Here is a 268,932-nt window from a genome sequence, read left to right as displayed (position 1 = left end):
GAACCTATACTGTGCTGAACGATGGTGAGCAACTAGTATGTAATGAGCGACTGATGATCATGATGATGATGATGATAATAATAATGAAGCCTGTCTGCTGAACAGGTCAGGCTTCTATGGAGGATTTGAATTGATGGCGAGCTACCCTGGAACGAACTGGAAAACAGTTGGTTAGATTTACCCCTTCACCACCCCACTCATTGGCAGGCCTCAAGCCTCACAGCTTCATCCCTTCCCCAATGGTGTGGTAGGACTTGCTTACATAGATTGATTTACCCTGTTTGGACTTGTTTTGTCTGGTTTATGGACTTGTCTTATGGATGAATTATTTTTGATTAACACCACTGGCAACGGTGGAACCACACTCACCTGAATTTAGAACTGTCGTTGAACTGAACATAACACTGCCGCTTTTAATTGTTAAAAGTGAAGCTGCAGAATTAAAGGTGAATATTTGATTTATTCTCACTCCAAATTTCTGTTATTGTTTTGTTATGTTATTTTGGTCTTTTTTTTGGCTTGATGTATCCAAGTATTTTTTGTTGATTTTATTTTTTTAAAATACATTACCAGTAACAAATTCCTGTGTGCCTCGTGTTCATTAATCTCACACAGCACCCAGAGCCGAACTTTTACATAGCCTAGCCCTTAGCCCACCTAAAGGTAACATAATTCCATTACAAGTGCTACACAGCCCACAAACAATATTAACAAAATAAAGAAATAACATCTATGATAATACAGCTATGTGAGATAATGTCAAAGATTATTTTTTTGCATTATTATTTTGGTGGGTTGCGAGCTCTTCAGCTGATCCTTTCACATGGTTAATAACATGTTAGAAGCCTAATAAGGTTTAGGTACAAACATACTTGTATGTGTTTATCAAATATCATATTTTGCATTTTAAAGAGGAAAAAATATCAAAACATTTGAAGCTTTTCCTGCATTTTATGGGCTGCCGGTGTGATGAATCCTGACCCATGACATACTTGAAAATAAGGTGAGGCAGTAATAAAGCAATATAATGAAAGATATGTTGGGAAGAAATAAATTTCTGACGCGTCACAAACCAATACGATCCAGGAGAAAGCACAGTTACCTCGAAATGTAATTGAGAATGCAGTTCCCTATGTACAGGAATGCACTTTATGGGAGACAAGGCTCCTTTGTTACCAACCTGTTGTCTTTTTGTGCAGTTTTTCCCTGAGCTGTTTCTCTGTGAATGAAGCAGAGTAAAAGTTAAGGTTAAAAGCTGGTGCTACTTTCTTTTCTTTCTGCCTTAATGGCCAAAACTGCTTTTGTGTTGCACTATCCTCTTCTTCGCATACAAAAAAAAATCCATAAAAAGTCAACTTTACAACTTCTTGTGCAGTAGTTCACTAGGAAGGTCCTGCCAGCCACGAGGGATTAGAGTAACAAAGAGTACATTCATTTACATGAAATAACTGATTATTGTCATTTTGAAAACACAGCATAATGCTCCTGATTCAGAACCACACAGAGGTACACAAACTTACTTCAAGTCACTGAAGACAATACATACACAACACTTTTCATTGGTATGCAGGTGGGAAAAAAATTACATCCTTGTGACAAGAAAATGCAAGCTCTAATGTGTGAGTATATTGAAGCTATACTGCAAAACTGAGCACTTCTGCTACAGTGTTTTAGCTGTAGGCGATAGTCTATAACTACTTACAGATGGGATCTGAACAGAGATATATACCAGGGTTGATATAATCAATTTTTAGAACATTTTGTTTCTTGCTTAACCCTAGGCAGTCAGCATCACACTGGCAAAACCCACACAGCAGCCATATTGCCAGGAGGATTGCCCACGGTGGACAAAAGGTGAACCTTCCTTCTCCTATAGCCTGGTGTCTGAATCTGATAGCATATGTATGCAGATAACAACTTCAAAAGATTAATGCTCATCTTACTAGACATTTTTTTTTAACAGGAAAATCTCTTGTACTCAGAGTAGTCTTTTGTTACATAGCCTTTAGCTTGGTGAGAAACTTTCCCTTCAAATTCATCCTGAGGCTCATTCCTGATACCCCTGTTTGACATGCAGAGGCGTTAAATTATTTAGGCTGGATCTGTATTTTGTTACAGGACGGAGTTGAAAGGAATACTAAAATATATTTAGTTACCAGCTTTGAAGGTTACTTTGAATGAATTTATTGCAATATATTGACCTTGTAAATAGTGGGTTTTTACACCTGATCATTACATAACTGAATGTTTCCCCTGATTGCCCCTGAGCATACCGTATTTTAGCGAAAGAAAGTGTGAAAAGAGAAATTTCTCAAAAAAAATGTAGTGTGTGTGAGCTGGCTTTTAATAACTATACCCTCAATAGTCGATGCATTTGCCAGACTTTCACCAAAATGGCAAAGCAGAGTCTGGATAGTTTGTCTGTGTGTGTAAGATAGCACCACAAGAGTCTTATAAAAGCTAAAAATAAAATAAAAAATAAAATAGCAAACACAAATAAAAATATGAATTCAGATCAATGAAAATTTCCAATGTCACCAGTTTGTTATGTTTAGTATCTACCTTCTCTTCTATTGCATTATACTGTATGCCTTATGCCCTTCAGAGCATAGGAAACCAGGCATCCCAGCATGCCTCAGGCATTCCAACATAGTTGCCAGCAGGATGCAACACTGCAAAAGGTGCTGCCTCTTTAAGTCTCCTGTGCGGCATGTTAAGCAATGGTAATCTGCCGCAGTGCAGACAATAAATTCCACTGCATAACTAAGTGTCGCCATGACATCGTACCTGGATGGAATATTATATGGGCAGATAGATGGAAGGAGGCCATGCCCCGTGCAGAATAAATATCCCCAATGTTGACACAAAAGGGACAAAATCTGACTACTCGTCACAGTGTCACTTGTCCGTGCGCTGTATTTGAGGAAAACAAAGAGGACTGTGCATTAATTATTTCCTCTAGCTTAACGCCAGTTTGGTCAGCGTGCGATTCATCTGTTCGGTGCAACAATGGAGCTCAATGCTATGACAAATCTGAAGGCCCGGGCTGTCTTCCCAGTTCCCAAAAGCTTAATAGTGTGCCATGTGGAATGATGTAATGCTAAAACACTGCACAACCAGAGTGCTCACCAGCTTTAGCGAGGGCAGGAGGAAGAGGGAAAGACAGACTAGAGAGGGAGAAGGAGAGAGACAGTAGGAGACTCAAAGGGCCTGATTACTGCATATCATCTAGAATACAACTTGTACCACACAAATCTCCAGTGAGATCCCCATACTGTTGGAGTACGATAACAGAAATGAAAAGCTAGTTTGTGTTGGGGCTCTCTTAACGCAGCCGCTTCACAGTGTTAAGGAAAGTGATGTTCACTGCATGACTTAGACAGCAACTCTGCAGTTATGTGACAAACTGAAAGCCATTTCAGGCTGTCACAAGCAAAATTATTTGGAATACCCTGTAGCAAGGACCTATAATCCCCAACAAAGAAATGTTATTATTCACAACAGTGTGAAAAGAGACACACCAAAGCTGCCCTGTACTAAGCGTGGGTTTTGCTGTGGGTTTTGATCATTTTACCACAATTTTTTCATGAAAGATATTAGACTGGCTTTTTATTCTTTTCATTTCTTTCAACTACAGAAGATTAAAGGGTGGCGCTCTATAGCAAGCACAGTAACACTCGATAAAACAGCTCTTTGCATAGATATTGCTTGTTACATAAAGAAAACAGTCGGTGTATTAATACAATATTGCTGGAAAGTCTGCTTTTTTGGTGCAAATTCTAACCTTGAGACACTTTATGATAAAAGGTAACTGACAGAAAAAAGCTTAAAAAATCTGAATCCTGCTTTGTTGAAATTGTGCCAAGCATCCACATTAATGAATTTTTGTAAACATTGGTGATATATTAGAAAGACATTTTAGTCCAAGAAGTTTGTTGGATGTACATGTGTGGTATTTAAATGACTCAAAATGAAAAATCCATTGCAATTATTTTTTATCTACCACTGCAGTCTGCGGGCATATTTCAGTCTTATCTCACACTGAGCACATGAGGAACACACATCAGACCTCGATCAGAGAATTGCAGAGAATAATTGTTGTAAGCCACAGTTTTTATTACATTAAGAGACAAATTATATTATATCATTAAGCAACATAATTTCAGTTTGTATTTTAAATCACAGTTTTGAGAGAAACACTAGATCGAAGGTGTAATGAGGTCTGGTTGTTAAAAGGTCTCATAAGAGTAGTTTTCTTCATGGTAAGTCTTTATTATTGCATGGCACAGAAATCAATTACAGTTTTATAGAGAATCCTGATCCCTTATGGGGAATTCAGCAAGGAGCACTTTGCATTTTTACAGGTCTTCATGATTTAGGCAACAAGAAAAAAAAAGCCCACTGAAACAAGGTATGTTATGCTGAGATGAGCCTCTTTATAATAATACTAATATAATAATAATAGCAATACTAATACTACTACAACTGATAATAATACCCACTACCAGTATGATGCAATAAAACTCCTTCCAACATTACACACTGAAATACTTTCTCTGTGGCTTTTTTGAAGCTATAGACGAACCTCTACGTTCCAGGTAGATTTTCTATTTCTATTCAGATCCCAGACCAATTTGTTGCAGTCCGTAGAAACACGCTCTTTACTATGCATGGCGTTCTAATACCCTTGGCCCTTTTTGGACAAAAGGCAGAGCGGAGAGCCAGGGGCATTTCATTTCATGCTCTGCCTCCTCAACCCCAGATGTTCACCTCAAAAACATCTCCACTGATACAGGTAGAAGCTTAATGGCCTGCAAATTGCCCCGAGCTCAGGTAATGAAATGCAACCTCTGTATAATTTTAATTGAGAACTCTGGATGGAAATCAAATGATAATGTGCTCCATGCATGGGAAGTTTTCAAGTAACAGTGAAATTTGTGTCTGGTGTGTAAGTGCAGCGTGGGCTAAGGCAAATGGCTTTTTCCTTGTGAGCCTCTCTTCATTTTAATTGTGGATTGCATGGTGTAATAAATGGGTTGGTCATGACTTAGCATCTGGTAAATGAAGCAGGGGATGTACACACCTCTGAATGCACAATGGTGCTCCATATTTACAATTCAATCCGACAGGGTGCCTATTAGAAGCCATAAAGCTGCTCAACTGTTAGATAAGATACCCTCACTAAACCCCTCCACACCCCGCACTCCTACACACACACACACACAGTCTCTCAATTCCTGCACTTAATATTGCTCAGTGCATCCTCATTCATATTAGATGTTTTCTCCAAGTTGTCAATTCAAAGTATTTGTTGTACCTGATTAAGACCAGCCTTAAGCAATGCTCATACATAATCATCTAGTCTTTTTTTTTCTGCAGGGCTGCTGCTGTATGACTGTGGAGGAACGAAAGAGGCACAGCAGGTAGAGACTTGAATATTTTAAAAATGCCCCCAAAATTTGCTGTCGTTAACCAGGAGAGCTCAACATGTTTTGTCTTGTTGCCTGTTTAATGTACTCCTCGGTAATTATTGATGAGTTTCATTTATATATTTTGCATAATAGACATGTATAAGATCAAGGTTGAAGCTACCAACATCCTGTAATAGGACCAAACATCAGCATGTTAAAGGAAGCTTCAAAAACAAAGATGGCATGCATTTTTTCATCCACCACATATTATCATGATGTGTCTGCCGCCTTATGTGGTGCATCTTCATGTCTCAAAATACTTTTCCTTATTTATACAGACAGCATATGTGAATTAACATTTGCATTCGCTTCAAGTATTTTTTTTAAAAATCACCTAATGAATGTCAGTCAAATACCATTTTTTTGCTCAGTTTTGGTCACTACCAACCTCTAAAGGAAATAAGTAAATGCTCCACTATGTTAACCAGGCACTTGCTAACCAAAACCATTAACAAAAAAGCTGTTAAAAACCAGCTCAAAGCACATTTCAATCCAAAACATCACGACGAGAACATTACATCCACCCAGCCATTAGCTATACTCGATTTATTTTGTGGAAAGTCATGTGGTGCTGAAACCTGTCCCGAAAAAAACCCATCACAAGGCCAACTCAAAGAAACAAACAACCTTGTTTGTTCATGCTCACACCAATGGCCAGTTTACAGCCACAAATGAACCTACCATGCATATCTTGCAGCTTTGAACCCAGAGTCTTCTTCTATGCGGCACTGGCAGAAGGCTGTAACTCTGCAAAGTAAAAGAAGTAGCTGTAAATGCAACTGATTAGTAGCTGTGGTGTGATTTCAGAATTCAGAAACAGTGATGCGTGAACCCCAACACTGTCACTAACTTTGTCTGCTGTTTGTTGCTGGGCTTGTTGCTGACAATGAGTGTGTCAGAGCTCTTTCACCAAAGAAACATCTGCTCGCTGCTGACAACGGGATTGATGAGAGCAGCGCAAGCGAATCAGCCGTAAAGTTGCAGGCTGTAAAACTGAAGCAGTGAGCTGAAAAATGCTAAGGAGATGCTAATGTTAGATGCTACAACTATAGGGAAGGCAGAGTCCAATAATAATTTTCTGCGGGTTACACAAGGTAATATTTAAAAAAATATCAATAGATGCAACTTTAGAAACTGCAGAAACGCCATTATTTACTCAGCAAATGAAATGTATCATCCTCTAAACACAATTTTGTTGACCAAAAACAGGTGACAGTCAACAGGTGTCAGCGATGCAGAGATGCTGTGGGTGCACGGCACTGTGGAATGGGCTTGGAGGACGCAGAGCAAACCAGATGTTGTCAAACTGTCAAATGAACCCCCACCATTACGATAAATATAGCATTTGAACTAAAACTTGAGTGACAATGACATGATTAAAAAAAAAAAAAGGGCACGCAGCTTGAGATATAGCTGAAATGTCTGAAATATTACAGTGAGCCAGGCTTTCTAACAGTTTACCAAAAAGCAATTTATATACAACAAATTATATGTCTTCTTGGCCGTGTCATTTGACATGAGGTGCAGAAGTGCTGGTATCGTCTGCAGACACTACTGCTTATTCGTCACCTGTCTCACCTCTTCCAGATGTTTACCAGAGTCCTAATGATGTGCACTCTAACTGTCTCTCTCTTTCTGGTTTTCTTCGGGAAGAGGATGGAATTCACGCTCGGTCTGACTCTCAGGTATGCTGCACACAGGAACACACGTACGCACACATAGATACATACACTTAGGCCATGGATGAACCATATCCGAAAGCCTTCTGACAGGCAGCAGGTGATGGCGCCAAGGCCAGCTGCTCCTGCCCCACCTCTGCTCAGCTGTCCGAGCCCAGAGCAGCCTTTGAACAGCCTATTACCCCGACACAGCACCAGGGGAAAGCAATCAGCTCCAGAGGTACAGCGCTCTCACACCAGATGGTGTGGGAGATGAATCGAGCCATTATATTAGTGCTGGATAATTCCTCAGATGAAGCTAATTAAAAAGAAAAATAAGTGCTATCCTCCCTCTTCTTACCTCCTTTGCAATCTGAATGGAAACTCCTCTGACACCTTTTCACTTCATGAAAAATAAAGAGAAACAGGTGATTTTTTTGGAGATCGCCCCAATTAACTTTCCTTCAAACATCAAGGAGTGAAAAGTTTCTTTGTAACGTGAGATAGCCGACATTTGAAAAGCACCTGTTCTCGGTGAATGATTGACAGCCCAGCCTGATGCTTCCCTCAGACAATAAAGAGTGCCGTTGAAGAAATAGATACGCTTTATAGAGTGGAACCTGTGTATTTTAATTAAACTCAGTAAGATCATAATCTGACGAGACCATCGGCTTATGATTGTTTTTTATCCCAAATATGTTTGTAATTCTTTGGGATTTAACACTGACAGCAACAATCTTTGCAAGCTTTTCACAGCCACTTCACAGTAAAGATTTCACAATAACTACTTCTTCTTCTTTTTTTTTTTAAAATCATACACACTGAATGTCACACATTCACTCAAGCCCCAGCATCTGCTTACGTACATCTGCCACATTTCAACACCTCTGAATGCCGCTGAAGTTTACATGGCTGGCTGTGAAATTAACTTTGTCCCAGTTATTGTTGTAGTCACACCCTTTGAAAAATACAGCAGAAAAAGTGTGTCAAAGAGCTCTGTAAATATGGTACCTGCCTTGGCTTAAGCCCAAGCAGACAGAGACAGGTGACACCAGAATGTGAATCTCAGTTAGCTTTAAAGGATTTAGGTAAACTCTGAAACAGTGCTTATTGCACTCTTATCCACTTTTGTGTTAATGAAAAGCATGTCCTGAATCTGTCAACGGAGATTAGGTGAATATCATTACTATTGTCCTTTTGCCAATGTAGATTCACTGTATCCACAGGGATTATAGTCCAACCCATCCCAACTTGTATTACCTCTCTCCGCAGAGGAAACTTAAGAAAGGTTGAGCTGATGATAAGGACTAGAATTCATGTGTCAAAGGAAATTCAGTCTGCATCAAATTCTGAGAGGTGGATCCTATTTTTGACACCACTGCAATCCAGCGTCTGCAAATCAAAACCGCCGAGCATCAAATGAAAGATAGTAATCGCTGACCATGATGTCTGTGTCCTGCTGTTTAATATAGCCATCATCAGCGCTGACTTTGGGGCCAAAACAATCCGAGTTCAATTTCATTATGACAGCTGAGATTTTTTGCAGATGAAAATGAGACAGGGCCTAATTTATAGGAGTGCAACTGTTCATTAACAAAAACTCAAACCGTCTAATAGAAACTTTAACACATTTTATTATTAAAGATAATATGACAAGAAACTCAAATGTAAATTTAAAGAGATGTAAATGGCATCTGAAACGGCTCAAGTTTTCTTTTTTGGTTACTATCAGTCTCTTTTTCTCTTCGCTTCTCGGTTTATTCTGAGTTTATGGTAATTGCAAATGTTCTATTGGTCCTAACTGTCATTCATGTCCTGCTTTAAAAACTTCTTAGAAATGAGGCATATTTCTCATGCTCACAGGTTTGGAGTTGAGCTTCAGCAGAGCAAGATTCTGAATAAGAATGATTTTGCCTTGATATGGATTTTGGTGGCATGTAAGAAAACACAGTAAGTCTGTTATGTGATGTTGAGCCTCTGAGCAGTAGAGAAGGCTGAAAGGTTGAATTGGAAAGAATAGATTTGTACATCTTATTTTTGAGAGGTGTCATTGAAAACATTTTTACACAGACTGTTCAAAGCAAGCTTAGCATACACAGGGGGTTGTGTAACTGATGCCTGACAAAAGAGTGTGCATCAGGCCTAAATAATATGGCAGCTGCGCTTTATAAAATGATCTTAGGTTACGTGGACGAAGGAAGTTCACATTGTTCTGATTAGAGAAAACAATGCTCTGAAATTGTAATTAATGGACTAAAGTTTGGAAATCACAGGAGGCATTTTCTCGCATTGGGTTTACATTTACTTAGTTTGTGCTCACTTTTTCGCTGTGCTTCTTAGTGTTTCTCTGGACTTCTTGTTTGTCTTTTCGCTTCTTAGTTTGGAAATTTCCGTAAACCACCGAATGTTCTATTGGAGGGGATTGTGTGGTTCGGCTCTGTTGCTCTTCTACTGCACTGATAAACTGTCTGTCATATCCTGCAAGGAATTTGAACACACCACCAAACTCAGGCAGTCGCACTCCCTCAGACTTTCTTTTTAAATCGGAATTTTCCTTTTCCTTGTAAAGGAAGGCCATGTTTTTAATGAATCTACAAAGTAACAGCATCATTTAGTCAGCTAGTGTACATCTGACAGTACAGGAGTTGCAATTCATCTGGTTTGATACGAGCCGCAAGCAAATGGTGGCTTATGCTCATTTTGTTGTCAGACCACAGGAACACAAAAATAATGAAATAATTAAGAGCAGTTAAACAGTGACTGTGTGCAGTAAAGGTTTAATCAGCTGAGACTGCCTCCTGCACTGCGCATGGTGGCTTTTATTTTTGAACTAAAGAGCATCAAGAAAATGTTTGCTTTTTTTCCCAGTGAAAAGGCATTTCAGTGCGGTTGCAGATGAACGTGTGGGAAATATGTTGTCTTGTTACACTATGTAAGTGGATTTTTCTTTATATTCAATACTCCGCTGTATCATCCGCATAATGCTAGAATCCTTGACTGCTTTTCTTTGGCTACATTATATGTAGTCTTAAAATACAATACAATACACAATAACCGTACTTTGGTTTGCTGCCACTCAGAGGAGAAATCACCGAAGCCTATTTGTCTTGTAAAGGCAATCCAAATCAGTCTCATCATCTTAATTAAGACAGAACACTGGTGGGCCCTCATGCTTTCCTCTATAATTACAATTTATGTATTTTTTTTAAATCAAGAAACAGCTGTATTCCATTTGTCTGCACACTAAGCATGATTTCATAAAGCACACTGAGTAACTTCAAGCTGGAGTAACATCCTGGTATCAGAAATGAATAGAGTGTACATGTATGTATTTGCAGCTTACAGTTCCTCTGAAAGTTTCACACACTGACTGTGTTGATCCTTCCTAGGAATTCCACACACACACACACAAATAAAATCTATATCAAGCCAAATTTATTCTTACTGTGCTGTGCTGAAGCTTAACTCTCAACTTGGGCACAACATCAGAAATATTTAAATCTCTCATCTCTAGCTCTTGGTGCATGACATTCAAAATCAGGAGCAAAAAAACCCCTCTTGGACTTAATTCCAAGAAAATGGACAGGTTTATCTGCCAACGCCCGGAGATACCTTGAAGGCTTTTCCATGAAAAATTGCAATAATTGAATTACTAGGTATATTTTTAAATTAGCTAATTAAACTATCCATGTGTTGCCTTGCATTTGTGTAGAAATTTTTTGAGATGAAACCATATCTACACTACACATTTATTATATTTTTAGTTTCATATATGTATTTCATCGGTCTTCTGATTATACACACACTGAAAGATTTACAACAGGATTAAAGCAAACGAAAGTTAAATCTTATTTCTTGTTTTGTTTCCATTTTATTGCAGACTTTGTTCACAGCAGCTCGTGTCAGGAGTGAATCCTAGTTATCAAAGGTCATCCTGCTTGGCAGAACACTTCCACTGCAGCCAACGCAATGTTTAGAGTTGAGAGCCATGTTCCCTGCACATGTTCAGCATAAAAAAAATAAAAAGAGGAAAATTCTACAAAAAAAAAAAAAAGTCAGTTGAGGATGTCAGCTTGAAATAGGAAAAAAAAATGTCGACACATCCAGAAAATGCAAAGCAGCCAATTATGTAGTCTGTGTAAGTTGGTGTTTGTCGAAGATACATCACAGACGTGCCAGTTGCTGTCTGAACTGTTACACCGCCCAAAATTTATTTTAAGGCACATGTGCAGTGGTCAGCAATCAAAAGGCTTCAGCAGAAGAGTTAACCTCAAGCCCACTAATGAAATCCTGCCCTGTTCTGACGCTGTGCAAAGCTCAAACCTGCAATTTATTACTGTTCACTTTTCGCTTCTGATTTAACTAAAATGGAACAATGTAAAACTGAATCCAACTCACTGCTCTGCCATTTTTCAATTACTGACAGAAGTGCTCGACTTTTTTTTTACAGATCCATCTTTGGCACTTAATGTTTATTAGTCTGAACGCGGCACAGGGTTGAGGGCAATTTAAAGAATGAATACAATGGCGGCGTATGTATGTAGAGCAATTTGTTTTTAACCCACAATGACGTCAAAAGAAAGACGGTCCACTTAAAGTACAAAGAATACAGTGTGTCCTAAATAAACTCCACAATTTCAGTTATCCTTCACATCATCACGTTGATGGCAGCGGGCACATCAAAGATCACCTTCCTGTATCTTGTCAAGTTAAGTTTGATAGTTCAAGCTTCGTTCAGAGCTTTGGAGAAGACTGAAGGCACAAATGAAATTGTCAGTGCCACAGGTTACAAGCTTTCCCCGAGGCTAAGATGAGCTTAAAAATTCATAGAGTATTGATCCTTACACTCGAGCAAAGTAGAAGACCACATATAAAGGCAATATTGATGTATACAGTACCTGAAGAGCAATATTTAAGACACAAGTTCAGAAGACCACATATTGTAGGTCCATGAAGAGGTCGGCTTGGGTCGTAGCTATTACTCATGTGCTGAGCAAGTCCTTTAACCTTTGTGCAGCATGACATTTTTAGTTGACACTAAAAAAAAAAAAAAAAAAAAGAAGCGAGGAAAGTTGAGGTATTACTTTGTTGTGGAAATGCATTGAGTGTGTTTTGCTTGCACAACCTCCAATAGAGCAAAGATTGAACATTGGATGCTGAAGTGAATCTAGATAACAATAACAACAAAACCAGCTTTTCTAAATAGGCACAGATTTGCTGTTTACAGAAACACCAGTTGTGTTATTCTGCTTTTTTAACTTAGGTGCAAAAAAAAAAGAAGAACGAAATAAAGCTCAAGCTGGTCATTTGTTTCACTCTAATTCCAGGCCAGTGCTTGGCCCTGTTTAGCAATAATAACTAATCATGGAAATGATGCTGAGAGTGCCCCTTTTGTCTCCCTCAGAGGTGACGGTCTGACCACACAGTGCAGGCATTTACAGACACATCCGCACATCGACACAAAACCAGTTTAAATTCAAAGATACATACTGTCAGGAAACAGGAAATTTCCACACGGCTAACAGCAGTTCTATCATGCAGAAGCTGTCGGATGTGATTGATATACAATCAGCGGTAAAAATGATCCCTAAAATGGCCACGCACTTGTCCAAGGTGTAATTTCCATTTCGAGATGTGATTACATGCAGTTGCTGAGTGAATTGGAATACTGTTTATATTTCTTTTCTCAATTGATTTTCTCATCACCAGCTGGATGCTGCATGATTTGGAATATTTTGCCTTGCATCTTACTGCACAAGATGCTCATGATGGACGTCTTTCGAGAAGCGTTTAAGGCAGCGTCACTTTCGCAAAGTCAAAACCAATGCTACTGGTAATTTACATGACTGAGTTCCATGTCTAAAATCTCACCACTTTGGCTTTGGCCAGAGACATTAGCAACCGCACACGCATAAATTAAGAACACACAAAAATAGTATATGCAAAATAGATATGAACATGGTGTAAATGCAACCTTGAAATGCTAATACTTTTCAAGTCTCAAGACTTTTCCTGACAGATACTCAGTAGAATAGTTTGATGTTTATGTAAATCTTATCTCGCTGACAGATGTAATGCTGTCTTTGGAGGTGCAAACAAAGAAAAACAGGAAAGGGGAAAGTAAGCACTGAAGAGCATGTCTATTGTTTCGACAGCTTGTGTCCCCAGCATCTGGCATCAAGCAGGAACAGCATGTCAAGATTAATGAAATGTTACTTTTATTGATCTGCAGCATGCAGTATATAAATATATACTTCTTTGGAAACCGCAGGCTCGCGTATAGCACCCGACAGCAAGTGCAAGCCCAGTTTATAAAGTTTCTGAAGTTTTCGGGCTGCAAACTCAGAAGGCAAGGTTTCAGCCATACTGTACCACAATTTAAAAACAAATGTTCAGCGCACGGTTTAGGGAATAGATAATCTTAATGTCTTCCTTGCTATATTCTGGGGCTTTAAATTCCAATCAATGAAGTGAAATTAAAGACCATGTGAATGACTTTCAGCGCGAGCCGACTGAGCGGACTTGTTAGTGGGAGCAGGGGCACGGTGACAAGAGCGTGGCAGAGACTGCTCCCTCACTCTCCTCTCCCCATTTAATTTTCCAATCCACTTCCTCCACATAGTTAGGAGAAGTGAGTTTTGTTCTGGTTTGATACACCATCTAATGAGAGCTACTAAGAGCCTGTTGAAATCATTCCCTAATAACACATTCTGAAGGCAGCGAATGAGGAATATTTTTTCTCTATCTCTCCATTCAGGGTTTAATATATTCTTTCACTCACCTCTGTTCCATTTCCCTTCCTCCACTGTGTTTCGCCAATTTCATTAACTGTATTTCTTGGAAAAGGAAGGATTTTTAACATCATTACACTTTGATTTTATATGATTTTAACAAGCAATGCTTTTTGGTCTTAACAGTCTGTGGTTGCTCGCAGCTGAAAAAGTCAGCACAAGACCACAAAACAAGTGGCGTGGGTTTTGAGATGTTCCATGCCGAGGTACAAGCGTTGATGGAAAAATGACCTCTTATCTCGATAGGAGTGATGTGATTCCAACATTTTTCACACATCTGCCATGAAAGGTAGTTAACATTTGGTCCATCAGGCATACTATATGTTGCATGAAAATGTGAGGCTTTGCAGAAATAAATGCGTTTTTAGCACTCTGTGTAACAAATACATGCCCTATTGAACTGAATGGTACATGACAACATAGCTTGTCCAAACTTAATCCATTCTGCCTGCTTGACACACTGCAGCTGTAACAAGAACAAGTGACCTGACCTGCTGCGATATGCCGTCTGCTTAAAACGCCTCTGTGGTTTAAATGTTATCTGTTCGAAAGATAATGCACGCTTCCCTCTATACTTCCGTGGACTCAGGGTATTGGTTACAGCTGAAACACTGGTTGGTATTCCCTCTTTGAATCCTGGAATTGTGCCGGCACCTTGATGTTTGATTGGATCTGTGCAAATACATGTATATGCAAATCTAGCAGATATCGGTTCTTGCTCAGGGTGAAATGGGAAACAGTAGTTGCATTCTGACGAGGCTTCTGCGCGGACTTTCCCTCTCTTTCTCCTCGGAGAGCAGCATTTGGTGATCTATAAATTCCCAGTAAATCTCAGAGCCTGGGTGCCTTCCCTGACATTTCCACGCTCCCACATAGCATATTTTTAAGCAGGTAAAATCCATAATCTGTGTCAATGGTATCACACGGTGCATTCACAGGGGGCCCTGTACGCACTAAACTGGCCAAGGATGCAGTGCAGAGGCTCAGAGGAGGTAAAAATGTTTGTTCTTACCTCTGTTGTCATACCCATGCCTCGGGGCCTACACCACAGTTACTCATTCCCCGGCAGAGACAATCCAATATTCTGCTTACTATTCTGCAAAGCTGCTCATGCAACCAGACTAAATGTAACCGTATTTTTAGAAATGATGCAATTGCTAGTGCACAGAAATGTTACAGTTATGTTTCAAAATGATAACATGAAGGTCAGAATGTGACATAAATTGGGCCAATGATACATGAAGATTTCATATATTTCACGTTTGAAATATTTGGCACATCCCTTCTTATGTTCAGTTATGTTTGCCCAAACCATTTTCTGGCTTCAAAGAGATTCTCCACTGGATCTCTTCATCTCCATGCACTCTGTTAATGACATATCTCTATAATACGCCCCTGTGCAGTGTAAAACTATTTAACATGTACTTATGGGCTTTCACCTACTTACATTATGATAATTCATTAAATCATCCACTACATATGTACCGTATGCTGGCAGAGTCGTGTAAATCACTTCATGAGTATTTCAAGTGAATAAGAGTTCAGAAACAACTTTGCCACCAACGTCCTATTATTCTGCAACGACAACTCTACACATTCAAATCATTTGTGGTGTTTAGATTTAGACATGTTACTACTTTGATATTCATTCTTGCAGAGAAGAGCAGATAATTGTATATGATACCCACTAAAAAGCAATTATACTGCGGCGTCGGTGCAGCTATGCATTCTGACAGTGGTAATCATTAGTCTTTCAGCGATCTTTGCAATTAATCTATCTTGACGTGATAATTTGTGTCTGTTCTATTTGAGGTGTTCTTGTGAACCTTTGCTCAGCAGGATGGCACGGCAGCGCGCGTCTCTACAAGAAACAAGAAGCAGATGCATTCAGTGTTCCAGCCTGTTAACTCCACACAGGCTGTTAACGGTAGACATCAGAACAGAACAGGCCCCTCCAGGTTTTATTCACTGTGTCACCAACTAACATGACGAGTGAAGGGAAAAATTGTGTGATTGATTAACAAAGTAATTCTTTACATGTAATTAATACACTACTAATGGCTGTCCATTTGTCTTCCATGCTCCACAGTTAAACCCAGAGGAAAGTAGGGCAACATGTTCTGACAAAGACTCCAAGCTAACCTCCCTGCGATGTGAAAGATTGGGTTTCCTTTGTGAGATTTTGTTACCTAATGGCTTTTTGGGAAGCCGTAGGGACAATGTAATGGACCATGTAATGGATAAAGGATGGTATTGATGGGCATGTGTTGACTTAAAAATATTGATCTGGAGAATTTACATTGATAAATGCAAACGCATTTTATAGTGAAAAGCTAATGCGTTTTTTTGTGAATACCTCAAAGCTTTCACATTATCTAATATCTTGTGCTGTTAACAAGTATTAAGACACACATTAGTTTCAATGGAAATGTGTCCGTCTTATTAGATAAAGCGAAATCTTTTGCATGTTCTGCTCCAGACACCACACAGATAAAAGCTGCAGAGGTATGGAGCGTGAGGCTTTGCATTCGCTTCAGCAGCACCAACAATTCCTTACAAGAGACAAGAATAAACTGAGCACAAGAAGAACTAAATTGCTATAATGAGCAGCAGTGCCCACCAAGGTTTAGCAGACAAAGAGAGGAACACTATATACCGACCATCCAACTTCAAAAATGGGAAATCGAAGTAAAAAATGTAACAGAGCCAAAGCCACTGTCTGATTGAGAAGCTCTCCGGGGAGCTTAGTTCAGTAACATCTCAGCAAGGAGCACTAAGTATTAAGATAGAGACAAAGCAAAACAAGAAAAACACTTTGAGACAAAGTCTTTAATTAAAACTTTAGACGGAGTGGGATTACGGCATGAATTAAAAGCACCTGGATGGACAGTTAGACAGATAAACAGATAATATGCATCTCATCAAACCATTTGAGCATAGTATGATGGTAAGGAGGGAAGAAAGACAGGAGAAGAGAAAGAGAGGAGAGAGATTGTGATGGATGACACAACATCCAGCATAGTATAATATCTCTGTGGATTAAATGCTCTGTGAAGCTGGCCCCGGAGTGTGCTTGTGCATATCATTAAGCTCCATGAAGAGGAGGAGGAGGAGGGCACATTGGAACTGCTGCTCGGCCAAGTGCACGGATAGGCCACATCTCACAGCTGGCGCTTGGACTCCAAAGGCAACCGTTTCTAAGAAGGATTGGATTTTATAACTTGTATTTTTTTCCCAGAGTATTTGAGATGATAAACATTTCATCTGGACAGAGGAAGAAAAATCAAAGTAGCCCTGCAGGACTCAGTGGTTGTTTGTGTCTGAGAGTTTGTGTGTGCGCGGGCTGTTGTTAGATTTTGTACATGTATGCACATCAGCTTCTGCCTGTGTATTTACCTGTGTACCTTGTCTGTGTGTGTGTGTGTGTGTGTGTGTGTGTGTGTGTGTGTGTGTGTGTGTGTGTGTGTGTGTGTGTGTGTGTGTGTGTGTGTGTGTGTGTGTGTGTGTGTGTGTGTGTGTGTGTGTGTGTGTGTGCGTACTGTGCGTCATTCTTCCGGAAGGCAGTTTTAAAAACACACTGTGTCAGATATTGGATGGCTACTGTATAATTTGACGGGTCTGTGCACAGAGGCCAACTGTGGTATGAGTCATTGATTACACATCAGCTTAGTATGCTGCAGTGCAGACCCTACATTGGTGGAGAGGCAACCTGAAGCCCCCAATCAATAGCTGCAGCCCTGTGAAGCTTTCCGTGAGGTCCAGAGTGAGCGACTACCTACCTCTCCTCTGGGCCCAAGCCTAACCTTTTGCAAAGAGAGGTGATGAAGAAGCTCATCATTTCTAATGAGGAATTAGTGATCGGGCTGGAAGAAATGACTGTCAGCACCACACTTAGGAATCCAAAAGGTCTTAAAGACTGGGAAGTGCCAAACACTATTCATTAGGGACCCGGAGAATTTCTTGAGCAGCAGGCAGCAGGTTTAATGGCTGATCCGGGAAGTCCACTAATATATCTGTCTTACTGTCGTAAAACTTTTCTGTGCTGTGAATTGGAGAAAATGCATATTGCGTAAAGATAATCCAGGTGTCTTGTCTCACAAAGAGAAGAACAAAGCAAATATGGAGACTTATTAAAGAGACCTATATTTTGATGATGGAATCGGAACCAATATAGCCTTTTTTGAAATCACGTGATATAGTTCATATTTAAGAGATGAATCACTCCATTTGACAGAAACATATTCACAGCTAATTAAAAACGTAATTGCGTGCACTTTAGCCATTTAGAGGAAGATGAATGTGAAATCATTAGGCATCCTCTGAAAACCAGATGTTCATTAAATTATGTCTATACAAATGCCATTGTTCAATAGATTGCCAGAATATATGCTTACAGTAAAATGCTGGGTAATTCATCCCTTAAAGCGCTTTAATTGATTTAAGCCTGCAAAAATAACCCATCGCCTGCACAAAAAACTCAACACTGCAGCACAGCATTAAATGCCAGAGCTGGCATGACGGTTAACTGTTATTTTCTCCCTTTATTTTCTGTTATTCTATAGCTCATCTATTATTAAGATCCATTTTAAAATCCAAAATGAATTGTAAATGAATAAGAAGTCTGATTAATCTTAAGAGAATGAACCAGTTGCCAGGCAGTGTTGCTTTTTAATAAATAATATCTGTTACCTAGTAATATGAGCGTAATCTGCTTTTGATACATAGTAATCACAGCAGAGACAAGGCGACATTCTCCTTCGGCTGGCCTCAGACGAAGCCATCTCCGGAGAATGCGGCAATCATGCCCCAGTCTTTCTCTCTCAATTAGCCCCCACTGTGCAATTCATTGGGTTTGCTGTAACAGTCCCTTAACAATACTTACCCAGCCTAGTCATTACTCAGTTCTGCAAGATAGGGACTGCCATCTGCATATTTGGGAGACATAATGTAAGGCCTGATAAAAATGATCAAAATCTGATGGCTGTTGATGAGGAATAAGAGACAAATTTTTTCCAAATTCTTCAAAACTAATGAAAATGGTTTCAGTTTTTTTTTTTTTTTTTGTTAAAGCCACCTACGTATTATTTCAGTCTTTCAGCTCTTGTCAAGTTAAGCTCAAATATTGGCCACTAAACACAAAATCTCTGTTTGGACTGCCAAGCAGCAGAGACAGGCAGAAAACAAAAATCCTCACAATGTCTCACTTTCTTTTGCTTTTGCTTCTTGATTTCCTGGCTTTTTCTGACACATAAAAAAGCCCAACTAACTATCCTAGTTCATACAAACTGTACATGTATTTTCTATTCTGAGACAAGATCAAAAAGGTTTGCTCCAGATAAGGGGTAGCAGTTGTTTTACCGGTAGATAAAGGGTCTTTGACCTTTCTCATATTGCTCCTCTGTTCAACTCTTGTACATTTCCTTCTTGACAGATCGCTGCTTTTTGTGTTTTGACAATAACTATGACTCCCTGTCAAACACCCCAGGAGGCCAGTTCACTGAGGTTTATGCACTTAATAAATGCCATGTCAGGTAATCGAGTAATTTCACTTTCTCTGAAGGCTTGACAACAGCTGCTGTTATGAGCTAATGGTAGTCCATTTGCCTTTTCTTCGGACGGATGTAGGGAGGAAGAATGACTGAAACAGGAAGCAGGAAAGAGTTAGAAGCTGAGCAACATAGTTATGTAAAATGCACATTGCATTTGATGAATTACCAACAAACTGCAACATTTCTAACTTATATTTTGATAAGTCTCAAAGGATCGACAAATTACACACTTTATAAAGGTTAAATTACTCACTTTCATTTTTCATACTAACTGGAATACATCACAAACCAGTCAAGTGGTTGGATTCCTTAATGATTCTTTACAAACCTGCAGTTCCCTGTGTTACTGCTGGTGTAGCTATCAAAGAGCCTGTAAAAGACAAAGCAGCTGCATCTTTCCATCAGTCACTTCTCTTGTGGAAACTATAGGGACCCATTTATGAGTGTTCACTAGGTGGCAGTCTAGTAACATAAAACCTATTGGCTGACATAAGCCTGCATGCATACATCAAGATAAGAGAGATGAGCCGATAATATGGATTAACAAGATTTGGCTGTTTTACAGCTGTATCAGAATACATAATTTAACGTTGTTTTTAAAATGCACACACAACTTAAAAATCAAAGTTTTGTAGCAGATGCTTCTGACTATGTAATCACTTTTTCCTCTTTTTTGTAGATCACTGTGTTTGTCGATGCGGTTCTAGCGGATGGAGTCTGGGCTGCAGTGGCTGAAGGGGTGGGGGGGTGGGGGTGGGGGTCTTTTTTTTTTTGTACTTTAAGGATCTGTAAATTGTCCAAGCTGTGTTCTTTCCTCTGATACCTACCCACCTGAAACTGCTGTTCCTACACTTCACTGAAGCAATTATAGAGAAGGACTTTAGCAGATCAATGAAATCCCCTTTAGATGAGAGAGCCGTACAGGCATTCTGATCAATTTCAGATCAATTCCACTGTTTTGCCCAAACCTTGGCCAAATAAAAGTGGGACTTCTGGTTGAGAAGTAGGACTTGCCAATAACGATAACAACGTCTCTGTCGATGGTTGCCTCTATCTGTTTCCTGGCTCGTGTCTGGCTACAGTATATTGTCTACACAGCTAGGCTTAGCACACACCTGCCCGTCTCTCCGTCTCCACATCTCTCCTCTTTTTCGAATGTGGAATAGTGACAGGTGCTTGAATGCAATCTGAGTTGGCAACTCACATCAAAGCTCTCACTAAATTCTAAAGAGGAGCTGAAAGTCGTCATTAAAGAGACTCTGCATGGCTAAATCTGACAAGACTAAGTACTGAGTGTAATTGAGATGGCAGAAGATTGAGTGATAGAATCGCAGTAATTTTTTTCCAAAATTCACTGTCATTGTACAGTATGTTCATTGTCAAAAAATACTGTCAGTATAATTTTTATGGATTGTCATGATGCATCCCATTGTTCCTGATTTAAGAGGAAAGAGGAAGAGCCATACCCTGTTGCTGTGTGTGTAGGTGGGATCTAATGGCAGGAAACATTGTTTTAAATGATGAATTGGTTATGACTTCTAAAAGATGACATCACTAAACAACAAATAAGATGATTTCACTGGATTTCCAGAGGAAGAAAAAAACCAGAAAGAGAGAAAAAAGTTCTGCTGCTGGTTAGTTTATCTTTCTCTGGACAGAGGTTTGGTTGCGAAGAAATATTCTTCAATGCAGCTTCAGTTTGGGATGAGCCTGATACAGTGATTCTCTTTCTACATTAAAGCTGGACTTCTGCATCTTAAAAATAACAACTGCAGGTTATATTTTATTATTTAATATTTTTGCTGCTCATCTGAAAACTGCTTTCTTTACTGACAAAATGTGTTAATGAATCCTTGTTTTACTACTCCCATTAGATTTATGTCGTTTTTTTTCTCCCCTTTCCTTTATATTTGATCCCTCTGGTCATGTGCGGCTCTGTGCTCTTAACAGAGTTAACATAACAAGTGCGAATGATGATTTCATACACTTGAAATATAAACTCTGCTCTGATCACCACACAGACACACAAGCTTTGCCTCTTCTCTCGTATACAAGGGGAGCACAGGCAATATTTGTAGAGTCAAGCATACTCATCCTGTACTTTGCACCAGAGCAAGTCGGGAGCTGTTAATACATTTGTGTGCTGCTGCACCTCTCCACAGCTTCATGATAATATATTTCCATCAGCTGAAAACAAGAAAAACACATCTGAGGCCTTTAATAATGTAGACAAGAGAGCCACTTTGCCCCACCCGCACAGTGCATCCAAAAATTAGTGTCAAACGCATGCATCTTGTGAAATAGCTTGACTGCTAAAGCAGACTGAAAAATAAATATGTCAAATGTATTGGCATTCTGTATGAATAATGGATATTCTAATACATTCAGCTTGTTGTATTGTATTGCAAAAGAGCCATATGAAATATACATCATCTAATTAGGCGATGTTCTCGGACGTGGCGCAGCCTGTTTTTGATCAATATGTAATAAGATCTAGTATCAATTAGTAATGGTCAGGGGTAAAGATTTAGCAGCGGAAAAATTGCAACTCTAAAGGTAAGTAAAACTGCAGTAAAATCAGTGCTGCACTAGGAATAAACAAATCACGCGATAAAGATTTAAAAGTGCCATTTAGAAAACAGAATATTGAAATCTTTGGATTTACAGCATCATTATTCTGTGGCCCTGCTGTAACCACTCTATTGATCGAAGGCATCATGTCTTCCTGATTTTCTTACCACATCTACAGCACAAACACTTTTGTCCATATATGTAAGAAGACAGCTAACTGCAAACATGATTCCTGTATTCCTGATGAATTTAGAAATTAAAAATACTAGATTCATTCACAGTCCGTCTTTCAACTTTTATTGTATGAGGGCTGTTTAAATGCAACACTGACAAACTTTTTTTTGAACAACTGAAACAGTAATTAGATTTCAGAAAAATGTCAGCAGATGACAAATTGATCAACTTGTCACAGAATGGGTGTTCTTGTATCATGAAGTGTTACTGTCTGGGTTATATATACAATCCACATGTCAAAGTCAATACTCTCCCTTTTTACTCAAACTGGCAGATTAATCCAGAGTTATATGCACATCTATCAATCCACTCGTAACCACAAGTCAGTCCGGCACAAGGATCTCAGACAGGGAGGGATAGTAAAACAAGATTGTGATCTAGCCTGTTCTACTGCCGGTGGTGGTGGCAGGCAGCCTATCTCTAACACAGGGCCAGCGCATGTGCCTCCATGTGCCTGCGTATGTGTGTGTGTGTGTGTGTGTTGAGGGAAGTCACTGAAGCAAAGACAGAGCATGCACTTGAATGATTGAGGTTACCTGGGTGACCTCATAAACCAAAACCCGTGGCAGTCTCCCAAGGTGAACGCTGAATTATGCCGTCATTAAAGGACAGGCCCAGTTGCCAAGGTTAGTATGTAAAGTATAATCATCTTCCTCCCCCTTCTTCCAGTCACTCATTAGTCCCCCTCATGGGCCAACAGAGATTATACCTTGAACTTGCTTGACTATCGCTATCTGCCCGCTGGGAATGGTTCCGCTATGGGCCATTTATATCCCCTCCCACTATCGCCAAGCTAGCTAGGCCTCCAGTTCTGCAGGTGTAGTGTCTGCGAGAGTCTGAGTGTACTTGTGTGTGTCTTCCAGCCCACACTCGGCACACAGATCATCGAGTTTGTCCCATAAAAAATGAGGGATGCTTTGACTTACTGCCGCATTATGTCCCAATTTATAAAAGAACCACTGGGAAGAAGCCCACTGGCATTACAACAATTTGTTAGAATTAGGATCATTTGTTTTGTTTCCCAAGGCACTCAGTGATGATTCAAATCCTTTGCTTCCAAAAAGGTTTCAGTGCCATTTTAAGTGCAACAATACCAACAACAGTGCATAAATATGTGTCAAATGTAACTTCACCCTTCAAGTGCAAAAGGCTACCTATTGAAAACAACGGCAAACAAAACGCATACTGCAATCAAGCACACTTGGACACTTTTGGGCCCTTCATCACATTAGCATGCAGACAGGACGGCCAAGTTTAATCAAACTCTGGAGAGCAACCAAAGGTTTTGTTTTTGGAGGAAATCATGTTCGCCTGAAAATTAACCTGGTCATTCATTACAAGAATTTCTCTTTGTTTACCTGACATACGTGACACTCAGAAACAAGTGCCATTTCAAGTCCCAGCAATAGTTAGAATTAAATCTTTTATGCCATTTATTAAGTGTTGATTTGTTTAGTGATGCCTCTTTTGAATATTCAAAGGTATTACTAGGAGATGAGTTGTAATCTTGTTAAATATTGTAGCAGTAATGTGAGCAGACTGTTTATGTTTGTATAAAGTGATAGATAATGTTTATCCACTTTCCCATTTACTCCAGCCAATTGCCTGCTAATGTTGATATCGGACGCTAAGAGAGGGTATTCATTTCAAAATTGGCAGTGACACTAAGCACACTTCAAGCTATGAGTGCTTTTGGTCGGATGTACAGCTGCTAAAAAGTAACACATTCCGACTCAATTGATGTGCCTCCTTTTGAGTTAGTCGTACATTGCCATTCCGTTTAGTCAGTATCTTTTTCTCTGCTTTGTGCAAATGGTTCTATAACTACAGAGAGCTTGTGCATCAGGTAACCATTCTGTTGTAGGTTTATGGCATCAGACTCTGACAGCACATCTCAATCCCCTCAAGAGAATAAAGAACCGCTTTGTTCCTGTAAAGTTGGAAGAAAAAAAAAGAGAGGATGATCAAGATAACGGAGTTTTCGCTGGACAGTGATAGAAAACCAGAGGGAACAAAGGAAAGGTGTGTCACATCATAGCTTCATTAAAATACAGAAAACTTTATTGTAATCTTTTTGAAAATACTGTCTTGTGTTGTACTATTGTTCAAATGGATTAAAGGCAACTGCCATGTGGAGTGAGGCATAAACTAGGCTTTCCGTGGTTCCAGCAGGCTTTGATGTGCTGCTGTTTGAATGTACGATGCACAATAACAGACACTATATACAGATCTGCAATATGTGGTGCTGTAGAGTGACCCTTAAAATGCAATCTCTATCAGCTTTCCCACTTTTATGTATTGACCAAAGCACAACACACATGTTGTTTAATGATCACTGACAGGACTCTGTCCCTACAAAAGGGCTGCAGGTACATCACATATATTCTCTGAGTCTCCAGGACGAGAACTTTGCGTGTGAGCTCAGACAAAACTCTGACAAACTTCATTGTAAGGACATTAGACGTAACTAGCTGCTAATCACCACAGTTTCTCTGTGTGTGTCTCTGTGACAGCTCAGTCCCAGACTGATATCACACCTTACCAGAAATTCCATTTCTTCTTGTTATTTTCCTCCAAACAACTTTTCTTATCTTCTTATTTCCATACCATAGAGAACTGCGTCATAAAACCCTGGGATACATTTTGTACTCAAGTTGAAACATTGTCAGCTTTCTCAAATATGTCTTCACCCCAGTTCACCCAGAGCAAATAGGAATTTGTTGGCGTTCACTTTGACATTACATCAAATTGCACTCTAAAACTCACTTTGACTTCTGTCTGAACATACTCTTTCAAAGTACAGCCTTGAGTCTCCAATGGGACCGTGCTTTTTTTTTAATGAGGCCTAGGCCATCAGCTACAAACTCTGCTGTATTGATACTGTAAAAATATCTGATTCTATCTATACCGCTGTTACTACAGGAGCTCTCCAACTCCACACACTGCAACAAATCCCAACTGACACTGTACAACAGGTCAGCCAGCAATGATTTGCCTCACCTGTCCTAAACTGAAGCTGGCCAAGGACAAGGTGGCCCTGTGCTGAAGATAGAAGTCCCACTGCGCTGGTGGTATTTTGAACTCTCAACAGTGCATTAACACTTTAAGACTCTCACACAACAAGTTCAGATTTCTCACTCACATCCTTTATTGCTAAGCACTGCCCTGCAGAAGCCCCGATACATTCAGCAGGTAAAGCTGATGAATGGACAGGGGAATCAACCACAAATCTCTGCCACACAGGCTGCACTGAACAAGTCTTGATGCCTGAACACCTCTTGAGGAATGCACACAAACCTCTGTAGGAGGACCCCATTGTGATATGCCATCTTCCCGGGACAAATTATGCAACCTCTCTGTCACTGTCCCTGCCATCCTTACGGGTGGGAGGATTGATTGCATTGTGCTGATGTGTTAAAGCTAAATGTTCTACGGCATGAGGGATGGATTCTGTTTGAGGCACCTCTCAGGCTCACTCTTTTAAATATGCAGGTCATGTTTACCAAAAGTTAGACAAAAAGTCGAGAAAAACACATTTGTAAATTGAAGGGACTTCCCCTTACAGCTCTTTTTAAAGGTCCTCACTAACCAAAAGCAGTTCTCACAAAGAGGATTTAGAAATTGATCAGCAAGTAATTCTCTAACACCCAGCGTGAAGTGGTTTAAGACAGACAAATGTATCCAGTTTAACTTGAAATAGAATTTAAAAATTTGATTAGAATGCACCAGCTTTTATGCGGCCTGAGATGGATAAGTTGTTTTGGTTTATTGTCATAAGGCAGCAAATATCAGTGCAACAACAGTGGATTAGCACACAGTTCCTACTTGCAGGAATCAACCATTTAGTAAAAGTTACACAATTATATAGGTGCAGAATATGTTAAAGCCAAGACATGAATTAATGTCTGCATCCATTTAAAGACAAAAAGCAGCTGTCATCAATGTCAACACAGAGAAACAAACAGAAAAAAGTGAAGAAGTGTTACTTTTCTCTGGCAGAATAAGGTTAAATCCTTGTCATTTCATAATGGTATCATGCAGTGAATACAGGCACCCCGACACTGATCCCTAAACTGTTTTATGTTGAAACATTTCTGACAACAGAAAATAGGAATAAAAATGATTATAATTTCATTTACATTTTTGCTCTGGTCAAGTTAGGCAGCTATCTGGCAATTAAAAGAAATGAGCTTTTTAGAATAAACAAGATTTAACTGTATATATAAAATGAAATATAATTTGGGCTCAGACACAACAAGAAGTCATAAAAGGTCTTGGAAACTTTTATTTTGATGGTGTATATTTAAAATTCCGGCTATTTCTTCTGCATCATAAAGAACAAAATAACTTCACTCAAAAAGTAGTGAGAGAGAGTCGTTCACACCCTCAGAGTGCAGAGATGCATAGTCCGCCATGCTTCATTACAGCTGGGTGTAGATTTTTCTGAGAAGAATCCTTGCTAGCCGGGCCAAGCCCAGTAGCCTGCTATTTCCTGCTCAGTAGCGTAACCAGAAGAGCAACAAGAATAGGTTTACTGTGAAAGGTCACTGCACTGTGGGCCAAATGGTGAGAGGGCTCAGAAGGCCATGCCAGTTAACTGACTCCTGACGTTTGGGCACAAGAAACAGAGGAAGATGTGCTACTTTCTAAGGGTTATTGTTGCCGCTGCCTTTAAAGTGTCAAAGGGTTTCCAGCTATGTCGTGTTCTTATCATCAACTGGACCCAGCAGTCATCATGGCTTGACTTGAGCTGTGCTTGTTCTGGAGGCATTGAGTTGTGGTTTGGCCACCGAGACCAAATCATACTATGTGCTCCGCCTAAGAAAAGGTTATAAAGAGTAATAATACTACTGCAGGAAACGGTTCTCAAAGAGATGAGGTCTACCAAAGCCATGTTAGGAGGAACACTGTAAATATTACATTTCATTACATTAGGCCCAGATGGTTGAACAAGAATTTAACAATGACATAAAACACATTAACAGTCATTTGAAAAATGTAAATAGATCCCCAGAAACCTGACATATTTGGAATATGTAATCTTTGTCATTAGGCCTGCTTTTAAAGTTGGTATACTAGAATAACACTACAAGCCTTTTAAATCATCTATTGAACATAAATATCAATGGACGCAAGGTGGTTTTTCTGTGGAAAAAGTAATTACTGACTACCCTTTTTGCAGAAATTACTTTTAGGAATTTTGCATATCGGCTTGCTGATGTTTTTGACCACTTTTGCCTTCAAAACACCTTCAGTTGCAAGATGGCTGTTGATTTTCTCCTATGCAGTTCTCATTTCACATCCCCGACAGCATTTTAATGGGACTCAAATGTGAATGTTTGTTTTTTTGTTGGTTTGTTTGTTTTATATTTCTTTTGACTAGGCCATTTCATAACCCTCCTTTTATTCTTTGGTGGATTTACTAGTGTGCTCAGGATCATTAGCCCGCTGAGAGGCCCACTTCCGGTTCTACTTCAACTTTCAGACAGATGGCCTCACATCATCTTCAAGCACTCCTTGATATGATGCAGAAATTCACAGTTGATTCAATGGCTGCAAGCTGCCCAGTCCCCCAGGCGGCAAAGCAACCCCAATCCACAACACGTCCACCGGCTTCACAGCAGGTACGAGGTTCCTCTGAAAAGATGTCTTTGGTCTGAATCAAACATGCCTACTGTTATTGTGACCAAACAACTCTATCTTTGATTCGTCCGCCAAGAGCACACTGTTCGAAAATGCTTGGTAGCTGCTTTAGACTGTATATTCACTGGAAAACTGCAGTCTGGCTCTTGTGTTCTTTATCGACAGCAAAGCCTTTTTCCCAACATGCCACTTCAAATTTGTGCAAACTTTTTCTGTCTAAAGACACACTTAGTTTGTCACCACCAGTCCATCTTGTGGTGAACTTTTAGAGTACTTGGAGTCTTCTTTTTCCATCCAATGATCCACTGTCGGGCAGAATCTCAGATCTGTTTTAATCCCTTGCCAGGCAGCATACACAGCCTTTTTTCTGAAGGCCAACAGGTTCCACTTGTCACTCCTGAGATTCCAATTATTTGCACATAATCTGGAACCACTGGGTCTAATTTTATGGATTTAAAGTCTGAGTGTATTCACCTTCTCTGCATGACTGATGTGTTTATTTATTGAGATGTCAGAAATGACTACAAAAGTTAAAATTTTATTTATTGTTTGCCTGTGTGTGTATCTTTTGTAAGTAATCAAATCTGTAGGCTGTAGGCCCTGCTTCAAAGAGATTCATGTTCTTGTCCAGATATGTTGGAGATGTCAATAATTTCCAAAGGGCATTTTTCACATGACCGTATACAAAAACTACAAAGGAAAAAAAAGGAGAAGGAAAAACAAGATCATAACTTCTGAAGGCAAAATCTTTATTTTTAAATTTTTTTTTTTAAATCTCTGCATTGCATACCACGACTGCTTCCAAAAACAACCTGCTGCTTAAAATTTCCAGTGAAGGTAGATATAGTATATATTCTATGTCATTTCAGATATGTATGTACAAGTGAACATAAAAACACGCACACATACATACATAAAACATCATACATTAGTTTGAAGTATGTGAAATATTCTTGGCATTTATTTTGGACCTGCAGATGTGAATACCCTGACAAGTATGATTTTGTGTGGAGGTTTGAGTTGAAGCAGAAAGAGTGTGTTTGCAAAGATATGCTGTTCAGTGCATTTAATCTGTATGTTTTCTCACACACAGTGCATTAGTTTATGCTGTTGAGATAAACACAAAGAGTCTCATGTCTTTCTCTGTTACACATCTAAATCTCAAATGACAGTATTTGTTGATAGACTGTACATATGTTTGCTTTTATCTTAGATTAATGATGTGACGACTGAACTTCTAATTCATAAGCTGTTTCAATTGTTATATTTTAGTCAAGTATTTTTGTGATTATAGTTTACCAGATGTCAAAATTGTTTATTTCTACGCCAAAACATACTCTACTATACTCCTATTATTTTTGTACTATAATGCTGACACTCCTCTTTCTCTTTCTTTATACTGTTTTGTCCTAAAGATCAAATATTGACCACAAAAGGTATTAGAATGAGACGTTTTTAAGTTGACTGTTGACTGACTGATGGCATTATTTTATTAATGATTAAGCACTGAACTTTGCATTGTGCTGACACCAGAGATGGGGTAGCTAAGCTGTGAATTAAGCCTCAAATCCCTTCGATTCCCCCTGGCTGGCAGGCTGCTCATCACTATTACTTATTCACCAGAAATAAAAAAAAAAAAGGGGGGGGGGGGGGACTTCCAGTGCGGTTGCGGCCCTCTACATACACTATATCCTCCAAGTCCTACCTACCTGTTATAATCCTGCATAATGGAAAAGTGGAATGTCACCTTGTGTGAGAGGCAGCTGATATCTCTCAGCGAGCAGAAAAAAAGTCATTTAGCACAAGTGCAGATCACATTTAATTAGACGAGAGGATTTAAATTGCCATGCATCAAACACTGCGGATGACCAAAACGGAAAGAACTTGGGCCACGGGCCAGATTCCATGAGCTCTTCCATAACCCGTCAAAATCCCCTGAGCCACGAGGGGTCAATAAGTCAGAACACAGCCGCCTTAATTAACAATGACCATAGCTGGGAGGTGCCCAGAATCTCAATGCCTGCCACTTGTATTCCAGTGAAATATGGAGGAAATGTACAAATGAGAAACTTTTGTTACAGAGTTAGATTATTGTTTTTCTCAGTACAAGGTGTCTGTCCAGGAATGTGGCATTAAAAATCCTCCTGCATGGGCAACACCATCAGAGGATCTCATATTAGTGACTCATTATATGTGCAAGATTGATATCTCCATAAGGCGTCTTTGGATTAAATGAGTTGGATGTTTTGTAGTTCACTAATGACTCCAGACTAAGTGTGGTGGGGGAATTTTTTGATACATGTTAGCCTGTCAGAGTGGGTGAATATTTTCACCATTTAGCTGCCATCTATTGTTGAGGAGTGATTTCGCTTTCATTATGTTTCACGGAGACATCAATAATAGCCACACAGCTGTCAGAGTCCATTAAGACACATCTACATAAGGATGGGAGCAAATATTCATAGGCATATCACTTTTCTGGGAACTGCTCGGTGAGATGGATTGGAATGACACAAAGATGAACTCCCTTTTGAATCCATTGTGAGATGGGAGCCGCCACGTTGGCTCAAGGTATCACCCACGCATGTACACACATATTGAATGGCGCACATGCACGCTTACAGCACACACATCAAACCTTATCTCTAAAATGTGCTGCTGCAGAAAAAATTTGGCTGGAAATACAGCTCAATGATCCTTGAATCATATTATTTTATTTTTTAACTCTATAACTTTGCTGATATTTAAACAAAAGATCATCCACAGTAAGTAAAGCTCCAGTGTAAGGTGCACATATTGGGAAATCTAAACAGTCATGTAGGTATATCTATATATCTATACATCTATGTAGATATATATATGAATTGCAAAAGTTTCCTTTTGCAGTGATTTTTATCAAGCTGTTTTTTCATTGCAAAAATCCACAGCCAATTTCACTTGTCGTAACCAGTCCTTGCCTCATCACCCGGCAAACTAAGTAGCTTACCGATTTGCCTAAAACAACAAAAAAAATGAATATACCATTTTATTTTATTTTGTTATTGCTCAGGTACGCTCATAAAGTGGTGTGATTTTCTTCTCATTGGCAAACATCTTTGGCAGCCACAATTTACAGAGCCTCCAGTGATGCTTTTTTATTTGTGATTTTTTTTTTTTGTTGACTTTTTTGGCATTAAGTTTTGTGTTCCCTTACAGCATTTTTTGTACTCCCCCTGACACATTAGGGAAAGTTAGTGTGCTGGTCCGGTCCAGTTGTAATACAGTGCCAGCTTTGGGAAATACACAGTAGAAATGATGTGACACTTTTTGCATTTATTGCTCATTCCTCCTTTCATCTCTGACACTTTACAACCAGTGCAGCTGTAGCGGCTCTGGGTTTGTGGTGGCTGAAGCGGTGGTTGTGTGTATGAAGCAGCAGCTTCCTCACTGACTATGAGCAAGCACTTTTATGTAGAAAAGTATTAATCACATATCAATTTGGTTTTACTTAATCTAATTTTTCAATTTCACTCACAAATGTTTTGATTATTTTAAATGTTCATTATTGATGGTTGATTATATATGTTTAAATTGAGGGAATATTGTCTTGAGAAAATAATGTGCAGTTGTTATTAACTTTCCCTTTTTGAGCTCTGACCTGATTGGCCAGTTTGAACTGGGAAACATAGTCACTGAGAGAGAAGTGGGGAATGGTTTGTTCTGAAGGCAGCACAATACAGCATTTTACTGTTGATTGCTGTTAGAAGTGATTTTTTTCTGTATATATTTCCTCCTCCCGGCTGCTATTTGTTTTTGAGTTTTCTAATAAATGGCCTCCAATTTTTCCAGTACCCTTTTGCCAGTGGAACACTTTGTCCTCCACGTGTCTTGCCATGCTTCCTTCTACTTCTCCTTGCATGGCTATGGTAGCAACACTGTTGCTATTCTTTACTGCTCCTATTCACATTAGCCAAGAATACATTGCTAAATCACATGGGTTTTGAGCCTGCAGTACTTACATCATGACAGATGTGGTACCAGTTCACCTTCGGTGTTCAGGAGAACAAGAGCTTCAATACAGCTCTCAGCTATAATAAACCATGTCAATTTACAGCACATATACAACCTCTGCATGTAGCTACTTTGGCACAGCCATAATCTTGATGACCAAAGCATAGCAATGGGGAATCACAGCAACAGCAACGGCCAAAGCTATATGATCCCATGGCTACAGTCTCTCCATCCCACAGCTACAGCCTTACCGGCAGTGGAGGTTAAAAGCTTTAATACCACATCTGAACAGCACCATTATTACAGCTATAACTTGTGAAAACACCAAGTTATATGGGTGACTAATCTGTTAATTGTTAACATAGCACAAATATTGGCTGCATCTCTGTGTTGCACGTCTCTCACACAAACAAAGAATACAGTGTTGATTGGCTCCTTAGTCATGACATAAGCAGTCTGATAATAGCGTTGGTGGGTTATTGATCCAGAACAGTAACTGTTTACAGAGTGGTGTTACAGACGCAAAGCAGCATGTTTTAATTTAATTTGCCATCAGTGCAGACATACTACCAATTCCGATAACAGGAAAATGTATGAATATTAATTCCAAAAATAAGCCAGTCAGTTATCTACAACAACAACTAGCTGGCTTATTCAGGTGTTATATGGTAGCTGGTCAAGTTTTGTTTCTGGAAAACTGAGATTAACATTGTCATAAAATAATAATAATAATAATAATAAAATTTTTGAAAACAGCAATGAAATATACATTTGAGAATCAACTCTTGTACAGCTGCATAATAAACAATTAACATGAGCTTCCGTCACTGTCCTTGATTCACATGTCTAAGAGAGCACAATGGCCAAAGTGAGTTAGCATGCACTGACATTATCGCCTTGATAGTGCCATAGCCCCCAGCAGTATCTGAATAACGAGAACAATCTGCTTGATGGGCTAATGATTACTGCATATTGCTTTGCATATACAAGGCCTCAATTATGCCATACATGTAGGTTTACATGCATTGCTCTTGCATTAATTTTAAATGGCCTAATGCTTTCCTTGTCAGCTCAGCAAAAAAAGAAGAGGAAGAAAGAAAAAACGAAAAAAGAAAGGAAGGAAAAAATAACGTCCTGCTCTAGTATTATACCGGATCAAATCCCAGATGGAGCGGTATTGTTACAGTGACTGAACATCCCAGCCCACATCCAGGTGTCCCTGGAAGCACTGGTATTGACCATCACAACAGTGCCGGGGCAAGAACAAGCTTCCCTGTGGGGCCCAGATGAGTAAGGAGCTGTCAAGCTTGGCTCCCCTAAGTGTTAATAGACCCCCTGCCTACAACTATCTCCAGGTCTGCATCTACCCTTGAGCTGAGTTCTCCAAAGCTTGAGCTGTAAAATGCTGTTTCTATATTCAACTCCATCTCCTTCTGTCTTGCAGATGAAGACATAGATAACGCCAAGTGATGGAGGACTGTTAAGTAAAGTTGTCAACAGTTTGCTCATCTCCTGTGACTCACTCACCAACATGACAGCTATAATGTTGCTTTGTTCAAAGCCACTTGTCTGTCTAAAAATACAACCCGGAAGGATTGTATAACAAGAATAACTAACAAAAATGAATTCTTGACATTTTCAATTTGTCAGTTCTCAACATTGTCAGTATCAAAGTCAACAAAAAGCACATAATGTGTTCAAAACTGAACAAAAAAAATAAGCCATCACATCATCAAATTAATATTTAGTCCTGCCATTAGCATGCAGTAGAGCTTTAACCCTGGCTGGCATGTTCCCCATGAGCCTTTCTCACTGTTGAGTCCTAATCTTGTCCCATCCTTCTTGAATTACTGCTTTTAATTCATCTAAATTCTTTGGTTTATGCTTTGAAACAGACCTTTTGACAGTCCACCGCAGATTTTCAATAGGGCTCATGACCGCGGATTGAGCTGGCCGCGCTAAGACCTGGATACTGTGCTCCTGCAGCCAAGTTCTACTGACCCTGGATGTGTTCAAGGGGCAATATCTTGTTGAAACCAGCTTTGACCTCAACGGAGCAGTGCACATGCAGAAGGGAGCATGTGGGTTTGGAGGATGACACGATACTTTCCAGAGTTCAATGTGCCATCACAGATACTGAGATGACCAACAACAGCAGCACTCATGCACCTCCAAACAATGATACTGCCTCCACCATGCTTGACAGTAGGTACTGTACATGCTGGAGATAATGCTCGATAATGCTTGATCGGGGGCTTCTTGACAGCCTTGTATCTGTAATGAAGCAAGACGAAGCAGCCACACTGCATAGCAAAGGCTCCAGTTAGTGTTAACGTGAACTATTTTGATGTTGATGGGTTTTTTTTTTTTGTTCTTTGCATTGAAACTGGGCCACCACTACATTGTGTCCACTTGCTAATTAGCATGTGTCTCTTTTGCAGACACCTAATATAAATCAGCATAGTTAAGACCAAGACTCCCTCATGTGCGTTTTGTGAGAAAACTGCGATGATGATGCCTCTTTCCAGCGGCATAGCACAGAAATGTGAGACTGTACATAAGCAGTCTCTGTGGACTCCTTTGCACATTTAGTACATCTATTTTCATGCCTTTAAGAATAGCTAAATCAAACACATGCATCTTTAATAGTCTGTAGGGTTATGACATCTTGTGGAATATGAAATATCAGCATATTTCCAAAGTAACAATGTGGTTTTGCTACTAGAGCAACAACTATTGAACGCTTAAAAATGATTATGCAACAGTTTTGAAAACAAAAAAGAAAAAACAAACAAAGAAGTAGAAGAACTGTTGCCTTTGGTGGCAATACATACTGTACCCGGGTGTAGACGTTTGTGGCTTATTGAAGACTAACACGTTATTGAACTTCATTGCTTTAATTGGTTTCAGGAGAAGTTTAGCCAAGCTTCTAAATGAGTTTTTTTTTTTTTTAAAGTGAAGGCAGAGTTCAACCCCAGGGCAGAGCTTTTTGTCTAAGTTATTATAGGACTACTTTAACTGAGTTACTCTGTTAAACAAAGGAACACGTTGTATGATATGGCTGATATCCAGGTGAAGGCAAATGTTTTCGGTAATTAAGTTGCTCCTGAGACTTGGGGTTTTGTTATCCTCAAACATCCTTCATTATTTAATTCTTAGACTTAACTTTAGCCAAATTCCTTCTCTGCCATACCTTCATTAAAGCGATCTCTTTTCTCACCTAAATCCGGATACTGATTTAAAGAAGGGATTGTAGCCCTAATTGGAAGAGCAGTGATTGTGAGGTGAAGAGGGGCCTTAAAAACTGTGGAAATCTCCATTTTTTCCTGAATATATTTCAGCAAACTCATCTGACTCCCACAGTTGTCAGAGTGCACTGAAATGCCTGTTAAAGTTGATCAAATGGTGATGAGCCTGTCAAAAAGTATAAACAATTACTAAGGTAGATCTGCACAGAAGTGGCGAGACAAACACAAACACAGCAATGACAGTTTAACTTTCAATATTATTTTGGCTGATGAAGGAATCTATAAATTCAACATTACACTATTTCAAACGCATACTAATATGATAAATCTTTGAGATATTTATGTTGCATGTAGTTCCACTTTAGCACACAGTGTTAATCGCTTAAGTGGGTGGTGATTGTTTTGTTAAATGACCAACGATTTATTTCAAAACTACCATGGTTGTTGATTATCATTTAGTAGGACTCGCTGTCTGTAGACTTTGGGTGTCAGCCTACCATTTCCTTTGCACATTTCACACGACTTTCTCTTATCCATCTGCTTTGGTACAGTTTTCAAATTGCCCTTTGCTACAGAAAAACAACAACCACTGAGCAGCAACACACATGCTGAAAATTTCACATTTTGCTGAAGATTTTGATTGTGCCAGAGATTGTGCCATTTTGATAACAGTGCCAGCTTCTCTGCATGCAAATGTTCCACCAAAACAATTCCCTTGTAGCTTTTTTGCAGCAACAAAGTTGTTACGTGTTGGATCCAGCATCCCTCTTGACAACTGTGATTGGTTTAAAGAAATACAAACAAGTCAGATTCCTTTTTTTCTCTCTTACAGCAGTATTATATTGAGGCACAGTCAGACCATTCTCCAGCAATGACACAAAGCTATACAGGTAGTGATTCTGTGTTCAGTCGTAACATTTTCTCAAACTTGTCAATCAGGTACACAGTGAAATAAATAAATAACATACTTTTTAAAAATGTGTATAATAACTTTTTACCACAGGTAAAAAACCCAAACATCTCTATCACTGTTACATTTACAGTTTAGATGACTTGCTTTTGCTTTACTGCTGCAGTCACTTTGACAAATTCATTTTGTTGGAAATTCACACTGTATTTCCAACTACTTTTGGAGTTTTCAGTTTTACTATACATCTAGATGGTGTTAAGAGGTTGAGGAACTGAAAAAAAACATCATCCCCTGACTATTTGTTCTCCTTAAAAAGACAGATACTCTCTAAATGGCCAGTAATTTGAATCTGCTAATGTTCAACAAATGCTCAACAAATTATTGCTTTCTCATTCAGTAATCATTGAGAACTGTCAACTGAATAAGGCCAAATGAAACATTTCCCTCAGGATGTAAAAGTTAGAAAAACAGTCTAAGAAGATAGATAGATAGATAGATAGATAGATAGATAGATAGATAGATAGATAGATAGATAGATAGATAGACAGAACAACTTGTTTGTATCTATGACTTAATCAGCTCTTACAACAAGGCTGTATGTGTCTCATGGTGATGTCAGAACTCTGCCTCATTGAGATGGACAAGTGGAAAAACATAAGTGACAATAGGAAATGTAAAGGGTAAAAGGTTTCCATGACAACGGAGCAAGGCTTTGATACTCTTGGCACTGAATGATGAAGATAGAGAATGACTGCATGGATTTGCATCTCAGTTGAGAATAGGTCTGCCATTAGAATTCTTGTCATTCATGATGAAACCTTCAAACCTGTTGAATCTAAACATTTTTTTTTCCATCTGTTCAGTTTGTACTAGGGTATGGAATGATACTTAGTTGTAATCATTTTTTACAAAAAAGAGAAAAAATCTTGTATGGACTGCAAACACAATACCCTGCTGAGGCCTTCACCACTGGCTTTATCTGTAGCGTCTGAAATCCATTACTGGACCCACAGAGCCTTTGTAGTATTACAAATAATCATGAATAATTCAAATTCTTTTATACTGCCGCTTGGTAACAATTCTTTACTATTCTATACCTTAAACTACATTCTCACTGATATGCCCTCTCTTTGTCAAAAATGAATAATAACTTTCTTGCCAGACCGTTATTAATTTAAAATGTATGTCTTCTCTAACTCACATTATCTAAAGTCATGTCAATTTCTGGTTTCTTTTTTGGAATAGAAGAAAACACGGTGCGCAATTGTGAGCTGTAAGAGTGTCTGCCACATTTTAGAGTCAGCCTGTCAGAGTACATTATTACAAGCCTTATTGGTTCCCTGATTTTCATTTAATCTGCCTCTGAGATGCATTATTGCTCACCCTTTATGATCTCATATTGTTTTATTGAACATGCATTGTGCTTCTCTGGTAGGGCTTGCTTTTATGGCGGTGCAGTAAATTCCACTCTTTTAAGATGAAATCTTGAATTACTTTGAAAAGTTGGGCCTGAATCACACAAAGGGCACAGGCTAAATTTGGAAGATGTCGTGGTTTAATGACAGGTTCACAGAATGTAATATCCAACTATTGAGGAGTGGGATTTATTTCAGTGAAATCTGCTGCAGAGCAAAACCGCTGAGTTTCACACCAAGACCTGAGTATTTAATAATGACACTGACAACATATATTTGTCGCTGTGCCGTGGACGAAATCATCGTATAGGACACACACACAAGGAATACAAAGGTTAATGTGATGTGACAATAGTTACCTAGGATTTAAAACAGCTGTCGAAGGCTGATTACACCTCCTCTAATGTCAACACATTCTGACTGTATTATTAATGACAGCTAATACACAGTTAACGTGTGAGAGGGCATTCTTAACAATGATGAGCTGTTGTGTCGACTGAACCTCCCACTTACAGCATGAATACCCATAATTATGAGTTTCATGCTATACTTTACACAATAAGATGAAAGAAGGGACAGAGAAATATGAAAACACAAAGAAAATCACCTCCCTGGTTTTTGTTGAAAAGTATGTCACAACCTCGTGGCATGAATTGTCAGCAGAGAGCTATTTGGCGAAATTACTGAAAGTTTCAGCTCTGACATGAACAAATATAACTACATTTACAGTGCTTTTAGAGATATTCTTTCATTTGCAAATAGTTTGGGCCATTATTATTCTGAAGATATATTACAAAATTGCAAATTCCAGTAAATAAATTACTGATGAATTGAAAGTCAAACAAGGCAAAGTTATTGACATTTTATTTGCAGCAGACCTCTGATGCTTATTTACTTACATTCTAGTGTTCTCATTCACAGTGTTTGCATCTCAGCGTGTCAGTAAGTGCCACCCATTCGCTTTTTACTGAAAGTTTATGTTATTCCGTACAGACAAACAAGCTTGCATTTGCCTATAATCCCATGTCATAAAGTAACTAGCGTCTTATTAAAATGTGTTATACATGAAGGGTGCTATGTGTAACTCAGATACATGGGTGCTGCTGGGGTTTGAATTCATATGCTTTTATTAACTCTACACCAGTGGTTCTGGATTTTCCGTCTGCTCCTTACTCATGAACACTCTGTCTCTTCAAAGCTCAGACGGAATTTCTTCAATTCTGGCACAAATGTTCAACTGGAGTCAGGGAGGAAATAATTTGATTTTGGTGGTTCAGGTTAGAGCAGGCATGGGTAAACTACGGCCCCCGGGCCACATGCGTCCCATTGGGCTTTTCAATCCGGCCTGTGAAATAATTTTGTCAATATTACAATTGACGAAATTACAGTAAAGGCCACATTCATTTGGCCTTCCCCTGCAGTACCCGACGTTTCTGTTGTCTCCACGAGATGGCGTGCTCCAGACACCAGTGACCTTCGTTGGTTTATTTTCTCTTCTTCTACTTTGCTGCTGCGTTGAGCCCTTCCGTAACAATGAATGAATGGATCAAAGAAAAGAGAAGTCCACAGTGAGTGTCCAGTGTTTCAAAGGAGTGGACTACTAAATTTTTTTTTTTTGCCGAAGTCCGTCCAAAGGCTGTATGTCTTATTTGCAATGATACCGTTGCGGTTTTTAAAGAATACAATATCAGCCGGCACTTTTCCATGAAGCATGCTAACTACGCTAGCAGCCAGTCAGCGCAAGAACGGACAGCTACGGTCAGAGGCTGGCAGCCAGTTTACACACTCAGCAAAATGCGTTTTTTTTCTACAAACTATGATTCAAGAGTCAAGCACGAAGGCAAGTTATTTGCTAGCATTCAAGATAGCAAAGGCTAGCAAGCCTTTCTCCGAAGGGTAGTTTTGAAAGAATGCATGGTAGAGACAGCAGGTAGAGAGTGTTGAACTAATGGAGGAAGACTTAGTCAGCTCACTGAACGAAAAAGTGGAGTCCTTCAAGCTATATTCATGAGCACTGGACGACAGTAATGACATAAAAGACACTGCTCAGCTTTTAATTTTTATTAGAGGGATTAATGAACATTTTGGGACAACAGAGGAATTTTTGACCATGGAGTCCATGAAGGGGAAAACACGTGGAGAGGACTGTAGGACAGAGTGTCTGGGTCATCCAGAGGATGAAGCTGCGTGGTGGTGAAAACTCGCCAATGGCACCGTGGATGGATCCCCAAACTCGACAGGTAAAAACGTCGGGCTGCTAAAAAGAATCCAGGATAAGGTGAAGGAGGAAAACCCTGAGCTTGATGTGATTTTCCAACACTGCATAATCCACCGGGAAGCGCTCTGTAAGTCTGTTTTGCATCTTGATCATGTCGTGAAGCCAGTTGTAAAACTCATTGACTTTATATGAGTGAGAGGGCTTCAGCATCGTCAGTTCATTAAGTTTCTTGAAGAAACAGATGCTGATCACAAGGACTTGCTTTACCACTCTCATGTCCGCTGGTTAAGTTTGGGGAAAGTATGTCAGCGAGTGTGGGAGCTCATTTTAGGATTAGCTCATTTTTGGAGTTAATTGGGAAAACTGGTGATTTTTCTGAGCTGTGCGACAGAGATTGGCTCTGATTTTGTTTTTGCCGTGGACATACTGACACACATGAATGAACGTGAAGCTGCAAGGGAAAGATCAATTTGTGCACGAAATGTACACAAATGTGACAGCCTTCAAAGCCAAACTGACTTTATTCTCAAGACAAATGTCAAAAAATCCTTCGCTCATTTCCCTACACTGGCGACGCTGACAGAGGCCAGTGGACATGTGATGAAATATAAGGAATCACTAGAAGACCTGCACGGAGAATTCTGCCGGCGGTTCAGATTTTGAAAAAATTGACAAGACACTTCAGCTGGTATCATGTCCCTTGTCACAAGACCCAGAAACAGCACCTCAGGAGTTGCAGTTGGAACTGATCGATCTTCAAAGTGACTCGGTCTTCAAGGAGAAGTTCAGACCAACAACACTGTTCCCACTGAAACTGAATGTGAGTATTCTTTACTTTGTCAATACTGTCTTTAACATGTAATTCATATTAGTTTGCACAATCTCCAACCATCTGATGCTGGTCTGGCCCGAATTTCAAAAGTAAATGTGGCCCCTGAGCCAAAAGGTTCGCCCTCCCCTGGGTTAGAGTGACCTCACATCCATCATTTAAGAATTTACAAGCTGATTATGAGACAACCACTAAAATTTGTAATAGGATAAAATGATGAAGCTGATGATTAGCTTCAATGTGACATCAAAACGTTTTGCAAAGACTCTTATTATTCAATGCCTTAACAGTAGATGAGATTGTGGTCATATTTGGTTGGATGCAGATTTAATGACCAAAAACTTGGATTTACACCTATTAAATATATTATATGTTTCTTGACAGACATGTATGTGAACTTCAACGTCCCTGGTTGGCAGAGACAGTATTCAAGTACTGAATTTGAATTAATCAGCTTCCAATTTGGAACGTCTGTGGCTTCCTCGCCAATTTAGAAATGGACCAGCATCAAATCCCAGCTGCGGATGCAGTCACAGGAAACATCAGAAGGGTTTAAAGTTGAGCAAAGAATAATCCTCTATGAAAATGCAAGTAAAATGCTATCAATATACGGCTGATGCAATACTTCCCAACACATATTCCAACTGAAAGAATTTCTATGAAGCAGAACACATACATAAAATAAAAAAAAGGAGCACAAGAAACATCACTAACAAGCTCTCTGGCTTCCACAGGAATTGACATGGTAACCAATAAAGCATGGCTAGTTGTGCTTTATGGGAATTATCAGCTCAGTTGAAGCGCATCTTCGACCAAATTGCCTGGCTGAAACTACACATTATTTAACAGCGTATTAACCACAAATCGTGACTCAGCAGAATTTGGCATGCATGACGATCTCTTTTATTCTGTCAGCAGTAGAAGGTATCTCTTTATTTGACCGACTGTGCAGTGAGATGAGCAAAGATGCTTTCGCTCATTCAGATGAAAAGAAATATTCACTCGATTTTTGGAGAGTAAAACCAGGATTTGTGCAATCCGAAATATCATGAAAGTGCATCCACAATGCATCTACAGGCAGAATGTGTGCCTCAAACTAATTTACTGGTAGCTCTGTGTACTTTGCTGGAATTCTCTGCTGACCTTGAGATACCTTGTCTAAATGCAAATCTAAGTAATATACATATGTTTCCATTTCAGAGCATCTAAAACACCATATTTTTTTCTCAGCGTAAAGCTTTCCATATCTTAATCACTTGCACTAAAATCTGGAAGAACTACTGAGGTGATGCCACTTACATCTGTTTTGCAGGGACCTCCTGCTGATATTCAGTAAGACATATTCATTGCAGCTGCGTGCTCAGGAGCTCTCACCCCCAGTGCTGCGTATAGGGGAATTCTTCACAGCGAAAAGAATCGTATGGACATATAAATCAAAAAGTGCATTCTCAACTGATAAAGAGGAAGATAAATAGGCTCAATCCAATAGGAGCTGTGAGCTTGAGGCATTCAAAAGCAGCCCACCCTCTTCAATAAGCCATGAGCAGATGAATGGACTGTTCTCCCATTCCAGGCTGATTGGTGCTGACAAACTATAGATCACCTGTGAGGGAGCAGCACCCTGTTTCACTAAGAGTTGTCTCACTCTATTCTTCAGCCACAGGAATCTCTCTGCTCAAGACAAAATGGCAACTCGGGCCTTTTGTGTGACTTTGTGATTTTCACCCCCCCCACAGCCAGTTTAGTTCTAATGGGAGCCACTTTTTTGTGGATACAGCATCGGCAGTGCCAGGGTCAGACTTATGGGGCTTAAACCTTGGATGTTTTTTTTTCTTTTCTTTAGCAAAGCCCAACTCTTTTACTGATTTGCGCCTTTAAAAAAATAAATCAAAGCTTACACCGGAATTAATTTGTTTTAAGTGGAATTGTGAGAGTGAATCGCTGACAGAATAGATGACAGTGCACCTCATCATCGAGTCTTTTTGCTCAGCTCCTCATTGGTGGAGCACCAGCAGGGGAGAGCACAGGCAGCTTTAATGTTCGGAGAAGCAGGCGATTGAAATTAAAGTAAGCGAAGCAACATTTAATCAAAAAGATTATTTTATTCCAAAGAGGATTCAGTCAGAAGAAAGACCAAAACATGCTTATACACCAGATACACATGCAAGACATGCATGGGAATATAGAGAAACGGGTAGATCAATCTGACCCTTTAAACACTATGAAACTAATCACAAGCATTCAGAACTCTTGGAACTATTATCCATTATACAAGCAGTCCGAGCCAGAGGAAGCTAAGAAGAGTTCTATCAGAGAGAATATCACATCATAGAAACATGTCACAATGCTATACAGTGCAGTTTAACAGCACCTATAAATATCAGCTCACTAATATATATTCTAATCCTTACCTTACACTGTACACATTGTAATTTTCCTACATGTGTAAATTGTGGCATACCTATTCCACTGAATTACATTAAATTGCTAGGAAGTGTATGTTAAAAGCTTCTTGACAGGTCACAGTGTATATAATAATAATAATGAGTAAAGTGCATATAATTTACAGTGATTAACACATGACTCAAGACTTAGGAAATGTACCATGATTGTGGGTGGAGTAATCTTTTTGTTCATTACTACGCATGCAGTTAATTGCATTCATTTTTTAAAAGAAACAATTGGGCTGTTTTGATGTGTTTTCCACTCTGTCTTTTGGTCACCAGTTATTTGCATTTGGATAGGGTTTTTGTTTATGGCTCTGTGTTGAGTGAGTGTACTGATTGGAGAGGAGACCTGGTACTCAAGTGAGAATTTCATCACTGATCTCAGCCAGATTGAAGCCAGATTATGCTGATGTACAGTATATACGAATCCCAAACGTATCATGCAATTGCAAACATTTGACAAATGATGTCATGAGCGCACGCCCACAGTGACTTTTACTTTGAAAAACATCTCATTAGAGACAGAGAAACACGTATGTTCCCAGCACTGTAAAGAACAGTTGGTTTAGTAGTTATTGGAGCATTATATATGTGAATGATGAAAATAGCCTGTGAACTACGGGCAATGCTGAACTTATCAATTGAATAAATTGCATGATTTATATCCTGTTAATATATCCTTCAAACTCATTTTTAATACATCTTTTATCGCCTGGGGCAAAACTCTGTTTCTTTGATCCTCTGCAAGTCTGTGCATAAAGGATCATAAGGAATTGTGCCATTAGGATTAGGGGAACAGCTTCTTTTATCAATTACATCAAAGTTTCAGCTGGTGCCCATTAAATACATGCGCACACAGACACGCAGTCATACTAACGCACATCCACACCATTTCATTCTCTGGACATCCAAAAGATTGTTGGTAAAAATAAGGAGCACATTTCTGTACTCGACTTGACTCGGTGTCTGCATAGTAATCAGCTTGTAAATTTGGGTTGAATCACAAGTCAATCCTCAAAGCATCATGCTTGTTAGACCCATGGGCTTGAGGCTAGAAGCTTGGAAGAAAGCCAGGGGCATTTAAAAACAGTCTTCTATCCAAAGAAGGGATGAAAGCTTACTTTTAACTCCTGCTATGCTTCCAGTGTTGAAAGTGCACTGCTATTACTGTGCTCTGTGCAAACATGCTGAAATGTACACCAAGGGCGTAGGTTTGGTCTCTACATTGGCAAGGACACAACAGCCCCCCCATGTTTCCTCATCAGCGTGTTCTATTTCTCTTTTCCTGCTGATGTGCTTCTTGCAAAGAAAACTACCTCTTAATGGTGACATAGTCATGGGGTTTGAATATTTAACTCCTAATTTGATATATCCACCCATTTTATGTTTCCTCCTGCCGGCAACCTGACTGCTATGTCACACATGAAAGAAGTCACAGTTAGCTCGCTAGTTACAGCTATCTGAGACAATTAACTAACATCAGTTGACATTATTGTCCACAGTGGAAAGACTGCTGGTGATATTAGGTAGCAGTGCAGGTTTTCATTTCATTCTAGTGGGGCTTGTGGTTAGTTAGTTTACCATTGTGGTCTGGGTATTTAAAATGCTCTTGATCTCCCTCTACTTTTTTTTTTTTGATCATGGCAGGGTATTTACGAAGTACAAAACGTGCTGGCATTTGGAAAATTTAACTTTTGTGTGCTTTGCGCTGCAGACAGCAGAGGAAAGTGAGTAAGTTATTTGAAAGACAAAATACATACTTGAGGATGGACTGACAGCGCTGACAACTTACTGTTGTCAACACACTGATCAGCTCTCATTTCCCTCGTGTCTGCCATTAACCCTTAGAGCCTGGCAGATGCACTTTTCGTCCAAATTCATATCTCTTCTTCTCGGCTGAATTGCTCTCGAGGTATTTATTGCAGTGAAGTGTGAAATGAAACCGCGCGACTTCACCTTTTCAACAATGCCAGTTGCTTGTCTATGCGACAAAGTGTCAGGGAGAGAAAAAATATTTTTAGAATTTACATTCAGTGTGATCGTAGTTACAAGCTGCATACATCTCCATCTCGACACCCATTACACTTGTTTCAATTACTCTTGAACCGATCATTGCATAGATATGTTAGTATGTAGATATGTCAATATTTATGCAGTCGTTGCACAGTTAACATATTTCTGCAGTGGCATGTTTATATATCACATGAAAGAGTTAAACTTTGTAATAAACCTCGTTAAATATTTTCACATAATGAGATAATGATGTTATGAACCACAAATTTTATATGTGACTTATTTCTTCACCCAAAGTCCCCATTATTTCTAAAGGCCTACAGAATGTCAAAATAGACAGCAGGTGCCCGGATAGCTCAGCTGGTTGAGCATGTGATCCATTAACAGGAGCTATAGCCCCTTTAAAAAAATTATATAAGGAAAAAAATTAACAGCATCTTGCTATATAGTGGTTTCTCTGTGTACCAAAACCAATTAAGTTTTAAATGGACAGCAATTGTTTACATTTCCTCTAACAGGACTAACATTACATCTCACTCTATTAAAAAAACATAAAAAATGAATGGCTTTTCTTTCATTGCAATAATTTAATATCAAAAAAACAAACAGCTCTTTGTAGTTAGGTTGCAACATGTGAAACGTTTAGTGAATAAAATAATGATTCCCCCCGTTAGGCACTAAACATGTCTTCCCAGTTTGTGAATCATACGGTATCCCACATGATGGTATTTCCAGACAACTTCCCCCGCATAATTCTGAACAGATAGCTCTACTGCCAACTTTTTTTTCTTGTAAGATACATGCAATACCATAACAATTTCAGAGCAAACAATGTTTCTATTTTCAAAACATCTGCAAGCATTGTCATATTAAATGACGGAGGTTGTGAATAGCCTCCACTGATACAAAAAAACAAAAAACAAGAGGAAATAAAATTACCCTGAAAATAACCTGGAGCTCATAGGGTTAAATAGAGCATTTGTACATAACATGAGTCTTCAGGTAGCCCCCTTCCTTCAAGCCAATGAAATGCTGCCATACCTAACCTGGCTGTTTTTGAGATGTTGCCTCTGACAAAGCACAATGCAGTGATCTAATATGACTTCACTCCACAGAAAACATGAGCACATTTGCTTAAATATTGGTAGAACTAACTCTATCCTCCCAAAACAGCGCTCGATTTAAGGCCGAGAGGTCCGGTCACCCAAATGACATTTTTTGGGCCACCAACATACCTCAGTTTAGACATTTTTAGGAGCCAAAATCAACTTTTAGTGGCCAAAAAAATTAATCCTACTTTTTTTTGGGGGGGGGGGGGATACAGTTCCTCCTCCACGTCAACTTGTTAGCTGGAGCCGCCGAGCTATCACTGGTCGCTGGGCAAAGTGTGCCTTAAAACCCCCCACGGCCATGAAAAGTCACCCACGAATGAGCAGCGCATTGTCCGGAGCTCCTAGCGGGCGACTGGGACGTTGACAGCCGGAACAGGTGCGGTTTGTCCCGGGCAGATGAGTGGCAGATGTTAGCCAAGCAGCTAGCGGGGGATAGCTAGCCAGCCAGGGAGTCTGAGCTGTCTGTGACCGGGGAGAGCAGCCGGCGGACCCACCGAGTTAAAAATGACAGCTCCGGTGGCTTGGTGCTTTCCGTTCGCGGTGCTCAGGCTCAGTTGGTGCTGTCCTCCGAATGCTGCCACCACATTCTGGGCTGGTTCTGGATCCGACAGAGTCTCGTGGACTCCCGCGACGTTAACATCAGCGACAATAAAGTGTTCAAATTTGAAATTAAATCAGCGGAAATCGGCGGATCCGCGGAAAATTGCCATCCCTGAAACTTGGATTTGGAGGTCAGTAGCCCAAATCAAAATATTTGGGCCCCTAACCAGCGTGTTTTTTGTCATTTTTGGTCGCCAAAATCGGTTTTTAGTCACAAATGGCGACCTGGCGACCGTCTAAATGGAGCGCTGCAAAATATAAGGACAGTGTCTCTACCATCCATATACAGACCTACAGCACAGATGTACACCAACTGTAGATTACACTAATGATAAGGAGCAGGAGTGGATATGTTGTCATCACCAAACAGCATCATTAGCGACTGAAAATTCAGCTATTAATGCATAAACTCTTTAGCAATAAGAAGCTCGTATCTTGGCTCCACTTGAGACAGAAAACATATTTAGTTAGTTCCAGTAATTACATAAAGAAAGTCAAATTAATGCTCAGCTGTAGGAGGTAAAAAGCATAACCTCTACAATGCCCTTGTGAGACAGTAAATTTTATGATGGAGCCCTCTGTGTTGGGCATTCACTGAATAAAATCCCTCATGACTTGTTATATGGCAGCTAAGAGGAGATGGATCACCCGCTCAAAGCAGATGCTGTCGCCACACACAGGGCCTTCTGAAAACAATGTGATCCTCCAGGACTAACTAAAGCACACACACAGGCAGACAAATAAAAGTCAGACTAACACATGCTGATCTTAATATATTACACAGACTTGCCTCTTGCTTGTAGGCTACACACACACACACACATGCACACACGCATGCCTTTCATATACTTTTACAGTCCACAGATACACAAATGCATGTACAGACACTCAATGGGATTTTGCAGGCACACAAAACACACATCACCTAAGCTTTATTTGTTTGCGTTTTATTCTCAGAGCCGCCATAGCAGAGAGGACATCACACTGCGAAAAACTGTCAATAAAATCAGCGTGCCCTGCAGTGTTTATTTTAGTATGAAAGGTAAGCTCACATCCTGTCACACACAGCAAGTTCCTATTGAGCAAATACATCCTGAACACTGACATCATATGTCATCTGATAGAAGTCCTGTTGTCATGATTTCCTTATGGAGCTCATGATGGAGGATCCAAATTCCGACATTCAAGCAGGAAGGTTGATGCAGGTTTGGATACAGATGGAAGTAACATCAACAGCAGCAGGTTTATCACTAAAACACATTAGTCAAAAGTGACAGAGCAAGTGCATGTCTTTAAGATGTTCTGCATCAAACTGAATATTGAATGAATTCCTCAACTAAGTTATATCTAACACTGCATTTCTATGGATGAATGGATTATACTTTTGCATGTGAACGTTTTTGTATGTATGTGTTTGAGCACTGTTCCAGTCAAGGTCATATTCTTCTCATCCACAAGCTCTTCTTATCAGTGCTGTGTGACACGTCTTTGCTGTATTGTAGTGTTGGATTGGAATTGGAAATACTGCCTATTCTTTTCATCATTTTTGTAAATGTTGACATTGGTTTCAGTACTTATATGTACAAATGACTATACAATTTTTGCATAGTCACAATTGCTGCACAAATTAAAATTACATTAAGTTTTCTAGAAAAATATATACAGTATATTCCTAATTTTCATTCCAGTTGGTCATTTTTGATCTATATCCTAAATTTTCAATGTAAAACAATTTTTGTATTTAGCAAAAAACATAATAAAATGATTGACAATAATGTTGAACCAAATAATTATTTCTTAAAATCCTGGATTATTAATTTATTGATTAATTTTACATTTACAGTTTACTGAAAAGCTCTCATACTTCTCATGGCACAATCCAAGACAAATGAATAATGAATATTCTGAACTTTTAAATACTTTGCGCAAAATCTATTTTTTTCTACGTATACGTGAATATATGCTACATAGATATTTTTGTACTGCTGACATAAAATCAGTACAATAAACATAATAATATATAATATAGTAATTATCTAATGTATACTAATATATCTGTGCAATATTAATATCCTTGTCAATTTTTACCTTCATGAAAGAATCTGTTCAATACCACTGGCATATATATATATATATATATATATATATATATATATATATATATATATATATATATATATATATAATTAGTACTTACACATATTTATTTTGGTTTATTTTGGTTTTTGTACTGCATATCCGCATTTCCTAAATGTTTGCACTATCTTTGCTGCTTCAACAGTCCAAATGTCCCCACTGTCGGATTCATAAAGCCTGATTTTATCTTACATCCATTCCTGTCCAGACTTCACCTTTGGCCTTTTGGATATAAAATGTCATCACTGTCTTTATCCCTTTGACCTTTTAGACCTTTGTGTGAATGTCTGTCATAATTAGTGTATAAATTCTTAGGTCATGGCCAAAAATGTGTTTTACAAGGTCACAGTGACCTTGAACCTTTGAGCACCCAATTCTAAAAAGTTCACCCTCAGAACCAAATTTAAAGAAGCTCCCTCAAGGTGTTCCTGATCACATTCACAAGAAACTGACAGGCGTGAGGTTGCAGTGACCTTAACCTTGAACTGCTGACATGAAAATCAAAACAGCTCAAGCATGTGAACATTACAGTCAAATTTGAAGGTATTTCCTTCCGGCATTCAAGGGATATGGCTTTCATTAGAATGGGACTGACATAGATATAAGATGTACGCGTGTCCAGACAGACAGCCTGAAAACATTATATCTCTGGCCTTAGCCGTCATTGGAAAGTCATGATTGATGTCACTTTTGTCCTAAATTGTGCATTATAAAGCTTGAATATGTTGTGCATGTGAGGCTTAAGAACTGATTTGGGAATGAGAAGCTGAAAAATTTGGATGGATTTATACCTGTTTTAGCCCTCTGAACAATCAGTGGAAAAATCTGGTCTGGGATCTCAGTCTGGCTCGATATTCTGCCCAGATTGTTTGGGAGAGCTCAAAGATACTTTGGAGCCGTACTGATAGTCTTGAACATGTTTAATTTTTACAAAACAGGGATGGTCACGATGATTGTGCCAGCACCCTGCATGATGGACGCAATTGCTAAACATTCTTGCCTTTGAGTCGAATGTTACAGATGTTAAAACTGCTAAGTCTTGCTTCAAGTTCTTGCTGAAGAATAGACAACCTCCATTAACCCATCTTCTAAGACGATTTCTCTGCCTTCTGCTTTTGTTGTTTTTTTCTCACTGCATACTTTTGCTCACATTATTGCAAGTTGTTGGGCTACAGTCTTTATTTTGTTTACATCTGCGTCCCCATGAGATCTCATGAAGTGTCGCATTGCTAGCAGATTGCTCTGTCTGGCACAATAATCCTAATAATATCCTATTATGTGTGATGCGCCATTAGTCAAAATCTTATAATGTGTGCATGTCTGAGATTAGAAAGAAGAACATCTGTGATTTTTCTCCTTATGCATGTGATGCAACCTCATTTTAAAGCTCCTGTAGTGTGAGTCTGGCCTGAGAGGTGAATTGCAGAGCAGAGTGGGCTCAACTGAGGATGTATTTCTTAAATCTAACGTTTAGACAATGTGATGCTCTCTGCTTTTGTTAGTGGTGTTTAAATTTTGAACACCAAACAAAACTAAGAATGGCTTCTAAAACCTGGTAAATCCATAAGCCTCTTTCTAATGAAGTGGAGCACACGAGGGACCATTTTATATTCCTTTTTGATATCCAATTTCCTTTAGAGATTCAGGTGCTTGCATGTTTTCTAAAGTCACCATTGTCATGGGAATAGAAATGGAGCACATTCACACACGGAACTAAATGTCAACCTGCTTCCCCTGGGTAAATGACTCATATGGTATGAGAAGACTGGAGTAGAAAGGTGTATAATACACTCAAGTTGGGCCAAAGTTAAAAGCTGGTGGGGGCTGACCTATTATTAAAAATCCTAGCATTTGGTCCAAGTCTTCCATTCATATTTTATGCAAACGAACCATTGCTGTCTCAGTGTTTATTCAGTATTTGTTCTTACAAATGATGTAAGCAATTTTAATCTTGCAATCTTGCATGAAAGTCCATCTCTGCTCACCAGGAAGGACAGTGTTGCAAATTCTGAGTGCAAACTTCCCCCACTGTCGCTTTTGTCTGATCTGTAAATGGGAGACAATTTGCATTACGTGCCATTGGTAAAGGGATTAGGAGACATGATTTATGCTCGAAAGACATTTATCGTTCAAAGCAAATGAGTTTCTTTTCTCAGAGGAACAATGGGGGACTGCCTGACTCCTCCCTTAATCTTTGTGAACAAAAAGGACTCAACAAACTGGAACTCAGGGTCCATGTAATTCAGACCCTGATTAAACCCCTTCTCCTAATTTTACATTAGCCCTGCTTTTTATTCCCCCAGTTATGAGCATTAATCACAGTTACACAAGCCAATCGGTGGCCAACACAATTTGGTAGGTTGCTTTTTTATTGCTTGCAGTGCAGACAGACAACCGAAGATGTTAATCAAAGGTTCACTTTGTCTTTGAAACTGAATATTTGGAGAAGCAAAAACGAAGAAAAAAAAAAGATTTAGCTCCTTTTTTTCTCTCCCTTTGTCCAGAGAGATATTTGTACACCATGAGCTGAAGGTGCCTTTCCTTTCTCTGAAACAGGCAGCTGCAAAAAAAAAGAAGAAAAAACTGTCTACTGTTTACTACTGTCCCTTTTGAAAATGATTTGTTGGAATTGGTTACTGACACGGCTCCAGGATATTTTGCTGTTAACATCCCACATCCAAAATGTTTTTTTTTTCTTTTTCTTAACCTCCTCCTTCTCCCTTCTCCGACTCAGCACACCTTCATCAGTCTGAAAACACACACAGTAACTCCTGTTTGAACCTTGGTCTAATAATATCGGGCTGACAGTGTTGAATGGAATGTTTCCTGTGTACTGTACATCATGTGTTTTTCACAGGCATCAGAGGTTTGTCCATAATCTTGATGTGCCCAAGGGAGCATCGGAGTCAGAGAAGTCAATATGATTGGCATGGCTTTCAACCTTGGTGGTGGGGCTAGGGGGTGAAGTGGGGGTTGGGGGTTCTTGGCGGTTAACACATGGCATAGTACTCAGCCAGGAAGATTAATGGTTCTGACTGCATCAGCCCAGTGACTGGGGATCAGAGGATGTAATTGGGTTGAGCCCAAATATGGGCATTCTAGACAGCTGCTCATAGCAGGAGCCAATCACACGCTCTCATCTCTGCCATGCTTCCAGTTGTTCACCACCTCAGGTAAAGATACTCAAATCTCTCATGTGAAAGAGAAGCTGCTCTGAGACTGCGTTCTTGATTACTCATCTTATGTCTGAAGAGGTTCTTTCCAAAATCAAACATCCATTATTTCAGAAACTTAACAACTACAATGAAAAAGAATCACTGATGGGATTATTATCACCCTGAAGAAGCACTTGCAAAATATAACATTTCACACAACAGCCACTTCAATTTTTTAAATGTTTGTAATGTTGAAACTTTTTTTTAAAAAAGTGTGCTTTTTATTTCATGCACAACTACACGCATTTATCAGTGATAAATTAAACGGACTGTGTAGCATATTTGTTTCAAGTGTATGTATCCAAAAACCTGGTGATCAAGTGACTCAGGATGCATAACTGGAAGGTTTTGGATTAAAGTTATCAACTCCTCTGTCTCTTTCTCTGTGTTCGTATAGGTGCCAATAAATAGTATTCGTTTCACTTAAAAGCTTTTCTCTTTTATTTCTTTTCAAAATCGAATTATGATCAATTTAATTTGACTTTTAACAACAAAATTTCTTTCTCCAAAGTAATGTCAAATAATCAGTAATTTAAAATGCAAAACATGCATGAGCAGGCAGAAGTATTTGCCCCCTTTAGAGTGACTCCCCTAATTCAACACTGATGCAGAGAGTTGGTTGTAGATGAAGACATATTTGAGTGCAGTGAATGCGTCTTTGTAATTGTAGTGCAAAGACAACTGTGTCTGGAAGGTTCAGTCATTGGTTAATTTGTGCTTATGGTTAAAACTGTACATATTGCGGGTGGGAGAGTGGCAATAAGAAAGCCACTGTTAAAAAAAGCTCCTGTCAAATGCCAACTACAGTTCACCACATGACGAGTGAGAAACCTCAGTAGTCAACAGAAGGAAGAATTGGCCTTTTTGGCCATCAGACTATCTAATTACGAATGTGTGGTTGAACCTAACAAAGTGCTGGACACCAATGATCCCCATGTCACCTGACAGATCACAAGCAGTTAGTTAAAGAAGAATGAAATAAAATTACTGACTTGAAGGGGAGGCTGCACAGCGGATGAGTGGTTAGCACTTTCGCCTTGCAGCAAGAAGATCCCCAGTTCAAATCCCGGGGTGGGTCTGGGATCTTTCTGCATGGAGTTTGCATGCTCTCCCTGTGCATGCGTGGGTTTTCTCCGGGCACTCTGGCTTCCTCCCACAGTCCAAAAATATGCTGAGGTTAATTGGTAACTCTAAATTGCCCGTAGGTGTGAATGTGAGTGTGATTGTTTGTCTGTATATGTAGCCCTGCAACAGACTGGCGACCTGTCCAGGGTGTCCCCTGCCTCCGCCCGAGTCAGCTGGGATAGGCTCCAGCACCCCCCGCGACCCTAGTGAGGATAAAGCGGTGTATAGAGAATGGATGGATGGATGATGTAATGTTGAAAAGCAATACAAGAGACAAACTTTCAAGGGGGTCAGTACTTTTACAGGCACTGTATAATATTTTTAAATTTGCATGACTCTAGTACTTTCAAGTAACTGGTAGTGTTGTGTCTGCTGTACACATTGGTGATTTTTTTTTTTACAAGTACAAATGTTACTTAACCGTATATAAATGAAGTAATAATCTTTACCTCAAAACTAGCCAACTTGAAACGAGCTGGTCCTGCTCTTTTGACATTGTCATGCTCTCCTAATTCCAGCAAAGTCCCCACTCTGATCCCAGCTGTAGCAGGGAAGAAATCATGTAAATTTATTGGTGACATTGAGATGGTTCTTTGCTATTCAAATGAGGCCTGCCTCATCAGACGCTAAACTGTACGGCGTATTGGCTTGTAGCGGTAACCTCCCCACAAACAGCTGTGACCCCATGCAGGAAGTCAGACATCCCACTTCCTGTGGCAAGCTGTGCCACTGGCTCTCTTGGCCGAGGATGGCTTTCTAATTGGTGTCCTCTCACCCCTTTACTTTGAGATGCTCCTGCCTGACAGGTCCTGGCAGCAGGAGGAGATGTCCTTGGGGGGGAAAAAAGTCAGATCTGAGAAAATGCCAGAGCACAACATTTCAGAAAATGTCCCTCAAAGTCTTTTCAGAAAGTAAACTGAGAGGGAGTTTTATTAGATATAAAGAACAATGAAGAAAAGAATTTAAATGGGCTTGGCTTGGGCTACCTGATATTGATGCGAGTGAGATGCTTTGAACAAACAGGACATATTCATTGTATCAGCACAGGGCTTGCTGGTTTAAGAGATGGCATTCAGTCAGTCGGATTTCATCTTTGTATGAGAGGTTGAATAGTTTGATGTGTAATGCCAATAGCTAATTGATAAAGCTCATTCAAGGATTTAGCAAAGCATGTAAAAGAATGAAGTCCAGAGAATGAAGTCAGTGAATGTTTCTTTTCTATCATCCTTAAATTTGAAAGCAGTGCAACATGCTTTTCAAAGAAAATTCAAAGATAAGTGCTGAAAGAATGCAAAAATTGTTTAGAAAAAAATCTGTTTTATATTCTACTGAAAAGCCAACAGTGGCAAAAGACAGGAAATAAACACCTTGGACGAGACCTACGAACAAACACAAAAAGAGTTATTTATAAAAGGAATATGTGTTGTGAGAATGTATAAATCTGACTAGACGTAAACACAACTTCTTTGAGCCAGCTGCAGATGAAATGATAAAGAGGAGATTAAATACAAAACAAGAGATGTAATCTTTTAGTAAAACCTTGCTTGTTTAGCTGTTCTTGCCCATTTCCCTGATTGTTTTTTCAAAAACTAATTTCTGATATCTACATAGCAATTTACAAATTTCAATCGTAACACAGTTATAAGATTAATTAAAAATTACTGTTTATGTGTGAACTTTATCATGTCATCTGTTTATTTACATTCCAGACATTATTTCTCCATCAGTGATCTTCTAATTTTATCCTCGAAGAGCTAGCCTAATTTGTTTTTCATTTGTTGTCTGTTTTAGTATGAGAACAATAAATGGACAATAATCAATGATCATCTTTCTGATTATGATGGTTGAGCTATCGCTGTGGTAATGCCTTACATTGATGTGTGATGAAGTGGTGGTGCAGACGCTGTAAAAAGCCACAGCCTCGGGTAATGGTCGTGCATAGAGACAGCTGTTCTGTTGTTGTAGAACCTTGGAAATGTGACATAATTGGTAAAACAGCACTTCTTCAGGTCTAATGAGGGGCACACGTCTCACACAAGATGTATAAGGGCATATCTGTATCCATTTGTACCTCCACGGGGCCAACTCTGGGAGCAGAAATACATTCATGCAATATACTGAGATTCATAAAACAGACCAGGCGTACATGCAGCTTTATTTCTTTATTTGCATATTTCTGCCGTTGTGCATACACAGTCAGTCATAATCTACATATAAGTAGCTGCTATCTGGCCCCAGATATTCTTTGATTAGCAATGATCAAATGCCATTTGCCATTATTACAAAAGGAAACTACACTGAAGAAAACTGTAGTGTAAAAGAAAAAGTATTAACAGCCTGTTCTGGCACATGTTCAGTTATGTGTACAGTGCAATATAATGATGTGTAGTGGTCCTCAGAATATCTGTTACTCTTTAACTGGGTGCTTTAGTTGCATTTAGCTGTATGGATCATCAAAGAAACAAATGTTACTCACATACATAAACAGAGGTTGATCTCCTTCATGATTCATTCTTTGCACTTTTGACTTCAGGTTCAGTTCTGGATCAGGCTCCCTCCAGCAATTCTTTGATGATTTCGTTATAGTGGGTGTCTGGTGTAGGAAGAAGAGAACCATCCGCAGCTAAATGTCAGTAAGATCAAGGGGCTAGTGGATTTCCGACAGTCTGAGAAGCTACTGACACGTGTCATCATTCAGGGTGAAGAGGTGGAGATGGGGCAGACCTACAAGTACCTGTGCGTGTTCATCAGCAAACCAGGCTGATCGGACAAAAGACAGACCCTGTATGAGAGAGGGCAGTTTAATGCAGGCTGTTTGCTTAAAAGAAAGAGATATATGAATGTTGAATGTTGCAACTAAGTCCAGGGCACTTTGATTTTTTTTGTCTATAAATTTAGGATTTAGCATCAGAAGTTTAAATGTAGATTTCCTTTTCAAAAAAAAAAGTTATTTTTGTCTCTGATGTACCCGTTCGCATCTACCCACAATTATGTCACAAATGGATGGTCAGTCCACTAGAGAAATGTCACATTTTAACTTGTTTGGGTGTGAAAAAAGCAAGATTTCTCGAACATATTGCGAAAAATCCAAAGTGTTAGAGTGGTTCGTCTCACAGTGCTTTTTTTTTTGTCAGTGGCTGTGAAGGTCAGCAAGCAACAGCAAACTGCTTCCCCACCTTTTAGACTAAAACTGATAAATTACTGTTCTACAAACTTTAGACTTTCTTTGCCAGGCAATACCAGAAAACATAGTGGTCTGGCTTTACCTCAGTATCAGTATACTAAAAGGGGAAAAATGCTCTGGTTTGTTTTTTTTATTTCTTTAAACCAATCACTGTCATCATAGGTGGAGTAAAGCAAAATGGGCATCTTCGTTGTTCCGTTAAAATAGAGAGTGGCAGAACATTGGCATACAGGGAGATGAACACTAATGCTGACCATAGACTGTATATATAGTGGACGTAGCATCTGGCTCCAGAATTGAAGCCAACCCGGAAGTGTCAAAAACTTGCAATATCATGCCGTCCGCTAGGGTTGGCTCCAAAAAGCTTTTGCTCCATAGACCCCAATTCATTTTTGGAAAAAATAAAATTTGATAGACTGATTTTCTACAACTCAGGATTTTTTCCATTAGTTTTCATGGTCAAAATGAGAGATCAGGTGGCCGATCTTAAAATAAATCAATACTGAATTTTAAATAAATCGTTAAAGTTGGCGGAGCCAGGCTGCGTGGCTATACTTGATAGACAGCAACAGAAGCCTCTGCGGTAAAATGTGGGCGGGATAAGAGAGTCCTCAGCCAATCCTGACCCTACTTGCTCCCCAGTCCAGTCTGTTTGATGACGCTTTTTACGTCACTGGCTCCAAAAAAATCCAAAACGGCAACCAGGAAGTAGCAAAATCCGGGCTTCATTTTCTCGGCGTTGAAACCAACAGGTGACGTCACGGTTAGTTCACGCCTGATGCTGACATGGATTGTATTGGAATCATTTCCCCTTTAGCGCCATCTGGTGGTAGCAGCAATTTAGCAGCACAAATAAGGAAGTGAGCTAACAGGAACAGGAAGTACTGTTCAGGAAGTTCCTGTCCTTGTAATGTGACCAGAGTGAGACTCACAGAACATCATTCCCCTTAATCCTGTGCCTTCAAGTCCACAAACTGGCTTCATATGTAAGTCAGCTATTTACAATTCTGTTGACAGGTTTCTGTTGCTATTTGTTGGTTGAGTACAGTATTTTTGATGATAGTCTATACAATTGCATTAGTACTTGGTGGCTAAAGCGCACATACGCATGTAAATAGTAGCCACTGTTGTATTTTCATGTTTGTTTGCAGTTTTACAGAAGAGAAATATTTTTTTGATGAATTGCTGCCAATCACAACAAACTATTCCTTGGAGGATACAGTGCAAGAGAATGTAATGCTAAGCTAGCTGTATAGCTGAGAAAAAAACATTGCCTGCAAATTACTTTTAGTTTTTGTGAGGATGCCATATGGACAAAAAGAAAAAAGACACAGAAAAAGCATGACAGCCTCATTGCACGATCCAAATCCTTGGCAAAACACGTTGTTGTTGTTGTTTCAAATAGCAAAGAAAACAGTAACATGCAGAGAACTGAAGTGAAGGACAAACCACTTGAAATGAGCAACCAAATGTAGGCTTCTACCTGCATCCTACATCCCGTCAGTCAGACCATGCAAACCATAAGCCATAACCACGTATGTTTCTTAGTGTGCCATTCTGAGTCAACATTACAAACAGAAGGAAAAGAAAGCTAAATTGCTTGCCAGAGGACACGGATTGAACTGTCAACCTTGCAATTAGCCGACAACCCAACCTACCGCCTGAGCCACGGGCTCCCAGATACTAATCTTGTCAGTGTTGCTAATTTCTGTTTATCTCTGCAGCATCCATACACTTGTACTTTTCACGCCTAAGTGAGGCACTGGCATAGTATCCTCTAGTGGACCAGTGGGTCTGTTACATGCTTTGGCGCGATATCAGGTTGCTCACACACATTCACTCATGCCAAGGCATGCTCGCCTGCCATCAGGGCCAACTTGGGTTTCAGTGTTTTGCCCAAGGACACTTCGGCACCATCTGAGCTACAGCTGCCCACCTTTCTATGTTAGACAATGCCTCCTTCCCTCAGTTAGTTCTGCTGCACTGCTGCTATTTTGCCCCTTTGCTGTGTTCTGCATTTTGGGTCAGAAACAAACTCATACCAAGCTTGACTTTAATGTGCTGTAGAGCTGGAATTGTCTATTTTGTGTCCCTTGCATATTTGTAGATTACTTTCTTTTACTCTATTTTATCATCTCTCTTCGTATTTTCTTTGATGTGATCTGTTCCTATTTTCTCTTGTAAGGTTTCCCCAGTGGCGATTATAAAATTTTCATCTAATCTTATCTTCCTATTGACAAGGTACAATATTTTCACCTCAAATGTCTGCAACCTATATGGAATCCAATTGTGTAGGTAGAGATACTGCAGCAAGAGTTAATAGAATAGAGGAATCCAGAGTGTGGAACATACAGCATACCTGATATCCATGGTTTTGATATCGAGTGCACTAGCTGTGCTTTCAGACTTTATCTGATGGTGCACAGAGGAAAGGAGCACTATCTATATTGTTAAAGCCAAAGCCTGTGGGCATCAAACATCGAAATGTCAGGGTTGGGCTAAATTCAAAGGATAAATTATTCATATGGTCCCAGTAAATGCTGTGCATGAGGTCACCAGCAGACCCCACAAGCAAAGGAGAACTTGACAGGGAGCAGCACACGAGTAGTCCTCCAACCCCTGTTAGGAAGAGGGGGTCATCACTGAAGCAGCTGTTCAAGCAAGCAGGGGAAGTGACCTGCTCAGTAAACCATAAACAAGTGTGAAGAATATGCAAAAAAGTCTTCTGCACTGCACTGTACACCGAGTTGGATTTGGCAAGATAGCGTGTTCACCTTGGGGAGGTGATGAATTGAGATGAGAGAGGCATGCCAAGTCAAACGCACTGATGTCACTGCGGATTTAAGAGAGCGTTTGATCCCGCTGATGTACCTAACTTCATGACAGGACTCTTTGCCACCATCTATCAGATGACAAGAAAAGAATGTTCGGTCAAATGAAAACACAATGCTGCTGATTTGGGTTGCACTCTGGGTATAAACGAGTAAAAGAAAACATCAGAATTTGTTCTTCTCTCTCAACTTAATTTAGATGGCAACAAAGCCTGGATGATCACAGGCACAACGGTACACTGACAGCCAACAAATAATTGATCTTACAACGCATCTATTGGGGGGTAACTCCAGATGGATGTGATGGCTTTAAAATGTAAAGGGAAAAGACAGCAAGTTTTAGCTATTCTACTTATTTGCTGGTGCACTTTACTATTTTATAAGAACATTTGACAGAGAGGGCAGAAATGGTTGTTTCTTTCTGTGATTTAGGAGAGCATAATTTGATTGATCATACTTCTATTTAACACGCCTAACCCCAACCGTGCCACTTTTTTTCCCCAGATTTAGCCATTGATTAAATCACAAAAAATGCATCTCCATGAGTTAAAATTAAAAAAAAAATTCCATGAAAATGATCCCATCCTGTCTTAAAATGGCTTAGTTGTACCTCTACACAGTTTCTGACTTTAGAATGTGCAGATCTGTGAAGCCTCCACACCTCAGCTCAAACACTGTGAAACTACAATTGTTTGAACCAGAAACCAATGCTGAATAAGAATAATGATACAGAAAGCCCAACCCTGCAAGCTGACAGGATTGATTCCTTATTCTCAATGCATATGAAAAAGATTGAATCTGTGTTTTTGAGACAGTCATCAGGACGCTGCAGTTTAAAGGGAAAATTGCTCAGTCATGGCACTGACTGCTGCTGTCTCTAACATAAAACACCATACTGACATGTGACAGATGTTTGAAAAAACTTGATTATGAGCAGAGGAAATCTTTAAAGGACTTTTACCCATATTAACACTCTGTCATTAATCCAACCCAAATTCTTTATTGAGTCTTTTTTACTTCTAAATGCAGCAAATTCTCCTCTTTTCTCTGTATTCTCTGTACTTTGTTCATACGCTGTCTCCATACGTCTTGCACATATTGAAGCTGTTACGCTGTGAAGTTTTATTGAGCCAATTAATCCCCAAAGACAAAAAAACAACCCCTTCCCATCTTGCAAGACTTTTTCTTTCAAAAAACAGAGATTGCTATATTTCTTCTGCATCTCAGTGGCAGTGACAAGGAAACCAATGCTGACCTTCATTTAGACAATAGAATGACAATACCGGAGGGGGATAAGAAAGTGTTGGGGGGGGGGGGGAGGGAAAAAAGGAAAATCAATAGCTCATTTTCTGCTTTTTTGTATAGGGATTCTGATGTTTGCCGAGATAAAGGTCGACAAGCCTGAGAGATCTCTTGCACCGTCTCAACTTGAACAACCATGAAATTGCTATTGTGTCCACGGCAATTTAAAACTGAGAAATCAGATTTTGCCCTATAGCCTTTAATGTGCCTTATGGAAATGAGGCTTTTTGTGCATTTATGTAAATCGTCTTAATTCCCCTGCAAAAAGAAGATATTAATACCTGAAATCTATTTTTGCCTACATGTTAAGAAACAGCCGAGTATGATTTCAAAACTCCATGAGAACTGAACATCTGCTGTACATATTATATATATGCCGGAAGAGATCAAAAAAATTGCTTTTAATTACAGAAGATATTGGTAAAATTATATGTGCTAACATGATCTAGTTCTAATATAATGTGTGGATCAAAAAAAAACCATGGATTCAGAGAAAAGCATCAGCTGGTAAGGTGTGTCTACGCTATACACATGATCCATGATACTTGAAGCGAAACATCAAAAAACAGTGAAAGCAGCTTGGGTGGGCGTACCACCAGATGTTTAATACTGATATCATCAATTATGACTGATGAGGGAATGTCCGTGAAGCAAAGCAATGGACTTAAGTGGAACAATTTGCTTCCTGACTGACTGGCACTGAGCGATTATAAACACACAGATCTGTCTTGTGATCATGAAAGAACAGATTTAAATTGTACGACAGTGAGCACATCAGATCTCCGATTCAACAATGTGAAACAAAGAATGTCATGCAGCAAAACAATGTTCATCTCAGGTAAATAACTGAACAGAATACGTTACATTTACAAGTAAGGCAAAGGAAACATATACACTACCAGTCAGAAGTTGGAACACACCTTCTCATTCAGTGGTTTTTATTGAATTATTTTGTACATTGTAGGTTATTACTGAAGACATCAGAACTGTAAAAGAGCACATATGGAATTATGCTGTTAACAAAAAAAAAAAATCTTCAGTCTTAATCTACAATGTAGAAAATAATACAAGTAAATAAAAAGCACTCAATGAGAAGGTGTGTCCAAACTTTTGACTCATAGTGTATATGCACTTTTTTTTTTAATTGTACCAGTTTTACAAATTACCAACAGTTCATTATTTTTCCTGCTCATCAGTGAAATTGCCTACAGAATGCTGAGTAATATTGTTCATTCACCTCATGTCGAAATGGATTCCTGCTTGCCTTTTCAGTCGAGCCGCTCTTTCTTCCCCAGATGTTCCCCGTTGTGTGTTCTCACAATAATTTGTAGGTTCTGATGATGGTGTGATTATGTCCACAGGAGACTTCCACATCCACCTTCGCTTCCATCAGTTCCTCAATTCAAAGGCAACAAGTGTCAAGTTCACAGCCTCAGGTAATTATGATGTCTCTTCTCGGCATGGACGTGTCAAAATGGGTGAGAAACATCCGACTAAATCCATTTCGGCCCAACATTCACAGAGACAGGGGGACCAGCAAACATGCAACAAACGGCTGGAAATACGCATTATCATATCTCCTAGATTGTGTTAAAGCTGTGAGCTCCTACAGATAGAATAGACCGTAGTTCTCTGTTTATAATAGAGAAGGAGCAACAGTCTGTGGATGGGAAATAATCAATCAGTCATCGCTGTATATCATCATAAACTATTTATTTCAATTTAGATGTGCTGTAGGAGCCAATGAGCTCGATTATTATAAATAGGAACCAATCTTTGTCCGGGTAGGTGTTCCGGCCGGAAGGAAAAAACAGTTTTGACCGCTGTTGAAGCTGCTGCTGAAAAGCCGGTAACAATGAATTGTTTGTTTTAGATTAAAGCTGTTGGATTATACTTATTTGGAGTAATAAACGCAGATTGGAACAGCAAGCATTGGTCTCGGCTCTCTTCATCAGACGCGGTAAAGTTGTCGGCGTGTCAACTATATAAATCCTGGTGAAGCACCTCAGGGGCTTCAAGCATTGGCTTAGCCTCTACATGTGCTTTTTTCAAGGTGGTTTTGAGATCATATGTTGTGATCTTGAAGTACATAGAAAAAACAAAACAAACAAAGACATGATATATCTGAGAGAGGTTGTAGCACACTTCATTGTACCATTTTCTGTCTTGCAATTGCTTAAGATTTAAATTCAGTGCAGCTCTTGTATGTGTGATGTAATGTCAACAGAATCCTCGTTAACCTTGGACATGTGATTTAAATGCAAAAGAAAGGATAATGAGGAAACATATAATGCTTTTTGTTTTTGTCAACAAATCCCTCGAAGACAAAAACCAACGGTTGCTTAGCTGTCTTTCAGTATCTCCTGATTTTGTATCTTATGACCCAATGAGGCAAGGTCAATGGGTGCCCACCCTGTCTGGCTCTGTCAGCGGTTTCTTCCTATTTAAAGGGAGTTTTTCTTCCCCACTGTGACAAAATAATTGCTTAAAAGGGAAATTGTTGGATTTCTACTGACAGTATCTTAAGGTGTTCAGCTTGCAAGTGCTCTGAGAGGACATGCTGTGGTTTGGCACAATGTAAATATAGCTTAATTGAAACTGAATTGAACTTTTCGTGCCACTCACCTTCAAACCTGCTAATTTCAGAAAATTTTAGAAATGTTGAGTGTGCCAGGGCAGCTTCTGCTTATAATTGTATATGATGTATAAGTTACACGAGTATTTTATTCTGAAAAGCTGGCATATTTCACAAATCCTAACAGAAGAAAAATTTTGGATTTTCAAAAAGTTCAGAAAATTTAAACTGCAACTGCCTAGCAACTGTAAAAGATATCCAAACATGGATTTAAATGAAATGTGTTTGTGACCTGTTTGAACTTCCAAAAAAAGTTTCTACTTTAAAGTATGCCGGAGCTATAGGGTTCCAAAGCTGGCTGGGTTTTCGCAATTTTCCAGCCGGAATCCCATTAATCTCAAAGGGGATTTTTAACACAGTTTTAAATAAATTTCACAAGAAGTTATATCACACCATTACTGATCAAGCCGCACATTCTGATATATAATTTGTATGGGTTTTCTCAAAGCAGAATGAGATTTGTGCAAAAAAATCGCATCAGAAGAATCTTTAAGAATAAGCTTCAGTGCTTATGCATTGGCACATTTAACTCGGGTGTACAGCTTAGCAAAAATGAACAAAATGTAAATTTTTTTTAGAAACAAATATTGATTTACATATTTTTGGGGAACAGTTTTTACTGAAGGATAAATACACCTTTGAAGAAAGGTGCTATAAGACAGAATAATGTACAGCTCATGTTTATTGAAATAAGCAAAAAAAATTTCATCTAGCACAGCAATCAAGCTCATCGATTTTGGACAACAATAGAGTAGACACGATATGTATGTATGAAAAAAAGACATGTAGCGCTCACACACATATACAGTACTTGTTTGTTGCGTCATTTTCATTGCTTAGTTGACAAAGAAACTACAGATTGTCACAAGCCTGATCCTTTAAGACAGAATCCTTAAAATGTTGTATTTTGTGAGCATCTATTATTACCTACTGTAATTTTGCAGCCTTAAAAATGAATGGTCATGTTCCCTTTTCATCAGTTTCTTGTTTGCAGACCTGATGGAGACCCAGTGATCGAAACCTTGTCAATAACAGTTCTAGTTGCAAGTCAATGAGTGAGCCAAATGTTCTGATTCTACAGTCTGTTAAATACGCAAACGTGATAACATGATACCCACATAAAAATGTAACTCATGTTCAATTATTTCAAAAATGACGGCAGATTTTGTGTACAAATGGTGCAGAATAATAGAATGTAATGCAGCAGGCTGGATGTTAAACGGTAAACCACCTGTTGTATGTGATTATTTGTGACATTGATGGCATAAGGACTGGAACCAGATAACAGATGCTTCCATCTAACCAGTCTGCTGGGCCACTAATGAATCACAGAGTCCTTGAATGCTAAGTGGCATTTGAGAAGTCCCAGGGTATGCTTGTTTTTTTTTTATTTAGTCGGCATAGTTTTCCCAGTACACCTGCACTATGACAGATAAATGCCCCTCCAGTGCCTGTCTAGTGTCTGCTTAGGGATTTAATGCACTAATGGGGAAAATTTACCCAATCAGAAATAACTTATAGAAATGTGCCATAGGTATAGTCATGTTTAACCAAAATTTAGGCACATTTTCTAAGATTAAACATCCTGCCAGGTTGATTTCCTGTCAGTCATGATGGCAGCCTATCAATGAAAGTGACTTGTGAAATGCTGGAGATCTTTTATCTGAATAAGCAGCATCCTTTTGCCCCCTACAATTGACTTGCGCACATCAGCTGTTGTCTGCTGTGATCAATTACCTCAGATAAAACTGACAAGGCTACCGCACCTTTACAGTGAAGCATTTCCTGGGCGAGCCTCAATCCAAGGAGTGATGGGATGTCTCTGTCAGCAAATCTATCTCTTGAAATTCAGGCCTCTCAGCTGTGACACGTGCTCAAACAGCAACAGAGATGTGACTACGGTATGGAAGAGAGGTGTCAGTTATTGAATGACCCCCCACATATATTGGTGGAAAAGAATGAGGTGTCAGAACAAAAGTGGTAATAGACTGGAATACATTAAATGATGTGGAGTGTCCACCCAACTGGAACCAATTCTGCTCGTTTCTTTAAAGCTCAGTTGCCCGAGAATCAGCAGGAGAGAGCAAATACCTGTGTGCGGTTTACGGGATTACGGAAGGCAGGAAAAGAAAAGAGATGAGAAATGAAAAGTAAACAAAGCAGTGTGGGCTCAAAAATCATGTCTAATTTCAAATATGCGTTATGGCAAGTAAAAGTCAACATTTTTTGCAAACATGATTAGTCATATAGTGCGTCAATAGTCCACTCATTTCTCAGAAAACAGAACAAAACATAATAACATGAGCAACATAATAAATAGGAAATGACCAATCAAACTGAATTCTTTCACAATATTTACATGGTTGTTTACCTTCTGAACTTTATTTTAAAAAAAATCAACATTTTTTTGCAAACATGATTAGTCATATAGTGCGTCAATAGTCCACTCATTTCTCAGAAAACAGAACAAAATATAATATGAACAACATAATAAATAGGGAATGACCAATCAAATCAAATTCTTTCACAATTTTTACATGGTTGTTTACCGTCTGAACTTTTTTTCAAAATAGCACATATTTCCTTTGAGCACAAATGTGTAATTTGCTGCAGTTCGTAAGCTTGACACTTCAAAGTGCACATGGTAAAGGGGAAAAACTCTTTCATCCATTTCCTAAGCCTTTTAAAAGAAAAAAAAATGTCACCACTTTATTATCTTATGCATTTGCATGTTGACACTACACCTAAGCTTCACTGCATCATCGTTATGGAAACATAATGCCTCTTGTGAATCTTATTTGTCTGACATTTCAAATGATTTCAAAGTACATCCCTTCCCCTCCCCATTTCTCACCCTCTCTCACACAAACACAAACACACACACACACACACACATGCGCGTACTTCCATAGCCTCCTCTCTAGTCTAGTAAATCTCATAGCATCGGCTGTGAAAGCTGCTGGGATCTGCTATTTTGTTCTCTTTGGGATTGCTGCCTCTTCCCACTTGATCCAAACAGTCAGCTTAGGGAGCTTGTGGCACACAGGCGCTGAAGTTGCCAAGGAGCTGTCACAGAGATGTCCGCACAAAGGATTTCTGCTGCAGACTAGTGGAGTTTGATACACAGAACCGCACTTTCCCTCGGTATTTGAATGTACATAACAGTAGGGGGTGATCCAATTGCAGCCCCGGGAAGCGTTGAATTTTATACCACAAACCCAGTTTAGTAACAAAATGACAGCTTGACAAATGAATGGGTGTCACTGAGGTGCAAGATGCAGGTTGACAACAGGATTCATTTATCAAAAAATCAAAAGGTTATTGGAATCCATGCAAATGAAAATCCCGTAGAAACTGCTAGAAAGCGGTTATGGAAGGTTCACATGTATTCTTCATCCTAGTGCTGTAAACAGGGTCATATGAACACTCGCTTTTTTTTTGATCACGATTTGCTCGTTAGTCTTCTTTTCATCTGATTATTAATGATAAGACAGCCCTGATGATTGTTGTTTATGTTGTTGCTGTCAGCATGCCCCAGTGATTACCGGTGCACCCAGTGTCATTCGGTTTGGAGAGTTTTGCTTCAAGTGTTGAAAATCTCCAGAGTGAATCTTCAGCTGCTGTCCATCTAATGGCATCAGAGACTAGAGCGAGCCCCCAACCACAGACAGCACTCAATCAGTCTGAGCCTTCAAACTGACCTTGCTCTGCAATCATCTAGCTACAGGGGATTAGGCAATCACTCAAACTACCTGGAAAGGACTGTTTGTTCACATCCAACAGCCTCCATCATATCACAGATATACGTCAAAGCCCTTTTTCTATAAAGCCCTCGGATTCGTCAATAAGTCATACAAATGCATTTACAGTGTCAATTGTTCATTTATCCCTTTATTTAAAAAAAAAACGGAACAAATCCAATGGGCACTTAATTGGACATCGTTGCTTGATTTTTATCTTTTATTCAGTCAGGATAACGAGGAGCTTCACAGGAGACATTCACATTCACATTCACTTGATTTTTAACACAAAGAGAACATCCAGTTTGCTAATTACTGTACTGTACTTTTTTTCTTAGTGTTTCAGTGTTGTCAGTTTCCGGTGGGGAAAAGAGTATAAACAATATATATACATATTTCTCCTCGGACAGCATTACTAGGATGACAGTTACTTCCCATTTCTCCTCCCAGTGGCTTTTGTAGTTTACAGTTTGTTCTGTAATTGCAAATAAGGCGATCGAAGAGAGATCATGATTGAAGATTGCAGCGATGTTGTTCCATCTTTCCATTCCTTCATGGCATTGCTTGGTGTCATTAATTGCCTTATTTAACTAGAAAAGCACTCAGAGAGTGCAGACCTCCGCCAAGGATACAGAGGAAAACAGGAAACCCATGCAGTAAAGGATCATGAGCTGGAATCAAACCTGCATCTTTGACACAGTTCTGTTTACAAATCACCTTCTTAACCAGTTGAGCTATCTGGACACCTTGTTCCAATTTGTTGGACGACATACTAACCTATGATGTTTTTGTCATATTTTGGACCACATACTAAAACACACTAAAAAATTCAAAGTGATCCAGAATCCAGGATCCTTTCCGGATTGCCACCAAAATTAAATCAGCTCTTCCTCTTACCATAGTCTACATCCTCTCAAAAGTTCATCTGGATCTGCAAAGGCGTTTTTGAGTTATCTTGCTAACAGACAGACAGACAGACAGACAGACACACAAACGCCGGGTGTCACATAACCTCCTTGGCGGAGGTAAAAATATTCCCCTCAGAATGCAGTTTTTGTAAGCTGCACAGTGGAAATAATATTACCATTGGCAGGTCAACAAATAGAATCCTTTTGAAATCGCTGGAAACCTTATTGCTAACTTTCATTTTTCTCAGTGTAAATGACTTTTGGTGAGCGAAACAATTTTCACGTGTCAGAAGTGACGTGCGTCTGTCACGGAGCACTTGATCAGCACTGAATGAAAAGTGTGGCTGCGCTTTTGATTCAGTCTTTTCATTTAAAGTGCTTACTCACTTGATGTAGCATAAAGCAAAGGTTTACTGAATGGAACAGTATCAGGGCCGAGCGCATGGCCATACTGCAGCCCGACACCATGGAGAGGCATCTACAGAAACCGACACTGCATTCAGCACATGCATAGTCAAATGTGTTGTTTTAGTCGGTGTTGAAATTGTAAATTCTCTAAACTTTCCTTTATCTACCGTGGCCAGTGCGACTGAACTCGGTGCCCCTCAGAGGGTAAAGTGAACTTGCAGCTCCTGTCAAAACACTCAATGACAAGTTTCGTGATAACCATTATATGCATATTCATTAAGTCCTGATGCCAGCTGTTGGAGAGGAGCACCTACTCAATGTCAAGTCTTTACAAAAATGCTAATACTTTTCGTAATCATGTCTTTATGTGGTACAAGTGGAGTTCATTTTCCAAATGCGCTGCCATTACTGTCCCTTAATTCAACTTCAGAACACCATCAATAAAACCGTGTTATCTTTAAATGCACTTGATTATTCTGTTTTGTGAAATGGCTGAGGTGTAATATATCAGTGTCACTGTTTTACTATATTGATTGCTTAGAGGAAGTAAAACAGCGCTGCGTTTTGGGAACACAGGTAAGTGCAGTGAGCCTGTATGTGTTTGACAGGAGAGACTGACCCTAGAAAATGTAAAGGTCATTGTTTTTCGGCTTTAGCCCAGGCAGAATGCATCAGGATCTCATATTGTGCAATGATCTGACGAAACGAAACAAGCTGTTTTGCTTTAGATCTTTAAAGGTGGGATCTAAAGTCACTGCGTGGTTGCTTCTGGCTTCTTCATCAGTCTTTTGCTTTATCAGAGAAGAGATTGTCTCACCGAACATTTTGTCTCCCAGAAAGTCACACTGCAGCGCCCAGCACATAAAATCCTCCTGGAAGCTGAAAAGATGAGTCGTGATGGAGTGGTTACTGTACCGTTTTTCAGTTGTATTTTTGAACTCATTTTTGGAGAAAAGTCAGCATGTGAGCTAGATTCTGATCCTCAAAAATTACAGGTCGAGTTGAATTTTATTTTAAATCAACCTCTGCCAGGGGTACATCTCAAATGGCATTGCTAATTTTATTAAGATAAATGAACTTTTTTTTTTCCTCTGTACCACCTCTGAACGCAGTTGTTTTGAAGGCATTAGGGTAAATCCTGAGAGACATCAAGGTGGGACGAGGCAAAGTCATGTGAAGACATGGACAAGGAGAGTCACCTATAAAAAGATAACACTCGCATCTTGTCATATCTACTAGAGAACCTCAGACCTTATGTGAGACTTGTCAGTGAAGTCACACACCTACACACACACACAGTTATTCTCTCACAAATGCTTTTTTTTTAGATTCATACTATGTCGTTCTTGGTCAGTCATTCACTCGCTCACTCTCTCTCGTTCATTTTTCTTGCCAGTGTTAATCACAGACTCACTCAGTTATTTACTGAGTCACTTTTTTCAGTCATTCATTCATCCACTTTAGCTATTCACTCACTTCCTCACCTGCAGCTCAGTCTTTGTTGTGTTGCATTGTACATTCTTTTTGCATACTTTATGGCTTATTTATTTTCAAGTTATTTTTCTGGCCTTTTTCTGACTTTATTGACAGGCAGCAGTGGGAGAGAGATAGGAAAGTGGGGAGAGGAATGGAGGGAAGGACCTCCAGCAAAGGGCCATGGGTCGGATTCTGACTCATGGCCACAGCGTTGGGTACTATAGCCTCTGTTGATAGGTCACCCACTCAACCTGTTGAGCTACTGTGGCGCCCTTGCTTTATGATTTTTACATATTATGTATTTTATATTGGTATTTGTGCTCAGACAGACTTTGCTACGTGTTAAAGTGTTTGCTTTTTCAAGAGTGCAATTCAGTTTATTCAAATGTTTTTATCTGTTGCTTTATAAAAGCAGAAATGGTCTGAAAAGACTCTTTGAAGTTGTATTATCTGCCTGGAAATTTTAACTCAAATGTTAATTTACTGTATTTCAAGGGGAAAAGAAGATTTTATATAAAATTTCCAAGGAGTGATTTAATAAATCACAGGCTTATTTTTATATCTGAAATTAAATACTAAAAATAGCAATAACCTCTTCACGAATGTGACAACATTTTAAAGTACAAAGTAGCAGTTTTGTATCATATTCAGCAGTAGCACACTGTAGATTTCAGCAACAGCACGACGCTATTAATTTTACAGTACCTTCCTAGCAACCCTGCTGCATGCTCTTGACCATTTTTTGACAGCAAAATATGTAACAGTGTGCAGTGTTTGGTATAAACCTGCTGCTGTAACTGAGGGAAAAAAATCGGACAAAACGCGCAAAGAACAACAGGTGTTGCATGAAGGGAAGGAGCCAGATCAGGAGTGACTTTTTAACTCAACATGCAAAACACCGCCGCCTCTCTCCGTTCATCCCTGGACTAACTGCTAAATGTCAATGTGTTGCTACAAATGAGGAGGATTTGCTGGCGGTCATTTTCAATCACGCTGCAGCATCTATCTCATCATCTCTGCAGAGTTCCTTATAAAGCCTTGTTTCCGGGAGCAAGAAGCCACATGCTGCTCTTGCTTTACATGATACTTCCTGCATCCAATTACGAGCCATATAAGGGTAATTTCCTCAGTGCTGCATTTGCATTCTGCATGAGACGGGCAACAGGGATGTCAGTCATTAATCATGGCACAATGAGGGCTGTCAGAGCATTGTCATGCTTGTCAAATGTCTGCACTCTAAACTCCCTCCAGTTATCAAATCCAGATCTCTGACCCACCTGCAAAGCTTGACAGAGCTGGAGGTGACCTCTCTTGAGCAGGTAAAAGCACAGGGATGGCGTTTTGTGTGTGTGTGTGTGTGTGTGTGTGTGTGTGTGTGTGTGTGTGTGTGTTTATCTGCCTCCGTGTCCTTCTTCCTTCTGCTCTTGCCCCATGTCATTCTCTCTTCGTGTGTGTGTGTGTGTCTTTGTGCATGTGTGCATTTTGTCGGCTAAAATCTAAATTAGCTAATCGCCGTGCTTGCTGCTTGTGTTTTCAGGCTTTTCGCAACCAATGAAAGCATAATGGCGAACAGAGTTTTAGCAGAAGCCGGTGATTGTGTGCAAACATAAAGAAGAACCCGATAATTAGGTGGTGCTAAACAATGCTAATTCAGCTGTGGCGAAGCTGAAAAACAACAACAACAAAAATACACTGTTGGTTTTCTGGAGCCTGGTGACACTAAATCCATGCCAGAAGCACCAGGTTTGAGACAATGAAATGTTTGCACTATTTCAATTGGCTTTGTGTCACCTCTTCTTTTCGGTTACTCCAAATAACGCCTTGATGTCCATTATCTGCACACATAATTGCTATATTGATTTTCCTTGGTGCTTTTTTCCCTTTCATCCCACCATGCTTCCACTTGCCATTGTGCAAAAGTTGTTCTTGAAAGCAAAGGTTGATTGCTTAGAATAACGCTGCTTTTGAAGGATGAACCATATCAGTGTGTTTGCATATTGTGTCTAATTTGTGCATATCGCATGTATTTCACATTATAGCCATCCGTTTTTCAAAGTGCACATAATTTATCCTCTCCTGTTGGCCAGTGCGTTCTCTCAGTTTCAATAATATAAGATGCAGTCTGGTCCAAAAAAGTGTAGATAGCATACATAAGCAAAGTAAACACTGTAGTAGGCTATATTAACTCATTCATTATCAATTTAGTAATCTAGCAACACTCCAACAACAAATAAAACCTCTAACCATGGAAATTGATTATATATTCAAACCACAAACACAACACACCCTGCGTCAACACTGTTGTTTTGTTTGATCTTCCGGATTTCAAAGAGGAGGGAGAGGCATCCTACCATCGGATAGACTCTGACAATAAACTCCATGGAGGAAGAGCTTCAGGGACTTGCTGCCTTAACTGCAGGAAAGCTGCGTGTGTGCTGAACATGAACAGGCTTGTCAGGCACAGTGGCTGCCCTGTGATACTGTCTTTAGATTCGCACAAAGAACTCGCAGTAAAAGCAGTTTCACTGATGCACTTCCTTACTGCGAAAGGGGCATGATTTGAACTTAGTTTCTTTTTATCATCCATCAGGAAAGCCAGCGTTGTACATGTATCTTCTTCTTTTTTTTTTTTAATTTTGCAGCAAACCCCTGACAAAGAGAGAGAGGGAGACATGCAGATCTTGTTAATGGATTTTTGGAGTAACAAATACCAACATTTTTTAGTCATCGTACCAGTGTGGCTATATAAATGGTCACTTTGTTCCAGACTAAAATATCTCAAACCAAGGGGTTGTATGAACTAGCTGTTTTTGCTGTTTTAATTGTCACTGAGTGAATATTTACAATTTACAACATTAACACTGATGGTGAAAATCTGATGGCTGTCTGGTGCTGATCAACAGTAACTTTAAGCGGCTCAGACACAACACTCTAAGCAACTGTGGGCATCAGTGGTCTGTCTCTTTCTCAACACAACATCAAACATCCCACTGTAGAATCAACAGGTCACAGAGGGGTGCAGCTGCGCCCCTGATGCAGTCGTAATACATGTTGTGTGATTCCTCCCGGTGAAGCGAATGCCTGCAGGATTGAAAAATTCTATGTTCCATTCAGTCTTCTGATCACTTCCCTGGCAGAAATGCTTTCCGACTTCAAAACTTTTGCTGGAGAGCTGCTGCTAATCATCTCCTGTCTGCAAATTTGTTCATATTTCAATTGTCCTAAACGGTATTGTTCTTATTTGCTTGCACTAGGCACAGTACTTTTTTTAGTTCTCTCTGTTGTCACTGCGGAAATTTTAAATAAAATGAAAGGTAATCTACTTCTTGTTGTGCTGAAAAGAAAAGTGACAGCACAGTCTGTCTCTCTGTTCATCTTTTATGTCCGTGCCCTTATAAATGCAATCATCTGTAAATTTTTTCTCTATTTTAATATTTTTTTTGATAGAGTTGTTTTGGAAATTTAAGCACTATTTAATATGTCTCATTATAATAAAAAATGAAAATTAAAATGACTGGTAATGACAGACTATGACAGAATTTTTACGACCCTGTCCATCAAATGATGCGCAGTGAGAAAGTCTAATGCAACCTTTGCTCAAAGCGTTCCAGACGGATTGCCATGAAATTTCACACAGACATTTATGGACCCCAATGGGCGAATCTTACACAGTTTTGATACCCAGACTTGTCATCTAGGAATTTTTCATCTTGACATTTTTATTTGCTGTGAATTTTGTTGCAGATATTCTTGGTTAATATGAGCTGGTGCAGTGCCCTTTAAAAAAAAAACACCAACAACAACAGTTTGGGACCTTGGATGGAGACAAAGAGTAAACAGGACGGTGCTGTCTGCGGCTGCGGTCTTGACAAAGTGCTCCAGGATGCTTTGGCACCGCAATTGTGATGGAGCGATCGGCCATGTCTAGTTTGCAATGCTTCCACAGGACCGTATTGTTTGGTTTCTGTCTAAAATACTCCCACAGTTGAGTAGATGAGCATTTTAACATGTAGCTTGCGCTCTGGAAATCCATGCTTTAATGAGGCGCAGCCATCTTAGTGACTCGCTGTTGAAATCGATGATGTTTTTATGTTGCCACAGCCGTAGACTTCCTTTTCCAGTCAATTCTTTAGAACATAATTGTCTGGCTGCATCTCACTATCCTTCTGCTATAACAGAAAAAAAAAAACACTCCAGCTTGTTTGTGTTTCGTCAAACCAATCAGAGTCGTCAGGGGCAGGGCGACGCCAAGGATGCGGCTTTGATATTCATTCAAAATACTGGCAGGTGGAATTTTTGTGGTGGAGCATTTGCATTTAGGAAGATGATGACTAAAATGGAAAATGCGCAGAAAAAAATCTAGCAGCACTGCTTTACAAATCCTCGGCAAGATTTTACAGTGTGGTAGGTTGTTTTTGGTAGCGGAGAAAGATGGTAACATGCAGATAGCAGATGGGAAGGACAAAGCTGCCTTAAATGAGCAGCCAAATAGCGTCCTACATCTGGTGAGTCAGCCCTAATGTAGTCATCGACTGCAGTTAAATGTTTGCCTTTTTGTGTTTCTGGCAAACTGCCAATCCAAACAAGTCGAGAGAAACGAACAGCACAGATTCCTGCTCCTGCGAGTCGATGATTTTCATGATTCTGACATTTCCTCAAGCATCACCAGGGTGGGTATTATAAAATACCCACAAAACAAATAATATTGCTGTCAGAATCAGCTGGAGTTTGTGCGTATTGCTTGTTAGCTAACTGGCTAAGCTTAAGTGGTGAAGAGTAAAAATCTCACGTCCAACAAGCTCGTAGCGTCTTACACTGCAGCTTCTAATTTCCAGCAAAGAAACACAGACTCACATTAAAAATATTGTGTTTTTCTGTAGAGCAAAAAGATTTAAACAGAAACCCAAATTAGAATAGCAACTGCAAGACCAAAATTTAATAACAAAAAAAGAATTTCTAAAGAATTGAACTGCAGTATTGCAATACTGTGATCACTGTGAATGACAACGAAACCATGGACTTTGGTACAGTCTCAAATCTTAAATGTTTTTTTCACATTAATTGACTTAATGACAGTAATCTGTAAATCACTTTTAATTGCACTAACCTGTACAACATTTACAAGTAAAGTGTGATTGAATGCAAATCTCCTCCGGATCAAGTGTGCAACAAGCATTCTGAAATAAAGACACACAGCTGGATGCATTTAATCGTGCTGTATAGTCGACTGTTCTGATGGTAATTGCTCTGTAATGGGGGTGGGAGGATCCTGGCATGGCTGCAGTTCTCCACTGTCCAGGAGAACAAGGTCATTGTTAATTACTACCAATTACCCCAAATTTTGACTAATCATTTAGGTCCTCTCTGACGACAGTGAAAGCCCTGTGCCTAACCCACTTTCAAAACATCTCACTACTCAACTGAGATCATGCTGAATGTTTTCATCTTCAGCCACATAGTTAATATCACCGTCATCGTGGCGCTCTGTCCATTGGATGACTTCCTGTGCTTCACTAATGGAGACACCGTGCGCATGGAAGAAGCTACTCCTGTAAAAAAACAAAAAAAATACAGTCCGTTTCTTTTTTTTGTCTTTTTCTAATTATAGCAACATTGGCCTCTCGGATTTCTCAGTCACTCGGGTTTATCTATTGTCACTAGAGTGCCACATGGTGGTGTAGCTTTTTAGGACAAATTCTTACCTCTGTTTATGTATTTATGTCACACAAAAACATGGGGAAGAGTTTTGTGCTGAGCTTCCCTGGAGTAATTTTCTGCCAAGTGTCCCTAAAGGTTGAACAGAGATGGGAAAGAAACTGTTGGGGACCTCTGCCCTGAGTGTGCAGAATACCCCACAGAAACATTCGAAGCATGAGGGAGTAGATGCTGTTAGTGGTTTTGAAAGTCACCGCAGGCGGGTGAATGTGTTGAAATATGCTATCACTGCTTTGCCTCTCTTTCTCTTTATATGTTTCCCTTTGTCTTAAATCTGATTTCCTTTCTTTTGCAAAGCACTTCAGATTCCTTGCATTTGAATTAAGCACCAATATTCTTCTGGAGATCTGTTTTCTTATAGGGTTCACATAATGATCAAACAATGATAAGATTGAAGAGAAAACAATATTCTGTATGTCTTTCAGGGCAGCTGTTTTCTGTGTTCTGATTTGGATTAAAATCTAGTCTTCTTTCTTGTTCAGTAGTGGTAGCACAAGGTTTTATTTCACATCCAACAGAGTTGAGTCCACAATAGAGGAGTGTCAGTGTGCACAGTCAAATAATATTGGTTCTTAAGCCACCATGAGACACACTATCTTCTCTCTCCAAAATCCTTTATATGAGTCAGTCTATTTTCTGGTCTCCAACATTCCTTTTTGTGTACGAGAAAGTTTCATTTTGTATTTCTGGCCTTATCGCAACTATCTCATTTTCCCATACAAAAAGCTACAGATTTATCCATCTGCTGACCTCATTTTCATGGCCATGCTGAAATCTTTTAATGTGTGTATACTCAGCCGTCCCTTGGATGTCGTTGGCATGTCTCCGAAGCAATTTTCTCAACTATGAATAATTCACCAGATATTATTCCAAAGGTCATCTTATAGTAATTAGAACCCTGCTGTTGACTAAACAGCCTCTAGGTACCTGATGGCCAGTTTAATTACAATTTGAAATGAGTGTACTGTTTGACAATTTCTATATGTTCTCCTGACACTTCAACAGATGACACCTTGAGAACTAAGTATGCTTACACTAAGTTGGGCTTGTTAGCAGATGGGGACGGAGGGTGCGGTGGTGTCTGTGTGTGCTGGTACGATCACAAAGTTCTTTCTGTTCAAATATGCAGTAATTACTGGAAATGCAGATTGGTGTAGTTGGGTATGTGTTTTGACAGTGCGGACGTCCTCGGGACTGTCACTGTCTCATTATTAGCCAATTACCATGGAAAACTAATGGGGCAGGTCACAGCCGGCTCCCTTAAAGAGACTGGCGACGGAGCATATGTTGAAGATGCGGCAAGATGACACAGTCCAGCAAGGCTTTGCAGTGTTACGAGCTACATGACACGGCTCTTTGTGTCATGCAAGTTAGGAGTCAGTGCCGAGAGATCCTGTCATGTCCTGTTGTTGTGAACATCAACCCCTGCACTATACTGTATGCCTGAGGTTTCCTCTCTGAGGGCTTGTATGTATTAATAAAAGAACAGTGGATAAAGCATTAAGCCAAAAGGGCCTCAGGTAGGATACATAGCCCAGGGGGATTGTTGAGGCTTTTGCAGAGTTTGCCTTTGAGGCATCAAAGCTTTCATGGATGGATGGATGGAGAGAGAGATGGATACATGAGTTGATGATGATGGATGGATGGATGGATGGATGGATGGACGGACGGACATGGAAGGTTGGATGAATGGATAAACAAATAGACAGTACAGGTGTTTTACAAACAATGACCAAAAAGCAAACAAGCCAAAATCACAAAAACTGCAATGTCATGTCCAATTTAGATTTTTTTTGGTTTCTGTACTGTATATGAGGCCAAATGTAGAGAAGACAGCCTTTGAGTGTCAGTGAGTCATGACGGTGATGCACGGTGAGTCAAAACTACATCAAAGCTGTCATTCTGAACAGCCGCAGCACATAAGCGGAGGCATGTTTTTTTTCTCCCAATGACTTAAACTTACATGTGCTTCTTGACAGTGTAGAACCAAAAGGCTGAAAGTGTTCCACTGATTTTGCTCTGAAAAGGTATAAGCAACCTCTGTCTATGGGTCATGTTAGTATGACAATCCCGAACACTCTATAAGCAGTGACATTGTGAAAGGAAGCACATTATTTTGCATTGTTGGACACGTCAAAAAATATAAGCACTGAGAGTTCTGCCGTTCCTAAAGAAAGACAAGACAACCAAGGCCCTGAAAAGGTGTCATGGTGCTTTTTAAACTCTGTCTTTTTTTGACCACATAAATGTGAGATGCAAAAAGTAGGAATTTGTGTTTCTTTCTTAATTCTTTCTAACTCCACAATGGTAAAATTATTACTGAGCAGCCTGGATAACTTTTTTCTTTTTTTTCCCAGTAAAACATGGAGCTCCATAACAATCCGAGCATTGATTTATGGTTTTATTTACATTGTGAATTGGATTAGCAGGTAATGGAAATGAACTGCAGGCTAAATTTGCAAAAGTCTAATTAAATTAGACTTCATGCGACTATAATCAATACCTTTATTTTAATAATGGATTATATGACTAATTTCATTGCAGGAGTTGTAAGGAATGGAAATTACCACCTCACTTTGTATTTTCCACCTGGCTTTATAGCATCTTTCAGCTCATTGTTTTGGTTTTCCAGCCCATAATTTAGCATTTCAGTTAGGTTTAATTGCAGTCATTATTACTGCAGCAGACAGCTGTTTTCACTGAAAAAAACCCCTCCAAAAATCAAACAAGAGACAAAGAGAGCAACTAGCTAGTGAATATGGAGTAATGATTAGCAGCTGAGCTTTAGATGTGTCCCTCCGGAGTTGGTGGAAAGCGGAAACAAAAGTTTGACTTTTCGAAGTTATGAGGTGAGAGTTTTGTCAGTCACGTCTTCGCAGGTTGGTTCTGCTGGCTCAAATGATTGGGCTTCCTTAAATGAATGACTTGATGCAGGTTTGCTTGCAGTTCGGACACCTGCTGAACTCTCTGATGTTTTTGTAGCTACCACCCAACATAGATCTATTCCACTTAAGGCACAACACAATCACCACATGAATTGTATTTAACTCTCAGCTACTTCAGAAGAGATGTGTGACAATACTGTGCCATTATGCTGCTGGAGAAAATGTGTACTTATAGGACAAAAATCTGCAACAAAGGATACTAAGAGTCTGTCCACACTGAAATTTCAAAGCTTGTGAGTATTTATGAGTGGAACTTTTTGACCTACAATCTTTTTCTTTTTCTCGCTTTTTTTTCTTCCTTTGTCTGCCAACGACCTTATCAAGCCAGGTCAAACTATTGCATTAATATAAAATTGGAAGCTTGGAAATTTCAGCGTGCCGAAAGCATTTGTGTTCTCTACTGTGTGTGACTAAGGTTCTGATTTTTTTTCCCCCTTCTCATAACTATACAGGTGCGTGTCATAGGTTGAGCTGTTTCCTCACTAGTGTTAATTCCAGAAATGATGAAGGTGAAATGCCACATCCCATTTGGTGGCTCTTACATCATTATCTTAATTGTCATAATTGGAACGTGGCGACAGTTTGCTCTCATGTCACATCTGTCAGTGATGCGACAATGCTCTCAGAAAAACCTAACCAAGCAATAATGTACAGCGAAGGACACGCGTGATCCGTGCATTCTTTTGAGGGCTCAATATTTAATGGCTCAAGTAAAATTCCATGACAAGAAAAATCATTTCACCATATGGAAGGTCATTTTTTTCATAGATTCAAGTGGGATATCTTACAAAGGCATGACAACACAGACTGTATAGCTTTAACTGACCAATACAGATTTGCTGGCAAGCATTGAAGCCTTCTCTCAAAGCAAACTTGACCTGACTCACCGATGACTAATTTACAAGCATATACTTAAGTCTTATATTTTGATATAATTTTTGTACAAGATACATTTGTGTACATAAAATACTCTGGCAAGATGCATGCCAGTGTATACACACACACACACACACACACGCGCGCACACACACACACACGCATACATGCAAGGAGACGCTCTCGCTCACTCACACACGAAATCACCTATAAAGACATTCAAACACACTCTCATCAATATTATGCATATGTGTCCACTAACATTACAACAGAGATTGTCATCTCATCACTTCTTATGTTTTCCCTTTTTCCTTTGTATTAACATAGTAAATTCCGGTATTTAGCCCGTAGCCTTTAGCCTTTTACAAAATGTCTTCCTAGTTTGTCACCATTATTTCCAGTTCTTAGGGGTACTGCTATGTACAGTTTAAAATCCAGCTTACCTGACAGTATAGATAATTGATATTTGTGTGTATGTAGAGGCTCAAGTGGTTACGCTCACCTCACAAGGTTTGATTGTGTACACTGTGTAACATTTGTTCCCATAAGACAGACAAACAGGTAGAGCAGTAAACATCAATACCGACACTGAATCTAATGATGGATGCATGAAGCACGTAGTTTAGTCTCAAAATGCCTCGTGGAAGTCCAAACAGCTCATGCAAATTATGACACGGGTCGACGTGGCAAATTGCGACACGTATTTCAAATAGAAAATCTTGAAAAAATTAAAGAGGAATGTTCTGTTACATGTATAGCATCTTCTCTATTTCTATTGTTGGGGTAGAGAGGGCGTTAGAAAAATATGAGAAGAACATGGAGAGCAGAAACATGCAAAGTGAAAACGGGACCACTCAACATTTAGTCTTTTTCACTGTTGTTTTTTTTTTTTTTGGACGAATGCAGAAGTTTGACAAGAAGAACACCTTATTTAAAACAAAAAAATAAAAGAATGGACAAGTATATGATATGCTCTTTCTATAAAAAACACACACTCCTTTTACCCCTTAAAGGACATCTGGTAAAAGAAAATACTCCCGATTATACAATACAAAAAGAAAAGAAAAATTCACATTAGTATCAAAAGCAACATCCTAGTGGTGTACATTCATGCAGTTGTTATGCTATCTCCCAAGAACAGGTCTTTCAATTAATGTAGCTGCTGAAACTTTACAGTACACAGGAGTTATGTAGGCAGAGTAAGTAAAAATACAGTGCGGGTTACAGATAAATAAGTCTGTGCTTACTGTACATGTGTGATTGGATAGAGTAATTTAAATAATCACATTTTTATTTCAATGTGACAGTGTATTGTTCCATACGTATTCCATAGAAACTCTTCCTTCGTGGTATGAGGAAGGGCACATTTTTCTGTGTCTTATTTATAAACACTCCACCGGCAGATAACGTCTGTTTATTGTATTTAACGGATGGGAAAGTTTCTTAAAAATCTAATTAATATTTTTTCAGTTTTATTTTTGTTGGAGACAATGAGCTGAGAATATACTTAGCCTACTTCTTCACGTGTTTGTTGATTGAGACAGAAAAGACTTCTGAGGATTTTTGAGGCAAATTTTGAATCGCATATTATGAGTCAAGTGTTGGATCTGCATTTGGCAGCTTGGTAAAATTCCAATTTGCAGTGACATTGTGATGTATGTTCCCTTTGATATGTGCTTCTTTTGATTAAAAATGTATTGTTTATACCACTCTGTGAGGCATGTCTGTCCTAAAACAATGAAATGAGATGAAAAGTGATCGAGAAAAAAATAAAAAGTGTTAGTAAATGAACTGAAATTGGATTCCCAAACAGGGACACATTGCTCAATGGATGTTTATAGGAGGGTTTATTTAAGTTGCCTGTTTTGAATTCAATTCATTTTCATAATTGACTGAGGTGAAATTGAATTGCCCCTTTTCTTGTCCTTGACACACTGTTCCTCTAAGTGATCATTTCACTGAGACTCAGATAAATCCTCTTTATAATGATAAGAGTCCTGATCCGAGAGAATAGGTGTGGTAGCTAAGAGCATACAAACACAATTTGCCTTGCACCTTCCCTTGGGAATACCACGTGGAATTATGGATTCAGGCCTGTTCCCAATTTGCAAGATGCTACGAGAAAATGAATCGCATGAATCATATACCTGATGATGTAGACACCTGGCTTGGATGTTTCTGGAGAGAAAAATGGATATCAGCAAAGTCACTTATTGCTGTAGCAATAGATTATACTGCACCCAATCTGTTACAACAGCAAGTTAGTCTGAAGTAGTTATTATCATCAGTACAATTTACACATCCAGGCAGTGATGCAGTGTATTTATTGAAGCATGTGAGGGAGGGCCTTTCAAATAGTGCCAATGTCTGTTCTTATGATAACTTGAGAAATAACATCAATAATTCAGTGAAACTCGTGGCCCTGAAGAAATCTGTGCACTCTGGTCTATTATTCTATTGTCATAAAAAGTCATAATAGAAACTTTGCAGTCTAACTTTGATGAATGAAAACAGAATAATAGTAAAAAGCAAGAACATAGATGTGGATAATATGATGAGAGTAGAGAAAGTGAATAAAGCTGCTATTTCTGAGCTCCTGTCACCTTTTCACTGCCCCCGTACATGCAGACTGTTTCTCGATGGCCAATAGAATCATTCTAGACCTCCTAACCACAATAAGGGTCACTCCTGAGATCACACATCAAAGTAATTAGACTGAGAACTTCATAATTGGCTCCATGGCTGTTATTATGTGAATGTTTCTGAGCAGCAAAATGTGAGAAATCGAAACAAAAGGAAGAAAACAAAGGGTGCATTTCCAAAGCACATCCGTCTGCGCCTTTCAAGGCTAAGCTACTGAGATAATGGCTGGAGTGAATATTTTCTTAATGGAGTTGGCAGAGATGGAACAATCACCATATGGAAAACATCATGTGTATGTGTACAAGTTTGTATTTTATTGTTTAGGAGGGGTTTGTTCTGTGTACTGGTCCATGGTGAAAATGTAGAATGCAAAAGATGAAGATGTGGTGCTGTCTAACATTGGCCTAGTTATGCTTTGTAGACTTTTTTTTTATATCCTTCTGCAGTCCCCTGACCAAAATAGACTTCTAAAACACGCTCAGGCAAGACAAAAGAAACATCTTCCACCACCAAAGGAGTTTGTGCCACGCGTTATACAGAGCAATACTTCACTAGAAACTTGAACAGAAATACCATCCACCCAGAGCTCATAATTAACATTTAGCCCAATTTAGCTCACTCAACACAAAGTACTGCATATGCATTTTGTTTCTGCACAACAAAAGGGCCTTTTAGGACACAGTTCTCCTAAGCTGGGCCCAAGGAGCTTAAACTGTATAGTGGCATCTCTTATCACTAAGCAAACATCACCAAACTGAAAGCAAAAATATCTTGTTTTTTTTTTCTCCTGTGATGGATCTACTTTGGTATAGGACTACCTTTTATTTATTATACATTGGGAGTGCTATGTTAAGAGTTTTCCTTTCAGATGCTTCAGCTGTCAGACTCATTCCATATGATTCTGTTTGAATAACATCACCATGGTCTAATCCATTCTCAGATGTCTTCATTAGTGAAACTGAGCTTGAGCTGGTCATAGTTATTCCAACTATGCAGACCTCCACACGTACGCATACGTACTAATCATAAAGTCATAAGCCATCTATGGATGGAGTCACATGTATGTCAGGCCAGTGAAGATCTGTCTTTTACTATTACAACTGGTGCTCATGTAAGAAAGAGCTGCTGCCCACACCGGTGGGTGTCTGCTGCCCAGGAGAGGAGAAGCTTGCCAGAGGGATGACCTTGACAGGGTCCTCCTTCTTACTACTGCAGTGTCTATCCAGGGTGTTGTAGAACTGTGGCCGGTTGATCCCTTTGTCCAGTTCATCTTTTTTAGGCACAGACCTGCTCAGAGTATGGCGGCCATCCATGACCCCCATGCTGCCCATGTTAGCTTTGACTCCCCGGGCACAGCTCTGCTGGAAACCAAAGGAGGGGAGGGTGGCGGTGATGGCGGCGGTGGTCGGGGTAGAGGTGGGGCTGTTGCTGCCAGGACCCTGGAACTGGGCCAGGGCTGGGGGCATCCAGCAGCTGTCGGAGTGGCCCAGTATTAGACACTCCTGGGTGCAGGTCTCAGAGGCTTCAGCCAAGGCTTTCTGCAGGTTCACCTCGATGGCTGTAAAAAAGGAGAGAAAGAGAAAAAGAGGAAAACAGCATAGTTAATACAGCAGGTCAGAGCATGCAGAGAGTGTTACTAGAATTCAGTGATTTCACATAGGTGATGTAAAGGCACTGAATGAAGTCATGAATCATAATGTAAATAGAAGAAAGTTGTCGTCTTATCAGATGTTGACCCACAAAATGTCAGCCTTTTAGCTCGATGAAAGTCAGTGATAAATGTTTCATTTCATCTTGTAATGAGAAAAACATCAGCAGAGCATTTAATTTCCATTGGTATTCCCACGACTCTGTCTGTTTACCTACAATATGCAGTGAATTCCCTGTAGCTTAATTAGAGTTAGAAAAAATATGTCTTGCTGTATGTGTCTGGGATTGGCTTTACTGTATTAAATATTTAATGAACATCTTAACAAAGCATTGTTTATTTTAATCACTGTCAGTGTGACACACCTTAAACCCTTTTGATCTTTCAGAATCAAAAATAAATCTGGTCAAATAGGAGAACTCAAACAGTGAGCACAGGGAAAAAGACACTGTGTTGTTTCAGGATCTTGCCAGCATCTTTGGCATATTCAGGTACAGTTAATGGTGCCAACACTTTGGCTGCATGCATGGAAGAGAAGAGAAGACTGAAAACCAAATGAAGAGGAGAGCGGGCAAGGCTAAGCACTCAAACTATCTTATCTCATTATCCCGGCACTGACATCACATGTGGAATGAGTCTGGGATGAGGCCTCAGCATTGAGCCTCGGCAATAAAGGCTGTCATGCCAGATAATTAGAATGTAAAACAGTATGCACCAAGGCAACCCGGAGCCTGCAGTGTTATGTTTCCTAGGCCATGCGAAGGAAAGAGAGGGTCCTCATTCAAACATCACATCGCTCCTCGAGGCCTCAGCTTCAAGCTGTCATGTAGAAATTATTTAGTGTATTTGCATAAGTAAGAATGCGATAAATAATTAAGCAATCTTAGACCCTAGTACACTGGAACGGCTATTTCCATCGCATACAGTTCTGCATACTCTGGGTAATTCTCTTCCACGGACATCTGCAAATCTTCCCACCACCTTGTTATTGTTTTATAGCATTCTACAAAATGAAAATGAATACTCTGATTACGCTGTGTTAGTGATACCAATTCGGCTTGCAAAAAAAACTATCTAGATTGGATCCTAATGGCCCAGCGATCACCCTTTTTTTTGTAGTTTTGTGCTACCATAGATTGAATGCCACGGCATCAACTTTAATTATGAGAGCAGTGTCTGAAAATGAATCGCCTAGTATAAATTGTGAGGATATATTTGGAGTGCCCACGTGGAGTCAAATCTGTCCTCTCCATATTGAACTGAAGCTGTGGAGCAGGAGTGTATAAATCCCCTGGGCGGTAAATGTGTCACCTTTCAGAGGGTCACTAACTTCATTAAGGCAAAAATGGATGCTGCTTTCTCATTCTCTGAGCTTGCACAATAGGACTGAGCCAAGTCTTGGCCATGCCCTCACTCAATCTTTCTCCAAGTGTTTTCTGCCTTTGGTGGTGCCTATTTGGGGTACTGTTGTTTTTGATGTGGCAATGCAATTAGCATGAGTGTCATAATCCAATCTTGCACTCAGATACATTAATAAATATTTGTTGTGTGTTTTTTTTTCATTTGGTTTCTTTGTTACTGTAACTTTTTGATCCATACAGTGAAAGATGAAGCTGTCTTTAACATATCGTGCTTTACAAATAAAAGCTAATCTTCAGCTCTGTGACTTTGCAAAGCAGTTTTATGTCAACACCTTTTCAATGCCTACAAATTCTGCATGAAATATCTCCCAACAAGCCTTTCCAAAAGACATGTGCCTGTACCAGTTTCTATTCCAGTGGGATAGTTTGACTAGGCGGTGGCGGGTTTGGGAGGGTGGGAGCACGGCGTGAGTGATGTCGCTGACAGCTCTTGCTGCTTTCGTCAGCTAGAGGTATGCCGCAGCCTGCTTGTGATGCCGCTGTCTTTTGTATTCAGGGGAAACAACTGTACCCCACGGAGCTTTCGGGAGAAATCACACATCACTGACGCCACAGATCCCCTGATGCTGTGAACATTCTTTTCTACATTCCCTTCAAGGAAATTTGAATGGCAGACAAGTGGGGATAATGGCAAACAATGGGGTGTAATAGACAGCGTGACTGAGATCAGACCTACGGTTCTCATTTGAGATGATTCATCTTTACTGAGCAGTGGTGATGCGTTTGAAAAAGAACTCTGATACCTGTATGGTTACTCTGTAGAGTCAACTGAGCATCAAATACAAGTTCAGCTGCAATCATCCCAAATACCTGACTGCTGGTGCAAATTAAATGGTATTCAATTGAAGTTTTTTTTTTCTTTCTTTCAAAACAACCTAGTAAGCTAATTTGACAGCTCTGGCACAAGGTGTTCTATTATACATGGTCCTGTTGTGTAGTTCTACTGGTTTCAAGTTGATCTTATGGTCATACGCAAGGTCAGCAGCAGAGGCAGCCTACAGCAGTCTTGTTTTGCAACATCAACACATCCGTTGGCCAGTCACAGATCGAATGCTGCCGCATCCACCTTCAGCTGACCTTCCATTTGTGTGGTCAAACATTACAGCTTGTACAAACATTGAACATGTGTAAGAGAATGACTTGAATAGGCTGGACGGCATACAAAGCATTTCTAAAAATGTTAGATTTTTTTTTCCATTACGTGAAAATATTGTACAAATTGCAGCGCGCAGTTTGACTGAACACAAGGAGGGGTTGACACAGTGCATAGGGTTCTCTATAGCAGAAGTAATAGAAATCCTTGAACTTGGAAATACAATGGGATTGGACACAATAACTTCAATGCCTGAAATGTTTTGCTATTCATTCTGGTGGCCTTACAGCAACTTTGGAAGATTCAAGTATTGTGTCTTTTAAGCATTGTAAGCAGAGGAGAAAAAAAATATAATCAGCACTATTATCACATCAACATTTTTCAAATTTTCTGTAGTCCAGAGCGCCAACATAGACTTCAACCCATTAAAAACTGAATAAAAGCCAAAATATCCTTTTAAAAGTGCACGTCTGCTGTACTGGATTGCATTATACCACATCATTGTTCAGCCTATTTTCAGCCTTCAGCTATTTTTTGGAATATTCCAATTAATTGCCATGCAGGTGATACACTGATAAAACTATCATTTAAATTATAGCTTTACTACAAGACCATCACAGAAAGCAAATCTATTTCCTGATCTAAAGCATACAACTTTCATGCATGGCCGACCAATGTTTTCATTCCACTGGTAGATATGGCTTGTATGCTGGCGCAGTCCTGTCTACCAGGAATTATGTTCTTATACAACTAAACTGCATTCTTAATTATGTTTTGACATATGTGTTCTTCACAAAGGTAACCGTATGACATGGTGGGAAACATTCCCACATTAAAAGAGCCACAGAGTCCATGTAAGGATGTTAGAGTGGTTGGGGGTGGCACAAGTCCAACACAGGACTTTCTTTTGGGAGACTGGGGTTGGTAATGGCATGAAACCATGATTTTAGGTCTCATTTTCGCTTACTGTGTACTTCCATTTTCCCTCGCTGCTCAGGCACCAAAACAATTGGGTAATTATTCCGGAAATATCATGGTTTGGGTTCAAATGCATCCTGTTCCAACATGTTGCATGAAGCTTCTCTGACACATCCTGCTCCCTGTAACATATGATTGGCTAGCTAAAAAGCTCGACAGTTGGAAACAATTCACAGCAAAGATATGTTAACTACAAACTAAAACAAAGCACCTCAAAGCGTAACTGAGAATGGAGTTTAGTTGTATGGGAATGCCATTTTTTTTTTGGGAGGCAGGGCTCACACATGTATAGCCAGTCCTGTTTTGGTATTGAAACAGCAAATAATAACAATATAAGCAGCGATTCTAATTTTTAGACCCACAATGCTGTGTGCTAGTAGAAAAGGTTAATGTACATAGTCTGTGATTGAAAGGTAATTGATTGTATTTTAGCATCAATATAATGGTGTAATGATTTAATATACTGCATCTATTGTGAACATCCTCTCCCTCATGAGGTTGTTTAAGTGCTACCTGACCAACAAAACATCTGGAATGGTGCGTCCAAGCCTTATAGTTTGCCTTTTATACTCCTTGCCTCGGTGCATTTATTTATTCTTTCTGATGGCCATGAAATCCTAATGCAAATGCATGTTCTGACAGGAAGAGACACTCATACACAAACACACACGCACACACACACTTGCACAGCTAGGATGCATATTAGCTCGCTGATTAGGGCTTTTCACTACAATAGTATGAGATATTTAACATGACAGTTGATGATATTTACTGACAGGGCTTGTTACATCTTGATGAGCTTCACATTAAGGTCTGCACACATATCACGATTCAACTCATTATTTCAGCATGCACAAACTCATTATTGCTAATTAAAAGGATAATTGCATGCATCTAGGACATTAAATTCTTCGAGCAGCCATCAGGAAGGTGGACTAGGCCCCTGACTCATCCTACACAGTTAATTGGTGCAGTCTTTCAATGTTTTTACCTAAAACTTGCATGAAGTTTGCATTAAATTCATGTATGGTCAAATGAAAACTTTAAAACCTCCTGCACATTGCCTCCTTGTGTTTCAACTACACATGTTTGTTTTAACGTAGACCTCACATACAGTAGCATCATTTTTTAAAAGACTCCATTTCTCAAATCCAGTGGGTTTTTTTTTCCAGTCGTCGGACTGCAAACATTCATACATACTACAGAATATAACTGCTGAGTAAATAAACCATTCACCACCCCGAGCAGTATCACCTACTGCTCTGTTCCTCTCGGTGTCAGTTAATTTGGGATCAACAGGTTTAGGAGTAATCCAAGAGCGGTATAAAAATGGAGCCCTTGTATTTCACCAACGGTAGAAGAACCATCCTGAAGTACTAGCAGTGATACAGCTATCAAGACTGCAAAATATTATGATTGTTATTCTCACAATGTGTGCTCTCGTGTGATAGGGAGGAGATGAGAAAGAGAATGAGTAAAAAAAAAACCCAGCGTACACAAGCACGTGTCTTGCGTCTGGTGAGAAACCAAAAGACGGGAATACAAGAATATGAAAGATTCTTTCAAACCAGTAGAATCTCAGTAGAAATAATTGGATTTGTAATTACAAAGACTTTATCACTTCACTCGGCCTTATGCCCACTCCAAACGTGCAATCTGGATAAGCAAATGGATGGTCATTAATAATAATAGCGCTATTAAAACCCCTTGGTGTTGCACTGAAAAGAGAGATGCCATTACTTTCATCACAGCTCTGGCAATCATCATTTGAAGGAGAGACGAATGTTTCACATTCACACAATTAGAAATACCAGGCAGCCCACTTGTATGCTTGATGCATTTCACCTGCAATCTCTGCGCTCATTTTTACGATGCACAGTTGGAAGTGATTCATTGCTTTGCTGTACTCATATGCATTCGTGTTGTGATTGAGGTTCTGCAAACTCAGAAGGAGGGTTACACGACATTGTTATAAGACCTGCATATAATTACTTCATTAATGAAATAAGAATATGCAAGCTCTGCGACGAGGTCTGTGACTTCTCCGAGTCTAAAAGCCTGTATCTATGGTGATCAGTCTGAAAATGAACTTTTCACCGGATGTCAAACTCAGATGCCGTTTGGTTTTCTTTACTTTTATCAGGAGAAGGTACAGTATATAATTCCCGGTGAAGGCAATAAGAGCTGTCATTGTCATTGCAGCCAAGGGCATGGAGGAGGAAGTAAATATTCCATTGTAGCAATAAAAACTTGGCATGCGCTTTGGAAGGCAGATCAGCCATGACACAGAGGTCAGCGGTGTCATGTAGGAGGATGACGTGTATTAAGATCTATAAGAAGATGTGCTGAGATAAACAATTTGTCAAGGCCTCTTTGGAGTCTATTTTCAATTAGATTTTATTATAAAATGCACAACAAAAATTCTCGAAATATTTATGTACAACTTTTCTTTATGTACCAACCATCCTCCTCTGTGGTAATAAAGCCCTGAGAGCTGCACGGCAGTGAATGCTAATGAGTTACCTTTGATAATGGCATAGTGGGTTTTTCAACTGAAACATAAATTTCAGGACAATTCTGTGTGGCCCCGATACAAAGTGAGATAGAGGAAGTGGCAGAGCCATCGTTCCCCTTTTTTACTTCTTAAAACAAATAGTGCCAGATGTAATGAATGGCCTTTTTTTAAAGGAGACAATGTGACGCAGATAAGAAGGGAGCAAGGTTGTCCATATATACTCTAGACTAATTACTTTTGATGCATTTACTGAGACGCTGCTGACAACGGTGAGTCTCTGAGCCACATACGTATTTATCAGCACTTGTGGGACCTATACAGTTCCTCGCCTGTAATCCATCTAGCCTTGTCTTCTCTCGACCCCTTTTGCTTTCCTAGTGTTTGACCCATTGTAACAGAAAGTAATTGCAGGCAGAAAACAACATCTAATGATTACTTTATCTGGGAGTCTGAGAGAGAGTGAAAAGTCACAGACAGGTACTTTCAACAAAAGGAGGAGGCCTTTTTGTTCCCGACACACAATTTCAGACAACAAAGAATATTATTGACTTGGCAGAGATTAGAACACCAAAACAAATAACAAAGCACAGAGAGAGGACAAAGTGCACAAAGAGAGAAAGGATCTCTCAACAACCAAGTGCCAAACACTTGCTTCATTCTTTTTGTTGCCATTGATTAAAAGTATGTTGTAGATTGAAGCTCCCATTTCTCCAAAGAATATACAACACAGGCAACATGTACGGGCTTAATTTAATGTAAATTCCTTTATCTCGGAGTCACCTTTGTTGTCAGGAACAGAAACAAACACCTCAAATGTTCATTTTGCCGCAGCATAAAATGTTTACGGGGGGGAAAAAAAAAAAAAAAGGTGAGCCCCGACATCAGCAGCTACAATTGTGTGATTTTTCATCAACAGAGAGAGCACAGTCGGGAAGGTAGAACACAGAAACAGTTTTCTTACACTTGACTTTTTGTGTGCGACATTGGTTGATTAAATCTCTTTCATTATGCCTGGCCGACTATAGGGCCTCCCCACCCGAGGACAAGATGCCGGTGTCACCATCAACACAATCAGGCCTGGCCAAATACCCAGCGTGGGCCAGATAGATGAGAGGTGCAAACACCATAACAATCTGCAATCAGCGCTCATCACCACAATGACACACAGAGGAGGAGGCGCCGAGTTTCTATGGGGGGTAGAAACACAAGACACGCTCATGTAGGTAGGCACACACACACACACACACATGCACTAATGCTTTCAGAGTAAAATCTCATACAATAGTAACAACTCATTCTCTTGTTGTGTAAATCTCTATGTGTGCAGGCACCGGATGATACTGCAGATATACTGTACAGGTGCGCTGCTACTGACAAGGACGCAATACATAAATGTATATTTATAAGACAAAAAAAAATGGAATCCACCTTAAAATTCATTGCACATGGATGAATGTATCAGCATTTCCATATTGTATAGTTAATGGAAAGTCTGGTGGGTGGGTGGGCGGGGGGGAGTACGATGAAATGAATGAAAAGGAAGTGAAAATAGTTTAGAGAGATTAAGGAAGAAAGAAAAATAGAGTGATTAAGTGGGACCTGACAAAGCAGTCTGATATTTGCAAGAAGATTGGATTGTTCCAGCAGGAACACTGTCTAAACAATCATGATTTTCTCTGGATGACTTTGATCTAAAAATGTAAATGTCACACGTAAAAATCGTAGCTTTCTTTTTATAATCAAATTAGGAGCTGATTTTAGGCATAAGCAGCTCCTCAAAGAATTGGACCTGTTGCCTGAGGAGCTGGTAACAACTGGATAATTTCGGAAAGCAGCTAATAAAAACGAGACCCGTGTTTCACATGATAGAAAAGAGACTAGAGAGACAAGCTGTACAGCAGCCACCAACGTGCTACATCCTGTGTCATGTAACAAGCAAATTCATCACACTGACCCATTGCCCCCAATTATTATGGAAAACAAGAATGAATCAAATTAACATTGAAGAAGCTCTCGCTTCCTGCGGCCTGGCTGTATCGCTGATGGATACAGCAGGAGGAAAAGAGAGGGTAATAAACAAGGTGCCACTGTATATGCTATATATCTTGCAGTCATTGATGATTAGCTCTGTTTTCCCTTAGCCATACGTTACTGTTATTGCCTCTATGGCCAGACAGATAGGAAGGGGATACAAAGGCATTGTGAGGCCCATCTTTCAGCTGATAACTGGCAGGCTGAAAACCACTCAGCACCAGCAGCAGGCATGATTTCAGTGCATGAGTAATCTGGGCATGGTGGAAGCTGTAATCTCTTATTTGACCGAGTTGAGAGCAGGACCTGATGTACAGTTTTTGTTGCGTTTTTGTAGGAAGGTTTTTCTGAGCAAAATCGTTCAGTGTGCGCACAAAAAGGGAGTCTCTCTTCATATGCCAAGAGCTCAAGTTCTGGTGTTTTGTCCTATGAGGCAATCCTGAGAATGTGTAATCTGTATAAGGTGTCAGTGTCAGCAGCAGACACCCGCACTATCCTTTTTCTCTGTCCTTTTCTTTCGCCGTCTTCAAAATATTTTGCAGACAGCTTAGGCATGAATGCAGTCTGTATACGGTATTAGTCACAGTCATTAGTGATGAGCAAACTTACATTTGCAGTATCAATGTGTAGTGTAGCATGGTAAAGGTTTTAATATTAGGGGCAGACTCTCTCCAGATCCCCCTGAGCATGTACACTTTAAAGGTTTTCCTTTTCCAAAGCACCACAGACCCTCCTCCGGGGACAACTATTAATTTTTCACTGAAACCTCCCCTGAATAATGAATTCTGTCCTATTTATACGCTGTGATAAGTCCACTGAATGTCTAAAAAGGGGTTATCGTGAAAAGGGTAAGGCTTTCAGAGAAAGACCTGTTCCTGCTTAACATGTTTAATTCATCCGCATCGCCATGTTCTTGAAAGCAGAAGAAAAGTCATATAATGCATCACGGGCAAACATGAAAGCAGACACAAGCGGCACATTCAATAAATCACAGCTTTACTTTTACTGTTTTGATGTTGACTGTCACAATCCTCCACCCAAACACCAGCCGCTGAAAGTTCAGATATATGCTTTTTACTCCTCTGGGCCCCAGCTGACAGATATGCTCTCGCTAAAATCACAGAGGTACTCAGTGGCTTGTGTTAATGTTTCTGTCACTACGCACTTTATTTGGGGGTGTGCTGAGTGCAGACATTGTCAACTAACTTTCACAGCAGAGAGAGCGACAGATACAGATAGACACATGGAGGAAGGGAGAGTATCAGAGTGTGTGTGTGTGTGAAATGACAGAAACACAAACAAAAAATAAGGCGTAGAGTTAAGCCTATAAATAATGCAATAAAAACTAGAACATACTTCAAAATCAGTGCAAAAAATCTGCAAGAGGTGACAAGCATTTTTGATACTTAAAATGCTTTGATACTTAAAATAACTGTTGCTGTAGTGTCTTCATTACTCCGGGGTAGAAAAAAGCCTAATTTTGCTGCTGTTTGTATCAGCACTCTAAGCGAACCAAACCATTCATTACAATTTCACTGTCAGACCAAATAATCATAAGGCTGTCTCATCATAAAAAGACTCTTTTTCTCACATAAACACAATTACTTGACACTGCAGACAGTATTAACAGTGTCAGACGCTGCTGCTAACACAGAATAACTCCGGCACTTATTAAAGATTGGCGGTGATCTTGTTCAACAATTTTTCAAACGATCAAATGCAATTATACCTGAATACAATAAGGAGAAAGTGCACACAGATTTAAATTACTCATTATGATTACTGACAGATCAACTTCTTTAGAAAAAAAAAGTCTAAATTTGATATATTGTTTTTATCACGAGGCAATCAAGCCAGTTGAAAAAGTAGTTTCTGCGTTTGCGACTTTCATTTATCTTTTGGATATTATAGCGGCTTCTCTTCACCTTCTAAACAGTCTTAAGAGAACAAAAAGAACTGAAATGAAAAATAAAAAGAGGGGGGGAAGCAGAAAGTAGCTTCTCTGATTATATTCTGCCTGTGATGATAAAGACAATGCTCCAGTGGTTACAACTGTCCACAGAGGAGGAGACAGTGAAAATAGCCACATTACCACTTTGTGCCACAGAGACTGCCGGCAACCCATTGACCTCAATGTCTTTTATACTGTTAAGCCCTGAGCGCTAACTATCAGATATTAACATCCCACGTCTTTGATTTTGTCTGCCTGTCATGCCCTAAGGATGCTTGCACATATAGTTTGTCCTGCGGTGCAATCCTCTTTGTGTCCGTTTTCTTTTCTCTGTCTCTCTCTCTCTCTCTCATCTAACATGACAAACATCCACAATGAGGCAAAAGGAGAGGGGAAGAGTATATGCATGTCATATTTCTGCAGCCTGGCATCCAGTATAGGCCCTGTTCTTAGCATGTCTGAGCAGAGCTGAGAGATTACATGGAGAGACAGGAAAGAAAAAGTCCTGTGACACGTCCGGATGTTTGTAGAATTACGGGAGAAAATTGCCAGGGCTTCCTGCCTCATCACTACCAGCAGCACTGCAACGATGACATCACTATAGCCAATTTCATCCTGCACTTTATTTTAAGCCGCCGTGTCTGTGTGCATGCATGCATGTCGCTGTGCATGTGTGAGAATGAAACAGAAACAGGCTCACGCTCTCCCTCTGTGTAATCCAGTGTGTGAAGGCACCAATACCCATCTCTATGATAATTTCCTATTCACCATGAGCAAAGACAGCAACACTGATACAATTCATTTCCCCTTTATTAACTTGCGCGGAAATGTTGGGCTCTGCAGAAGTGACTTCTGAAGTCTTTCAGGGCTGAAGGGTGGTAGAGTTTATTTTATGGGTGGGAAGAGAGAGCTACAAGTATGAGGCAGATGATTTGGGAAGCCATGCATTCATAATAGTGTATTTGCCAGACACAAGAGGTTGAGTTTCCAGGAACATTTAGTGACCTCGAGTCAAAGCCTATCAGCTCCAAAAATACACATGCCTTTTCTGGAAAAAAATAAAATTGTCCTGTCCTCTCTGTAAGCCGTTGGCAAAGTTTCAGTATCGTTAATATTGTTTGCATTCCTTGTTTGAGTTCCATGTGTGACATCCGGAGTCAAGGCCAGTCAATCACGGTGACATTCAATTCACTGGAATTGATGACTTGCCATTTTTATCTAGGCTTGATGTCCTTTTTATTTTTCATCCCTGACTCTTCCTCGCACCACACTGACATTGCTAATTATTTCAAACTATCAGGTAGACATTTTCAATTTCAATTAAATCTCATCTTCCCTGCTGACCTTGGGTTGGAAAATAGGGTTGCTCTCTCAGCCCTGAATAGTTCCCCTGGCAGTTATGGGTGCCATTTAAGATTTAAACTCAATTTGAGCCTGACTTCAGTGAATACACGGCAAGACAAAAGTGTGGTCAGTATATGTATTCCAGTATCACACTTAATGGGATAATTGAGAGGGGCCCAATTAAACCTTCAAGGCAGAACTAGCTACTCCAACACCCTAGAGTAGCTAGGAAGGACAGATTTACAAGCATATGCCGCTAATCTAGCTGTCTAGTATAGATTATGAATGTTAATGTACTGATGGTAAGATGACTTAAAGGGGGATGATGCAGAAACATTTTGGTTTTTCTCACATTATCAACAAAAGAGTAAATGTAGCCACAGAATGGTCAATGTAGGTGCAACACAATCATAAAAGTGATAATCATGATAACATTTTTTTTTTTAAACTGTAAAATGCAATAATAGGCTGCCCTGCTGCAAAAATAAGAAAGAGAAATGGGGGAAAAAAAGAAACACAGAGGGCACCATGTATGTAAGAAAAACAATTATGTGATATTGACAGCTAGTGCAATCAAAGGCTCCCCTGCCAGACTCAATGAGGTGCCAATCAACTGAGTGTCTCTGCCTCACGTTGCTGCCGCCGCCGCCTTTCATTTTGGAGTCAGAGGAGATTCTGCCGTAGTGAATCATCAGTCAATAACTCAGAGCTGATGGTTAATGCTGATTGATGACATTCAGTCCCCCTCCCCACCCCCTCCAGCCTGCCCGCCACCCCCCTCCACAATGCCTCTCATCTGCAATAGAGTGGGCACACGCTTAAATCATGAAAGGAAATCAAGAAGAACTGAGCAAGTTAGCTGGTAAAATTGTTAATATTATTATTAAAAGGAAAATTAGTCGTAGTAGAAGCTTTGTTTTCATTAGCGTTGTTCAAAACTAGCTTTAAAGCCACTGTCAACATGCTTTGATGACTTCATTGTTTTTGCTTTGCCAGAAACCGGTTGCTCGTCAAATGTTACGAAAGGTCGTCCTTGATTGATTTAAGCCATAATTAAAATGATTATTAACATAAATGATGAAGCACCACATGTTTTCTCTTCATTGTCCCATGAAATAACGCGAATTAGAATGTCATTCAAAGAATGGCATTAGCCAGCACAATGTGCCAACGTTGAAGAACAACTCACTACACGCATGTAATTAAAGCGATTCCATTAAATGTGACATTTCTATCATCACCATACTCTGCCTCGCTCTTCTCTTCCCTTCACCTGTGATGACATGTTCATGACCAGAATAACAGAACAAGATCACTCCTTGATTGAAAAAAAAAAATGGGAATATATGTAAATCATAAAAATAGTAACAGGGACTTTCTAACTCTGAAATGTCAAGCAGGAGGAGAAGATTGCAGCAAAGCAAAGGTGTGACATTGAATTGACTAAGAGTGTCACCCATAATGAGAAAATAAAATGACTCTCTTCCTCTCTCCTCTGTTCTTGGCTTTCCTCTTGCTTGTTTATCTCTTTATTTTTTCCTAGATTTCCCTCTCATACTCTGGCAGTGTCAGGTATTTTGCTGTATAAGGCATGCTTTGGATCGGATAACTTCCCCCGCTGGTTGTATATACAACAATGAGAAAAAGCATTAGTGGAATCAGTCTGAGAAATACACCTTAGGTTAGATATTATCCAATCATGGCTTGAAGCATTTTCTACATTACCTCTCTTGCCCTCCTCTTCCACACACCGGCTCTTGCTGTGGCTCTCAGTCAACATATTGAAGTCAGAATTAAGAAAGGCTGGGTGTTAACTATCCATCTCTTTGACAAGTAAACTAATTTACTAATTTGCAAGCATGTGACCCAAGTCATTTCTATTCATAATTCATTATGGAAATTTAATCAGACTTCGTACCTCACCTTAAGTTGAAAAAAAAAAAACAAAAAAAAACCCGAGTGTGTCAGCGAGACCTTAAAACAAACTGTCTTCTCTGCTGAAACACTGTGTTCAGTGCTCAGAGACTGTGAGGAATGCTCCTCGCTCCTATCCCCTTCACTTCAATTGCTCTTTGATTCATAAAGGTCTTTAAAGAGCAAGGTGGGACAATTACCATTTAAAGTGGTTAACATGCCCCAGTTGGTATTTCTTTCCGTTTTCATCTGAAATATTATTCATTGTCATTATTACACATGTTGAGAGCACTTCTTGAAGTTTGCTGGCTATACTGTGCATCTTAGCCTCAAGTAGTGATAAACAGACTGAAAGCTGCCAAACTCAAGTGGCAAGAGGGGAATAATCATGAGGAAACACTTCCTTGAAACACTTATCAGCCCAAAACAATTATCAAGAACTGAAATGCTAAAAGGAACAATTCCAGGTGATATTCCATTTACGACACCAACCCTCTTCTACTTCTCATTCAGTCCACACTTCACAGAAAACACAACAAAGAATTGTAAACTCTACTGGCAGAGGAAGAAAGGGTATTAATTTTTCAACCTGTAAACTGCAAACTGAAAATACCTGTGAAGTGGATAATTCTGTCTGGGGGAAGACATGTATTTTCCCCCTTCCTTGTGTCAACACAACTTCTTTTGAGGTATGCAGCGATGTCTGTATGGACCTGATAAGTCTCTTATTCTTGCAAAGAGTAATTTGCAAAATGCAGACGGCTGTACACAGACTCTCCACATTGTTAATTAAATCATTCTGCCTTTGATGTTTTCTCAGGTTTTAATGGGAAAATAACCAAATTAAATAGGATGCTGTCTTCTCTTCTTGTGAAAAGAATGATCCATGGATGCTGCATCAATTATTGAAGCAGAAATACGGTAAATAAATTAAATTAACCGTAAATAAAACCGCATGACTTCCGACTGAAAGTAAAGTATTGTTTTTCTCTAAAGCTGTCAAGACACGAGCATGTGAAGGCAAGCATATATTATTCACAGTTATTTGCACGCTATACCTGTTGCCAGATGAACATGAACCCTACGATCAGGCAACGCTGTGTGTGTCTGATACAAATGAAATGTTGTCTTTTCTTGTAATCTCATTATTCACGATCTATGGAAGGCATTCGGCATTGAGCAAGGCCTGCAACTGGATTTCTTGACAGTCTTTTTGTACATATATTCTCTCCTGAATTCAATATTAAGTTGTCCTCAGGCATCTCCAGCAAACCTAATTCAGAATGAAAAAAACGGAAGAGGCTGCTGAGTTGACACTGTGGTTTGGAGCCCAATGATTGTAATCAGACTCGTCACGATACACCTTTCAGCCTTTTCTCCTCTTCAACAACCTGTCTCTTAATTTGATCAATAAAGATGCGTTTCTCTCCCTAATGAAATACTCACTCAGTCACAAGTTTCTCAGTCGAAAGGTCAAACAATAAAAGGAGATTTTGTTGCAAGAAAAAAGTGGGTGTCTAATTAGTTTACTTGGCTCAGCATGGGGCAGCTAAACAGCAGTGTTGTTGAAAATTATGATGCAATCCATTTTGTTTAGTCGATAACTTCCTGGGCCACAAATATGCTGGGAGTATAACATGGTGACCTTTGCACTAATCAATCCACTGACACTTTGTGTTTAAAGACTAAAATCGGGCGGGGAGAGTGTGTTTTCCAAGCAGGGTCAAGCTGATAACAGAATACAGCCCCTAAGGTGTTAATGGCAGGCTGATTATCTGAATGGTTAGTGTTTTTACTCCGACCTCTAATTACTTCCAAGGCTAGTCTTTGAAAAAGCAATTATGAGCTGGGCCAAACACTACATCTCACTTTAACGGTTCAATGCTGTTATAATTTATTTGCTCTAATTTGCAAAATGTCAGCAATGAGTAGACTAAAAAATAAAGAAAAAAAAAATCACACTTTCATTATGTTCTGTACAATGTGCCTCAATTTCCACGTTCTGTTCAAAGCCGAATGTTTGGTGGAGTTCAGCTTAGTAGCAAAATGCAGGGAACTCGAAACACATTTACTTCTGTAATCGCCCCTGAAAGTGCAGTTACTAAACACAACACGGGGCAAAATTGATCTTCACATGCACACACAAGATACATGAATATTTACCTTTGTATCTCACATGCTTCCGTCAAATGAAAACTTCATCCTCAACATATCATGTTATAGAGAGTCTCCAACAAACTGTCCTAAATTTGTGGCTTTAATTCACCAGTAGGGGGCAGATAGTCTCCCTCAGTGTCTCATTTCAATGTCTTGCTGCATTAAAAACTTCCTTAAGACCTCTCTAATGCTGCTGCTAAGCCCACTGATGTGCTCCATGGTCTGAACCCTCTACAGAGTTCTGTGTTGCAGAGTGATACCAGCGATTCATCCACACATGCAGCAACAGGGGAGGCAAAAGAAATGCAGCCATTTAGAAATTTGCAACGGCTGTCTTTTGTATGCACTTGCAGCTCGGGGTTTTTTTTTCCCCCTCTTTCTTTTCCTTTTCTTTTTTCCTTGCCATTACAGTTCTCCTTCTGTGGGTTATTGCTCGCACAAGGCAAAACAAAAGAAAACACATTATGCTGTATATAATGTGACAATTACGTCATTATTTAGGGAGCATGGCACATGCAGTGAGTAGCAGCCTTATCACCCTTACACTAACAGAGGGGTTTAATGGCACAGGTGCTGCGGGTGAGGTTGGATTATTTCAAGCTATCTTGTAACATTACGAAAGTGCGAGGCTCCTGCTTAAATGATACATCCTGCTTCTGTCTAGCCACAGATGTCCAAAGGCAACTTGACAGCGTGGCCCCACAGACAGGTCCAAGATTAATGATTTGTGACAGCTTCAACGAGCCAGGATATGAACAGTCATCCCGCAGCCATTACATAAGTAGAAACAGCTGTTGTTTCGGCAGAGGCTTTGATTTTTTTTTTTTTTTTTTAACTGTAGCTGCTCCCCGTAGAAGCGTGGTCGTCACGTACAAACAGGCTGAAGAATATTGTGGCGGCAGCAGGTTTTGCTGAGAGCAAGCAGGTGGCTGCAGCACTTGTTGCAATTTCAATAGAGCAGGACGAGGAATGTCCACTCTTTCTCGTAGTCCGTTAATATTGAGACAACAGTGAAAACAGCTAACTGGACCCTTCTAGTTTATATTGATGGCTCTGGAGGTTGCTACCGATGCCTGTTGTGTAATTATAACAGGCTGAATTATGTCTGGCAGTAATTCTGCGGCTCAGACTATGTTGTGATTACCATGGACATGAATGGGGCCAGATTAAACCCAGTTGGAGAATGTAGTAAAGGAACTGCAATTAGATACAACATTATTCCCTTTCTATTTGATTCTCAGCACATTGCCTTGTTCTGCCACAATAGGATTTAGATAGTCCCATTGTGATGAAAGCCTATTTTGAAACCTGGGTAAAATGTATAGAACATGACGAACCACTTTGTCTCAGCAGGACAAAAGACAGGCTTGGACTTGGCATGTGCTTTCTGACACTGTCTGCTTGCTATTTCAAAGTCTTTTCTTTCTAGTTCACCCCAAAGCTACACAGCGGCTCTTTGAATGCATAAGAACAGTTTGGAGATTCCTTTGTATTGAAAGTACAAATGCCAGGTTGAATCCTTTGAATGATCAGCTAAATTAGTTTGTTACATCACCATCTCTCTTCTGTGACAAGCTTTCATTCATTTATTGGGATTCAGAAAAAGTAACTCTATTCCATTTATGCTTTTTTTCCCCATCACATTCTAAATGCTCCGTTGTTCCTTTATGATGTGCTGCTCGGCGGCCGAAGCTAAATGCACATTTTCCAGGACAAGCGGCACATCCTGAAAGTAATTAATACCTCTTTCCCCAGTCACCTTTTGTACAATCCTACATCACATTTGCAAGATGTCATTGTCTGGGTTTACATGTCTGCATGCACTGTCCTTGCTTAGGATTCAGCAGATGGAACCATGGGATGGAGGTTATCAGCCATCCCATTCCCCTCTGGACTGTAATTCGTTGTCGACAATGTGCTATGGACCCTAAAGGCCTGCCATCTGCTTACTTTCGCTCCTTCCAAAGGTGAGAAATTTCAAACCCCCACCTGGTTGATGTTTTAGCCTGCTACCGAGTCACTATGGTGCCAATTACATATTGAGCAAAAAACATAATACCAAAATGAAATGTTAAAAACAATTACAAGTATATGTAGCCATTAAAGTTGTATTTTGTAAGTGATAATTCAATTGCTTTCAGAATTACAACAAATGATGCATTTTTTGGGAGGAAAGTGAGCCTTCCTGAAATTCAAAATGTGCGAGTATTATTTCAGCTCAACTCAAGTGATTAGAAGACATAAAACTGGAGAAAGTGTTTGAAATGGAGTTAAAAGTTACTACCCTTATTAATACTGTTTTTTCTTAACTTTATTGCTAGTGTAAAGAAAATTATGAACCAGTGTTTATACCTTTTTAAATTTAGAAGTCCTCAGTAATTAGATTTTTATTCAAACTTAGCATTTAAGTGTTTCTGTGATATCAGGGCCTTTAAAACATCATCAAGTTTAAAATCGCCCAATATTTTAACTACATAAACGAAAAACCCCTAATTAAAAATGCCTTGTGTAGTTTCAGTTTTTGTCATAGGTGTGTACCAGTCTTAATACCAGTCTAGTATATAATATTTGAAGGTGCTGAACAACATGATTATATCTGCTTGAGCAGTGCATGGCTTAAATTAAGCAGGTGGCAGTGTAGAACGTGTTCCCTCATACTCGTTTAGTCATTTATGTTGTGCTCCTCGTCTGTGCCCTGACTTGCTCACTGACGGAAAAGGGACTTTTTAGGCCTGGAATGGATGTCTTGTTGCTTATGAATCATCACTGTGTTCAGAGATTGCGTTTTGACAAGCAAGCCATCCTTAATCCTTGGTCAAATCCAGTTGCCCAGTCAGTGTGACCAAATGTCTTCTCTTTGTGTGCACTTGCATGAGCACATTTGGAGGTGAGCAGTGGGGTTTACACACAATGTTATAATCTGATCTGTCTGGGGGAGAACAAAAATCACTACACAGAATTATTCTTCTCTATGTTTTTCTATTTTTTGTGTGTTTTTTTTAAAAAGTGCTTGGTGCAGTCAATTTAGTAATATAGATTATTATCACAAAGCTTTTCTAAATCAGCCCTCTAACACTCACTCATTTTGATAAAAGGAAAAAAGACTAAAAGCTTAGAGGGATTCTCTTTGTAGGAGTTTGATGCTATAAACATCGTTCAACACAAGTATTTGAACAAGTACGTTCCCCCACAGATGACAGAAAATGTAAAAGCTATAGTTTTGCCTTGTATGGACTCTTATTACAAAGTCATTATTTTTTTAGACTAATTGACACTATAAGCTGAAAAAAAAATCCAGCATTGCTGGGATGCCAAAGGCCCACTTCTACAGACTCACAAGTATGGATTATGAAAAAAAACAACAACATTAACACTCAATTTGCTGTCATGAATTTTAAGCTAAGTCATGAGTACCTTTACAGCTCGTGTAATCTCATATTTTTTTTAGTTAACTTTTGAATTTAAGCAGCTTAAGCTGATCTAAAAATGTAGAAAACAGAGAGGTGACTTCACAGATACATTGTGTCCCGTGGGTCTCTTTATACTTAGATATTGAGCTTTGATCCCAAGCTTCCTGCATAACACTCCATACATCATCAAATTGATCTAGTGAGGAAGATTTAAGCCTCCGCTCAGAGACAGAAATCTCGTTCCAAGGTCAGGTCGTGTGAGACAAAGGTCATGGGTCACCTGTCTCCTCACACCTGTCCTTGATGTATCCCCAGCCAACTCCCAATGGACCCAACAGATTCGTATTCTGCTGATGACTTAAACCTGCTTGAGCCATAGGAATCCACAGGATTTCTATCGGCCTTGTCTGCTGCTGTGTAGGACAGCAATCGTAGTGCTTAGCTGCATCAATCAATATCCACATAACATGGGCACAGCGTGTAGCTGCTGAGCTAGCCAATGCATGACGTCTAAAGTTTGTCCAGCGAACCAAAGTTCATCCTGCAAAAAACTTAAAGTGATTCATCATGAGATGGATTATTCCAAGAAACTTTGACTCTGCATGGACACACGGGTTCCTCAGGAGGCCTAATCTCATTACACTAAATCACTCATTCCCTTGATGCGCAGATAGGGGGAGTGGTGAACTGTGTTGCCATACAGTATGATTCAGGGTTGCTAAGTATAGTGCATGCAGCCCATAGAAACTGTGGACAGAAGGTATCCCCTGGGCGCTCAGAGAAAAGCTACGTATGAAATGGAGCGGCAAACGCTCTCTTTTTTGAAATAGGGCATTATGTATGCATGTGAGGATGTTTGTTAAAAACCCTTGTCTGCTGTCAGGCTTCGCCTCCTTTCCTCTAAGCTTGAAGAAGGAAACGTAAGCTGTTTACAAATACAGTATGACAGGTTGGATACTGCTAACTTAAGTTTTCATGTCAAAACCTGTCAGTGACATTTAACAAGAAGAAAAAGCACGTCAAACCTAAAATGCCTCCAGAAAAAAGGCCAAAGCAACTGACATGTGGATGAAAATAGCACTTAACCTGGGATGAACAAAAGTACGTTTGTTTAGAGTAAACGGAGCCGAATTCTACACAAACAATGATATGACGGGGCCTTATATTTGTACTTGTTTTGTGTGGTGCTGTAATCTCCTAATTACTCAGTGAAGAATCAGATTACAGTGCAGAGTTAAGATTTATATGACGAACAATAACATTTTCCTCTATGTGTGAGTGCATTATACTGTAGGTGTCCTACTGTAATTCAGTGCCACAAATACTACTGTTTCTTTTGTTTCGTTTATGTTTCGTGTGCACCTATAGCAGAATGTATACAGGAAAAATATTGAGTTTGGTGAGAAAGGCTCCGGGCTGTTTTGAGTTCAACTGGGAATAGAATTTTTTCAAGGGCAGTGTGCAATCATGGAGCTGTGTTATTCCCCATGATTGCCAGACCACTGGCAAAATGGACACACACACACATGCACGTGGCACAGTTGTGTGAAAATGTGACTTCACAACATCAACAAAATATTCAGGGGAGAAAAGATCAGAGTGAAGAGACATCAGACACCCGAGTCCAGGTGATATTACCTTTATTTTGTGCATCAATGTGCCCTTCTCTATAGCCCAGCAGTTGTGCACCTTGCACTATGGATTTGTCACGTTTGTTGTCAAGGCAACATGATGGCTATATAAAAACAAAAATCAAGAGGCTTTTACAGCTACAAGAACTTCTCAATATAATGCTGTATCAGAACAGGTCACTGTAACAGCAAACAAAGTGCAGCTGGAGAAAAGGGACACAATAAGGATTGAGCGTGCATTTTCAAAATAGGAAAGCTGGATCGTAGCTGCACATATTTTGAGAATTTGAATAGATGGCAAAATATGTCATACTGTGAATATAGTTGCCAGGATTAGCCTCATTCACACAATGGAATTTGTGAATGGAATTTGGAAGGAGCAGCACACCGATGGCCTGTAGTCCACTGTATTTTGTCCCATGCAGGAAAAGTGAAAGCATTATTTATCACTTAGTGCTTCGTTATTTGTGTTCATGGATATGCACAGTCAGTACACTCATTAATATGAAATACTCATTTACGTCTTCTGCTAGAGAGGCATCTAACTGCATCTGTGTTATCTTAAGTTATTACGCATTTGCTTAATTGTAGTCATCACATTAATTTTATTGTGTCACCCATCTGACTTTTTTAATTGTCAAAACTTTATGATTTGTCTTTGCATGTATATTTCTCTTGCATGTAGTGCTTTGGGGGCTTTAATAAAGAAAGAGAAACAGCTTCAAAGAGATTAACTCATCAGCTTCAGATAATAATGAAACAATGACATAGTCCATCATTTTCTCCTCTTGTTGCAGCCGCTGTATTAGAAATCAGAAATGGATGTGAAGAGCAGTTCGATTCGATTTTCTCTCTGTGTCTCACTTTAACACTTTTTTTTAAAACTTTATTTTATTATTAGTTGTTTTTTTATTAGAAAGAAGGATTCAGGGCAAAGACAGTGCACTGACTAACAGACACAGAACTCAAGTGTGGTTTTAGGAGAACTCCCCGTAACTGAGCCTGAGATCTGAGGCTATTGTTCTTCCATCGCTAGGAGCAGCTGTGAAAAGTCAGGGAGCAAGTCAAGGCAGATCATGAACTCAATTGCAAGGAGAAATATTTGTTTTCCATTATAACTTACAGCAGCAGCCAAGTTTGTTATTCGGCAACTCAGCGAGCAGCTTATGAGGGCAAAGTATATAAGAGAATGATACAAATGTGCCTGGACTGTGGGTGTAGTATGGCTTCAAGCTTGTTAAAAGGGCCTGGTCAAGTTATGTCAGATTTTAACAGCCATTCGCGCAGATTGGCCTCGCCGGCATTCTGAAGGCCCATAAAGCCTGATTCATCACCCCTATCGCTTGCAGAGGGCATGCACAAGGCAGGGAAAGAGCAGCTCTCAGGTATGCTAAAGTCATCCATGATGGAATCTGTCAACTCTGCAAATGGCTCCCTTTCGCCCTGCTGCCTTGTGCATTTTATCACCTGAAGGAGTCGATGACAGAAAGTCTATTGAACTCTGACTGTCTCTCCATACAAATTATTTCTTTCCGTTGAGCAACATTTGTGTTAAGATGGACCTTGATTATCAGTGAGATTTCAGCCTGGTGTGGCATTAAGAATAAGAACGAAGCAGGTTGCACTTGTCAGAATCCTCAGTCCCATTTTTTCCTACGAGTATCCCTGTTTACCAGCTCAGCTCTTCTATTTCACCTTCCCTCTAGTAATCATAATTATATTGGGAAATTCTATTTGTTGCAAGGCTGCCGACAACCCTTGAGAATGAAAAATACAATTTCATAATTTGCTGCCGCCGACACATCTTCAAGCACAGCAGGATTTGGGGGCAGAAGACAACGGGTGGGCTTTGGAAGCATTATGGATGCCATTGGATCATTTTTTGAGTGACAGTAAACTAGCTCAGAGGCCCAGTGAAGTTTCCCCAAGATGCATAGAGAACGCTCGATGCAAGTTAATAGACCTGTTTATTCTTGTCATTAGAAAGCGTTATTGTGGCTGTAAACCGGAAAAAAGAACTGATTGACATGGTGAGATTCATTATCAATAGATTTCCCAGACACTTTTTTCTTCGTTGGTTTTCGTGAATCAATATCTGATCTTTGAATATATATTTAAATATGGATGAAATATTAATCATTCATTTGCTCCCTTAAAAGCTATTCCATTTTTGTCCCAGATTTAAACTGCAGATACTCTGGTATGTATTGCAAGAATGTGTGGCGTTGATATCAAGGAAAACCCTCAAAAGGTGCTGTAGCCTAAGGATTGCTTTTTTTTTTTTTTTCTCTTCTCCCCTGGAAAGTCTACCCGTTTTTTTTGTGGTGGAAAATTGAGTATTGGAGTGCGGATCTGGGCAAACTGGCTGCTAGCTGCCTCCTTACATTTTGTTTCCCTCCGCTAGTCCAATTTCATATTGATGAGCTCTGCAGCAATTCAAATTGCATGTCTTCTTTAAACATTTAACTAGCAAAGAGAGCAATCACAGTCTTTGCTCAAATCCTGCCTCTGTTGAAAAATGCAAATGCTACCGCTGTGAAGGGAAAATCAGACCACAGGTACCTGAAAAAGTTCAGCTTTTCCACCTAATAACAGCTGGCTTTGTCTTACATGCATAACCTGGACACAGTGGGTTGAAAATGCAGTGGCTCCATGTGATGGATCCTTTGTAGTTCAGCTCCCACTGAAGATCAATAGTAATACTGAATTGTAATTTCACCATCTGTTTCAATATAAAATTGCAACTTGCTCTCAAGGATTTGCCATGCTGCATATGTATTGCTCAATGGATGTCAACTGCATGAAACAATAAAGGGGGATGCTTCTCTGATATTTGCAGTGAAATCCACAGAGATATTGACACTCTTTTCCAAAAAACCCCCGAGTTTTCCCTCTACTGCTCGACACCTCTTCCTCAAATCTACGCTTTATATGAATTCTTAAAGAAAACAAAAACACCTCTATGTTGTCACGTAGTATGATATTGCTGTGTTATCCCCTTATCATTAACAGAAACAAATCTGAGAATTATTCAGATTTTCCTCAATCCTCACGAAACACAAAGACATGACAGAAATGCATTGAGGCTCAGTGCGCCAGATTGGTAAAACTAAAGAAGTTTAAATTATAGTGGTGGTGGGCCCAGCAAAGGGAAGCTCACAATGCTTTTGCTTTTGGGGTAAATGAGCCAAAACTTGCGTGGATGAGTGTGAGCATAAATTTTGCAAATCATATCAAAGGAAGTAAATTGGTGAAATAACTAAATTGGTAAGGTCTATTTTTTTTTTTTTTTCACAACCCTGGCTTTTATAATGCTCATTCTGGATGCTCCCAAGGAAGCTGCTTAAAAATGATAATCCGGGGGAGGAAGGGAGAATCTCCACAGACCTGCCTCAAGCCTGCTTTCAACCCTATTAAGAAATATTATGCAGCCTTCCAAAGAAACCTAAACTCCAGCCTTAAACTCTGCCTCCTGCATACCTTCCTACAGCCTCATCCTTTCTGGCTGAGCAAGTATCAGAATAAAAATCTCAAAGCACATAAAAAATAGATCAGAAATGTCTTACTGTTTTGGTTTTTCATCTAATACAATATAACGCGGATTCAGAATTTTCTAGTCGTTCTTTTGTTTAATTTATTCCGCAATGCAAGCAACGGTGGTCTTAAAAAACAATAGTAAGACTCTGATTGCATCTCATTGTAGGTAAAAATCTATTTCTTTCAGTGATTTATAAGACTATACAAGATCAACAAATTGCCTAAAACATGTTCTGGTCCTGGATGTACCTCCAGAAAAGGCGAAACTACACATCTAAGTTTTCTCACGCTACCAAACCAAATCCCAAAACAGTGCTGCATAGAAGAGTGCTCTGCCTGGCTTCCAGCTATATACGTGAGGCTGCCTTTGGGCAAACTGTGGGACTCCGCTACATGTAGCAAATGTTTCATACTGGGTCAGAATTTATTGCAGGTATCTACTTTATTCTTTGGTGTTTTTTGTGTCTTAACAGCATGCTCTTAGGCCTTATAAACAAGATTGATGAAAGTGCATTGGTCAAGCTAGCTCTCTTCTTTTCCCCCCTCTGTTTGGTTATAATTTAGGGAGTCTGCTGTTCGGGTTACAATGTGATGCTGGAAAAATTACATTGGATATGGCAATGCTGAATTGTGGCTGAAGGCTGGCTTTACTGCTGCTATCACCCACTGTTCACTGTTTATATTCACACACTTTCATTCTAACTACAGTGTTTTAGAATTAGTGTCAGTGATACGGTATAGATGGTAAATTATGTAGCGATTCAATCAGGTCTGAATGGATATTACAATATAACATTAACAGCCCATCAGGTGGCCTTGTTTACCCAGCATGCATCTGTTTGACAGGGAGAAGGAGGGCAGATTAACCATCAGATATGCAACTTCCTCTCACATCCAAAGGCATGTGGGTTTTAAAATGTAAATTGATTCATTAATATTGGGAAATATCTGATTTATGTCGGAAAACAAGTGCTACTAAAACAGTATGAAGGGAAAGGCACTTTGCGCCGCCGCATGGTCAGTGATATTTTTTGGAATTGCTGTGTCAGTGTGGACCCTCGGTTGAGTTTAAACACAGTGCTTTGTCAATATCCATCATGGCTGAAATCCTTACAGTACATGCAGTGTGCAACGGCTCCTTTAAAGATGGTCTCTCTTGTGGCATATATGTCAATTTGTCTGGTGATTTATTTGTTGGCTGACTGAGCTGGTATCACCTAACTCATTCAGGTAGACAGAGTGTGTATAAGTGTTTGTGTGAGTCATAGAGGGAGAGAGAATGAGAGAGGGAGCGAGGCAGACTATGCAATGCAATCATACTTGGCCTGCATCCACTCACGCTGTAATGGGAAAAGCAGCGTGGAAGCATAACTCTCATGAGAAAACAGGGAAAGATGAGAAAATAAGTGGGTCAAGCACTAGGCGTGAGGGGCAGGACTGGCGAAGAGGACCCCACTGAAATCAATGCACTTCTCAAGGCTTGCTTTGGTGGGATATCGAACAACAGAAAAGTGTGCTGTGGTGGTAAATGACGAGCTAAAAGCTGGAGGTGCCCTATCCGAGTTTGATTATCTCATTCCCAAGGCGTTCTTCGTCATTGTATCTTGCGAGATAAGTATCATAATAGTTGTGTATTTTTGCTGTTACAGTAAATGCTACCCAAATTGTCGGCCATTATAATGCCTTTCTCCCAAGGTAGAGGCAATGATACATCACCGGTGCTCTGGTGTTAAAGAAGCTAATCGTTTCTGTCAGTCCCTGAGCAAATGCAGGCTGGCCCTGGCAGCAATTACAGCAGATATTTATATTATAATAGCAAACAAACAGTACTAAACAACAAAAAAAAGCAATATGATTTTGGCTTCGACTTAGACCTCCATCTATTGTCAATTCCACTTTTTGAATTTGCATTATTCTGATTATCAGGAGTACACACCGTTTAGTTAGACGTCTTGTTCTTTCAACATAAATTTAGCACTTAATAGATTAAACATTCAAGTTGCATCCTCGCAGAATCATCAGTTATAGTTAAAAACAGTATTATTAAGTATAAATTGTCCAGTATAAATACAGCCAATTTAAGAAATATATATAAAAAAATTTCAGCTGGGTGAAGTGAGCAAAGAATTTATTGACTAAAACCCAAATGACATTAAAAGACTATTAGAGGTGGAACCACACATGGATTGCAACAAGGCCTTTTAAACTGATCAGGTATATAATTTAGATAATGTAAAGTAGCAATCTAAATCCATTACAGCTCTCAAGCTCATATGTCATTCAATGCAGTGATCATTGATCTTCACTCCACTGGAGATTTTCTTGGCCTTTTGACACTAATAACATACATATGTTTTTCACAGTCTCACAGTCTCAAAATGTAATTTCTGTGACATTTTCGTGATGTCTAAAGCAACATAATCATCCTATGTAGAGCACAAAACTGACATTTCCCAGTGTTTTCTCCTCAAACAACTTACAAAGAGAGCCAAAGAGCAATTCAAACTTTTGTGGTCTTTTCTAAAGGTAAGAGAAATAAATATCAAACCTTGGATAGGAGCCTTTATCAACAGTATGTTGCCTCATTATGTTTAAAGATAGATGTGAGCAACTAGCCGAGTCATGTCTGTAATTACATCGGGACAGAAAATGTCCAACACATCCTGTAGAATTTTTTGCACAGCAGACGTCACAATTACAAAAGATAGCTGATGAGATTTATGGACAGTGAGTACACCAAGTCAACATGCTGTTCCTACAGTGTTACATGCTGTTTTCTGTGCTTGCAGGATAATCTTGTTTAACTTTGTTAAAATCACTGAGCTTTCAGTTTCTTATAGAAAGAAACTGCAGCACATGCTGATTTCTCTTCAGATATGGACAAGTAAACTACAGGAATAACGTCTATATGCTTTTATTGGTGTTGGAAGCTGCATTTATCAAATTGAGTAAGTGAGTTAAAGTCTTTCCTTAATGTTAAATTGTGCACAGATGAGCAAAACTACATTAACGGACATTTAAACTGTTCAAATTTAAGCTTGCAATTTTATGGTGCATATACTGCAATGCTCTTTATTATCCAAATTACTGAGAGGGTCTGATAATTGCTTTAAATTTGCCAACCTTATACTCATCTATAAATGTTTACATTACCTAGCTGCTGTGGTTTTAGTGACATGTTGAAACCTTTTTGGGGTACTGGCTCAATTACAAACGGGTGCTGCTGTGGGAAAATTACAAAGTGCTCTGTCACAAAACCTCCTTTAGACAAACAGCTTTGCTTCTATAAAGGGGATGAACATATGGAATCCCTTATGCACAAAACACAAAATTGACCATAATTGGAGCCACTTAAAATACAGAGTGGAACACTTTCTGAAGAGGAGCCAGTCATGATGAAATCGTGGGGTACTTGAGTCTGTCTCTGTCTGCAACATCTCTCTGTCATTCTCTTTCCCATTTTCTCAGTCTTTAACAATGCATTGAAAAGGTTCTATTCTTCGAGTTTTAGTTTTAGTTTTACTGTCAACCATTCATATAGACTTATATAATTCTTAATCATGCCTTATCCAAAAAAATTCCTTTACTATCCACAAAATGCCATCAACACTGTGGCATTTTTACCCTTGAGCTGCTGCATAATAGACAGGAATGATATAAAAAAAAACAGAAACATAATAGAACTTTTCTGGAGTCCTCGGGGGAGAATTCTACATTTCAATGTCACATCATCTTTATATAGTGAATCAATATGATTTTAGTAAGCGCTTTCATGTGATATAAATCACCGTCGGTCGAGATCAGGGGAGGAAAAAAAAATCCCATTTACAAATAGTGTCCTCGTTTGTTAGTGGCACAGCACCTCAATTACCCAGTGAGCAGGTTTTTATTTATTCATGCAGACAAAGTCACGTATTCATGAGGATTAACCCAAAAGTCGCTCATAGACTGGCAGGCACAGATTGCATATTTTACCATACAAGGAATAGCTGACGCGTTTACCCTCAGAAGATTGAGAGAAAGCATGAGAGAGGCAGGACTAGCTGAGTGAGCTTTTGGGTCACTGCATGGTCACTTTCACTAACTTTATTCTGATTTGTGTTTTTAAGAATATATAAGAGGGTTTTATGAATAATATGTGTGCAGTGGAGAGTGTTGGTGCTGGGGAGCAGTAAAACAGCATATGGCACTGTAACAGAAAATAGAAAATGTGTCTGTATCCCTACTTTATGCTTTTGTCTTTGGCATATGGGTTTGGTATCCGAAGCTACAAAAACTATTTGGAAGCCAAAAATTGCCTGAACAAATCCAAATGCAGCATTCACATCCACATTCACAAACAAGCTTAGAAAGAAAACAGACAATATATGCATCGATTCCCGTAACCAAAAAAAAGCCATACAGTGTTACACTGAATGCCAACAAAATACATTCCCTTCAGATCAAATTTACTCTCTCCGGAAAATATCAAATTATCCTAACAGCCAAACTTCTCTTCAGAAATTGTTAGGGAAATCCTCTGTCCCCTGTCATATTACCCACATTTATCAGGATGCAGCATAGCCATTACGTCTGGAGGTTTATCAAATTATCTGCTCGCAGAATGGCCGAAAAGGGACACATTACAACAAGCCGACTTTGTCTGAGCTGCTGCAAAGCAATATTCCGGGATGCTGCAGCAACCAAAAGCAAATTATGGTGAACATAACACAGAGTTCAGTGGAGCGTTAACAGAATGGATGGCCCTATCCTGATTTTCTATCTGTTGGGACAGATGTCGCTAAGTCCCTGTGACTCGTGAGGTGGACAGCCCTGTAAGCAATGGCAGATGCTCCAAAGGTAAGACAGATGGATTTTGCTGGGGTTCTGTGAGAGCGTGCACATTTTTCACTTTGGGAAAATTAATATTAATCATTTACAACACAACAATAATAATTGCAACGCCTAGCTGGAAATGATGAATAAAGAACGAAAAGCCAAGGTCCTCTGTTGGAAATTTTATGTTATAAATTGATGAGCTACGCGCAAACAAATAGGCCTGTTAATACCGCAGATCGAGAATGTAGAGTGTATTATAAAGCCATTTTATATGAGCACAAATCTGCGGAATTACTAGAAGCGAGGACTTTTTCTTTAACTTGTCAACTTTGCAAATCAGCAATGAAGACTGTTCAAAAAACTGCAATGTAGAGAGATGCAGTTTGAACCGTGTTATTTATCTTGAACCATGGCGATAAAGCACAGTAAAAATAAATGTACCGCTCTGAGCAATCAGAGAACATTATGACACAAGAAAAGGCATCCATGCACTGCTCTTGTGTGTGACTGTGCCTTTATCTGCATCTGTGTCAGTGGTAGACACGTGGGTGTCCATTAAAGTGTACGAATGCCTGCTTGAGAGCATGGAGGTGTCTCCTGCACATGTGACTGTCGTATGTCTGTTGTATTCAAATCCCGGCAGCTGCAGACAAGTAGCCCAAATCGAGCATTTCACAAACGCCATGCCTTCTAATACACTGTGATATCAAGCACCCATTGTCGGGTAATTGCCACTGATGGAGACTAAAGAACAATATTTCATTCAATACAATCTGTGGTAAACTGAAATCAATGAGCCTGAATACTGGTGATTAAAATGTGATCGGATCACTGACGACCAACAATAACAACAAACATGGAACAGAGCTCCGTTTTTGAACAGACAAAGCTGCTCAGTGGCTTAAATTTTGTTCACTGTGGCCAGGATAATAGCAGCCTATTGATCTTTCTGAAATTTAAAGTGAAAACCCTGACTTTCTAAGTGCTTTGCGTTAATTTTGAAAAGAGGCAGTGACATTATGTGAGACCTAGTTTTCGAAAAACCCTGGGAGACTTTTTTGTTTGAGTTGTGGAACGTTCTCGTGTTGGGCTGCCGTGTTTGTGTTTGATCTGCTGCAGCAGGAGAACCGCACTGAAGAAAGATCTGCAAGGGAGGCTTTCAAAGACCCTTAGGTTGTCAATGGTGGTGCTTTGTGTTCGACCTCTCTGTTCGTCAACTGTTGTGGGACAATGTAGGAGGTTTGTTGAGCTAGACACAGATCAAGGTGTATTTGTATGTATGTGCTTTGCACGTGTGTTTTCTTTGAACGCTGGTGTGTGTGGAGCCTGCATGCTCGGTGCCTCTGAGAAAATAATAGTGATTAATCAAGTTGGCAAATACCAAATAAGTTTTTTTTAATAGAACAAGAGCAAAAATAAAGAGGGGAGAAAAGTAGGTCAGGTTTTAAGCTTAAAGTGTGATGAAGTTAGACTTTTAAAAGGAGAGGGTTTTACTCTAGCCTTCATTCCAACCCTTTCTTTTTTATTCTCTGCAGATTCATTGAAGTGAACAATTAAAAAACACTTACCGGTAGTGTTTCTTTTAACCGAACATAAATACTGCACGTGTGGTCTTGAGGATCTGTTTTACAATAGACAGTATATGCAAAACTGCATTTTCGTTTACAGTAAAGCTAAAATGATGGCAAATTGATGTTTTCTGGTGCTTATAATACCCGCGTTTTTCCTTTCACTCTTTATCTCTACTTTCCTTCATCACAAACATTTAATGTTTGTGCCTTTCCTCTCCATTAGATGAGCATAATAAGAATAACGCTCTTCAAGGAAACAACAATTTAAAAAGAGTGCTTTTAGTGGTCAAATTTATTGAGTTGTTTCATGGATAAATTTAGCCACATATTCAACATGTATGAAAAGTTTAAGTGTCTGTTATATGGACCTGCATTCCCTGATTCATCTTTTAAAAAACACATGAAATAGAAGTCAGCATGAGATCTCATGGCACTTCTGTCCACACCACCATGTGTTGCATTAAGGGCGTATTAAGGCATGGACCAGTGACTCCCAGATGCGACAGCAGGGCTGATCATCAATTATTATACCTCAGTAGATATAAAATGAGCATATCTGCTCATTCCAACTTCAGCAGTGTTGGCCTGTGGCAGCTGAGCTATGGCTTAGTGCTCCTACAACCTCCCCTCCACCATCCCCTCTGCACCTGTAAGCTCAGCAACACCAGCCAGAGCCCTTGTGGGGGTAGTGGGACATGCCTCAAGACAACATCTGCCTCCCCTTGGTGACCTGCCGAGTTAGGCCAACTGCAGAATCAAGGGCGCGCTCACAGAGGTCCCTGATTTTATCATAACAAAGACGCTGCTGCCACTAGTGCCTGTAACTGGCTTCAGGAGCTGTTTCAGTCTATTTTATGCTAACGCTATGAACTCACTCTGTCTCACATTGTCTTTCTTTCACTCGGTACAGCATTTCTTTTTCCCCTCTCTTAGCATTCTGTCTAAAATGAAGACCGAGGGATACATCCAAAGAACCCAAATTTATGTCTGTAAAGATGTCAATTTCTACTGTTAGAAAAAAAGGCGATAAAAACCTATAATTTATATGCTGTGAAGACAGTTGAGGAGTCTAACTTGGGGAATTTTATAACCACACCATGGTTTTTATTTTATGTTAGGTTGGCATGGTTATATTAGAAAAGAAAATCATGTTCCCAGAAACTGCTGGAAATCTGCTATTTAATCTTGTTCTTCTTTGTCATGTTGCAGATTCACAAACATTTTTTTTTACGTTAAATTTTGCTTGTATGAGTGTTCTGAATTAATCAGCACGAGGGAGCCTGGATGTGACAGATGTTTGACACTTGAAATCCAGCGGGACCCCTGGCTGAATGGAATCAGGACAAATCAATGCAATCACGCAGGTGTCTGGGGGAAATGGGGACAAAGGGACACAGTCTGTCTGCCTGCTTGCAGGAGCTTCTGGCAAGGATTTTGAGCACCGTGTCTACTTTTGCATGCATGGAATGGCAGACAGCTGACTGACCTCACGAGTGCTACATTGCCTTGAGGTCTCCACAGATGCCTCTCAAAGAGCTTGGGCAGAAGTGCCGCACAAACTTGACCACAGTGAACGTGATGAATGCCTCTGCTTTCTTGCTGAGGAGGGTGCAAAACGACCAGGTTTATGTGTTCAGTGTCAAGCCCCTCGAAAGCCCCCTGTCATTTTCTGTTAGACCAAACATGTCCTGGAGGGCCTACCCGAAAATCTACTCCCTCAGCATGTCCCATCTGAAAAGCTCATCCTCTTCCCTCTTTCCTTCTTGCACTCAACCAGCTCGACTCCTTCTTCCTTTTCTCACCACACCCCCACTCCATTTGTCAGCATTACCAACCCGTGAGTGGTTTCTCAAGCGATCCATTTGTCCACGAATACCAATTTATCAACCAGTCAGTGTATACATTGATCGGATGGAGATAGGGTCCCATACAGTACAGTGGGGAGTAATCCTGTTCATGTTTGCACATTCAACACCTAGATTAAACGATAGTGGTAAACTCTGGGTGCAGATTAAAACCGTACCGGAACCTTCATGCTTTATTATATTTCCACCAATTGAATTAACTGGCAGTAACTTCATCGAAATTCAAGTGTGTGTGTGTGTGTGTGTGTGTGTGTGTGTGTGTGTGTGTGTGTGTGTGTGTGTGTGTGTGTGTGTGTGTGTGTGTGTGTGTGTGTGTGCGCGCGTGCGGGTTTACGTGTATGTGTGTGCTTGCTGTTATGCGCGAGATTTATTGCGATTCTATGCCTGTGCTTGTGAAATTAATGATTTCAAGGGAAAATATTGCATTTCTTGTGAATGGCACATTTTAGCTGAAATATGCAAATATGTGAAATATAGACAGATGGCATCATAGTTGTAGCCGTCTGTCATCATATCATTGATGTCATTGCAGCAATACCGCAGCTATCACTGTAAACTGAATCTCATCAAAACTGAAGTTCATCTCATGGTGTTTTCTGACTGGAAAAGAAGGCAGAGAAAAGCCGCGATATAATTTGACATTAGTAAAAAGCAAACCGTGCTCCAAGTAAATTCAGCCCGTTTATGTCGCTTTTTCTCATCTGTCAGCGCGCTTGTAGCATTCAGTTTGCCCGGATGCATCAATAATTGTGCTCTATTTAGGACAATGAAGCCTAAAGATGCCATTCCCATATGCTTCCAGCCTGCCATGCTGTGCTGCAGCATGTCAGGACAACCTAGGACAATACCATTAAAGGCTCAGAGAGTCAGTGAAAATACAACCCCTGTAATGCTGTGGTCTGCTCAGCCTTCAGGAGACATATTGATGCACAGTTATTTTGGTCAATAAGTCCTTCTGAGCAGAGGCCATCCTTATCCTTGAGACCGACTATATGTGAAAAATGAGAAAGGGATGAGACCATGCATTCTAATGTGTCTATGGCACGGCATCTTAAAGGAAGGAAGAAGGAGAGAGGAAGAGTGTGTGCAGAGGGAGAGAAAAAAAAAGGAGAGAGAGAGATGCACTTCCTCTAACCCCATTTCAGCCTCACTAATGCAGTTGTTAACAATAAACCATACCATTGGTTATATTGAAATACAACACCTCCAAGCCAGAGCGTAATGGCTTCACTGAAATACGACACAGGCTGACCTCTATGATCATGACATAAAATTTCAAATGAGGAAATTTTGTATTCACGCAATTTCATAGGCACAGATGTTAGCATTTCTCCATGTCTGAATGCCAAAGAACAGCCCATCCCCATCTCAAAGACATAGATATGCTGTTGATGTGTGTTGCCAAGACACTGGGAATGAAATGGGACATATCCATAATGCGGTGTGTACATTGTTCGCATGTTGTGCGGCAGGGGTGAAAGGGCGGAGGGTGACGGGAGGCTAAGAAACAGCGAAATTGCAGGCAAATATGTAAGTGCGAATGTGAGCTCTGAAGCTTAAAATGAAAAGGATTGGGATTTTTGTGAAAGCTATCTATAACAAATGACCTTGAATAAAACATTACACATCTATATTTTATAGCTTCCTGTGTTTTCCTCCTGCTTCTGAAGTGAAAGTTTCTCCTCTTCCAGCCAGGTGCAACCTCAGGTTATCACACTGTAAGGACAGGTCTTGAGAAATGCTGGGAGTCTTGTGGTGTCCGGATCTGTAGTGGGGTTTCTTTAGAGTTTAAAAGTTCAAGTAAGTTATTACCTGAGGACAAGAGGCTCCAAGCAGTGTTTACTGCCTGTTTGGTTCAACACATTAAAATAAAATAGAATAAGAAATATTTGCTGCTTATATTCTACCGCATCGTGTTATGCAAAAGGTGCCATTAGCAGCAGAATTTTAATTTCAGGTGTGTTGTTGTTTTAAATAAGTCATGTTTGATGTTACTGAGATCAAATCAGCTGGATGCAATCAAGGATTCAAACTGCTCACCTCTCTCAAACTCAACATTTCCCAGGTTTAATATGCAGTCCAAGCCATATTCCAAGCTTAGGAATCACAGAGTCAGTGAAATGGAACAAAGTGAATTGCTGGCTGGGGCCTTTGAGCCTCTATCCTTGTTTGAAGTCTCTCTCTAGCCCTGCCGAGTTCGGAATACATTGTCCAGAGATACGATCAAACTTGGCAGCTATTGATCCTTTCCCAAACCAGACACAAGACTTACTGAACATGTTAACAACTTCAGAATGAGTATTTTAATTGTACAGGTCTTTGAAAAGCCCACTCAAGTCACTGTGCTGCTGAGTGAATTTGAAGCAGCAACGTTTGGACAGTCAAACATGGTGCATCCAGCCAACTTTTCTGTTTTTGTCCCAAAAAAATAAATAGGAAAAAGAAAAAAGTAAACTAACTGAACTTTCTGACCATTCAGATCTTTCTGGGCATGCTCACGCATTTAAAGTTCTCAAAAGAAAAGTAACTATGTATTAACAACAACGACAAAAAAATGTTTCTCATTAAAAAAGTCATTTAATCCCTTAGAATAGTTGCATAAAATAAACAAGCAAATTAATTACGAAGGTTTTCTGGTCAAGGCAAAAACAGCTGCAATACTCTCTCACACAAAGACTAAGTTAAAAAAACCTAAAGTGTTGGAGGCTGCAGGTTTTCAATACAATCACTGTTTGTTTCTGTTTCTGTTTGTAATTCAGCTGTCTGCATCGTGACAGTGTTCTCAACGTTCAGTATATTTGTTATTTACTTTAACTTTGAAGGAACTGCAGTGGTATAAAAACAGGCGGTAACCCCAGTTGCAGTTTCTCAAGTGGTCATTTGAGGCTCTATCCAAAAGCAAGTCAATCCAACCCAATTATCCAGCAGAAATAAACATATTTACAGTCTGGTAGAAAGAAATGCCTTTGGTCTCCATCGCTAATTTCCCCTGGTCATTACAACAGTATGAGGAGTGAATTTTTTATATAACTCACCCATTTAAATGATGTTAAGGCTCAGATTTATGCACAGTTAAGGGCATAGCTGCTTTGACTGATGCGTGTCTGCAATCACTGGACAGTTCATGGCCTTGAGACATTTTCATGTCCTCCTGCACTCACGCTCTCCGCCTCATTGCTCATTTTTGGATTAGCCCGGGATTAGGTGGAGTCAGGCACTTTTTTTGTCAAGATGGCGATGGCTCTGCACTGAGTTTATTCACCTTTAAATACAGTCATTGTTAAAAAAAAAACCTATAAATGCCATGCATTGATTGTTCCTAAATCTTTTATCTTTAATATCGTCTTGTCTTGTCCTAGTGAGATCTGGATGATTGCACCACAAAGCTCCCATCTCAGCTTCACAGAAGACTTTGGCAGGGTAACAAAGAAGGGGCCCTAATACTCTGGAAAAGTAGGTTTCTAACATGACACAACTCAGTTGTTTGAAGGAGGGTCGAGAGAGATTTCTGCGAGCTGAGTTGACTCCTCCAGATCAATAGCTCGTCTCTCTCCAAGACAACTGGTGTGGCATTTGAACCAGATAAAACAAGGATTCCCCTCCACCTCACCTCTGAGAACTGAGTACTTCCATCAAATCCCAGTCGGTTGAGAAAGATACGGGTGAGTCCATTTAAATCCCGTTCTAACTCAACTCCAGACCCCCAGCGGTCAAAAAATAGAGAATCAAAATCTAAAATCATCTTAAAAGGAAAGGTCCAATCTATGTAGGTTAATATTCGCTGTTGCTTCATTTAGCTCTGTTGCAGGCCCACTGGGGCAGCTGTAAAAAGTTCTGGGAGCCAGAAGGCACAAAGGCTTTTATTTATTTATATGAGGGAGAATATATAGCGGGAAGCAAACTGGTGCAAATCATGTGAAAAAATAAAAGGAGTTTGAAGAAGTTATCTTGTAGATTGTGGGATAACTGCAAGAAAAGGAATAGGCTGCATTACCATTTCATGTGCAGCATGAATTAAATATACACACCGCTGCCAGAATAACTCTGATAACATGACAATATGTAAGGTCATGGTGTGAAATGAATGAGAAACACTTCCCGGCCATCTCTCAACCACCAGCACTGTACCCTTAAGCAAGGCACTTCATTCTTAATTACTCCAGTGAAGCTGCTCATTTGTCAGCAGCAGATGATGAGATGGGCTGGCAGAGAAAAAAGGTTGCACTGGCAGCTACTAAGTGTGTAAATGTGGAGAAGGGCATCGCTATCAAAGAGAATGCCTGTTCAGCCAACCTTGCTTGAATAAAAGTTAAGGAGGGGGGGAAAAAAGCCTAACAGTCTTACAACAGTTCATCATCTTCCTAACCTGTGGTCAGCCAATTATCTGGATCTTGCTACAATATTGGACTTTTAACTCTCTGAACAAGGGTCCTCTTCTGCCTTGCGTGTCAGCTTAGTCTTTCCCCCTGGTCGCTGATGACATTGTAACACTAATTACAGCTAATTGTTCTATGCTGAATGGATTTAGTCACATTGCAAATGATATGCCATTGGTCAGTGTCACAATGTTTCTACAGAAAAATTCAATAGGGAATGGAAATTTGCACAAATGAATGTAATTAAGAAGCACATTCATTACTTCTAATTGCATATGAGAACCCTCAAAGTGAAACTGAGATTGGACTCATATGAATAATTAATGCAGCTAACTGTACTGAACACTGTAACGTTGTTGCTGTCACATAATGATGTGCCAAACTATTGGTTTGAATGATAAAATGCAGTGTTAGAGCCTTTTGTTATGTTGAGTTCCAATCACAACCAACAACCTTTTTTTCTTTTTTTTTTTTTCATGAAATCCGTTTATTCGTTGGCAGATTGTGTCTAGACAGTTGAATTCCAATCTCAGTGCAAGCTTTGAATTGGTGGCCAGACACACCGGGTAGAGTCGAAGGTTAGGGGAGTATTAAAAATTCAAGTGGTACCAACGTGTTTGGCAAAGTAGATCACGTCAAGTGGCCTTTTCCAAAGACAAGAAAAGGGCAGTTGTAAATCAGCCAAGTGGAAAACTCAGTCTGTGAGCCATTATGAAAATTTTGGACCTACAGAAATCAAAGACTCGGGAATGCAGCCCCCAGAACGCATGAACCAAGCAAGCCTTTAATCAGATTATTTGTCTGCTGACATGAGGAATGATAGATTGTGCCGCGAAGGACACAAGAGTGCTTAAAGTGGAAAAATAATGTAAACATGAAAAACAAACATTGGTGGAAATCTGTTGTTTGTCGAAGCAATTCCCTTTTGTAAAAAGTCTGAAGGTTTACAATACATTGTGCATTTAAAACTATAATCTTATTATACTTGCAGTATTTAAAAAGGATTGGCTTATTTTAATAGCAGATTTAGATCTTAGACAGACAAGGTGGAAGCCGGTCATTTGAAGCCATATGCCACAGATTAAGATACGGCACTATGCTGCTCGGCTTTTTCATGTTTCTCCCAGAGACTAATGCACTACGCCGGAGCTGCTCGTAAGTGGGCAAAAGCACAAGCTCCTAAATCCTTCAACTCCAACAACAGGAGAAAGAAATAAGTATATTATAAATCATTCCACGAACAAAATTGTGTATTGTTTGAAAAATGTGAAGGATTTAGACTCGGGGATTTGCTCCCACTTTACTATACTTTGTCTGAGGGCTTAGCACTGATCGTTACATGCGACATGATGATTCCCATCATTCCGCAAAAAACCTTTCAGGACATCATTACGACAACATAAAACAGCAGGGACTGTTCAAAATTAAGAAACAGAGAAAAGAATATTTTTTAAAAATGCAGGATTTAATTATTTACTCGCAATGAAGCTTAACTGATCAGAAGTGCAGTCACATCACCCAGAACCATGCCAGTAGTCATTACCATGAAAAAAGAAAAAAATCAAAAAACAAATCCCAATGCCAGGACTCGATGCCTGAGCCAAGATGGGTCAAGAATGACATTTTCATCAACTGGATACTTTCAATATTCAACTAAAAACAACTGTGATTCCAGGAAAAGTCTGTCACAGCCTCTGTAAAACTGTGCTGGAAACCAAATATTCCACAACTCTGAGTCACTACAAGAGAGACTTGTCCGCTGTAGCAGTGTTGTAGACCACAGGCGTGCAGGAGGAGCTGCATTACATAGCATTATATATTCCTGGATTTGATGTTTTGATGTAGTGTTGCAATTTGGCCAAAAGGGACAGCCACTATTCATCATGCTTAATTGTTCTGGATGTGTAGTACCGGAATAGCCACCTGTCAGATGCACCGGGGTTGGACGTAAAACTACAAATGCAAATGATATTAATTTGCAGCTTTTATCTATTTGTCGAGACAAAGGAGGAACTATCAAAACCTTTGGAGCAATGTGTGACAAGGGAGGCGACAGCACAAGACTGATGGCGGGGTGGTGAAGTAAGCCTGGAGGGGGAGGCAAGAGCTCATAAAATGAACAGCCGCCTAACTCATAAATAATAGAAACATAAAATGTCATATGAACTTTATTTCAAGAGAGGGTGGTCTAATAAAGATGCAGGTTTAAAGAGGAGTTGAGAAATTCATTGTCATAAGAAGGCCACATGGCTTGCCTTTGGCACAGACAATTATTCAGTGCAAGTTGACATTCAGGTCTAAGCTGGAGCACCTTTACGAAACAATACAGCTTTTGACTCCTGAAATTCTCCCCTTTCCACCGTTGCACGGCTCTTTCAATATCCCAGCGCTGTTTCTCCCTGTTCACTTGGAGTCATTCCATCTCCGCTCCCCTCTTTCCACTTTTCCTTGTTCTTTCTGCTTTACAAATTGAGACGACATGATAAGAGATTGCCACCACCATGCCAGCCTGGTGCTCATTGATAAAACCATATCTAATCCATCTTAGGCCCCCCTCTGTCACCAGCGCACTCATCTCTGAGGCCGTCAACGTGCACAGGAACCATCTTTCTTTTTGAACCGAGTCGCACAGAGTCAGAGTTTATCTGTCTCAACTTCTGGAAGAAGAAAATGGAGCTCGATGAGTCAGAGGACTTTTGCTCTGTCTTAAAATGATGTGCCAGTGTAAACATGCGTTAAATCAGTAGCATCCGAAAGCAAATGAAAGAACTTTCCTGGCTTCAGGCGTGAATATATGGTCTGTGAAAGATGTATTTAGAGTGATTGTACAAAATAGAAATTTCCTGCATTTTGCTGAAGCCTGTAAAGGCAAGAAATTCATATATAAATGCTGCAACAGTCTAATAAATTACACGCTATGTGAGTGTTCATATTAATCATATCACTTCTCGTGATGTGGACAGTACCCTTGAATATGATCAGGTCTCTCCTGCTCATCTGTTGGAACTACATTAACTTTAATACAATTTGGTGTGATAAGGTGACAACAGAGAATTACATGGGACTTTGTAGTCAAATAACTGAAAATGGCTTTTTCTTATATCCAAATACTAATTTTAGACTCCGCTATTGAGCTCGCTCTTTAATGAACCAATTTGTAAAGTACACATGCATTTATTACATTAGCATGGTCTCCTATCTAAAACTAATGCACTTCAACAAATATTACCCCAGAGGGAAAGTGGGTACTAAGTACAGTATTTGAGTAAGTTTATGAAGTATGAGATGTTTATGTCGTTGAATATTAATGAAATGACGAGCAATTGCCTCTGTATGTGAACGAATCGCATAAATGAATCACTGCTGTCATTGTGGTGAATACATTAAACAGAACAGCTGGGGAGGGAGTGGTTTCATCAGCAGATATATGTGTTTGTGCGTTTAACCGCATGCCTGAACGTGTACAGATGTGCACATGCTTTCTTGCTGTTACTTGCGAGACCCTAACAAAACAAATTATAAATATGGCAGACCTCCACATGTAAATGAACAGAAAGCCATCAACGGGATGTCACCCATTTTGTCTCATTTCTAACAAAAGCGCTCACAGTCACACTCACACCGACACCCCGGCCCCGGACCTGTCAGCCCAGCTGCTGGGGAGGCACCAAAGACTGTTGTCTCACTTACAACAGTGACACAATGACTATACCGCACGTAGGTGTATGCAATGCAATCTATTTTTCCCTGTCTTGTGGATTTTCTCTGCTGCACAGTGGGGGGAAAAAAGGCACAAAAAAAACAAAAAAACAGTCTTGCTTTTTGACAGGTAACTCAGAGCAATGGGTAAGGCAATCCTGGCAATGATACACATGGGCCACTGAAGGAGTGAAGGTCTGCACCGATCTGAGCCTCGATCCTATCTGCGATGTATGATGCAGCGCTAGCCCCAGAAAATACAATCTGATTCAGAGCGTCCGGCTTGAGAGTGTGTGTGTGTGTGTGTGTGTGTGTGTGTGTGTGTGTGTGTGTGTGTGTGTGTGTGTGTGTGTGTGTGTGTGTGTGTGTGTGTGTGTGTGTGTGTGTGTGTGTGGGGGCGGGGTTACGTGACAAGGACACGTTGATGGGAAACTCAGGATAGCCTTGGCTTTAGACACCACTGGAGGAGAAATGCAGAGTTCTCTGTGTTGTGTCTTAAGCGCTTTTCTTCCTCCTTTCTGTAAGTTATTTGAGCAATGATTTGAAATAAAAAAGAAATGTTGCATATGCATGAGGCAGGACTTGTGTATCGCTGCGTTCAATGAAGCTTTTTATGGAGAACATCACTGGGCAGTAAGCCATGCAGTGACAGCTGTCTTGTGAATCATTTAAAAATAATTCGGCAGCAGAGGTCCAACTTCAGAGTTATAATTCCCCTTACGTTGTACAGCTTAGCACTAGATAACGTTTACAAAATTCCGCCTTGCAAAATTAATTTTCACTAATAAATGCACCATTGTGAAAATTAAACCCTTAATATTATCCTGCAGTCCCATGACAGATCCATTGCTTGTTCTGATCAGACTGCTTCATTTGCATATATCTAAAATGACTGAGATGGGGTTTTTTTCGAGGAGTTTCCTTCAACAAGAAAAACTGTTATATATGGCACATTCTCCACTTAGAACAACAAAATAGTTGCCCTGCTTGTCTGAAGAAATGCTCTCACAAAAAAAAGACAGCATGTATGGCAAAGAGAATTTCATGTGAATCTTGCTTTTTAGTGGTTATTTGACACAAAATGGCCGCTTGTTAAACCTTTGCAAGACTGTGTTGTCACAATTACAATCACAGCTGTAATGTCAGTAAATAATTTTACTGTCTGAAAACACAGATGGGCGCTTGTAAATACGGTCGTCAGCCTCAGAAATCCCAAACTAAATAATAGTAATTTAAAAAAAAAAGGAAAATAAAAGACTGGCCTGTTGTTTGAGCATAACAAACTTCACTACTCACTGGATTCAGGGTCTGAGTTTCCATCTCCCTCAGTGCGGCTGTTGGGTGATGTTTGCTCGTAGTACTCCTCCTGGGGGAAGCTGAGGGGGAGAGGCTGGGTGGTGCTGGCGGTGCTGCTGGGCTCCGGGTCTCCCAGCCCGCTGTCACTGCAGCTCTCCTGGGAACCGTCTGGAAGATGGAACGTCACACGGCGCTGGGTCTGGCGGACAAAAAATATTCCATGAGAAACTCTCTGGTACTGTTTAGTATGACCAAAAAGAAAGAAAGATAGGAAGCAAAACAACAAAATCATAAATGAGCAACTAATGTGTGAGTGAGAGATTAACTCTATGGATGAGGAGCTTAAAAAAGCCCAACTACCAGTGGGAATCTGTTAATTGAGAAGTGATCAGAGCAACATTTCTCTAAGGGCATACGATTTGTAGCTGCTAAAAAAAACAAAAAAACATTGGCAGCAGATTCTTTATGTCCTGTAAGTTGTACAGCATTCTGGACGTCCTGTTGCTGTTTCGTGATTTGTCCTTCCTCAGGCAGATGCCACTGCTGACCCAGAGAGTTGTTTTAAAGACGCGCTGACCCAGTTATCTGGCTCTAATAATCTGCCCTTTGTCAGAGTCTCTCAGGTCTCCACACCTGCCACGCGCTGCTGTTGCGAGATGATCTGTTTTATTTGTTTCATCTGTGAGCGGTCATAATGTTTGGGCTGTCGCCTTACGTATAAAATGTATTTGTTTGGGTTTTGAGATGCCCACCGCTGAGATGTCCGCCGCCCCATATGGAGGTGAATGGAATCTCAGGCGTGGTGCTCACAGAATAGTAAATTTACATTAAAATATCGACAGCAGTTTTTGTTCCAGAAAATCCACCCGATGCAATGAGCAGTTTTCTCCTTTTTTCAGTGAAAACTTCACAGTGAGATGTGTCCAGAACAACAAGGACATTTCTTCTGGAGAGAAACATTGTTGTTGAATCTCTCAAAATATAATAGATCAAAGCTTGGAGCGCCACATTCAACGTTCATTTCACCTCCAGTGTACTGAGGTGAGGACAGAAATCTCAGAAAAAGATATTTCAAAGCATTGTCACATAAAATCCTAACTATCTGCAAGGTTGTATCACAACAGCTACATGAGGAAAGTTTATATGTTTTTGTGGTGGTTTTTCTTTTCTTCTTCAGGTGAACAGACCACTTTTATGAAAAGACTGAGACAGTCCCTAAACTGATGTAATCAACACTTCAGAGTGTGACCCTTGACCCCAGTTGCTGCTATGTTGTTTTTGTTTATTAACCAGAACACTCTCTCATTTGGTGGCCGCCTGAGAGAAACATTTAAAATCACAGCCTGAAAAAGTCTTTTGTTCAGGAATGTCTGCAGGAATGATCTTTCACAGGTATTCTCTCTCTGTTCCTGGAGAAAGTCTTGGCGCACTACCACTGACAAAGATTATTATCGTCGTGAGTAGTGACAGATATGCTCGTTCACGGGTGAATGAGTACAGCGAGGCGGCTTTTACGTGGGAAATCTTTTCCTAAATGCATCAATTGTTGTTTGCATCGCACTGCATCCGTCATCTTTACCGAGCTTCTGATAGGAAAATATGCCCAAACGGCATCTTGCCATTAGACGGACTAATTGAGACACTGACCTCATAACCCAAAAATGTGTTCTCGTCTTTTGAGTCGACTGAATGACTTTTCAGATGCAAGATTTATAATTGAGACTTCCATGATGCACATCCTGATAATAGATGGGATGGGTATTAACAGGTTGAACTATGTCCTAGTTTTCCCTCTCACCCAATTTAGACACAAAAGAGGTGGGAATGCATGTGGAGGCTGAGACTTTGATTTGTAAAGTCTTGGGGATCACAGGAGTGTGGGCATTTTCTTCAGAACAGTACAGGCCTCTTTGATTTCTCTGGAGGTTTACAGAAGTTCATGTTGTGACCTTTCTTTTGGAGCTAAAGAAGACGATGCATCCCACATGTAGCGATGTCGGCTAATATGTTACCAATTTCCGCCGAAGCCAAACCACAGAGCAACAATTATTCATATTGCGAGGCACAGTGGGTGATCTGTAGACACCGCTGATTTCATGTTTTACTTTTTTTAATGTCTTTTCCTCGGAGTTTGAGAAAAAACGAGGAGAGAGAAGATGGGACTAGTCTTTTGCACTGTTTCGGTAATATAGACTGTACCTTGAATTTATGTCTTCACATGATTCCCTGAGTAACATCATACTGCATCACACTGTATAGAGGCATAAAACGCATAAAATATAATTACGCCCTCAGCTTTGGTTATTGCGGTGAATTTTATTCATCCCATTATTCAAACTGATAAGATTTTTTTTTTCCAAGAGCAAATACAACTGGTGTACAAATGACTATCTTGATTTTCTTCATTGCCATAGCAACAAAAGCAATATACAAGTCCTGAATTAAAAACATCATTAACACATGCTCCTTTAAGCTCAGGAGGTGGTGATGTCTCTGTGCTCACATATTTTTCCATAGCCACTACAGTGCATAGATAAAGCACTTATTGTTCTTTGATAAAGCTAAGTAAGGCTTGGAAAATAGAGGAGAGAGGGAGAGTAAAATAAAGTCTGGCTCTAATGAAGGACAAACTGCCAAAAACCAAGTGCACAAAAAGCTTCATTTAAAAACTATCAGAGAGGGTTGACTAACCTAAATCCACACAATTAGCACCCTGAAAGCACAACTGAGTGGTTTTCAATGCTGTGATGTTGAAACAGCAAGCTAAATATTCTATTTACTTGATTCATCTAGCTCCTGAGGCCACAAATCTGAGTGTGTACGTGTGTCTGCGCGAGTGTATGTTAGTCGGATAAAGACAGATGAGAAATAAGGAGAAAGAGAGGGGAAAAAAGGGCACGCAGTCAAAGAAACAAACAGGAAAAAAAGCACACAAACAGCCTTCAACTCTTGTGTGAGATAACAACTCAGGAACAAAAGCTTTTTTTATTGCCGTTGTTTTCTATTAGGAAAATAAAGCAGAAAGAGGCATTTGTTATCATGCATGCACAGAAGTAAGTTTTTATATATGATGTAGGAGTTAGAACAATTAATCTTGTTTTTACTACATGTGGTATCACATGCGTTGTATAATTCTACATAGCATAGAATTCTTTCCGCTCTTCGCACAATTTTATTCAATTTCAGAGACGGAGAGGAGACGAATACCTTGTTGGCAAAATTATATAGCTCTGTGTGCCATGTTTGCCCACGCTTTCAAGTAGTCTAAATATCTACTTGTTCTCAAACAGTGTTGGCAGCTGTTTCTCAAATTACTGGAGGATGCACGCAAAAGCAATGTCCAGGTTCCAGCAAAGGAAAGAGCCCACTTACGGGAGGCTGGCAGTGCTACAAAAAGCATGCTTCCTCTCCACATGATTCTAATTATTGGAAACTTGCTCCAACAATGGCATCCAGAATCTATTAGAACAAACAGCTGCCCGTGACAATTAGGACATAATCATTTTGCATAAGGGAGTTTCTTCCTTTTTAGACTGCTGTTTATTCAAGCCCATTCAGGTTGATGCCAGATGTTAAGAAAAGCCTAATTTGATTCCACGATGTACTCATTAGCAAGCCATAGATTTACAATATTAATTACGATTAAATACTATTAATGGGGCTTAAATAAATACAACTTTTGCTCTCGGTGGCAAATGACTAATGCGAATGAAACGTTAATGTCGAAAGACAAACATGACAAACAAAAACAAACATTCACTAAGGAGTCAAGGTGAGTGCGAAGCATTATCACTTATTTAAAGAAGCTGCCAGAAATCCATAAAGCAAAGACAAGCTGCGGTAAGAGATATCAAGACCAAACAAAGCCCGCTCAGCCAGATAAAACACTGCCTTGAGAAGTATGTACACAGAGATAAAATGAACAGGAGAGATGCATGCCAAGTTCTACCCTATAACAAGGCAGAAAATCCAAAACCCTCCCTCTGGTAACCACCCAGATGGGGATGGATTCACGGGTTACTGGATTAGAAGTCCGTTATATTTTGATACAGAGGAGGGAGGAGGGGCTGCCACTTTCTCCTTTGGTAGACTACAGCCCTTTGAATTTTATTATTATATATACTTCCCCTCCAACTATGAGTCTCTCAAAACAGCAAAGAAGTCAGTGCTGCGCGGAGAAGGACTTGGCTGACAACCACCTCACTTTGAGTGATAAACAGGGACCACTTAGGAGTGAATCAGGGGAGATTGGCTCTGCCATTTCAGATAAGGATCAGCTTGCGGGCACACCTAGACCTGCATAAATCTGTTCAGAGGAGATGGTGATTTGTCATGTCGCACATGTCTTATGTAGAGACGGAGAAAAAAAAAACAGCAATACAGCAAGGGCAAGATCCAAAAGGCATCGTCCCACATGTCCCTGCTCTGCTTTAAGTCAAGATCGTGCATCATCCACAAAAATCTTAGTGATTTTAGCTTTGTGTTCCTTTTCTTTTTCTTTTCCTTCTTTTTAAAATGTTATTGCATACATTGCCAGTGTAGTTTATCATGTGAGAGATGACATGCCTTCACTGGTGAGATGATGAGTTCGCAGGAACATGCAAGAAGGAGGTGATTGTAGCAAGTGGGCTGTCAGATTAGTGGGTGTTTTTTTTTTTTGACAAATCAAATGAGTTTTCATCAGTTTGATTTCTCATTGATTCATCCGCTATGATGGCATTTTCTGTGACGTGGCAAAGCTATAGTAATGTTCCCAGACCTAGCAAACATGTGCCTTACACTGAGCTGTGATCAAACTCTTTTGAATTCTTTAGAACTTTAATAGTATGTAGTCAGATGTTATCAATATAATGACTTTAGTTCAGACAAGCAGCAGCACAATGATGATATTCACTTGTGTTATAAATGTGCATTAAATAATATGAAAATCGTGTCTGTGCACTAATCAAACTAGTCAGAACAAAACACAAATTATTCTGCAGAGTATTTCTTCATAAATTACTTCACAGTTTTGCTACATTTGCTCAAGAAACATTTAAAAGGAGGAGAAGAAGCTCTTAGTGTTGATAATGACTACCTACAATTTGACATTTTCAAACATATTTTTGCTAATATAATAACCAAGTTCTCAAAAATCACCCACAAACTATCAATCATATTCATAAAAGGATGTTAAGAGTCTCAAAAACTATCCAGTCATGATAAAGGGATCACTAGTAGCAGATTAATACCAGCTGTGGTTTTGAGGTTTTAAATGGCAGTGAGAATTACCATATTTGTGATGGTATGGAGTTGTAGTGCTTGGAACTAAATGTCAGAACAGGATGATTGTCAGTATAAAGATTTCCAACTGAGAAAGTGAGATCCCATATGGGATCATTAACTTTACACATAGTTGAGGTATTGTTCAGGTTATTTTCATTATTGTTTCATTTTTAGTCGCTGTTTTGTTTGGTTTATGCAGCTGCACTACTTAAATTAGATTTAAAAAAAAAGATTATGGCTTTTGTGAAAATAGACCCTTTCCCATCTGCAACAAGCTCCTCCTTCATTGTCTTGGTTACAAGTACCATCCCATGAAAAAGGAGCAACAGATCAACACCACTGCCTTTTGAGAGTTCACATGCACTTTTTCACAGGACTGCATAAACGTCAGTCATTTTCACTCTCTTGATCAATCCACCAGTGTTGTTGTTTTTCTGGTTAGATCGAGCTTCTTCCACCTCTCAGTCGAGGAACGTTACATTTCTAGTATTTCCTGAGAACCTCAGTCTCTGCAGAGTTCATTCTGCTGCCAAGGCGAGAGGCTTGTCAGGCTGAGGTACTGTATGTCATGAGTGCTGTGTGTTTGTTTGTCTGTCCACCTGTTTGTCAGAAAGATCACAGAAAAACTTCCAAGCCAAATTTCATAAAAACTGACTGAAGAGGTGGAGCACGGGCAAAGGAAGAATCTATGAAATTTTTGGTGTGGATCTGGATCACTTTCGTTAAAACTGCAAGATCGATCTCGCTGGAGAATGCGTTTTTTGAGCGTCTTTACAATGCACTACTCTGAACAGCTGTTTAGAATATGTTTAACTTCACACCCTATCAACAGATTCATGGTATTAACAGACAGAATCGGAACAGTATTTTTTTTTGCTGTTGATTGCTAATTTGATTCTTAGAGTTGCAACTCATTTGTCAATCTATTGTTGAATGAGTTAGCACCTGTCTTGTTAGTATATAACAAAGCATAGAGTATTTTTTCTAAGTTTCTTTTTATCTGCCATAAATGATACATTTTTCCCAAAATTTAGCTGTTTTTGCAATGAATTTCTAGTTAAAAGTGCGCCAGTCACAGTCACAGCCACAACAATGAAACCATCTGCCTGGTATTGCTTCCTGCATGCTGCCAAAACAGCTCTGACCCTTCAGGGTGTGGAGAGCAGACCTCTCGGGGTGTCTTGTGGCATCTGCCACTGGGATGTTGGCACTGTATCCGCCAGGTCCCGGGGGTTACAGAATGAATCAGGCTTGTTCTGGCATATCCTGTGGATGCTAGATCAGATTGGGATCTGGAGAGTTTGGAGGCTGGGTCAGTGCCTTGGGCTCTTTGTCGTGCTCATCGAGCCGTTCTTGAGCAGCTTTTGTGGTGGTGTGGGAGGCCATTGTCCTGCAGGGGGAGGACGCTGTTGTTGGAGAGTGCCGTTGCCGTGGGTAGGTGTGCTGGATCTACAATAATACTGAGGTGGGTGGTACGTGTCGAGGAAACATTGATTTGATAACCCAATGTTTTCCAGCAGAATATTGAATTTTAATAAGATGATCATTGTATTCACTTCAATTGTCAGTGGTTTCAATGCTGTGGCTGGTTGGTATATATTAGACAAAGCTATTACTTTTTCCTAAGATAAAACTATCCCTCTTACTCTAATTCTCACAGGATGCTGGTTGAGTTTGGACGATAGCAGGAAGTTCCACAGAGTGATGAATTCAATGTTTCTTTCAGTGTGGAACAGTCATATCACCAATATTATGAACACGTTCTGTTCTCTTCATGTTCTTTTGACAGAAAAAGTATTTGAGCGTCTGTAACCCATGACAAATTCTGCTACAATTTATGTGAACATATTCACCTCCCAGTGCTAATATGAGGGAAACATTAACGGCTAACACTGGCCGGTGTTTAGAAGTGTTAAATTCTTACCATACAAGTTGTCAACAATTACAATGTTAAAAGAGCAACACTTTGAAACCCTCTGTGATTCGATGTGTTAACATTAGCATGTTAACTTGTTAATTTGTATTTGCTGTATATAAATGACATGCAAAACTACTCGCAATGATACGTGTAAAATAATAAGAGAGCAAACAAATGCAAAATCATGCTCTGATTAAGCTTAGGGTTGTGCACATGCAAGAAAAGAAAAGGGCATAGAGTAAAATGTGTAAGACTTACATTCACAGAGGTTATCTTGCCAAGCTGACAGGCCTCCTGCAAGGACAGAAGAACAGTCATTTCACATCACTGTCTCTCACTGTAACTCTACAAAGGATTTACTATGGAAATGGATATTTGAAACCAACAAAGGAGACTGTGCTGAGAACTTTTCATTCTTCTTCGAGCCAGTCAGAGTTCACAATTGACAACCTCATAGATTTGGGAGTTTAAAGTCTTTCTTAAGTTGGAATTGAGAATTAGGATACACATTGATTTCTTCCTCAGATGCGGCGTTTGTACAGCACACTTCCATGCTCAGTTGGCTCACCAACAAACCGCGCTGCAGCGTACACACCCTCTCCCCAGAAATGTAAAGAATAGGGCAAACCTGACATCCTGACAACACACGCCATACAACTGACACTTTGATAAAGATGTTTTCTCTGCATGTCAGAGTGGAAAGTGAACAGAATATCAAATGAAGCATCAAAAATTAACAATAAACAGCGACAAGCTTCTAAATTGGGAACAAAAGACACCCGCAAGCCTGCAAAATAGCATCCTCTCTCTGGGGACTGAGATAACTCACAGAGAGATAAGAGTATTTAATTTTTAATCACCAATTTTGTTTTCTTTGTACTGTGTATAATAATCTGAGTACGTGACTTTATTTGCAAAGAAAATAGAAGAAAACTGGCAGTGAGGAGCCACTTAGACAGGGGAGAAGCAGAGAGGACTGCTGGGGTGGAACGGTAAAACAATGAACAGGAAACAAGTTCATGTCAACAGATTATCCCACCATAATTGTTCAACAAGGGAGCTGCTACTGACAGAGTTACAGCGCAGAACAAAAAAAACACAAAATGGTTCAAAATGGTGGACAACTAACTAAATTTAAAAATCAGGTCAGACAATAGCTGATCAACTACTGCCTGACCCAACAGTTGCATTGTGCAGTAATATTAATTATAGACAATACAGAATAACAGGTTTGTGTGGCGGCGGACATTACATTTATGTAGGTAACAATTGAATAACTGTATTGCCACGAAACATCAAGGTGCTACAACAACAAGTTCTCACAATACATCAGTCAGCCACAACATTAAAACCACATGCCTGATATTGTAAAGCCCGTGTCGTGCTGCCAAAACAGCTCGGACCCACTGGGGCTTGGACAGGGGCTCTTTACAGACGAGATGTTGGCAGCAGAGTCGTTTCTGAGCAGTTTTTTGCAGGACGTATTGTCCTGTGGGGGAAGTCTGCTGCTGTTGGGGAGCACTGCTGCCATGGGGGAATGTGCAACAATGGTTATGTGCGCGGTACATGTCAAAGGAACATCCATATGAATGCCAGGATCCAAGGTTTCCCAGCAGAACGGTGCATTGGAACAAGATGATCAATGTTATTCACCTGTCAGCATTTTTAATGTTGTGGCTGATTGGTGTACTTCACCAAAAGATGATCTCTTCTTTAAAAGTTATTAATGTTAAAAATGCCAGGAATATTAAAACGAGAGGAGAAAAATGTAGACACAAAAAAATTCCACTCTTCTCCACTCCCAACACAACTGGTCAAGGCAGATGGCTGCCTTCCCTGGACCTGGTTCTGTCATAGTGTTTTTTTCCCTTTAAACCTTTTTGGGGTTCTTTCCCATCGCTGCTGACTGCTTGCTCATATTGAATCTAAAACAAACTTTGGATTGTTGGGTTTCTGTTCTCTATTTAAAATTCACAATGTTTTCACCTTACTTTGTGAAGTGCTATGAGGTAACATTTGTTGTGAATTGTGGCTATATATCAAAAAAGTAATGTACTGCTAAGCTCTATGCCTGCATCTACATGTTTCAATGATGTGTTGTTACTGCAAACATGTTACATGAAAAAGACTTTACATTACAAAAAGTCATTACTTTATCACAAAACTTGCTATTTTTGCCACTCACATACTGGGGTTCTGTGCTATATTGTAAAATCTGGTAGTGAGCAGCCCACTAATAATTCTCGCCAGACTCTGCAGCTCACCTCAGCTCCGGAAAGGGTTTTAGTCAGCTCATTTCTATAAGCTCACAAATATTCTGTTTTGGCCCGCTCTCACCTCCCATCATCCCATTTGTCAGGAACACTGGGCAGCTGTATTCAGCAAAAAAACAAGCTCTGATAAACCCACCACCTTACCTATGCCAAAGAGCAGACAGACAAATTTAGCAGTCAGCTGATGACATTTAGCAGCCAAAGGGGCCATATATTTCCCTCAGGAGTTGGTGGAGACTAAAACAGAGCTAATATTCCCTTTGTAAAGAATGTTAATGCAGTTTTGTGTTCGTATGATATGCATATATTTTTGCTGGCACGTGGTAACAACTTTAGTGTTAGTGTTTTGTTTACAGCTTGTCCTAATGTGGGTTTTCATAGGTATAAAATAAATGGCATAGGACAATATTATTTGGTTTTTCAAAGTCATCTCACCGAACTTTGAATTCTTTTTCTAATTTCTTAGTCACTCCTTGACGTATTTTGTGATAAGGTACAAATTGAATTAAGCTCCTAAAAGTACATTAAGGATACTCATTGAGCCCAGGAATCAAAGCAACTATGAAAACAGGTATGCATAATATTTTTCACAAATTGACTGCTCAAGAAATGTGTTTGAATATGGTCTTAAGAAACACTCAAGGGAATATAGTGTAGGTTATGTTTAAAAAAAATCTTCATAGCTAGTAATTTGGATTCATACTGTACCTATACATGATCACAGCATCAGGATTGAGCATCCATAGCACTAACCCTACAAAATGAAATGACTGGAGAAAGGATTACAAAATATTTCTGTTAACACAACTTTATTTTCTGAACTGTCATAGAAAAATCGATTTTATTTTCTCTTTTTTTTTTTTACGTATTTGAACGCACCAACATTTGTCAGGTTTCTCTGATGAGTTACTCATTTGCATCTCATGACTGGTCATTTAAAGCAGATTTTTACTTGAGGCTGCCATCGGCCAGTTGTTTCTTCTCCATGTCATGTTTTATTCAACATCTCGTGACACAGACTTCAAGTTAGAGACCTGGCAACCAATTAAATATATGATAATGCACATGAAGGATTTGAGAAGGTGACCTCTGGTTGTTTCATATTTGGATGACATTCTAAGTAGTAGTTGTACATTTGATTGTTCGAGACAATCAATGTAAGAGTTCTCTCCGTCTCGTTCTCTCTTTTTTTCTCATCAGTATGGATTGGTCAGTGACCTACACTCTGCATGCACGCCTCTCAAACTAGCAGTTTCAAAGCACTCACATGCAAGCCTGAGAGAGAGTTATGCTTAAGATAAGTGCATTTGTTGGTGAACCACATCAAAGTACAGAGGGATGTCTTAGCGAGGCAGAGGCAGTGGAGCTCGAACCTAGCCTTTGATCACCCCAGGCACTCTGATCATTAAAATATTGGATAAATAATTGATTAAAAACACCAGACCTTATTGTGCTCTGTTTCTGTATCCAAATGTATCCCAATTTGGAGACACAGTGGCTGCACAATGGATTAAGAGGAAGAATAGGTCGCAGTGAAAGGAGCACACTGTGCATATTGTAGTATTCTATGGTATATTTTAAAACAATTTATTCATATAATTACATCTGATGTTGATGTAATATGGTAACTGACAGTGGCACAGCTCTAGCTCCAGGCTGAAGTGTTGCAACAACCTTTTCCTTTACCTGCTTAAGTCTGAGCTACGGCATGCCAGGTTACCACAGAGGTAGAGGGACTGAGCAATAATCAAAAGGCACATACAGAAGGTAGGAAAGAGTGCATTCCAGCTGTGCGTAGGAGACTGAAGGGTAGCTAATATTACATCTATAGTGGAAACTAGGCCTGCAGTGTGCAAGAGAAAGACAATGAGCCCACTGTGGGCATATCAGTGATATTAAAACACTATTTTCCTTCAGCTTAGGCTTGTATATGGGCTACTATAAGTCTCCCTCAGTACGTGTACATTTACATTTAGAGTATATAAATGTAAGTCTATAAATCTAAATTAATCAAAATTTATCCCTGTTCTAACCTAGAACACCAGGCCGGTGGTGGAGCACAGAATCTCAGCCCTGTGTGTTGTATATGGAGTCCAGCTGCGCATCTTATCCATGTAATAAATCCATCGCAAGGTCTGTTAGAGTCACTAAATCAACATGTGTAAATCTGTGCATTGTCAGGATTATCCATATTTCTGAGTGACTCACTGTGAGGTTTGACATCATTATTTCTGTCAGGTTTTTAAAAACTTTTTCATTACACCCTGAGCATGAGACAAAGGTTTAAAACTATCTTATCTGTTCCATAATAAATGAAGTCAAGAAAGAGCTCACTGGAACAGCATTTTATTTGCAGGGTTAGTGTAGCATAATAAAACTTTAGAAACCTGCAGGCACAATGAAGATATATGTATATATATGTATATATCTAGAACAGATAATTCAAGGATTACGACTGATAGCTGAGGATTAGAGCTCAACAGTAACTCTGAGACTGACTTAATGTAGGAGTCATGTTAAATAATAATGTTCTTTAAAAAAGGGAAATGTTCTGATGCTGCAAAAAGCTTGTTTTCATTATTAAAACAGATCAAAACACTATAGTAAAACAAGAAAAACAGAACATTATGTATTACAAGTATTTTAAGACTGTATAATAGTGCACAATACAATTAAACCTGCTCCCTGCTTTATGCTTGCACACCTAATTTCAATGTAATCCTGCAGCAGTTTCACTCTCTGAGTCTTATTTAAGCTGCTTTTCATTTCTTTTTTCTTTTGATAGAAACCATTTGTTAATAATCAAGCTTGCTAATTCTACTTCTCCACTTTTTTTTCTGATAGTGTTTCAGATAAAAGAAACATCTCATCAGACCATTTTTAAACAGTTTTTTTTAAAGAGTAATAGCTTACTAATCGGGCTACTAATTTAAATTTTTAAAACACATTCAAAATAATTTATAAAGTACAAAGAGAATAAAACACACTCCGGTTTACAAATATGTGCCATGCGAGAAAGGTAACAAATATTCTCATGAAATGAGGCCGCACTCCAAATGATATTTAATAGCCACAACTTAGGCTTAGAGCACTAGTTTCTAATTTCCCTGGCCTCTGGACAAATTCAAACACATTTAAAAGCCACACAAACGCTGCTGGTTTGCCGTTTTGCTTAGAATTAATGCATATCAAAAGAACTCATTACCAAAGCGTGAAAAGTTGCTGTTTCCATAGAAAGGCATCGTTTAATACATAACCAATCAAATCACCGCCTCTGCATTTTCAAGTTCTTGCCATTCCAGTTTTCTTTGATGAGACTTGCTCCTGACCTCTGTGGGTTTGATGACACCAGGGTCCTACAGTGTAGCTCAATTATGACCTCTGCAGTCTGTCAGCAAGAGACAGTATCACAATGCATAGCTGTGGTGAGTACATTAGTGGCAACTTCAAAGTGAGGAAGAAAATGGTGCATCAAGCTGCCTTGCTGGAGATTGTTATATAAATATTTTTTTAAAGAGCGTATGATGTGATAACTTCAAGCTACACTGAAAGCCTTAAAACCCCTCATCCCTGGGGTCGTCATGCTCCTAATAGTTTAACACTAATGAGATCTGCTGCTCGTATTTCTACTGCCTCCCACATAACAGTTTATTTCACAGAGTAAATACCTTTGAAAGTAGGGGAAAGCACAGAGTAAGGCAAAGAGACAGGAAACATGCTAGCTGGTCACTGTCTCTCAACTTGCTAAAGCTTGGCCTTGCGTATTTCGCATTATTTGTTTTGACTCAGGCTCGGACTGCAGTCTGATGCGATTCGGCTCATCTCCCTGCATGAAGTTTGAGAAAATAATGGTCAAGCAGGACTCGCCAGTGCTGCACTATTCCAGAACTGTCGGGGCCATGCCACAGTCTACGACTTAAACTCTTCATAGACGGTGGGAGACAAAACATGTGGCCCGCTTTCAAGTGGGTTTCCCTGTGGATGGGAACGCGAATGTGTCTGAATTTATCAACAGGAGCAAAATGACAATTGTCAGGTGGCCCCAGCACAATCACACACATGCAGACATATGCGTGCATAACACAAATAGGCACAGTGGAAAATTTGGACGTGCACGCCATCTGCTCATGTGTGCAGACACAAGAGACACGAACGTCTGAGCCAAGAAGCAGTGAGCAGAGTTCAACTTTACATCCCTTATATTTCTGGCAAACGCAGCATGTCTTAGACAGCGTGATAAAACTGTTGCAAAACAAAACACCTCCTCATCAAAAGGGGCTAATAAAGTCTTCAATATACTTAAGTGTAGCCTTAGATAAATAGAATACCCATTTACCTCTGCATTGGTGTTCAGTTGTCCAAAGTGTATTGATGTACTTATTGACATTCAATAAAGGGAAACCCTCTCAGCAAACCGTAGAGAGCGGTGTAAATCCTGTAAACTTCTTGAGTGTGCACAAGGAGCAACTTTCCTTGAACACAATTACAAGACAGCAATAATGTAACCGTGTGTTCGAACCAGTTTTGATTTACAAGTGGACAACGTGTTGCCTTTTCAGCAGCTTGTTATTATTAAGTGGTCTGTATGTGTGTGTTTCCCCTGGACAATCCCCCTCTCGCTTCACTCTTAGTGAGGTATTGATCTTCCCAGTGTACCAGCCCCTCCTGATTTCATTAGGCGAGCTGCTGTTAATTACTCCACACTCTAACCTTTTGCTGTTTCATTTGGACCAACAAATTAGGTGAATTAAAAAACGGGATGTAGGACGAGGAAAAGAGAGAAACGGGAAGAAAAAGAAAGCTCCCTCGCAGCTGTAGTGGTGGACCTCCCCTTCCCTTCTGTGGCGTTTGTGTCAGAATCCCAAGTGGCATAATAATTAAAAAAGTTCATCAATGTTCTCTTTGCTCATCAAATTATGCAGAAGGAGGCTATTCCTGTAATTGTTGCAGAGGATTCATTTATGAAAACCATACCAGCCAGATCTAGTATGGTTGTCTAGGGAGTTGGAGAATTATGCCTTTTTTTTCCATTTCACTTCTTTATGTATTTGTGAAAGGTTCCTCATGTTCAGGCAGACTGATCATTAAAACACATTTTATTCATTTATGCATATTTATTTACAAGGATCATATGACAGTTTTAACGAACTTCTAAAATTTGTGTTACAGTGAATCAAGGAGCAGAACTCTGCTTTCCTGACACACCAATTTGTCTTCTTAGGGAAGGTATTAAAAGAGTATGATATGACACATAGCTGCAAAGTTATAATTAGACTCCATTTAATACCTTATGTCATGAGATTACATGCGCGGTGCATGGCATCTAAAGCACACTTAAATCGCAGGGGATGTAATTGATTAACCATATGAGACTAGGAAGCAGATGATGAGGATGATGCTCTAAATCCATGTTAAATCAATATAGTCACTTCCTACACATCGACGGATTATTGACAGAAATTACCACCAGCTGTAATTGCTGATTTAGAACACATCAGATAGTTTCTGCCTTGGTGCATTAATGGGTTTATGTGTACGAGTGAGTCAAAAAACATTTCGCTGCTATGGCTGCTTTAAGTAATCACCTGCTTTAAAATGGGACAATGTTTCAACATGGATACATTACCAACCGAGCAAGTGACATTTATGGGATCTTTTGGATCCATGATATGAGAAATGCCCTTTCCTCAAGGTTGAGCACATTCTAGTTGAAAAGATTCTACATGATGCAGAAGGAGCCATTCAGAGAACTCCCTTTGGCTGAGATAATAACTTTATCATAATTAGCTTGTGGTGCTCAGGAGTGTTGAATTGTCGGTTGCAGTGGGATCTGGGCTGATTTATTGCTTGATTTAATTACGTATCAAAATTCAATTAGACATGCTTTCAACCAAATTCAAAGTGAGCTTTGTCAAGCTGTCCCTTGAAATCAGGTTCAGCTTGAAGGACATCCTTTACAATGCAGTGACATCTAACTTAATAATTATCACTCACCAAAAAATCACTCATGTAGAAAGAAAGAAGGAAAAAAAAATGCTATGCAAGTTTTACAGAAGATGTTTTTTTTTTTTTTTTTTTTTTTTACTCAGCTATTACTTTTTTCACATCTCAACTGACATCAAACAGCATCAAATAGTGTGAAACAGACCTTGATTCAGTTGTGATGTGAAGAGGGTTGCAGGTACTTTACCAAGTGAAGATACATGACAAAATGCTCTTTGAGGTTGACTACGACTGAGGAAGTGTCTGGCTTTCTTTATCCACATCACTCACTGCCTGCTCACCCCCTTTTGCTCCAGACTACACTAGGAAAAAAAGGGAAGCTGTTTTGAATAAGTGTCACACCAGCCTCCAAGAGCTACATTGATCTTTACTACTATGCAAATTTAGGATGTCATGGTGCCTATGCTAAGAAGCCAAGGAAGGGAATGAATATTTCAGCCGGAGGTCTCTGACTGAAGTGAAGTCCTTTACCAGTATTGTAAATACATTCATTGACAATTTTATTAGGTACACCTAAGTAATACCATGTAGGACACTCTCCCGGCCCTCAGAACTGCGAGATTTTTTTTATTTATTTATTTTTTTTGAAGCATTGATTCAACAAGGTGCCAGAGATGTTACATTCAAATTTTGATCTCCACTGACTTGACAGGAGAGTTTTTGCAGTTTTTCAGTGGCGCAAATGCTGTGAACATCCCACTTCACCTCATCGCCAAAGTGTTTTATTAGGCTGTGATCTTGGGACTGTACAGACCACTGGAGTAAAGTAAAGTAATTTCCTGAAACCATCTCGAGACAATGACACATTATCTGGCTCGAAAACTCCCCTCGACAAAACAGACTGAAAGGTTGCACCTGGTCAGCAATAATGCTAGCTGTATTTATAGAAGCAAGACTATCATAAATATACCAAGCACTGGCAGTCGTAAGGCATTTTTCTGCTCTCAGTCAAGCCTCCATTTGTTTCCCACAATATCAATTTTTCATTGCTTTGCAGAGATAATACCTTGCCCTCTTCTACCACTCAGAGTTACACCCTAGATATGTTCACCTTGGCTAACATTTTAGCATGAAGGTTTTTGCTTTGAGTTTACCTTACACACACACACACAGCGATATTGCTTTTATTCTTACAATACACAACAGAGCCATGACTACAAAGGTTACCAGAAACAATAAAGATTCCCATATCTTTGTCTCTCATGGCTGCATTGGCCACATTGGCAGAAATTGGCATTATCCTGTTATGCTGATGTAGTTTTACAGATACTTAAGCGGCCGTCAGCTTGCTCCTGTTGCCGTTGACATTTAAAGCTGCTTTGTTAGTGAGGGTGAAATAAAACATGCCTCAACAGTCATACTTAGTGTTTTCTTTGTAAAAGAAAGCAGACAGCCATTGACCGGGCGCATGTATGCGACTGTCCTTTCCACAGTCACTCTGATTAACTCATTCCACCTACTGTAGCGTGACTTGACTTAATTCTCCTCTTCCTTGGTAATAGATGTCAGCTGTAGCTGTCACAATGGATGATGATAATCTGACTAATGCATAACAACATCTAGACATTTGCAACTGACAGTCTCTGAATTGTAAATGCAACATTATTTACCAGAAGACATGAGGACGTGTTGTCCAGATGAAATGTAGCTGCTGGTTCCAACACAAACCAAAACCACAGAGAGAAAGACAGTTTCAGAAAAAAAAAAAAACACTGCGTTCTAGTGTGCCAAAATATCATCCACAATGTTGTTGCTGCAAAATATCATGCTAGCTATACCAGTAGTCTCTGGTGGCACGAGGCTGCAGCACAGTTGTGGCTTTAAATGTGTATGTTTACTGTGCTCTTGCTTGAAGAATGCTTGATATTTATGGACCTAATTGTGCCAAGGAAGCATTCTACTCCACATTACCCCATCAACTTCAACAGCACCCCCTGATGCTGATGCCAGGTGGGATAGATCCAAGGAGTTAAATTAACATTTGGATCATCTTCATCTTAAACGGGGATTTATAAGACAGGTACTGATATGTGCACTCGGCAGACATTCAGTTTTAATGATCACATGTGTCTAAAGCTTCTACATTATGCTTATGTCTATTTTAAAGTTTTTGTTTGTTTGTTTTTACTAATACTGCTTTCACTGGTGATAATGCATGCAGCAGAATAATAATAATGCACAAAAATAGCTTGTACAGCATTTGATTTAGATAAAATTAGACATGCTGTAGATGCTGATAACACATCTGTAGCGCCTAGATACTCAGCTGGCCAGTAACTGAACCGCTCAGCCCTGTCTGCCTGCATAGTGATTCACAACGGCTTGACTCACTGTCTGGAGGAGGAAGCTGCAGTAATAGGGACGTGCATGTAATAAAATGGTCATTAAGCGTGCTGTTGAGAAGGGAAAGAGAATGGAAAGCCACAGCGATGTGTCAAAACTTCAGTTTATCAAGATTCCCTGGTATGGTGAATTGTTCATTTGATCTCTCTTCCATTGAAACGTCTGACAGTTTGCTTCATTGAGACTGGCTGAGGCATTGTCCGTGGATTGTGATGTGCAATGACATGCTGAATCACAAGCTCGCGATTGAAGCAGAGAGCCTGAATCATTGCCATTCACTGTCAAACAAGAAGTACGGCGATGATACCGATTAATGATTCCAAAAACATCCATGGAAGTGATCTCCTGAAAAGGGGGAGTATCTTCTGTCTTCAGTTGAAACAGCTGATAGCTGTAGTGTCCTTCAGCGACAGTCATCTGGGTTTATCAAATGTATTCACTGTCATTCTTCACATATTATCACAGGCATAGGGATTTTGCAGTTGTTAAAAATTACCAATCCAAATGACTGTGGCCACAACAAGAAGTGATGATGCTGTGTAAATGTCTCTCAGAGCCTTTTTTCCCCCCTGTGGATATGTTGATTGGTCTCAATTCCTAGAGGTTTAATTTGCTCTTCCAGTAATATGTGCCCTCTAATCTTAAGAGATCAAATTTGTCATATTGATAACATGCTTTATTTTTGTGCATCTGGGATGTGTGTACAATCATTCAATGTGGATTTACCTCAAAAAATAGTAGCATTACAACCTTAATTTCAGAACTTATCACTGTATTTTTCTGCTTTGTGTAAGTCCAAATAACAAGACAAAACCACACATCATAATAGCTATTTTTGCTGCGACAAAAGGAAAGGAATTTTTCCTGCAACAAGGCAATACAAGTTTAGTACAATGGAAATATTGCAGTTACAGTAGCCTAGCTCTCATTGTTACCATTTTAGTATCAGCACCACAGTCCTGATTGTATTTCTAACACCTAATAAGTATGTTTTCGGTGCACTGAACAATGCTGTCAAGGGAAACAAAAAGGTGTGAATGTTTTTCTCAGTGCTGTGTATTTCTTTTTCATCATTTGCTCTTTACTATGGACAAAACTCCCAGAAATGGTGTAGGATGTAAAAGCCAATGACACCGAGGCAGCTTGTTTACTATTTTTTTTGCAGTGAAATGGAAATAGAGCTAAATAACATGCAGGTCAATTAAAGAAGGCAACTGCATAAACAGGGAGAAAAAATTAAGTCCCAGCTTGACTACAGAAATACCCATTGCACCCAGAAAACAAGGATTACTTTGACTGATTCTGTATTGACAGTCAACATACTCAATATTCAAGAGGAGAACGCCGTTTTCCACCGTCTCTGATCACACCAGTACCAAGTTCATGAATATTCTTTTTCTCAGGTAATCCACATGAATGTGAAAACCAACACTTGCCATTTGGGGTTGCACCAAATCATTGGTAGGAGGGTCCCAAATGCACATCCAACCAAACATTTTTAAGGCTCCAGATCAAAAACAGAAATAGAAGCAAATCTTTGTCCACATAAAATCTCTACATCTGTATGTTTTTCCCGCTGCAGTCATCAACAAATTGTAAAAAGGCGGTAAAATTACATGCGAGGTAATTTTTGCAATTTTTTCATTTATATTTCCTAATAGTGACTTCTATGTACAGTACTCACTGTCAGTTCTTGAGAAGGAACACAGACAATGCTTCTCGCAAAGCCAAAAGCACAGCCTTGATAAAGCAGAGACAAGGATCACCGTCATATCCCCCTTTTGCTCCGTGCACATCTTCCTTTTCTCCTGGCAGAGCAGCCAGTTAGAAGCGCACCGTCGATGTAATTCAGAAGCTGCCTTGTGCAAAGCTTCCTCTTTTTTGCCAGCCTGACTCACTCAATTGGGGTCCATCACCATCACCAAAACAAACGTCCCCTCACTGCAAGGGTAATTTTTCCTCCTCTACCACTGAGCACCAGTCATATTAATATCTTTGTAGAAGGCAAATGTGTGCTCCAGGAGGCCCGTCCCATGTGTTTTTTTTTTTTTTTTCCAAACCTCTTGCTGTTTCTCTGGCCGCAGCCAAGTGCATTAACATATGTTCTCACAGCGCACAGTGCTACTCTGCATTGGTAAATGCCTTATTACAGCAAGGCCCGCTCTGTGCTCTTCCATTGAATATCCATAAGTAGTAAAACACAGCCATATCTGCCCACTCAGAACAGTAGGGATGTGTCTCACATGACAGGGGGGCTCCTTAACATTTAGTCAGAGGCCTTCTTTGTCAAATTGATATTCCTCCCACTCACAGTAATAGCGGGTGGTAATAATGACAAATAAAGGCAATATTGCTACTGCATGGTACACACTGAGTGTAATAAGGTCATCTGCTGGTTGTGTTTTTTTCCCCTCCTGTATTTATGCCTTTTTAGCATGCAGAGTCAAATTCTCTCAGTATGACTTACATCTCGGAAGACTCTGCCAGTGTGAAATATGTAAAGGCAAAGGGTGAGAAAAATATCCTGAAAGATGCAGCTTGTTCTTGCCTAGAGAGCCTGCATGTTTGTAATCATTTCCAATCTGCAATTTCCTCTTATTATTCCATTTGCTCTTTATTATTTTCCGTCTGAAGCAATATAAGTCATGTCAAAGCTCATGAGACCTGCATCATGATATATATATATATATATATATATATATATATATATATGTAAAAAGACAAAGAGTCGCGTCTTTGGCAAAAAAAAAAAGAGAGGTGGCGCTCACTATCGTCAGATCAGTCATGGCTATGATGTGCGAACGACAGTGTACTGAATAAAGCAAAAAATAAAGACGCTCTTTGATCCACCTCTCACAGTGCAGTGGGGTATTCTTGACAAGCCACATGTTACCTCAACAGATGTGTGGGTTTTTGATTTAACTATGTGCAAAACTGAAATAATCTTTTTACTCCATAGAACAAATAGGCGATGACATCCAAGAAAACACATGACATATTAACATGAATTATAAATGCAGCTTGATTAGCACCTACAATGAAAGCGTTGCTTGGATGATGACTACAAATTGTGAAATTGGAGAACAGACAATGCACCCACTAGGCTATCTGTTAATGCAGCTTGCTGATGATTATGTTGATTGCTGCTAAAACACGGCTTCGGGTAGAATGTGTGTTTGCAGATCTAAAAACGACCAATGGGGTCATTTATGCTTACGGTCATGGGCTCCAAAGGTTTGTTCTTTTTTTTGTAACATTTATTTTTCATTTCTAATTTCGGCGATCTTTGTTCTGCCTGCCAGAGACACAGTTGTGCTGCGTTGATCTGAAGACGTATTCCAAAAGAATGTGTATCAAACACTACAGAGAACTTGTCTTATTCTTTCACAAAGAACTGAGGGCTGGCATCCGTGTCATCCCACGGCACTGCACTGATTTATAATGGTAGGGAGGAAAAAATAAGAGGCCAAGATACATCACTGAAACATGAAGGCATTGAATAATACTTTGCTCATGAATAAAATCATTAAAAGAAGCCTTTTTATAACTTAGACCGTAGCCATGAATCTTGAGCGTTTCATGATTAATGCTTCATCTATAAATTAAACATTTCAGATTTCGAGGGTTTTTATTTATACATTTATTTATGTTGCGTTATTTATTATTTTACTCCAGTTCTGACAAGCCAGATCACCTGAGGACACAAGTTCTGTTTGCTTTAACTTTTGAGATCAATCACCGAGACAATTTAGTTTGCAGCAGAGTGTAAACTAATGAAGCCTGAATGGTTTAGTCATTAAGTCGTTACGCAAGAAAATCCACAAAGTTTCCGTCTAATGGCAAACAATTATGTGACAGCATTCAGGCCAGGTTGTTGTTGCAGTGTTGTTGTTACAATATACCACAACACCTATTACACCTCTATGCAATATCACTAAATTGTTAAATCAACCAATATTGCATCATCTTGCAATAAAAGCTCTGATTTTAAATATAATGTATTTAATCTTATGTATATTTGAAAACAGTTTGGATCGGTTTGGATCAGATCAAGCTCCAAACTGCAAAAAAAAAACTCAGTGTACTTGTGATCACCTCAACCAAAGTGACTACATGTGTATTTCTGTGTAGACTCTCAGTCATCCAGGTCATGGTAATCTTAAGGGCTTCAGGGAGAAGCAACTGAACTTCTCTTTTAGCTTCTTCAAGACATTTCACCTCTCATGCAAGAGGCTTCTGCACTTCAAGTCGTTAGAACTGAAGAAGCCTCTTGGATAAAAAGAGAAGTCCAGTTGCTTTTTACTGAAGCTCCCAGGATTACATATGCAATTTACAATTAAGGCCAACTGCATGGTCTAGGTTATAAAAGAGCCTGTGAATTCAACAGCTTTCTCAATTTTGACTAGCCGCAATAGCATAGCTGGGATTGTTTTCACTTGGCAAGTTTGTGTGTGTGTGTGTGTGTGTGTGTGTGTGTGTGTGTGTGTGTGTGTGTGTGTGTGTGTGTGTGTGTGTGTGTGTGTCATTGCGGCAAAATGTGATCCTACAGTGGCACAAACTACCACTGAGGAATTTTTAAGCACCTTGACATGTGTAATATGTTTGTCTCTTTGTCTGTCCAAATGTCTGTGAACAGATTTTGTCAATACAATTGTGGCACTAGGTGCAGTCACAAGAGTTTAATGGTGTGTAGTTGAAGTAAAGATGGATGGAATCTGTCTCCAGAAATAAAGATGGACGTACAAGATACTGAAAATGAAAAGAATAGAAGCTCACTAATGGAGGGTTTACTGACTTTTGCTGCACTGGTTTGTGGCCTCTGTGAAGTTCTTCACTCATTTAGAAGAAAATACACAAATCTCTGCATTGTGTTGTCCTTGGTTAAGTAAAAAAAATTCACACTATTATAACAAAATATGTTTTGTAGACAGCTACAGTAATATTTCTATATTTGAGATATACTAATGCCATTCATTTCCGAGTGTGTTCTTTTTCTGTGCGTTGCAAAATGGCTTCCATTAGATAATTTGAATATATCTGTATAATTTTTATATAAATACAGATTTATTTGATAAAATACATATTTTTATTTATATAATTATAACAAATAGCAGTGTTCAGAGCAAAATGAATAAATAAATAAATCCAGGACAGTAACTCGTAATGAATTATCATAGTAAATGGTGCAAGCTGGCACTGTTGTTTTCATTCTCTTCATTTTGTCGTACATTTGCCACTCTGCTGTCTGCACCCGTTGTTTATTTATTTCAAATCTGCCTTTGCTTGATATGGTGATTTTATTATAATATGTGTCTGTTTATTCAGATTTCTCTAATGCCATTTCACTAATCATAATGTGCATAATTTCCAATACCGCTTCCTCAGGTTTTACTGTCGGAGGTTCAGTTGAGCCGATCCTAAGTTACTGCTGCTACAGACTCCAGTATTGTTTGTGAGTGGATCATCATCTGTATGTCTTTAGTCCAGACTTATATTTACGATATGGAGCTTTCAGTTCAAAAACATGTCCAAGAGTACAACTGTAGTATGTGTGATGAAAATCTGAATTTCTGTTGGATATTACTGGCTTTTTCGCTTCAGTGGACTGACTCATGTACTAAGGTATATTTTGTCAGAGCAGTCAAATGTGATAATTCTGCATTTTAAATCTGCCCCTTGGATACGCTTCCTGCAGTCTTTATACAATCCATATGAACAGCTCAAGTAGGATGTGTGAAAATCACATTTCACCTGCCTTAAAAATAGCCCGAATCATAGACTCTGGGGTTTGGTATTATCCACTGGTCAGGCTAAGATGCTTTAGCATTAGCAATCTAAGGGACCGAGAAGCTGGACTGCAGCAGTCCTGGAGCACACAATGACTTCCCATTAATAGGTTGGGGAGCATCAGGAGAGCCCACCCTGAGCAGAGATTTCCACATGGATATGGCCTATGGCACAAGGGTACCTGCCCCCAGCCATCTGCACTGATTTGACAAATGATTCTATATCAAAGGCCTCTGCACTGATTTGGGTGGTAATTGATTGGAAGCGAGGCCCTCAAATCCCTGATTGGTTTAGCTGGATGTGGGGGGGAGATATGCCGTGGCAAGTGAGAGGAAAGGACAGCCAGCAAGAGAGAGGGAGCACAGTGGAGGGAATCTGGGAAATATACTGCTGAAGTCTGTCTCATTTGCACTTTGAGAGAATTCCAAATGAAATTTGTGAGTTACGCAATTTCTTTGCACAATATGCATGGTATATTTTTTACAGAGCAACCCATGTCAGCCCTGTGTTTCTGTTTCTTTTTCTAATGCAGCTGTCAGGATATCCAATTTGTTAGCGTGTCCGTGAAGATTGGATTTCACCATTCAAAAAGAAGAATTTGGTTAGAAATGGAATATTATTGATTTGTTCCACATGGAGGTGTGGTCTGATGCAGATATATGAGCACCGCAAGTTGACTGAGAAAGAAGCATGGATTATATATTCCCTGATCAATTTCCCCTGAATTTTTGATGCCATTAATCCTTGTTGCGGAAATTGTGTGACAACAGAGATAACATCAAACATGGAGCCCAGTCATTGTTAGCCATCCCCCTGAAGATTACCTAAACCTCACAGACTGTAGGAGCAGTGCTGCACAAGAGTGTACATCGAAATTGTTTATTGTGATGCAGTTAAAAACACTTATAATTACAAGCACAAAATAAAAGCATCACTTCAGTGTCTATATGTGCCATTCAAAAGTGAAAAAAAATACTTTAAAAAGAGAAAAGTGTCTGAGAAGCAAATCATACCCTACGATTATATCAAATAGCATTTGAGGGTTTTTTTGCAGTGGATTTACCACAAAATCTGAATATAGATTCGGATTTAGTCATATTTATTCATACAGCAGTCCATGTGTGACCTTAAAAAGTGTGTATATTTAAGTGTTTGCATAATGCTGCTGCGACCAGCTTCAAGTTATCCATCCAGTCATGTATACAGTATGGCATGTTGGATGTTCTGCGGATAAGCTCGGATACTGCAGAGCCCTGCCAATGCAGCTGTGACAGTGATGCTATGTATATATAGGCCTACTGCCTTTATTACATGGCAGGCTGGCTGCACCGCATACCTTTTGCCATTTGACACAGACATGTGGTGCTTGCTAGTGACAGATGCTGCACACTACTGGTCCCAGAGGTCACAAATGACCTTTTGGATTGTCTTTTTTTTCAGTCACAAAGCATTATTTGTTTGACGATGGCCACCAATGCAACCCCAGGCACCCTGATGGAACCGTGGGTTGTTGCTGCTTGTCTTCTGAGATCACATTTACCTCAAATGAATTGAGTGTGTGTGCGTGTGTTTGTGTGTGTATGTGTGAGAGAGCAACAACGAGGTTGAGTGAGTGAAAGTGTACGTGCGTGTATGTGGACCTACATATTCGGGAAGATGCCTCACTGACCACCCGGTCTGCGTGATGCCTATAACTAAGCTTAATTGCTGCAAGACTAGCCTCTTGTTTGGATGCTGGAGGGATTTTCTTTTATTATACAGAATGAATCATCATTAAGATATGCTTATTCAGTGGCCTTTCCTTGACTTAAAAATGCTGCCGCACACAGGATCTCTTTTGGATTTTTTTTTGTAACCGTGTGTGCGCTCACATTCGTGTGCCATCCTTCACGGGATAAAGTGTGCCTCGAGAAGCACGGCGTCGGTCTCGCGTGTTCATCACTCAACTTTCACATTGTTATGTGACATTTCACTAGAGAGATTCTCTTTTGTGGCAAATAAAACTGTGAAATGTGTGGAAAATAAAACTGTGAAATGCCATTCTGGAGTTGCACGGCTTTAGTTTACCTTAGCAGTTTCAAAGCTGGCAGAAACAAGGTGCAGTGCAGGCCCCATATTGTCAGAGGTGCTTGATCCCCACCCCCATCCCCTGCCCTCTCCATCTGCCACTTATTTAGATTGTACTGGTCACATAGACATACATGTAGTTATGCTTGCATGCACACCCATTCTTACACACACAGACGCAAGCACATTATATCAGTCACACACATCTCAAACACCAACTACCTACTAAATAACAGTTTGTCAAATACACAGAAAAATCATGTTTACCATTTGTGTTACAAATGTGATTCTAAGATTTAAACAGCAATGTGCACATATGTGTCCATCTCTGTTGTTATTTCATTCCTATCCTGTTGTGCTATGAGATTCTGTTATTCGTAGATTCAAAAGAAAGCCTTGCGAAAAACTGACAATTTTCTACCGCCTGAAGCCTAGTGTCAGAAATATGATCTTACCCTCACCTCTTACCCTGACTGCCGTACTGTAATGATGCTCTGAGGTGAGCCCACTCATCAATTATTCACATAATGCAAGATTTTCACTCTTAATCTTCTCGCCAGCTAGAGGAGACCGTTTAAGAAAAATAGGGAGAAAAAATAGCAAGGAAAAAGGCAGCAAGACGCTTGGCGGATGAAAAAGAGAGTTTGCAGTGGACAGACAATGCTCTTGATGTGAGTTATAATTGTAGTTTAACAATGTGTGGACCTCTGAGACATTCACTATGCAATATATGGCCTTTAGACTAGGATCACTATGGAAACCAAAGGCCCTGAAAGACCTGCAGTGCCCACCCACTTGGACAGCCGTTAATCATCTTTGCTCAGATCCTGGCACTGCAGAATTTGGCCAATGTGTCAAGAAGCAATTATATATACTTAGTGCTCGGGCACCCGATCTCCTCCCTCCCTTCTCTTTCCTCGCTCTCTCACTCTCACGCTCTTAATATAATCACAGAGTAGTCAGTTTAAAAGCCCTCTGTTCATTTCACTATCTATCTGGGGGATGCACACAATGCAGATGAAGAGAAGTTTAAAAAGACAGAGGATATTCTATTCTGAGAGCCATTATAATCAGAATATTCTTTACATATAAATCATATCCAGCCATTTACTCATTTTACCAGCCTCCTGAGCTGACTGACATACTAAATTACCCCAGCTGGCCCATTGCATTCGCTGCACATATTGGGCTGGTGCGGATCATGGAGACTAATGTGAGCTGACTAGAGGGAGATTATGTTCCGCTGCTAACAGCTAAAACGTGAATAACACTATCCGCAAACCCACGGTGTTCCCCCATTACATCAGCCCTGATCAGCTGTGTAAAAACAGAACGAGAGCAAGTCAGAGATGGAGATAATGAGACAGAAATATGGCGGCCGCAAGAAACAGGAGATAGACAGATGTACTCTGTGGAGTTATAGATACAGAGGTGTGGTCTTGTTTTATATCTTCCTATCTGAGACTGTAATTCTCATAAAGAGCAGCAGAAATAGAAATGTGAAGGGCTCAGGTCCTATGTGAAGAACATGCAGTATTATTTCCACTGACAGACATTTGAACAACAGTTGAATGTCTGACTTGTGATTTCCCATTGACAGATCAAGGGAAGGGCTATCATATTTTGTTATTATTTACTGTCCTACCACTGTCTGCAGATTTTAATGCCACCAAAGTCATTTTGGACAACCCGCTGTGCATTAGGGATGTAGGGCAGTGCTAGGCTTTGAACACTTGATGACAGGCTGTCAGACAGCTTCCATCCATTGGGCTCCTTTTACCAAGGTCCACTCTTGCACTAAGCCACTCTCCACCATTCATCCAGAAAAGGACACAGGCATTTCTGACACGTTTGGTGCTAAGTGAACTGAAATTGTGTGAATTTCACTGCATAGCACATTATCACATTTGCAAGAGGCATGCACTGGGAGTAAGGGTGGAAAAAGAGAGTTACTTCAGTCGGTGAGATGACTTGAGACCGTCAGAGTGAAGTGATGGTTTTGACTGTGCATGTGCACAAGTAATTAGCATCGAATAAATCTGCCCTTCTTGCCTCGTGTTAAATAAATCTCGAATGATTAACGGGATGCAGAGAGCAAGAGGAGAAAACAGATGAAACTGTTGTTTTTGAAATGAAAAGATCATTCTTTTTGAGTCGCTGATGAACAGATTCATTTGCACATCATTTGGCAGAGTCTCGTGATGAAATGGTGAAGGGAACATCAGATATGTTAAAAGATGACAAGGGTCTTGACATGATGTGGAGCTAATTTACAAATGCAAATAGACACAGAAAAACAAGCCTAATCGGAACATTAAATTCTTAAAATATCTACAATTTTCTCACATAATATTATTCATCCATTGCCTGCATGCAAGCCTGAGCTTACCTTATGAGGACAAATGGGGGGCGGTGAGTTAAAAGACTTCTCCGGTGTCTGGTTCAGGTTCTACAAGCAAAACACATTATCAGGGACATGTTTTCATTGGACCCAACAAATCTTCAGTGATAGAAGTTGCAGCTTATTTCCTGGTCCTTGCTATTAGCATTTTCAGAAAATATATCTTTATGGGGGGTTAAGTGACTCCCACTCTTTGCTGTCCACTAATCCAAGAACACAGCTTTTGTTGACGGTCACTTTTTAAATCTTTATCTTGACAGCGTAATCTAATCGCACATCATGTCAGTGGGAATAATGCGGAATTTTGTTTTGTTTTCCAGTTTTCCCTTTCCCCCCCCCCCCTCTCCCTCCACAAAGATTATAAATCCTTCTTTGTCAGAAGATTTCACTGAACATATGTTCAGACTTTGGCATACACGCCTGATTGCATTTTTTGAGGTTAAATGATTATCACATTGTTAATACACCAATACATCACTCAGATACAAGAAAACACCATTAAAACGCAGACACAAGGTAAGTCAACAAGCCAACAACAGATGGCCCCGCTGCTTGTGATTATGCAAAGATCCAAAGTATTTGCATACTCACAATGGCATCATAAAAAAAAAGAAAACAAGAAGCCATCTTGAGTTGACCTCGGTGAGAAATGAAAAGAGCAATGGGTGAAGCAAACCAGCAGGGAAGTGGACAGGCTCTGCAAACTTCTTTGGGAATCTACCGAGGGCCTGCCTCCTGGGAAAGCCCTGTTGATTTCCAAGCAGGTGCTTTCAGTTATGTGCTCATATCCAATTATGTGCCTGTGGTATGTCTGATGCTCCGTGACACTATTAATGACTGCCTTATGGTATCACCAGGACAGATGAGACACTCAACTCTCCAGACTCTTAACATCTATATTTCATTGCAACATAGAAGGAGAACACCTCACTGGCCGAGCCAACTGAGGAGAGAGAGAAGGAAAGAAAAAAAAAAACAGCCAGGCTTTCACTGTAGCGTAAACACCAAGTCATGAAATATAAATGAATAAATGGGTCTTACTGGGACGATGGAATTAGTTGACAAAATTTTCCCTACAGATTGAGTAGGCAATATAACCATGATATCTTAATTGATGTGACAAATAAACATGAATTATTTTCTTCAGGGATAGCAGCATGAAATATATTTTGCTGCTGCATATTTGTTGTGAGGGAAACTGAATAATCTTGAGTGCAAACATTACTTCCAAAACTGTGGCTTATAGACCGCACGGTATATTGTGATTTAAGTGGAGATGGATGAAAAGGTGAGAATAGTGCAACCAATTATTGTGAGAATTGTGTTTTTTTTATACTATATAGATGATCATGCCACTGAAGGTGAATCAAGAACGTTGAAAATGGAAGAATTAAAAAAAATGTTTAAAAAGCTTCGCTCAACAGAATTCAAGTGCGGGCTTTATTATTTCCAGTCACCCTAGAATCGTCGGAGGAGCTCACAGACAAACAGAAAAAAATATCTGTACAAAATCAGATGCCAAATGTGCAAAAATTATTCAGCAGAAAATGGGATGTCTTCTGGAACTCTTAGTTGAAGGTGGTTTAAAATTGCAAGGAAACAACAGAGCATGTATTTCATATTGAACACCTACTTTAATTTGAAAGCACAAACAATGAAAAAGAAGAAATATTAACTAATAAAAACATAATGTGTTTTTAGGACTCTGCTTAGACTTGGTGCTTGGTACAGTTAAATAAAGAGGACTGTTCAAGCTCGGCAACAACCACACATGATCTAAATGTCTTTCTTTTTCCGGCTCAAACATGCGTGCACGACAGCGTACTGGAAGATCTTCTGTGGCAGCAATCACTGCTGCTTTTTTTTTTTGTTGCTGTTTTTGTTCATTTATTGCAATCTTATTTTATTGTTTAAGTGGCGCAAAACACCGCTTTTCACCTTTTGACACAAAGCCCAACTCTTCTGAAAGGTAATTATTAATGATGAGTGTTTCATAGCAGCTACTTACAGGAGACACACAAGACAACGTAATCAGGAGGGAAATCATGAGTCGAAAAAACTGGAAGGGAATACAGCTGTCATTTTTCAACTCACCATTGGTCTGGGATTTTTTTGCAACTGATAAAGAAATACTATTGACAAATCCTGCAACCGAGGGCTTTGGATTACACCACATATTGACGTTTTTGTCTTTTCAGGGTGCTTGGGGGTGGTTATTGTAATTTGATGAGGCCCATAGTGAACGATGCTATGCTGCACGACGAAAACTATTTTCAGAGGAAACGGAAAGATAACTGTAACATGATGTTTCTTCATCTAATTTCTTGGAGACATGCTGATTTTGTAAGAATCATTTCCGCGGTGCCTTAGGTTTTTCGCCTGCATAATTGTCACTCTCACTCAAGAGCCATTACAACCCGCAAATTGTCCAAGTCTTAATTATGCGCTGTGTAATACATATTTGGACGAATCTTCACCATGATGTAGAACTAACCAGGAAGCCAACTTGCTTGGAAGAAGTGTTAGCACAAGCCCTGTGTCGCTTGCGCTCTCTTTCTATGTGCCAGATGTAGTATATAGCAGTCTAGTCACATTCAACAAGCCAAGCTACCCAACAAGCCCCACCAAACAAACAAGAGCACTATTCAGTAGACAGGGACTTGTGGCACATTTGTCTTTCTAGTCCCATCAGCTCAGCCTCCACAGAAGGAGGCTTTATACTGTCGTCTTCGTCAGCTCTACCAAAACTACTGTGCTACATTTAGTAAACTGCATTTCTACCAGCTAGTTACAGCTCTTCTGCCTGTTTGCCACCCTGACATTGTTTCACCTCCCCACCCCCACCCTCCCAATAAGATATAGTTCTCTCACTAGGATTAAAGAAGCAATGTAGTTCAAGGATTATCAAATGCCTTTGATCATGTGACTGCCATGTTTTTGATCTGCAGCACATAGCACCAAATATATTCTCTTTTTCTTGCTTTCTGTCTCTACCCCTCTCAATGGATTTCCCCCTGCTTGCTCCTTCTCTGCAGTGTGAGAATAGTTCTTGACAGGCAGTGGAAGAAGAGAATGTAACGAGCATAAAACACATATTTGTAATATTGTGATGGAGAAGATCACGCTCAGACTCCTTACCAGTCTGCAAGTGTTATGCAAGATTTAAGAAAAATGCCTGGTGCTGAAGTTTGATTAATGCTTTTATGTCACGTAGAGGAGTATTTATTTTATCCCCCCAAAATGTTTTCATGGACTCCTGTATCGTTTTTCACAGGGCAAATTGAACATTTAATGTCCCCTCCGTTTTGAGGCAATGACACAGATGTTTGGCACAGAGAGAAAGCGGCCATAGATTGTTTGCCTCTGAAACACGAAGGAAGGTTTCAGATGCTTTTATTCCCCACTGCAACCCCAACTGCACCCTGCTGCTGTTCATTAGCAATTTCTGAGCCTTGGGCAAGTTTTCAATGTTTCAATCCCTACATTATTATTATTTAGTGGCTGACTTGGACATGCAATCAAAGAGACACGCAATATGTGCAACACTTGTATCGCAAAGCTTTCCCTGTACCGTGATGCCCAGACTAAAAATGTATAATTGTGAGCCAGGGGAGCCGTGGCTCAAATTAAGTCAACATACCTCAAAAACTGTTCTTTATCCTCATTGTACAATCACCTCCTATTAATGTCATTGCCAAGGCAAAAACGGAACATATCAAAACAATTATTCTGATGTGGCTTCAAGCAATACAACATCTCACCGTGAATGGCAATCGAACCTTGAATCATTATGAGGCGTGGTTTCGGGCAAAAAAAAGCCCATCAAAAAATGACTGAATATCATTTTAATGGGTAGAAAGCTACGAGGCTTTCATACTGTCTACCTGCCATGTTATTAGATAGACCATGTCACTCAAGCTGAGCAACACAGAATCAACATACAGACAGGCTGACAACACATAGGCATACTGCCTTCCATCTTCCTCCCAGCTTGGCATGTTTATCTAGTCTTCCATGTGAGCTTAGTGCAGTACTGTGCATATGCATACAGAATGATGAAGGTTCAGAAACTAGCGCCTGAAGGAAGCTGCACATATAGCACAAGCTCTTTGAAATTGTGCCAGGGTGGGCCTCATTTGCAAAGCAATTTGACAACAAAAGTAAAATACTCTGCAACCTCAAACCAAATTCTGGAGATGCCAACTGGTATGGCTCTGCAGTTTGCTGAGAGAGGGAATTCAAGAGGGTTACATCCGGTGCCTTGTGTGTGTGCCTCTGACATGGCTTATTTGCAGAGCTAGCATTGCACCAGTGCAATGTCATGATTGCTTTGGCAAGGAAAGGGGGCCTAATTTACATGAGGGGGAGTCCTACAGGCACACAGGAGCTTGCCTTTGACCAAGGTGCCAACAAGCCTGCAGGAAAACATTGTAATTACAACCTACAAATCTGGTGTGTTTATAACAAACTCTTGGTTAATACAGCAGGACCACATGCTAGCAAATTAAAGGGAGGCAAAGTTTTCAAATGAACAGGACAGAAAACTGTGGTAATGCTGAAATAAGTTGGACTATCCTTTATACACTCAAATCAAATTTAAACTGCAGAGGCTATTGAATTTAATTAAATTCACTATTTCATGTTTGAATATGTTTTATGCAAAAATCTCCCGTACATTGTATTCTCCTCGGGTAGACTGAGGAGCCAGTGCACCTCCAGCATTAACCAGCCAATCACTAGCCACCCTATTACTGTTCCTCATTCACTGAAGAATGTTTTTTTTCATGTCTCTGTGATTTTGAACAGTCTCTGGTACCGTGGATTGTTTTTATAAATGCAATATAGCTGTGGATTAAGTAGAGCAGGATTTCGTTCCTCATGGGTGTGCTGATAATCTGAAATACACCGTGGCAGCTTAATATTGTTTTTATTGCCTATGGAATGCTGCTGTGACTTCGCATCAGGAGATTTTGTTTTCAGAAGCCTTATACCTACAGAAAAGGGACGCAGTTAAATTTCACAAGCTCAGACAGTTTTAAATTGAGCAACAGAGCTGCTACTAAATGCCAAACATGCCACGCATTCACCATATTTAGGGCCTCAAACAAATCCACATTTATGGATCATTCGTACGCCAACGATGTCTTTGAAAAGTGGGTCACGCGTTGTTCCTATTTGCAACTCATTTTTACCTGAGTAAAGAGTGCAATTTGATCAATTTTATTATATCTGACTTACATACTTTGTGTACACTCCTACTGAGATCCAAGTTCTACCTAGATACTAAACAGAAAGAACATGTATTAAACAGTATTTGTTCACTGGTATGTTTCACTTGGTTTCTACCAAATGATAAAGAGAGAGAGAGCACTATTTACTGGTTGTAAATACAGTAGTTGTAGTCGTGATAGGGAAAAATCATTTGGAAATGATTCGTTTGTTGAAATAGCGGATTAAGTAATACATTCTGAATCAATAATTCATCAGTGAGAATCATATTAGCATGGTATTATAAAAACAACATGAATTTTTGCTGATTATTTCTATAATTATCTTGATTGAGTTATGCAAATTTGCTGATTTATACGGCAAGGAGCAAGGTCCCCCTGGATTAAGCTGAATATAATTATATGTGTATTTTTAGAATTTCGTGAATGTTACAACACTAGCCGTATCTACAGCATGAGCCCATACTACAAAATTGTTATTACTCAGATACTTTGGAGAGGAGGGGCAGTCTGATACAAATTGAGGCCACGAGACCAGAGACTGCATGCTGAAAAGCTCTCTAATCCAGTCATATTTTGGGTGACTTTCTAAGATAAATACTTTGGCATTGTCTTGATGAGAGCGCTTCGCCTCATTTAAGTGTCTTTGGGATCTGGATCAATCCACATGGCGGGTTTCAGACTTGTACACTTGACCATATAATGTGGCGTGCTTGTCGAAACCCGGAATGCATTTCCGTCTTCAAAGTATATTTCTTGGCCTGCTCCCGTCACTCACTCCCTCTAACCAATTTGTCATTCTAAGCCTAGCATTGCTGCTGCCAGCGCCCGGATGATAGCAGTGGGCCTTTCTGATCCAGGCAGTGGCTAGGGAGCAGGCCAAGTGTTACGCGAGCCACCCTGGGACACCGAGCAGGCGCTTCTGCCGGCTGATGCACGCCTCCACGGCCGAGAGGAACTGGCTTTGCAGATGCTTTCGATTCGACACAGACTGGAGCTCATCTACTTTGTGAGTGCATTTGCTTTGTGTTTGTGCACTGCATATGTGCTTGTTGTTGTGTATTTTTGCGAACAAGTGTGCATGAGCATGCACATGTGTGCTTCAGAAAGATTAAGAGGGCTCTCTTTGTGCGTATGCTTTCATATATGGGTGTTTGTGCATGGCTGGCTATATCTGCGTGTGCATGCGTGAAAAGCTGTATTTTTTTTTAAAAATACAGACACAATTATGCTGAAATGAGGCTGAGGCCTTCTCTTTTTTTTGGTTTGCAATTACGGTGTTCTGATGACAGTAGTACTTCTTTGCTGATGTCCTGGAGGCTAGTCAGTCTAGTCACTATTTTCCTCCACTAGCACGTTAAAGTACGGCGGCCCGCGGGCGGGCCGTTTTTTATCGGTATACGCTTTTTTTTAAATAGAAGGACACTGCAAACACGATTATACAAACACTATACACACATAGAAAGCTGAGATTCTCATGAATCCGCCGGTATAAACCACTTTCAGATGTGATTACCACAGCGGGTAATATAAACACATTTATCCAACAAACAACAAGTCAAGTAAACGTGCACAGCTCACCTGTCGACGCAGTTTGGACGCTCGTTTCTGGTCATAAAAGAAGATAATCCACAAAAACCGGCCAGAACCCAAGCTTAGCCATCCAGAGGAAACAATCCAGTATAATACTTTGGCCAAAACATGTCTCGAAATAGGTAAAAAATCCAGAAAACGATCGGCTCCGTGCGCGTGCACGCGGCGCGTGGTGGCGCTGTGCGTTTCATATTCACTGCATCTTTCTATTATAACTTTATCATACACGGTCCTATTTTCTTTGTTCGCGATTCAAAATGGATACTGGAGGCTTCTCGACCGCTTCAAACCGAACTTCAACCAATCAGGTGACTCGTTTCCGCCTACTTCGGCGATTTAGCCAACCATGGCCGAGTCTGACAGATATCGATTACATCACTTGATTGACTTGTTTCTCAGCAAATCACGCCGGAGGAAACGTTAGATTGACAGGCCTGGTAGCCAATGAGCTTGCTGAATGGCTTGCCTATAAATCCCGCCTCTGCCAGCGGCTTTATATGATATTTCATTCGTGAGCTCCGGGCTCCACCTGCTGTTTCTCTGTATTCCTCTCAATCTGTGTGTGTGATCGACACTGAAGCCTATCTGAAGTGATTTTTTGAGTTCTTTATGAGTTTTTGGAATGAAAATGAAGTGGAAAATGGAGTGAAAAGGAATTTATACCATTCTGTAGAGAGTGTGCACAGTGTATAAAGAGTGTATCCAACATTGACAGGGGCGGAGCATATCAGTACAAATACATGTGTGAAACACTCATTTCTTGTAGTATTGCTCTGAAATTTTGACCTGAACTATGTAAGACCCCAGGCTTTTGCAATATTGTGTTTTCAAGCTGTTGCAGTGCTGCCACACTGATTTTCAGGTGTTTTATTAGGGAAAAAATGTAGGCGAGAAAAAAAATTCATCCTAATTCAGTGTGTTCCAACATACATAACTCTGTGCCAGTAGCACCTAGAGTAATTCTGACTGCACTGGGTGAAAATTCAGGTTGTCAGCTTTCAAATGAGACCCCAACCATGCATGTACTCCAAACAGTTCAAGAACAGCATTCAATTTACTTTCTGTAAATCTCAGTAGAAATTTCGGGCGGAAATTGACCAACCCTTAAAGGGCTAGCAGATGTTCCCCTCAGGAGAAAGAGGAAACACAATACTGTTGTCATCACTTCATTATTCTGCTTTTAAACAACCATTAATGCCATCATTCAGATGTTTGGATGCGACTTTTGCTGTTAAGCTTATCAGCAATGGTCAACCAATTTATTACTGCAGTTCTCTCTCTCGTCGGTTGAGCAGAACATTAAGTGTGTTCAACATGACATCAGCTGCTCGTTGTCACTTACTGCTTCTCATGTTCAGGCAGAACTTTTTTGTTGTCATCTTAGTAAGCTGAATTACTCATTCCTCTACTGTGAACTCAGCTCCCAGTTTAGGCTTGAGAGGCAGACATCCTCTCTACTTCCAGGATTAGGCTCAAAACGATCCCTTTGATAAATTAGTTTTGGCTCAGGTGACCCTAAACCATTCCTCCATTATGCTGCTATAGGCATGGGCTCTTGGGGGACTTCCCAAGATGCACTAAGCACCACTGTACCACTGTCCTCTCTTTATCTCTCTCCATACATGTATATGCCACCAGTGCATGTCACTAACTTTGTGACTTCTTTTTCTTGTAGTATGAGTTTTATCTTAAGCTACAGGTTAAGAATCTGCAGGGAGTGACCTCACCAACTTTCCCAGAGTTCATTATTCTCCTATGTGTTTGTCTGATTGCTATCTGTGGTCCCGTGCTCTCTCCTTCAGCCTCACCCCAACCGGTGGAAGCAGATAGTCGCCCTCTCTGAGCCTAGATTTGATGGGCGTTTCGTCCTCGTAAAGGTGAGTTTTTTCTTTTCTTCCTCCTGTCACTAGAGGGCTTACTCAAAGGAATATCTTGATTTGTTGGATTTCTCTTTATAATGGTATACAATAAAATAGTGTAAGGTCCTCACCTTTCTATATTAAGTGTCTTATGAATGGGTCCTATTTAAATAAAACTGAGCTGGACTGAACTGAATGTAATCAGTGCATATGGTATACCTTAAAGTATTTCCATTTGACTGTCTTTTTGACAAAAGGGATCAGAATGACAAACATAACTACTACTATAAAGCTATTTGACAGCAAATCTGGCAAACATATGCTAATCATCTTCTGTTTGTCCATTTACAAAGAGGACTCTGTTTTGATGAGCAGTCTACTCTGCTCTCAGCAGAGATGCTCAGCATCGACCTTTCAGACCCCTGCGATGTCATGTTGCAGCCCTTCTCAAGAGTGTTTAGGATTAAACTATGCATGGCTAATGGTATTTCTACAGGAGGACATGTATTTATCTTGGCACATGGACTGTCACCCACCATTTTGCACCCAACAATAAGGTCTCTGAAAATAGACCCCTTCATTTGTCTGAGAATTGAGACCCTAAGTAGCTCATTGAATGCCGAGCCCAAGCTTTCTCGTTAGACATTGATATCCATCACACAAAGCAACAGCAGCCTTTTATCTGTCTGAGCGTGATTCAGTATTTGATTGGGAATGAATCTAGAAGGCTCCAATCAGTTTCCCTTGTATGAGCACAGTTAACATGAGTGTGACTGCTCCTTGAGCGCTGATGGCAGAGACATGAGCGATTAAGGCCAGAGTCCAATCAAACCAGCTGTGTGCCATTCCCCCCATGGCACTGGTCGTGCCAGGCATGTGTTCCACACTACTAGTAGGCAAAGATGCCGCGACCAAAACCCTAGTCTGGGGAGTTACGGCCACACATGAACCAGGACTTGTAGGCAGATTGGGGTTTTAGCAATACAAACATTTTTCAGAGACAAAGCTGCTATGCAAGCTGAAATAATCTTATTGGTTGCATTAAACCTCGTTGGAGAGCTTTTCTGGCCAGCAGATGTACGCAGCCGAAGCCTGGTGTAAAAGGCAGGGCTAAGACTGGAAGTGACAAATATTACAGTGTGAATCCCAGTTTTTTCCGACTAAACAAATGTAATTCACCCGTGATGTTCATCACACATAATGAATAAACATTAAACCATGAATCCATCCAAGTAGGAGACAGTTCGCTTTTGTGAGTATAATAAGATCTCAGTACTTGAAATTAGAATACCACAAAAAGTCTAATCATACAGTAATATCTAAAAGAATAGTTGACAGATGTTCTAGTCATCAAATCTCAGGCATTGCATTCCATGTGCAGTCCAACCAAGACTAAACCTGATCAAATTCCCAGCACAAATGTCCCCCAACAGTGGTGATCGCTAATTCACACATATGGGAACCTGCTTTCATCTGTCTTTTTAAAGAAGTTACTGAAGAAGTTTTTAGTTTTTGTCAGGAAGGGATGTTATTTGTTTTTAACATCAGCATAGTCTGACGTGTACCTGCAAATATATTGAAATGGATCGTGGCCTTTTTTGTCAGTGAAGTAAAGCCAGAGTGCAGGATTGAAAAAGTATTGTCTCAAAGATGGGGTCAATAACTTTGCTGAACAGTGATCAAAATGTATCAGTAGCTTTTTGGACTGCCCGTCGATCTTTGCAACATAATAGGTGGGGTGTTTTTATGAGGATTTGGACTTGTTTACTTACCCTCTGTTTCAGGCATAGATGGATCATGTAAATCTACATGCATTCTGAATCTCCTCGGGGGATTTCATTAAAAACTCTGCTCCGCCTGTCCGGCCACAAACCATTTTCTCCGAATGACATGTTGAACTGTCAACAAGCTGTCAAATGGAGGCACATACAAGGCCTTCTAAACACCTATTAGAGCTATCGATGGCAGAGGCTGAGGTTGTGACCATGGAATGGAGAGGATATTTGTGTCTCCCACTCCGCATTACCAGCATCTTTGGGAAAAGCTTTATAGATTTGGACAGAGGCGAAGGAAGGCTTTATCAGCACCAACACAGAGAAACACATTAAGAGATCAGAACCCCAAAGGTCAATTGTAGCTGTGAGCAGCGCTTTGTTATGGTGTCCTCACTGTTTATACTGCACTGGAGCCAAGTGACACATGTGAAAGCAAGTAATGATACCAATTTTGTGTACATTTTGGGAGTATAAAGCTCTCAGTCTTTATAGAAACTGTACTCTGTTCCTGATTTTTTATCTACAGGGTGTTTTGTATTCATTTTATATGTGCATATATTTCTCTGCTCCCTATTTCCCTTTAAATCACAAGTTGGAATATCAGACAGACAGGCACTGGACTGAACAGCTACTTTAGCATGTAGGAATATGCAGTGACAACAAAATGTCAGAATGCCAACAATCTATACATCTAAATCTATATACACATCTATATTTACATACAGATGTGTTAGTATGTTTGTTTGTTTTATACTGTGCTGTGATTCACTTGTATTTTGCAGAGCACACTGGGACTAAATGAGACAAATCCTTAATCCCTCACAAGATAATAATAATAATGTAATCCTTATTCCCAGATGGAACCATTTTCTGAAAAGGCAGTTTTGGCCCCACAGAGGTTCTATTCAAGAAGAAAAGCAATGGGAAGTTATTTAAAATACACGGCAATTAAAATAAGACACACTGTCCAATCCTACCCGCCATGCTAATCCTCTCTGATACAGATGTAGCTATTGTAGAGCAAAAAAGTTTCTCATTTTATTGTATCTATTGTGTATCTGTATGTAATGTTGCACACTTACTCTATCCCCAAGTGTATTTCTTCAGAAAAATGATAATGTATTCTCTTCGGATGCCGGTAGGTACAACTAGTGATCTGACTACCTGCCATTGAAGGTGCTCAGGATTTTAGTTTCGAAATACCAAGTTTACAACACATGGGGGGGAGAGAAGAAAAAAATGGCTGCAACAGATGCTGCAGAGCTACTGTAGAATAAATGCAGCACAGATGAAAGATGATGAGTGCCTTTTTACTCCTGGACTTCACAAGCATCTAAGAACACACACACATGCGCAGGCGTTCACACAGAGCAACGCATCCACAAATGCAAAATGCTGGCAAACACAAGGCTTTCTAATGCAAAAGACAAGCAATTCCAGAAAGAGACTAAATCATTCCAAGCCATGAAAATTGTTTATGACCACAATTAATGATGGTGAATAATCCTAATGAATGCTGCACCATGTTCATGATTGCCATCTCTCTGTGTACATATGGGCCCGGTGGAAAATGGTAATTGTTATGGTAATCTTTCAAAAAGTGATAACTATAGATGGACAAAAGTGCACGTCAGTCTCGTGTGTGCTGCATATTTCTTTCATTCTCTTTGATTCTTGTCTGTATTTCTGTTTTCTGTTTCTTTTTGTCTTTCATTCCCCGCTTTTTCTTTTTGAAAGGCAGTCTCTCTAAATCCAATACAGTTTCTCGCAGCATGAGGCAGCTTCAAAGCCCTGTTCTGTGGTCAGGCCCGTCGATCCTCTCACCCACCTCCTGGTTGTTTAAGAGAGCAAAAGCACAGCAGTGCAGTTTCTTAAACACACAGATCCACCCCAGCACCAACAGAGGGATCGCTGTTTGGCAAAAGAGCCTCTCTTTCTCCTCTCTCTCTCTTCCACTATCTCTCCTCTCCTTGGACTCTGACACCCCCCCTCCCCCACCTTTACCTACCCTCCTCCATAGACCTCATTATACTCAGATACTCCTCTCTCTTTCTCTCCACCCCTCTCTCTCACCCATCTAACTGTGCAGCTCCCTCATTGTACAATTTATCTTTCGTTCCTTCTCAGATTCACTCCATCTGTCAGTTACCTCACTCTCTCCATCCCTCTACCATCATTTACCTTTTTCCATCCCCAGCTACTTCAGCTGTCCTCACTCCTCACCCGGCACTCCATCCCGGTGTCCTGCGCCTCCTCTCTATTTTTGCTGCAACTCAATCCCTATCGCCGCCTCTGCCTTACACCTCGCTCTTGATGTAGAGTGATTGATGCCAAGCTTAGGCTCTGGGCCATCCCTCCTACCACACACGCAGGGACACCACTGAACCCAGAGGGGATGCCATTACTTCAGATAGGGAGCTCAAGTGCAGGGGAGGCTATGGAAGGGTTTGGCGAACAAACCGTGCCCACCCATGTCTGAGGGTAGGCAGGCTTGGGGGGCCCCTTGGTGGGGAGCACGAATTGGTACACTGGAGTACTCATTATAGCTCTGTAGGGACTGTCCTGCGGGGCATCTACTGTGTGGCTGTGGAGCTCATTACGCCGAGCAGCCACGGAGCTCAAGGCACCCAGAAGCAGCAGGGCTTGTTGCGAAGATAAAAAAGGGGAGGGCTACCTAGATTACCCTTAATCAGAGACACCTGTAGACAGTCAGCGCCTCCCTCCTCATTGGCTTCCGTGAAGCCCCTATACCCTTCCCAACACGCACACACACACACACACACACACACACACACACACACACACTTCTTCTTGCTGCTGTAATTATTGCAATTGCTTCACTTGACTTTCATTCCTGAGCACGGAGTTGCACAGTTTGCCTTCTAATGAGAAACCCGGGCTATGATCCGGAGGTGTTATTTATTTATTTAATTATTTATTCAACGCAGCATGTACAATGTCAGTTATTTAAATTAGTGTGATTTTAGTACACGGCGCTTCGCACAGCTCTCCCCACTGCGCGTTATCAGCATTCGACTCACATCACACTACTCATAATGGTGGATGGAGAGTTAATTAAGTTTTAATGTGGCACGTGCGTCACAGTATCGGGACATGATTCAAATGGACTATTATTGAAAGAGGAGGTGCTGCATAGAAACATTTCACTTCTGCAAAATCTGAAGTAATCGTTTGGACAAGAAATAAAATATGACATCTAAATATACATGTGAATGGAGTAGGTTGGCCTGTTTCAGTGTCATCCAGATGCAGTCACAGTTTAGTATTTTAAATCAGCTGTGAAATGTCACAATGGAGACATTTCAGCAGTTAAAACAACAAAACCGTCACATTCACCCAGTGCATCGCTTTTCCTCCACCTGTAACCTGATGTGAAGCCACTACTACCGTGTGCTGAGAACAATGAAAACTCTTTCCTGCCTATTTGCATAAGAAGTGCTACTGTCACTTGTTTGGGCAAATGTCTATTTCTAAAGATGACAGAACAAACAAGTGTTGACTTTGATGTGAGTTAGAGGGTGCTAGCTAAAGTCTGTTTTAAGTTCTGCAGAGATGTACAGTGGGGATTAATAAAAAAAAAAAAAAAACAAGAACAATGTGATGTGCATGACTGAACCACTTTTGTGATTCTCTCCTTCCTTGCACACCTCCCTTCAGGTGCCGAGACGTTCTTTGAAACCAACTGTCAAGCTGTTGTCTGTGCAGGCAGCATACAAAGAGTTCATCCAAAACCTGCACTTTATTTTTTTGATGCGCTTAAATGAATATGTGGTGTGTGTTTTTTTTTTCTCATCACACTGTCAGTGATATTTTTAAGACAGCACTAATCAACCTCAATCAGTGCTATGCTAATTCCAAACAGTATAACATGAACTGTAAATATGCTGTTACTTATGTACTGTAAATTAAGCAATATATGCACTGCAGCAATGTTGCAAAAAAGTAAGGTTTGATATTTAAAGGCTTAAATTGTTATTCACATTACATTATTTCATGTCATTTAATGGGTATTAGGAATTATAAAACTAAAGAAGCATACATATTTAAACTCCTTAGCTGCTAAAACTCTCCACCCACATTTCTCTATCATGTCACACAGCAGATTCTGCCTCAATTAAATTAATACGCCCACTTACAAAGTGGTTTTCTATGGTATGCACAAACATTTCTAGTGATTATTTTGGCTTTTTAGTTGTTGCTGGTTTAAATTCACTGGTTTGAGCTGCCTGTTTTAGTACCAAAAGGTGGAATTTTGTAAAAATGCAGTCGTGTGGTGAAAAATCCTGCTGCTGGTTGTTTATTCTATATGTAAACAATGCAGGGAAATAATAGGAACTCTGGTGAAATAATCACAAGAACCATCTATCTGACAAAGGAAACAGTTTATTGTCACATAAATATCTAAAGAGTTTTGTCACTAATCATGGAATGTGGCCTCATTATTTCAGCTTGATGAGCTGCCACACCTGACAGAAATATGGCATGAATAACAAAAACAAAAGATCTGTGTTGAGAGGCTGATCAGCTCATTCCCTCGGTGCCCAGTAAGAAGACTTACTTCATGGGCTGCACAGTAGCTGCACCGTGGGGGGAAAAATCAAGTTCAAAGAAGTTGTCGTCTCGCAAACTGGAATAAAGTGGTGAAACATTCACAAAACATCCCGTTTTATACGTGTTTTATCTCCGAGTTTAGTTGATGAAATGGAACCGCCACACATTTTGTTTTGCCTGCGGTGGAAAGGCAAAAGGTGAAACAAAGAAACAAAAAGCAGGAAATAGAAAAAAGGCGCTTTCAACGTAGAATGCTGTATTTACAATCTCTGTCATGGTCACAAATCAAAATCCCCCAAGTTTCATGAAACATGCCGCCCCACGAGCCTTCATTTGTACTTCTTTATTCTGTTTGTAGTTATGCAACTCTAAAAACTAAAAGCTCAGAGCTTATGACAGAGTTACTGGAACTAAATTGTCATAAATTCCTGCTGCTTACAAGATGATGGATTACATTCATCAGTGTGAGGCCTCTAATCTAATCTGGAGCTGCACTCATCAAACTCCTCAGAGGAGGTGTGCTGAACCGGGATCACTGAATATGTCCTTGTTTTTCTTCCATTTTCGACATGATCTAAAGCTGAAACTGATGTTGGATCAACACGGGCACTTTGGAAATAATAGTCCTGATCTTATTTGTGCTCTGATGAAAGAGCTATAAAAGGCTGTATCATTTTTAAACCTCTGTACATGACAGTGGTGTTAATGCTGTAACAAAAAGAGAATTCAGATAGATAGATAGATAGATAGATAGACAGATAGACAGATGGATAGATAGATAGATAGATAGATAGATAGATAGATAGACAGATAGACAGATGGATAGATAGATAGATAGATAGATAGATGGATAGATGGATAGATGGATAGATAGATAGATAGATAGATAGATAGATAGATAGATAGATTTGCTTTTCTTTGAAATTCATGTTATACTGCAGTTACATGTCTATTAAATCTGGCTTTCACTTTCAGCAGAAGTGTGCTATTAGGACACTTTTTGGCTTTCCCTCTCCCTGCCCACACATAATGACACACTTGAGTTGTTAAGCCTGCCGGTCTGGATAGACCAGGGCCACAGTCCTCATACAAAATGACAGTGGAACGTTAACTGCAGTGTAGTGTATTTCTTTTCTTGAGCCTGCCAGTACATTTGTTTTCATTAGATGGGATTGGTCAGCAGTCTAGGCCCTTGTGTCCAGTAATGGAGCATACAATTGCGGGCCCATTATAGACTCCCAGTGAAATAAATGATATATTGATCTTAAATATTCCATGCTCTTGCTTCTCCCTGAACAGCTGTTACTGCCATCACACGAAAATCTTGTTACGCATCTTCTTTAGGCAATCTGCTTCATGCATATAATCCATTGGGTGTAACCCCCAAGCAAAACTGTGGTGGACTTTTTATGCGCAGTATTTCTTAAAATATTCAGACCTTGAACAATAAGGCAGAAAACTTCGCAAAGCAATCACAGCTAATGTAAAGCTGTAATGAAAACAAACTATACGCAGAGGTGCAACACTGAGCATTAATGAAATTACAGAGCTGGAGCTCAGTAGACTCCTGTCTGTATTGTGCAATGAAACAGAACAGGACAGCAGAGCAACTGATGCATGCAAGTCACAGTCACAATTACTATTTCATTAAAGAGCTGCTACCATTGGCAGGCGTTCTCTGGCATTGTCGTGGGGAGGCTGGCACGGCACCGGAAGGGGGGTGAGGTTGGGGGGTTCGGGGGCGTTGGGGGTGGATCTGAGGAGGAAGGCGGGGGCTATGGGCGGGAGGAAACATGCTTTAATTTGGGTCATCTCCCAGTCTGCACGGGGTCGTGTGACAGAGTGTCCTCTGCACCTAATCTCAAAACACATATGCTGTAATGGGTATCCACCTGAATTAATTGCCCTAATTATTCCTGATACATGAGGGAAGGGGAGTTAGAACAAGGAAAACAAAAATAGTGGGGAAAAAAAAAACAAAGCATGGCATGTGAGTCGTACAAAGACTTATTGCAGAGGCATGCGAGCATTTAAGGAGATGGAGGCTACCTGTCAAGATGACAGGGCGGCCCTTAATTGCGTTAAAAGGGGAAACATGTACATGCTTTGAAGAGTGGAGTGCGGTTGTTGGGGGAAGGGCAGGAATCTTTGTTACCACATCTGAAGCAGCCAGGCGCCGTGAGTCAATCGGAGGCCACAACTGCACCGAGCTTAAGAGCTCTGATGCGGATCTCATGACAACTTCTCATACTTGGCCAAAAAGATAACCAGAAGTTATGAATTTCTTGTTACACAGAGAATAAGAGGTGAAAAAAAAAGCAAAAGTGTTACTTTGTTGAAGTGAACTTTTGCTACTGTGATTCTTTTTGACTGACATGGAAAGAAAAACTTACCTTATGCCCAGTATTAAATCGAAAAAATGAGCCTACTAGGATCTGTCTGAGGCTAAGGCTCACAATGGGCTGGAGGGTGTTTGATATATAAAGTACATATTTACCGTATATGAAAATATTTCAAACCCACATTTAAATTTGTTATGATAAAATGTGAGTAGAAAGGCAACAAAAGGGTAAACTGGGAGCAGCTCGTTGCACAAATAGCTGTTTATTTTTTTTTAAATTGCCTTCAGTTAGCTTTACTACCTTAACCATTACTAAAAAATGTGGCTGATGGTAGCTAATTTTTTCAGGTGTTATACTGCACTTTATTCATCTCACTTTATGTGTAACTGGTTATGTTAATAGGATTTCAACTCAATTTATTCAAGTGCTGATCAATGGCATGCAATCTCGGCGCTTCATGCATTATGTATTTTAATGGAACTCACTTGCTTTATGGCTGAATGGCTAAAGGTTAACAGTCCCAAGAGGTGGGACTCCCTGAAGACTAATCTGAACTTCAAACAGACCTCCTTTTTTCACTTCACAAGGCAAAAGCGCACAACAACAGAAAAGTTGTTTTTATCACCACTTCTTATGGCTCATTGAGAGAAAGAGGCGATTTATTACCCCACTTCCTTTGTCCATATTAATGTGATTATAAATGCCCATAGACATTTCACTCTCCGTAGGAAGTGAGGCAGAAAAAGGAGGAGTTAGAGGCTTGGGAATTAGTAAGAACCGGCGCAAGGGAGGGGCCTGGGGAAAGAGTGAGGGAGGGAAGTGATTAGAGAAATGTGTAGGTGGGGTAGAAGTAAAAATGAGAAGAGGAGAGGCAGTGAGATAGTCAAGTGGGATAAAATCTCAGACCAACAACAGACATATACGTATGTCACAGCTTCCATAATTATTCTACTTTAACTGGCATTTTGATATCGAAAATGACTCATTTCACCAGCGAGATCTTAAGTCTTGCTCTCTTCAGTTTAATATGGAAAACATCCAGGCATCTCTGAGGGCCCTTGTCTCTCTCCACTGCCACTCCCTGCTCAATAAAACTGCTGTGCTATTCCCAAGATGAGAGTCCCACTGGACTACGTGAGGACTGTGAGGTAAAAACCCCTCCAGTCCCTACTAAATCTAGAAGTGGAGGACAGACTGTGCTAGAGACATATCCTATGAGGGTCACTTGGCAGTTTTCACCTTATTGTCTTCTCAGTCATCAAGATTCGCCCGTGGCTTTTTGGGAAATGATGCTGAGCTGTCCATGAGATGACTGTTTTTATTCTTATAGAAACTGTACATTTTAAAGAGCCATTTCTGTCACCTTGCCAAAGAGGAGCTGCCGTGTGCAGTATGCATACAAAATGTTACTCATGTAATGGATTGTTGTAAAGATGTAAAGATTTGATCAGTAGTTATTTCGCTGCAATTTAATGATGAAGGACGAAAAATGCTATGTGGCTTTTTCAGGACCTAAATGGAAAAGTGCTGGTGCAAGGCTCACAGCTGGTCTGCTTGAATATGGATTGCACTGCTGGGACATTTTACACTATTGCTAGGTAAACAAGCATGAATGCATGAATCAATTCGGAACAAGTTAATGAGAACAAATCTGACTTGTGCAATCAAAATTTGGCTGCATTAGCTGCCATTATCATTCTGTCATTGTTTTAGTTTCACATGGATAAAAGCGGATTAATGGTAAGATGTATGATTGCTTAGGGAATAGGGGTATTTGGTGAGGCGAGTGGAGGCTTAAAGCTGTCAGAAAATCACTTAGTCGACAAAAGATTCCAGTCAGAAACATGACGTGTAACCTGTAAAGAAGCACTTGCCCTCAACACAGCCTGATCAGGGTCCAACCATTTTAACTGGCGCCATCAGTCTCCTCCAGGTAATGCAATTAGATGCCACTAATATCTTGGGATGCTCTTCAAACTGCAAATGCACTTTTGCAAAACAGCACGCACTATAATAACTAGTGACAGCACTCAAGGAGCCAGATTGAAAAAAAGCTTTTGCATGCGATTGGTTCAAGTAATTTCACATAAAGAATGCTCCAACTGATAGAAATCATGAACTGAAAACAGATGTTATCCAAATCTGCGCTGGCTTTTTGTGTTGTTGCCAGGCAACATAGCTCACCTTGGGTTAAAACATGCATAGTGGATTTGTAAGATGGGGTTGAGTCCTAAAGTAGAAGCATACTTTTGTGGCCTATTTTGGTTTTTAAAGGTCTCTGATTAGACCAGGAAAAAAAAATGAATCCACTCATGACTTTATGGTCACTTTTTGACTGAACCTACAGTTAGGGTTCTACTCTACCTAAATTGGAATCAGATATCTTGGGGCTCATTTTTCATCCACTGATCTCATATGGTTATGTTTCATTTTCATTTTTTATCTTAATTAAAAAAAAATGAATGCAAATGAAAGTCACTGAGATGCTTTGGCATCCCGGTTCAGAACCACCTACAGTAGCCTCCGAGTAGGTTGAGGGAAGCTGTGGGGCTGTCAGACCATCAATGGCAATACTCTTGCTACTATATCTTGGAACAGTCAAAGTCGCCCACACAAGAGAGGAAGGCAGCCACTTCAGTTAACTCACACAACAACACAAATACCTATGAATGCACAGCAAGAAAAACGCCATAGGGCTGCAGACATACGTGATCAAAAGTTCATTGGATCACGGTAATCTTCGGCAAAATCTCTTCACTCGACGGATTAACTGGAATATCAAAGAACACAATGCCATATAACTAAATAGGGCTGATCAGGAGCTGAGATAGTGAGTATGTATCCAGAGAAACAGAGATAGAGAGACAGAGAGGAGGGAACGGGATCTGCTTCTTGCTCCCACTATTCCCCTCAAGGCAACGTCAGGATAAATCTTCTAAGGGATTATCCCGGCGACACAATGTTCTCTGTTCTGCCCATTGTATGCCTCTTTAAGCACAATTGATAAATTAGTTATTTATATTGTGGATGGATCAAAGTCAAACGCTGGATTTTCTTTTGATTTGTCTAGTTTGGGAAGCATTACAAATAATCGGCTGTGTGTGTGTTCCTCCCATGCCAGATCCCACGACGTAGACATTTGTGAATCCATCTGAGATTACAAACTAGAGTGTGGAACTGTAACCAAGCCAGAAGTTGTTTTTTTTTTACTAAAAGGTACTTTGCAGATATGGTTTTCAAACAAACAGATGTCAACTGGTTCTAGGCTAAAGAAAGGGCACTGAGCCAGCGGGAGTTAGACAGTACTGTGCAGTTGAGCTACCCAGTTGTGCTCTGCTACCCTAATTTCAATTCGCCTGTCAGCTCAATAGGGGCCCAAATCAGTCTTAAATGAGTTACACATGGGATCAGATATCTCTGTGGGAACCCTTCTGCTTTTAATTCAAGGTAAACTAATAGCTTCATTTATTTGTAATTAGAAAAAATAATATCCTCCTTTAAAGGTGTATCATCCTCTCCACTTTCTACTGGCAGCTCACTCCTCAATAGTTCATGAATTTTAATTCATTTTGGTGGTTAGGCCAATCCCCCAGTTGTACGAAGTGACAGAGAGTTTTAGTCAAATTGAATTACCCTCTCTGTGTTTCACTCTCACCCCCTACCGTCCTCATTTCTCTCATTCTCCTCCTCTTCCCTTCCTTTTCTTTTTCCTTTCATTTTACTCTTCCTCTGTTGCCTTATTTCACCCATTCCTAACAGCTTCCCTATTTTCCTCTCTGACTGCCTCTAGACAGCAGTAAGTTGTATGTCTGAGTTTTAACTCTGCTTGCCCCTAGCACATGTAAATGACTTTGGCACTTGATGTTTGAAGAGAAAAGATGAAGAAAAAATCCCTAAGTGCAAAATCAAACAGATAAGAGGAAGGAATCTTCACTTTGCTGGGGAATGTGTGTCTTGACATGCACTGCCTTTTATGTTTTCCTTTTAAAGTAGTCAAGGACAGTTAGTTTTGGAGGCATTCTAATCCTGAATGTTAAAGATACATTTATGGGTTTCCATTTCTGTAACATAAAATATTTTTTTATGAGGAACGTAATAGAAGGATAGCAGATGTTGCTATAACTCTGACACTAAACCCACCTGATGTGTACGGGTGGACCCTTGTGTTATCACAGAGCACCAGTTGTGTGGCCCTGCACTCTGGAAATAGTCTACAGAGTGATCATCCATATATAAGCAAACCGTCAAAGTCATATGAAAATAATAACAATAAAAACTGCTGAAGAGGAAAAATCTCACATGTCAGGAAGTTGGTTGCTCAGTGCGTTTGAGGTGACCCACATCATAAAAAAGTCATTCAAATGACCTCTGATGTGTTATCTCCAAAAGGCAAACATTGCAGCATTGCCGCCCCTTCCTACTTGCCAAGGATGCCAGAATATATCTGACTTTGCAAAGATCCTGCCGCGCTGCATCTGCAAAATCACATTTACAAGGTCAAATGTTGTATTGAGAATATGGAAGATAATGTGGTTACAGGAAATTATCTGTCTATTACACCGCTACAGTCAAATAAATTCAGGGCCTAACAGTCCTCAATGATAGAAGTGGAGACAGCCTAGCATATACTATGTTCAGACCGCAGTGACCTTGGTGAGATTTAGAGAGAATCTTGCAAAATATAGGAATACAATTAGGTAGCTCACTAAATTTAAAGGTAAAGTGAGAATAGGATCAAAATAATGGCAAATAGAACATTGAGCATTTAGAGTCTTGTAATCCTGCTCAGGAATCTGCTCTGAACTTCTGGTGTGGAGCACTTCGTCCTTCTCTGACCTGAATCATCAACAGTAAAGCCATTAGAAAGAGAACACCAGATGACAAATACCCCAGGATCATGCTGAGCATTCATCTGCCACATTTGTCTGAGTGACAAAGCATTTCCTGCTGGCAGAGAGGGTCATCTTACAGGGTTACTATGCATGTGGCCGGTGGATGCGTATTGCACATAACTCAGAATCAGCTCCCTTGATCTTATTGATGGTGTCCATCATCTATTAGCGTGAAAAAAAAAGACCATCCATGGATGCATCCATCCACTGAATCCCACAGAGGCTTAATTGACATTGTCTGGAGGGAGACACTGGCCTCCATTTCTTCCCAGCGTGTGTTTAAGCCCTGAGACAAGCAGTCGTACATTGACAAGTGGATAAAACTCCACAACTTAACCAGAGAGACTGGACACCCCTGGCAATCTCTTTGTTGTGTCTAAAAATAGTGGGTCCCAATGGTCTCTCTTGGAAAAAAAAAAAAAAAAAAGCAGAGGCACACTTCATTATTTCATTATATATTCCACTCTGATTTACATACACACCAGAGGAAGAGTAATTTTTATCTGGGCGTCATGGCTGTGGTGAGGAGCTGTGTACTGATCCCCAGCAGAATAGAAAGCAACAAAAACAAGCCAGATATCCACGCGGTGCATTGCGCCTCAAGAGGCAGACATGATCTCATGTTATCCATGTTTTCCCCGAAGCATCAAGACATGTGTGCATCATGTCAGGGAGACTTGGACTTGGAATCTCAGCCCTTTCAGTCACTCTGTTAAATAATGTATCAAGGAGCTGAATGGAGTTTAATTTGAGATGAATCCGGGATTCAGCGTTGCATCATCTTTTCTGATGCACTCATCTTCATTCACTTGATCTTTTACTTTCTCTATATGTGATGAATACTTAACTACTTGGATGTATTTTCATATTCCCTTAGAAAGTTTGTATATTTCTTTATTCATCACATTGCAGTGACTTGCTGACACCGCACTGCATTACTGTGCACTTCCGCTGATAGTTGCCTTTGAACTGTTTGTGACCTCAGTGACTCTCCCAGTGTGCAGTCAGCACCCACAGCTAGCACACACCAATGCTGGACATATGAGTAGTAGCCTGCAGTGCACCATTCAGTGATTACACCCTATATCAAATTGTTGTCCATTTTTAAACAAATAAGGCCAACTAAAATGTGAGAATATCCACAAGAGCTGGTTTCATTCAGAAAAGTATACAATGGAAAAAACACTCTCCTACTTATGAAGTTGAACTTTGAGTACCTACAATCAATCTAAAGACCTTATCTCATTTAAAAAGGAAATACCATGTTTTCTTGTACCTTAGATGAATGAGGTACTAAAAATCTGGGATTGGTTTCATGTGTACATGAGAGTATTTAATCATCCTGACACTTTCCATAAGCATGTTATCAATGACAGGTGTTTGCATTGAGAACGATTTTTACAAAAGACTCCCTGAGGATTTGCAGTCGTTGACTGATGTGAGCGACGGGATGGGAGGGTGAGGGGTGGGGTCAAACAAATGTGGTGTGTCTGCGTGACCTTAATCACTTCCAGGTCCATCCAGACTCGGATTTCACTTGTGTGCCTTATTTCAGGTCACTGCCTCAAAGTCAAAGTAGGGCACAGTCATTATCTGAGGGAGTATAACACAATCATCCACACAATGCAATAAGGTCGGCACAATTCACCGAAGTCACTGAAGTGTTGGCCATTACCTCTGGGTTTGAGCACATGTGCGCTCCATCACAAGCAGTCTCTGTCTATATGTGGAGATCACAGGTAATATAAGAAAGGAATTTGTTTGCAATATGCTGTGTTTGGAATTCTCCTCAATCCGTCTTTTTCTTTTGCGGAAATCCATTATTGTAACCTCAATCACAGCAAAGGAGAGAAAATTTGATATGGAAAGAACATGTCTGGTAAGTTTTGTGTCATCTGTATGCATGGGCTGTTATAAATAGAAAGAAGGGAAGCAAAAAAAATAGAAAACAAGGTGATTACAGGCAGATAGGATTGAGGCGTTCTAATCTATTTTAATCACAGATTAGCTACACATTTATTTAGTGGAGAGAAGACCTTCAACCTAAAATGATTGTGGATTCTTGACTTATTGGTTTCATTAGCAGAGGGTGGATAAGGAAAAGCATTGTCCTATCAGAAGAAATTGTAAATTGAGAACATTCTTTCGGTTGCTCGTCATTCTTTTGCTACCAAGTCCTAACTGCAAAAGGGCTTTCAGAAAGTGTGTGTGAGCAGCACCAATGTCTGACGTGAAGCCTTATCACTTCATGATGACTGTCTGGCTGTTGAAGCAATACAGACCTCTGCCACAAAAAGCTGTCAGAACGGCATGTAATAGTAGATATGACTGATCTTGGGAATGAGCTGCTGCTCTTTTTGAAGACTGCGTGCACATAAATTCTTTATGACCATTGGTGAATATCACACGCATTATTTAAGAAGACTCTTCCAAATATCCATGATTCTACTCTTCTTTCAAGACTCAAGCTCAAGCTATCTTTCCACTTTATTAAGGGATATGCTCCCCAGCATTGGAGCTAAATATTACATTTAACCCATTCTTCACAAGGTTACAATCCTACACAACTAAACAGCATTCTCTTTTACATTTTGGAAGGAACTAAAAAAAATGTTTTCTAGCAGATGCATCTCTTATCAATGACAGAGTGGTAAAGGCTTGCAGTTTGTCAAAGCCACGAAGGCTAGATGGAGGAAGAAGTCAGCAATAGGGCTTTCATGTGTTGTATACTTATCTTTTTCACTCACAGTTTGGTTTGGTTTAGGGCTGTACTTCAAAGCAAGTTTGACATAGCCAAGCTTTCCTTGTGTGAGCAAGCTCAACAAACCCCCAAACACAAAGCAGAAAAATGGATATCACGACTGTGGTAATACATTTTCTTTGTTAACCCAGTTTTTGTTCATTGAGCTCTGTACACACTCATGCTAAAGAGTTTTGACACCTCATTCAACTGTTTTTCTGTACAAAATGGGCCGGTAGCATGCAGCCTACTTCAGTAAAGAGGGACAAGTTGTTTTAATGACAAGCTATGAAGAATACGAGCGTTTATTATGGTGAAAAGTGCTGCTTCTGCAAATGATGCAAGAGATGAACGCTGGTAGAACATTTTTAATCATGAAAATGAGTATATTTATTTTACCACTCAGTGCACTTAATGCCTGCTGCTTAATTCTGACCTGACAGCTGCACATTAAAGCTCTTATACTTTAAACTTCATACATTTAAACATGTTTCTCAAGAAGTGCATTCGTTCTGACAATGCCTCATAATGAAGGATACTAATTGCTGTTTTGGGCCAAATCAAGGCCAAGCCAAGTAAAATTGATGTTATTGATTGGCTAGTGTCTGTAATAAATACTAATAGAGTAATACATTTATTAATATGTGTTCTATTGGTTGCAATACCAGCTGTGCAAAATGGACTGGTCAACAAGTAAGGACCAAGCTTGGAAACATATTAATGCATTTTCTACATCACCAACTGAATGTTTGTAGGTGTCCGGAGCAGCATGACAAATATAGTTTGCATTTCTGTAGCTGTACAATTTCATTCAGAGCCATTACTAATGTATGGCTTAGCAGGATAGTGGGAGAATCTGTACCGTAAAAGAGAGGTGCTTATTAGAGCCAATTTAAATCCCAAATTCCTAACATAAGCTTCTCCGGAGCAGGTTAGCATAAGTTACCGTGGTAATCCATACAGGGTAGAGGAGAGATGCTTTCGTGACCCTGAAAACTCTGACCTTTGGCTCAACATACCTCGCGAGCCCATTTATCTTTGGGAAGTATCAGTAGTTTGGTTTGTGCTTTATAGACTCAAATTAGAAGCTTTGTTGTCATTATTCTGCGCTGCAAGGCTGCAGTATAAATAAATTTCAAAGGTGCACCCTGAATAAAAGTCAGCAGTGTCCTACAATTGTTATACAGTTATAGATACAACCTATTAGAATGAGCTGCACAACCTGGCATTAGCTGCATGTGGTTCACCATCCAATATTCTGTTAATGGGTCTATACATACCTCCTTGCTGACATCAGTTTTCAAGCACAAGACATGTGGTGCATTTTTATAATGAGGAAGCACTTAAATAGCACAGCACTGATGATAACGCAGTAACTGCATTAATCATCACAAGTATGACACAAAGACATCAAGCTGTATCGGTCAGTGCAATCACAACCTATAGTGTTTGTGTGTGTCATGCAAACTATTTTAAACATAATCAACCTCCTCCCCTTTCCCTTGTGATCTGATAAAGTGAGGTCACACAAAGAAAACCAGCGTGACATTGTGCATGTGTTGTTTAACTTGGCACTATTTACATGTCTCAGAAGGATGCATTTGGAGCTTCTGCTTGTCTCTTGCGTTTCTATCCCTTACTGAGCCTGACAGCTATGTAAATGATCCAGTTATAAAATGCAGCTACATCGACAAAGACAGAACGGATGCATCAAATGCATTTTGTGAAACAATTCTTCCATACGTGCAAAGCTCTCCAGTCAGCCCACTTATGCCATGCACAGCTCTAATTAGTCAATGGGCTGATCTCATTTGTTCAAATGCTTTTGATGCAGGTGTCCAGTCCAAGCTGAGAAGATTGCTGGAGGCATTAGGTTAGAGAGGTGGGCTTAGGGAACCATTATAAACGACTTAATGGCTTATATGCAGTCATGCTTGCAGCTTACATGCATGTTATCAGTGGCATTGCACTGCAGAGGTTTCTACAAATTCATAACACTGCATCTTGTAGCTGTTGCAGCAGAATAATGTGCATTCAACAGCAGATGAGAATGTCTTGACATCTGTTGTGATGTCCAGTATGGATGATGCCATGAGCATGCTGAAATAAGAACAACACTTTTATCTCTTTTGTTTTATATCACAAAATAGATAAAAGCGGTTTGTCTTTGTTTTTCAGAAGAGGTCAGCGGACTCCTTGTTCAGTCCTGAAGTGTTACAATTACCCGGGAGTGAATTTCCGGGTTCATGGTGTGTGTGTGTCATCCCACTGAGGAACAGGCAGCTTCAAACGCAAGCATTAATGAAGATATCACTCAAGGGATGTCTTCTTACAGCCGGATATGTTATGTCCACTGCACCAGAACAGCGAGTGTTTGAAATGCAGTGATTAGCGCAGTGTCCAGTTAATTTTAACAGGGTTTGCAATGGGACTAATCAGGAATTAAGAGTTGGCATCTACTTTAAATCGCCTTCTTTACGCATTCGTGGGGGGATACCGTCAGGATGGAAAAAAGGCAATTGTCTGCGGTCTCCCGATTATCCCCTACAAAAGCCTATAATCTGGCTGAAAGTACTTAAAGAGTCAAGCAGCAAAATAAACAACATTGATTATCATCCCACTGTTCTTTTTTTCCCCAAAGTGGACCATGCAGGGAGGGAGGGGGTTGGAGACTAAGGTTGTGCCTTCCCCCGTCAGCGCCATCTGCTTGGGCAAATGTTAAGGCAGGCTAAATACCCCCTGAGTCCTCTGTTCAAACCAGATTATCAGCTATTCTAAGGAGGCGGAAGAGCATCTTATCATCTCCCAATCTCTTTTACAAAAGCAAATCAAGAATTCTGTTCAAGGATTACCAGGATTAAGGAGGACACATGGCCCTCCTTGGACAATGTCTTTAAGTTGCTTCTGTTTAGTCTGGCTACCTTCAGCTAGCAAACACACAACTGCTTTTTGTCATGACATTGTCTTTAATGCCGGATAAGTCTCTTGGCATAAAACATCACTTCTAGGAATGCTTGTGGGTTTTTAGTTTGTCTGTTTTTTTTCTGGGGGGAAAATGCAATATATCTAGCACAAGTGTTCATTCTCTTTTGACTGTTGGGAACAGATTTAGTGGTACATTTCAGTTACACTTCAGAAAAATCCCTGCTTTATACAACGCTGACAGCATCACATAGTGTTGAACAATGACCCACCTTGGGACATGACTACAAAAAGCACATTTGTTAGCTCCAAAAGTATGATAGATTGCTGGACAGGTTTTTCAGCGTGTGCTTATAAGAAAGTAAAATGAGGAAAGATTTTCAGAGCAAACAACCTCTACATGACTGTGGCATATCTAAAAGGACAAGAATTCAAATGACTAAAAAACAATGACAAACCTTGGTAATTTCAGTTTTTGAATACCTTTACAGTAGTTTTCTGTGTCCTCAGGGGGGATTACAGTTGACTGTACATGGGCAAAACTAAGGTTGAACCCTGTGATTACTCCATAGAGGGGTGGGATGAGGGAAATGTTGAGGGCAGTATCTCACAAAGAGTGCTTGTAAAGCTCAGTTATCCCTAAAATAACAACTTCAGTAACATGCATTCAAAAAAACAAAAAAACAAAAAAAACAATCAAGCACTGACAAAGCCATCCCAACCCACCAGCAACTACATGTTTAAATATTTTGTGCGCTTGTTAATCTAGAGGGCGGCTTGCACAGGAGGTCATGATGGATTTCTCCACCTGGGATATTTTAAGGAACACAGAAGCACAGTAACTGTCTTACGGGCACAACCAGCCGACCATATGCTCCTCGCACACTATCAGCAACTACTGTTTTAGATCACACTTTTAACAAGGAACAAACAATTGTACAAGCAATCGATGTTCTTCAGATCCCTGCTCCACAGTCACACCTCGTTTAATCAACAGAATTGTTTTCAATGAAAACAATCTCCGGGCTGTAGAGCTACTCAGTGTCTCAGAAAGAACCACTCGGCGGGCTTCCACACTGATTTGATTGTTGCACACACAAAGGTAGATAGACCACCGCAGCTATGGGGGATGATTGAATTATTCAGTTTGGCAGAGATTTGGCAGCAATTGTGTGGAGTCTTGCCTTGAGTGGAGTGCAACAGAAAAACAGCATCTTCTTGTTTCCTGCACCACTGCACAGCACATGCATAAATAGCCACTGCTTAGACAGTCGGTATTGCTTCAGGACAACTTCACATCATACCCTGAACATGTCTGTTGCTTGGTAAATTGACCTGCACCTCAAACACCCTTGACATTAAGTGCCTTACATTTCGAGCACTTCTGATGCTTACATTTATACATTTGAAAAGGGAGGCACGGTTTTCAGTGGGAGTACACAACCACAGAATGTTTAAAACACCTTTCAGTGTCGAATGTCACCACTAAAAACATACAGAAGCATTAAATATGTATGAAGGCATGAGTGGCTGCAAAATCCACTCGGTCACATTCACAAGGGATACGCAGAGGGAGTAACAGGCTTTCACTGCCAGTGCTTCCATACAGGTTTAGATATATCATTAAATATCCACGGTGGTGCTCAGATTATTAAATGCACATTGCTTTTAAAAAGTCAGCTGAGGCAGCAACTGCAACGATCATTTCGTTCAATCTGCGATCTCGAACTGCCATTCTATACTGTCTGCAGAAGATGACGACAATCTCGGCCGAGAATGTGAGTGACTTCTAAAATCAATGTAATGTGAGGAAAAGAAGGCTTTTTTGCCATCTCAATAGCGCTTTTGCGACGCCGACCATACGAACAACGGATGTGTTCCCGTTTTATGTTACATTTATTAGAGGCAAAGAACTGATAACAGGGTAGGTACTGATTGCACTGATTGCATTCTCAAGGTTGAGGAAAGTCAGTGGTTTGGTCAAGCACACTTTTCTGGAATAACAAAAATCCACACATGCTTTCTGATTCATGTTGGAATTCATTATTTTAGTTAATGCTATACATGCTTGTTTGATAAATGCAGCGCACTTTAGTACATTACATAACAGAAAACCCAGAAACCTATAGCCACAGTGAGAGTGATGAAACAAAGAAAAACTACAAAAAAAAAAACAGTTCCTGAAGACCATATGGATAGCCTCAATACCAAAACACAATGGATGCATGTGTGTCTAACTCTCGTGTGTGGGTCTGTATGTGCTGCTCCATCTGCAGCTATCATGACATCATATGCAATCAAACTTAATACATATAACGAGCTTCCTGGTTAGATGAAATTGAATCCTGCATCCTCGTACATCCTGAATCGATTTGTCAACAAAGAAAGTCCTGAAACACTTTCCCTTAGTGATTATAGTCTAATAAAACATTGGACAACTGTTAAAATTCAAGTAATGAATGAATGAATACTAAAAAAAATGCAAATTTCTGTGGAAACAGAGGAGCAACAGTGAAATGGTCCAAAGACATAACAGAGACATTTTCAGTTGTAAACCACACCAGCAACTCCTAATTCCACTAAATCGTATTCCTTTCCACGCTTCTTTCTCATCTTTGACTTTGCACTCCGAAGCAGAAGAAAAATCCATTTATCGCCTACTCTATCTTCATGCACAAATGTTAAGACTCATTAATGCTTTGGCTTTGTTGGGAGTATTTTTTATTTATTTCTGGCTCATTTGAAAACATTTCATTGCCTGATTATGCATAACATAAAAAAACCAAACCATAATATATCTAGCTCAAAGAGATGCAGTTACCTTATGATCTATCCGAGCTCTGGCTTTAAGTGAAGACGATGCATTTAGGAAGTTAACATTCATCTATTAATAGAAAGCTGACATTTGTGCACCCTACACCGGAATGCTCTTCTTCAGCGTACACCATTTTCTCAAATCACCAAGGACGCATTTCCCGAGGGAACTGATTAGCTCTCTCTCAGATTCAAAATGTGAAGTAACTTTGATAAGCAATTAAACATTTTCTGTTGTCTCCACTCTGGCTTTGTTTTATGCCTTTCAAGTCTGTATTTTTGGATCAAATACGCATAAACACTCCATAACACAATGTTTGAGCAGCGGTTATTGTACCTTCTACCATCAGTCTCTCTCAGATGTGTAAAACCCTGTGTTTGTGCACCACTGTACATCATAATAGCAGAGTTATCATTATCAAATGATCATTATCAGCTCTCATGGAGGGGAGACAAAAAAAAAAAACAATAACAAAAAAAAAAGGTGTTGGTCCAAAAAAAGCTTCTGTTCCGCTGTTTTCTGTCTGTGCACTTCAAAGGATGTGCTCTCACCACATTTCCATAGCTTTTTATCTGTAATCTGTTCCTAATTAGCCATGTATATCAGAACAATTTCTTCATTTCTTTCTCCGATTTAAGGGCTACATTGGTGCAAAATGTAGAGGAAAGGTGTGGCTGTTTTTCTGTGGCTGCAGTGAGCCTTTTACTGGTGTCCAAAACAACACGGCCACATACACTTAGCCCAATACTGTATTTGAGAAAAGCAACAGATTTATTCTACAGTGTGTGTTTGCTTGATTTTAGTCCTACTGTTCTCATCAAGCAGACACAGTATAGTGTGCAGAAAACTGAACCGAGTGATGGAAACTTAATACTGAATGCTCAAAACAAAGGAATAAGAAGAGTCGTCAAAATATGCAATACAATGCAAAAGACTTTAATAAATTTCAGAAGCGCACACATACATAAACAAAACATTTACAGTTTTCTCCACACTGGCAAATCAAAGTCAGTTACAAAGATCATGTAAGGTGCATATTGTACTTCACATTGAATAAAAGTGAGGTTTTCTGTCTCCCTTACAAGGACAAAAGCTCTCCCCATGTATGATATTTTTTTTCTTTTCCCCAAAGATCAGGCAAATCTAATTATTACACAGTGCTAGGATGCTATGTATATTTCATACTGTGGCTCCTACGCAGTAGTGAATACATTTGATACCATAATTACATGAACATACGTCCTTAAATAATAACAACCTGCCTCAAAAAGAGGCGACACACATAAAATTAAAAGCTTTAAAATAGACATAGTCTGCGTATCTATAACATGTTAAGACTGGAACAAATCTGAAAAGGCTTCTGGTCTGTGCAGTAATTTAATTTTACTATAGCCTCTGACAAGAGGAGGAACAGCCTCTGGTCCAGTCCATCTGTACATGTCCAAATGACTACACGGGCTATGTCCATTTTAATGAATCTAATTCTATGGTTATATGTATGTACTGAAGGTGCCTTTTAGGCCTTACCTATCAAAGAAGTCTTTAGCTTACCAATTAACAGGACTACTGAACAACAATGCTGCTAAGCCATCAAGCCAGTTACTGGTGTATACTGTAGAAATGTTTCTAGGCAGGACATACGGTACCATGATGATTCTATAGGTGAAGAAAAAAGTAGATTAAAGGATGCTTAGAACAGAAGGCCCAAGAAGTATTAATTGCACCATAGTGGATTTTCTGTCAAACTGTAAGTTATTGCTGTTTTTGAACTGAATCCTGGATTACCTTTTCATTTTGGTGTTCTTCTCATCAGAAAATGTCTTTTGTCAGACTAAATAAGTGCACAAAGTCAAGTCATTTTTGCTTAAACCCACCAACTTATAATAACGACTGCCTGAGGATTATTATTGTTCTTCTTTTTTTTTACCATCTGGAGTCATTTTAATATGGATCTCAAAAGTTAAATCACTTCCGACTTAGGAATTGAAAGCGACACACAAAAGGTTAGGCTTAGTGCTCTTCAAATCTGCCCTACATAAACAGCTTTTGATTATAACCTCAGCAGTTAGTCCCTTGTGATTGTGGCTTAGCTCAAAGTATTAAACTTGTCCTACCATTCCTCCCAGTGTAATAACAGCATGGCGATCTTTAGCGCGGTTGTAAAGCACAACAAATGTGGTGGTGCTGTGAGGCCATGCATATTTCTGGAACACTAGCCACACTCGTCACTAACAATGCTATCGGTGGCATCAAAAAAGTGGGACAGAAAAAGGCGAAGAGTGACAGTCATGATACACCGTGAGTGGGCTCAATACTAATGTAAGCCTACGGGATGTAGGCCTTGCAGCATAAACACATTAGAAGTCATTAGTTCCATGAGCAAAGCCCAGATAGAGCAAATGATACAAAAAAACAGAAAGTAAGAAAATAAAATGGCCACCAGGCAGTTTTGAAAACAAGGCAAAGAAATGCAATCAATAAATATAAACACCATCAACTCTGTGATAGATATACATACATACATATAAACATACTTTACAGATCTAATGACTGTATTTGACACCTATTTTACAGAGTGGGTGCTGGAGTGGGACATTTTTGGAGGAGGGTTCAGGGCATACAATATCATCCTCACTGACACAGGTAAATAATAGCATAGGACTCAATAAAGCATTTCAAACTTCCAACAGATTCACAGGAGGAGCTTTGTCAAGTTTCAGGCAGCAACATGAAGCATGTCTCCTTTTCTGAGACACTTCTCCCCCCCCCCCCCCCCCCCCCCCCCCCCCTTCCTCCCTCAAAAATTCAGCTTTACACTCGATTGTATGAAGAGGTGGGGTTTGAGGCTGTAGAGACAGTAAAGTACTTGTTTCACCTCTTCAGTTCTTGCCTTCCTTCTTTCCTCCCTCTGCCCCCTCTCTCTCTTTTCTCTCTTTTTCTCTCTAGGTAGTGGAAGCTAGAGATTGATTTTAATCCTGTGGGAGCGAGCTGTACCTGTGCCACAGAGTGTGCCATAGTGTGGTGGTTTCAGTGCCATCTCCTGAAATATAGAGAGACAGACAGATATAGGGAGATTGTAGTTACAATGTCATTGAGCTCTGAGCAGCCTAAGCTGTAGCCTTATCAGTGCGAGGCTACACTGAAAACTGAATACAAAAAAAAAACAAAAAACAAAAATCTCTGAAAAGAGTGTAGAAGATCAAAAAAGAAAGGAAAAAAAAGCATTCTTCAAGGTACGGCTGGCAATCAAGTCATTATCTTGTCAGGTTTCCTTGAAGAATGCTACACGTGTCACGAGTTTGTGCATTTTCCTGTACTTATCAGAGCATGCAATCTTATCCAATTATCACTCCCAATTTGTCTTTTTCTCTCCCACCACACTAGTGCAGCACTCCTCATTTCCCCTCAAAAAACATTTGGATTAATTTAGGCCCACTCTTTCTTTCGGACCCTTGCCAGTGGGTCCTCTGATATGTACAGAATATGACATTTTTTTGCTGTTCCTCAGGAAAAAGTCAGCGACACATCTGTGAATGTCTGAATCAGAGGAGGATCGGACCTAGTAGCGCTCACATTAGAAAGCCACAGTGATTACAGATGCAATGACTCAAGTGAAATTAAAATAAATAAAGAAATAAATAATGACAAGAGACAAACAAAAAAAAAAAAAAACATAATCAGTCGCGAGGATTTCATACTGGCATCAAATTTGATTAGCGAGCCTCGTTAGCTTTTTTAAAAGCGTGGCTTCTCTCCCTGACTTCTGCACCCACCACCAGCAAGCACAAACAATTTGTCATCAAACCATAGGTGGCCCATACTTTCACCCACAGAAAGAAAGCAAGATGTGCAAAAATCTAATTTACTGCTTAGCCAAAAACACTGACCTTATTTTTCAATTGCAATTTTTGCAAAACTGTTAACACCACGGGTTTCGTTCTATATACGGCAGACCAACCACACACGCGGTTTTATCAAGCTGTCGTGTCGGTGATGCGTCACAACACTATCAAAACTTCCTCTTATATCATGTCATCGGAGGTTAGATCTCCTGTTAAACAGCGACCCTTCCTGCTCGGCGGCCCCAGAATAATGGGCCAAACAAAAGGACGTACGAGCTATTTTACTCTCTGCATATTCATGGTGATGTCTGAGATCACTCAAGCAGGGTGGTAGTCATTTGATCTGCCTCCTCTAAAGCGCGTACTCTCACAAGAGCGCCTCATCACTGGAGGCAGACTGACCTCCAATATCAAGGGGGTAGAGGTTAAAAGAAAATGATGAGATACATAAAAACTGGGAAGAGAAGGGAGGGAAAAGAGGAGGGCTGCATTTGCAAATACAGCTCTCACTGTATAATGAAGCCATATGGTGGCACAAATCTGTAGTCTCTGAAGTATTTTTTTACAAGCTTTACTCTTTATCAGCTACATCTGTAAATTCCCTGAAAACATTTTGGTGACCTTCAACCGTAATTATCTCCTCCTGTGTTCCTGCCCCATTGCTATTCCATGGGTGGGCTTTTTGTCTTTGCTTTATTTTCACCTACTTTCTGGTGCGTGGCAATGGGAGATGACTGTAAAGGCACTAAAGCGCTGCCTGTCACTTTGATGAAGGAAAAGGAAAACTCAACATCCTGCCTATGATCTTTGCTTTTGGAGTTCTGGTATTATGCTACGCTGAAGAGAGACTTAATAGCTGGCACTTAGACACCAAATGTAGCTTTTGTTTTAAGAATCACACTTGAAATGATCTCTACAAATTCTAGAGTGCTCAAATATTCACGTTTTTGCCTCATCGGATAAAAGCGAGAACCACACCTTTTGAGGAAGTGCTGTTTTAAAGTGTTCCTTTGCAGACTTTGAGAAATGATGTTTCTTTAAAGTGGCACAAAGATTAAATCAAACAACGATGAAACTGTAATAGGGCCTCAACAAACAGGGCTGCTGGTCATCTATTGTCACATCACTTTGGATCCCGAGAACGTGACCCACCCAAGGATAGCTTGTGGTATCCCTGATAATCTTAAAGGACGGCTGCCTTTTTTTACTCGCTCTTATCAGCCTCATTCGCAAACCAATTACAGTGATTTTAATCATACTGTATTACGAGTGATTAACCCTTTAGTGCATTTAATTAACCTTTGCAGCCACCGATTCTCATCAGGCAAAGCTTCATGCTATTTTTTTCCATGACACAGGCTTTAAATAAGAACACTTTAAACTGGTGGGAAATCTAATGTCTAAAGTGGGAGGAATCACTTGTCAGTTGCTCAAGGGGACATAAAAAAATGATATATTGTCGGCTTAACATCCCTGAAGATGGTGTTTGGAAGTAGAACCGATGAGAACAGATTTAATTTATTTTTGGTTTGATAATATTTAAATGTTGGGAGAACATGACATTGAAATATGAGAATATTAAACCTGTCTTCTATTAGAGAATGAATATACCATCGAATAATCGGATATAAACACAGCCTGCAGATTTGGGAGAATGTTTACTAATCATAAATTCATTGATTTTAAATTATTCACACGAAAATACTCCACTCTGATCAGCAACATAAGTGAAAATCAATTTAAATCCGTGATGCGAAAAATTCATAATGGATAATAATTCAGCATTTTTGAGCACAGACGGAATAATTCTGCATATTTCAGGGCAGTTGCTACCCACAAAAGGGGAAAATCTTTCTGACATCGTGTCAGTGTGTCGTATAAACGCGTTATGGATTAAATCTTTGGTACTAGGGGCATGTAGTAGGCTTATGTATAATGTACCATGGCAGAGCATAGCTTTTAACTCGGGTTCCAAATAAAAGGTGGATGAGGGGAATGACTATCAGCTCTGTGTGGGTGTCTTCATAAATTAACCTAAGTACAATACTTCACAGGATCAACAGTCATTTACCACAACTATGCTGTGAGGCATTTTAAAGCTTGCTACACGTCACACAGAAGCATACTGGGAGCAAACAGGCAGACTTGCGCCGACGATCTAGAAACTGTGTGCAATATGAGGCTCGACACAAACAAAAGCAAGCACCTCATCAAACAAAATCAATTATTGATGCAATATCATGAAATTGACCCAGAATTGGATGAATGGCAGTTGTGATAATCATGATCAAAACAGTAACACAAATGAAAGCCAGTGCAACCAAGCAACAACCAAATCTTCAAAAATCTCAAAAAGAAACAAAACAGAAAAAAAGAAGAGAAATGGTTGAAGAAGCCAGCGAAATCAACTGGATGTTTGACACAGAGGGAAAACTATGGCAACGCACATATCAGTATGAATAAATTGCTATCCTGCGCACAGACCAGTCAGCCTTGATTAATTCCATTGTGTCGGTGATAGCAGGTCATATATCAACATGTACACACTTTGTCATGTATTCAGTATGCAAAGATAGCATTCCTTCGTGTCCTGTCAAACATAAACTACAGCACATCAGAGAGGCAAGCCTTTGTCGTTGCATCCTTTTCTATGTAAGATGATGTAAAGAATGTGTATCAACATATGCCGTTTATAACGATAATTGGGGTCATTAAAGTGGAGCATTTATGGGCGAAATGCAACTTGGGCCTGGCAGACTTTTTTATGGACTACTGCTCCCTTGGTGTTTAAGTATATTGGTCTCAAGGCTCAGCGTCACCTTGATCCCTGTGACCCCCTCTCCCCCCGCCCCAAGCAGTACTCAGTCTTCCCCCACAGCGCTCTGCTCTGGCTGTCAGCACCGAGCGAGGCCACCTCTCCTTACCTCTGATTTACATTTATTTCCCTTGCCAGCTTTTATTTATTGGGGCACTTCGCATTTGGCACATATCTCTTAGGGAATCATAAGCCCTTTGCTGTACCTTGGCATTCAAATGAGTTTCACTCCCACAAAAGCCTCACTGGCACATTTAAGATGCCATTTAATATTTTGAGGACAGAAGCCACAAAAAGTAGGATTATTTATCAAGTTGTCTTAGCACATCAAGAGCACTTTTTTTGTTTGCTTTGTGCTTTTAGCTTCACACCTTTTGCCTAAATGAATACCTGATGAAATGAGTCGTCTCTGACACGTTTTGCATGTCTTGTTTAAACATGTCAGTCAAATACACGCAGTTTCATCCGCCCTTGACCTCAAATACATCAGCGGAGAGTTTCATCATTTCTGCCTATCAGAAGCCCTTCTAAATCAGAAAGATTGCCACTACTCACAGTCATGTTTAAAATACGTGGTTATGCAATTATGGCTCCGTGGCTTATAAAGGAGGGTGACTACTCGAATAATAACAGTGCAGTGAAAGGTTGCCTGTATTAATTGTGACAAATTCAATTTTAATCTTTTGTTTCTTGAGTCTTCCTACTTTTAAGTGCAAATGACATTCATGTAGACATGGTCATGGTCTGTGTGAGAAAATCCCCTGGCTTCATGCTCCCACCCTCCCCCTTTCCCATTACCTACCCGGGGACAGCAAAGGGAGTGTGAGTGGGGACTAGTGTGGGTGGGTTTAAAAAGGAAGTCATGAATTACCTGTCGGGTGGTGATTTGCCCCGCAGTCTTGAATCCCCCCTGACAGCTGCACTCTGAGACACTGTATGGGTCGGAGCTAGTCGATGAGCACTTGGAGAGTGAGTCACAGCCCACCACGAACGTGTTGTCCAAGGGGAGCTCCTGGATCACATGGTGTTTCTTTGGGGCCACTGGAGTTTCTGGTTTGATTTGAAATGTGGGCTGAGGGGACGCAGACTTGTAATGCTTGGCTAAATCTGGGCTGTCGGGTTTGAAGGTGGTGGGCGTGGTCGCCCAATTGTACTTCCCCATGGTTTGCTCCTCTAGCTCCACAGGGAGATCCAGTGTGCCATTAACATGCTCATGGGTGGGGTCGTCAGGCTTGGATTCATCAATGGTCACAAAGTTCAGGAGGAGGCTCTTGGGGGACCGCTTCTTTCTCTTCTTCTTCTTCTTGATCTGACGGTTCTCTTGGTTAGGTGACACCCACTCTCCGCTCTGTTTGCCCTTCTGTACTACTTTGTGTCTGGGTGTCTGCCGGCAGCGCACCAAGGCAGTCACAAATATCACCAGGATGACAGTCATGGTCCCTGCTATGATAGCTATGACAACAATCACATATCCATTAGCTTGAGGTGTTACCTCATTGTCCCCTATGTTACGATCCAGTGGCGTCTCCATACTTTTTCGCAGCTGCTCTTGAATAAAGGTAGCATTTGACACTGTGTCATTGACAAACAAGTGAATGAGTGCGATAGCATGTAATGACTCAGGCTGGCCTAAATCTTTGACCTTGACTACCAGTCTATGCAGCCCCTGATCAGCTGCCACTATTTTCTCCTGCAGTGTTATGTTACCCGTTGTTTTGTCGATGGCAAATAGACCTCGAGGGGAGACCCTAGATGTGATGATGATGCTGCTGATTATACTGTACTGCAGCTCAGCATTCATACCTGTGTCATTGTCAATGGCAAACACTCTTGTGACCACAGCACCAGGCGTGGTGGTGGTTCGCACTAGGTCATATGAGTAATTGGAGGATGGGATGACGAACACAGGGCGATTGTCATTCACATCGACTACATTGATAGTGACCTTGGCGTAGGAGGAGCTCGGAGGTTGCCCTCCATCAACTGCCTTGACCATAAATGTATAGGAGCTTTGTTGCTCCCTGTCAAAGGTGATGTTGGGCTTGATCACACCAGTTTGGGGGTCAATGATGAAATTGTCTTTCCCATTCAAAATGGAGAGGGTTATAATAGCATTATCTCCCGCGTCCGCGTCCGTCACTGTGATTAGGCCCACAGTTCCGTAGAGAGGTAGGTTCTCAGGCACATAGAAGTTGTACTCAGGGTGTGTGAAAGCTGGGCTGTTGTCATTAAGGTCCTGGACGATTAGCCTGACAGTGACATTGCTCTGCAGGGAGGTAGAGCCATTGTCCCTCGCTATGACAGTGAATGAGTACCTCTCCTGCTTCTCTCTGTCCAGTCGTTTGCCAACGGAAAGAATTCCTGATCGTCTGTCTATGTTAAACCCATCAGGTGCATCAGGGCTGAGAGTATAAATAATCTCAGCATTACGTCCACTATCTGCATCAGTGGCACTGATTTTTATTAACTGTGTAGAGGGGTCATTGTTCTCCGGTATGGAAAGTTGGATTTCCGGCTGGGGAAAGATAGGTGCGTTGTCATTCTCATCCTTGATTTTAATTAGGACCATAGCTGAAGTGTTCAATGGAGGTGTCCCCCTATCCGAGGCCACTATCTTAATTGCATATTCTCGAGTTGTCTCATAATCTAGAGGGGCAGCTGTCTCCAGTAAAAACTGATCATTAAAGACAGGCTTCAACCGGAAAGGAACATCATGATCAGTGTAGCAAGCTACTTTGCCATAAAGATCTGCATCCTTGTCAGTAACAGTAATTAGGGCTATTTTGGTGTTGAGAGGTGCATTCTCAGACAGAAGAACAGTCCCATTAACCAGGTTGATAATGTAGCGAGTGTCTATAGAGGGAACATTGTCATTAATGTCTGTTACATTAACAATAACTGTGGCTCTGGAGGGGGTGGAGCTGCCATCACTGGCCAGGACAATGAGTTTATGAACAGGAGTTACCTCCCTGTCTAGTGGCTGCTTCACAGTGATCAGTCCTGTAGAGCTGTTTATGGCAAAGTGACGTTTGGTTGAAGCAGAGATCTGGTTGCTGAAGGCGAAGTGGATCTGTGCGTTGGAGCCCAAATCTGCATCTGTGGCATGAAGCTGAGCAACCGATGTCCCCATTGGGGCATTCTCTGGCACTGTGGCCTCAAGCTCGCTGTCCTTGAAGATGGGACGATTGTCGTTGACATCAGAAATGGTGACCTGGAGAATGGCAGTGCTGGATTTGGGAGGGTTGCCACCATCCTCCACCTTAATCTTCATGACAAAGGTGTCCTTCTGTTCGCGATCAAGATTCTGCTGAACGATTAGCTGTGGCCACTTGTCACCTTCAGGAGTCTCAATGATGTCTAATCCAAACTCACTGACACTCTGCAACGAGAAGACAACAATTTCTGTTAGATTTGTTCTGTTTAGTACTTAAAATCTTTTAGCCACTAACCTTTCAATGTCACTTAAAATTTGAAATATTATTTTTGCATTTCATAGATCATAGATTCATATCATTTGTTTTTTTAGATTTTTTACTTATATGACGAAACCGTATGGATAGAGCATGTTATATACTGTACAAACTGCAAAGCTTCTATTAAATACTAACTTAACAGATGTATTACTGCCACAAGAATTTCACATTTTAACTTGGGTAAAAACCAAGAAGGGTATACTGAAATATTTTTAAGCATTCTTGGATATGTTTTTACTTTTAAAGTGCAGCTTTTTCAGTTGTCTTGGAGTAGAAAACAGCCCACTGAGCTACATCCTTAGGTTATTCAGGCATCATTTGTAGCCATTCTTATGCATTCTGATGAAAATCAAGAACAAGTTAAACAGCCTGGGACAGCACGGCAGCTGGTTCTTGGCTCTGCTCAACTCAGTTGGGTCCCTGCAAATGTGCAAACATGCTAATCATCAGCTTGCTTCCAACTTTTACTCATTTCTTACATGCCGTATAAAATAGATGCCAAAGAAAAGGAGAAAAATGTCAAATTTTTTTTTTGGAAAAATGTGACTAATCATTGTAGTGAAGCTACAGTCCCTCCGCACGTACAAGAAACTACAGCGTGAGGGGATTCATTTATCTCTTTATCCTTCTCATTAGGATTGTTCTGCTTTCACTAAACTGAGATTTCAATCTGACTTCCTATTTTATGTCAAGGTAGAATAGTGCAGACAACCTTGCAACATTTGAGCAGGAGAGAGAGAGAGAGACAGCTGAAAATGGCGACACGCCAATACGCTCGCATTTAAATACACTGCAAGACCAGATCACCATAGATTAAGAGAAGGATAGTGGAAAAATCCTGCATATTAGAAAGGCTTTTCACTCAAGAAGAGCTAAATCTAGGCAAAAGTAAAGCCGGAGGAAAATGAAAACAAATGCATGAGTAATCCACATGAGAAACCCGAGGAACTGGCACTAGCTGTTAAGAGTAATTGCCTTCCATCCAGAAAACTAGCACTAATGTTTACAGTTTCAAATGGAGTATGGTATGGATCCTTGCACTTCTTTAAATCTGAAGTGAGGGGAAGGAATACATATGAGGGAGACAGTGAGAGGGACGGAGAGAGGCGGGTGACAGAGAAAGGGAGAAAGGGAGTAGAGGGAGGAAATAAGAAGAAGATCAAGCCCATGAATGAGCTGCATGCACATTATGAAACAAAGAAGCCCTTTGAAGCTCTTTCAGTCAGAAGCAGTTTCATGGTAAAACAAGAAAAAGCATCCTCTTTAAAGAGATAAGCTTCATGCTGCACATAATGTTGGAAGAGATTACTCTGTCTAGGCACAGCTATCAAATGAGATTAAGATATATACATTCTCCTTATTCAAGAGAGGAACATTTTAACCAAATTGTGAGCACAAGAGTCCTCAGTAGGTTTCAAAATCTAGAAGGGTCCTCGTGCCAGCACAGTGTTGTAGCCGTCACAAGGAAACGTGCAGCAGCAGCATGTAAATTATTGTGTACTCTGAAAAATTGCTTGCAGAGGGAATGTTGTCAACATGTTAGTGATTGACAGAACTACTTAAAACAGCCAACGCTGCAGCAACGATCTTTCAGACCCTGTTTTGTGATCCTTTTGGCAAGCAAGAGTCATATACGGATAAGCAGACATGGCAAATAAAACTCTGTGTTGAAATGTGGAGAAACTGCCCTGGATGGATAAACTCTGCTGAATCTTTATGCACATTGCAGAACTATTTCTGTCATAACTGAAAGGTCCAAGACAACATTCTGGGGGCTGTATTGTTAAGCACTACTTCATCCATACAGAGCTGCTCAATCCTCAGTGGTTTCAGTAGTTTATAGATTCGGCACAGTAGCTCAGTATCTGCACACTGATATTTGGCAAAGTCTGATGTTAATAGTAGGATGTTGAGTTAGCATGTGTCAAAGGGAATGCTGCACAATGATTTATGAGCCAGCATTTCCTCTATGCTTTTGTCTTGGTTTCACACAATTTTACAACTGACAAGACAGCACTCACCGCATTTCAATAAGTTGAAGAGAGCTATCTCTCAGGCTGTGCATCCTCCTGAATGCAGAATTAGTCTGGTGGATTGTGATAAGATCTGGGGCAGGCTAAGAAAAGGCCAAATACTAGCATGAATCACTCACTGGAAACCTTAAGGCTGAGCGAGAAGGACAAAGCTCTCTAAATGGCCAAGTGTGCACATTACACCGTGCCTCACTCTTCCACCAGACATATACTGTGCAGGTACACCTCAACTTTGATGAGTTGCCTGTCACTCCACATTACAGGGCCACGGGTCGCTGTGGCCAGGGAGGGATGAGGACTCTGTACATGTGGGGCGTGTGCGGTACACAATCTAATCAGAGTGGGCTAATTTAAATGAAAATGATTGAGGGACACTGACAGAAGCAGAGGTGGCAGATGATGAGGGACGGATGACTCTGAACCCCAATCTGCAGAGAGTGCCTGGGATTATCAGTAGAGGCATCTTTCAGTCAAGTTGATGACCTTATTAAAACTCAGAGGAGACTCAGATTGGGCTGTGAATATATCAGGAGGACTCTAGTCATGATGATGCCCGTGGATGGGACTAAATAGAGAGAGGTATTCATCACAAGCTATAGCACCTCTTTATAATGCTGATAGAAACTCACTTTATCTCTCTCTCTCTTTCTTCCTCTCATTTTTCTCTCTCTCTATCCTTCATCCACTTTTGCCCCTGGCCATGGTCTCATGCATATAATTAAGACAAAAGAACCTGAGAATTGTTTGTCTCTTTTTGTCAACCCCAAGAAGAAGATAATGTGTCAAAATAGGATGCTAATGAAAAGTGGAAATGCTTGACAATGAGCTCTCTGCCCAAAAAATGCAATGCCTATACACAGTATGCGATGAATTAATCAAAATGTTCTCGCTACTTGGAAATGAAGTTTGAATAAATTTTGCATCTTCAGATCGTTTTGGGAATAAAATTGGTCATGCTCAGGCTTGGAGTATCAGCAAAAAGACCACTTCACCCACTCAAAAATCTTAGGTATGTTTCAGATAGACATTAAACAATCAAGTGGTTTGCCCCAGGAAATAACCTCAGGAAAAAAACTAGGCAGCTGACAGAAACTTAAGTCTAAGGGCCCTCCAGGTTGCCCAGCCAAAATACAGACATCCACTTCATCATCTTGTTTATCAGTGAAGCATAGCCCAGCCAGTAACAGAACGTTGATCTAAATAAAAATGATTTGGAGAAGTTTCCCACTTTAAATGTGTTGAAATATGCTGACATAAAAGCAGCTTGGATTAATGTAGCATGTGATGCCCCAAAATAATGCAACAATGGAACAAAGAAAAGGGACCAATATTTGTGAAAAGCCAACCCCCCCCCCCCAGCAAAACCAACAGTAGGATCTCCTTTAGTCCTCAGTGTGTGTCTGTGTTGACCTGAGTTATCGTATGAATATGTAAAGTGATCGAATCTCTCTTCGTGGGAGATCTTACTCCAGCCATGCATGTGATTGCTTTCTCTGACCTTGACCATTTCTTAGGACAACCCCTCTGCAATTCAGGTGACGTAACACACTGCTGCACTGATGGCTGCGTTTCACTCAAAGTATGATTACCGACCATTATGAGTGCGGCCTGAGCACTGTGTAGGACGAAATTACTCGTTGTCACTCTTAGATTTGGAACAAGACAAAGTTGAACATAAAAGTGGCTGCCATGTTTCTTTCCTTTGTTCTGTGTGTTGACAACTACGGGAAGTTACATGCGGAGTGACAGACCACTGAGTTTGGCTCACTGTGCCACACAATGGCAGCAATTTTAGCACCGTGCCCTGCACAACACAAGAAAACTGGGCAAACTATCATTCTGAGGGAGTTTCTAAGACAAATCTCACAGGACCATACAAAGATAGTCCAAGGGTGGCTTAGCGGCCAAGAGCTATTCTAGGAAATGCTTGCACATTCCTTCCCCACTAAACCCCTGGCTTTCTACTGCACTCCTGAAATAAAAGATACCAAAGGCTGAAAGTGTCTCCGCCTCCTTTAATGCTTCTTACTGTGTTTCACTCATATGGAACCTGGGACACAAGGAAATTAATCTCGAGTACAATGAGAATATAATGGGAGGAACTGAATCAGGGACGCAGAGACAAGGCTTCTGTAAGAAAAATTGCCTGCAAAAGATAATACAACCACAGCCTAGGCACATGTCTTAGAAACCTATATATTGTGAAAAGGGCAAAGCAAATGATTGCAGATGATCATCGTAATGAGCAGAACATTTGGTTGGTGCTTTTCCAGGCATGAACAATTCAGGACATTGCGTTGGAGAGGTCCTGGCAATGAGGAGGCTCTTTAAAAATGCAAATTGGTATTCAAGGCAGACACAGACAGCAACGATTCTGTTCATTCCGGCACAGTGTTAACTTCATCTGAGACGCCAAGATGGACTTGTCATTTTTGTCTCACACCGTGCTCTCAAATACAGCAACCTTTCTGTATTTATTATGTTTAGGGTTTCCTCCAGAGTGCTTGCATCTCCCTCTTTAATTACACTTCATTTGTATGAGCTCATGTCATCTTCAATATTCATCTATCCACAACGCATGAAGTGTGGTCTGGACTGTAAATGACGAATGCACGATATTATCTATATTATCTTACATTTCAGAATTTAGAGCCGACTCTATTAGGAATCGGAGAATATTGCACTGCAGTTTAATAGAGCATCAATTAGATGGTGAAAAAATACTTTCTCTAGTTCTGCATAAGACATCTATTAGCATAATGCAGTTCACTTATTCTCACTTGTTTTAATCTATGTACATGTAACCTGTTGCTGGAAATTGGACATGCAGTATATGCTGTGTCTGCACTTCCCACTGCATGTTCCCTGATATTACTGTACATAGTGAACATGCAGCCTTTTTTACAGCCTTCTCTCATAATGAAATAATGCATATGGAAATATTAATGGCTGGTATTAGGTTGTGCAACATATTCAACTTTGTGAAAAAAGTAGGTCATATTGTCAATGCAGTCTAAATTAATTTCCTATATGGATATACACTACAGCAGTGCACAACTACAGAGCTGTAGCAGGTTTGTAGAGAAGCTCATGCAGAATTTGAATCATACTACATGAAATCCAAAGAACCGGTGGTGAAAAATAACACTCACTAATTAAAAGTAGTCAACTAATCAGACCTGATGCAGATAGGTGGCATGCTGAAGGCAAAACAGTGTGTCAGAGCGTAATCATTAATGTGTGTGCTGAATATTCTGCTTGCACTGCAGACAGTCAACCACTGGGTTATTTGAAAAGGACAATTAATTTTATACTTTCAGTCCTGTTTTTCTTCGTTGTCGGTGTTTTCTCTAAGACAATTTACTGCAACGTTTTTTGGTCCATCAAATGTATGGCGGATGTTTTCTGCTACTTATGTTGGAAAAAGCCAATTAAAAGCCATTTATTCCTTCAAGACCAGATCAGTAACTTGAACCCTGTTCCAGAAACCCAACGCTTCAGGCCAACGTCTTTCACCATCAATTTCTTTCGTTCGTCCACTGTTCAATTTAATTAATTTGTACAGAATGGTTCTTGCATGAGGTTGCAGACGTGCAGCAACATCCTCTATCGGCTTCAATTTTAGCGGAATATATGTTTAAGAATCTTTACTTGGAAATTTATCATTTGATCCTGAAATGTTTTAAATCACTTAACTACAGCTGGCAGCTGGGCAAACATCAAATTAAACAGGGATACATAAGAGTTGTGACTGGCATGTACTCAGAGAAAGTAACAGCCCTGGTGTTTGGCAAATCAAATCATAATTCAAAAATGAAGCAAATGGACCCTCAGAAACAGCTTTTGTAACAACAACAAAGAAAACTCTTTTGTCACCTGTAATGGCACAGAAAATGAATGTTTTGATAGATGCAGTCACATAAGCCCCATTTTAAAACTTCGGTGTGTCACAAATCAAAAAGCTAATGATAAAGCTCCAGCACTGTGGTTCAAACCATACATCTGTATGACGGCGATTGTAAACATTCGTCTTAACAGTCAGCTTTTTAAATGTAGTTTTTTCAAACTGACAATCAAAGCAAATGCATGATTTGTTTAGTCCTCCTGATTATTACTTCATACATGAAAATGAAGATAACTCAGGCCTGCCAGAATCCAAATAAAATGCCGATTTATTGAATTTTAATTATACTTATGAGAGATGAAAAAAAGATTAATCCTCACCTTGACTAGTTCATAATGTTGGATCCCATTGATCCCAACGTCAGGGTCAAACGCCGAGGGCACCGGGTATCGTGTGTTGATAGCCGTGTTCTCTGGGATGGAGATGTTTATTACAGTGGACTGGAATAGGGGAGCGTTGTCGTTGACATCCTCAATCAGGAAGCGGATCTTGACCAATCTGAAGATCTCATCGGGCAGCACAGCCACCTCGATCTCATAATAGCAGCGTTTCTCAGTGAAGACCCCTGAGCACAGCTTCTCCCGGTCGATTCTGTGATTGGTGGTAAAGATCTCTCCCGTGTTCGCCTCCACCCTCACCAAAGGCACGTCACCTGTCTTGTACACAGGCTTGAACTGCAGCGGTGAGGATAACCTGATGTTGGGGTCTAGGTTGAGGTCCAGGTCTTTGCGCAGATTCCCGATGCGGACGTTCTCCGGCTGCTCCTCCTTCACTGTGTAGTCCCTCTCCTGGGCCCGGCATAGTAAGACCACACAGGTGAGCAATATCACCAGCACATGAGCCCGACTTGCTAGGTCCATACTCAAGAGTAGATGGGAGCTTCACTTCTACTGCAGCAATTCTGTCACAAGAGAAAGAGACGAGACAGAGAGGGGAAAAAAAGAAGAGGGAAAGACAGAACACATAATGTCAATGCAGAAAATTACGTGGTATTCAAGTTCTGCGGTAATTAGTACTATTTTCCCTCACCGAGAGTTTTCAACTTGACCTCTTCATCCTAACTAGTTATGAGCCAACATCCTTCCCATGTCTTTGAGAGCAAATTAATGGCAGTTTTACACAATTAACCTTTGATGACATCCATTGAGCAAGCGGACACGTAAAGGTTAGTAGTTCATGCATTCCATCAATCCATTTCATCTCTGTAATGAACCATTTCATATTTTTATTGAGAAGTATGAAAGCAGTCGAGTTCTTTGTAGCGATAAGATAGTTTGGCTTTGAAAGCTTGGTCACAAACTACCTTCCTTGAAAAAAAAAAATTGGACACGGAGAGAAAAAAAATTTAATTCATTTCTGAATCAGTCTGAGTCAATATGTTGCAGCAGTGTCTTCATCAAGTGCACCTCATATCCAGACTTCAGCTCATTTGGAGGAAGCAGAACTGAGCCTTAAGCATTGGTGCTTCCATGCATGAACACACACACGCACACAGACACACACTTGCAGTTGTACTGCTTGACAGCAGCTATTAATGGAGAGCCTCATTTGCTCTGAATGTAAACAATTGAGCTCTCAAATATTTCATGAACGCCCATGTGTGTAAACTAGCACAGTATGATAAGAGCAGTGTTTAGAGTAACAGCAGTGGAAGGAGACAACAATGCGAAATTATTTATTGTGGGAGCCGACATCAGTCACATTAGTGACGTTTAATCGTAACTTCATTACATCCCAACAAATGTTTTTTCTACAACATCAAATTTAAACAGTACCCAGTTTTGTGTTTGTCCGGAATGATGACTGTGATAACGCAAAAATGTACTGCAGATGGCTTTATCATAACTGAGCATCATTCATTAATAAGTTTTCTAATGGCTTATTTATTTGATGCTGTTGTTCTACAAATTCTTTAACTGTTTTATATGTGCAAAAGCTTGCCAAGGGGCGAGAACCCCAATTGCCAAAACCCAAGTAGGTCATTGGAAGATGATGAAGGAGTCATGCTCTGTAACGCCTTGCCTGCCAGTATATGCAAGCATAAAATATTGACTTCTTTCCACCAGTTAATTAGTAGGTTATTTAGTCAGTTATCAGGGGAGTTACTTGGTGTGGTTTGCTAGCTGACTTTTTGACATATTTATTCATTCAACTGATTATGAGAGATCTTTAACAAATCTAATTCCACGGTTTCTACCACAATCACACTGGTCCCCACTGCAGCTTGCCCACACAGGCTTTTGGCATAACAGCAGTTGAAATACAGCGTAATTATAAGAGTACAGCCGTGCTCGGTTGAATATTCAGTGGAGAACAATTATACTACTGGTCTGTTGTTAATCCACCATCTCATATCAGGCTAAAGTCACCAAAGCACAGGTTTGTTTGCTTCTCATAACAGTACTGACTCCCCATCTGTATTCCACCTCAATATATTTAACAACTAATAATTTCATTACTTGCATCCCGCCATGTGTTTAGGTTCATCAACCCCCTGAGTGTTTGTTAACCTCATGTGATTTCCCTGAAGATATTGGTTTGTATTCATAAGGCACCTGCCTTGAAATCAAACACACATTTCCTTCAAAGAACGGCAAACGCCTGTGACAGTCATCACATAAACAATTTACAGCCGGTGCTGTAAAACGCATACATACCTGCAGAAATGAGGGACCGCAAATAGCTCTTTTGGAATTATAATGTTTCCTACTTTATGAAATTTCCAACCATTTACATGAGTCAAACAGTATGCTGTCGAAAAGGTATGACTGCCTAAAATGCACTACAGGGGTCCTCTAAATTGGCAAGGCAACAGCGTTCACAGCCATTGAAGCTCTCGGCCCGCTGACAAAGGGGAATTGATTAAAAATAAGAATTTAATTAAGCTGGTTTTGAATCTGCAACAATTGCAAGGCATTCATGAAACATGTAAAGACAGACTTCACACATTTCATAAAGCAGTCACATGAGACTCATTAAAGAACAGTTGGACAGAAAGAAAAAATGGCTGACATTGATCACTATGAGGGTTGTTCATTCTACACATGCTGCATAGGCGGCGTTATACTCTCATGTCAAAATATTGATGAGATATATCCTATTAGTAACTGTGACACACATTACTTTGAAGTGTGCATCTTTCTGAGAGTGAGCAGCAATTGCTTTACTGTGATGATCGTCAGGCAGTCCAAGGCTGAGCTCGCACAACGCATAATGAAGTTTAAATTACATCCTTAAATGGGATGTGATTCGCTGAAGTGAAAAAACAGAAAAGATCAAAGCATGATCTAGATTCCCTATCTCTTGTAAGTGACAATAATGTTCTGCAGGATGAAGGGGTGTAGTATGTTTTCCACTCAAGAGTTACATGCAGGAGTACAAATGTAGCAACACAAACACACACCATGGCGACGCTAATGTGATGCTAAGAAGTGAGATTTTACTAGTATTTGAGGTATACGTGAAGATTTAAAGAAATATGAGGCTGTTTGTCTTTGAAAGGGAAACTAAAATTGCAGCCATTTATAAATGAGAGGTATATGTTGCCTTTGAACATTCATCCATCCATCCATTATCCATAAACCGCCTAATCCTGATTAGGGTCACAGGGGGGCTGGAGTCTATCCCAGCTGACTTAAGGTGAAGGCATGGGACACCCTGGACAGGTCCCCAGGCTACACAGAGACAAACAATCACACGCGCATTCACATCTAATTTAGAGTTACCAATTAACCTGAGCATGTTTTTGGACTGTGGGAGGAAGCCGGAGTACCCCGAGAAAACCCACGCATGCACAGGGAGAACATGCAAACTCCACGCAGAAAGATCCCAGGAACGAGGGGACGCGAACCAAGCCCGCCCTTAAGCATAATGTGGTCAAACAAATTCACCTCTCGTGCACTATTACTTTGATGCGGGTTCTTCTCTCTTAAGCATGAATTTCCAACATTTGCACTGCTTTTCACTTGTCACAATTCTTGAAAAAAAACCAACCTGTCCATGAGGGGATATGGTAGGTGAGAGAAGGAATTGTGCTGGAGGGAAAAAAAAGGAAGGCGAGGGTGGGAGGGGGAAAGAGATTCTAGGTGTCAGTCAGAGTGTCTCCTTTGCTTACATTTCACTAGTCTCCTGAAATGCTATTTTGAGCCCCAGACAGCAGGTTGAATCCAGTAGGCAAACTCAAGCCTCCCTCTTGGGAGACACAGAGAAGAGGAGCAGGCCAGCCCTGGATCACTTTACACGACAGTGTGATGGACAGGTCTTCCTGGTGTTTGCAACCGCTGAAGGTAGCAGCAAGAGGGGAGACATACCGCTACTGTCACCCCCTCCCTTCACCCCTGGAAGATACCCTCATTGGAAACTTTCAGTGTAGTTACTCTGAGGCTGAGGGCCCCAGACATTTGGAGTCCTTTAACTGTCAAAGCCAGGTTTTTACCACAGTTGTATCCATCAATATTGCCTGTGGATCCAAAGAGATTTTAAAAAAGAGGGCCGTGGTAGATGTAATACTTTTGATTGTCTTGGGCTTTTTCTCTTTTAACAGCTTTAAGGATCACTGACAGCCTGACAGACCAGGTTTCTGTCATGATCAGTCAGTTCTTTTTCAGTCCACACAGCCAGAAAAATTCTCTTCACATGGTGAAGGAATAAAAGTTGTTTTCTCTCGGGAAACTTCAGCAATGACTATATCACCAAAGTCATGCTGCAAAGCGAGACAGTGCAAGAGAAAAAAAAATCGTGCTCAACATAAACGGCTGCAGTGACACTGTTAATAATAGATTTAATACCAACAAAGTATGTATATTTAAGTTCAAATAGGCAAAGGGATCTGCACATTCTTCTATCGTTTAGCAGTGAAAAACAGTGATACATTAGCGGTCTGATATGTAATTTGTAGCACAGTGTTTACAATGCTATTTGGCTGAATAAGCCAGTCCCGCTTCACTTTCCAATCAGTTTCTTAATTCTTAGATAGACTTTGGCCATGAAGAGTTATACTACTTGGGTAATTAAATGGTTGCTGAGCAATATTTCTTACCATCCTCCATTAGCAAAATGACAAGCTAATTTTCAACGTTGTAATCATGGACCTCAAGAGGGCAGTCCATACATGCAAATGTAAACCTAAAGCTAAATATAAAAGAAATGCTTTTGGTGTCGCTTTGCATCCTCTTGCCAATGAAATTTGACTTTCAGATCCATTATTTTAAATTAAAACGTGACAGAAATCCACATTAAAGCCAAGTAAATACATTGTCTAAGATGGATAACTAAACCAAGGTCAGAACATTTTTTAACAGTAATTTGAAACCATGCATGCCATGAATAAGTGCTAAAATAGAAACTCCTGCTTTAATAATACTGGAAACACCACTGTCAAAAAATATTAGAGAACAGTTTTATATACTGCAAAGTGCTCATATTTCAAGTGCAAATCGTGCTGACACCTTTGTGGATTCCGAAATCAAATCAAACTGACAAATTCAATGTGAGTAGTTATATTCAATATATTACACTTTATGGGGAATAAAAGGGGCAATTCAGTTGCAAAAAAAAATGTGTTGAATAGCAGAAAGCCATTCAAGCAAAAATTATGGACAAACTATGAACTGAGTTTTGATATAAACTATGAGGCCGTGGAAGGAGGTTAGATGTGTCCCAGTGAAACAACAACTGACACTATGGGATGAAAACTAAAAGCAAAGCAAATGCAGGCAACATTTTTGGCACATAGGAAGAATCCCAGAGACCGCCGTTTAGTTGCTCTATGGACTTTTCATTACACATAGTGTTTTACTACAAGTCAACAAGTCTAACTTTGTCACTCTCCAGTCAATACTCGGCCGGATTTATCATGAAGATGGAAAACAGGCTAATAACAGATCTGCTTTAGGACTGTATGCCTAGATGTTGCAGACTGTTTCCAGTTATTCTCTACCTAGTGGTGAATTCTGCAAGTGGACGTGATTGAGCAAACGTTTTATTGCATTTTGCAAATCAAACAAACAAACAGACTGCTTCCATTATCCACTGACTCTGTCTTTTACATAAATCTCTCCCAGGCTACAACCCAAATGCTCGGCTCACCTTGGGAAGGTGGAAATTACCATTTAATTGAATTCACCAGCAAATACTGAGTTCAATGGGCCTTTTTAGAATACAAGCCCCATAATCATATACAGCATATTGAGCAGGTGTAGCATTAGGAGCTCAAACAACCAACTGTGGCGGTTAATCTCCAGGCCAGCCGGGATTTCAGCGACTATTTGAACTGCTCTTCCTTACAGCAAATCGGTGCTGGGTTTGTTTTTGTGTTCTTTTCTCAAGAGCCGGAGCGTGAACACGGATGACAGCCACTGAGGGTTTGTGGTGACAGCTGAACCGCTTGACCAGAAGCGCGCTGTTGCCGCGCACCCACGCACCGAGCTTGGCGGCCAAGCTGCTGAGAAACCTGCGCTGGGAAAAAAGTCCCTGCAGTTGGATGCTCTTGGAAAGTAGGGCCTGTATCTGTGCAGCGATCACGGGCGAAGCAAGACTAAATAACGCCCGGAGTCGTGACCAACCACGCGGCACACGTTCATATTGCGACAAACTCCGCTTAGATTCTCCACGATTCAGCGCGTAAAATGGATAATTTTTGTTTACATGAGGAGCACGGTGGCGCCTCTTATATCTTTGGAGCAGCTCTAGGAAGAGGGAAAAAAATCACCCAAATGACCCACTGTCGCAACACACTGATTTATCCAACTACATTATAGACTATCGCTAAATTTTCGCTCAGCTTCTGTGGCTGCCAATGATCGCAAATATAGCGCAAGTCTTCGCCGGTATTGGGACATCAGTTTGATTTTATACGGACCACATAAATTAGACTGTTGGGCGCTCTCCAGCCTTTTCTAAATGCGCTCAGGAGACAGAACAGTCATGTGCATACAGTCAGAGACGGCTAAAGTGAAACACACATTTTGATCTCAACAGTAAAAGTCAAAATCAAGAGGCAGGCTTACCTTTTCCGCACGAATAGGATGAAAAATCAACCGTGAGCACCGCCGCGCAGAGACATCACTGATTTACAAAAAAGAAGTGCCATGAATTAATCTGAAGTAGGAGAAATGGGGAGAAAGGATCCTCGTCAGAATTGGCAGCGAAAGTCGAAGAAGAAAAAATGTTATCCACTAAAAAAAACTTATCCATGTGCTAAAAAAAAACCTGTGGTCCTCATGTGCAAGAGAGAAAAATATCATGCATCAACTTTGTTTGGAAAGGACGCTGTAATTCCTCTTCGGATGTCTTGGGCTCGCAATCCCACAGGCGGAGATACGCAGTGATCCACGCTTGTTTTACATAAACTTTGTATCCCTACCCTAATTGCCTTGAATTTCGTGCTTTATTATTATTTTTACCACGTAAGGAAAAAAATCGCCGGCTCAAAAAAAATGTACAAGTGTGCGTAAAAACGCGTCTTGACCCGCGCGTTAAACTTCAATCCAAGCGGGTAAAAAAAAAATACTTCTGATGACAAAAAACTGAAAGCTTACACCTAATTTATATTATAACTACTGGTTTTGACTGATTCAAGATTGTGCATGCTCCCCAAAAACTCTTAAATGAAGGATTCAGAAAGCGCATCGCCCCCCCAGCGGAGTTGGATCAAAGTGTGCCTCAGTGCAGCATCACTTACAGGAGCTGGGATAGGCGGTTCACCGTATCTGTCTGCTAAGCTGTAGATGTCTCAGTAGTATTGTATGAACTCAGTTCCTCAGTACTGCTCACCTCTCTCCCTCTCGCTCTCCCTCCGACTGACATCATGGCGGAAGGAGGAGCCAGCCACAGATTTAAGAGCCCCGGTCCTCTTAAAGCCGCACTGCGTTGGAGAGATGCTCGCGCTGAGATGTACAGTAGGTGGATGTCGGGGTATATGTGGACTACAGATGTCTCTGCTGTTTGCTGTAGCCACAGTGCTCCAGAAATCTGCCTGAAAGCAAGAGGGGGGCACTGTTCTCTTTTATACCGAGCCTGTCTCTGCTTTTTTTTTTTTTCTATTTCATTTTTTATTTACAGAGGGGTCTACTGTACCGTTGGCATCGCTGAATAACGATGAGATTCAAATTCTTTTCAGACATTCCTGAGTGCCAGAATGCAATGGCTGAGCCCCTTCTCAGGGATGAGAGGAGAAAATAGCCTAATTATGGGGTTGTTATATATTTTCTAATAGAAATTCCAGTCATAAAATCGTGCCAAATTTTGCATGTGGTCTATATTTCCATTTTAGTCCTAGGAGCAGGTTGGAATGGCAGAAGTGATGAATAGGCAACAAGGGATGATGCCAATATAGTGTGTTTGATCTCAGCAGAGAAGTAAATTTTGTTTGACCTCCTAAGGGGAAACATCAACAAATCTTGTTGCTGCTGAAGGCCTCATTGTCAGATAAGTGTCATGTATTGATTGCCTCAAAGTCACCAATCACATATTGTCAAGCTGTCACTTTCCTTCCATGGGGAATGGAATGGAAATGGAAATACACTAAAGCATGTTCTAACAGGTGCATTTATGAGGGTCACAGGAAGTTATGGTCACACAAGGTCAGATCGCCATCACTGCCATCATGTTACAGTTGATTACCCTTGTCCGTTTGACATCACCTTCTGCATGAAATGGTTGTAACTTTGCATTTTAACAAGTTCAGCCCCTGGCAAGGTTTCATGAAAAGGTAAAAAAAAAAAAAAGCTTTCTTCACCTGTTCAGTATTTCCCTCCACATTATTTTATGTTACACTACTCTCCCCGGAAGACAACTGGAGCAGTTACTTCAGCAAATGATTGTTTCTGTTTAGGTTAAATAATACTTTCATCTAAAAGCCACCGCTGGTAAATTGTCGGGTCGTTTTTAAGCCCACTAACAAATGATTAATCCATCTAACCAGTTCAACTGCACAGAATACAAAACAGCATGGTTTCTTATATTTACTGTTAGCCTAAAAAGATTTTCTTTCAAACTTTTTGGAGGAAACCAGAGAGCAATTTTATCTGTCAAAAGGAACAGAATTCATCCCAAATGAATGTCCTAATGTTTTGATCTGTTCTGAATGAACTCTCAGAAGAAACCTGTAGCATTCTAATTAATTAGAGGAAATCTATTACCTCCCACTGTGTCCAGCGTTATCGGACGGATCAACACACTGTTTTAATTCATCATGAAATATAGCTATGAGTGCAAAAGTTGTTTGGCGCCGGTGGATATTACTGTTTTACCCTTGATTGATTATTCATGGCAAAGAAAGAAATCTTCAGTTACAATGTTGCAGCAGATTAACTAAAGCAGATTAGTTTAAAGGCCCACTCACAGTTTTCTGTGAGGTTTGTTTCTTAAGATATTTGTTTGAATGCAATGCCAAATTTACTCAAGCCTTTTCTTATTTTTTTAAGTATGCTCACCTTGTTGCGTGTCCGTATGGCATTAGTATCTTTTTCCAATTAATCCCATTGAGGAGAAACGGTCTATTTTCAGAGGGCTCCATCTGTCTTGTGCTTTGAACCCTTCTATTTGAAAACCTCTGAACTTTACAGCGAAGTGCTCCTTTCCACCCAGCCACTGATATAGGCAAGACTTGTTATAATGGAAACCAAGATTTTCATGATACATCACATCAGAGGCTGTCATACAAGGGTGATTTACACTGATGGAATGTTGTCAAGATGCTGTTGTCATGGAGACTGAACACGTGCACAGTGTGGATGTGTGGATGATTCGTTGATGAAGTGCTGGGACGTAGCAGCACCTTTCACCACTAATGGACACATGCTCTTAGGAATACATTTCCAAACATTACCTTTTAGTTGGTCAGTTTTAATGATGTGACGGCGCTCTCACGTTTGTCATGCTATGTCAGATCAGGCATCAAACAATTATCCTTTTCACCTATAGGAGATCTGTGATGAAATGCAAACTTACGACATGAAAACAACTTTTGACAAAGTCTTTAAAACTACACATTTTTATGAATGTACAAAGGAAAGTCTTGCTTTTGATTTTTTTTTGACCATATCATCAAAATTGCATTTTCCTAAACATCGCCTTTCACGTTCACGTATAAGCCTCCTAATGAATCCATGACTTGTTGTGCATACATGTAAAGGAAATAGAACACATTCACTAATATAGGCTATCACAGCTGGGAAAGGGGATGTGTGAAGGAAGGGGCTGCAGAGTTAAATTGCAAGGTCGCCTTGTATTAACATTCAGAAGTGTTGAGAAAGGATTGCTACTTTGCCGATCATACTCGATTCAATGGCGTTCTGTGGTTTGGTATTATTCTTTCAGCTTAAACAGCCCGACTTGCCCAAACAGACCACAGTGCAGTAACTACTGTACCATCATCTTTGTTCGTCGCTCTGCGAGTTGCCATGGATATTTTTTTTCTTACATTTGAGCATTTGAGCCGCAATTGTTAATATTGGATCTTGCCAGCAGAAAAAAGAACAAAGTTCCCCAAAGCATGTCACTCAGAAAGAGAGCAGTGCAAATATGTCCAAAGCATATTCTGCAGAAATACAGCAGACATTTTTGAATAGTTGAAGACATCCTGACAAAACATTTTTTTTTCATATCCATACAGGCTAGGTTTGTATCCATGGCAACTTTCAAGAACTACTGAGATTTACCACAATGACTTGAAACTATTGCCATTGCCTCATTTCTTTGTGTCTTTTTCTTTCTCTTCCACTTTCTCAAGGATCTCTGGAGAAAGAAAAAGATTTGAGAAAGATGGAGTGGACAGAGCGAGGACAATTCAATATTTGCTTTGACCTTATTGGCAACAGAGATAGAATTTCAGAGCAATGGTGTTGAAACGCAGGATAGACAAAAAGAAACTCTGAATGAAATAATATTTGAACATACTGCATGCATATGCAGCATGCATGAACAGCAGATAGTGAAGTAGTCTGCCATGTCTGCGTCAATATGACTAAAAAGGAAGAGGGTCATCGATAAAAGACTTGTCATGAGTATTCTGCACACTGTTTGTTATGCACAATATGCAGGTTTCTGTCCACACTTTGGAGAGAATGTGTTTGCTAGTGTTATTTTAGTTTTGTATACCTTGTACTTTTGCTCTCGGTACCTGAGCAGAGTGCCAAAAAAACATCACTATGAGGAATATAATTTACTTTGTGTCTGCTTTGCGTTTATGTGTGCAAAAGTAGTTTCGTTCTGCAAATTACACCCTTGTGTTAATGAGGTTTAGGAAGAAATGGAAAGTTACTTAAACTGGCCATTAAGGGAAATTTCTTTTGTCTCTGTCTTCTTACTGTGCTATTACGGCCATTTTTCCCAGAAACTGCATTGTAGGAGTGCTGGCAGTTCAATACTTACAAAGACACCTACAGTAAGTGATAGTGTCACTCCAGTGGGTGATGATACATTATAGGGACATCTGGCCAACGCTGAGGGAAAATCTGCACTTTGGCATGTCATATAATATCTAACAAGGCTCACTAAAAATATGAATATAGAAGCAGAAAAGAACATCATTAATGGTCCTATATCTGAGGGTGCGGTGCTTACTGACGTTATTAGCAGAGGACAGCTCATGATCCTTAAAGGCCTGTAGCACATTTTTATTTGTGTATGAAACATTAAACATGTCCTTGCACTTGGTCTCAATCAACCAGTCAGCCTAAAGTCGACATGAAATTCTATTGCTGAGACGGCCCCCGTCAATAATATCCTGTCAGAAAAGGTTGAAGCCTGGTTAAAGCAGAACGAGACGGGATTCATTACAAAACACACAACTCTTCAGGCTAATGAAGGGTCTAACATTGAGTGGCATGTATTTGCAGCGCACCAATTAGACTACAGCCAATTCTGCGAACCACCATCATTGTCAGCTTACATCTCCTCCACTTAATGCTCTGCTGCCAAATTAACATGCGTGAGAGAGGCACAGGTTATTGTTACATGAAAACTGATTCAAATGTGGGGCATTGTCTTGTAGAACACTGACTGTGTACGAGCATTTTAGATTTCCAGGGTTGTGTCTCATCCGGTTTGTCCTCGACAGATGATGAACTGCTAACTACTTTTGATGAGCTAAAACTGCTCCTAATAGAAGCTAGTGGTGCTCCATCTCTAAGAGTAGACACATTATTTCCATTTTTATGGAATAAGATTACTGTCAAAAGTATTCATCCACGATTCTAACCATTCGTATTCGTAATGTTAAACATTTGTATGTTAATAAAAAATTTGTACACAAAATTCTGCTGTCATATGCATGAGTTTGATAAATTAAGGGTTAGGATTGTTTTTACGAGTATGAACCTAAAAGTTGTGAGTGCAACTCTAATTTCTACGACTACGAAGTCTTCCCTGTGAGGACGAATTCAAGTTTATGGGTACGAGTAGAAAATACTGGAATGACGTCACATAGGTCACAGGGGAAGGTAATCGAACACCGATTGCTCCAAACGCGCATGCGCCATTTATAAAGAGTAGACGCCGGGTGGACCTACCGGGGGAGGTGACGCCTCACAGGTCAAGTAAATAACACATCCAACTTCTTGTAATTTATTTATTTCATGAAACTGTACTGTTTTAATTGATATACAGTTTATGGACGAAAGACGGTACTGCTTAGCTTGCACGCTAACGAGCCGGGCCGGTGACACATTAGCCTTCTAATGCAAGGAGGCTAATGAGGAGGCTAAGGAGGCTTAATAACAAAAGCCCGGCTCGTTAGCTTGCACGCTAACGAGCCGGGCCGGTGACACATTAGCCTTCTAATGCAAGGAGGCTAATGAGGAGGCTAAGGAGGCTTAATAACAAAACAAACATAATTTGAGATTATGAATCGTGGCAATTGGCGTATGAATCAGCCCATTGTACAGCCTAAATTGCTGTAAATTAAGTCCAGTTTTAGTTCTTTGCAAACTCAGACACGTGCATTAGTTTAGTTTGCAATGAATCTGGCGGAGTTCGGTAAAGTTGGAAAGATATTCACAGATTCGGACTTCCGGCATCAATAACTCATGAGATATATGTTGTCAAAACATGAACGATGCCTCTTTCAAATCGTTGTAAGGTAGACAATGTGCTACAAGGCCAATTTGATCAAAAGTCGCTGTATTTCAAGCTACAGAAATAACATTGGCGTCTATGAGCAGCCGGCGGTGCAACGAGTGAACAGGGACCGTCTGCAAATAGCAAAACCGCTGCAACAGCGAAAAGAGACACTACACATATATTCAATAACTTCACTGTAGAGCCACCAAAATCACGGGAGCCATGAATGGGCTCTTGCTGGTCAAACTACAACTCTTGCTTTGGGGCTAAATCAAAAATCTGAATTTTAAGGAATTTTTATGTTTTGTATGATTATTTTATGACTATTAAAATGGCACTTTTCTTCATGTATGTGGTATATTTTATATAACACACAGGGAAAATGGCATAAGGGCATAGTGTACTTGCTGTGACCTGTGCTGGTCAGACCGTCAGGTTTATTACCTCCAAGGATTGTCTGTACAGTCCTTAACTAGAAAAATATGACTCTCAGTTTAACATTATGGTATAAATGAATCAACTGACACTGAAACTTTGCAATAAAGTGTCTTATCGTCTTTCTTCTCAATCATCAGTACTTGAGGTGACAGTCTAAACAGTTTGTTTGGTATATTGGTGTTATCTGATACTCTCTATGGTAAGGATTGTAAATTCCATTACTATACAGAATTATGTGTTTGGACAAACAAGTACACTATGCCCTTATGCCATTTTTCCTGTGTGTTATATAAAATATACCACATACATCAAGAAAAGTGCCATTTTAATACTCATAAAATAATCATACAAAACATAAAAATTCCTTAAAATTCAGATTTTTAATTTAGCACCAAACAAAGAGTTGTAGTATGACCAGCAGGAGACAATTGATGGCTCCAGTGATTTTGGTGATTGTACAGTGTGTAAGAGTGAAGTTATTGAATTTTATTACTAATAAAATGATAATTATAAAAAATACAAATTCCTTAAAATTCTGATTTTTCATTTAGCGCCAAAGCAAGAGTTGTAGTATGACCAGCAGGAGACAATTGATGGCTCCAGTGATTTTGGTGACTGTACAGTGTGTAAGAGTGAAGTTACTAAATTTTAATACTCATAAAATAATCATAAAAAATCCTTAAAATTCAATTTTTCATTTAGCACCAAACAAAGAGTTGTAGTATGACCAGCCGCAGCCGATTCATGGCTCCAGTGATTTTAGTGGCTCTACAGGGTACAAGAGTAAAGTTATTGAATAAATGTGTAGTGTCTCTTTTCGCTGTTGCAGCGGTTTTGCTATTTGCAGACGGTCCCTGTTCACTCGTTGCACCGCCGGCTGCTCATAGACGTCAATGTTATTTCTGTAGCTTGAAATACAGCGACTTTTGATCAAATTGGCCTTGTAGCACATTGTCTACCTTACAACGATTTGAAAGAGGCATCGTTCATGTTTTGACAACATATATCTCATGAGTTATTGATGCCGGAAGTCCGAATCTGTGAATATCTTTCCAACTTTACCGAACTCCGCCAGATTCATTGCAAACTAAACTAATGCACGTGTCTGAGTTTGCAAAGAACTAAAACTGGACTTAATTTACAGCAATTTAGGCTGTACAATGGGCTGATTCATACGCCAATTGCCACGATTCATAATCTCAAATTATGTTTGTTTTGTTATTAAGCCTCCTTAGCCTCCTCATTAGCCTCCTTGCATTAGAAGGCTAATGTGTCACCGGCCCGGCTCGTTAGCGTGCAAGCTAAGCAGTACCGTCTTTCGTCCATAAACTGTATATCAATTAAAACAGTACAGTTTCATGAAATAAATAAATTACAAGAAGTTGGATGTGTTATTTACTTGACCTGTGAGGCGTCACCTGCCCCGGTAGGTCCACCGGGTCCACCCGGCGTCTACTCTTTATAAATGGCGCATGCGCGTTTGGAGCAATCGGTGTTCGATTACCTTCCCCTGTGACCTATGTGACGTCATTCCAGTATTTTTCTACTCGTACCCATAAACTTGAATTCGTCCTCACAGGGAGGACTTCTTAGTCGTAGAAATTAGAGTTGCACTCACAACTTTTAGGTTCATACTCGTAAAAACAATCCTAACCCTTAATTTATCAAACTCATGCATATGACAGCAGAATTTGTGTACAAGTTTTTATTAACGTACAAATGTTTAACATTACGAATACGAATGGTTAGAATTGTGGATGAATACTTTTGACAGTAATCTTATTCCATACATTTTGCGGTAAAGATGTGAATTGACCAGCAAACAGAAATGTTAAACAATGACTTTTCCTTCAGTTTCTTTTTTTTTGTAAGCCTTAGAATGTGAAATGAGCAGCGTGAATTCATGATTTATGAATCACTTATTGACGACACAGACGTAAAAAGGTCTACGTGCTAAGACCTGTTCCCTTTTTGAAAGCAGGGGCAACTGGAAATGCTTACTGTACGATAAAGAACAGTTGGAAGAAGTGTCAGTTCATAACAAGGTACACTGGTGTAACTGTGGTTTGGGTGTAAATTAGTAATGAAGAGTAGCAGCGTTTATGCGCTCTGCTCGGTTTCGTGTACATCACACATCTGCTTCGCAAGATCAGTTTGCGCAAAACAAGAACACATGTGTCACCTGTTCACTTTTAACTGTCAATTTTTGCTCAAAATACACACACAATATTACAAATGCTCAGAAATACATGCAGCACATCATCACATCTCAATGTGACAGTATTTTTTCATTTTTTGTGTTTTTAAAGGTGGGTACCCAAATATGGAGTCACAGGAGTGCCAAATCAAAATATAAATAAATAAATAAATAAATGTGGAAATATAAAGAGAAATAAATAATTAAATAAATAAATGTGGAAATATAAAGAGAAATAAATAAATAAATAAATAAAGGAAAAAACAGAAAAGGTAAAAGCAAAGACAAAATTTTCCTTTTTATTTATTTATTTCTCTTTATAGTTCCACATTTATTTATTCTCTTTATATTTCCACATTTATTTATTTATTTATTTCTCTTTATATTTCCACATTTATTTATTTATTTATTTATATTTTGATTTGGCACTCCTGTGACTCCACACCCAAACTATATTATTCCTGCTTTCTGGAAAGCTTTTCCTTCCTCAAGAAGTAACTGACTGTTAAAACACCTTTGTCTGTTGTTTGATGAAGGCGATTGTACATGCTGTGGTGATGTTTTCTTCCATCTGTCTACCGTGAAACAGAGCCTGCGGCAACACTGTCAGACGAGAATAGTTTGCTCGGCTGTATACTGTACACTGGGTTGAATACAGTCCCGCCCTGCATTCATGTGCATTTGTGCGTTCATTCATTGGCACAATGAAACAAAAATATCTAACCGTCCGTGATAACAACAGCAGTAATTGCTTTGTTCTGACTGAATATTTTAGGCAGCTTTTACAGAAGTTCCCAAAAAAATTTATACGATGAAATTTGAACCTATGAGGACCAGCTAATAAAGATATGCAACTTTTCTGTAACACAGAGCCTCAAATCGGCATGGGTTTGACAATGTGTTTGCCTTCGCACAGGGAAGGTCACTGAATTGATTTCAAATAAAATTTATGTGGAAAAGATTTCAATCTTAATGATGAGCCTTTGTGAGGTCACGGAAAAGACTGGACCTGGTAGCAACAAAAGGAAGCGGAAAATAAATTGCATGGTAGTAAACTGATGATGGGAGGAGGAGGAGTGGGGGTTTAATCAATCAACATCTTTGAATTGGCAGCCTTTAAACTCCATGTTAAACATTTCATGTCATATTTGGCACAAGCGGAATCTGACCAGTGTCACAGAAACACATGGTGAGATCAGTGCTCACACATATTTCTCCTTCATCTACTATTTTTCAGGATGTGATAGGCGAGAATAAGAATAACACTTCCATGATCACTAAGGAGTGATTATTTGGCAGTCTTCCTTCCCAGATGGCCAAATGCTTGATGTTCTTGTCACGTTCTGTTGCATTTTCCCTGCCTTGAATGGGCTGTGTACACAACCATTGTTTGATGAGTAAAATTGAAGGCAAGCCTTGTAAACTGTGGATGCCCCCTTGCCAAAGACATGGCACTGCAAAGACAATGTGTGCAGACATCTCTTTTGCACTCTTGAGACTTCATGCATCTTAGCTCGAGGCTTGAGAGAAGTAAAAGACTGTATGATGTTTTTAAAATATAACTTTAATATGCTATAAAGCCTGAAAACCGTTAGAGTTGAAGAAACAAGAACCTTTTACTACAAACAACAATTTATGTTAAGCTGCGAGAATAATGTCACAATCATTTCATACCAGGCACATGCTACTGTAATTATCACTTGCCTAATTGTGAACAGAGTCATGTCAAAATCCAAGACTTAATTTGAGCAGAGAAAGTGAAGTTTTTCAGAAAAATCACATGTATGTGACTTGGAACAATAGAGTATGAAAGCACAAGTAAACATGGATGACTCACATCAGCACAAATCCAAAGCTCTTGTATTTTTATGCATCTTTACAATGTGACTTTCTTTGAAGAAATGTAGCAAATATTCACATCTTTTGTATTTTTTTCTAGTGTTTATTGTCCAGGACATCTGGAATGTCCAATAAAGTGACAAACAGCACTACAACAGGACTGACAGCTGCTATTGTGAGTTGTCTGAAAACTCGCAAGTCGTAAACACGGGGATCTTACTCATCATTATCCTCCCTCCCACATGATGAGAACGTAGCATCAGCTTCAGATGAGGTTGCATTGTGCTTTACTCTTTGCAGTACACAAATTATGTCCTCAGTTGACAGAAAACATATTTGCTAATCTGTCACAGCTTCCTCTGCCAGTGACACAAAAGGGACTTTTCTTCTTTTAAATGATTATTTCTTTCATTTTCCTTTCTATTTGATTTGCTTGATCAGACATCCTTACTGAGACAAGTGATTTTCGGCACAATGGACAAATGAAAAGCATAACCGGCATGAATCAGCTTCTAACTATTGAACTTTTAAATCCATCCATGCATCATGATATATTTTTAAATGCTTTTTCTCCATCTCTTTAGAGACTTTGATCAAACCATGCCATAATAATTTTGAGTCTAACAGATTGTATCACACAAAAAGAAGTCAAGCTTGTGCTTGATTTGTTGGCTGACTTCAACTGCACCAACTGCAAATAAGGCCTTTATGTGTAACACCGGTTTCTTGACCTTACTAATGCTCTTGTGGCTGAATGGAGGCAAATCTGTGCAGCAAGTTTCCAAAATATTGAGGAAAGTGCGTCAATGCATACAGATTTTTCATTCAAATGATTTGTTTAGGGGTCTACAAACTTTTACCAATGTAGTTTACTCTGGTTTGGACTCCCAGAACATCATACTCAGCCCCAAACTGCCTAAATGCAAATTCCAGTGAAGTATGAAAGACGGCATCATCTGCAAAAAGCGGGCATATTGATCCAAACATCACCAAGTTACAGAATCTCTAGAGCTCAGCTGTGCTAAAATTCTGTCTATGAATGTCGGCCAGCAGAGTCTACCAGCTTCTGACAAAAATCTGGACAAAATGTAACTTTGAATACAGCTCACAAACCAAGAAATAAACATAAAGTCAATAGTGCCAAAAGTAATGTTTTTTTTTTCCTGCATATTGAGTCATGACAATCTAAAACAGTAAAACTCAAACCAAATCACTGTGTGTCCAAAGTAAAGTTACTTTATGTGCCATAGTATCATGCTGTAAACTAAATGCTTGTTAAAGGTAGTTTTGACCACATCCCACTAGGATTGCTTGAATTTCATGCATAATACAGTGCAGCAATTTGTAAGAGGATATTTGGAAACAAGAACTTGATATTCTGAGTTGTAAAGTCTGATATCACTGTCCACAAAAACTTAAATGTCTGAAACAATCAACTAAAAAAGGACAGGAAAGGTAGGAGCTGGTGGCAGAAGCAGCCAAATGTGGCTTTTAAACATTCCCCCTTGAATTTTCCGTTTCCCAACCAGAAATCCCACTTAAAAGGGAACTTCGTTTTTTTTCAACCTGGGGTCTGTTTCCATATGTAATTTCATACATGTGAGTGATGGAGAAATGAATTTTCGACATAGCTCCAGTATTTAGCCAGGCAGGCAGCTTAGCAGCTCAGCTAGCAGCTCGGCTAGTGAAAAGTATGGGGCAGCTGGCCACCCGTGTCAAAGTCCGCCCTAACGTGCTTTTGCCCCACACTGAAAATACTAGAGATGAGAAGTGAACGAAAACCTCCACATTACCTGGCGATCGCTCTTTGTTGTGGTCTGTATCCGAATCTCAGGACGCTGGAAAGCAAATCTCGTTCCGAAATCGCGCGAGAGCTCGTGCCAAAACACCGGTTTTGGGGCAAAAGCACGTTAGGGCGGACTTTGACACGGGGGGCCAGCTGCCCCATACTTTTCGCTAGCCGAGCTGCTAGCTGAGCTGCTAAGCTGCCTGCCTGGCTAAATACTGGAGCTATGTCGAAAATTCATTTCTCCATCACTCACATGTATGAAATGACATATGGAAACAGACCCCAGGTTGAAAAAAAATGAAGTTCCCCTTTAAGTGGTCAACAGTTTCAGACTGACGGTGAGTCATGCATGCATATCTGGAGGCTGAAGATGTAGAAGATAAAAGTTGAAAAATAATGGAAGAACAGACTTTTTCCTGTGATGTTTTCTGGTGAAGCCGATAGCTTTTTGAATTACCCTCATAGACACAACGCCGACTGTACAGAGTCACTGGAAGCATGTTTTTGTTTCTCTGCACTTTTTAGATCATTTTAACTAATGTTTCCTTTGGAGCAAGTCACTAGCTCTTCCACTCCACAAGATGTTCCTTTGAGAAATCTAAAAGACTGCACGGGTAATATTATGTTTATGTTGCAGAGGTCTATTTAATCTAGCATATAAATGTCACTAATGGAAAGTATAATTTATAATGCTCCCCAAGACGATTCACTGGTTTCCTTTCCCGCTATCACACAAAAAAATGTTAAATTATTGCTAAGTACAGTTAAAGTGATATTATCACACTAGAAGAATTGTCCTCCTCCGTCTGAGCCAGTTAACATAGATATGTAGAGAGCAGACCTCTCTTGAAGGGGACTGGTGGAGCAGAATTTTAAACGACAGCAAAGCAGAGTTCATGAAGTGATTAGTTAAGAGGGAATCAGCCTGTTTAATCATCAGTTTTACTACCTTTTCAGCGTGTCTTTAGAGGGGTGAGGAGGGGTTGGGGGGGGGGGGGGGGGGGGGGGGGGGCGCTGGGAGGGTGAGCGCTGCCGTTTTACTGAGGGCACACAGTTTGCTTTAACTGACCTTGAGTACAGAAGAGGAGCAGGTATAATGTACAGAATGATTATGTAATTAATCTTACATTCAAGGCAGGTTGCATTAATGTGAGTGCATGTAGCGTGCATTTTGATACGAGTAATCTGTGTTTAACAGGAATATATAGGGACTGTAAAAGGTTCTAATTCTTCATAAAATGCCCATATAAGGCCTCATAAAAGACAACATAAAATTTATTTACTCTTTGAGATTGTTAAACCACATTTCTGCTCACACTGTGGTAAATAAACAGGGAAAATATGAACTCAAGCAACATTTCAAATAATTGTGTGACATCCTAAATACTTTATGAATTGTTTAAAGGGGCTACACACTGATGGATGATCACCTTTCTCTACCACTGGCTGTCCACCAAACAGCTCCCTATTGAAACAGATAGCCTTGATGGTGGGTCTGTTTAAGAAAACACCTTTTCCTTGATGGTCAGCCACTTCCAACTTTGACCGGTCCAACTAATTAACAAGCAGATGGTCCTGCACAGCAGCTCTGACAACCTGTGCTACCTTCCTCCTAGTGTAAACAATGACCCCTGTTTTGTTAGCATTTATTCAGTAGCTACTGCTCTCTTGAGTCTTGGAACAAGATGCATCCTCACCAGGAAGCAGCGGTTGCTGTAGCTGTTGGCATCTTTTGCACTGTTCATCATTGAAAACAGTCAGTCTGACTTGTTTCCTGCAATCTTCATGGGAAGATTCGACATTGGGGACAAGGACTAAGAGGTGCTACACACAATTGCTATTCAAGACCGAAATGAGAGCGAGGTTGTAGAAGAAAAGATGAATTTATCAGAAAATCAAAGACAAGTAGTAAACAGTGGAGGTGCTTGGCTGACTAACACTTTTGGAGCTGCAAAGGAGGATTGCAGAACAGAGGGTTTAGAAAGGGTTTTAAAGAGTGAATAATGAAAGTAGTCATTGCTGGGATGAGAAAGACAGTCTGGAGACTCTCCTTGGAAGAAAAGCGTGTTTGTTTCACAGCACCTGTGCATGAACACTGTGTCTTGGCCCTGGAAATGTTTCAGAAGAAGGGGGTTTCAACAAAATGGCTGGATTAACCTGCCCCAGCTCACACCAGACTAAATTCTCACTGTTGCCCAGCAGGTGTGCACAATAGCAAGCCACAGGCAGAGAATATAAACTTAAGGAATGTGAATGGAAGGTCCTGTAGATTCACAGCTGTAAGAGCAAAACATTGTCTGTCACGGTGGAGGCTTTCCTGTCCCATCCAGTCAGGTGTGAGCTAGAAGTCCAGTAAGGACAATGGAGTCTTAAGTATGAGGACGCTTCTGAAAGTTTCAATATGGACTGAAAGTAGGATAAGAAACTTGGAATTAAAACAGCCCAAATGGTCTTGGTCCAGCAGCAACAACAGATATCTTGCAGGCTAGATAAGGATCCCCTGCAACTCTGAGACCCCCAATAGGAGTGGGAGCTTCAGATAGTAGAGGTGGAGCTGCTGTTTCTGAATGAAAGAGGACGCCATTGGTTCACGGTGGTCTCCATGCAGAGATGAGACAAGACCTTAAAAGGAGGAAGAATTGTAGCCAATCTTGATTAGCAATGCTCGTAGTCAAATTTTCCATCATACTGCTCCACAGAGGAGGGGTGTTCAAGCCTACAGAGTTTCATAGTGCTAAAGCCTTGGTAAAAGAAAACATAAAAACATTGTCTGTTCATCCTCACAGCGATTTCTCTCAATCATGGTGCTGTCTCTGTTATTTCCTTTGTGCGTGTTTCACATCACCTGCATTGAAACGTGTCTGTGATGTGTCACATAACTGCCATGTCAAAAACAGATGCTTCCTTTGACATGTCTGTCTTGTGATGTAACTGACACTGAAATATTAATGTGTTGGATTGTTAACCAAACAGTAATTCTTGAGTTTCTATGTGCCATCCTTGGACGTTGTTTAACGCCGTGTTAGCAGCGAGCCAAGGCCGAAGCATAGAAAACGTTTTCAACACTGCCCACATTAGTGTGACATTGTATAATGACAGGAAGGCGACAGAAGAGAAGTGGGAGAGAAAAGAATGGTAGCAGGTTAGAAGGAGGTCATTGTTGACCAAATGAATAAAATGTGTCGGCATTAAAGTCATTTGTAGATTGTTGGTGTGCTGGTTAGGATCTTGTTTCTGTTATCTATATTTCTGTACATCATTAAAGATCATGGTATGCACTGCTACTAACGTCTGTTATCGATGTTCTGCGACATGACACAGAGGAAAAACACGCATGCACCGCACCCATGCCAAGCACCAACCAAGAATACAAGCTTTAGAAAAGAACAAATAGATGCAAGGTACAAATTAAAACAAATATTCAACACAAGCCTGCTGGCCTGTGCCATAAGGCTGTTAACACTAATAATTGAAAGAAAGCACTTTTGCTTTATCTTTAATGAAACAGTCTTAAGACCATTTGCTTCCAAGGCAACACAAACAAAACAGATTTTGAGTTTTGAGTTCATTGAGTGCATTCACAGCATCCTGTCAAGTGAGAGACTCCATATGAAATAAACAACATGGTAAAGTACCTTTTATATTAATTAGGAATCAGGCAAATTAATGAGGTCACTGTAAGGATGCCATTATTTTCTTAACTTACATTGTGGGAAACAACAATTTAATCGCACAATCACAGAAGTATGATCTGTTTTTTGTGTGTATATGTAGGTGTGCATCTGTGTTCAAGCAACCTTTGGTGAGGTTCCCATATGATGCATTATATTCACTACTAAAACTATGTACTTTTTAAAATTAAACAAATTATTGACATTTGCAGCGATTCAACGTAAAGCATGTGTAGCTTTGAACAACATCAACACACGAGAAAATATGTTTCAAAGTGTGCAAATAGACACTTTATGACTTGCAGCCTTCTATGTGATGTTTTGTGAGAGATTAAACCCCCAGTGAGTGAAACTGATGATGCCAGTCTGATAACAATTAAATGTAATCAAAATTACACAGAATATCCAGCTACTTTTTTTTTACCTTCTCCTAAGTATCCCATGACCTGGAAAAGGGCAAATTATTAGAATCTTTTAAAAGACTATCAGACATCGTTTGTTGCAGAGTGGCTTTAACCCTGGCTTCTTTTGTTTCCAATAACCTATTCTAGGGATGGAAAATTACAGTATAATTTTTAGGTAACCTTTAAGAAAATCTTGATAAGTTACCAAAAAAAAAAAAAGAAAACGAAAAAACATTGTTTGCTCTGACAGATGGGTATGACTGCTTTTATTGCTTTCTTTTTTTTCAGATGAAAAATGTAGTGGCAACTGCACTACAATCACTCCAAACAGATTTTCTTAGATTTTCTTCTGTACTTGTTTTTACCCAACACACCTCTCATCTGTAGCTTCTATTTGTGTTTTGTTGCGCATTAACTAGTTACAAAACACAATCTGTTTCAAGTCGTCTTCTTCTGCAGTCGGTTAATACGTGTTTGTGTTACCCCGCAAATACTTGATTAATGGCGCTGATAAAGCCCATAGCAAAGTGCTCAATTTCTCATTTTTGAAAACATTTGAGGGTGCCCGCTTGCCGGTGCAAAGACACGATCATTGCTTCTTCCCACACTGCCAGATGCTGTAGTTAATGAGAGTCTCAAACAATAGGTTTTTACTCCACACTTCATATTCGTCATTTGAGATGAATACCTGTATTCATCTCAAATGACTTTTGTGTGCAGTCACTTCATTGTTGGGCTCATTACCAATGAGACAAAGTTAAAAATGTCCCCTTGTTTGCCAATGTTGTCTTTCATGTCTTTTGTTTTAACGTTACAGTCTGTTAAACGCAAGCCAGGGTGTAAAAAAAAAAGAAAAAGAAAAAACTAAACAAAATACAGCGTTGTGTATGCCTTCTGATTTTAAACCAAATCATTCACGGTGACACAGTGTGGAAAACAAACAGTGGGAAACACAAAAGCAAAAGATTTAACATTGTTCAAATACAATTCCTCGCTGTCAGTGAGAGACTGCCGTCATAGAATGAATAGTAACTTCCTGTAGAGCTGTCTGTGTCACTCCATCAGTCACATTAGCAAGCTAAGTAGGGCTCAATCAAGTGCAGTCTTGGTGAGGGGGAATCTGTCTGTCCCCAGTATGTGTCCATCAGAGGGAAAATGTTGTATTGATTTCATGTCTGGAGAGCCTACAAACTGCAGCTGGAAGTGACAGTCGGTGACTCAGCTCTGTTGTGGTGACACACAAAAGCGAAAAGAGAAGCAGCTTTGAAGGTGCACGCAGCAACTACGAAGCAGATGTTTGTCGTAAAGACGGAAAATAATTTCTTCCTGACTATGTCATGCAAACACTGGGTTGCCGAGTAGTTAGCGTGGCATTACTGAACTCATAACTATCTTATTTTTGATAAGAAGAATGACAGTATTATAGCAGGTTCGTGGCAGTCTGCCAGTCATGAATGCCAAGACAACAGCTCTGTGTAAATTCAAATTAATCTTCTTGCCAAGAAATTGGGAGGGGGGGGGAAATAAAAGCTAAGAATAATGAAAATGATGCTATCAGTTTTGTCCTGTTTTCATGTTTGGTAATCTGCCATCCATGTTGCTTACTGGCTGTTGATATTTACTTTCTATTGTTTTCTGTGTGTTGGCAGGTCAAACCTTTATAATGAGGGCAAATAGAGAGGCCAGGGTGTATAAACACAGAGCCAAGTTTGTGTTCCGGAGTTAAACGCTAAAATATTGGCTGCCAAAAAGAAGTGGTAACTAAGCTTGCTGTGAAGTGTAGAATCAATTTCTTCCATCATGCCGTTTGTTTTTGTTACGCGATAAATAGGTAACAAAAAACAAACGGTGTGTCCCATATTTAAAAGGTGCATGTCGTCATTTTTACTCATGAAATCCATTCTGTTCTAGAGAGTCCTGTAAAAACAGCAAAATCAGTATTATGTACTGCAGCTGTTCCAAAATTATAAAAAAAAATTCAAAAGAAAAACAACAAAACTTCTTCTTTTTTGATGTCTTTACAGGCTCGTACAGTGCAGGGAAAACAAACCCATGATATCATGCCATCAGCAGAAGTTGTTAACTAACTTTATCAGCTCTGAGAAGTTCTTTCCCCGAAGAGCTGTGACAGACGCGTTCCCTTGTAGTCTCATTTTTTTTTGGATTGTTTTCTTTATCATTAAGAAGAAAAGTTCTTACGGACAGCGATTCATTTCCCACTCCCCCGCTGAGAAAGAGGATATTAAAGCGCTAAAAAACAAAAATTAAGGTTCGTATAAAATCACATGGCAAAAAAATGGCCTCCTGCTGAAACTCCTCAAACGTACGAATGAAAAAAAAGAATATATATAACGTTTTCTGTTCTGTTTTGAATCAGACTGAAGGCATTTTTACTCAGGCAAAAAGGCTTGTATTCAATGTTTATTAACAAGCTCTTGAAGTCCCTCCCTCTATTTTGTCAAAAGCGTACAATCCCCCTTCAATTTTCTTATTTGGAGACTTAAACAATTCTGTTTGAAGTGTCTCTCTTTTTTTTTGTTGTTGTTGTTTTTTAAGGATGCGGATTTGGCTTGTAACCATGGCTTCACATTTTTGTGCCACAAGATTTACATAAAAAGCCCGCAGTCTGGAAAGTTTTTGAACAGATTCTGGCGAAAAGTAGACTAAGGATGAGCGACAAAATGAAAGCCTCAAGGACCAGCGGGTGGGAGCGATGGTGGGGTTTGCTGTGTGTGTGTGGAGGTGTTGGGGGGAGGGGGAGAGGGGGGCGAGGGCAGGGGGAGGGGACACTGGAGGGGGTTGCTGGGTAGCTGAGCTTTAGCCTGGCTGCGTTAGAGTGCAGCAAATCCGACTTGGTTGGTAAACAGAGGCTCCAGGGACACTTCTTTTGCATGCAGACTGCTGCTGACTAGATGGAAGCCCTCTGTGATTCTAATAGAGTAAGCTCATAGAAATCACCGTAGAAAATGCCAATAAGGCTGTCAGCCAGCACTACAGCAGCACAACACAGACTCCAACACATCAGCACTGAAAATTATACAACGCACAGACACGCACAGGCGGACAAATATGCGTTTACTTCTGAACTCTGTGGCTTTCCCCACATGGGCCTATGCGTCTCTTTCAGGGTCTCAGCTTAAAGTATCATAAGGGCATCATCTCTCATTAATTTAACCCCCATCGACTTTCACTGGACTAGTTTAAAGACAGCGTAGTGCTTTTCAGCGGTACACAGCAGCTAACAAACTAATTTTATGGTTGTGATTTTCAAAGGGGAATGAAACACATTTTAGAAATTCCCAAACCACAAGTTGTTCTTTTGCCCTTGGACAGTTGTGTCAAAAGCTGACTTTGAATAGGATGCCGACTTTGTGCAGCTATAAGATTTTTTTTTTTTTTTTAGACTTTTACTCTCAAATGAGGTTTACATTCTGCTTCACAGAGCTAGAATTTTAATTTCATTTTCTTGTGAACTTAGCATGGCTGCAGATAGCCAGTCAGCACCCACAAATCAGCGGCCGCCCCATTTTACACCCCAGTGACATCACCAATTCAAGGCTTCTGCGTCTGATGTCTAGCTTTAGGAAAGACTGATGCAAGTTCACAGACATCGGCCAAACCGTCCTGGGACACTGAAATAATCTATGAATACTTAAAATGCCTGCTATTACCCTTTAATAAGCCTTTTCTTCCCGCTCTATTCTGTTCTGAGCTAACTCACTCTGTGTACAGTACAGACAGTCTTCTGTGAATGTATAAGGAGATGAGAAAGACCTCCCTTGAGATCTGTTTTCTCTTCCTCTTCTTTCCTTTCTTTTCCTTTAGAGGCAAGCACCTGTAATTTGTCTTCATCAACTATTATGGACATCCTCAGGAACAAAACCCAGACCCGAAAAGTATCAAATCAACAGCACATTTTTCAGAAAATGGCAGATCCAATTTTATACATGTCCCTGAGGCTTCCCTCTAACTGTTGGTGTGCTGACCCTTCACTCATTTGACGCTGCCTCTCGCAGCCTCGGAGAAGCTTTTAAGATTGTTTCTGTCTCTTGCAACCTGTGAGATGGGCCTCAATTGGAAAAATGCTAACAAGACGCCTTGCCAAATTGCAAATAATCTACATGAGACAGAAGAGATGGAGTATCGTCTCATTTTGACATCAGGCGAGATAGCGTTGTCTTGTTTGTCACGTAATGTGATGTGTGGTTGGAGAAAAATGCTGTATATGTTTGATTTGAATCTCCAAAGAGCTCAGTGCGTTCTCTTTCCTCTTTAGTTCCCTTTCAACTTGCTCATGTCTGAAAGGAGGAGCACGGAGTTTAAATCAAAGGTTTTCTCCTGCAGCTGCAGATAATTTAGACGAACCGCATAATACACCATGATATAATTGACTTTCTGACCTTAAATCTTTACCTTTAATATGAAAACTTTTTTTTTTTTTCCCCCATTTTGACATTTTCGCTCTGCTCAACCGCTGCAGCTTTTCTCTTGCCGCAGATCAGCCTGCTGTGTCCCATCTGTTCCGTGAAATATGTAAGACCCATTTCAGTCCAAGCATCAAACTGACAGACACCCTTGTCATTCTGCAATCATTCTCATCACACTTTTATGCCGTTCTGCGGTGGAGACACTCTTATTTCTTCGACCCATAATGTGACAGCTGTGAGCTATTTTATTGTTTAAAATGCTTCACCAACGTGTGTCTCTAATCACCTTTAGTATGCTTTGGCTGATTATCAGCATCATTTAGTTGGACCTTTTAGAACCAGTTGCATTTGTTTTGTGGATAATGAAGACTAAATTAGTTGCAGGGGGTTATTAAAATAATTTAACTTGTGGAAGTACAAGAAGTAACGCTCATAGTATCAGCAGAAACATAAGAGTCTTATAGGTTTCAAAATAGAGTGCAAGCTAAACTGCTGAAAGGAAATGCCTAATGATGAACTTATATTTAAAGGAGAGTCAAAGTTTGGAAAGTAGCAAAACTGTAGGTGGTGAATTTGATGTGGAATGCTACATTTTAAGTAAAGTTACATAGTTTGGATGATAAGAAAAACATACCGTAGCCATTTGTGTTGGTCCCTTAATCACTGATAGATTCCTACCAATTATTCTCCGTTCCATGTCACCGCTTTATGTCTTCTAAGTAATTAAATTATGGCATTAAGACTGTAATCATATTTCCTGTCGTTAAGTACGCTGCTGCTACATTTTTCATGCTAGTAGAAATTGATTAGTACTTGCTCAATCGCCTCCCATATCGATATTCTATGTGGAAATCTTACAAGTGCATAAACAAGCGAGCTTTTCCACTGACAATAAAAACACATTGCTGCAACTTTGATTGGAATACTTTATGGGTGTGAGCCAAGAGTGGTATCAAACAATATGGATCGGGTCCACTCAACATACTGCAAACTGTCAGGCTCAAATGATAAAACCAGACTGAAATTGGCCTGTGTGCAAAGGATTGCTGAGGGGCAAGGATTATAAAGGTTTTTCACCCACCACCTTGCCCCCATATTGATTGAAGAATAACTAGGAGATTTATCAACACAAAATGTTTGACAGGGAGTTCAGTAACACTTAGAATTAAGTTGCAGCTACCAGGGTGGAATAAAAATGCCACTACAACACTGATTTAGAAAGGGACAGTTGGGTCAGTCGGCCTCTCATCCGCTTTGCACACACTGGACATATTTATAGTCTGTTTTCGCCTGTTTTAGCTGAGATTAAATTTATAAAGTAAGAAACTTCAGCACAAGATCTTTCTGAATACGGACATGGATCAATTAAAATAATAAAAAAAAGATGCAACACAAACAAACAAACAAACAAACAAGCAAGCAAACACCAAAAAAACTCATCTGAAAAGGGCCACTATGACCATCTAATTTGCACATGATAGTAAGAGAAAACTTAGTTTTGGATGAACCCAAATAATCCCGATGCTTTGCTTTTTTTGGTCTATTTTGAGGTTGACTATGTCTCAGGAAAAAAGCAATGTGCAATTCGGATCCAGCACTGCGCTAAGACATGTAAAATCTTGTATTTTTTTTCAATTTCTCAGGCACCTTTTTTCTTTTTAAGTGATTGAAATTCTGTTAGGATTCTGCATGCTTCTGCCTGCTTAGTTGGATGGGTTTTTTTTTTTACTTCTGTATTTTATGCGACAGGAAAATACACATGATTTACTGCAAGAAATGTGACTCTTCTTAATGTCAAACTGATGCACAGCTTCACAGATGCGCATCACAAAATGCAGCTTTGTTGTCATGGCTATTAGCTTTACAAAAGACACAGTCATGATGACAAACACCTTTTTACAGTCCCTATTAGGAATGCAGGCCTGCATTCATCACAGGAGACATGTATTACATGCATTGTGCACATGTCCAAACACTCAACTGTACTCAAGATATCACATTTTTGTTGAAAATTGAGGATAGTATGAATAATCTTTTCTATCTGGTGGTGTATCTAAGCCAATACTTATCACTGAGAGAACATTTATACTCAATCTGTTTAACTCAGCAATGTTATCTTTATGGAAAGCAGGCTGTGAGCCTTGCGTTGCCTGGAAGCACATGTGGGATGAGATAGAAGACGAATACAAGAAGATGGGAGACAACACAGTGCACGGAGCATTGAAGCAAAAAGCAGCAAGGGAATATGTCAAGAAATCAAAGCCCAGACAAGTTGAAGGGGAGAGGATTCAGATGCACAAACATACACTGTGTTTTTCTCAGACCTGGAGGTGGAAGAGTGCAGCTCAAATCAAATTCCACTTAGCTATTTTCAAACTTGGGTCTGCTCGCACTGTTTTTCCAAACACCTTGCTCTGCCTCAAAATGGGACGGGCTATAGCTGACCCACTTGTGTAAACTCGCGGTGTTAACACTGAAGGCATATACAAATGCATGTCCCTTCAAAGACAAAAGAAAACAATGTATCGCAGCTTCAATCATTTCAAACACACGCCACAATCTTTTTTTTTTTAAGATAACCTTGGCTTTTTCAGACATCATAAATGGCCTGACTGAAAAGATTATTTCTTTCTTTTGAGAAAAATCTCTTGATATTTTTTTTCTATTCAGATTATATCTGTGTGTTCTGTGAGGCTTTGAGTCTGTGATTAACTTATAATGCTGTACTGGGGTTTGTGGTCGGGGCACGATGTGACAGTTTGATGATTGTAATTATACATTTCTTTCTTATTGTTTATGGGACAACAATGAGGGATCTTTACTTGTTTTCCAAGACACTGATTTTGCTGCTATTTCCTCCATTATCGCATTAACAAAACATTTTTGTGTTGCTTAGCAAGATCGAAAATCTCACAGCGATTCTCATATTTCAGCAGTTGTCCAATGAACTTCCAATCGTGTGTTCAAAGGTTCTTCTGGTGTCTACAGCTAATCCAAAAAAAAGTGCATCTCTTTGCTGTTCTTGCATTAAACACTGCTTCATTCCACCTCCAGCCCACTGCCGCCAGTGTCAAAGCCTCCCAAAACAGCTCGCCATGGGGGGATTTTTGCATGATTTCATAACCAGCACTGATGCCAAAAATGTTTCAATTATTTAAATCGAACATCTGCATTGTTGTTGACTTGTTTTCCGTTTCATGATTGAAAACTCATCTGCCAGAAATGCATTTTTCCTAATGTTGTGTTTTCGCTTTCCCCATCTGTTTTTTTTTTCCTCACTTTTGAATGTGCTGATTGTTGCTTGTGTGAATAAAGCATTTGAAGGTCTGATACTAAAATGACTATTTGATGACAGACATATGTATAAAGGGACCAGAAAAAACTATGCTGGACTTGAAGCTGGTTCCTAATTTTGCACTTAATGTCTTTTTTGAGCAGTGTATTTGTTGGAAATCATTATGTATCGCATAAAACACAGCTGGCTGGAAGCTTTGCCTGTATATTTTGCTAATGTTCTTCGTGTGACACTTACATAAAATGCCTCTGTGCCATTTGATGAATTTATGTTTCGTATTTAAGCCATTTTTAAACAGTGTGATACATTGCACAGATGTCTTTATACTTTAATATCAACTTGTTAACCCTTTGAGCTTCAGAGTGGCAGCAGTATTATACTGTACTGTTTTGAAAATGTGAAACATCAATATCAGCTATTGTAGAAGCACAATAATAAAATGCACGAATGAAACTTGTAAAACTGACAGTGAATAAAAGTAGTACTCAAGTGTCTGGGTAAAATCATTCGAAAACAAAGAAAGAAAAACTAACACAAGCAAGTTTTTTTTTTTCCAAGACTGCTAATTAACACATTTGAGTAGAGGTGGATCGCTAACTCTCACAAAGGATCAAGCTTATAGTCCTAAAACATGCTCTTGTTTTTCTACATTTATAGAAAGTAATTAGACCCTGTGACACCCCAATCAATCATTTATCAATGCTCCTCACAGATATTGTCAAGATCATTTTGATGGTTTCGCGGATAAAGACTAGGGGATGCGAAGGTCAGTTACTTTCTGAAGAGAACATCAACAATTAAGAACCATAGACAAGTATTAGAGCTTGCTGAAATGAAAGTTATCTTTGTAATTACGCTGCACTTGCTTATCTCTGATGATACTGGCACATGGCAGCACGGAATCATGATGAGACAGGATGACATTTGGCTATCCTTGTTTTGTCCTTTCCCCACTTAAATAATAATATAAACAATGTTTATAGCTTGTCCTTAAAGACAGAAAACTCCAGGCACAACAGTATTGTAATTTACATTGATAGGTGGTAGGGGACACCATGCCACTTTTGATTGTTTCAAGAAAAAAATAAGGACAAAAGATAACACCGAGCGTGATAAAATGCAGTTATTACAGGACATAAATGTGTCCTGTAGACGTAGCGGCACTCAGTGACAACATCACAATCACATCTCTGTTATCATGGTGAAAAATGCTTTCCTTTCCTCCCTTAATCATATATCATCTCCTGCTCTTTTTACTGGCTTCTACGGTACTTCCGCTCACGTACGGTGCCTTCACTTGTCTTCTGTTTTCAAAGCTTGAAGAATATACAAACTGCAAGCTCCACAGTGATGCACAAGGACACAAGCCCAAAGGTTTTAGCAGCAAACGACAATCTATCATGGGACTACACAGCACCTGCTGGGACCCAGATGTGCTGTGGCACTTTTTTACAGGGTGGCTGGTGGAGCACTCCCTAAGGGGCTCAGCCTACAGCTGTGACAGTGGCTACAGTGCATCTGCTGGGCCTACACATCCCAGCCCTCCCCTGCTGGTTTACATACAGATGTGCAGAAGCCAGTCTGGAGCACTCATGCATGTGCCCCAGCTATACGGATATAATTTACACGTAGGAGGACAGAAATCTGAGAAGCAAGGAAAATGAAGAGGGTGCATCATCCACACCGCAAGACTGGAGTGCAGTGTCAGACGCTGAGTAGCAGCTGGCTGCTGATAGGTGATTCTCTGTCTAGCTACAGGCTATATACGGCAAATATTGAAATGAAAGAGCTCAACTATCACATCACTGTACTGACGCACACACACCACTATGCTGCAAATGATGAATCAGTGGTAAATATTAATCATCAGTTGTTTATATTTTGTGCGTAACATGTAATGGTGTTATTTTGACCAATTTTCCATATTTGAGTTGTCTGAAATTCTGATTAGCCTATACTTCCCTCTTTGAAATTCTTTCTTGAATACTGTGAAATGTCTCTCAAATGTATTCAATAATGACTATTTTGTGTATGGCTGCACAGACACACGTTTGTCTCTTATTGTTTTTGGGATAACTTTGAGGCATCTTTACTTGTTTTCTAAAACATTGATTTTGCAGCGATTTCCTCTATTACAGCATGAGAAAAAATATGTTTACGTTGTTTAGCAAGATCGAAAATCTCCTTGTGATTTTTCAGCAATTATCCAGTGAACTTCCAAGCATGTGTTCAAAGGTTCTTCTGGTAAAATGTCTTTTTGCTGACTCAAAGAATGACTCTTTTTTTCCCTCATCATGTTAGGTTCAGACATTCATGGCACCCAGAAGATGAATACTATTGACTTTGGTAATCTTCTGGCTTTGGATTAAGTGCCACCAGTTGATAATTATTAGGATGACTGTTCTTGAGATGTGGTAAGTATATCCACAGTGAATAAATCTTGACTTTTGGATTCACTTGGCATTCCTTTTTTTCTAGTATCAGCGGAAGTTCAGAGTACTGTTATTTATACGCACTTAATACAGAAAGAGCACTGACGCTACGAGGAACCTGAGGGATTTTAATATCATTAAGTTCCTTAAAATTGACCTTACTTTGATCGAATTTGCAATCATAATAAAATATGTCAAAATGTACACAATTTAATGGTGGTATTTGTGGTTCGCAGACAATTAACCCTGATGACTTTACCTTCACTGCCATTGAAGTTCATATTTTCACATTTATGGTTTTCAGAGAAATATTCCATCAGCTATTTCAAGTATCATCACTGAGTTTGGTTCAGACGTTTATACTGCAATCGAAATCCACAAGCATAAATGAGATGAATTCACAAGTTAAAAAAGAGGAGCCTCATGCTAAACTCAAACACGTACATTATTTTCGTGAGCACATTCACAGCACTTGCACTCAAAACATCTCGTCTCAAACACAATGTTTTGAGCGTGTGGGGATTCCAAAAGAGCTTGTGACTAGTCACACAACTAATATTATTGCACTCTTGCTTGCAAGAATTTCACCTGCTTGTTTGTAAGAGGTTTTTTTTTCTTATTTGGCAGTAAATAGGCAAGCGAAATCAGAAATGCAATACTGAAAAATAGAATTGTTATAGCAGGTCTGCCATCTTGGACAGCAAGGTGTGGTTACACCTGTCAGACAAACCACAAAGGTCACCTCTGTATGAAAAGTCATTTTTAAATCACATACCTGTCGCTGCTGACTTTATAATGAAACTAAAAACAGGCAAAAGGTGAGTGCATCAGTGGATAAAAAGAAGTATAACGGGTGCTCTTCAAGATTCTAGTGGAAGAAATCCATTTAAACAGCAAAAGTCCTTTAATAACTCATGGCCGTCCATGAGTTATTAAAGGACTTTTAGGTACTCGGAGTGCCTCGGACCTCTCTTCTTTTTGCTGTATAATGAAACTGTTGGTCAACAGTAGTGGAATTTCTTTTACTGTAGTCAAAAGAGAAGCTTAAATACAAGAAAAAGTGCCACATCTCCAATTTCAGTTAAGAATTCTCAGCAAATGTATTAACTGCAAAATGGGGTCAGTCAGTGTTTTGTGTTGCTTTTGGATTTTTATTACTGATGCACAACAATCCTGCATCATTTTAATTGTAAATTCCCCCGCTGTGGGATCAATAAAGGCTTAATCTATCTATCTATCTATCTATCTATCTATCTGCATGTTGATGACTGAGGGAGTTGATTCTACTCATTTTATGTCATTACCATTTACATAATATCATTCATTATGTCCTTATAGGATATTAAAGCTCAAATCTGCTATAAAGTAACTGGTAACTGTGACTGACAAATTAAGTGGAGTAAAAATTGTCTGAATATGAAATATAGTGTAGTCAAATTAGAAAGCATCCTAAAACTAAACCACTCAACTAAAGTGCAAGTGCCTTAGAATTGTATTCAAGACCAGTGCTTCAGTCCATTTACTTTGTCATTTTACATAATTGTTGGTCACCAATACAGTATATTACACATTACTGTTTCTTTTGCCTTCTTTTTGTGAAATTTTTTCTGAAGTTTTGTGTTATTTGGCATTATTCTCCATTCTCTAAGCTGAAAAAAAGCTGAAGAAAGGTAAAGTACTTAGTTTTTTCTTTGCCAGTCCAACAAATCTGCAGATGTACTCCTTTAGAATGCAAGGACAGCTTCTTGAAAGTTCTTTAAGATTGTTTGAGTGTTGCTTCCTTTGATACGTCCTTAAGAAAGAAAGAGCACCATACGTAGTTTGGGTAGGTTAGCCAATGTGTTAATAGAAAAGAAATTGCTTATGTAGCTCTGCTACTTTGCAACTTTTCCAAAAAGAAAAATTATTTGCGAGCCGACCAAGCGAACTTTAGCTAGCAGGAGGGCAATGATAGTAGCTACCCAAATGGCTGATGACAGTCATGTACTTCAAATCTGGCACACTAAAAGCATACTTATCTTCTGACAGAATACAATATTACTCACGTCAACAGAGACATTTAATAGACAAGGCTATGAAAATGTTTGTGGAAATAATAAGCATACATCTGAATGGATGCTATCAGCGCTCACCAGTTTTGGTTGCAGAATGCCATCATATTATACATTCTAAACCTTATACCTGCTTAGCATCCACATGTTAGCATTGTCAATACAAGCATCTTAGCATGCTGATGGTGGCCTTGTTTTTTTTTTCTATTTTTGTTGTTGTTGTCTCTTGACTGTTGCTGGGTCGAGAAGTCAGGTTGCTTGGCAGTTTCCTCCTCCTCATGCATTGTTGAAATGTGGGAGGTGATTGCATTAGCTGCCATACGTACATGTGAAGGAAACATTTAATTGTACTTGTGTTTAGAAAACAAAAAAAAAACATAATAAAATGAACATGTCAAATTTTTAAGGATAGAAGATTTCTCAAATGCCATAATTTGTAACAAGAAATGTAAAAAAAATGCTACTGCATCTGACATCAAACAAAATGCCTTATTTAGAAATTCTCTGAAAGGCCATAGACATTTTTCTTTATTTGAACTTATTTAAATGTGCTGCCCTTTTGTTTTTCAAAACATATAGGACACAGAACACACCAAACTAAGACAATGGGAGAGTTAAATGATACAAATCAGGACCTGATGTTTGGAAAATATAGCATTTTAAAATCTTACAAGTACTGTGATAAATCCTGTCAAAAATCATCATCCTCAGTTTTGCAAAGTTTAAATACTCTTCACTAACATTGCAGCCAATAATGGTTGAAAAGTTAACAAAGAAAATCATTGTTACTGTATACAGATGCACAAATCTGTATTATTTTTTAATGATTGCACTGGGTCACGACTGAGCACATACTATATTATTGCGAATAATACCGTGCAACACTATAATGTTTTTACCCTGTTTGCTGCAGATAGCATTGGTAAAAGTGAGTCACTGGAGGGAAAGCATTTGCAGAATCTTTGCCAGGTCATAAAATCTAGTGTTTGTCCCAAGAAAGACAGAAGCATAGAAGCAGAACGAGTTTCTCTGAGGAACAATGCCTTGCTGATTCCATTTTTTGCTGGTGGATAGTCACTGTTGCTGCCTAGATTGTCCCATTTAAGAGCGCTGTTGGCTTTCTATGATGTTTTCAAGCATTTGTCCATTTGTGCATGCAGCCTGGTCTATTATGTGAATCTTCATGGCACCATATGTGCTGTTTTTATGTTGTTCTGGATGCGTGATGTTTAAAGAACTGAATAAAATGTTTGATGGTGGTGATGCGATTGTTCTGAATGATAATACAATCACACACAATACTGTTGAGGGCTTTTACTGGATGAAATGTTTGACTGTTTTATCTGTTAAATTAATTAAGCATCATACCTGTTGTTCGCTTTTTAGCTAACCAGATTGGCAATAGAGAAGAACAGATGTTGTAACAGTCCGTGTAAAAATAAATAAATGTAAAATATCCGATGGAGTGTCTTCTCCCCCACTGATTGTGGTTGAAAAAGCCTATAGCCAGTTAATTCTTGTCAGTGTGGAGAAAGATACACACCCTGTCACATGAAGGCAAATGGCCTCGAAGCCTCGAAACAACCAACCAAGTGCTGTCATTTGTCGAGTATCTTGCCAGCAGCGACCCAGAGGCTCAGACTGTGTAAAACAGACATTTGCCCAGAGGCCTTTTTCTTTTTTTCCCCCCTTTCTTTTATTATTTTTTTTTTATCTCTCTTGTATTCATGTTCTGGAATCTACCACTACTTTTACACCTGGCATCTTACAGATTCTGAAAGCATCTGCTTTCGTTAGAAACCAGGGCAAGATGAGCGCAATGAAAGATGACCTTACTTTCAGTGATGCTGAGGACTCTACGTCTGGTTACAGTTTTTCTGCTTTCTGCATTTTGCAACAAAGTTGAAATGCCGAAAAAAACATAGAAAAAAAACAATCACATCACAAACATGTAGTAAAGAAAAAGCAAACACTGACCTGCATAGAACTAAACTAGATGCTCCAAAAAATCTTCTTCTGACTTTGAGGCTTGTCACATATTTACTTGTGTCCTACTTAGATAAAAGAGGGCCTCAAGGCATATAAGCTATACAATACATAATCAGTGAGACGATAATGTAGTCAATGCAGACAGGCTCGCTCTGCCTGTCCGTCCATCCATGCATCTATCATCATACTGCATTTTAATATCTGTCACTTTACTTTTGTTACTCATCCTACCTCCATCTGATTACCTTTAAAAACCCTCACCTGCCTGTGGTGCAACAAGCAGGCAGCCCTACAGTTTGGAGTAATTCACTGACCATCCAGCAGCAGCTAGCTTATCCTCTATGACAGCATACAGCCCTCCAGAAGTTCCGACATCAGCGACCCTGTTCACACCAGGACTGGTTTTTTGCCACAGGAAATTTTAAGACGTCACTTACTGAAAGGGTGACGAAGAGGAGGAGGAAACGCATCGCTCAGCCACACCATTAAAACCACCTGCCTAATATTATGCAAGTCCTTATTGTGCCACCAAAACAACTGTGACTCACTGAGGCATAGACTCCACAAGACTTCTGAAGGTTTCCTGTGGAATCAGGCACCGAGATGCGAGCAGCAGAGCCTTTAGGTCCTGGAAGTAGCAAGTTAAGGCCCTTGTGAATCAGGTTTGTTTATCCAGCACATCCCATAAATGCTCAATCTGACTGAGATCTGGGTAATTCAAACCTCTTTTCAAGTTCCTTAAATCATTCCTCAATAGTTTTTTTTTTGTTTTGCAGTACGGCAGGGAGCATCATCCATCATTCTTGAAAAAGTAATTCTTTGAACCAACCCCCTTCTTCCATTGTTCCGTAGTTCAGTTTTCATGCTTTCAACAGTGGACAGCATGACCAGGCTACTTATAGTCCCAGGGCCGTTCCTGACTCATTTTGCACCCTAGGCGAGACCCTCCCAACGCCCCCCGGCCAAAAAAAGATTTTTAAAAAAAATACGTATGAACTAACTTTAAACGTTTTTCACTTTATTGAACATAAATTACACACTTATGTGTGTGTTGTCTTACCTCTTTGAAGCCAGGCAGCACTGGGGTGGGGATAGAGGAAGGTGTACCTATTTGATTAACAGGCTGGTCTGATGTAGAGGGGACTGTGGGTATGTTTTCACTGCTTCCAGGTTGGGTGTCAGAGAGCCCTCCATCACTGGGTACCAAGGTGGATGTGGAGGCTGCTGTTGATCCAGTAGTGGCAGGAGTGGAAGATAAATATTTCAGAAGTGAATCTAAAAAGAGACAGTAAGGTAATTGATTAACTGGGTGTTTACATGGGAAGGTAAATACATGGTAACACCTGACATAATAACATCCCTGACCTAGGACATCCGAAACACAGCAGCAAGCTAATGTCAATATAAACATCTCAAAATTGTAACATGTAAATAATTACTGTATGTGGAACAACAGCTTCAGTACACCTGTTCTAATTAAATGTGATACACTGGTAATGACGTGTCTGATAAAGACGATGTAATCCCCTCCTGTTGTATGGCCGTCTGGGATGCATGGAGTCATGTTTCCATTCATATAAATATGTAAATATTCTTAAACTTGTGTTTAAGTTGATCATTTATTTTAATGGCTTAAAATAAATGGAAGCCAGTTAGTGAAGTTCAATGACGGTAGCATCGCCTACACACAGGCAACGGTACGAAACTGTCAGTGCGTCAGAGTACAAACTTTAAAAGAAACGATTTCTATCAACAATGTCATCACTACGTGCATTTTGTACTTTCTTCAACACAGAAGTAACTTTATCATATTGAAAGACGACGCTGAAGTTAGCTTCCGATTCGGCAGCTTCCGATTCGGCACTTAAGGGAAAAGTTAAAGGGGAAATTAAATGAACTTGCTGTGCGACAGTTTATCCACTGATTATCTGTTTTTTTCGACACTTCTTGATGTGTAAACATTTTAGACATTTGGGTAAGACATTAACTATGCCTGACAAGAGGTATTGTATTGGTAAAATTAGTATTTTATTTGTGAAAACGTTTAAGGGGATATTTCACCGTTTTTGCTTTATAACCAGTCCTTATTAGACCAGGTCCAGATTGAAAACCACTGTACCTACACTCTTCAAATCTGGACTGAATTATTCTACAGAGCCTGTAGATTCATAAAAACACAGTGTCTGATTTGTGAAAATTTTATTCTATTTGTGAAAATGCAATAAAGGCACATTTTACAGTTTTTTTCTCATCCAGACCACATTAGACCAGGTCCAGGTCGAGAACCGCTACACCTAGACTCTTCAAATCTGGACTGAATTATTCTACAGAGCCTGTAGATTCATAAAAACATAGTGTCTGATTTGTGAAAACTTTATTCTATTTGTGAAAATGCAATAAAGGCACATTTTACAGTTTTTTTCTCATCCAGACCACATTAGACCAGGTCCAGGTCGAGAACCGCTACACCTAGACTCTTCAAATCTGGACTGAATTATTCTACAGAGCCTGTAGATTCATAAAAACATAGTGTCTGATTTGTGAAAACTTTATTCTATTTGTGAAAATGCAATAAAGGCACATTTTACTGTTTTGTCAGCATATAGACCACATTAGACCAGGTCCAGGTCGAGAACCGCTACACCTAGACTCATCAAATCTGGACTGAATTATTCTACAGAGCCTGTAGATTCATAAAAACATAGTGTCTGATTTGTGAAAACTTTATTCTATTTGTGAAAATGCAATAAAGGCGCATTTTACAGTTTTTTTCTCATCCAGACCACATTAGACCAGGTCCAGGTCGAGAACCGCTACACCTAGACTCTTCAAATCTGGACTGAATTATTCTACAGAGCCTGTAGATTCATAAAAACATAGTGTCTGATTTGTGAAAACTTTATTCTATTTGTGAAAATGCAATAAAGGCACATTTTACTGTTTTGTCAGCATATAGACCACATTAGACCAGGTCCAGGTCGAGAACCGCTACAACTACACTCATCAAATCTGGACTGAATTATTCTACAGAGCCTGTAGATTCATAAAAACATAGTGTCTGATTTGTGAAAACTTTATTCTATTTGTGAAAATGCGATAAATGCACATTTTTACTGTTTTTTTCAGCATATAGACCACATTAGACCAGGTCTAGTTCGAGAGCCTATACTTAACCTTATACTTATTATTATTATTATCATTATTATTGTTGTTGTTGGTTTTGTTGTTAATAATTCTGTTGACATTTTTTTGAAAGTTCATGTACCATGTCCATGTATGTGGAAGATTGTCAGTGTTTATTAATGATAGAAATAGGGTGTCACAGGTTCATGATACCATTGTTGACATATATTGTGAGTATTTTGTGAATGATTGGTCAGATCATTACAAAGACAAAACTTGACATAAAAAGAGTTAACACTCCCAAAAGTTAGAAGGACAAAATTTGCATCCAAAACCAAGGTACCTGTAATCACATATCAAAGGAAGAAGAATGAGAAAACATAAAAATGCATTCTTATATCATTGTTACATTATCTGTAGAGGTCATTGTTCTGACTAATTGTATAAATAAGTTGCGCAACCCCATCCCAGATGACAAATAGCATTGAAAAGTGCCTTTATTGTATTTTCACAAATAGAATAAAATTTTCACAAATCAGAGACTATGTTTTTATGAATCTACAGGCTCTGTAGAATAATTCAGTCCAGATTTGAAGAGTCTAGGTGTAGCGGTTCTCGACCTGGACCTGGTCTAATGTGGTCTGGATGAGAAAAAAAAACTGTAAAATGTGCCTTTATTGCATTTTCACAAATAGAATAAAGTTTTCACAAATCAGAGACTGTGTTTTTATGAATCTACAGGCTCTGTAGAATAATTCAGTCCAGATTTGAAGAGTGTAGGTACAGTGGTTTTCAATCTGGACCTGGTCTAATAAGGACTGGTTATAAAGCAAAAACGGTGAAATATCCCCTTAAACGTTTTCACAAATAAAATACTAATTTTACCAATACAATACCTCTTGTCAGGCATAGTTAATGTCTTACCCAAATGTCTAAAATGTTTACACATCAAGAAGTGTCGAAAAAAACAGATAATCAGTGGATAAACTGTCGCACAGCACGTTAATTTCATTTCCCCTTAACTCTTCCCTTAAGTGCCGAATCGGAAGCTGACGAATCGGAAGCTAACTTCAGCGTCGTTATTGAAAGTGAGCTAACAAAGCAGCACTAACAGTACTGTCACTACGAGGGCTAACGTTAGCCCATTAGCATTACGAGCTAGCCGATACGCGGTTGTGTGTTCATGCAGTTTCTAACAAAATATTTCATGACACCATACCTCGACTTCTTTCTTGCTTCTCCTCATCTTCTTTACGCTTTTTTCTGAAATGAGCTCCACAGGGCTTTTGCCTCTTCATTTTGGAAGTTCGGTGTATTCGTCAGTGTCAACACGGATCTACCAGTGCCTATTTTCTTCTTCTTAATCTAAAAAAAATAAATAAATAAAAAAACCTGCGGTGCCGCCCCCCGGCTGGCTTGCGCCCCTAGCATTTGACTATTCTGCCGCCCAATAGTCCATACAGACTTACTAATATGATCACACCGGGATAAATCATAATGGAAAATGGATAAATAGGCTACTGTTTGTGCACAGGTGGGTCCTCTATGAGCCTGCAGATTTAAAGAAAGAGAATCTGTAACTGCACAGTCCTCAAGAATGGATTAACCGTGCTAGAAAAAAGACTAGTGAAGGAAGCCTCTCAAAACACCTATGACTTCTCTGAAGGTGTACCAAGCTTCAGCAGATGGAAAAACTGTGCATACAACCATTGGCCTGTTCTTCACCATTCAAGGCTTTATGGGAGAGTGGCAAAAACAAAGCTACCGTTGGAAAAGACCTTACAATAAATCTTGACTACAATTCACCATAAGGCATTTGTGAGACTATGATGTAGTCTAGAATAAAGTTACTTGGTCTAATGAAACCAAATTTGAGCTTTTGGCCATCAGACTGAACACCATGTTTCGTGAACACCAAACACTGAACACCAGAAACACACCGTCCCTACTGGAAAGCATGGTGGTGGCAGCATCATGATAGGGCCATGGGCGGCATGGCTCAGTGGGTAGAGTGGCCGTCTTGCAACCGAAGGGTTGCCGGTTCGATCCTCGCCCCGTCGTGTTCGAGGTGTCCCTGAGCAAGACACCTAACCCCAAATTGCTCCTGATGGGGTCGTGGTTAGCGCCTTGCATGGCAGCTTCCGCCATCAGTGTGTGAATGGGTGAATGTGATATATCATGTAAAGCGCTTTGGGTACCTTGCAGGTATAGTAAAGCGCTATATAAATACAGACCATTTACCCTATGGGGCTGCTTCTCGATAGTTGGCCATTTTTATATTCCATGTAGTGGTGATGTAACTACACTGTATTTTTCTGTTCTTTTTTAAAATAATTAAATGTCAGACAAGAAACTTCATCTGAATTAACCATTTATTTCAGAATGACATGCATTTGTGTCTGGTGGCAACTCTGCTCCAGTGATGCTCTTGAACAATTGCACAATTACACACTGAACAATTGGAGCAAGCATGACAAAGACAGCCTGGGAGATCACAAACCCCTAAACTTGTGCTCCCAAAGAGATAAAGAAATGCAGTTTAATGAAATTAGCCTATGTGAAGCAACAAGCATGTCACATTTTCTTTGAATTCAAACAAGCAGGCATGACCTTCTCATTTGAATGCAGGGAATCAGCAGCATGACGAATGCAAACAGAGGAACATTTGGCAAGACACTATTATCTAAATCTAAATCTGATCAAGACCCTTCATGTCAAGTTCCGATGACAGGCATCTTAATCATAGTTTAGAAAGGCTGACAAGTCTGGAGATAAAATAGCTTCCTGGACAATGATTCATGTTGCATGGTTCAGGTGCCCTAACAAACACCATATACTCATACTTCACCATAGATTGAGATGATATAGCATCTGCACAACTTCTCCAAATAGATCTGACTCATCTCAGGGCAGAGATACTTGTATCTACTGGAATCTAAAGATATCAAGTCAAGTCGCTGATAATATAACACATTTGAAACAACAGCTGTTGTGCCAAAGTGATCTCCGGAAAAAGGAATATGATTGGCAGTACTAATTACTTACCAGTACCTATAGAGTCATCAGGAATTTAGTTCATCAAGACATAAATAGATATAGAAATTAACTTCAACATTAAATATGGAAATGGCATACTTAATCTAATATAGATGCCACGTGCATTATTATAGCAAAGTATAATAATATGTAGAATATTACTGAAAAGAATTATTGATTACAACCACTTTAACAATAGGATTGATGATTATGAGCAGTTCATTAATTAAACTTTTTTTAAAGTAAAGTTGTGACAATCTAAAATCTGAATGAAAGGCCTGATTCATTTATTTATTTATTTATTATTTTTGCACTACACAACCAAAGGCAGTTTGACTGCAATGAAAATTCGGTTTCTTTTTTCACTGAACTCCAAGCCGATGCCACTGGAGGGGTGTAGAAACATTTTTAAAAAGCCTCTGTGGAGTCTGCTTTCCTTATAATCTGCAATTGAGTATGTGAAAGAAAGAGGACTGTTGGTGCTTTGAGTCTCTTGGTCATGTGGAGCTGATAACCCAATGATCAACCTGACCATGGCACACTAATACCATGCTAAATCTTTAAGCTTCAATACCCTCCTTAAACACAGATGTCGTAATGATGACTTTGAAAAACTGAAATTTCGACACAACTAATTAGACTTTTCCTCTCCAGCTTAAATCAGATGAAATCTACCGAATTTAATTGGGTTTATGCCATTACTTGGGGGGCAGAGGACGCTGGAGGGGCAAAAGTCATGGTGCACCGGGGGCTCGGCGGTGACGTCATGACGGTGGGCATAAAAATCGGACTTGAACCCGGAAGTAGTGCGGCAGGCAACGCGAGCTGAACGAATTTTGACTGTCGGAGGAGAAGCTGTGGATTAGAACGTTTTCAAGCTGGAGCAGGATTAAGGTGGTTAGAACCTGACTATCCTTGAAGTTGATGCCGGTGGAGTGACGGGATTGGCGGAGCTGCACGTTTTCTGATGTAGATTTAAAAGTTTGTAAGTGAAGTAGCCAAAATTAATGAAAAGTTATTGATGGATAACTTGAGGCTGGATTTGACTATTGTTTTTTTTTTTTAAATCGGCAGGAAATTTTCACGCGAAACGGTGCTCCATGGTGCACTCCAGATGTAGGAAACATCATCACCTGCCTCTGCAAAGACATGTGCTGTCAACGATGCAATTCTTCTTTGACGACGGGTCGGTCCGCCAGGACCGAGGCAGGAGGTAAGAGCAGATCCCTAAAATACTTAGCTTTATAACCTGTGTGAAAGATCTCTGCAGAGGAGATGATTTGCAGGCAGAATGAATGAACGCTGTCTTTTAAATAGCGCACAAAGTGAGTGGGCCTGACTGAAGTAGTCATCTATTAGCCTAGCTTAGCTAGACTGTATTCCCGTTATAAGGGATATACGGGAATACGGTCTAGCCCTCCTCCATTGACACATTTTGACAGGTTTTCAAGCTCCGATCAGATCAGACCGAACCAATCAGAGCACCAGAGGCGGGAGTTAACGCTGCGTCATCTTCAGGGCCGAGTTGGCGACCGCAACAGAGCGAGGTTTCTCTCGTGCGCTTTCCTCTGTTTTGCACGGGCTGAATTTGTCCTTAAAACCTCAACAAGAAGCAGCTCTTAAAGCTTTTCTTTTTAAAAAGGATGTATTTTTAATTCCGGCAGGCTGTACGATAGAATGCGTAATGCTGCCCTCCACTGTTGAAAGGGAGAGCTTAGATTTTCCTCAGGACCCCTGTACGGCGAAGGAAGCTGTTAAAACTACAAAACATCATGGCGGAAAGGCAATTGTTAGGTCGCTTAGTGATTGCGTCACACATGTGTTACGCTTATTGGCTCTCTCCAATTCAAGCTGTGATCGGTAGTCCCGCCTCTGGGCTAGATTTGGTTCAATGGAGCAGTTCCAGACTGACTTTGTGTATTTGTAATACACAATATAAAGGCTGTCTGGTCCCCAGGCAAGTCATCTATTGGACAGAAAGGGGTGTTTCGACTCAACTAATGCAAGCTCCATTAGCACAAATACAATCTCTTCTAGACCTGTTGTCAGTACGATCTGTTGTTTGTGTGAAAAAAGATTATAAGCACTTTAAAAAGCCCATACAAGTATTACAATTTATGTCTGATATCAATAAACTACATAAAACTACATTAAGGCTACATACACAGGAGCCTAAAATGAGCTGAAAAAGTTTAAAAGTTCTGACTACTGAATCAGATGTTCTGACTTTCCGTGGTAAGATATTGTAGAATACAGCGACTCTGTACATCTGAATTTTACTCCAGGGACCATTTAAGAGACCAGAGTTAGAAGATCTTAAGGATCTAGAGAGGAAATGCCTAACCAACAAGTCAGATAAATGGCTAAGAACTTATCAATTAGGAGATTCGAAAACTAAAGGAAAAATGTTGAAATGTGTTTCAAAAGGCGTGGATAGTCACTGAAGAGTCTATTAATTTAGACTGTTCTCTACATTTGGTTTTGTCTGGAAGATGTGCCTCTGCATTTTTAACCATGTGAAGTTGGTTTAAAGATTTCTTGGGGAGGCCTTCAAACAGTATTAGAATAGTCCAGTCTGCTGAAAAAGAAAAGCATGAGTAAGTGTTTCAGTGTTTTCCTTGGACAAGAAAAGTTTCACCCTTGCAGTACTTTTGAGATGGTGAAATGCATGTCAAGTGATTTTTCTCACTGGGAATACAATGAATAGGTCACAATCAAAGATAACACAGAGGTTCTTTGTTTCATACTTAGTGTGCACAGCCAGTTTCTGCACTGAACACTGAAACGAGTCTGCGTTTCTTTGGTGACTAACTTGGTTTTGTTACTGTTTTAGCTGCATAAAATTTTATGGCATCAAGATAGTTTGTCAACTACTTTTGTCATTGGATGACTAGGAAATATGTGTCTGATGATATATCCCAGTGGCAGCAAGTACAGATTCAAGCAGTAATAATTATAGGTTGTTTATAAACCTCTGAGTGATACTTTACACAGTAAATGTTTTCAAACCATCATGAATAACACAAATTACAACAACAATGAGGTTAATAATGGACAGTAATGATTTTAACATTATATTTCATGCCAAGAAAGCACAATAACTTGAATGCATTGTAGACTGGCACACAGGGAATCTGATGTCACACACACACACACACACCCCGACTCTGTATTTCACTCACACACACCTCATGCAAAAAAACACACTTTCATATCTCCTTTTCCCCAGCTCTTGCACTTTATTTCTCACATCTCAGCAGACATACACCTTGCTGGAGGTGACACTTGTTCACAAGTCTTGTTGTTGTGTGTAAACTGTTGTGTTTAGAAATTAGGTAGACGCATTTCCTTTCTTTTATAGAGAAACATAAGTGGCCACTTTTGCATACAGTAACACAGTGGATGTAACAATAAATTCTTATTTTACCATATGAGAAAATACAAACACATTTTGTTGTGAATTATTTTCTATCAGTTTTAATCAGTAATTAGTACTCTGTCTTGATTCACAGCTCAGCCAAGACATTATTCTATTCAATTCAATTCAATTCACCTGCCTAATATTGTATAGATCCCTGTTGTGCTGCCAAAACAGCTCCAGTCTGTTGGGCTATGAACACATAACCTCGGAGGGTGTCCTATATATCTGGCACTAGGATGTAGGCTGCAAGTACTTTGGGTCCTGTGGGTTTTGGGATAGGGCCTCCATGTATCGTGCTTGTTCCACCACACTCTGTGGATGCTTGATCAGATTGGAATCTTGGGATTTTGAAAAACACCTTGCGCACTTTGCTGCGTTCCCTGAGCTGGTTCTCAGCAGTGTTTTTTGGTGGAGCGGTGTGCCATCTTCCTGCTGAGGGAGGCCGTTGCCACTGTGGAGTGTTGTTGATATGGGGGATGTGCTTCAGCTTCAATAGTGTTTAGGTCAGTGTTACACATCAAAGTAACTTTTGCATGAATGCCAGGGTCCAAAGGTTTCCTGCAGAATCTTGCAAAATATTGAGAATAGCGTTGTCAAGTTCACTTGTCAATTGTTTTAACGTTGTGACTGATCAGTGTATTTATCTGTTCTATCCATCAGCTGAATGTGGTCTAAATCAAAAATTCACCTTTTTTGTGCAATAAGGAACATATCATAAAGCATTATTTGTTACTGTTTTCCAGCAACTGTCTTGGGGTAATCTGCGAGACCCTCTGAATTTAAGCTGCTTAGCCTAGCTTAGCCTTAGCCAGTGTGAAAGTAGGTGATTTTCAGATTGTGGCTTTTGTTCAGTGGTTCCAGTCTGCGTTTCTGCTAGGCAGATGTGTCTGACAATTAGAGCAGATACATACAATTAAACATACTTTAGAAAGATGTTACAGCTATTCCAGCTTAGCCTCCGTCCTGATTGGAAGCCTGTAAGGCTTCGCATAGCGTCATTGACATATGGTAGCTGCAATAAGTTCCAGTGGCACGGGCACCATCCTTATTTAAAGCAGTATTTGTGACTACAAATTAATTCACCATTATCTTGTTACAATCAATGGCAAGCAACAATGTTGAGTATTGTAGCCGATAATCAATCAGCCCGATAATCAGTTGACCCGTGATACACAGAGCACGGTGGCCGACAGGGGCAAACACTCTGCAAACCGCAAAAGCGCTGCAAACACAGAAATGATCCAAAACACATGCAAGAAAAAAAATTGCTGCAAGAGAAACATGCTGCAATCACAGAAATGATGCAGAAGCAAAGACTTACAAAATCACAAAACAGATGCAAACGAAAAATGCTGCAAATATATAAAAACGCACACAAACCCCCAGAACAACCGCAAGAGAAAAATGCTGCAAATTCAAACCACAACGGAAGTGCGCTGCTCTTCGATAATATTGTATAAAAATAATATTGTATAAAAGATGCCAGCCAAGTAAAACATGATGCTAAAACTAAATGAAAACGTACCTTTTCACACTAAAAAATATCAGACACTTTCACTTTCTTCTTCTTCTGCTTCTCCTTCTTCTCTTCTTCTTCGTGTCTGGTGCACTTCCGTTGTGGATTGAATTTGCAGCGTTTTTCTCTTGCGGTTGTTCTGGGGGTTTGTGTGTGTTTTTATATATTTGCAGCATTTTTCATTTGCATCTGTTTCGTGATTTTGTAAGTCTGCTTCTGCGTCGTTTCTGTGATTGCAGCATGTTTCTCTTGCAGCATTTTTTTTTCTTGCATGCGTTTCATGCGTTTGTGAGTTTTTGGTTTTGGATCATTTCTGTGTTTGCAGTGCTTTTGCGGTTTGCAGCGTGTTTGCCCCTGTCGGCCACCGTAACAGAGTGATCAGAAAGCTCTGTGATTGGGCCTGTAAAAACAGAAGCTATACCTGATTTGAGGTATAGCTTTGCCCATCTTGAAGCAGTCTTCTTGTGCTGCTATAGAGCGCTCCCAATGCTTCTGCAGTGCTTGTAATGCTCCCTGGCAGCCTTGTTCTGTAAAAATGTCAAGCATCATCTGCACTATGATGAATCTACTACAGCTGTGTCAAAACCCTGACCCTTAAACTTGGATTTCATTTGGACAATAAGGAAGAAGTCACAGGAAGCCAAGTTTAACAAGTAGAGTGGGTGGCGAATGGCGATTGTGTCATTGTGGCCAAAAAACCTAAGCTTAATCCGTGTTCTGCCTCAGACGCCTCTGGACACTACACTAGAACTGACCCTGGGAGACTAATTTGTGGTGCATGCTCCCGGTGCACTCCTGAACTGATGCGTCTTGTCCAGTCTTAAACACTACAAGCTCTCTTCCATTGTTAAAGCCGACGTTGCCTCTCTTGTTGTAAGCTGCAGATCCCCCATTCGTCACCAGTGGTGATCGTCAGCATGATGTTTGGCGCTTCCCGGCCTGCTGACTGGCACACAATGAGATGTTTTCTTCTCTTCAACCATTTGTGGTCTATGGAGAAATCAAAAACAGCTGTTCAAACAGTTCAAACCTGGGTTAAATTTGAACCACAACTACTAAAAGTGTAAACCTTTTTCAAACAAACCGGAAGGGTTAACTAAATGTCACTAATAGTGTTACTGTTTTTCTTGTGATCAGTATAATTACAAATAGATCCCATACCTCACTGTCAACCTCTCGTCGTTCCAGCACTTGTTTCTGTCCTGATGATACATCTGAATGAAGAGGTGTACGTGCTCACACAAGCAATTACAAAAACTCTATGGATGCCTGGGTTTCTGTGCTGTGGTGTTAATTATGTGTTGTCTTGTAAAACAGAAGAGCCAGACAGAGCTCAAGTTAAGGAGGATAATCTATTTATTGCTAATTCATTTTACTGCCGGGCTCACAAGCACACTGAGACTGCATCTTTTGTTCTCATAACAAAGGGAAGTATCCTAACCTTATTTTTGTATGCCTTTATTTTGCTGTCATTGTTTTTTTCTCTTTTATACGATGCATAGCAAGTTGTTTCTGAAAGGAATAGTAACCCAAAAAGAAGACAAGAGAAACTAAACATACAAACAAATGCAAGCACATGTAGTTGTGTTCTAATATAACTGACAGTGGGTTAAAAGACTGTTGGCCTTTTTCCAGGATTTTTCAGTCAAAAGCTTTTTTTGTGAAACACTTAAGAGCACAATCAAGCATTAGTCCTTTTTGAAAGCAACATTGAATTTCAACATCCCTTAAGGGCGATAAAATCAGCCAAATAAAACTGACAACTTGTGCTAATTGTCCCATGACATCAGCATCTTTGCAATAAATCTCAATATGGTAAACTGATTATTGGATCCTGTTCCACGTAGTATAGTCTGGTATTTGGCTGTGTGAATCTAAAGTACAAAAACAGTAGTAAACAGTCAATCTTAAAATGGTTTTTGGAACTTATTTTATTAGCCTAGCACTGCCTGAAATGATATTTTCTTACATGTTAGTTCATATCAGAGCAGATGCTTCTTATCTTTGTGCAACTTACTTTTAATGTTGATCAGCTGTCAGCAGACCTCTTACTAAGTAAATAAATAGTGCGTCCTGCCATGGGAAAAGGAGTGTGTGATACTCTCAGAGATTCACTTACAAAATAATAAAAGCAACTGGAAGTGGCCAAGAAACCATTAAATACTCAGTGCACTTCAGTTGCACGAATGATATGCATCTAAGAGATCTAAAAACCTACACGAAAAATACATTAGCCATAAAAGATGAGGTAACTGATAATAGCATTGGAGGAACTTGCCAAGTTTAAGTTTCCAAAATTAACTTTCTGGCTCACGTGCCAAGACGTGGTAAACTACAAGAATTATGTGCCAGGAATACTGGCCAAAAAGATTCTGTTAATTGATTATTGACACATTTGCTTTCACAACATATTAACTTTTCTATCTATAATGAAGCCCAGTACAGGTCAATAAAAGCGAGACATTGAAATGGTCACAGCCAGAGTGACAGGTTACCGTCACTGATTTTGTTCTCCCAACTTATCCTCGTTCTTTAATTCCACTTAGTATGTTGTGTTATGCACTGCAGTTTTCACTCCTGCACTCATCTTAACTTTACCTTTGCGCTAATATGTGTGCTACATTCTGCAAAACTGCTATTTAATAGCCACAACTTAGATAAGGATTCTCAGCTGAGATACTGATTTCCATCATGTTGTTGTGAAAAATGAACAAGGGAACGGTTGTTAGGAGCTGAATACATGCTATCATCTTGCAGTATGTTATAATGCCTGTGTTTGACTATATGATGCAGTATTCTCTTCCTCTTACTAATTGGATGCTCTGTGCAGGCAGTGGAATCAGGTTTAGAGGGAAGTTGTCAAAATATTTGATGTAATGGCTCAAAGTCAGCTAACCATACAGCTGAAGTGTGCTTTAATAAGGTATCCTTGAAGACTATTACAAGAGAGAAAAAGTGTAGATTTTTCTCTCTGTATTTGAAACAACAAACTCTCCCTTTCTTAACACTGTCAGTATATGACTAATAGTGAGGCAAAAAGACGTTGTAAATAAGTGTTATATTGAGACAATGTGTCATTTGACTGTGTCTGTGACTCAGAATAATACCCTTAAGTGTCAGAAAAGTTTGGGCACGCTTCAAAAAACATGCAAGCAATACACTAACACTGACATTAAAAATGTGTCATTACAGTTCATGGATTATACTCCATCAAATGCCACAAGTAAATAGGGTAGGCATCTTTAAATGTATCACTGTTAGCGCTGTAGTCATTATGACATTTTCACGTTTAATCACACAAAAAAAAAACAGTAACGGCTGTGAAAGACTAAAGAAACTGTGAAATGCATCATGTTTTTTTATGTATAAATAATGGGAGGAAAATAGACTTTTCAAAGAAAGAAAGAAAGAAATAATGCGCTAGAAATGCAGTGCTTTCATTTGTCCTAGAACAACAGCAGTGCATATAAAAGGCCGTGCATGCCTGACATTATACACCAGCTCGAATTCTTCAGATGGATTGAGAAGTTCAAAAACTTTGGTTCATGCTGCCATTTTAATGGCAAATCTTTGCAACTATACCAACAACCACAGAGAGGGGAGGGGGGGGGGGGGGGGGAGGACATGAATGTGAAAGCTGCTTTGTTTCACAGGCTGCTGCTCTCATGGGCTTACCGAGACATACGGTTGCTGTTTTTTAGTCTGCTGAATCTTCTGTGTGGGTCTCCATCATTATAACTGACATGTGATCTAAACCAAGCAAAATGATTTGCACTAGTTTTTGTGTAGTGTGCACAGAATCTGAGATTAAAACGGCATTCAGATACGACTGATGGCAGGGACCCCGTGTTTGTAATTGCGGTTTGCTGTGAGCAGTCTGTGTGAATACATCCAGCTTTTTATTGAAGATCAGAATGTACTGCATCATCATATCAGAAAGAGACTCTCCTTTGAAATCGTGTCTCTACAATCTAAATCGGACAATCACCCTATGAAATGCTTTGCTGTCGTTAGTCCCAGACCAGACAAAAGCAGAACTAGTGAGATAATAATGAAATATTTTCTTATTTGTTTGTTGTTGTTGTTTTTCTTTCTGCATTTTAAATGTATTACCACTTGCCCCAGAATAACCCTCGGTGCCACCCCTGACCTTAAGACTAACTTTTCACTTACAGCGAAATTGAAACCTGCCAGACAGCAGCATCAGAAACCATGGGAAATATGATCACTGGATCCAGTTATTCTTATAATGCTCAGGATAAAATGTCAATGGGCATTAGCTAATTTCATCAGTGATGCTTTTTATTAAATTCTTCTAAAAGCCATTCCAGTTTCCTTGCCAAAGATGTCATATTAATTTAAGGCTAGAGACCTTGAAAGAAGGATAACCCAATTTGTACATTAATATGGTAAGTCTATGATACATTTTGAGGGAATTAAAAGCACACACAGCAAAATATTGCCCCTGATAGAGAGATACTCAATTGCAGAGTGATGGCTTTTGAAGTCACGGAATCCTTATTTCATTTTAGCACATTCATATCTCTGGAATGACAGTTAAACAATAAACAAATACGTTGGCTTCTTTGTTAAGTAATAATAGTGTTTTCCCTCTGGAAACTGACAATTATTGCAATGACGACAGGCAGCAGAACATGCCATAAGTAACACTTTATGGCCTTATGATTACTACCTGTTGTTATGCATTATGCTGTTAGTGATCTTGTCTCAGATGTTATGTCAAAGCTTAGATCTCTGCTGAGCCGACATGATTCACCAGCCCTGCAGCAAATCCTTAGCATCAGCCAGAGGTCCTATAACCTTGAGAAAGAGCTTATTGTGTCTTTCGTATGCACACCTTTTTAGATTGCCATCGGTTCCTTAAAGATGAGATGAAATGAAATACTTTTTCTCCTACTTCTCCAGTGCTTCTGTTTGCATGGTTTCCATGGTGAGTTTAAGAGTTTACCTCCATCGATACAACTGCCAGAGTTCAGGCACCAAATCACTTAAATTGATTAAAATTTCCATACATAGTCATACCATGTTATTGTCTGATTAAACAGTTTCAGCAAAGTTAAGTTGTTGGCATCTGGCAACCAAGACTGCCTGAGGTAATTATGTGAGCATACAAAGAGTAATGCTGAGACCCTAATGTTGATTTGCTATTTACATAACATGTTTTTTTTTCACATCTTTGACCATTAGATGCACAGGGTTTACCATGAGGACCAATTAGCAAAAGTGTGAAACGTATTGAAGGATATGTGAAATACATGAAAAAGATATATGAAAAATATGCTGCAAGGACTTAAAATGGGGTCCAAAGGTCAGATATTGAAAATCTGTTATTGGAATTACTCATAAAGTTTGGGATTTCAGAAACATCTTAAGCTCTGGCATAAAAAATGAAAAAGAAATATGTGATATCCAAAGCTGTTTCTAGGTCAGAAATCATTTTCAAACTGTTTTGTGGCAGCTACCCTATCAACCCCTTTGTTAACATGGTCAGTGCAAGGTCAAGGTTTCCTTGAGCTGTTGGCCGTCCATCAGAGCAGCATGAGATATCACGTTTGGATTTAATTTTTATCAGAGGTTAATTCAAGAATGCTAACTTCCAGTCATCACCCATCTGTTGTAAATATGACTGTGCTTCAAGTTCCCAGCAGAGCATTGCTCACTAAGCAGCCTTGTGATGGAGGGGATCTTGGCATCAGAACTAAAAGAAAATATCACACATCACATTGTTATTCAGAGCAAAGAGGGCTGTGTCAGAGTCAAATCATGGATAGACTGACGCCTTCTAAGAAGGGAGCTCGTGGTGCTCTGAAACGCTTTGTGAAAACTGGATCAGTTGAAACGAAAACCAAAATTAAGCAAACAAAAAATGACTACACCATCAGTGCTGTGAGAGATACAAAAGCAACTTCATCTCAGAATCAGAATTTCTTATTAAATAAAGAACTTCAATCAGCAAAGAAGGTTGCATTGTGAGGGTCTCAGAAGATGGGTAGTGTCTGGGTGTGTCTGTGTAGATTGTCAGTCATCGCAGTCAAAGTCATCCCAAGAGCTTCAGTAGAAGTCAACTAGACTTCTCATTTTGGTTCTTGAAGACAATTCACGCCATCCACCATTCTTCAGTTAGAACTGAAGAAGCTTCTTGGATGAGAGGCGAAACAACAAGGACACATGTTGTGAACTGTTGTTATGCAATCTAAAAATGTATCATTTGCAATGAATATTTTTCAAGAAGATCACGTTGTGTGATTTTTTTTTTTTTTTTTTTTTCATGATACATCTCCTAGTTTATTTAGCTGGTAGAAGAAGATTAGCTCATATGTACTCGTATAAAAATGAGTTTCACTGGAAAAGAGGTGATGTAATGATTTTCCTGTAGCCTGATGTCCTGTGGTGAAACATGTCAGATACTGTAGGTCACATGTGTGGATGAATCACGGTGTAAAGGTTATGAACAGATCACTGACAAAAATCCTAAACTGTAACCCAACTTGAAGTCGAACATGCTTGTGTAACAGTGTAATATAATGTTGTAGAACAGCTCTGTCTCACAAAATTGCTAACTACAACTAAACTACAACCTCTATTATGTTCTGAGGAAACTGTACCATAGTATATTGGCAATGGAGGGTATGAAGAAAAACCTTACATGATGTGAAAGAGTACGTTTTAACACAAATTATAAGGTTTGCTTAAACCTAACCAGTTCGTTTCGAAAACCAAAACTTAAGTCTGAAAAAAATGCTGCTTTTGGAGAGAAACCTTTTCCCCCTACGTCATACTGTTATCGTACTGAGAGAAAATACATTTCTTTCCTTGCAGAGGTGGTGGCCAAAACATTAGTGGACATAAACACAGAAGCCAATTTGTGGCTGGCAATGTGTGAGGATATTGTATTCCACCAAATTCAAGCTACAGAATAATTAATGCAAAGTGATATTGGCAGACAATTGCCATTTATTCACACAGAGCACCAACAGGGAAGAGGGTGCATCTTCACTTAACCAGTTGATGACTTCATTGCTACAAGGCACGAACAATTGCTTGACAGCCAGATTGTGACTTTTAATTTAAAAGAACTGCTAGTAAACAGAAAAGGCTCAGTGATACACCAGCGAAATTATGGACCTTACTGGAGCTTGAGGGTATAAAGATAGCAACAAAAAGAACAGACAAAATAGGAGTTGGAAAAAAAAACCCTTTGCTCTTCATTTCCTTGGGTTGAAAAATTAAACAAGGAGGGCAATAAGGAAGCTGGTTTCAACAGAGTCTCTAAAGATTTCTCAAAATGCCTCCAAGCGATGCATGAGAGTGACTAGTAAAATGAATGCTCCTTTATATTTTTAGCTGCTTTTCATTGTCTGATGTTACAAAAAGAAGCATATTATATTAAAATAAAGAGCCTGGCAGGTGTTAGTGATAAACTTTTTGATCATCAGTACGTACATAATAATATGAAATCTCAAATCACTTGAGTTGCTCCAGAGAGTTCGTAATTTGTGTGAGTCACCTATTAGAAAACAAAATTGCCTACATGTGGTTAATGGATATATATCACCAAAGCCTCTTATATGGATGGATTTCTATTCAAAATCTGAAATTATTAACTTCAAGTGGCACATTGAAATTATTCATGACCTGATCAAAAAAAAAACTGTAAAAAATAATAAAGTAAAGAAAACAACAACCTGCAGTTCATGAATTTTAAAGAATGTCAGAAATGTGACATGAAAAACGGGCAGACAAAAACCCTGTAAATAAGCAAAAGTGATGATTGAAGGTATAGTCATAATTGTCAGGATATGATGTTGTGTTTGTGGGTGTGTTTTGGAAAGGTTCTCATCACTCACCATCAGCGCTAGCTGCACATGCTTTTATGTCCATGCTGTAGAATCTGGAGTTTAAAAATTCAGGTTTAAATACATATGAGGCAGTTATACTTACTTTTAAGCAAAGAACAAATTATATTGCTTTGCTTACGCTGTGATTAACAGTTTCTGTGAGTTGTAACATTTTAACTTTTGAGGCACGAAAGCCAAGATGCTCCTTGTAGAGCTGTGATGAGTCCTGCCTACACACACCTGTATATTGCCTAAAAGTCATATCCAGCATGCTTAATGACCTCGTTTAGCTGAGGGGAGGTGAAGGTGATCTTAGCCTGCCACATTTTCCTAATTGTTTTTTAATTACACCTCAGACTGTATCATCTGCAGTAATTTGAGACAGCCGGTCAGTTTCCTGATAGAGTAGTACACCATTAATTTAATATGAATTCTTTTAGGCCTCCCAGTTCAATCCGTCATAAGTTGTTTATGTGCAGGAATTCAAGAATTTTGTCACATTTTTATTTATCACCAATTGGAAGGGCAGCCATCATATCTAAATCTAAAATTGCAACTCTTACTACCATCTTTAGCTGTGTGGGAATGGAGTGTAATAACAAACGGGCTGAATTTATCGTGATGCATTCGACATATTCTGTTGCAGAGCTTTACTGTTCAAAGGCTCATAAGCACAAAGGCTCTGTAGATTTACCTGTAGAGCTCGTCTCTGTAGACTGCAGGATGTTTCTGTAAATTCATCAGCTGCAGCAGCTGAAATTTTTTTGAAGCTGAAGGATTTTATGGCACGATGATGACGACGCCGAGTTCCCTGCCTCTTTGCAAACTGTGCTTGCTGGCAGCATCCAGCTGTCTCTCCAGTCGCGTTTAGAAGATGATGACCTTGAATAGGTGCCCTTCCTCTCCTGTACCCACTGAAGATTTTAGAGCTTCCTCAACACTTCACAGTTAATATCCAGCAAAAGCAGAAGGCATTCACCTCTACATGCTGGCACACACATCCCTGACCGAGCCTCGCTCCATTTCTCTGGGCGTATGCGACTTCAGACAGACTTCAGAAACATTGGTGTTTTATGCTCCTATCATAGGCAGATTTTGGCAGCTGGTCAAGTATGTTTGGCAGGAGACGGTGCAATAAAAGCCCCCGATTCCATTTTTTTGTGACTTCAGCACTGAAACCTAAATCTGAAAAATTCCACTCTAGTATTTGTCTTTTGGATAAAGACATTGTATGTGTTACTATTACAGAGAGCTGATCAGTCGGCAAATGTTCTGCTCTGTATTACCCTAGAAGTAAAAATACCTCTGGGGTAATGCTAAATATACTTCAGTGACGGTGGACTTTTTCTTTTTAAATTGCAGTTAATGGTAAAGAAATCAAATGTTTGAAGGCGCTTAGAAAGCTTGTATACTTTTCTCCTTGTTTTCTCTTCCCCGCTGTGCTTTCATTATGTGTCAATCTCGACCAACTCCACCGAAGTGGAAGCAGTCAATATCACCCTGTTCTGTAGCATGTGAAGGGTGAACTCTAATCGGAGACTGCATTGGGTGCATTGGTTCTCGGAGGGAGAGCTCATCTTCCAGGAAAAAATGTGTTGAAGCAGAAAGATGTGAACTGATTGCTTTTAAAATACTTCAGATTCTCACTTGCTTAATATAGAATGTTTATAGCCTCTACATCACAAGACAATTTCATAATGGTTAAGTTGCATTTGTAAGTCTCCCAGGTAATTATCAAGCATTCTGCAGCAACATATATTCATGGAAAATGTTACTAGACCACCCGTGATTTCTTCAATTTCTTGTTCATTTAATGACCGGTAACACTAAAGGTGTATTACCTGAAGAATACAATGAGCACGACAAAAAATGTGCCTGATTACATAGTACTTCAAGTCCTACTTTACATGTTTAAGCTTAATTGTATTCGCAGGGTATATGGTAGGCTATTTCATGCCATAAGCAGCACTGCACATGCAGCCTAGAGTGGTTTCCTGCTTACATTCAAGCCGTAGCACAACTCAGAAGTTGTCAGCTCTCCCATAAGGCCTAAAACACAAGGATTATGTGAAGTCACAAAGGCAGCCATCTTGACACTGCTGGAAATTGGCACGAGTGAGAGACAGGTAGCGAACAAACTGAAGATCTCCAAGACAGCCATTCATTACACCAAGAAAAAACAAGCCGAACATGGCCCTACCAAATTCCTAGCTGGTTGCAGTAGGAAACTAATCTTTCTAACCCATGAGGTGACTGTGCAATCATCCGTTCCTGTGTCAGGAATCGTGGTCAGACCTCCAGGGACTTTAGAAATGAGTGGCTACTGTCAAGAAATGTGACTTATTCAGCAAGGACAGTTTGAAACCGACTTCTTGAAGCTGGTCTGAAGTCACATAGGGCACAGAAGAAGCCCTTCATCAACGAAAAGCAGAGGAAAACCTGGTTACTCGTTGCTGGGGATCACAAAGATTGGACTGATGATTGGGCTAAGGTACTTTTCATTGATGACTTCAATTTCCAGTTGATGCCCACTGCAGCCAACTTACTGGTTAGGAGGAAGCTTGGAGAAGCCTACAAACCAACCTGTCTTCCCCCTACAGTAAAACATGGGGTTGGATCAGTGACAATCTAGGTTTGTTTCAGTATGGGTGGAACTGGGCGAATGTAATTGTGTGAAGGGCGAATGAATCAGGTCATGTACAGGGCTACTCTTGAAAACATTCTTCTTTCATCAGCTGGAGAGCTCTTTCCTGCCTCCAATGGCTGGATTTTCCAACAAGACAATGCTCATTGCCACACAGCAAGGTCAGTTAAAGCCTGGATGGAGAACCAGAACATTCAAACCGTGCCTTGGCCTGCTCAGTAAATCTAAATCCAATTGATAACCTTTGGAAAATCATCAAACCCAATTTGGAGAACTACAAGCCCAAAAACAAAGCAACCTTGTTTGAATTTGTGCAACAGTAATGGGGTACTGTGACAGCAAAATGGTATCAGAGGCTGGTGGGAAGCATGCCAAGACACATGGCTGCAGTCATCAAAAACAACGGTTATGCAAGCAAGTACTAACTCCTGTGTAACATGTGACTAAAACAGACAGAGAAGAGGAAAATAAGCATTGTTTTAGCAGTACAGTGCCATAGCTATTGATGTAAGAACTTAGTAAGTGATTTTGGGTATTATCAAGAGAACAATGGAAAATGGCAAGATGTCAGCTCTGAAATCAAACTCTAATGAGCTATTTTTGTTATCATTATATTTGTCCAAATAAATATACCTTTAGTTATACCAGCCATTAAAATGAACAAGGAATTGAAGAAAACAACGGTGGTGTAATATTTTTTCCATGACTGTATATCACAGATTCATCCACGCAACATACGGTTTGATATCTTGTCTTGTCTCATCGTTTGACATCAAACCCAAGTCTACAGTAAAAATAAAGGAACTGGCCTCAGTGTTCCAATACTTTTGGAGGGAAGTGTATGAAGTTCTATTAAATATATATACATTTTTTCCACTAGCTTTAAATGCTTTTACCAAGCTATCAGTTAACAGGCCATTTAAGGTTCCATTAGGAGCTTCAGTTGTGTTATTTCCATAATACTGACCTTTATTTATGGCTTGATGTTTATGTAAATGCACTAAATATCATTTATTACTTAGTATCAGGTGTGTGGGAACAAATCTGTCAGCAATTGCCAACCTTGTTGAGGCAGCATACTGTAGCACAGCTACAATGGCAAACCCATTAGACTACATTGTCGAATGTAATAACCAAATGATGGTTGCTGCTGGTGGTAATAGTGCCTTAAGGTTATAGCTGTCAGTGATCATCTCCAGCAATGAGCATTACAGGCTAAGCCCTCCCCACACCCGTCTTGCAGGATCCATAAAGGCCACCCTGAGCTTTTGTTCAGGCAATCAAGATATGCATGGACATTAGTTTTGAAAGCCAAATGGTGCAATTCAACCCTGACCTGCCTTCAGCGTAAAATGAATTGAGACTGAATTATTCTCCCCCAGTTACTTTCCTATGCAGCACCATCATAAAGAGCAGCCGCTCTAATTTCCTTTGACAAATCGTTAAAGAGCCCCGGCACTAATGTGTCAATTCATCTCCACCGAGGCTACTTTCGTGCAACATTCACATGCACTATTTAAACAAAATATGAACTGCAACACGCCATAATGTTTTGTTTACATAATATATTATAATGGACTACAGCAAACTACATACTGTATTTTCATTTTGCTTTTAAAATACAGAGCTTCTTTTGAGTTAATAGTCATTTACACATAACTTGTGCTGTAGCATTTAATTGTGTGCAACACCTGTAAAATAATAACACCAACCAGAATAAAGTGCTTCCTTAAACTGTCTATATAAGACGTTCATTCACAACTCTGGACTTGGAGGTGTGTTTCACATAAACTGCCAAGCTTAGTAAATGTGCTCGGAATGATTTCAAATTAAATGTGAGCGGTTCTCACCTCTTTCTTAGTTGTTTCTGATTGTGGATTTATATTGATCAAATGGAGACATTTGACAGCTGAAGAATCCCAGGCTGCACAGAAACGTAGAATAAAAGGACCGAGCCTGCATGCTTGATAAAACAGATCACACCTCTGATATCTTTCGAGGAACATCCTGTCGACGACCTTTAAATGAATGTTCAAGTTAATTCTTCGTACGTGTACACAGATACATGAAGGTAGCCTGCTTTTATCTTGTATAATTAGAAGGATCTATCTACAGTTACATGTGAATACTTCTAATAAAACTAGCAAGCACCTTATGAGTCCATATAAGACCTTAATGCATTATGATGAATAGGCACAGATTAGATTGTGCTTACAGCTGAAGTATCATTGTGGAGCACTTTGCTTCAATTTGTGTCTTTTGTTTGAGTTTAAAATAGACAAATTTTTGAATATTGAATCCTAATGAATCATTAATCAGCTCCACTTCAAAGAAAGTAAAAATGCTGGGTCTGGTAACTGTTTTTGATTTCTGCTTGCTTCTTTGGGATCATTGTGAGGATTGCAATTTGCAAGGAAGTAGAGGAAATGTATCTTGGCATAATGCTTTTTTTTTTTTTTTAACATTTTGGTGTTGAAACTGTGTTGGCCAGTTCACCTTCTCAATGATGACTCTACACCCTGTGATGCTTAGTTTTTGTTGGTTTACATAATTCATCTGTTCAGTTTATCCGTGACATCAGCCTTTAAGGTTTCCCATTCATCTTGGTCTTATTATTAGCTTTCTTATATTTTGTACTTGTGGGGTATTTTTAAGCATATTTTGCATTACAAATCCAGAGAAAGCAGAAGAAATTCTTTAAGGGAGGCCCCTGTCAATGTGTATCACCTAAAAGTGATGTAGTTCCACCGCAGTTCTACAACAAAACATCTCGAAGTGGACAAAACGGCATGTTTATCTGCCTTAATGCAAATTGAAACATTAGTATGATAAGTTCCTTACACTAGTGGGCTTTTTTTTTTGTTTATTTTTTTCTCTTGCAAATGTAATTTTGATTTGGATGTTAAAACTTTGATTCTACACTACTGCGTCTTCATGCGTCTTTCCCGATGGCCCAGTTGTCAAGGCACATTAAGTATAACATCAATGTCAAAGGATTCCATCTGAGGACCCGTGTTGCATGTATTTCTCCAGTACACTTTAAATCTTAGTGTAAATGTGCCTATGTTCTGCAACACTGCCATGTTTGTCAAGACAAAATTAGTTGGTGTGAAAACCACTGACAAACATTACATTGGTGAATCCATTTGTGTAACCTGTATGTATAAATGAATGCATGGCGTACAAATTCTTGCACCAAGCATGGGAATATAGTGTCAAATCCTTCAGAAGAAACAAGTCAACATTATATAGGTGTGAAGTTTCTCAATTCAGCAGGCGCACTCAGCATGCCTCACCTGTTGTAAACATGCGGGTGGATTTGTAGCATGCCCCTAATCTTTTTTTAATTGTGGATGTAGGACGAGTGATCTTCCTTTTGTGCCCGTTCTCACTCTAATGCTGCTAAGACTATTAGGATTGAACCATGGCAAAGGCTTTGGGGAAGTCTTTTGTTAAATAGATGTTGGTGCATAAGCGATAACAAGATTGAGTTGCTTTCATGTTCAACAACAAAGTTTTGGATAATCCACCGACAGCGCGGGGGTAATGTGGTGTAGCATCAACAGGAAGGCCTCCAAGCTCATCCTACTGGTTGCTTCAGCAGACTCCAAAATGAAAATCTTACCCAGGTCTTAACTTAAACAGAGGGCATATACAAGAACAGATGACTCAATTACCTCTAATCCCTTCATAAAAATGCTTTTCACTTTCAGGAATTCCAAACAAATAGAGTCGTTCCTAAAGAGGTTTGCTCTGGCACAAGACACAGTAATATGTGACTGAAAGCATAATGAGCAAATTCTCGTGTCTCTTTCATTTTGTCAAAAACATAATGAATAATGATGAATGTGTGGAAAATCAACCTGAAGAAACAAAATCCAAAGACCCATTCCGACAGAAGGGGAGAATTTACCATTCAGATTAAGCAGTGATTGTCCAAGGAAAAGGTTTCCACACAAGTTTTTTGTCCAGACATACTTCAGAAAAATGAACTAAATTTGGTGGATTTCTTCAGTTTTTGTACATCTACTCTGAGTTATTGGCACTGTAGCATGCTTCTGACAGCCGCAACAACCAGGATCACTTCACACATTTCCTTCTCCCAAATGACCCATGCAGGATTCTGTCTTTAGTGCCAAGCATGTAATACAGCATATGACAGCAAAAATTGCTGGCAAACAGATCAGCAAGGGTTTAGGAAAGCTTAGTCCTAATATCTAATATCAGATGGTAGTGAATGTTACAACAATATGCCGGTAAGAATGATTCCACTCAAGATAGTGTTGAGTGTCGTATGATGACAGATTTTGGCCATAACAGTGAAATAATATGCTCAGCCTCAAATAATCATATACTTTTAAATAGTACATCTTAATTTATGCCACATTTCTTAACATTTTGACTCAAGGCAGCCAAAGTATTCTCGGGTCAGTAGTTTTCCTCTTAGCTAGTTTGTTGCTTTGCATGAAAAGGGAATCAGTTAAATTTATCTGCATTCAGTTTATTATCTTATTTTGTTATTTTGTGTCTTTCCGTTGTTGCACTTCACTGCCTTTCTACTTAATCCAAACTTGAATGTAAACTTTTTCCTGTCCGCTGACATGGAGGTGGTATCAGTGCGCTTATTTCGGATTTGAAGAGTGAGCATCAAGGTGGCAAGAGGAATCTCTGAGGAGACTTGAGCTTGCGATGTGTTCTGCCTTCATAGAAGATTTTGACAGACAAAACACACCCCTTCATCAGGAATCTATTGGTGACTCGGATGCTGCAGCAGATCCCTTTTGATCTGAACCCGCATATCTGAGTGTTAAAACAAAGGCAACTGGACTGGCTTGAGTTTTTTGAAGCTGTGTCAGCTCTCATCTAAATGGCTTTTTCAGTTCTAGTGATGTGAAAAGTCTCCAAGAGGCTCAAGCAAGTCTTTTTTTTCCCCTTTTCTTCATGACTAAGAATCTTCACAGACATCTAAAGAAGCAGCAAAACACATGCAGCTACATAAAAAAACCCTTTTGTTTTCAGATAAATTAATCAGAATGATGTAAAGTCCTGACAGTCTGATGTCTTTTAGCAATGAACACATTTTAGTTATCTAGTGTCATTTACATTAAGAAACACAAAAGAGTGGAAGTCTCAGTGAGTGAGGTTGAAATATATTTTGTCATCTTTATCTCCCATCATTTTCTTTTTCCCCCTCATGATTTCAGTGGGAGGGACCAAGATGGAAGTGAGGGAAAAGTGGATGCAATTAAAGAAATTAGGTTATGCTCAGTCAGCATCTAACAGGCAGGAACTGAGGAAACAAATAAGACTGCTGCCAGGGAGGTGGACCGCCAGATACTCCAAAGAGGAAAGCAGGTACGGGGCAACAGAAATAATTTAAGAAGGAAAGCAACAAGCTCGGGCAGTCTAAGAAAACAGCACACAGGCAACAATACAGAGGGTAACTTTCAGGAACAACATGGAAAGAGGGTTTAAGGGTTTTGGACTGAACAGCTGCAACCATGAAAAATCTATTTTTTTTATTTGTTATAAACTAGTTTGCAGATGGTGTGTTGATGGGTTTTGAAGAATTGTTTCTGGAAAAAGGCATTTTGCTGTTTAATTTTTCAAGGATAACATTACCATGCTTTGAACAGCATCAACAGCATGGGGTGACAGTCACAGAAAGCAAGAACTGTGTGTGTTTGTGTGAACCGATCTTCTAAGCCTTGCGCTGTGCAGTTTTGTTGACTTACGATTTCTTCAACTTTTTTTTATATCTGTTAATATTCACCGTGTGCAATCACCATTCAAGAAAGCATCAGTGAAACCAACACCAAAAGCTGCGGGTACTTTTGAGATCTTTTGAGTTTGAGATTTCCCATTAGAGGCCTGTACTATTAAGCTGGATTTCAGGGTTCAATGTACCTTTAGGTTTAACTCTGGGTTTTCAGTACTACGATGGCGGTTCTCTTCTTAGCATGGTACATCACCATGGTAGCTTAAGCTGAATGCCTAAGTTTGACATAACGGATCATTTAAACACTGCCTACTTATCCATCAGTTTGTTCCTGGAAGCTCAATGTGGAGATTGTGAAAGGGGAAGATAAGGATTTTTGGGGCTGCAATTGATTTTAAAACCATTTTAGTGTCCACATGCCTTTGTATGACAACATAATCCTCAAACAGAAAATTATTAGAAGACCAAAGTCATTTAAAATACTTACTGATCTTGGAAGATTTGCGGTAAGTCTCCATATTGGTTTGAATAATGTTTTATACTTGTTTCTAAAACCATTCAACAGTGGGTTAACAAAAGATTGTAGCTGAAATAAAAAGACTAAAATAGACTTACATCCCATAAGACTGTGATGGAATATGAGAATACTGAATTTGTCTTGTATACTTTCACACAATGAAAAGATTTATTTTTATTATGTGATTATTTATTCTTTAAATAATCTGTCTTTTTTTTATGAAGATCGCAAATGTGACTACATCTGCCTTTTATTAAAGAATCTTGTGTCGCAAATGATAATTTAACTGCACCCTCAGTATGAAACCGACATCTAAGCAACTTATACACAATTGTAACTCGATTCCGATCTACCTTGCGTTTAGAGTATTGATAAGCCAATTAACTTCCACATTCCCATAGCTGGCAGGGTTTTTTTATTTGCCAACTCAACACCTGCTTTGGCTGCAACAGCTGTGCTCCTTTTGGAATGTATTTTATTTTTAAATTCCTTACAATAATTTTGAAATCTAGTTTGTTCTTGTGAGGAATATGCAGCTCTAGGCCTGTCTATGTTTGTGACCCATCATCTAGTGCCATCAATGCCCCTTTTGTATGGACAAGCTCAAACCTTGGGTGGACTTAGTGAGTTGAGAACCACCTTTGTGTGACTGCTTAGTATGACCATGTTTGTTACACTAAGTGAGGTCAGACAGACAAAAAGATATCCAAGAGTATGTTGAACTTTATCATAATAAGGGCTCCAGCTATCCTTCCATCCTTGACTATATGGTTGTGATTATTATGATTATTATCGACCGGACTATAAGGGAAGTGCTTTTAAATAGTTTACTTCTGCTTTTCAAACTATTAACAATCACGTTTTAGAATGTGAACATTTATGGTGAATTTTTGTATTTGTTCATTTGCAGAGGGAACTTTTATTAGCTTTTCTGTGGGATGGGTGCTAAAGATTATTCAGTATTTAGCAGTCTAGGAATGCAAAGAATTTAGCTGTCATTGTCAGTCAAGACTGTCTCTGCACAAATATGCAGTCATGAAAGGTGATTTTATTAAACATGCAGAAATAAGTTGTAGCAATGATAACAAGAGTTCTTCAAAAAGTTCTTGACTTCACCAGAAAGTGTTAGAGGAAAAAGATTGGCCCGCTGACGCGTAGGCTTTGCTGTCAAAGCTTCAACATCAGTGGACATCAATGAAAGTCACATCTAGAACCTCCAAATATTCCTCATCAACATGCATGACTTCATCATCACTCTGAAAATGACGACCAATCCAAATGGGATTTCTGTTTGGGAAACAGATAGAAGTCAGATGGTGCCAGGTTGGGTGAGTAAGGTTCATGGGGCAACAGTTTAAAGCCACATTTGGCTGCTTCTGCCACTTCAGCTGTGTGGACAAGCGCATTGTCTTGGAGTGACAGCAACTAGCTCGAAACTTCCTCTCCTTTTTATTTAATTGCTACAAACACTTGTGGACAGTGATATAAGGCTTTATAGTGTACAATTATGTCCCAGAGCAGGAATTACGCACCTTGTTTCCAGGTGAGGCAGAGAACTTTTTGAAGTATACTCCTACTAACTCCTAAAACCATCTATGGGGAAGTGACTGGGGTACTTTATTTTCACTCAGACATAGATTTTCTGACCACCTAAGGGTGAGCGCTTGAGTGCAAAATTTGATTTAGGTCAGGTTTTGTTGATATCAGCCACACTTAATATTTGTGTCACATTTGTGCCCTTAGACAATGAAACTTAAGTACAGAAGTACATAAAAAATTGTTTGTGCCTGGGGCGACCCCATAGCCAAACGGTTAGAGCGCATGCCCTTAGAAGCTGAGCCCCCCAACGTTTGATTCCTGGCCAGATGGACATTTGCTGCATATCATTCCTCTGCTGTTTTTGCTGTCTATCTCCACTGCTGTACTTGAAATAAGGCAAAAAACAAAAACAAGGTTAGAAAAATACATGTGCAAGCCTATTCTCCGAGTGTTAATTAGTTTTTTTTTCATATTTTTCTATTAATAATTTAGTGAATTAATAAAACATTCCAAATAAAAAACTATTTCTAATTTCCTTTTTCTCTCTGGTAATAATTTTTTTTTTGCACAAAATGCTTGAACATATCTACTCTCAAACATTTATTTTTTCTTCTACCTTGTACTTACTTTTCTATCTTGAGGAGACTTTTAAGATGCAGAGATTTCTAAGAGATGATCCAAATAATCAGGAGGTTATACTTTAACCGAAAAGTTATTGGTGAATTTACTACCCTCAGGGCAATCCTGTAATGGAGGTGAACTGTGTAAAATGAAATAAAGTACAGCAAAACAAAATTAGACAGAGTGGACAAAGACTCTTCATGAAAAGCGAAGAGGGTAGGGACTAATGGCAGTGCACCCGGAGGAGATCCTGTTGACAAGCCTCAGAAAGGAGTCAAAACACTAAGTTAAGTAAAGTAATGTTGCATTCAGTTCATGCACACTGGACCAGGGGAAATCTGATTTTGTCCACTGGTGAGATTGATCCAGACCTGGAGTCTGCTCTCCTACAGAAAACACTGAATTTTTTCTCCAGGTTGTAGACCCGGGGCAAGGCTAGAATCACTTCCCCAAGCTCTGGAATCTCTGTATCCCCAAAGCAACGACTGAGTTCTAATTGGCTTTTGTGATTGGCTTGTTAGATAGACAGGGCCCTGTCCTGAAATTCCCACTCAAGTCATTCATTTTCAATGTGAACTACTGAGCCTTAACAAGATGTCCGGTCCTGCAGGCAGGCTGCTATGATCCTCCTGAGGGCCAACAGAGTACTCTCTCACCTCCTGTGTCTTAGGAAGGGACTCCCTCAAGTGATGACCGGGGCCAGAGATCAAGCAGTGTGTCACTATAACACTCTCAGTCTTAAACACAAGTTCACTCCCCACCCCCAGTACATCCAACTAATTAAACCTGATGCTCAGGAAGAAGCCTGACTTCAACAGTTATGTGAACCTCAGTGATAATCATGGCCAATGCCAAGACACCACACACACCGCAGAAAACCAGTTTGCTATAGTTTGACTGTTTTCTTTTCTTATTCTTTAGAATCCACTTTGACAAATTGGAGAAAGCATTTCAGTGCATCCATGGAAACACAGCGAAACATGCCATTAATAACATTGACAGATTGGCATCTCATCCCTCTTAATATCCTGTTTAAAACATCACCGGCTTATTGATTGTGTAATCGACTTTTTAAAATGCAATATTAGAAGACGTCTCACAGCAACAAGCGAGAGTGACTTTTAATGACACAAAATTGATTCGCCAAGATGTCATTCAGATGTTTGCAGATAATGTTATAACTCAAGAACTTTATCAAGGTAATAAATTCACCAGGCACATTATTGGTTTGCTGAGAATTCCATAATAATTATATTACGATGGTAGTATGACATCTTCTCTAGAGAGGTGGCATAAACCCTTCTACTCTGAAGGATGTCCCTTGTACGGCACAGTTGCCATGAAAATTTGTTTACAGAAGACTTGTTTCTAATTAACTTCATCTCAAT

General features: G+C 39.8%; 1 protein-coding gene across 3 annotated transcripts; it reads right to left on the bottom strand.

The window, feature by feature from the left end:
* Positions 1-78,997: 78,997 nt before the first annotated feature.
* Positions 78,998-207,899, bottom strand: pcdh11 (protocadherin 11). Of its 3 annotated transcripts, none has more exons than XM_051954342.1 (7): positions 207,729-207,899; positions 200,276-200,856; positions 191,417-193,924; positions 153,139-153,198; positions 132,535-132,570; positions 125,094-125,292; positions 78,998-83,396 (listed from the first exon to the last, which is right to left on the bottom strand). In XM_051954342.1, the coding sequence occupies exons 2-7, from the start codon at positions 200,813-200,815 to the stop codon at positions 82,933-82,935; spliced, it is 3,807 nt and encodes a 1,268-aa protein (XP_051810302.1). In that variant the 5' UTR covers positions 200,816-200,856; positions 207,729-207,899; the 3' UTR covers positions 78,998-82,932. The 3 variants fall into 3 exon arrangements, with proteins under 3 accessions (XP_051810302.1, XP_022044706.1, XP_022044713.1); XM_022189014.2 differs by lacking the exon at positions 207,729-207,899 and adding an exon at positions 206,963-207,722; XM_022189021.2 differs by lacking the exons at positions 78,998-83,396; positions 125,094-125,292; positions 132,535-132,570; positions 153,139-153,198; positions 207,729-207,899 and adding exons at positions 184,809-186,928; positions 206,963-207,721.
* Positions 207,900-268,932: the final 61,033 nt, after the last annotated feature.

The sequence above is a fragment of the Acanthochromis polyacanthus genome, chromosome 10 (assembly GCF_021347895.1).
Source record: "Acanthochromis polyacanthus isolate Apoly-LR-REF ecotype Palm Island chromosome 10, KAUST_Apoly_ChrSc, whole genome shotgun sequence".
NCBI lineage: Eukaryota > Metazoa > Chordata > Actinopteri > Pomacentridae > Acanthochromis > Acanthochromis polyacanthus.
The sequence above is the reverse complement of the archived record's forward strand: the minus strand, read 5'-3'. Positions and strand labels throughout refer to the sequence as shown.

Excerpts from the sequence above, each read along its gene's own strand:
- pcdh11 (XM_051954342.1), bottom strand. The coding sequence starts at position 200,815 with ATGGACCTAGCAAGTCGGGCTCATGTGCTGGTGATATTGCTCACCTGT. Across the intron at positions 193,925-200,275 it reads AACATTATGAACTAGTCAAG|AGTGTCAGTGAGTTTGGATT; the intron begins GTGAGGATTAAT and ends TTCTCGTTGCAG. Across the intron at positions 83,397-125,093 it reads AAACTCAGACCCTGAATCCA|CCATCGAGGTGAACCTGCAG; the intron begins GTGAGTAGTGAA and ends CCTTTTTTACAG.